This window comes from Hemibagrus wyckioides, linkage group LG10, assembly GCF_019097595.1.
Source record: "Hemibagrus wyckioides isolate EC202008001 linkage group LG10, SWU_Hwy_1.0, whole genome shotgun sequence".
Classification (NCBI taxonomy): Eukaryota; Metazoa; Chordata; class Actinopteri; order Siluriformes; family Bagridae; genus Hemibagrus; species Hemibagrus wyckioides.
Genome location: NC_080719.1, coordinates 12,536,801 through 12,815,000, shown reverse-complemented (window position 1 = coordinate 12,815,000; position 278,200 = coordinate 12,536,801). Strand labels below are relative to the sequence as shown.

At 37.8% G+C, this 278,200-nt stretch overlaps 19 protein-coding genes and 1 non-coding gene across 35 annotated transcripts in view; 10 read left to right on the top strand and 10 right to left on the bottom strand.

Annotated features, from left to right (window-relative positions):
* slc30a7 (solute carrier family 30 member 7) overlaps positions 1–5,415 on the bottom strand; it is a 20,698-nt gene extending 15,283 nt beyond the window's left edge. The window contains exons 1-6 of the mRNA XM_058400952.1: positions 5,256–5,415; positions 4,670–4,771; positions 2,279–2,392; positions 1,466–1,553; positions 1,248–1,377; positions 670–858 (exon numbers count right to left, since the gene is read on the bottom strand). Coding sequence (XP_058256935.1) covers positions 670–858; positions 1,248–1,377; positions 1,466–1,553; positions 2,279–2,392; positions 4,670–4,771; positions 5,256–5,335 — 703 coding nt within the window. The 5' untranslated portion in view covers positions 5,336–5,415. The remainder of the gene's footprint in view (positions 1–669; positions 859–1,247; positions 1,378–1,465; positions 1,554–2,278; positions 2,393–4,669; positions 4,772–5,255) is intronic.
* Positions 5,416–20,243: 14,828 nt separating this feature from the next.
* On the bottom strand, positions 20,244–26,350 carry vcam1b (vascular cell adhesion molecule 1b). The gene is made up of 7 exons (XM_058401574.1): positions 26,192–26,350; positions 25,658–25,939; positions 25,251–25,556; positions 24,275–24,553; positions 22,805–23,107; positions 22,397–22,672; positions 20,244–21,477 (listed from the first exon to the last, which is right to left on the bottom strand). Exons 1-7 carry the CDS (start codon positions 26,241–26,243, stop codon positions 21,038–21,040), a joined length of 1,938 nt encoding a protein of 645 aa, XP_058257557.1. The 5' UTR covers positions 26,244–26,350; the 3' UTR covers positions 20,244–21,037.
* A 9,087-nt stretch (positions 26,351–35,437) lies between these two features.
* On the bottom strand, positions 35,438–42,260 carry gpr88 (G protein-coupled receptor 88). The gene has a single exon (XM_058400586.1). The coding sequence runs from the start codon at positions 38,520–38,522 to the stop codon at positions 37,512–37,514; it is 1,011 nt and encodes a 336-aa protein (XP_058256569.1). The 5' UTR covers positions 38,523–42,260; the 3' UTR covers positions 35,438–37,511.
* Positions 42,261–42,401: 141 nt separating this feature from the next.
* cdc14ab (cell division cycle 14Ab) lies at positions 42,402–78,180 on the bottom strand. 4 transcript variants are annotated; one of them, XM_058400582.1, is made up of 15 exons: positions 77,584–78,180; positions 77,187–77,277; positions 75,954–76,029; positions 70,177–70,269; positions 65,869–65,948; positions 59,907–59,973; positions 57,903–57,965; positions 57,696–57,783; positions 56,909–57,139; positions 55,619–55,757; positions 52,692–52,845; positions 51,831–51,934; positions 48,969–49,109; positions 47,950–48,325; positions 42,402–43,431 (listed from the first exon to the last, which is right to left on the bottom strand). In XM_058400582.1, exons 1-15 carry the CDS (start codon positions 77,678–77,680, stop codon positions 43,402–43,404), a joined length of 1,830 nt encoding a protein of 609 aa, XP_058256565.1. In that variant the 5' UTR covers positions 77,681–78,180; the 3' UTR covers positions 42,402–43,401. The 4 variants fall into 4 exon arrangements, with proteins under 4 accessions (XP_058256565.1, XP_058256564.1, XP_058256566.1 ...); XM_058400581.1 differs by having other exon boundaries at positions 48,969–49,112; positions 77,584–78,179; XM_058400583.1 differs by lacking the exon at positions 47,950–48,325 and having other exon boundaries at positions 48,969–49,112; positions 77,584–78,178.
* A 3,820-nt stretch (positions 78,181–82,000) lies between these two features.
* On the bottom strand, positions 82,001–89,379 carry rtca (RNA 3'-terminal phosphate cyclase). Its single transcript, XM_058401668.1, has 11 exons — positions 88,916–89,379; positions 88,659–88,759; positions 86,774–86,917; positions 86,186–86,309; positions 85,659–85,717; positions 85,237–85,378; positions 84,443–84,564; positions 84,284–84,342; positions 84,005–84,099; positions 83,486–83,590; positions 82,001–83,022 (listed from the first exon to the last, which is right to left on the bottom strand). Exons 1-11 carry the CDS (start codon positions 88,958–88,960, stop codon positions 82,924–82,926), a joined length of 1,095 nt encoding a protein of 364 aa, XP_058257651.1. The 5' UTR covers positions 88,961–89,379; the 3' UTR covers positions 82,001–82,923.
* A 1,086-nt stretch (positions 89,380–90,465) lies between these two features.
* On the top strand, positions 90,466–99,368 carry dbt (dihydrolipoamide branched chain transacylase E2). The gene is made up of 11 exons (XM_058401846.1): positions 90,466–90,562; positions 91,179–91,302; positions 91,517–91,592; positions 91,714–91,895; positions 92,079–92,206; positions 96,504–96,747; positions 97,607–97,773; positions 97,855–97,932; positions 98,023–98,214; positions 98,355–98,426; positions 98,546–99,368. The coding sequence occupies exons 1-11, from the start codon at positions 90,512–90,514 to the stop codon at positions 98,711–98,713; spliced, it is 1,482 nt and encodes a 493-aa protein (XP_058257829.1). The 5' UTR covers positions 90,466–90,511; the 3' UTR covers positions 98,714–99,368.
* Positions 99,369–101,037: 1,669 nt separating this feature from the next.
* Positions 101,038–105,409, top strand: lrrc39 (leucine rich repeat containing 39). Its single transcript, XM_058400160.1, has 9 exons — positions 101,038–101,239; positions 101,463–101,623; positions 102,013–102,118; positions 102,193–102,349; positions 102,504–102,640; positions 103,792–103,937; positions 104,124–104,276; positions 105,077–105,219; positions 105,345–105,409. The coding sequence occupies exons 1-9, from the start codon at positions 101,231–101,233 to the stop codon at positions 105,407–105,409; spliced, it is 1,077 nt and encodes a 358-aa protein (XP_058256143.1). The 5' UTR covers positions 101,038–101,230.
* Positions 104,963–110,894, bottom strand: trmt13 (tRNA methyltransferase 13 homolog). The gene is made up of 11 exons (XM_058400159.1): positions 110,659–110,894; positions 110,466–110,515; positions 110,212–110,278; positions 108,496–108,558; positions 108,146–108,215; positions 107,894–108,000; positions 107,647–107,814; positions 106,973–107,045; positions 106,810–106,884; positions 106,320–106,719; positions 104,963–105,801 (listed from the first exon to the last, which is right to left on the bottom strand). Exons 1-11 carry the CDS (start codon positions 110,791–110,793, stop codon positions 105,633–105,635), a joined length of 1,377 nt encoding a protein of 458 aa, XP_058256142.1. The 5' UTR covers positions 110,794–110,894; the 3' UTR covers positions 104,963–105,632.
* Positions 110,895–111,582: 688 nt separating this feature from the next.
* On the top strand, positions 111,583–135,916 carry osbpl1a (oxysterol binding protein-like 1A). Of its 3 annotated transcripts, none has more exons than XM_058401810.1 (29): positions 111,583–111,965; positions 114,891–115,016; positions 115,300–115,385; positions 115,461–115,535; positions 115,955–116,066; positions 116,431–116,516; positions 116,927–117,071; positions 117,613–117,680; positions 118,117–118,161; positions 118,497–118,570; positions 118,877–118,940; positions 119,041–119,136; positions 119,255–119,377; positions 120,246–120,327; positions 122,500–122,606; positions 125,420–125,585; positions 126,155–126,344; positions 128,272–128,347; positions 129,165–129,299; positions 129,786–129,883; positions 130,011–130,193; positions 130,693–130,800; positions 131,534–131,623; positions 131,730–131,853; positions 132,869–132,982; positions 133,118–133,241; positions 133,690–133,780; positions 134,341–134,361; positions 134,932–135,916. In XM_058401810.1, exons 2-29 carry the CDS (start codon positions 114,893–114,895, stop codon positions 135,032–135,034), a joined length of 2,910 nt encoding a protein of 969 aa, XP_058257793.1. In that variant the 5' UTR covers positions 111,583–111,965; positions 114,891–114,892; the 3' UTR covers positions 135,035–135,916. The 3 variants fall into 3 exon arrangements, with proteins under 3 accessions (XP_058257793.1, XP_058257792.1, XP_058257794.1); XM_058401809.1 differs by having other exon boundaries at positions 111,584–111,965; positions 114,888–115,016; XM_058401811.1 differs by lacking the exon at positions 134,341–134,361 and having other exon boundaries at positions 111,587–111,965; positions 114,888–115,016.
* A 1,312-nt stretch (positions 135,917–137,228) lies between these two features.
* cart1 (cocaine- and amphetamine-regulated transcript 1) lies at positions 137,229–138,948 on the top strand. The gene is made up of 3 exons (XM_058401623.1): positions 137,229–137,614; positions 137,761–137,844; positions 138,841–138,948. Exons 1-3 carry the CDS (start codon positions 137,486–137,488, stop codon positions 138,946–138,948), a joined length of 321 nt encoding a protein of 106 aa, XP_058257606.1. The 5' UTR covers positions 137,229–137,485.
* Positions 138,949–143,036: 4,088 nt separating this feature from the next.
* map1sa (microtubule-associated protein 1Sa) lies at positions 143,037–169,625 on the top strand. Its single transcript, XM_058401695.1, has 7 exons — positions 143,037–143,218; positions 151,647–151,748; positions 162,090–162,172; positions 162,676–162,816; positions 162,907–166,009; positions 166,499–166,713; positions 167,037–169,625. Exons 1-7 carry the CDS (start codon positions 143,059–143,061, stop codon positions 167,190–167,192), a joined length of 3,960 nt encoding a protein of 1,319 aa, XP_058257678.1. The 5' UTR covers positions 143,037–143,058; the 3' UTR covers positions 167,193–169,625.
* A 3,488-nt stretch (positions 169,626–173,113) lies between these two features.
* Positions 173,114–187,255, top strand: ifi44g (interferon induced protein 44g). 5 transcript variants are annotated; one of them, XM_058401702.1, is made up of 12 exons: positions 173,114–173,299; positions 173,438–173,535; positions 173,954–174,013; positions 174,432–174,491; positions 174,910–174,969; positions 176,421–176,480; positions 176,672–176,720; positions 176,809–177,007; positions 177,750–177,911; positions 184,526–184,697; positions 186,288–186,388; positions 186,468–187,255. In XM_058401702.1, the coding sequence occupies exons 2-12, from the start codon at positions 173,451–173,453 to the stop codon at positions 186,651–186,653; spliced, it is 1,194 nt and encodes a 397-aa protein (XP_058257685.1). In that variant the 5' UTR covers positions 173,114–173,299; positions 173,438–173,450; the 3' UTR covers positions 186,654–187,255. The 5 variants fall into 5 exon arrangements, with proteins under 5 accessions (XP_058257685.1, XP_058257684.1, XP_058257687.1 ...); XM_058401701.1 differs by having other exon boundaries at positions 173,119–173,299; positions 173,434–173,535; positions 186,468–187,254; XM_058401704.1 differs by lacking the exon at positions 173,954–174,013 and having other exon boundaries at positions 173,120–173,299; positions 173,434–173,535; positions 186,468–187,253.
* A 104-nt stretch (positions 187,256–187,359) lies between these two features.
* trnag-ucc (transfer RNA glycine (anticodon UCC)) lies at positions 187,360–187,431 on the bottom strand. Its single transcript has one exon. It is a non-coding gene; the product is annotated as a tRNA-Gly (tRNA).
* A 262-nt stretch (positions 187,432–187,693) lies between these two features.
* On the top strand, positions 187,694–200,153 carry mfsd14a1 (major facilitator superfamily domain containing 14A 1). Its single transcript, XM_058401700.1, has 12 exons — positions 187,694–187,963; positions 192,029–192,124; positions 192,654–192,716; positions 192,803–192,930; positions 194,140–194,254; positions 194,568–194,786; positions 196,547–196,660; positions 196,877–196,948; positions 197,051–197,163; positions 197,247–197,344; positions 197,696–197,850; positions 198,065–200,153. The coding sequence occupies exons 1-12, from the start codon at positions 187,883–187,885 to the stop codon at positions 198,266–198,268; spliced, it is 1,458 nt and encodes a 485-aa protein (XP_058257683.1). The 5' UTR covers positions 187,694–187,882; the 3' UTR covers positions 198,269–200,153.
* A 1,146-nt stretch (positions 200,154–201,299) lies between these two features.
* sass6 (SAS-6 centriolar assembly protein) lies at positions 201,300–211,531 on the bottom strand. Of its 2 annotated transcripts, XM_058401697.1 has the most exons (17): positions 211,318–211,530; positions 209,428–209,488; positions 209,052–209,131; positions 208,778–208,882; positions 208,207–208,378; positions 207,627–207,704; positions 207,276–207,395; positions 206,842–207,033; positions 205,962–206,156; positions 205,222–205,311; positions 204,496–204,675; positions 203,836–203,917; positions 203,523–203,647; positions 203,234–203,377; positions 202,792–202,886; positions 202,078–202,172; positions 201,302–201,994 (listed from the first exon to the last, which is right to left on the bottom strand). In XM_058401697.1, exons 1-17 carry the CDS (start codon positions 211,380–211,382, stop codon positions 201,924–201,926), a joined length of 1,950 nt encoding a protein of 649 aa, XP_058257680.1. In that variant the 5' UTR covers positions 211,383–211,530; the 3' UTR covers positions 201,302–201,923. The 2 variants fall into 2 exon arrangements, with proteins under 2 accessions (XP_058257681.1, XP_058257680.1); XM_058401698.1 differs by lacking the exon at positions 203,234–203,377 and having other exon boundaries at positions 201,300–201,994; positions 211,318–211,531.
* A 392-nt stretch (positions 211,532–211,923) lies between these two features.
* Positions 211,924–215,147, top strand: lsm7 (LSM7 homolog, U6 small nuclear RNA and mRNA degradation associated). The gene is made up of 4 exons (XM_058401706.1): positions 211,924–212,069; positions 213,766–213,856; positions 214,078–214,149; positions 214,708–215,147. The coding sequence occupies exons 1-4, from the start codon at positions 212,064–212,066 to the stop codon at positions 214,848–214,850; spliced, it is 312 nt and encodes a 103-aa protein (XP_058257689.1). The 5' UTR covers positions 211,924–212,063; the 3' UTR covers positions 214,851–215,147.
* Positions 215,148–218,390: 3,243 nt separating this feature from the next.
* On the top strand, positions 218,391–230,905 carry tmprss9 (transmembrane serine protease 9). Its single transcript, XM_058401696.1, has 15 exons — positions 218,391–219,114; positions 220,182–220,309; positions 220,671–220,738; positions 220,836–221,023; positions 221,571–221,612; positions 222,296–222,409; positions 223,153–223,318; positions 224,126–224,400; positions 225,599–225,744; positions 226,181–226,430; positions 226,903–227,019; positions 227,531–227,699; positions 228,269–228,537; positions 229,880–230,016; positions 230,125–230,905. Exons 1-15 carry the CDS (start codon positions 218,982–218,984, stop codon positions 230,284–230,286), a joined length of 2,364 nt encoding a protein of 787 aa, XP_058257679.1. The 5' UTR covers positions 218,391–218,981; the 3' UTR covers positions 230,287–230,905.
* Positions 230,906–231,056: 151 nt separating this feature from the next.
* On the bottom strand, positions 231,057–234,472 carry timm13 (translocase of inner mitochondrial membrane 13 homolog (yeast)). The gene is made up of 3 exons (XM_058401708.1): positions 234,221–234,472; positions 233,606–233,674; positions 231,057–231,840 (listed from the first exon to the last, which is right to left on the bottom strand). Exons 1-3 carry the CDS (start codon positions 234,338–234,340, stop codon positions 231,742–231,744), a joined length of 288 nt encoding a protein of 95 aa, XP_058257691.1. The 5' UTR covers positions 234,341–234,472; the 3' UTR covers positions 231,057–231,741.
* Positions 234,473–237,602: 3,130 nt separating this feature from the next.
* Positions 237,603–250,550, top strand: enc3 (ectodermal-neural cortex 3). Its single transcript, XM_058401699.1, has 3 exons — positions 237,603–237,779; positions 239,251–241,043; positions 249,124–250,550. The coding sequence occupies exon 2, from the start codon at positions 239,257–239,259 to the stop codon at positions 241,024–241,026; it is 1,770 nt and encodes a 589-aa protein (XP_058257682.1). The 5' UTR covers positions 237,603–237,779; positions 239,251–239,256; the 3' UTR covers positions 241,027–241,043; positions 249,124–250,550.
* A 9,988-nt stretch (positions 250,551–260,538) lies between these two features.
* The window catches only part of arhgef18b (rho/rac guanine nucleotide exchange factor (GEF) 18b), a 50,727-nt gene continuing 33,065 nt past the window's right edge, over positions 260,539–278,200 (bottom strand). For 5 of the 6 annotated variants that reach the window (XM_058401687.1, XM_058401690.1, XM_058401688.1 and 2 more), the window contains 13 exons: positions 277,798–278,052; positions 277,229–277,305; positions 276,569–276,747; positions 276,174–276,247; positions 275,589–275,774; positions 274,984–275,121; positions 274,277–274,392; positions 273,991–274,047; positions 273,625–273,672; positions 272,620–273,081; positions 265,742–266,051; positions 265,174–265,296; positions 260,539–264,223 (listed from right to left, as the gene is read on the bottom strand). In XM_058401687.1, the coding sequence (XP_058257670.1) occupies positions 264,105–264,223; positions 265,174–265,296; positions 265,742–266,051; positions 272,620–273,081; positions 273,625–273,672; positions 273,991–274,047; positions 274,277–274,392; positions 274,984–275,121; positions 275,589–275,774; positions 276,174–276,247; positions 276,569–276,747; positions 277,229–277,305; positions 277,798–278,052 (2,144 nt within the window). In that variant the 3' untranslated portion in view covers positions 260,539–264,104. The remainder of the gene's footprint in view (positions 264,224–265,173; positions 265,297–265,741; positions 266,052–272,619; positions 273,082–273,624; positions 273,673–273,990; positions 274,048–274,276; positions 274,393–274,983; positions 275,122–275,588; positions 275,775–276,173; positions 276,248–276,568; positions 276,748–277,228; positions 277,306–277,797; positions 278,053–278,200) is intronic. The other variant, XM_058401689.1, reaches the window with a different exon arrangement.

The window sequence follows — 278,200 nt, the reverse complement described above, 5'->3', positions numbered from 1 at the left end:
AACAGTATTATTTTGGAGAAACTATCATATCAGATCCTGAAAAACTGGAACTGGATTTCGAATTTATTTTTGGAAGTGGAAATGTTTACATATAAAAATATTTTTTTCCTGTTTTTGGAATTGATTTTATTATTTTCATATTTTATGAAATATTGTATTTATCTTTCAAGGGTTTAACAGTAAAATGAAGCAAAGAGTTTAACTGTGAAGTGTTTCAGTCCAAACAAAAGGCCCACACATTATGAAGCTTATTAATAATTTAGTATGAATGTTGGTATCTGCAAACACTTGAGGTTTCAGAATCAGTACCACAAAAGAAAAAGTGGTATCTTGTTAACTTTAGTCCCAACCGAACCCTGTTAACCCTTTTTGGCAAGCTTTCTTAAAAGAAAACAAAACAATTTTGAATAGTGAGCCTCTATTTAGTTCACACTGTCTGTTCATTCTACAATCGTCTGCAATATCAATCTAGTACAGGTTACTCATGTGATCATTAATATGTTCTGCAGCTCTACCTCACTAAGCCAGAACAAGCGAACTAAATCAAGATGTATTCATGACTGATCTTTACTGAGAATGCACATTCTTAAAAATGATTAATTTAAACCCCAAATCCATAAATAATATAAATAATAATACAACAAAAAAATAAACAAATATAGATCATACCATGGCAGTGAGACTCGTGTGAATGGCCATGTCCATGATCATGCCCGTGAGCATGACTGTGATCATGATCATGTCCATGTCCTTGTCCATGACTGTGCCCGTGCTTGGAATCGTGGCTGTGCCCATGTCCCCCGTGGCTGTGTCCGTGGCCCACACTGCCGTTAAAAAGAGAGTGGCTGTGCCCGTGACCTACAGAGAGACAAATCCAAGCATTGGATAATACTGCAACCTCAGATAAAAATAAAATGATCAGACTCAAAGTCTTTATTTCTCTTATAACATAACGATTTGACACCAATTATGTTTATCCATTTCAAAACTACACGTCACACTTTGAGTTCATTGCAGAATGTCAAAACCAGTTACAGCCTGTTAAGGCTTATGTTGTATCAGCCATGCACAGTTGCTCTCTCTACAGCTACCTTGTTTCTCTCTCTTGAAGTAAATAAGACAAAAAAAAATACAGCTTGTCATGTAACCATGAAACTACAAAGTGAAAACTCTTCTGTCCTGAATACATCAGAAAACTTAAAGTTACATGTTTATCTTTGATAATAAAGAAAAAGCAAACAAACTACCTTCTTCACCATGAGAGTGTCCGTGTCCTCCGTGCTGGAACACAAAGATGCCGACTAGGTTGACGAGGAGTCCAGCAATGGACACGGGGAGCAGGCGCTCATGATGCACATCTGGAGGTTCTAACGCTCTCTGAGGGTTGAGATGAAGAAATACATTTTAATGAGACATCAGTAACAGATCAACACACTGAATGAGAGTTATTAAAACTAGCACTCACCTCCACTCCTTCTGAGAAGATAAAAAACGCAGTGAAGATGAGGAAGAGGCCGTTGACGAAACCTGCCAGCACTTCTGCTCTCACATAACTGCAACACAGTAGCACGTGATCAGCGGAATATTACAACATTAGGCCTTTGCACAATAATGTCTTGTAGACACAGCCCAGTGCAAAAGTTTGTAAACATGTAAGACAAGACAAAGACAAAGAAATTGTAATGAAGTTCTAGAAGTTAATGTGGTGTTATATAACAAAAACATCATTTCACTATACTTCATACAAGACATTTCTTTGATACATGATAAGATTCTGTAGTTCTCTAAAATCATTTTTTACAATCTCGGTGTGAGCCTGCAGTTATGATGCTCAGCTTAAAACACCAATAACACCACGGCTGAACGTTTGAGCGAGCGATCATTTAAAATGCTGACACTAATTAATACAACACTAAAAACCTACTTGCTGACCACACGTATTAATGATAGAAAGCTACCACATCCTTTTCCTTATTACCTTATTTTAAAGAGCAGGTTTTCTACATTTCTCGCCTTTTCTCCAGCCACAAACAGCAACAAAAATATACTCTTCTAACATTGACACTTTTAAACAGAGGGCTTGATTCTGCCTACATATGCCTGCTTTCAATACAAGCTAATTTCCAGATTGAAGACATGAGCAGAATGTAGTCATTTTCTTCAATCACGTTCTGTCTAGCTTTAGATTATCTTTAAATACTTTTAACAAAACAAGGCCAACCACATGTTTCTTCAGTGTTTAAAACACAAAAACTACAGTATGTGTGTGAGTGCTTACCCATATGAGAAGGAGTCATTGGACCTCCACCGTGAAATCACTGATGCTGCAAGACCTGCCAGAAGGGCTGTGCAGTCAAAAAACATGTGAAAGGAATCTGATATCAGCCCTAAACTGGTATGAAAGAGAGACAGAGAGAAACACAACACTGATGAATATTTACAAAATCTGTATATTAATATAAAAACAAAATAACCCTCATAGACATTTTTAAACCCAAACAAATCCTTTCATAGCAACTCTTAAAAAATTAGTCAGAGGGGTCCGGATTTAATTTCTTCGTAAATGTCGATGGTTAAATTTGCTGTAAAATCAGACTTGCACCACAGTGGACAAAAAGGGACACAATGCTAGATCTGGTGACCTTTTATACCTCTTTAAAGATTTAGGTTTTTGTGTTTTAGCTCACTTCACAGCTGCTGGTTATACAAGTTGAACAGGTTCACTTAAATCACTACCACAGTCCTGAATGACCAATGACTGATCACCAGCATTCTCACAGACTAATCCCTAAATACCATTGTTCTCAGCGACCACTAATCACCATCATTGTTCTCTAATCACCATCATTCCCGATAACGAATCACTGATCATAACTATACAAACTCACACCTCTTTGTTCTTTATTACACAAATATAAGCGCGTTATTCATATATACTATATTGCCAAAAGTTTTGGGACTGATGAATTATAGCGGAGACTGCGAGCCAGGCCAAAACTGGGACATCTGCCTTTACATGCACATGAATGAAATATGGAGTTGCCCCACCCTTTGCAGCTATAACAGCTTCAACTCTTCTGGGAAGGCTTTCCACAAGGTTTAGGAGTGTGTTTATGGGAATTTTTGACCATTCCTCTAGAAGCGCATTTGTGAGGTCAGGTACTGATGCTGGATGAGAAGGTCTGGCTCGCAGTCTCCACTCTAATTTATCCCAAAGGTGTTCTATCAGGTTGAGGTCATGACTCTGTGCACACATAACTTATATCGTTCAATACTTATTGCACTACCTCAACCCTTGTGTTTATTACATCTGCTGCTATATTTATTTCTATTTTGCACTACCTCAACCTCTGCTACTGTATTTTTGCACAATACATGTTGTCAGGCCTCAAAGTTGTAATTAATTAATTCATTTAATTTACATTTCATTGCACATGTTCTTTTTCTTCTTTCGGCGCTAAGTGTCCTGTGTTTATGCGTTGCCTTTTTGTACTTAGTGCAAAAACAATGTCTTGTCGTTGCTTTGTTTGCACCTAGCTGCACACTTTGCACTTTATGTGGCTTGGACAAACTTCTGTCCTAGCTCTGTGTTGTTTTTTTGTGTTTGAACTATATGTTTCTGTAGCACCAGGTCCTGGAGAAACGTTGTTTCATTTCACTATGTACTGCGTCAGCTATATGTGGTTGAAATGACAAAGCTTCTTGAATCTTGTGCAGGCCAGTAAAGTTCCTCCACACCAAACTCCCTCATCCTCATCTTTATGGTCCTTGCTTTGTGCACTGGTGTACAGTCATGCTGGAACAGGAAGAGGTCATCCCCAAACTGTTCCCACAAAGTTGGGAGCATGAAATTGTCCAAAATGTCTTGGTATGCTGAAGCATTAAGAGTTCCTTTCACTGGAACTAAGGGGCCAAGCCTAACTCCTGAAAAACAACACCTGAATTCAATGACTTGGAGGGGCGTCCCAAAACTTTTGGCAATATATTATAACTGTTTCCTATGTGTCTATTTCCAGTATACTACTGCTTCATTTTGGTTGTGATCTTGAAAGAAAGTATTTACTCTTCTAAATATGTAAATAGCTTGTTTCTGATGCCATGGCCATAACAACGTCTTTCAAAAAGAAATAAATTATATTTTATAATAAACCTCGAATCTATTTGGTGTTTCCAGAACATCTCCCTTCATCTAACATACTCTGAAACGCAAAAAAAAATAAAAAATCATGACTTTTGAGTGATTATGCAAATGAGTTCATTCCGTTATATAGCGGCTTCTGGGCACTAAACCATGGAAGGAGCTGGAGACAGGGATGTTTTGAGGGAACACATGTTGTTTTGCTGCTATCTTATCAGAGTTTAGAAACGTGACAGTCCCAGAGAAAACATTACAAAGACTGCCGTCTTATCGTTTTCGGATTTGTTTATAAACATACAGAGACTTAAATAAGCGGACAATACAGCCAGAATGACTTTAAAGCAGACAGGTATGTTTTAAGACCTGTCCATTAACACAGTCAGTAAAGGGATCTGGGAGCAGTGAGCACGGACTGCTGCAGTCTTTAGACCTACGTGGCACATCTGAGTTCACAGTGACGTTTGTTTGGTTCCCATTCAGCTAAGCTTCTAGCTGTTAGCCTGAGCTAAAGTCTCACACCAACACACTTACCTGTTACTCCATATGCCGTACAGTAACTCCACAAAGGCAAAGGACAGATTCAGGCACAGGAAGAAAAATAAATTCCGCGATGTCTTGTCAGCCAGAATTGATCTAAAGCGGTGAAGAAAAAACAAACAAAAAAAAACACAGGCGCGTTAGCTTAGCCGTATTAGTCCATTTAAAAGAAGACAGTTAACTTTACACTAGTGAAGCTGGTCAAACACGGCTGAATAACAGCGCTGTCCGTCTGCATGGACAATAAAAAGATAAAACACGGCTCTGATTTATTCATCTTTTTAATAGGAAAGTGTTTACATGGCTAGTTAGCAAAGCTAGCGTTAACCCTATCAAAGTTAGATAGCTCTCTAACTCAGCTCTTTCAACTAGGAACTTAAAATCCCTCACTTTTATTATATTTCTATTCACTTATATAACAGTGTTGAGTTTAGACAAATGTTACGTTTTTTTTTTTAATTATTCCTCGCCACAGTTCCTCGCAGTTTATCAGCCGGATGAATTAGCGTGCTATCTGTTTAGCCACTTAGCTTCTTTTAAGAAAAGCAGATGTACAGCTAACAACACGAACGAGGATTACCTGAACCATCCGGAGAGTTTGAGAACCAGATTGAACTTCGCAGGTTTGTATTCGTCATCTTTAATAGATAAAGGTAACATCTTATTTTAACCAGCACCCACACCTGCAGCTCCGGGTTCCTTCAACTGTTATTACGGGAGAGAGGAGGGGAAGGGGTGACGTCATCACGCCGGCGTCCGCGTGTGAAGCGGTCGTTACGTCTTTAACGACCTGTACTACATCCTGCTGTACTAAATACTACACTACTGTATCCTGCTGTACTAAATACTACACTACTGTATCCTGCTGTACTAAATACTACACTACTGTATCCTGCTGTACTACATCCTGCTGTACTAAATACTACACTACTGTATCCTGCTGTACTAAATACTACACTACTGTATCCTGCTGTACTAAATACTACTCTACTGTATCCTGCTGTACTAAATACTACACTACTGTATCCTGCTGTACTAAATACTACACTACTGTATCCTGCTGTACTAAATACTACACTACTGTATCCTGCTGTACTACATCCTGCTGTACTAAATACTACACTACTGTATCCTGCTGTACTAAATACTACACTACTGTATCCTGCTGTACTAAATACTACACTACTGTATCCTGCTGTACTAAATACTACACTACTGTATCCTGCTGTACTAAATACTACACTACTGTATCCTGCTGTACTAAATACTACTCTACTGTATCCTGCTGTACTAAATACTACACTACTGTATCCTGCTGTACTAAATACTACACTACTGTATCCTGCTGTACTAAATACTACTCTACTGTATCCTGCTGTACTAAATACTACACTACTGTATCCTGCTGTACTAAATACTACACTACTGTATCCTGCTGTACTAAATACGACACTACTGTATCCTGCTGTACTACATCCTGCTGTACTAAATACTACACTACTGTATCCTGCTGTACTAAATACTACACTACTGTATCCTGCTGTACTACATCCTGCTGTACTAAATACTACACTACTGTATCCTGCTGTACTAAATACTACTCTACTGTATCCTGCTGTACTAAATACTACACTACTGTATCCTGCTGTACTAAATACTACTCTACTGTATCCTGCTGTACTAAATACTACACTACTGTATCCTGCTGTACTAAATACTACTCTACTGTATCCTGCTGTACTAAATACTACACTACTGTATCCCGCTGTACTAAATACTACACTACTGTATCCTGCTGTACTACATCCTGCTGTACTAAATACTACACTACTGTATCCTGCTGTACTAAATACTACACTACTGTATCCTGCTGTACTAAATACGACACTACTGTATCCTGCTGTACTAAATACTACACTACTGTATCCTGCTGTACTACATCCTGCTGTACTAAATACTACACTACTGTATCCTGCTGTACTAAATACTACACTACTGTATCCTGCTGTACTAAATACTACACTACTGTATCCTGCTGTACTAAATACGACACTACTGTATCCTGCTGTACTAAATACTACACTACTGTATCCTGCTGTACTACATCCTGCTGTACTAAATACTACTCTACTGTATCCTGCTGTACTAAATACTACTCTACTGTATCCTGCTGTACTAAATACTACACTACTGTATCCTGCTGTACTAAATACTACTCTACTGTATCCTGCTGTACTAAATACTACACTACTGTATCCCGCTGTACTAAATACTACACTACTGTATCCTGCTGTACTACATCCTGCTATACTAAATACTACACTACTGTATCCTGCTGTACTAAATACTACACTACTGTATCCTGCTGTACTAAATACGACACTACTGTATCCTGCTGTACTAAATACTACACTACTGTATCCTGCTGTACTACATCCTGCTGTACTAAATACTACACTACTGTATCCTGCTGTACTAAATACTACACTACTGTATCCTGCTGTACTACATCCTGCTGTACTAAATACTACACTACTGTATCCTGCTGTACTAAATACTACTCTACTGTATCCTGCTGTACTAAATACTACACTACTGTATCCCGCTGTACTAAATACTACACTACTGTATCCTGCTGTACTACATCCTGCTGTACTAAATACTACACTACTGTATCCTGCTGTACTAAATACTACTCTACTGTATCCTGCTGTACTAAATACTACACTACTGTATCCTGCTGTACTAAATACTACACTACTGTATCCTGCTGTACTACATCCTGCTGTACTAAATACTACACTACTGTATCCTGCTGTACTAAATACTACACTACTGTATCCTGCTGTACTAAATACTACACTACTGTATCCTGCTGTACTACATCCTGCTGTACTAAATACTACACTACTGTATCCTGCTGTACTAAATACTACACTACTGTATCCTGCTGTACTAAATACTACACTACTGTATCCTGCTGTACTAAATACTACACTACTGTATCCTGCTGTACTAAATACTACTCTACTGTATCCTGCTGTACTAAATACTACACTACTGTATCCTGCTGTACTAAATACTACACTACTGTATCCTGCTGTACTAAATACTACACTACTTTATCCTGCTGTACTAAATACTACACTACTGTATCCTGCTGTACTACATCCTGCTGTACTAAATACTACACTACTGTATCCTGCTGTACTAAATACTACACTACTGTATCCTGCTGTACTAAATACTACACTACTGTATCCTGCTGTACTACATCCTGCTGTACTAAATACTACACTACTGTATCCTGCTGTACTAAATACTACACTACTGTATCCTGCTGTACTAAATACTACACTACTGTATCCTGCTGTACTACATCCTGCTGTACTAAATACTACACTACTGTATCCTGCTGTACTAAATACTACACTACTTTATCCTGCTGTACTAAATACTACACTATTGTATCCTGCTGTACTAAATACTACACTACTGTATCCTGCTGTACTAAATACTACACTACTTTATCCTGCTGTACTAAATACTACACTATTGTATCCTGCTGTACTACATCCTGCTGTACTAAATACTACACTACTGTATCCTGCTGTACTAAATACTACACTACTGTATCCTGCTGTACTAAATACTACACTACTGTATCCTGCTGTACTAAATACTACTCTACTGTATCCTGCTGTACTAAATACTACACTACTGTATCCTGCTGTACTACATACTACACTACTGTATCCTGCTGTACTACATCCTGCTGTACTAAATACTACACTACTGTATCCTGCTGTACTAAATACTACACTACTGTATCCTGCTGTACTACATCCTGCTGTACTAAATACTACACTACTGTATCCTGCTGTACTAAATACGACACTACTGTATCCTGCTGTACTAAATACTACTCTACTGTATCCTGCTGTACTACATCCTGCTGTACTAAATACTACACTACTGTATCCTGCTGTACTAAATACTACACTACTGTATCCTGCTGTACTAAATACTACACTACTGTATCCTGCTGTACTACATCCTGCTGTACTAAATACTACACTACTGTATCCTGCTGTACTACATACTACACTACTGTATCCTGCTGTACTAAATACTACACTACTGTATCCTGCTGTACTACATCCTGCTGTACTAAATACTACACTACTGTATCCTGCTGTACTAAATACTACACTACTGTATCCTGCTGTTTTATATACTACACTACTGTATCCTGCTGTACTACATCCTGCTGTACTAAATACTACACTACTTTATCCTGCTGTACTAAATACTACACTACTGTATCCTGCTGTACTAAATACTACACTATTGTATCCTGCTGTTTTAAATACTACAGTACTGTATCCTGCTGTACTACATACTACACTACTGTATCCTGCTGTACTAAATACTACACTACTGTATCCTGCTGTACTAAATACTACACTACTGTATCCTGCTGTACTACATCCTGCTGTACTAAATACTACACTACTGTATCCTGCTGTACTACATCCTGCTGTACTAAATACTTCACTACTGTATCCTGCTGTACTACATACTACACTACTGTATCCTGCTGTACTAAATACTACACTACTGTATCCTGCTGTACTACATCCTGCTGTACTAAATACTACACTACTTTATCCTGCTGTACTAAATACTACACTACTGTATCCTGCTGTTTTATATACTACACTACTGTATCCTGCTGTACTACATCCTGCTGTACTAAATACTACACTACTGTATCCTGCTGTACTAAATACTACACTACTGTATCCTGCTGTACTAAATACTACACTACTGTATCCTGCTGTACTAAATACTACACTACTGTATCCTGCTGTACTAAATACTACACTACTGTATCCTGCTGTACTACATACTACACTACTGTATCCTGCTGTACTAAATACTACACTACTGTATCCTGCTGTACTACATCCTGCTGTACTAAATACTACACTACTGTATCCTGCTGTACTAAATACTACACTACTTTATCCTGCTGTACTAAATACTACACTACTGTATCCTGCTGTACTACATCCTGCTGTACTAAATACTACACTACTGTATCCTGCTGTACTAAATACTACACTACTGTATCCTGCTGTACTACATCCTGCTGTACTAAATACTACACTACTGTATCCTGCTGTACTAAATACTACACTACTGTATCCTGCTGTACTACATCCTGCTGTACTAAATACTACACTACTGTATCCTGCTGTACTAAATACTACACTACTGTATCCTGCTGTACTAAATACTACACTACTGTATCCTGCTGTACTAAATACTACACTACTGTATCCTGCTGTACTAAATACTACACTACTGTATCCTGCTGTACTAAATACTACACTACTGTATCCTGCTGTACTACATCCTGCTGTACTAAATACTACACTACTGTATCCTGCTGTACTAAATACTACACTACTGTATCCTGCTGTACTAAATACTACACTACTGTATCCTGCTGTACTACATCCTGCTGTACTAAATACTACACTACTGTATCCTGCTGTACTAAATACTACACTACTGTATCCTGCTGTACTAAATACTACTCTACTGTATCCTGCTGTACTACATCCTGCTGTACTAAATACTACACTACTGTATCCTGCTGTACTAAATACTACACTATTGTATCCTGCTGTTTTAAATACTACAGTACTGTATCCTGCTGTACTACATACTACACTACTGTATCCTGCTGTTTTAAATACTACAGTACTGTATCCTGCTGTACTACATACTACACTACTGTATCCTGCTGTACTAAATACTACACTACTGTATCCTGCTGTACTAAATACTACACTACTGTATCCTGCTGTACTACATCCTGCTGTACTAAATACTACACTACTGTATCCTGCTGTACTAAATACTACACTACTGTATCCTGCTGTACTAAATACTACACTACTGTATCCTGCTGTACTAAATACTACACTATTGTATCCTGCTGTTTTAAATACTACACTACTGTATCCTGCTGTACTAAATACTACACTATTGTATCCTGCTGTTTTAAATACTACACTACTGTATCCTGCTGTACTAAATACTACACTACTGTATCCTGCTGTACTAAATACTACACTACTGTATCCTGCTGTACTAAATACTACACTATTGTATCCTGCTGTTTTAAATACTACACTACTGTATCCTGCTGTACTAAATACTACACTACTGTATCCTGCTGTACTAAATACTACACTATTGTATCCTGCTGTTTTAAATACTACACTACTGTATCCTGCTGTACTAAATCCTGCTGTACTAAATACTACACTACTGTATCCTGCTGTACTAAATACTACACTACTGTATCCTGCTGTACTAAATACTACACTATTGTATCCTGCTGTTTTAAATACTACACTACTGTATCCTGCTGTACTAAATACTACACTACTGTATCCTGCTGTACTGTATCCTGCTGTACTAAATACTACACTACTGTATCCTGCTGTACTAAATACTACACTACTGTATCCTGCTGTTTTAAATACTACACTACTGTATCCTGCTGTACTAAATACTACACTACTGTATCCCGCTGCACTATTCAACTATTCTACATTCTAATATAATACATTATATCGCAGTAAACATTGCCTCTGGGAAGGCTTTCCACAAGGTTTAGGAATGTGTTTATGGGAATTTTTGACCATTCCACTAGAAGTGCATTTGAGAGGACAAGCACTGATGTTGGACGAGAAAGACTGGCTCATTCATCCTAAAGGTGTTCTATCAGGTTTAGGTCAGGACTCTGTGAAGTTCCTTTAGGAACTGTTCCTGGGAAGACCCTGAAGAGGTCATCCCCAAACTGTTTCCACAAAGTTGGGAGCATGAAATTGTCCAAAATGTCTTGGTATGCTGAAGCATTAAGAGTTCCTTTCACTGGAACTAAGGGGCCAACCCCCTGAGAAACAACACCTGAATTCAATGATTTGTATGGGTGTCCCAAAACTTTTGGCAATAAAGTGTAACTGTTTCCTCAGTGTCTATTTCCTGACTGTTCCATACTACTGCTTCATTTTGGTTGTGATCTTGAAAGAATGTATACACGCTTTAAATATGTACATAGCTTGTTTCTGATGCCATGGCCAAAACAACGTCTCTCAAAGAAAAATAAACCCATGAAAAACAACACCTGATTTCAATGACTTGGAGGGGTGTCCCAAAACTTTTGTCAATATAGTGTATTTTAGACCGTTCTACCAATAGTATATACTACTGTATTACATTTTACCGCAACAATATTACTCAACCTAAAGTGAAATGTTTTAAGACAGTAAATACTACCTTACCACACACTACTCTAATACAGCATTTCATACTACATCCCATTTCATATAACTATATTACAAAAACATTATTTAGCTACCTAACGTTTTTCTTATAACTCTAACATCTTTTGTATTTTTGTTTGTGGCAATGTTTGTGGTAATATTCATTTATTGAAAACATTATTTTTTAAACATGACTTGTATGGGCTGGCATATATGGGATGTAAATAATTGCCCTTCAATATAATAGCTAACAAATTAGAAATAAATTATACTACTTTTAAAAGCAATAATAATAATAATAATAATAATAATAATAAAGGAAACAAGCTATGTATTTATGATTGTAGGCCTTCATTAGGTCTTTCCGTTAATCACATCAGGATCTCTCGGTTAATTAAAGAAAGTATTAAGGAAAAAATAGATAAATAAACTAAATGAATGAATTTATAAATGAATGGTGAATGACTGAGATGTGGCAAGTTTCCTCCGGCAGATGTCAGCCTTGTATCATGTCGCGTTTCTGTGAACACGTTTTCGCCAATGCTGAGTCCGAGTCATGAAATGTGTGTATATATTTACCTTTTTTTATTGTTTTATAATCCAAAGTTGTTGGAGCCAAACCTTACAGCAACTTTACATTCTGAATAAATATTTCTTTTCTTTTCTTTCTTTTTTTTTTTTTTTTTTACATTTGTTTTCCCCTAAACATTACATGTTTCTGCACCATGAGTATAAAAAAGGGGGGGGGGGGGGTTAAGTAAAAGTAAGTAATAAAAAGAAAGAGTTAGAAAGAGGCAGCAGGACAGAAACTAGAAAGAGAAAAATAATGAAGCACCTTCTGCTATAATGAGCTGCCGAAGCTTTAAGCAGTTAAACAAACAGTGCGCGAGCTGCATTTTAAACACTTTAAAGTGGAAAAGAACAAATAATTCACACAGTCTGAACTAACTAGTTACCATGGAAACTGTTTTGGCGACAGGAGAGCAGAGCCAGTTAACCATCTAGAACCGCCAACTCAGTATGGGTCAGCTCAAAGAGCAATGAGTGTGAGAGAGAGACACAGACAGCTCCTGCAATATTTATAAATATTATTTAAAGAATTTATAACATGAAATATTGGAAGATGTTGCATAACACGATAGCCACTACAAATTATATATATATATATATATATACATTCTACTGGACTGCAACATACACACATATTCTTGTACTGCATGAAGCATTTTGTAGGTTTCTGTCAAGATACCTTTCAAGATGTTCAACCTTTGTACAACCTTTCATTGTTAGAAAGGCAGTACCTAACAGCTAATTTACAAACAAACAAACAAACAAACAAACAAATAAACACAACTCTACCTTGCAATTCTGCATCACTATAATATTCACAGTATTTTTATACAGTGATAACAGGCGGCATGCTTAAATGAATGAGACGTTTTAAGGAGTCTCTTCAATCAGTAATCATATGGATGTGCTAATAATATCAGGCTTTTTGCAGGGCTTGAAATATCACTTGAACACATGGCCAGCTCTATAAATAACTTCCCATAAGAGCTGCCATTGCTCTCACCATTCCAGATAACATACTAAGCTATAGGATCATTCTATAGGAACAAGAGAACACTTTTTAAGGTTGGTGATATATCTGTGAAGGTACACCAGAATGTGTCAGCGTTCAATGCGTCCAAAATAGGACATGATAAAGTGAACGCAATTAAAGCATAAATGGGTTGAGCTGTACATTTTCGCAAGATTTTTGAAGACATAGGATACATGCATACATATATATACTATATTGGCAAAGGTTATGGGACATCTGCCTTTACATGCACATGAACTTTAATGACAACCCATTCTTAATCCGTAGGGTTTAATATGGAGTTGGCCCAGCCTTTGTAGCTATAACAGCTTCAACTCTTCTGAGAAGGCTTTACACAAGGTTTAGGAGTGTGTTTATATGAAGTTTTGACCATTCTACTAGAAGCGAATTTGTTACACATTGAGAGTCTCTGCTCTAATTCATCCCAAAGGTATTTTATCGGGTTGAGGTCAGGACTCCTCAAGGCCAATCAAGTTCCTCCACACCAAACTCCCTCATCCATGTCTTTATGGACATTGCTTTGTGCAGCCTTTGTTTTGTTTTTGGAACAGCGAGGGGCCATCCCCAAACTGTTCCCACAAAGTTGGGAGCATGAAATTGTCCAAAATGTCTTGGTATGCTGAAGCATTAAGAGTTCCTTTCATTGGAACTAAGGGGCCAAGGCCAACCCCTGAAAACAACCCCACACCATAACCCCCCCTCCACCAAACTTTACAATTGACACAATGTAGTCATGCAAGTACCATTCTCCTGGCAACCGCCAAACCCAGACTCGTCCATCGGATAGCCAGACAGAGCAGTGTGATTTGTCACTCCAGAGAACACATCTCCACTGCTCTGGAGTACAAAGAAATTAGTATTTGAATTATTTGGATTGGTACCTTTCATAACTTTCCATATGAATATATCTGAGTGAACAGTTGCAACTAAAAATGCCCTCACTTCTCACAGCATTTAAAATCATTAGTACTATTAAGTGTAGAGATATCTCTCTAAACCCTTCATGTTTATTCACTGTAATAAAACCAAGGCAATAGGCAATCTGAATTATAGGACTAATAAACAACATTTATTAACTATATTTGCCATGGAAAAGTTAATACTGATGGATTTGCATGGAAGAGGCACGGCAGAACATCTCATTATCACTCATGTGACTGGACTGCTTATAAGTCCTGCAGTGTGGTGTGATCCCTTATCCCTTACGGATTCTATATCTAGGCTTGCTAACAAAGCCCACAGTTCTGTTTGTTCTGGCAAAAGTACGGCATTCTCTGGGAGTCTGCTGAGTGACTGCTACCTCTGTACTTTCCAGGATGTTTTAATTTGCACACACAAAAGCAAGAGGAACAACATTATCCAGTCCTGGTTTGTCTGTGTGAAAGCATGAGCACACTTGATAACGAATGCATGAAAAACACGCCAGCTGATTTACTAATAGAGTATTGTTTTACCCAGTATCGTGTTTTTTTCATCGGAAAAATAACTGGTTTCCATGCAATGTAGAGCTAAAGGTGAAAAAACACACACAAAAAAACAGGATGGTGTTACTGCAAATACAGTAGATTAACATGTTCCATTCAGTTCATTGAATCCTTAAGGCATAAAGAATATATGAGAGAATAGAGAAAATATATAAATTATTTATGTAAAAAAAAAAAAATCATGAAAATAAGTGTGGAAGAAAGAGAGAAAGCAGAGAGTCTGTGAGAAAATGAACTTGTTTTAAATGGTTAAATAGTTTGATGTGCTGCAATAAATAAAGAATTGTAATGACTGTGGTGTAAGAAGAAGAAAACACCAGGACATTTCTGGAAAACACTCAACTTCATGGTGGTAGCTTTAACTTGGCTTCATCTAGCTTCCACATCTTTTCCAATAAAAACATGGTTTATTTCTTCTGTCATAGAGCATCTACCTATGGAATACTAAGATACTTTGTGTGCTTGAACTAGTTCTGCTGAAGAAATGCACATTAATATGTGAGAATGTGTGGGAGGCAACACTAGGGGGGTCATGACTTACAAAACTATGACTTACAAAAAATTCTAAATCATAATAAAACAGCCTGTACAGTACAAGTTCTAGTTCTGCTGAGGACAGCAACACATGCTGAAAAGTTCCTTGCTTGTGTTTTTAAAGATGCACAATGAGGGCAAAGCACTCAAATAAAAAGGTGAATGTGCACTAGTATCTAATCTGCGAACAAAGCATGTGACCTCACATATCCTGTGCATGTATGGAATCTTAAAATAATGTGGTTTTGGGGCAGGATATGCAGATGTCCAACACACAATACACAAACCGAAGCCAATAGAAGCTTTAAATCATACCTTTCTTGTTTTGTTTTTTTTTTTTTTGTTTTTTATCAGGTTTCAGCCAAATGAGTCCTGGAGCTGCAGTTAGTGCTTTATGCTGTCTATTTTAGTTCCTTGAAACTCATCAAGTTCTGAATAATTTTCCCAAAGTTTCCAAATTAAACACCGTGTTTTGGCTCAGAAATACATGAATTCCCAGAGCTAAGTTATAATTGTGCGGCTAGCCTGTGAAGTTTATAAACATATAAAGAAGATAAGATATAGTTCAGCTAGCTGATTCGTCTTTGATCACAAAAAAAATATTTTCCCACACAGGTTTTCCATCTTTTACATTAGGACTAAAGTGAACAAAATTGCCTTATAAAGCTGTATAACCATTTTTACAATAACAACAACACAAAGGCTACAATTCAAATACGTTTAAGTCAAGTATAAAACTGATATAATGGAAAATCTGTTTTGTGTTGAAGGTGTCCTGCCATTTTGTTGTGGTGTCAGGTATGTTTATTTCAAATAAGTCAGGTTATGTGGATGTTAGCCAAGTTCCCTACAGAAAATATGTGTTGAATCACTGTCCATTTCACTTTCTCATGTCAGAGCTCAGTTTTCTTTTCATGTTCTCAGCCCTGCTCTCATATACACACTTCAACTAATTAGCTAATTAACAGCCAGTACTAAGTTGAAGAGTGTGTTAGAGAGGAAGCAACTCTAAAACATCCAAGACAGGGGGTCCTTCAGGACAAGAGCTGGGTAAATATTTCTACAATTCTTGAAATCTGTCACAATAAGTGTAACGTTAGTGTTATTTTGTTCCTAAAAAGTTACTAAAGCAGTAAGTCACTTGAGGAAGTTTGTTTCAGTTATCACAAGTAAGAATGTTCTTTGGGCATGGAGCAATGTGGCTTGCTTTAAGTCTTCATACAGCAAACACAGATCGGGTTAAGACTGAATAAAAAAATCACTCTGAAACCAGATAGGGCAAAAGACTTCATGAGTCTTTAACATGGACATAAAATAAAAATGCTGAAAAGAAGATGATAAACAGTTTAATGAATCTCTGCACAAAAAAGATCTGGGATTGGGAAAATTTGGGATTTTGTGTTGATAAAAGTTGATAAAAATTTATCATGGCAAAAAGTCTAGAGAGCATCAGAAATCATAGTAATGAATCTGTGATTTTGGATTTCCTAAGAATAGACTGGGGATAAAAGGGTTACATAACAGGGTTAAATTCATGAATGAGAGTAGATGACACAGGTGTCTTATTTGTTTAGGTGTCTAAAGTTCAATGCAATGAGGCCAAGGCTAAGGCTTCGGTTGTTCTATGGGAACATCTGGTGTGATGAACTTCACATAAAAGTGAAAATACACACTTAAATGGTGAAAGAAGTGAAAGTGCTTGGGGTATCAGAGATTCTAGAATTTCAATCAAGATGAGAGAGTCTTATAGCTGAGAACTTTCAGCCAAGCAAAGCTCTGTCAGGGTCAAATAAACTAAGCAAGGAATTTGAAGATAAACAGCAGGAAGGACAAACATCCTGGCTAGGGGTCTATCAGCTTCCTTACTCAGATGTTGAAACATCTTATACAATAGTTCATGCTCATAACATAACATTACCATGAAAAATGAGAATGGAGATTGAAGGAAAAGCTGCTGAGGACTGCAGTTAGCATGTTGAGGCGGTCGCTGCACTAGAGTAGAGGACGCTCAGCATGAGTGCACTGTCCCTGGGTCAAACTCCATCTGCTGAACCTCAGGCTTCTCCTCCTCCATAAATATTCTACCATTGTTCAGCCGGCAATCAAACAGCCACACTCAGAGGAGGCAGACATATGATCCGGACTCCTACGGCGGAGAGGACAGTGTCTCCACTGCCACCAAGAACCAGGAAATGCCAGCAGCTGTTAGCAATTAAAAATGGCAGGTTTGTGCACAAATCATTGCCTCTTAGTAAGAGATGTTCTTTTTCTGCTAAACTTTCTCCTCTCAGCATTTTCATAAGCAGAGAACTTGCTCAGAGGTCAGAGATCAGGAAGGTCTTGCTGTCCAGCACTTCGTAGAAAGGCTTTTAACATGAAAGTATAAATCATTGTTGTGTAGCCACTAAGGAACCTCGTTCTCTCTGATAATTTCGAGTGAAAAACATGTTTTTTCTTTCTGCGTTCTAGTGCTGAAGCACTCTGACCCTCGTGCAATCCATCATAAACTCTTTACTATATTTAAACTAAAGAGTGGGCCATGGTGCGAGAGATCAGTCCCAAAGTGTTACATAACTGCAAACCCACTGCAGAGCAGCTCGGAATTAGAAAGGTGATTAAAAATATAATATGATATGATATGATATGATATGATATGATATGATATAATATAATATAATATGATATGATATGATATGATATGATATGATATGATATAATATAATATAATATAATATAATATAATATAATATAATATAATATAATAATATTTGTGCTGTGGAATTCTAAATTCTGATTGGTGAGAAGGTGTTGATTAATTTTTTTTTAATGTTTTGGCTGCTTCTCCAACCAAATAATGTACCATTGCTGCTGCGGTGATATTTTACATTTTAATGTTGTAAGTAGTGTGTAAGCAGATATCTTGATATAAGACTAGAAATAACTGATATAGGTTTGCACAGTAATCATACAATTAGGCTTCTAGTATAAAACACATTCTATTTAAAGCATGTAAAGAGATTCTTATTATCTAAAGACCTTGCTTTTGTCTATATGGTTGATGACGGGGCTGAATTAAGAGAGAGAGAGAGAGAGAGACCAGCTCTTAGCATCATCAAGAAATATTCTAACAACACTTTTACAATATACATGACTGAATCATAATGAATTAGGACTAGAGATATAGAGAAGATGATTCAGTTGCATAAGATCATTCTTTACAAATAGTAGATTTCCCTTTAGATGAAAAGGCCAGCTTCTTCTATCTTATTCCATCTTCCTCAGTAGAATAGGTTGTGATTTGCACCTCTGTTGATCCGCCTCATCTTTTCCCTCTGGGGGAGCACAAGGGATCGTGCCTGTCTCCATGACAACTGCCTCTTATAGCACCATCAGCAAGAGACGATAATCAATAGACGCTTCAAAAAAGGAGTGAACTCAACCCAGGCCTGTTAGAACACTTTCTCTTGCCATTTCTAAATAAAGATGAAGTGTGATGTTGTGTGTGTTAATGATAAACACACAGAAGGAATAAGGTAGCAATGGCTGCATCTGAACCATGCCACAGCTTCAGGAGGTGACAAGGAGAAAGCACCCAGAGTTCTCATTGTGTTCTGTCTCCAACATGGGACGTAGTCACGGAATACGGAAAAGCCCAGACAGCAGTGATGTATAAAGCTGCTATTTATTTTCATTCTTTTTGAGGAAGGGACATTAGATCATGGTTACATCCTGGATTGTCTTGAATAACTTATCATGGGAAACTGGTACAGGCCTTGGAACATAATCAAGTAATTACCTTGGGACAAAGCAGCATAATGTTCTCTGTTCTCAGGCTCTCTTTCATGCTGATCTTTGCCTATGACAGAGATGTTCATAACTCTCTTCTGTTTGGTTCTCTTTTTGTTTATTAATGTCCTATAACAGCAGCAGGTTTATTAATGTGCTTTGTTCTAATACTTTCCTGTTTTGATATAATAACAGATCATTCACAGAGACTCGTACAGAGGATGATCCACATAATGTAAGTCTATTAAAGAGATTTTTACAAACCTGTTGTAGTTGAATGAATAAAACTGTGTTCCTATTTAGTAATGTTTTCTCTAAGGAGACTTTTATTTAGCATTTATGAACGGAGTCTGCAGTGTCAGCTCTGCATCAGAGTTAATAAATAAATAGATAGATAAATGTGGAGTTATTTAGTAAAAAAACAAAAACAAATTTGGATTAATAATTACAGAAGTAATAATAGCAATATATTTATATAGCAATTCTTTTTGCACAAATAAAAAACTTACATGGAGGTGATCAACACACTGTCTGCCAAAAAAAAAAACCTCTCAAAAAACCAGGTCAGAAAGTTTGGACAGTAATATAACTGTCATTATGTTCATTTGTTGTAATGTGTTTCAGTACAAATTGTGCCAGTCATCTTTATAAACATTTCCTGAATTCTCTCACTCACAATGAATCGGGCAAAACAATACATTGGCTGAAAGGTTCCCTAGAGAACACAACGCTGCTGGAAAAATGAGTGAAAATAAAACTGAAAGTATTCAGGGAAGAAATTCCACCTCACATTATGTTTCTTATCAAAGGGACACTTCTTATAAAATAAATATTTATTAAAGGCATTTTCGAAAGTAGTCATGAACTTTCACAAAGAGAGGAAACAAAAAACAGACATAAATGGCTCCTTTAAATGTTATACATCAATTCAATGTCACATCATAGAGACAGATGGCATCTCTAAAACAGAGTTAAAGACAGCAAAATAAATTGTTTAAAAGAAACCTGATAATATGCTGCAGGCAAACGGTGCTCTCAGCCCAGCTTGTGCAACTATTTTACCAAATAATACATTCACTAGCTGGAGGGACTGTAATTACACATGAAAAAGCTGCTTAAAACAAGAACACCATTTTTGCAAAATATACAAATGCCTCAGGTTCTATGACCATGTTTACACACACATGGTTTACACAGACACATGGTTTACACACACACACATATACACACACACACACACAAATGTTACAGAAATTTGAGACTTATCAAACTTAATAACAGTACTCCAGCAAAGGAAAAATAGGTCCTCACAGGGCAGTTTAGTTGACTCAGTGTTGTTTGTCCAGTGTGAGTGGGATTCAGTTTAGTGGACTGGGATTCAGTTCACTTGTGTAAAATTCAGTTTAGCACAGTGTGATTCATTTACAGTTTGATTCACGCATTCTGAATGTGAATCAGTTCCCCAATCAGTAATTCAGTTTAGCAGAAACTGGTTCAACGGCACGTGATTCAGTTCAGCAGAATAAGTGCCTGATTAGGTTTAGTAGACTCTGCTTCAGCTCAATACAGGATACTAAGCTTGCATTTTTGTCCATGCAGTCTACACAGTTTATGGAATGCCCTCAGTCATCTCATAGAAGCCTTTCCTTTTTGATCTTCTTATACAGTCCAGGGTGCTGATTACGGTAGCCAGAACTCCTACACCAATGACTGGAATTATAAAATTATTTAAATCTATTCTGTTTAACACAGATGATCCTGGATTATCTGTGGAAGAATTCTCTTTACGTATCACATTTATTGTGAAATTCTTATTCTGAAAACCCAGGGCATTGGTAGCGGTGATCTGGTACATGCCTGAGTTGTTGGCAGTGAGGTTAACCAGTAGGAAGGTGCCATCCATAGAGTAGATGTGTTTTCCATTGTCCAGTTTCCTTAAGGCTATTTTAGATGGTGGGAAGCTCACCAACTGGCAGCAGACTGTGATGGTTTCACCCTCATACACCTCATTTGATGGGTATACCGCCACACTAATATTTCTTGGAGGTGCTATTGTTGGAAAACAAGAGGAAATGACAAAAGAAACTAAGAATGGTTCATTCATTTTGCTGTAAATAATAAAACAGATTATGCCACTGTAAGAAATAACAGACTGCCTCAGCCCAGATTCCATTCCAAGATATATGTCAGAAAGAGCTCATTCCCAAAAGGGCTTAAATATCATAGAGGAATATGTTTAGAAAACTAAATAAATAATCTTTAATTAATTTTAGCGTAAAAGTGGCAGCAAGACATCAAGGACCATCTCAGGACAAAGGGCATACATGACCATGATTACTATTTAAACATTCAATTGAATGTTTATGAATTTAATTGAATGAATTCAATTGAGTTTTCCATGCAGTTGTAATAGGTGAATTTCCCTCTGGGTAATCGAATAAAGCTATCAGTTGGTTGGTTGGTCAGTCTATCTGTTTCTCTTTCTGTCTAATTGATCCTTGCTCCAAAATTGGGAACACATTCACACTTGGGAGAATCCAGGAGATCAGAGCTCAGGAGCAAGCTGAAGACCATGAAGCCATGCCACCTGTATTAAAAAACGTCCTAAGGTTTATGGTCTTGGCAAACTAGTGTCCAGTTTAGTTTGGCTATTACTCTTTTCAAAGAGACCTAATACAACTTACCAGATAATTGCTAGGTTTACCGGGTGGGAGAGAGCATGTAAACCATCAAACTATGCTGGAATCTGGCCATTCCTAAGCCAACATTGTGGAACCCTGGTTGGCAATATTTATCAAGACGTTGCTCAGATCTGGTATAGGACTACTCAATCTTAAACATTCTTGGTTAGAGTCTGTAACCAAACCAAAGTGTCCTGGATTGCGGAACTATCAATGTAATCTAAATAGGACTACAACACTCTTATCTATCAGTCATGATGATGGTTGAAGGGAGACTTCATTCTTACCTTGTACAGTTATCTGGACCTCCTCAGTCTGATTGCCATATCTGTTAACAGCCTCACACACGTAGATGCCAGAGTGTGATACATTAGTATAGGATATGCTAAAAGAGGTTTGGGTCCCATTACTGGAAACCAATTTAGTCTTTTCTCCATTCCACACTCTACTCAAAGTCACTTGTCCCTCTGGAGCACTGTCGGTCTGGCAGGAGATGGTCACAGTCTCCCCTTCATTCAGTTGCTTCTGGGGTCTCACATCAATGGTTGTATGCTTGGGTGAATCTGAAAAACCACAACAATACTGTCAAGGTCCACTATTGACAAATGATAACCTTCAACATTTGATTCAGAAATAAGATCTATTTACTGGAGCTAATACCTAAAACTTCACCCAAACAAAGACCTTTCACTCACAGTGTACTTCCAGTGTGGTAGATGCTGTCTTCTGGACCAAGTGATCCCCAATTTTAAGTGATACCTTGCAGGTAAATGTCTTATGTTGGTCACTGTCCTTAGGCTTGATGGGGATTGTCAAGCTAAGGTTTTGCAGCTTGTCTGAGAAATCCCCATGTATTGACTGCAGCTCACGCTCTCCATACATCCACTGTATATGAAAACAGTCGACTGGGAAGATGTCATGAACTGTACAGGTCAGGTTGGTCACGTTACCTTCCAGAAAGGGTCCAGAAATTTCAATGGTAGGATCTGAGGGAAAGGCTGATACGGAAAAAAAAGAAACCTTGTTAAGGTCTTGGGATAGAAACATGTGCAACAAAAGTAATGTTTCATCATTATCATTTAAAATGGAATTCATTATTTCAAAATGAAGCATGGCTTCCTGAAAGGATCTGAGAAAGAACATTTTGAGGAATGACATCAGCGCTGAAAGGGATTCAGTGAAGCAGAGCTCAAAGATACTCCCATTTTAATAAACTTAGAGTTTTATCATGCTTACTCCTCCTTAAATCACTGAATCAGTGGCTGCTTCTTAACAGAGCTGGCATAAACTGCTTTCGGAATCTATCAGGCGCTTTACTGGCTGAGTCAAAGATTACACAGCACTCAAGCATAATGCTTTGTTTGGTATTGAATTATCTATTACCAGAGTGTAATTTAACCTGCTTTGCAAGGGACATCTCTCCAAAAACCAAACCAAACATGCCATTCCTCTGTTCCATTCCTGCTACATCTGGCTGTTATTAGTGGCCAAAAAATCAAATAATACAAACAAATCCACTAACATTCCTTTGAAAAATGTAAGGGATTCTCAGGTTGGTTTTGGAGAGATAACTGTTTTTAGTATTTGCAAAGGCCTGGGAAATATGATATATCAGTGATGTCACAATACACTAAATACACTGTGATAGTTTTTTGATATAGAAATGTTTTAGTTTATCACTAGAATTGACTAAAATCAATAGATTTGACCATTTCCATATGAATTTATTTATTTTTGTAGAGACTTTCTTAGTTTGTTTTGGCATTGGTTAGCTGGTAGTTGGTTAGCAAAGGTATATATATCATGACACATATCATCTGTTGTAAAATGTCTTCATGTATCGTGATATGATTTTTTTTAAACATTGCCCAGCCCAAGTTCTACTTGGTACAGTCTCTGAATAGGAACTAACAGGTTCTTCCTGGAACAGTGCACACAAAGACATTTTAGCAAGTGACAATATCTTGTATATAGACAAATGCATCTAGTATTGCCTGTTATAAGCCTACAATACACCAAACCTAAGATTACTGAATCGATTTCTACTGATTTCAATCTTCCAATTTTCTTATTCTACTAGCAGATCATTTTGCATCTTTTTAGAAATGAATGCTTAAATTTACCCCAAGTATATAATTATTAAGTAAAGATTGAATGATACTCACAGAAAACCTTTAACTCTGTGCGCTTGGACTTCACAACAGAGTCACATTCAACTTCACAAATGAACGTTCCGTTATCCTCCAAATCTACGGTCCATGGGCCTAGCTGGTTTACGGACTCCTCGCTGTCAATACTGCTCTGATTTTGTTGATGCCTCACATTCTTCCAGTTGATATGAGGGTCAGGACAGCCTGAACTTTTGCAGAACAGGTTCATAGAGGAACCTCTCTCTAATGGGATGAAGCTCGAATCTGGCTGCAGGGACACCAGCACGGGAGGGGCTGAGAGAGAAAAGTTGGCTGTGAGGGTCAAATTGGAGCATGTAAAAGAATAAACCTTGTCTTTTGATTAGTGGTTCTTCATGCAAATAACAAGACATTGCTAGAATTATGTGTATTTAATCTGAGCTTACTATGCATCCCAGATGTTTTGCAAATTTGGAGCATATACAAAGCTTTCTGATTTATACAGCAGGGGTAAGATGTCACTATTTTCACTTACAATTTAATTAACTTTTAATGACTTTTAATTAACAAGCCTTAGTTCTTTTTGAACAGCTTCATATATATCTGTAATGTACTAAATTCATTTTGGAAAGCAAACAGTTTAAATTTGCTTGTGTATGTCAGTAATATCTTAAAGGGGCAGTCTGTAATAATTTGGGGGCCCTCTGCAGTCTGAGGGGTAAACTGCAATACATTAATAACTCCCCTGTTTCCCCCAGCTGAATTCAGCCCCTTTATTCACATGACCTATGCCTCTGAGTTTTAAGGAAAAGTAAAACTGCAGACTTTTTCTGTGCAAAAAAAGCAAGAAATAGAAGCCTGAAACAATAAATGTACCCATCTTACTGAGAGGCAAGAAAAGAATAATTCTTGTAATATATACTTATATTGTGTGGCTCAGCTGCAGAAAACAGCATGTTTACATGCTGTTACAGAAACAGAGAAAAACACATAGGAAGGTTATAAAACTTACGAAGGACAGCCATGGACACAGTGGTCTCTCTGGTTCTCTCCTCTTGTGGCAGGTCATCAAGGTTGAGTGTGGCTCGACATATTATTGACTCTCCTGTGTCATTAAGTTGTGGTTTAAAAATGTAGTTGGACTGAATGGATTTAATGCCATGTTCTCCCTCTTGTGTGTGGACCACTTTTCCTCCCCTCAGCCATTCCACTGTCATGTATTCTGCTGGATAAACGTCTGAAACCTTGCAGGTCAGGGTGTTCTCTTTCCTTGACACCAAGCTGTCAAATCCAGAGACAACTGGATCATTTGGAAAAGCTGAAAGTTAAAATAGAAAGCAATTAAATGTAACTCTGCTGTAGTGGAATCTCAGGGGAGATTTTTAATAAAGTGCAGTACTGATTAATAAATCAACTTACAGTACACACGGATTTTCACTTTAGCCTGCATGTTCCTGGATTGCCCCTCGCACTGTGCCTTGCACACAATTGTATTTTCAATTATTTCTTGAACACTCTTGAAGACCAAAGTTGATTTATTCGTGGACGACTGGGGATTAGCATACATGGGCCTGTCCTGTACACTGCCCCAGGAGAATTTCGCTGTCCCAGAGCACTGATTCACTCGACACGTGAGCTCCTGTCTGTCTCCCACTCGAAACAGTGGCTTCTTTGGGATTAGCTCCATTGTTTGAGAGGAAACTTTGGAAAGAAAATGGAAACATTTGGAAGAAATAAAAACAGCACTAAAAAAATGTACCTTTTTTCAAAGTGCATTAACTTATTACAGGTAATAATTTTAGTTTCTCTCAATTAAAACAAAATAAAAAAAAATTATATGTTGCAAAATATTTTAGGTTGAGTAAAGCAATAAAAAATAAAATAAAATAACATCAGCTAATAACAAAGCAAATGTGCATTTGTTTCATGCCAGGAATGAAACAAATTACATACCTGCTGTGTAGCAGAGGATGAGTTGCAGGAGAAAATGTAGAACTGAAGCCATGCTGAAATTCCTTAAATCCACTAACAGGAATATTGGTTGAGTATTAATTCAGTGAATCTCTTCAGAAGTACTACAGAGTCTTCTCACTGTGAGTGGCTTTATAGTCTGGATGAGGGGGGTGGTATCTGGGTCAGAGGAAGAAGAATGGAGTCGTAACACACACACACACGCACACACACACACGCACACACACACACACGCACACACACACACGCACACACACACACACACACACACACACACACACAAAAGTCCTGCTTAAAATTCCCCTAGTGGAGGTGGTCTGTGAAACTCTCCTCATTTATTTTCCTCCAGCTCAACCTCATTTAACACACCCTTCCTTATCAAACTTGTTGTTATTTATTTTTTATCAGTATAACTAATCTCAGTATTTCCCCCGGAATTTTTACTTTCCAACTTTCACTAAGCATTTAGTCATCTAATTGGAAAAAAGTATGCCAATGTTTCAGGTGATTATTTTTTTTATCCTAACTGGTTAAATTATATTAACTCTGCCTGTTTATATTGATATTCTCAGGTTAGGCTAGCAGTGTTTCCCAGTAGCTAAATAAACAGCTAGCCAATTCTAGCTAATGGTAAATATTGTGTATTTACATAATAATTTACTTCTGCTTCATTAATTAGCAGTGAACTAGTGTAGGACTAGCCATGCATATGAGCAAAAAGCAAATGTTATTTCATTTTTTTCTTCATTGGCATAAAAGTATTTAATAACATAGTTATTATTAATATGGAAAGGTTTTTTTTGACATATGTGCCTTGAACGATTCAAATAAGAAATTAGTGTCGCACTGCTTCTACTGCTGTCTGCCATCCATCTTAAAAGCGCAAGTGTGTCACATTTACCAATTTAAGTATACTTCCCTTTTGATTAAGATGAACTTTTCAGACTAAGTAAGCATGTTTTGAAGCTGTTATGTTCTCACTCACAAACTTTATGCTCCACATGCTACCATCTCTGCTGCTGCCACCTAGTGTGTAACAAGAGGTTGAGCTATTAATGATTATTAATCATAAAATAATACGATAAATGATATGAGAAGCAAATCTGTCTTGGCAGTATTTTTCTTTTTCAAAATTTGTCTAAAAACATTGTTATTTTTTTTTTTCCAGTGCTGCACAACATCTTGCAAAATATCTCAGATGTTACAGAAGTCTATATAAACATCTGTGAAGGATTATGCAAAATATATCCAAGACAAGTTTTCATCAAACCTTGCTATTGTTTTATTTGTTATTTATCTTTTATTTTCACTGCTGCTCAAGAGGTTTATAAGGAAAAAGTTCTTGAACTTGAATGATTACATATTAATATAAAATAATAATGCTAATATATGATATGATATTGGATATTCTAATTGGTAACATTTAACTTTAGAACCATTTATAATCAAAAGCAGGTCATTCGATTATTGTGGTGAATAATAATCTCTGGTGTTTAAGTTATTTTCAAAGGAGTTACTTTTTAAAAATGGGCAGAATTTACTATTTTAATACGCTAATCCATAATCCACAGTTTCTGATTAATCCTTCTATGTGTGTTCTGATTATTATCATGTGATGTGTGTAGTCATTTGCAGGTTGGAAACAAGATTAGAAATTTTCCCAGAAATCTAGAGTTGAAGAGAAACATAATGATCAGTAGTAAAAAAAAAAAAAAAACACCACAGTCTAAATGCTTACATAAGAGCTCTGATTGTTATCAAAAGTAATGTGCTTAAAAGGCTACTGGTTGGTTACACACTGTGGAATTTCCCAGAGTGAGGGAGAAACCAAAAGCTCAGTACATGGAAGGATAGCCAAAAGCAATACAGTATTACAATAGACACAGGAAGCTTTTATTGGAAATAAGAATAAGAATAACAAAACATACAGGGACTTTCATGCAAAACCAGTCTAAAATTGTTTGCTTATATTCCTGTGCATATTATAAATATCTTCATAGAGTTTATCTTTATCACTTTATAACCACACAGAGCATGTATAAAACCCAAGAAAGCTGGATTGTGTCAGTTTCTCTGTGGATCCTGTCATTTGGTGAGAGAATATTTCAGGTGACTGGACCACACGAAACCTGTTTTAAAGATTATACTTAAGTGCTTAATTTGACTCTAAATCTTAAATCTGAATTAAAGTGGTCAATCTTGCAGCACGTTCTGAAGTAATGTGTTTTTTACTGTTTAAAACCACATTCCTGTTTTACTCAGAGGTCTTTATTGTTTAATATCACACTACTCCTGTTTCACTGTGTCCTTTATTATCAGTTCATGGTTAGTTTGCATAAAATTTGTCTGACAATTATGGATGTGTTGCAGTTAAGACTTAGATTTGGTGTTTTGTTTTTTGTATATGTATATGTATATGGTGATTTGTATATTCTATGCTTAAATAGGTTTAGGCTCTCTTTGTTTATTCCAGAATTTAACATGTATTTTTTTATTAACAACTCTAATAGAAGTTGGAATAACTACAGAAGCCTATTGGTCTTAAGTTGCCTTAATTTTTTGTTAACCCAATGCTTTATGCTTTCAAATATGGAAGAGGAAACTACTTTGGGGCAACACTTTTTATACACTATATTGTCAAATGTTTTGGGACGTCTGCCTTTACATGCACATGAATGTAATTTGGAGTTGGCCCGCCCATTGTAAATATAACAGCTTCAACTCTTCTGGGAAGGCTTTCCACAAGGTTTAGGAGTGTGTTTATGGAAAATTTTGACCAGTCCTCTAGAAGTACATTTGTGAGGTCAGGCACTGATGTTGGACAAGAAAACCTGGCTTGCAGTCTCCACTCTAATTCATCCCAAAGGTGTTCTATCAGGACTCTAAAGTTCCTCCACACCAAACCTGCTCAACCATGGACTTTGCCTTGTGCACTGGTGTGCAGTCATGTTGGAACAGGAAGGGGTCATCCCCAAACTGTTCCCACAAAGTTGGGAGCATGAATTTCTTCAAAATGTCTTGGTATGCTGAAGCATTAAGAGTTCCTTTCACTGGAACCAAGTGAAACCCCTGAAAAACAACACCTGAATGCAATAAATAGGAGTGGTGTCCCAAAACTTTTGGCAATATAGTATATGTGTCAGATGTGCTGTTTCAGCAAACTCCAATCCCCAAAACATACATGCATTTCCCCATTCATGGTCAGTGTCCTACTCATCACACACCTGTTTTCAGCCTTTGTATTGTCATGTGATTGCCTGGTTTCTAAATTTGCCTAGTTTACTGATTTCTGCATTTTGCCTAGCCCCAATGGGGCTGATCGCCTGGACTGGACTTGTTTTTTGGTTTCTTGTTTTAATCTGTCTACAATTTCTTCATTAAATCTGCCTTACCTGTATTTGTATCCTTTCAATCTTTCATTATCTGACAACCTTCAGTGACCTAATAAAAAGTGATTATATTAACACTAATGATGTTCATGTTATCATTATGGGCAAGACCCGAGCTGACTATATTTAAAACATTGTGCTAGATCAGTGTAGATTCTATCAGACGTTGGCATGACTCTGAAAGCTTAATGCAAAATTCTTTTTTTGTTGTTGCTGCACACAATGCAGAGTGGTGCTGTTTGGATCATCAGCCATTCAACAAATGGTAATCTTCATAAAGACCTCATTTATAACTGCTTAGAAATTGTTAAGACACTAAAGACATTTTATGACTGACTAATGATGGAAAAAATTGCTATTTGACAAATATAACCCAACATTCCACTGATTCAGTCACTGGTCACACACACACACACTCACTCAGAACTGAACTGTATACAACTCTCTGTCTCTCTCACACACATATACACACACACACTCTCTCTCTCAACTGTGTGGACACACACACACGCACACACATAATTTATATTGTTCATTACTTATTGCACTACCTCAACCTGTCATCTGCTGCTATAGTTATATTTATATTTATTTCTATTTGCACTACCTCTACTGCTGCTGTTGTATTTTTGCACAATATTTTTTTTTCTTTACATCATTTCATTTGATCTTATTTTCTTTCACTTACATTCCATTATACATGTTCTTTTCTTTCTTTTCAGCGCTAAGTGTCCTGTGTTTTTTGTGTTGTCTTTCTTGTATTTATTGTCTTTTGCACTGTCTTGTCTATGCTCTGTTTGCACCTAGCTGCACACTGCACTTTACGTGGCTAAGACAAACTTCTGTCCTAGCTCTGTGGTGTTGTTTTTTTTGTGTTGAACTCTTTGTTGTTGTATGTTTCTGTAGCACCAGGGTCCTGGAGAAACGTTGTTTCATTTCACTATGTACTGCGTCAGCTATATGTGGTTGAAATGACAATAAAGCTTCTTGAATCTTGAATCTTGACTCTTGGTACCACATCCTGACTACTTTATGTACAGTGGATATAAAAAGCCTACACACCCCTGTTAATCTGAAAAATTGAAAATCATGTCATCTTTAACCACTTTATCCCAGTCTATTTGGGTAAGAGTCTTTTTAATGTAACACATCTAAACTCCAGTTTCAGTATGCTTTTCCTTGCAAAAATGCTCCAGTGCTCTATAAAATGGTGAGAAGATTTCCAGAGTACACTGGTTTCACAGGTTTTTGATAGGATTCTAAATTCAAACTAAAATTTTTAATAAAGTAAGCAATTAGATCTACCTCAGGGTAGATTTTAATAAACTGCAACACAAAATACAAAAAACTCACAGTACATACTGTGAGTTTTTTAGAAACAGAATAAAAAATAAAATAAGATAATAATAATAATAATAATAATAAGAAGAAGAAGAAGAAGAAGAAGAAGAAGAAGAAGAAGAAGAAGAATCAAAAAGATTCAGAATTAGAATCAGAGGTGAATCAAAATGAATCATGATTCATGAGCCATGATTTATCTTAGTCATGAAGTATGATGAATCTGAGTCATGATTAATCTGAATCATGAATCATGATAAGTCATAGGTTCTTATATTACTGCTATGCTGATAACACCCAACTTATCTTCATCTTCCCTCCCTCAGATACCATGGCTTCTGCTCAGACCTCAGCTTGTCTGGCATCATGGTGTCATGATAGCTCATCAGCTGAAACTCAGTCTCAGCAAAACTGAACTGCTGGTCATCCCTGGTGATTCATCTGCAGCCCAGGATCTCACAATATCCTCCATGATCTTCCCTTTGGCCACTGCTTGCAACCTTGGGGTAATCATGGACCATCAACTGTCCTTTTCCTCCCATGTTACTAAGGTCACGTGCTCATGTCAGTTTCTTCTGTACAACATCAGAAGGATTTGGCCATTCCGATCAACACAGGCTACTCAGGTGCTTGTTCAGTCTCTTGTCATTTCACGACTAGACTACTGCAACCTTTGAATGTAATTCCTCCACTGCAAATGATCCAAAATGCAGTTGCACAACTTATTTTCAGTTCTCCCACACCACCTCTCTGCTACATTACCTCCACTGGCTTCCGGTAGCTGCATGCAACAGATTCCAAGCACTGATGCTTGCCTACAAAGCCAAGAATAGACCAGCACCATCTTACCTCAAACCTTTTATTACTCCTCGCACTGCACCTCACTTCCTCCAATCCACTAGCACTGCCCGACTGGTCCCAATATCTCTCAGGGTAAGAGGTAGTTATACATAGAGACTCTTCTCTGTTCTGGTACTGAGGTGGTGGGATAAACTTCCCCTAGATGTCCAAACAGCCAAGTCACTGACTGTCTTCAAATGACGAAGACTTACCTCTTCCTGAAGCACTTAAACTAGCTCTTATTTTTCCCTGTTTGTTTTATGTATTGTATGTTGTGTGTAGATAAAAAAACATCAACACAGTTTCAGGCAGATGGTATTCTTAGTCTGTGACTTATTGAACCAGTGTTAATGTATTCACTGAAAGAGACGTCAAAGCACTCTTGTACACCGCTCTGGATAAGAGCGTCTCCCAAATGCCAGGAATGTAAATGTAAATGATTAGAATCAGAATCAAAATGAGTTTGTGTCATGATGAGAAACAGAATGAAAATAAATCAGAATCACCTAGAATATTCCCATACAACTTAAAACTCACTTCTAACAGTAATGGTGACTTTGTCTGGCTGTTTGTTGTTTTGCACACCTTGATACCTGAGTGACTGACGTTGGCTTTATGGAAGAAACAGAGACCTAAGGCCTGTCACCAGACTCCAGCTCCGTTTCCTCTCCAGCCAGCACGTTACTCAGCACCAGATGGCTTGTGGAAAAGCTGTCACTCATACAGGAGACGATCATAAACTCCTTTTCTTCTGGATATTTAGGGCACACATAGATCACTGTGTTCATAGGAGGAGCTGCAGAAACAACACTCCAAATGAGTGACCTCAAAGAACTTCATATTATACATCTGTAATGTACTAAATTTCAGTTCAGAAAGCAAACATTTGTTCAAAATTGCTTGTGTATGTTTAATACCTTAAAGGAGCAGTCTGGAATATTTAGAGCCCTCTGCAGTCTGAGGGGTAAATTTTCAGTTCCAATGCAACAAATCCTGCTTTCCCTGCAAATACAGCTTACTGAGTGGCAAAGAAAGCATAACTCTTATAATATATACATATTGTGTGGCTCAGCTGCAGAAAACAGCAGGGAATAAGAATGTGTACATGTTGTTACAGAAACACAGAGAAAAACACATAGGAAGGTTATAAAACTTACAACGACAACTATGGACACAGCGGTCTCTCTGGTTGTCTCCTCTAATCGCAGGTCATCAGGATTATTGACTCTGCTGTGTCATTAGGTTGTGGGTTAAAAGTGTAGTTGGGCTGAATGGATTTAATGCCATATTCTTCTTCCTGTATGTGGACCACATTTTCTCCCCTCAGCCATTCAGCCTTGCAGGTCAAGGTGTTCTCCTTCCCTAACATCAAGCTGTCATGTCCAGAGACTACTTTATCATTTGGATTAAATTGAAAATAGAACACAATTAAATGTAACTCTGCTCTAGTCGAACCTCAGGTTAGATTTTTAGAGAAGAAATAATATAGAAATATAAGCAAAAAGCAAACTTATCCCCTTCCTAAAAAATACCCACATAAAGACTTGATAACTTTGAAAGACATGTGATCTTGTAGTTTTTATACACTGTTAAATCTTGACACATGCCAGGATTTCAAACAATATATGACATCATGTATATTTATATTTTGGCAGGAGGTCATGTTGAGTTCCATTTCTGTCAGACATGAAGATAAAGCAAGGACTGCAGTGGGCACAGACTCACCAATACTGGACAGTTGACTGGAAAAAATGTAGCCTGGTCTGATTAATCTTGGACTGTGCTGAGGCACACAGATGGCAGGGTCAAAATTTGGCACCAAGAACATGAATCCATGGACCCAACCTGAAGTGTGTCGACAGTCTGGTGTCCTCCACCAGGCTGGTGGAGGTGGTGCGATGGTGTGGGGAATGTTTTCTTGCCAAACTTTGAACCTGTTAATACAAATCATTGCTTGAATGCTACAGCATACTTGAGTATTGTTGTGATCATGTGCTACTATTTATGGACACAATTTACCAACTTTTAATGGCTGCTTCTGGCACTAGAAGTCACCAACTAAATGTTTTAGCAAATGTCTTAAACTGGATTCATGAACATGAAAATGAGTTTCTTCTGTGTCCCTCCCAGTGTCCTTCCCAATATGAATCCAGTAGAACAGCTTTGGCATGTGGTATAATGTGAGCTTCACAGCATGAAAGTGCGCCTGATAAATCATCAGAAATTGTGTGAAGCAATAATGTCAACATAGACCAGAAGCTTAGAGGAATCTTTTATGAAATCCATGCCAAGAACTGAAGCTGAAGAGGTCCCACAGGAGTATTAGTGAGGTTGGTCAGCAACAAGAAGAGTTTGTGACCACAGAAAGGTTACTCACTTTTTCATAAAAAGGATGCTCAGTAACACAGTAGAGTGTCTTTACTTATGATCTCATCTTGACTCAGTCTTGGCTAATCTGAAAATAAAGTTGTTGTTTTATTTTTTATTACAGTCCTCCTTCTTTGCCTGAGCATGGCTACACATGATGTCGTAAAATCTTAATGAAACTTCTAATTAATAAATTAACATCATTTTGTACTTCATCACATTTGATAAACTATGAGGAGCAGCAGAGATAAAAGTTAATGACAGGGTTACAAAGCTCACCATTTTAAATCGAACTGTGCCAGTTTCTGAATACTCTGCAGCCACCAAGATATGGTTTTATGGAAAATACTTGGAATTAAATGTGATACATTTTCACAAATAAAGACAAAGTATAAGTGTGCTTACATTGTTCTCCACTGCAAAGACTGAGGAAGAGGCTAGCGTCGTGTCTTTTGAATGTTTTTTTTATACCTAATATCTTTCTTTCTCTGTCTTTCTCTGTCTGGTTATATGTCCCACTCCCGAGCTCCCAGAGTTGTGAGTTTCCACTTCTACCACTTCTTCTTTCCGGACCTGCCTGATCCATCCAGACACTTTTACCCCTGGTTGGAGTCTCTTCTCTGGTTGGTGGTGCTCACTGATGCTGCACTGACCTAATAGTTCCTCATGAGCCCTTGGTTACTGTTGTAGAAAGGACATTATTTACATTTACACTATTCACTGTCCAGTGTCACCCATATCAGGATGGGTTCCCTTCTGAACCTGGTTCCTCTCAAGATTTCTTCCTCATATCACCTCAGGGAATTTTTCCTTGCCACCATTGCCTCAGGCTTACTCATTAGGGACAAATAATAAAATGATGACAAATTTTTCTCTTCTCTGTTTCTATACTTGTCTCTGTGCTGGAAATTTTGAAAACCTGTTCACGACATTATCTCAAACACAGTTGAACAAAGTTATGCCTAAACCTGCTCAAAATGAGCTGCAAGACTGCGTGCTAGTCGACTGCATGTTCCTGATTCTCAATGGTCTATTACACAGCTTCATTTTGTGTTGTTATTAAAGTCATCTTTAAGCTTCGTTTTGTAGACCTATCAGCATACAGTATTAATATGAAGTATATGTTTGCGAGACAGAGTTGGCTGTGAGGCGTATCCGATTCGATCCGATCTCCAAGCTTCTGCTCAAACTTTGTGTTCATTGTGTTCTATAACTAGACTAATATTACATACCAGATGTTTCCATGGCAACTCCTCAGGATATGAATGGTGGAGTGATAAATATACACCCTACAGACAGCAGTGAACAGTTTATTACAGTTTAATTCAACATTTTCATACAAATGCAGTCTCACTGAAAAAAGCAGCAAAGGTCTGTAAACGGTTTAGCAAAAAATCCTCACAAGTCGACACTGCGCTTACAAAAAACGATATGAAAAACACTGCCTCATCCTCGAAACGTCAACAAAAGGCATGCATTTGGCACGAACACTGTGTATTCCCGCAGAATTGAACAATATTCCATCTTATAACACACCGAATGCACCTTCGCAATTAAATTATCCATATCCAAATCGGGTTTGTAAAGAATATAAAGTTATTTCCATACATTTATGCTTGTTTATAATATTTTTGTTTCAGATTTTCTTAATGAAAATCTCCCACACACTGTTAAGAAAGTTACATTTATAAACCTATGAACAGTTTTAGAAAGATTAGAAACCATTAACCATCCAAAGAACCCTTGAGGAGCTATAGTGTTCAGATTCTCAATAAAATTCATGATCCTCTGATTTATGTGCAAATTACTAAACAATTCACATTAATAGCATATAACTAACGTTTTGTTGTTAGCATCCCCCAAGCACATTGATTCGATTGGTGGTTTCATGAAGATTAGTCTTAAACATACCTCTGTATTTAAAGATCAGCATCAGCGGGATATTCAAACATTTCTTCAAAATCAATGTTGCTGTCTTGTTTCATATCTTTGTTTCTGAGCTGGGTAGTACTTCAAAAGCATCACATTTGACCACATGTCATATTAATCACTATAAAGTGCCCAGAATAAAAAAAAAATACACTTTTCTGTTTAGAGTAATGAGGTAGAAAGATAAGCTCTGCAGACCCTTCCTCCATAGCTGTGTTTCAGCAGTGTTTTTAGCACAACCTCACCTCATTGCCTTTCTCTCACGTCTCTCACAAGAAGTGTGTAGGGCTTTGTAATGAGCCAGGGAGCTGGATCGGGTTTGTGAGAATAGGAAAAATACGAGAATTTGTGCAGCTGAAGTGTAGCACACTAATGACCACTTGCAGCACGAGGATGAGAGTGTGAAGCAGTGTGTAATGAAGTGGGTTTTCTTGCTCATTTGAATGCTATGTGCAAACCAAAGGTGACCAATTAAGAAACTAGTCAGAGTCAGGGTTGTATCAGCTTGGTAAGTAGCATGCTAAATTACATTTTTTTTGCCATTTTTACAAAGTCTGTGGATGACATAACACATAAAGAAAGTTTGTCTAAAATGTTTTGCCAGTTGCAGTGCAGATCATGGGTAACTTTGGCTCTTGAAGTCTACAGTTTATTAATGATCCTCTGTGGCTATTTATTTATTAGTGTGAACCGCAGCAATGTACTGAATCTGACATCTTATTTCAAATTTGTGCCACTTTTATTTTACATTAACTAAACTAAATTAAACTGTATGTTTATTTGTCACTGGGGTGGTACCTGTAAGTTCAGCACCTTTTATCTTTACTTTTAAAACTAATTACAGAACATAAATAATTTATATAATAGACCTACATTTCGGCTACAAAAGATGAGGATAGAGATTCAGACAGAAGAAAAGGTAATGTATATGAGACATGGTATGTGTATGTAGTATTAAAATCTGATACAGATCGTCAGGTTTGTAAGCAATATTAGGTGATAGATTTCTCGAGTTGCTTCCATGTTGGTTAATCTAAAACCTGAATGTAAATAGTAAATCAGAGATGGAGCACATGTTTGTAATGTGAAAGTAGTGAATGTGAGTAAGCTTCATGTAAACTGCACTGAGTGTACAGTGTACCTTTTCCTGTCACTGAAATGGCACTAAGAGCTGCACATTTTACAGTGTGAACTCTGTTAGAAGGAAACGTGTTTGTAGTGTAGTTTTAAAAGCTAACTGTGGTCCATTTACGCACCATTTTGTAAATGAGAAAAGATGTACATTTGGTACCACCATAGTGACATGGAACATTTTGACTGCGATTTTTGAGAGTGCATCAGTTAAAAATATCACATTTGGAGCAGGGATCCAGCCCAGGGAGCACTGTAAGAGAAGGTCAGCAAGGGAGCGTTAAAAAGTGCATTATCTAAAACAACTCTTAGCTCATCTCGGCTAAAAACGCCCTGCGACTGTTCTGTCGGGGGAAAACGTGAGCAACGGTGCTGACGGTAACGGGCTCAGCGGCTACGGTGGAGCCTCGCCAGAAGTCACCTCTCAGGACAGACCTGAACGCCTTTCTGAACTCCTCGTTCTTCCACGTGTACAGGAACGGGTCGGACACGAAGACGGAGCAGAACAGGAGCCAGGCGCACGTGCGAAACGCCGCCGGTACGGGTGCGAACAGGCCCGCGGTCAGAGTCCACAACACGGGCTCGGTGGTCAACACAAACACCAGACACACGGCCAGCACGTGCACGCCGAGCCGTTTGTCCTTTCTCGGGAACGAGTACGGCAGGTTGTTGACGAGTTGGAAGTGCAGCACGCTCACGCGCTTAGCACTGATCTGCACGCGCCGGAAGATCTTGAAGTAGCAGTACGTTACAACCGCGGTCTGGCCGAGAATGGTGAGCGCTAGGGTGGCAGCGGCCCAGGGTTCGGAGAGCAGCATCAGCAGCATCAATCCGCAAGCGAACGCCGGGCGACGAGCCACCGCAAGCCACGGCGGCAGCAGGCACGCGAGCGCGACGATCCACGACGCGGCGATCATGGCCTGCGCGCGCCTCCGCTGGTAGAGCGCGTGGTAGGCGGCGGGCGGCTTCGTGATCAGCACGTAGCGGTTCACGGCGATCAGCGAGTGCGACAGGAGCGACACTGTGGCGCCAAGGAACAGCAGCGCGTCGCGGGGAGCAGCGCCGTAGAGCGGGGATGGCACTGATGCCGCCACGGCCGCCTCGTGCGGCATCCAGAAGGCGCACACGAGCAAGTCGGCCGCGCAGCCGTTCACGATGAAGGCGTTGCTCGCTGTGCGCAGCTTCTTGAAGCTTAACACCAGACCGATGACCAACAGGTTGAGGACGGTGCCGAGAGCGCACATGAAGGAGAACAGAGCGGCGATGGAGATGCGCTCCGCGGCTCCGGTGTCGCACCGTACCGCCGTGCTGTTCTGCATGACCGCTCACGAGCCTCACTTTCACATCACATCACAGCTCACTGTACGAGCGAAGGGAAGGGAGTGCACCAGCATCGCTCTATCGCTTTATCCGTCTTCCCTGGTGCTGATGCTGCAGCCGCGGTTTTGTACGTACGTCTGTGTTTGTGTGTTTGGGGGGGCGCGCTTCCGCTCTTCATCCTCCCTCTGTTCTCTCTTCTCTAACGCACGCGACCGAGTGAGAGAACATCATCAATACAGCTTTTAATCTGACTGATGCTGAACGAAATGAACACTTAAATGCACACCAATCAGCGGCGCATTCACATAGGAGTGGGGGAGGGCACAATAATAATAATAATAATAACAATAATAATGTCTACATGAGCCATGATTACACGAGACATAGTCACTTTATTTTAAACACCTGTACACTTGCTCATGTATGCACTAATCAGCCAATCAGGTGGCAGCAGCACAATGCATAAAATCATTCAGATATAAGTCAAGAACTTCAGCTGATGCTCACATCAAACATCAGAATGAAGAAAAAATGTGATTAACTATTGATGTTGGTATCAGGAAGGGCTGGTTTTTTGCTGCTAAACTGCTAATGTCCAGGGAATTTCAATTTTGTGTTTGCACAGAATTGTGGAAAATAAATAAATAAACAAACACTGAGCGAAATTTGGGTGGATGAAACACTGTTGATAAGAGAGGTCATGGGAAAATGGCCAGAGTGGTTTGATCTGCCAGGGAAGATATTGTAACTCGACCACTTTTTATAATCATGGTGAGCAGAAAAGCACAAATGTGGTGAGGTGGATAGGCTACAACAGCAGAAGATCACATGAGGACACACTCCTGTCAGGAAAGTACAGGACTCTGGGGTGATCATGGGCACATGTACAAAACTGTACAACTTAAGACCTACTTACATATTTTTAGTGTATAAGTCATGGTACCAAAAGGTGATCATAAAAGCTAGTTTCTTCCAAAATGTGCTTATATTTGCTGGAATCCATCTCCCAGTGTTTTCATAACCACAAAGCATTCAATTTCCTATTTTATCCTATTTTGGTCCAAACATATCTTGTGGCTAAAGAGTTCCATTTTCAGTCCACACAAATCTCACACGTCTTATCTAGATATTGTTTTCCATACATCAGATGTTCATCAGATACATGAGTTTGAAGATCAATGTTGAGCAGAAGGTCCTGCTGAGTATAATGGTGCACTACCACTCCTGTCAGCTAAAACCTTTTACAGCTCTTTGCTGTGATTTGGGGATTTTGCTTTGCCCAGCGAATGTCCAGTTCTACCTGAGAGTTGTATTGGTCTCCCAGACCTTGCACTGACCTCTATAGCTCATTTTATATCCCATTTCTAATTGACATTTCAGACAATTGGAACTGTGAACCAGAAGCATATTAATATATATCTTTACAGCCTTGTCTCTGCTTTGTATGTAGGAATTAGTTTGATTTTCAGATCCTCAGTCAGCTGCACTGGGAAGCACATGGTTAGGGGGTGTAAGGAAAAGTTCCAGAATTTCAAACCTGAAATTTGTTTATTTTTTATTCCTAATAACAATTCTTGACCTACTTAATTAACGAGTCAACTAAAGCTTAACAAGGTAAGAGACTCTTACATAAGAAATGTTCAGCTGCTCAACTTTTGCATACAATATCTATGCAAGTCCGTTTTCAGTGTTCACCTAAAAGAGCTGAACTGAAGAACCGACATGTGGACACCATTTTCTCATCACTATTAAGACCTCAGCATCATCTACAGTTTGAATACGTGATTCACTTCACATGGAAAGGAAATGAAGGAATGGGGTAAAGCGGAGGGATCAATTATCCCCAAGAAAACTACAACAAAGTACAGCCGGCAACACATTCAATTACGAGTGAACACAATTAGCACCTCAAAAAGCACAAGCCGTGGAAACGCTTGCATCTTCAGCCGCCCACTATGCTGCGCCTGCTGTGAAAAGAGCTCAGATTGACAAAAAGCTCAAACCTCCGCTCCATTAAAGTACAGCCATTTATATGCTCTACTGCATGTCATGGAGAATATCTGCTCATTAGATTTCTAAATTTTAATTGCTCCTGCGCTTGTGCAAATAGATGGAAGTTTTTGTATGGTATTAATACCGTACCTCCATTTCCATTCCTCTAAAAAGAGAGTGTGAATGTCTATACACAGAGAAAACAAAAACACCATTTTTGCATCAAATGCCCAAAACAATCAGCATTTTATTCTGTTTTTTTTTTGTTTTGTTTTTTTTTTTTTTAAGCAGTACAGTGTTTTGCATTTCAATGCCTCTCCTGTATATGCAGGATAATATTGTACAGCCGTAGCCTGTATATTTTTATCTGTATATAAGAGGTAGAATACTGAAAATGCCAAAAAATATTGTATAAACATAGAAAAGCAATACATCATCTGGAATGTAGAGAGTGCTGCTACAGGGCCGATGAGGAAACACAGTAATATTAATCAGGCTTATACACACATATGAGCAAACAATAGGATAAAACATCAACCTTTTTTTTTTTTTTTTTTTTTTTTACATTAAATCAGTGGAAATCCAAAAGCAGTTTTAAACCCCATCTGGGTTTAATCGTCAGTAGATAAGTGACACTCATCAGCAACAGTTAAGATTATTAATATTGTAGTTAAAATATTGTAGGTTCGTTTTGTGTCAAACACACAAAAAGATCCAGATCATCTATAAATTTTCCTATAAATTTAAATATAAAACCTAATTTACCATAAGCATCAACATGTCCAACGTACCATATATAACACATGGTATGATACATTAACAGTCCCTGTCGCTACAGTGGCATACATAAGTAGTCACTCCCTTTTCCACATTTTGTCGTGTTACAACCTGGAACAGAATTGACTGAAATTAGGATTAAAACTAGATTAAAAGTCTACACAAAATATACCATAATATTGAAACAAGGGGGGGAAAACAGATATAGCTCAGTAAAAATGACAGTAAAAATTATTTACAAATAAAAGTGCAAAAGTTGTGATTGTTTACAAGTATTCACATTCCCTTCTAAAATAATAATCTGTTATTTAAAAAAAAAAATGTTAGAAAATCCACAGAGCGACATTAAATACATTATTAAATGATAGAAAGCATATGAAGATGGGAATATTTAACGAAGAGATCAAACTTAGGAGTTTCACAGCAATAGAGGTGAATACTGTAATCACAATTTTTATTTATAAATAATATCACAAACTATATTGATTTTTTTTCCCTTATACTTCATTATCATGTGCAAATTTTGGTTTCAGTTTCATGACATAGGTTCATTCCAGTTCCAGGTTGTAACACTACCAAATGTGGAAAAGTGTGCACAAATACCTACAGAAAGCAGTGTATATTTTCTGTGTGCATTAAAAACAGTATTTAGATTGCTTATGTTTATCTGCATCTGTGTAGGAGCTGGATTAAAGTCCTGAAATGTCCCAGCTCCAGTTTGGAGCCGATACAAAATGACACAATCATGCTATAGAGCTGCAGAGAGTACTGGGACCGTTACAGACTCACAGCACCGATCTCTCACACTCCAAGGTCACACCCTCCCATCTCCCCCCACCTCCAACCCAATGATGAAGAGGAGACGTGCAACATGACCAAGCTAAATTATTCTGATAATCAAGGACATTACTAAAGTCACCTGTAGTAAGTAAAATAAGGCCATAGATTAATCCATAGAAATAAACTAACAGAGCAAACGGTCATGCTGCAGATAGACACTAGAACACTAGACAGCAATGAGGCGATACTGAAACTGCAATTGCATTAAGATCCTGTAGGAAATCTTTAGTACAGCTATAAAACTGATATAGGGAGATTATTTACAGCCAATCAGAGAATGATGTATTAAGCATTAAACTAATTTGTTGTTTTGTCAATGTTTTACTTGTTGACAAAATTCAGTACCCCACTGCTTTACAATACAACCATAAAAGAAAACAGGATCTAACCACACTCATGCCTCATTTTGCAGAGCCAGAACTGATCAGTTTGTCTCATTTTTTTAAATTAAATGAACCCAAAAAAGGAATGTAGGACTGAAAATGTGCTTGTAAAACACTTTTCATAAACGGATCAGAAATACGGCGATGGATGAGGCAGACAACATGGACCAAAACATGTCATTGTGTGAAATGTATGCTGTTGGCAGGGCAAAAACTTTTAATAAAATGAAAAATAAAACAAAACAAAGTAAACACACATTATCTAAACTGTGGCGCTTCCATATATAACACATTTCCATATGCCCCCAACTTGTGCTAGTATTTCTTTCCCTGAACACTATACTGCATACATGAACCTGTTAAAGGTTAGCTGGATTAATACATACAATATGTCTTGATCCATCAGTTTAGCCCTCATACTGTAGGTCTGATATGTCATTATAGATTTATACTTTGAAGATCATAACAAAATAGTTAGCTTTGAACTAATTCCCGAAAACCAGAACTAAAACCTGTACACTTTACACGTGACATGAGACAAGCCCGAGATATATCACAGATCAAAAAGTATAGAGAAATAGAAAAAAATAATATCTTTTCTAAAAATAATCTCTTTTCTGAGTATATCTGTGCATATTTTATATTTATATCTATCCATCTATCTATTTTATATATACATATAAAGTAGGTAGAGAGGGAAAAAGAGAGAGAGACGTCTATTTCAAAACATAAGTTTCCTTCAGAGCATTGTTACACTGGATCTATAGACCCAGTTCCAGCACCTTGGGTGTTATTCAGTTCCTTTTGTGCTCACATCGCAGGCTGGATGTCAGTGAGTGGAGAAAGGCCAGGAGGACAGGTTCAGGATCAGTGCAGAGTTGCCGCTTTAATACCGAACACACTCCGACTGAAGGGACTGGGAGAGAGGGAGGAGAATAATAAGAGACAAAGCCATTACCACGCTGAACACAACAACAGAAAATGACACATCACAGCACGGATAAACGTTAGACTAAACAGCTGAGCTTTGAGGCTTATTATTATGGAACAGACAGATGAAAAGAGGAGGAGGGCGATCTCGATGTGGACAGGGAAATTAAATTTGCATTAAATATGTGAAAATTACACTCGCTCTCCTCGCTAATAGACAGGAAACAACATTTGGGCTAAGTAATAGAAAAAGTTGCTGAATATAGATGTACCACATGCATGATCAAGTGCCAATTTGTGCATATTGCTCAAAAGAAAAGCAGCACACGTACAGCAGGAATAATAAAAAAGATCTTAACACATTAGTGGAGGTAATGGTTTTTTTTTTTGAGGTTTGAGAGACGGACACCAGCAAATGGGGATTCAGGGAAAAACCCAAAATGGGTTAATTGCCAATGGGTTTTATTTCTATTTCATGTTCTGTTAAAGTACCTGGACACTGGGGTTAAGCTTAACCACCATGGAAGAAGAGAATGCGTAGATGTGAGGCTAAGATCGAACATTTACCTATAGCTTGAAGATGAAATTATTACTACTGAGCAGCACAATACATCATGTGGTTTTATCAACAGCATAAGAATTATGTGATCATACTTAGTCTATCTACATCTAATGCCTCCTCCAAAGACATCTTTATAAGACAAAATGATGACAGAATAAATTATTTTGTACATGTCCTTGCACAATCACCGCTGATGATGTATTACTTAGGTGTCAGCAAAGCAAATGGAGATCTGGGAGTTATGTCACTTTGTGTAACCACCTGACACAACTGTCATTAACCCACGAGTTAGGGTTAGAAAGAAATCAACCCAGCCTCACTTCTTGCATATGTTGCTGTTGAACTCGGTTCCACAAAAACATCCAAATTCTTTTCTTCCAAAAGCCATACGTGTAGACTTAGCACCCATATGATCAGAAGGATAGGTTTTGTTGTGGTCAATATGACAAATACCATTTCAGGACACTACAGTGATATACATTTATAACTATGATATGCAATAATCATGATAGATAAGATTTTTAAAAACAAACCTATCTATCTATCTATCTATCTATATATATATATATATTTGATGCATTAATACAATGAAAATTGGTGGCTTCCTATCAGAGTTTGTAATTTTTAGTTAACAAACAAAAATATATGTGTATCAAAATACACACAATAACTCAAAAAGATATTTGACATAATTCTTCATAAAATCCACATTATATTGCCCAGCCCTATTTCATTGCTTTCCAAAGTATTTTGTGTGCAAAAACAAATCAGTGAGAAGAAAGAGAAGAAAAAATATTATTGAATTAAGCATGTCTGTCTCTAATAAATAAAAATGAAGGATGCTAACTGAATGGATGAAAAAGCAACAGAACACAGACAAGCTAAAAAAGATACTGCATGATTTTCTGTTTCTTTTTCCAACTCTGAAGCATGTGGGTGTTTTGATCACCCTCACACAGCAACACTGCTGAAAACCAGCTCGCACTCCTCAGGGCTATTTGATGTCTCGTAATCCGTGATGTTTAGCTGTCTGAATGTTTCCACAAAAGCAAACCAAGATTGCATTAGCTATTTACTTCGTACCTTAGGATAGATGTTTACTTCATACAGGCAAGCGTGGGTGAGAACTGACTTTAAATCAATCAAAACAAAGGAGGAGAAAGTTGGGGGAATAACCCAACAGCTTCTTGCTGCTCCACAGCTAGAGTAACCTGGTCTAAGTCATTATGTGTAACTGATGGCAAGGGACAAAAAAAAGAAAAGAATTGTCCCAGTGGAACCTACACCCCTAACTGTGAAAATACATCTATAATGCCAAATCAAAAGTGTTCAGGAATTTTTTATTGTACCTAAGGATGTATGTTCAAGCTGTGAGCATGTAGACATGAATTGGCTCTAACTCCATCTGTTCAAAGGCAGGAGTAGAGTTATCTTGCATCCTGCTGTTGCAGTCACAAAAGGAGATTTAATTGAGCTGAGGGGTGGGTTACAACAAAGACAACAATCACAGGAAATGCAAACACGCCAATATGAGGAAATTCACTTCTGACTTTTCCACATGATTTTTTATGTAACTTTACAGCAGGCTGCTATACCTTTTGAGCATCGTGGTCGCTCTTAATGACATCAACATGCTTTCAGCACTGTTGAATTCTCATATCTGATTGATCAAAGGTGTTGATTAATTTTCAATACTAGTACTACTACTAGAAGGCAAGCATTATTTTCATGTAACATTAACATTGCTCATTCTAATACGTTACTGTTCATCCAAAGATATTTGTACAGCAATCATGCCACATAATCCAAGACTATTAATAAACAGATTTAAAAACAGGATATTTAATTAGCAATTTTTAGAATTGATGTGTTCATGATTTATTTAACATTTATTGTAAGTGCTCTCAGTCTCTGTTAGGCTATCCTTTTTCTCTGTTTTCCTGGTAAACTGATATACCCTGTGTGATTGTGAGGGAAGGGGGTGGGGGGGTGGGGTGGATGGTGAAGCCAGTAAAGAATAACAGCTATAATGTAGGTGAGGAACAGGACATTCTCATCTCTCAGATGTTCCACAACTTTAAATGAAATATAAACCATTACAATGTGTAATCTGGCAGGAATGAAATAAACATTGCAATCACTAGCAAATCTCTGTGGAACAAGTGGCACAACAGACCATGCTGCTACACCAGAATAAAAGCTTGCACCCTGTGCCGTATAACACATTGTGCATTTTATAGTTACTTTTAATGTGGTGCCACATCTGCAAGACAAGTTCTATTCTCATTTACAATTTAGCAGTTGTAAACAGTCATTCCCTCACCAGCCTCTCTTTTTTTCATAAACTCCTCTGTCCTGAAGATGTTGGAAAATTTACAGCTTACAGCTTTAACTCTAACTATTGCACTGACAATAGCAAGTCTTCCTTTAAATGTTAAATAAACATCTATTCACAGAAAGCATCACCATTTTATTATATAAGTATTTATTTATTTATTAACCAACAAGATGTTTTTTAATCTATTTATTATTAGTATTAGATTATGTGGAGTGTCCGGCATACAAGTCCTTGTGAATGAGCCGTTGCTATAGAAACAATGATGTATTACAATAAGAGCCATGTATTTTGCAGTTGGAACTACAGGCAATGGCTGTAACTAGAGGTTACTCCCTAGGCTCCTTAAGTTGTTAATCTAGGCTCTCCTAGATTAACAACTGTTTTTTGGAGAAATATACCAACAGTCAAGTATTATATGTAAGAAAGAATTTTTTTCTGTTTTCCTGGACACTTAAAATAAGACGTTAAATGGCACAAAAACGGTATGAGCCAGGTCACATGTCTGCCCAAGGACTATGCATTGGCAAACATTGGTAGGACTGTGGTCATGATGCCTCAATGAGAACTTTATGCAGCCTACAACAATCCCAGTGCACCAAACAGCAGCATGGAATGAGGTGCAAGTTGTTGTGTTAGTGCTGGAGGCAGCATTCAAGCCGAACCAGAGTACATAGCAGCCAGAACGATTGTGACAGATGGATATAAAATGTTAGTTGTAATCGATATTTAGAGGTTGTTTTAATGGTTTAATAAGTAAGTGTGGGATACACTCGAAATCATGCAGAGGAGTTAAAAGGTACGATGTATTTGAGTGGTGCTGGAAAATTTGTTTCAGCACCTCAATCAATTAAAGCCCACTAGATGACAGCAACTGGGGTATATTTAAAGGCCTTAATACGAGCTTCATTAGAGGATGTGGAAGACAAACACATTGAGTAAAACACTCTGCAGATAATCAGAAGCATTTGTAAAGAAGCTTAGATTATCTTATGTGCTAAAAGCAATATGTAAGTACATGGTACACTCTCTCTCTCTCTCTCTCTCTCTCTCACACACACAAACACACAAAACATTTACATGACAATATAATTTTTTTGTGCAATCTAATTCTTTTATTAAAAACCTTTATTAAAAAGTTATTGCATCAAGTTCTATGCTAGGCTGAAAAGAATGGTTCAGAGAAAAATTATCATTTGCCACATATAGTTTCTCAGTCAAGACCTTTCGTATAAGACAATATATTTTTGTATCAAATGGTCAATGTCATGAAGGCAGCAACAGTTTGGTATCCTACTAAAGAAGCAAACTTCATAGGCATGTATTTATGAGAAAGATTTTAAACATGACATAAACTAACATTATTCATAAGCTACATTAGCTTCATAGCTGTAATGCAAAACTTAAGAATTAAGGGGAAACTTTTCTCTGAACCATCCCTTTAATATTAGCAGAAATAAAGGCATGAGTAGGATTAGAAGGATTAGAAGGATAACATCTGAACAAAAGGAATGACAAAGAATGAAGGAATGTAAAAAGGAGCTGTGAGAGGAAATGCTGCTGTTGCATGCGCAGGGATGTGCAAGGAGGAGGACAAGCTCACTTACAGGAATGGAGCGGCTGAGGTAGCGGGCTGAGGGCCGACTTAGCCCTGTGGTCAGTGGATTCTGACCTGGCTCCTCCAAGCCAAACCTCCCAGTGGTGGAGGCCCCACCAAGACTGCTGTGGTTGTGGTTGCTGAATGTCGAGATCTTGGAATTGCCATTTGAGGCGCTATACTGATCACTGTTGTTGTTGACTTCATAGTGAAAAGTGTTTGCAGCCAGAGACGAGATGCTGGCAAATGTTGCACGGGGGACAGGGAAAGATGGAGGCGAGGAAGGAGATGAGGATGCAAACAAGGGTCGAGGGTGATTCCCAGAGTCTCCGGTGATCACGTACAGGTTGCTCAATGAGGTGGCTAATCTGGAGTTTAGACTGGAGCTGTGGGGGTTGGGGGTGGGGGTGGTGAGGGAAGGAACATGAACATACATTGGGGATGGGATGGTGGACTCATCACTTCAACAAGCTCTACACACACGTTCTACACATCATAACGACAGTAAAAAGATACAGAATGAGCAAAAATATTAGCTCAGTCTTTCTTATTTGTGATTTTTAAAAAACAAAATAAAGTTCAGTGGCTGATGAAATATTAAACATGTCCACCAACTGTGCCAAGTTGCCACAGAGGTCATAATGATTTGGCAACTACTTCTCTAAAAGCAAAGAAACAAAGACAATAGGATGACCTACTTCCCTAGTAAGAGTTTGTAAAGAGAATGGGCCACTCCTTTAAATGACCCAGCTATTTCTCTACATTAGCGTATAGTCACAGAGAGGGAAAAACACTACAAGGGGGCTGAGTGGGGGAAAATACAAGACAAGGAGGAAAAAGAGAAAGAAAAAGAAAGGTAAAAAAGGGATTTATATATCAGACAAGCACATAGGAAACATAGGAAAACATAACATAGTTAAATAACAGAGGTAGTAAAGATGGGGAAAAGCGAACGTAGTGCGGCCCACACAATGTGAGAATGAAGGACAGTGCAGGAATGGAGGAAAATTAAAGGACTACACAACTCACCTCTTCAAGTTGGTTGAGGAAGAAGAGATTCGGCTAATTCTCTTAGCAGAGGCGGAGGTAGAGGCGGGGGTGGAGGAAGAGGACGGCAATTTGGAGGGTTTGAGAGGGGAACTTGGGCCTTGAGTATTGGAGCCAGTCAGTCTACTGTGAAACGTTCACAAGTTGAGAAAAGGAAAACAATGGTGACATTCTGTAAAGTACAAATCATTTTCTGGTGATATAAGATAAAATCAAAACCATTTTTAAGTGAATTATTAAATTGAATATAGAGAATATTATTTGAGTTCATTATTAGAGAGTATTATTCAAGTTCATTTTACTGAAATACTTCAAAAAAAAACAACTGCTAAATCAAATAAATTCTATATCTAATGTATCTTCAAGAGAGGGAGTATTAGCAATTAAACCTACTAAAAAATATCAACAAGTGCTGTATTATATTTTTTGTCTGTTGTATCATAAAGATATACATATGGTACATGTTAAATGACACCTATAAACATGCTGGATGTACTGCCCTCAAGCTTGACCAAAATTAAATATTTAGTCATTGTGAACAGAACCATAACCTTTTTTGTGACTTTAATTAGCTAGAAGCTCCCTGTAGGCATTCTGACCATCCTCATACAGTCTGTGGGCATTTTGATGAATCATAGCACTAATGTGTAAATAATTTTTGGGTAAAATAATCATAAGACACATTGCAATATAATGATACAAAACACCAGAATCAATATAAAACGTTATATTCTGTCCACCTTGTGAATCTCTAATGTAAACACACTGTCCAGCATGCAGAAGCAGTCGGCTATTTTTCAACAGCTAAGTAATCAGCAATAAATGTGGGTATTTTCTTAAAATTGCATTAATATGGTATATAAATGCAGCCCCACATTCCAGATATCAATCAGGGGAAATTCCAGTCATTCTTTCAAACTAGAATTAGTAACACACAAACATTACAATGGTTCTTATTTCTTTTTAACAAATGCACAAAGCAAACTCAAACATATACAGTGAATTTGGCTTTGCACATTTAATATTAACAATTTAAGGGTTAAACAGATTAGAAAATTGATTCCTCAAGACCTTACATGAGCTCATAAAGAGGTAATCAAAGAGCCAGAAATAGCCTGGGTGGAACAATAATGTGGAAGAAAAGGGTCGAGGTGCAGGAAGGAGAGAAAGCACTGTGTTCTGGTACTACTCATTCTTTAGCAGCTCTTCAGCATGAAGAGTTGCCTCTCTCATGTAGTCAAGAAAAAAACAGATGAATGGAGTTTCAAAAAAGGCAGCGGCAGTGTGCACTCATTCCATCTTCATCCATCGCTTTCATTCAAACTTGGTCATTTTGCACTTTTTGTTGTGTTTTTTTGAGCAAAAGGCCATCTGTATAGCTGTCTTTCATTAATCCATCTGTCTATTTCCTCGTAACTTTGTCTCTCTTGCTCAGTGCAGTAAAATGAGTAGGAGGACCATTCTGGTGTGAGAGGCCTCTTCTCTCACCACTCTTGAGACACTGATGTAAATTCAACAACCTCCTTTTGAACAAGTGTGCGGCCCTTAATTAATTTCACACAAAGTGCTAAAAAGCGGGCCGTGCGCATCATCAGAAGCATCATCATGAGCATCACTGATATCTGCATGTGATTGTTCTGCTCTTCAGATGGCCGCTTTGTGAGTTTTGTGAGCCATGGGTCTTGAGAAGGGCGATAAGTGCCCTGTTCTGCATAATGTGTGCTTAATGGTGGGGGAGAAACAATGCTCATAAGTACTGTTAATAGTTGTGTGGTAAATATTGGTTATGGAAATTTTACTGAGGCAAAAAAGAAAAAAAATGTTGCTAATTCAGTTTAAAACAAGGATGCTTTCATTTCGTGTGCTCTTTTTAGTGTATATTTCAAAAGGAAGAGTTGAGATCGAATGAGCCATTAGCCATAGCCATTAACTTCTCACCATTTTCTAGCTACATCTGTCATATTAATGAAAAACCTGACATAGTGCAAATGCTGGATTCAAGTTCCAGTATGCAATGCAGCTATACAAAGCTAAGCAATGCTAAGTTACAGGTTAGATGATGATTAGAGACTCAGCTTGGCTAGATAGATAGCTAGATAGCTAGCTAGCTAGCTAGCTAGCTAGCTAGCTAGCTAGCTAGATAGATAGATAGATAGATAGATAGATAGATAGATAGATAGATAGATAGATAGATAAAAATTCTACTAGAATTTCATTACAATAAAATGAATGCTATTGAACCACATGATAAGATACAAAGATATACCATTATCTACATCATAAACTCATCCATACCTAAACCAAGACCATTAAATTAACATTTTAAACAGTATAAAATCAGTAGAGTTAAAAAAAAATAGAAAAAAAGAGATCGGCACTTCTCAGTGCTTTTATCAAACAGATAAAACACTAACAGCTCATGAAGACAGAGTATCATTAAAAGGAATGATGTTTCAGGATCTACCTATGTTAAGGAACAAAGACAACATCTATGAGAGAAACTGACACTGCATGTTACTATGGCAACCACACACTCGGCACCCGCTCCTATGTAATTACTTTAGCGCCACATCTTTTGTTGAAGAGGCACAGGAGCACAAACCATTAGTCTAAAGCGATTGAGTTGCGAAAATGACTAAGATGGTGCCATGCAATACAATATTATTGTATCAATATGTATTGTATTGTGTTATCATTATACTTTTTTACATTTTAAAGAATAATTACCTTGTTTTATGTTCATATTTTGTCATCGATCTTTACATTTTGTACAGAGATGGATATTGTGTCATAACCTTCAGAATCTCTCTTATCAGTCTATAAGAGTCTAAAAGTCTATCTTACCTCAGAGTTGTGGAAGTGGATAATCTCGGCTGCCTCCGGCCCTTTAAGGCACGTAATTTATCTCCTTGAGTCATGCTGAGACTGTTTTCACTGTATTCACCATTCTGTAAAATGAGTCAAACATAGTCATGGTCATGTGAAGCACCTTGACCTAAAATACTACTTTTACTACACCAAGCTCTCAGGTGACCCCAATTATTAGCTGAACATTTGGAATTTGCAGGGATTGTGGACAAAAAAGTGAAAGGTCTCTGCCACCTTCACACATGACTCAACCGTACATACTCAATAAGAAAAACACTAATTCATTATTTGGCAGGAGCCACTTTGTATCGAGGTAATATAGATAGATAGAGAAAATGTGATAGTCAATGCACCGTATTAATAAATCCATTAATGTAATGTTACAAACCTTTTAATCTTCTTTTTATCTGTAGTCTATGTGTAATTACTAAAGATAATTAATTGCATTTTTCCCTGTATTTTGGAAAAAAATAAACTTCAAACTCCATTCAACAGTGTTAGTAAATGAAGCTCCACATTTTACATTCCTACCCTACATCAAAATTCTTCAGTTTCTCACTCGGAACTTTAGTTCCTACTTTCTTACATGCATGATCATATGACCATGTGACATTAACATCCAGGTTTATACAAAAAAAAAGAAGAAACTCAACCCTCATTTGGTCTTATTGCTGTCAGGATGCAAGAACTAACATTACATAACAAACAGTATGTAATTAAAAATAGTCCCATTTATACATGGTCTGATCATCACTTGTAAGCTTGTAATAAGTGCAAATCAAAAGCATCTAAGCGAAATCACATAAGTCTGCTGCAGTCTCTACTACTTATTCTCACCTCTTCCATGTAGCCAGATCTGAGGAAGCTGCTGCTGATGGTCAGGTCATCCATGCTAGAGATAAGACGAGGAACATTGCTTTCTTCATACACCTGCGATTTCTGCTGCCTCGAGCGAAGCATGTCTCCCTGAGCCCACAGATATGTCTGCTTCCTACACAATATCAGAAGAAAGAGACAGAGAGAACAAAAGAACACAAAGAAAGATGGAAGAAGAACAGAAAAGACAGAAACTGAGAAAATCATTCATTGTTGATGTGTGCATTAAACAGTGTCCAGGTTTTACAGTAAAATAATTAATAATATAAATAAGCACAGTTACTGAAGTTGATTATTTTCCTCACAGGAATAACAGCACATTTATTCCTTTAATACCACTTCAATTTTTTATTATTAAACATTATTTTTTTTATTAAAATGTATCTAATTTTAATAAGATATGGTCTATCACTTTTTATCAATACATTTATAGTTATAGTTAATGCTGTCAAACAGCACTTGCATTACAGCAGCTATAAACAAGTGTTTACTCACCAGCCTTTCTTTTTATTTCTTGAAGGCACAGCTTATGTTTCTGAGAAACCACAAATGCCTTAAAACTTAAAGTTACAGTCTTGCCTCTGACTATTAAACAGCTTTTATTATGGAGACTCCTTCAATAAATGTAAAACGAACGTCACCGTGCAGAAAACACCACCATATCAATGATTATTAATTTTTAATTCCATTTATTTGAAGTCTCTACCCTACTAGTCTCTCTGAATGAGCTGTAACTATTGGAGTAATAACTGTTATTACATTCAAATAAAAACCTTTTGACCAATCACACACACTACACAGTGGTCTCAGTTTATTAAGCATATAATGTTCACCTCTCCAGTACCAATCGAACATTACATTCTCCCAGTTCAATCATGACTTAAGAGAAGGAGGTCTGCTTTAACTCTGACAGGCACAGACAGAAGCAAACCCTGACATGACTATGCATGCGGCTGTGTGTGAGCATATTAGCAAAGCATACACACACATATCTTTTGAGTTTTAGCGGGATCCAGGTCCCAGCATGTACAGTGCACTGCTGATTCTCACTCAGATTTCACATAATCGCCCCCACAACATGTGTTATATCTGTGTTGCTTCTTAATGTCCTCCATAGGGGAGTTCATTTTCCTACACACTTGCTCAAGAGCCTTTCCGGGAAACAACAGGACCAAAGCCAAGGGGCAGATCTCTGTTCTAATCAGAAAGACAAAACTTCATGAGTGCACATGATGCAAAACAGGAGTGCTGCTTTCTGAGAAGATAAACCTACTCCATGCTTCTGGAGAACACAATGTGCATTTCACTTACACTTGTATTGCACACACTCACTTTTCTCCTGCAGCGTTGACCCTAAAGGTCCCCTTAAAGAAACGTTCACATTCAACATTGCTTTAGGATAATCTGACCATGGATACTTCATTCATGCTCATGATCATAACAAATCAGTGAAAGATTGTATTGTGCGCTTAATTTTCCAGTAATGCAGCTCAGACTCTGTATCGCATCAGCTACCATTAATATGACAATAATACGATTTCAAGCAAATGTTCACATTAGTGAGTCTCTTTATTTTTAATATATATAAGATACAAGCATTCTTCCCTAGAAGTACTGTTGGAAAAATGAATGGATTTCTATGAATAGAACATTTTTTGTGTAAATTCTCCGTCCAGGCAACAAACATAATGAATGAACACCAAGCATTTTATCCTTGCATTAATTCTAACCACATTGTTTAGACTACTAATGCAGTGTGCCCGGTTTTGCTTTCCATTTGTAACATGTCCTGTATCTGACTAAAGGTCAATCCTTATACTAGGAAAAAAGAAATGGAATGCACCATTCATTTGGAATTCCCATTTGGGAATGCCATATGGGCTACAAACCCCTGAGTTCTTCAGGTGATTTCAAAACAACACGGACACTTACGGCATAAACAGTAAACAAGGTAGCATTTATTACCTGTAAATGAGTTATGCTGCATATACAAGTAATTGCTTTACTTAGTCTTGCTGAATCTTTACTGACAATACAGTTCGCTGTTTTGAGGTAAATATACCTCACTCATTCATTACAGTTAGCTGGCTAGTTTGTTACTAACAAAAGACCAAAAGTTTTTTCCCCCCTTTGTAACTTGAGCATACGAAAGATGCAAAAATGAAGTTATTATGCCAGAGTTCCAACTTAGATTTAGAGAGAAGTCTCTCTTTCCCTCTGATTTAAAATTAGGGAATGTACTGCGTTATCAGCTACTGAGAGAAAGATGAAAGGGTTATGGGATGATAACACACAAAATAATAAATGTGGACAAGAGCTGGAATGCAATTAAGGCCAGATTTTCCATCCTGTCGGATGCAGGCTGCAGTCATTTGGAGAAGTCTGAAATCACCAGTACGTGTCTGCTTGGTGCAAAACCAACATAAACAGTGGGGGCATTACAGCTCAGAAACAATGTGTTTACAATTTACTAATCACATAGAGTATACAACACACTATTTTTATTGTTCTGGTCTATTTTTATTGTTATTGACAGTTACTGAGTACTAAAAATACTGGTTATAATAGATGTAATTTGGTTACACCAGTAACTGATTATAATAGATGTAATAGTTGTAATTTATGTTGTCTTCAAGCCTACTGAAAGATCACTACACATTTTAATATTTCACTTGGAAATCAGATGAACACAGATGTTTTGGCCCTAATGTGCAATCCAGTGGATGCCGCTTTTAATCCTCCAGATGTGCATAAAGTATGCAGGCTAGTGTGCAAACAATACCACTGCCATTATTTTTGCATGGCCAGACAAACTGGGTTTAGGAAATAAAAAAAGATTCTCAGATTATTACTGAAAATTCAGTAAGTAATCCTACTATTTTACTTACTCCTCCAGAAAGTGTTGCTGGGGTCCAATGATGGAGCCAGGCCTGCAGATGCGGATCCAAGCAATGGTTTCAGCTGCAGCAAAACGATAGTGTTTCATCAGGTAGCAGCCAATCAGTGTGCCGGTCCTGCCCAAACCGGCTGGGAAACGAACAAAATGTCAAAAGCTGAGCAATGTGATACCCAACTACAGAGTAAAAAGTATTTGAAACAAAGTCAAGAAGGTGACACGGCATAAGAAACCCACGTGTCACAATGATATGCCAGCTGTTTGCAGAGATACACTAAATGTACCAACTGTCAGATGTTCTCTACCTTGTTTCATCAGTGGAAAAGGACCACCAGCTTTTGAGAAGTTATCAAAGCATTAGTGGTTGTAAGGAAGGCTTCAGAGACTACAAATAAGTGAGTGAATCCTGTAACTGCTATAAATTAAAGTCACTACGCAATAGGAACTGCAGCTGTTTGAGACTAAATGCTGTATGCAAAAGTATATTTTGATAGAAGATTTCCTTCAAACATTAAAGCATAAACAATGGTTAGAAAAACCCCCACAGCATACTACAATTATTTATAATCTCTCTATCCGGTGCTGGTGCCTTTGAGTCTGGTTCCTCTCAAAGCTTCTTTCATATCATCTTCTTCCTGACCACTTGTTTCTTATGGTAAACACCCAGAGACAATTTATATTTTCAAAAACACACAACCACTATGGTTAATTAAAATCAGTCATGAAATCAGTCACTGCATTAAAATGTGCGAATCTACATGCAACCAGCACATTAGCATAAGTTGAAGTTTTGCGCATCTATGTTTAGATGCGAGTTGCTTATCCTGTTTAAAATAAATAAATAAATTAGACGTCTTGCCTAGCAACGGATGAATCTACAATAGCACATCTTTTCAATATGTTTGTCCAATTAACTAATATATAAATAATATTTAAATAGCCTCACAATATCACAATGTACTATTGGTTCTGTTTCATCTGTTTCTGTATTTAAACCATAGATGGACACAGATTATTCCTGAAAGATTTTTTCATCTTAAACATCCACAAAATAAAACAAATAGCAATTTCAGAACAGTTTGTATACACCTGACCTTTGTACAATGCCCCGACCTTAAGTTCATAATCAACGTCATCAAATATTTCTTAAACCAGCGTGGTGCACCATCACTTGATCAGCTTTTCATGGTTCTGATCCAACAGTGCCACCATATGGGCATAACATGTTACTGAACAAAGACAAGGAAAAACTAAAGTGAGAGGCCTTTAAGGCTCCGCTCACCCTTGCAGTGGACAGCAACAGCACCATCTGTGCTCTCGCAAATATGCAAGAAGCGGCGGATGATGACGTCAGTGGGTGTGCTACCGTCCACAAAGAACAGGTCATAGTGGTCGAAGCCGGCATCTGTGAACCGCTTAGCGTCATAGATCTTCTTGTTTAGGCGGACGATGGTAGTGACGTTGTGCCTGCGGAAGTATGGGAAGTAGGCTTCGGGGGCATGGAGAGGATAGCCTACATTAAAACAAAAAGATTAAAGATTAAAAATACTTAAATTAAATTATATACTGTATTTTATCCACATGAATCAAAGAGTCCCAAACACAGATGGAAAAACAGCATGAAGGAGGTGGCACTGCTTTATTTAAGCATTTTAGCATAATTCATGCATTCACTTATTGAAAGAGGCAAAAAAAAAGTGTCTAGAAATAATGTTAATAACATTGTTATTACTTGTTGTGAACTTCTTGTGCTGCAAATCTGTTTCAAACCAAAGCTATAAACTATAACTAGCAAACTTTTGCTTTGCTACATTTATAAAATCATTTGTCCTTAAAATATTGTAAATGGGTGCAGTTCTACACAATTGGACTTTTTTTAATGGCATAATGGCACTATGAATCAACATTACTAAATTAAAAATAGTCTACAGATTTTAATAACTGCATTTGGCAACACAGAGTAATAAGAAAATACCACCGGTGTGCACATCACCAACACGACATACAACATTTCTCTTACATACATTTGTGCAAGGAGCACAGGAGCCACTCAAAAAACCACAGCTCACCGTTTTCTACTTTACTCTTTGGGTGCGGCCCGCTGAAGGCCAGGAATTTTCCGGGGACAATCCAGTTGAAGTCTCCGTTCTCTACACGCTAAAGATAAAAGCAACAGAAAGAGAGGAATACAGAGGGTTATGAAAGGTATAATGTACAAAGCACAACATACATGTATAGAACCCTGACACTGTAACTTCGTTACACTTTCTGGTTACCTCATAGTGTTCATACTCAGTCACGTCAAATGTCTCAAAGTTCAAGAAGCCGTGCTGCAGGGCCTTAAAAACGTACACGAAAAGAAAAATACATTTCACACATTATTCATTTCATATTAAAATCAAACAATAAGCTTGTGAGACAATTTGCATATCTTATCATGCGTCCTTTCAGGGAGCAGACCAAGATGGAGTAAATACGCTAAATATGTGAGCCATTCTTCTGACCAATCAGAATTGAGAATTCATTTAAATCCCATAAGAATCTAGTGAAGGTCCTAAGCTGTGGAGCTGCAGACAATTCCTTTCTGCTCTGCTGAGGGGATGAGTCATAGGTTAAAAAGGCTCTTAAGCTAATGGCATTGATTAGTGTGTTCATGGCAGACAAAGATTAACACGAACACACAATGAGCTAATGACAGAGCTTACACTAATCAGTATTAGCATAGAATGATCGCAATCTTACTCAGAAAAACATAATCACGTCATGTCTTTTATCCGGCATCAGTCTGTCTAGCCATCTACCTATCCATCTCTGTCCATCTGTTTATCCATATATTCATACATCTATCTATCTATCTATCTATCTATCTATCTATCTATCTATCTATCTATCTATCTATCTATCTATCTATCTATCTATCTATCTATCCGTTTCTATTCGTCCTTCCATCTAGCTGTCCATCCACACATCCCTCCATCTCTCTATGCATCCATCTGACAGTCTTTCCAGCTATCCACCTACCAATCCATCAATCCATCAATATATCTGTCCATCTCTCTCTCTATCCATCTATCCACCTATGGCTACAAGGGGCCTGGCTGTCAGCAGATGGGAGCTCTCACACTCTGCTTATTCTACTAATTATAAAATAGTAAACACTAAAATTGGTGGAAATGTAAAGCTACCAAATCAGATTGAAATGAAAGTGTGCTGTTACTCTTTCTCCTGTCAGCACTGCGTACTGAAACAAAGCAGAGCCACATTCAATTTGAGGTCTTGAATTCCACTGTGAATTTGTTTCATGCAACACAACGGTGAATTAGTGCCCCTGCTTGATCATGTGAAAAATAGCAGGTAGTTTCAGATGATGCATTAATGTGCCATTACACATAACTCGCTAAAAACAGCAGGCTGATTAACTGCCTGCTAATTAAATCTCAACACAAACACGGCTCAATCATCTAAACCATGTTAGCAGCAAGCACCTCATCGGGCACATCCTCTGATGTTAATAAGTGTGGAATGTTTTAATAAAGCCAAAGCTGGAGGAGGAGGAGAATATTGGAGACAGGAGAAGAAAAAAGAAACAAAGTCCTTGTTTTTCTTTAAGGACAAGAGAATTTTCTCTTGCCCTTATTGTTACAGATCTGGCTACATCTCTCTCCATCAGGTCTTCTCTATCAATTGCTTAATCTCCATTACTCCATCTCTATAGGTCTCCATTTACTCTCTTTCCATCTCTTAATCCAGATCTCTATTGCTTCATCATTCTATTTTGAATGAAATTCAGGTGGCAAAATTTCCATAAGCCTCATCAAGAGAAGTGAAATCCTTGTACAGCTTGATGCTAACACTTGCCATGTAATTCAAAAGGAACAGGGAGCATAAAGGCTACTTTATAGAGCATTTCTCTCACACACACAGACACACTGCATACTTTTACAGAAAACCAGTCTGTATACATTGCTGCTTGTTTGGGTGTGGTTCCTTAAAAATGCACCATGCCCACATTTTTTTTTATCAAACATTCACTCCTTAACTCAATCAACATCATTCATACAGCACAAATGATGTGTACAACAATACACTCATGATACATACCCACCTCTGTGCAAAATCCCTGTCTTTTACCACTGCCTTTAAGCAACTCTGTGTCTACTGTGTGTGTGTGTGTGTGTGTGTGTGTGTCTGTCTGTCTATGTACCTCATGATTACTTTAATATTCAAATTTCTCATTAGTTTAATTGTTTGTTGAACCATTAATGGTTCAGACCTCTTACCTTACTGATTCCATTCAAACAGTCGAGAACGGTCAGGCTGTATGTGCAATTTCCAAATGATGCATCCCTAAAAAAAGAAAGTGCACAACAATGTGAGAATACAAGCAAGTATCTGTCAGGCATCAGAGTGACACAATCCATCATGGTGTGGTGGATTCATCACCGGTTAAAATGAATCTGTTCATTACTGTGCACATTTTAATAACTCCTATAATAATGATCATCCAACACATAAGCTTGATGGTCAACACTAAGCAAATAAAACACTTCGGGACAGGCTTGGGTTAACTATAACAGCAGATCTGACAGGTACTAGCTTTATCAGAAATCATGGGTTTATATTATTTTTTTTTTCCCTGAACACAATATTATTTTTGTAATAACAGCTAATTTACAGCCGATGTCTCATAAAATACAAGTGTATTAAAACAGCTTTAAATATAAAAATGGTGCTCATTATAAATATAAATAAATAAATAAATAAATAAATAAATAAATAAATAAAATCCTATGGTGAAAACTAATCAACTCTGAGGTGGCTGAGATTTTATTTTACTAGATTCTTATGCCATGAACATGTGAAATACAGAAGGCACTGCTGTGTCCAACACCATATGCACTTTTTTTTAAAAATTCTGCACAGCCACAAAGGTGTCTGGTCTCTGCAGAGTCTCATTAGTCCTCTCAGCCCAAAACTAAAAGCACAACAGAAAAGCCTGGCCTCGTGTGAACTAAGTGAAATAAAAATAGTTCAGGATTTAGGGGGAGTTTAAACACCTGACCCAGATGGGGAATGGAACATTTTTCTTAATGAAAGCAAAGCAGCATTGCCAAAGAATGACCACAGGTCCCTGGTAGCAGTCTTTAGAGGTGTTAATACTCATCACAAGACAAATATTACAAATAAGAACTAGAAAAATGGATTTTGAGACAAAAGAGGTGCTGGAATTAAAGATGGAGAAAGGTGATCTGTCCACATGCGTCAATAAAAGGTCCAAAACAGAAATCATTAATAGATGTTTGCATTAGTAAGTCTTGAGGGTGTTTTAACATTGTGTGTGTGTGTGTGTTTTAGCTCCCTTGTAATGGTTAGATTGGCTCAGGGCTCTGCTGGGATCCCTGCTCTCGCCCCCACACCTCCTGCTAAATTTCACGCTTTCAATGCCAAAAGGCATTTGTGTAAATGCTTTAAGAAATTTCATTATGAAAGCAGCTCATGAAAATATTTCATTTAAAATTAAAATTACAGACATTCAAGGCTGATTTATGAGGATTTTATTCCATCATGTAAATCTTATTCTGGCTCCATATTGATAAATGGAGGAGCATCAAGCTTTATAGACTTCAACACTACAGCGCAATAGGGCAAAAATGTAATGCAACACTTGAAAATAAGTCATGATTTTGGCAATGGACCCCTCAGGATCCATGACACAAGCAGGGGCTTGTAAATGTTCTTATAAATGATATCAAAGCAGCTTCTATCAAAGTTGTTAGGTTTTACAAGGATAAGTGGGGATATGTGATTAGTATCACATTATCTCTGGGGTTTCAGTCCCACCTGAATCAGCCATGTCATTTTCACTGTGCTGGCACACATCTGGAAAAATTAAACCATATTTCACCTTCTATAAAAAACGCTAAATAAAAATAACCCTAAAGAATATACAGTAATACCTCACACATCCGTGAGGTTACGTTCCAGGACCCATCGCGAATGACGAGGTTTCGCAGATGTGCGGTGGAGACACTAAAAATGCTAATACTGTACTGTAAATGCTTATTTTTAGAGTTTAAACCCTAAATATGACCCCAATCATGCTCCCAAAATTTTCACAGAATTTCATTTAAAAGTTAGCTTAATACATTAAGAAATAAATGTTTGACGTAAAAATAGAGTACAGTATCGCCTGTATAAAAATCAAGGGAAAAAATCACTGAGATCACTTATTCAAGGTATATAAGGTGAACTGAGCACAAGGGGCGGGGAGATGAACCACGACATCACGCATAGAAAGCATCATAGCTACCAGCCAAACAGCAGCTAGGCAAAACTGTTAATGCTCTGTGATTGGCTACTTCCAACCCTTCCAGCCAATAGCGTGTCGTAATGGCTGTACTGTACGTACATGATATCGTCAACGTTCAGTATCATTAAAATAACATTTATATTTTATTTATATTGATATTTTGTTGCTTTTACTTTTATATTTATATTACTTAATTAATAAACTAAACTTTTCTTAATAATTTCGCATTAAAAAGCATGAAAATGTATAAATTGGCACGAAATTAGGCGTAAAAACTTTTGCAGGATTTAAAAATTCGCGGATGCAAAAATTAGTTAGGTTCCAAAGAAAATTTCGCGGATCAGAGAAAGCCGCGAATCGTGAGACGCGGATTTGCGAGGTATTAGTGTATTAGACGTCTGAATTGACATGTTGGTAAGTGTTCCATTAAGAGGTTTTGTGCTTTTTCTTCTATATAAAGACACTCGGCGAAGCACTCATTTATTTCTATTGTCTCCTGCTGAAACCAAAGCAAACATACACCCCACATGCATGTTAGGTCATGTGACCTACTAATGATCAACCACAATGTGCAACGCAAAGTGTAGAGCAACAAAAGCTTATAATGATGGTAAAAACAGAGAGACATACTCTGCCAACATTACTTAAAAGACACATGACACTAGAGACAAAAAAAGAACAATATTTCCCATAAAGTACAATATAATAGTTAGATATAAAAGATTTTCTTATTGAAATTGTAATTGCATTTACAAAACCCTAGCTGGACTGGTCACTGATCCCTAACAATGTTTTTTATGGGAACATTTCCCATTTTCATTTTGAAACTAACTTTTGTAATTGTTGTTAATATAATACACAATCTTTCTATATTTTGCACACATTGTACTCTTTCAAAACTAGCAATTAAAGAATCCACTCCACCAAAGTCTAATACAAGCCCAGTGAAAATGTTCTTGTATAGCAGTACAGCTCTGACTCAAGTGTCGACAAAATCTGTTTAAATCAAATGCTTGTCTGTCAGAGTGTGTTACAGAATCATGCTATAAACCACAAGGTGTGTAAAACACAGGCTCAGCTGGAAAGCATCAGACACTGATCTGCCAAACCCGGAGCAACAAGGCTCTACAGATAAACAACAAGCTTTAAACAAGCACAATACTGAGGATTAGTGAATGCTCAGACAGATACAAACCTACAATGGGTGTAAATGCTTCAAATACATACACGGCAATCATTTACACACACATTTCAGATATCTGACCACAGATAGTTCCTTATTCTTAAAAGTTCAGAACATTTCTTGGTTCTCTTGAAAATATGGTCTGACAATACGGTCCACATCACAGTCCAGTGTCCACTGGACTGTGATGTGGAAGCTTTCAGCACCACATAACTGGTTCAACTTGTCACATTACTTCTTGTTTCATGTTTCGTAGTGGTAGAGAAAAGATCGTTATGGTCATCAGAGGAAACACAACGCCATGTTATATAAAATCAGACTGTCATACTGTTGTAAATTCCCATGCTTCCATGTTTCTTATATGTTTTGTTTATATAGCCTTGTGCTTTAGACTTAAATTAATCAAACAGTGAACCTGCCCTCGCAGCCTGTCTAACTCATGTATATTAAAATGCATTAAAAAGGACCAGAGGAACAAAAAATATATATACATATAAAAGATGCTTCTTTTAATGACCTTAGCATCAACCATTTTGCAAAACTGCTTTTGCTAAAACTGAGTGACGGTTAAGGAGGAACTCTTCTCTGTGAAAGAAAACTCAAAAGAATGATTCCTGGATTTAGATTTTCCCTGCATAATGTCTGCCAGCATTATTACACAAAAAGAAGTAGGCCATGGTTTTTCAGGAAATGTTGTATAATCTAATGAGCTGTATTTGGCAGCCATGCTGCATCTTTAAGCAGAAATGAAACCGGAAAGGAGCAACATTTGAACTCATACCCACCCTGTTTCTCAGAAATGTGGTGGTGAAAAACTTATAATTATACCAGAGGTCAAAATCGTGAAAATTCAGAAATCAGAAAATCGGGTCTGATTAGCATGTTTAGAAGTGTTTGGGCTTGGAATAAAGAATCACACCTCTTGTACAGGTTAGGTCAAAGTTTACAGCTATAGCATTTTCTCTGTTAAGACATGCCTCTGAGCCATTTTCTCTATTCTCGATTATATCTGCACCCTGCCTAAACCTCCACAGCTGCTGTCTCACTGAACAAACAAGAACAAACCATACAAGTAGATCAGTGTGACTTCAACTCATGGAAAAGTCTGTCGCGAGAAACCAGAACTTGAAGGTTAACATGCTTCAGCTGCTAGTCTAAAAATAAACCCATAAAAGACAACAGGTCTAATGGGTCACTCCCTCCGTGTTCTTCTCGTTCCATTGCTTAAATGGGTATAATTATGTTTTACCAAATGCAAGATTCTGAAGACTATGTCACACACCTACAATAGAGGTTAAACTGAAGTAATCAAACCAAAATGGCCATATAAAATCTTAGCTGATTGCAGTTTTAAAAACACAAACCTGTTAATTTATCTTAGGGGGCGTTTGTGTTTTTAACACTTAAAGGTAGGCTAAATACAATACACGCAAAAAAAAAGAAAGAAAGAAAGAAAGTGATGGCTCCTTTGAGCTCTTACACTGAGCTCATTTTACTTCTTTGTATGGCTTCATTCATCTGAATAACATGAGCATGAAATTCATGACTTATCCACTAAATGTTTGCTTATTGAAAAACTGATATAAATTGTTGGACAGTTTAGCAATTGGAATTGGAAACACCAGCGTATTTACTTCCTGTATTAGCTGACTACAGGACATTACATAACCGGATTTCTCCAGAAGTGCCATGGCTACCAGAGAACGCTCTGACAAAGCTCTTTTCATCACCAGAACAGTCATACAGTCTGTAACAAGCATGTCTTTGTGATTAGACAAGGGGCCAATCACAAGCAAAGAATGGAAGAATGGACGATGAAAAAAAAACTGAACATGAAGTGTCCATCAAACCCAGGGAATCAAACCTAAAATGTAAACACGCAGTGAGGGGCTTTATTTCATTTTCATTCTGAGTGACAGAAACAGTTCTGATCAATAAGGTTAAACAAATCGGGATTGTTAAGGTAGACTATAAAACATATGGCAGTGATGCAACACTTGCCATAATAACCATTAAAAAGCTCAGAGGTTTATAGCAAGAAGCTTGCAAATATTATAAAACGAGTTGGCAGCACTGACCAGTGTGTCTGTGAACAAACCTGGAGGCAAGATAAATATTTGCTCCCCTGCAAGCTCAGACAAGCCTAGAGGATTGAATATGATCAAATTCAATACTGTAACTCAAACACAATTGAAATCTGAAGCTAATCTCCATGCAGGGCAATAAAGATTGCCAAGGGCCGCAGAAGAAAAAACACCCACACAGCGCAAAAGGAAGTGCCAGACATGTTAATTAGAAATCCGCTCATACAGACTGTACAGCTAGAGCTCAAGGTCAAGAGTCCTTCAAATAAAACACACCACTGGTTGGAAGAAGACTTTGGAATATAAACAACTTTTAATTGCAGCTTCCAATGAGATAAAACTTTTATAAAGACAACAAAGTGCAGATCAAACAGCAGTAAATCTGCATCTGTTGATATTACTCAGAGTAATCAGAGCTTAGAATCAGGCTGGCCAGTAGTACTATACAACACTGATATGGTCATGCTACAATATTTTACTGTTTTAGAGCTTTTATGAGGAAGGTTTCTCTCTCTCAGACACAGACAGAACAGACAGACAGACAGACAGAAACACACAGACTGAGACACACATTTGCAGCTATGGAAGTGTAATGAGGAGATTGAGAGCAGCTGACGGTTCCTCACTGGTTATAGCATGTGAGAGAAAGCCCTGAAGTGTCTCACCTGAATGGCAGGTAAGAGGCATTAGAGCCGGAGATTAAAGCTCTGTAAGCTTCCTCTGGAGTTTTCTTTAGGTAAATCACCTGAGGGAGAGAAACAGCCATATATTAGCACACACATTCCTGAAAAGCATAAGAATAAAGCTTGTTTATTCCTGCTTTCATCACAAATACAAGCTGAACTCACAAATTAATAATGTATAACAAATACATAACTTATAAAGAAATTCAACTGTCTGTCACCTCAAAGTAATCTACCATAGACTAGAGGTACACAGCCAGGACACAGAAAGTTTAACAGCAAACTCTGTATAGCAGCATTATAACTAAATACAGCAAGCAAGCAAGAAAGAAAGCAAGCAAGCAAAAGAGGTTCATCATCTGGCTCTGTATGATTTAGTGCATGCAAATACAGGATTATTACACACTTCAGTAAACTCTCTCACTGCTACACTAATTAAAGAGAAGATGCTGTGAGGAGAAATGTGTCAAAGACCTGTGATAGAGCAGAGAGAGGGGCTCTTCTCAAACCTGGACCACTCTCATTATAAAATGAGGTCTCACACACACACACACACACACACAGACAAATAGAGAGAGAGAGAAAGAAAAACAGAAGAGAAAATTAAAGAGATAAGATGGAGACAGAGAGAAAAATGAAAGATGGAGAGACAGAGACACATGGAGAGAAAGAGAAAAAGAGAGAAATAAAAGTACAGAGAACAGAGACAAGAGATGCAGAGGGATATAAAAAGACAGAGACAGGGAGAAAGAGAGATAAGACCATAATGAGATTTTGGTTAAGAAGCTCATCAAGGTACCGCTAAAATCAGACATGACATGTCTTCATAAGATTTGCAAGAATGACTTGTGATTTTTCAATTTTTTTACGTTTGCAGGATTTCGGCTTGACAAGTCTTCTTAATGTCTTGTTGAAATGTCGTTCTTCCTGATGATTCAAATTAACTTAAATCCATTATCATCAATAATGAGCTGTAATGTCTGCAGAATTTCGCCTGCAGGACAAACCTTCATCATCAGGATAAGTGAGATCTCAGTGAGGGATCTGAGGTCAGAGGCCATCAGATCAGGTTATTATTCATCTAACCGCAGTTCGGCAGACAAACGCCATAATAATGCAACAGTGTCATGAAGTTTCCAGATGATTCCCACACTTCTGTGTCAGGTTCATTACAGCACAGCATATGCAACAGATCCTCAGAGATCACTGAGAGTATGAAGTAGTGCACCCACTGACCCGTGCGAGTGAATGAGTGAGTGAATGAGTGAGAGTGCGTGTGTGGGAAGACTGCCTGAGCTCAATAGGTGGCCTCTGCTTTGTTATTCCTGCTTGAGCTCATAAAATATGCAGCAGTCGCACAACAACAGACTACAACTACTTTCTACATAATGCCGTGGAAATGAGTCGTTGGTGAGAGTTCAAAGGAGAATTGCCAGTCTGGTTCAAGCTTACAGCAAGACTACATAAACTCAAATAACCAGGGAGAAGAAAAGCATCTTAGAATAAGACACCTAGAACCTGGGGACAGATGGGCTACAACCACAGAAGACCACATCAGGTTGCAACCCCAACAGGCAAGAAACTGAGGCTACGTTTTTTTATTTCAATACATAACCCTTCCTACTAGGAGAGAAAAATAATAACTGAATAAGGCATGCTATATAACCAGCTGTCCACAAACTCTAGTAATATCACTCACATAAAAAACAGGGCACTGAAATTAAAGGGCAAAGAACATCTGCTGTTGGCAGAACCCAGGACCGCACATGACTGAATCAATAAACTCGGCAACTGCATTTAATGGAGAAAAGGTCACAGGAAACTGGTAACAAAAGACAGAAACAGCAGTTCTGTGTTAAAGAGCTATGCCTCTTTTGAGGTTGAAAATTGTCAAAAGAACTAATTTAAGCTCAGGTTCAGGGTTCAGGCTACATTTAGCCTGACAGTCAGTGTGTGCATGTCCCGAGAGAGCGACTTTAATGTGACACTCTATGACCGATAATTAGTTCACTTACAGAAACGTACAGTCACACCTCACTTCTTTATGTGAACACCTATTCTAGGCTTCTGTCCATTTGCATATGTTTACAACATATCTGCAGTGCATAAAGAATTCATAATAGTGCATGAGCTACTTTAATAAAATGTTAAATTTATTTTTATTATTGTAGCTGATGTCACTCACCATGAGACAACCAAAATAAAATTCCAGGATTGCTGTTACACCATCAAAGCTGATTATTTCCCTATAATAGCATGTTTAGGATTGTGCTGTTTTTTTCTGCAAATTTACAGTTATATTCAAGTTGTATGTAAGATTGTCATTTACGTTATAGCAGCTATAAACAGTTTGTTCATTGCCAGCCTCTTTTTTCTTTTTCTTGAAGTTAATAAACAAAAAAACCACAGGTGATCTTACTGAGAAAACTTCTATTTATAGCTTTACCTCTGACAATTACAAAGTGATGACACTGGAGACTCCTCCCATGAATGATAAAATAAACGTCTCTTAACACAGTAGAAATAACACAGTAGAAAAAGTGCATTAACACTTAAAAGTGCATTAAGTGACTGACAGTAGTCTGAGATCACACTATACCTTTGTTAAGCTACGTTGGCAGACACAAGCCCAAAAGGTCATGGACAGTGTGCGGACAGATAGTCTGTGTCTCTGTTGTCTTTATATTCTATATTTACATTTCAGCGCTTCACACTCCTACACACAGCAGTCATAAAGCAGCAAGAGTACTCTATTCACTGAAACTACAGTAGCCAGCATTGCATACAGACCACAGCTGCAGAAAAACTAAAATATCCCACGCCATGGGCTTCATGCTCAAAGAAGTAAATTTGTATTCACCACCTCAGCAACTCTAAGAGTCATTTATTTTACAAATCACAAATCCACTTACAAGCATAAAGAGATGGACACATCACTGACTGTCATTCAGACATGCGGGTTCAGGATTCTCACTCATGATCCAGGGAGAATGAGCTCTGACGCTGAATCAACTTGACCGCAGTTTCAATGAATTGAAATAAAGTATTCCTTTAATATATATATATATATATATATATATATATATATATATATATATATATATATATATATATATATATATATATATATATACATTTTTTTTAAATCACCTTTTCTCAGAGCTTCAGAAGCATTTCAGCTAGACATGCACCTGGGTTCATACCACATTACCACAGTGCATGGCTGTACTGCCCTTTTGTCTGTTCTTTGATATCTGTTAGACACATCAGTGCTTGTGAGACACTGTCTCAGCTGTGTTCCAACTTCCACCCACATGCCTGTCCCGTTTCTCTCAGACTGATGAAACCCGGTCGCTGACGGGCAGATAGTCCCCTGCATTGTGCAAATACAATAACCGTGGCCTCGAAAGCGTTGGCACGCCAGCGTGTCCCGTTGCACGGCATCCATAAAGGCCCCCCTCCTTGCCAAGTACCAGTCACACACAAGCATCTGTCAATGGCGCCTCTTCAGCGGAAAGCCATTTAAATCCTACAGTGTTTGAGTGTCCCACTGCGAGGGACTGGGATTAGCTGCTACGCTAGTAATGACACACTCATAGCATTACAAAACGATTCGATCAGCATAATGAGGATACACATCCGTCTTTAATCAATGAATAACTCCTCTGACAGCTATTATGTGCTGTGCTGTTAATGTTAGTTGCTCTTGTATTTCACTGTACCAGTAAAAAATCATCAAAGACATATAAAATTAGCTTCTGAAGCCATAAGCCTTATGTACATTTAACTTATCTAAACTGAAGGTGTAGATAAGTTTAAGTGCACTTTTTCTTCTTATTCTAGGAAAAGATGTTCTGTATAGCAATTAATAAAGAAGTGTGCATGTAAACATTCCTAGTTTACTACACTGTAAAGTCATCTTTCAAGCCAGAAAATGGAGTTGATAAAAGGGCATGAGCCAAAACACTACTAATGTGAGATGGCTGAAGGGGTAGGGCAACCATGGGGATGTGGTAGACTACTGATTGGAAGGTTGTGTGTTCGAAACCCAGGTCCAGCAAGGCCTTTAACCCTCAATTGATCATTTGTATAAAATAAGTGTAAAATGGAAGTCTGGATAAGGGAATATGTCAAATGCCTTTAGTCTAAATGTAGGTAATATCAAAAAGTGCTGAAAACACAAAGAGAATGAGGTAAGAGCAAAGTGAAAGCAAAACAAAGAAAGGTAAAGTGGAAGAGGCAGAAGCAGATCGATTTCACGTGCAGGATGGAGAGACAGCGGATACTCACAGAGTAGGCACCGATGAGAACAGCAGCATTCGCCCTCTTGCGCTGATCAAAGCTGGTGTAGTGCACAATCCTCTTTTTGGTCAGTGTGAAAGACTGGAGGGCAGCAAGAGGAAAAAAGAACAGAGTTAATGAAGGAATTAAGTTATATAAAAGTAATCACAGTATGACAGAGCAAAAAATGCATTTAAACAAATTTTGAAAAATTTTTTGTTTCGGTTAAACACAAGGGTTAATATTAAAACAATTATTAATCTCACTGCAAACAGGAATTATTATTTTTATTATTGGGACTTATCATAAAGTTAAGCATAATGAAAGAGTATGCAAGATATTCAATAACAAAGTATAGAAATCTCTAGGGACTTCAATTCATGGTGCAATTATTAAACAACTTCATGATCATCTGAATATGATAGATTTTAATTTCTATACACTGAATTTCTTTAGAATCTAAAAATATAGACATACGTCAATAATGCCTAAGTTTATTTTCCAATAATACCATTTTGTGTTTAGAAAATATATTTTTATCCGTCATGGAAATACACTTATTTAGGGTATCAATATTGCATTACCATAATATGATATGGTATTAATTGTCATGACACCTGTCTGAGAGTATTATCACTTTTTATCTTTTGCTCACATTATTCCAGATTGGACTTAATAATACGTCCAATCATAATAAAATAAACCATAATATGGGCAGTGGTATGCGTCAAAATCCCGGCATTTATAAGCTGCCTCTGTTGGGCCCCTTTGAGCAAGGCCCTTCACCCTTAAGTACTCAGTTGAATAAATGAGATAAATGTAAGATGCACAAGGGCATCTGCCAAATACTGTAAATGTAATAATATAAATGTAAATAAATGTTTCATACTGCTGGAATTTATTTATCTATTTATTTCCGGTCACATACCACTATTGTGAAAATCTCACACAGATACTTTGTGGACTAACTGAGAATCTGTACAACTGAGAATCTGTACAGATGCTTAAGCACCTGCTGCTGCTGTTGTCAACCTCTTGCCTAGGGCTGTAAAACAAGGTGTGGGGGGGAGGCAGGCTGCTTAGGTGAGCTGCAGGTGAACAAGAGCCAGACCCAGCTTGCATTCTGATGCCAACGGGGAGTCAGATCATGCAAGGACCAAACAGGCTGAGGCAAAAGCACTGGAATAATCTGTACAAAGTTTAAACTGAAACGCCCTCAAAGCATCTGTTCCTGCACTGCAGCATATGTGGCAGACAAATATGCAAGATTTTAAAAGAAAAAGAAAAAAAGCTGAGGCAGGCGGAATACGTATTAAACGCAGAAATTGCCATGTCATTTGCCATAAACATCCATATGGCATGAGCTGCATTTCTAAAAATTCTTTTATACACCTTTTAATTTATTTGTAAAGTAAGTAAGGAATAAGTAAGTAAGCAATAAAACATGCAGTGCTGGGCTGTTATGAAAGAATATATTATATATAATAGTGGTGTGATGAAGTGGAGTTACTACTAAAAAGAGGTGTTTTATGTCTTGTATACCAAAGGAATGTACTAAAAATGTCATTTGTAAAAGAACAACCTATTTCATCCATTTACCATTAAATTGCTTAAATAATTTAATTATTTCCTGTTCTCCCTTAAAGACCAAAAACCACCCTTTTCATTTTTACAGAAAAATCTGCTCTGTCCTTAATCTAAGAAAGCTTAAAGCTACAGCTTTACTTCTGCCTGTTAGAAAGTTCAGACACTGGACACTCCTTCTATAACTGTTCAATTATAAAGCATCTCCTTTGAGAAAATGTCACCATATCAGTGGTTATGTATATGTTACCCATTTATGTGGAGCCTTTACAGTCCAAGTCCCTATGAATAAGCTAATGTATAAGAACAGATCTATGATTTACAGCTACACTACTGTTGCAGAAAATTAATCAACACCTTCTAGCCATTCAGAGAGCCCAATTCCACAGTGCTGTAATATAATACTATACAAACATATGGGGTCAACTTGTAACTTGTATTACTGTAAAGCATTATCGTAGCCTTATTTAAGTTTTATTTAAGGTTAAAAATTTTCTGTAGTGCTGCTGAACATTTGTCAAAGTTAAAAAGACACGACTGCAAGCATGTGCAAGGAGGATGTGGCACTACTACAGGACTGAAGGCAAAGAATGGAAATAAATGAATAAATAAAGCTAAACACAAATGTTAAGTATAGCACTGTATATCATCTTACATACTGTCTTATTACTACACAGTAGTAGGGAAAACTGATCAGAAGGTTGTGGGTTCAAAGGGTTCAAATCCCAGCAACACTAGCCTGCCACTGCTAAACCCATGAGCAAGGCTCTTAACCATTACCCTTACATTTATACAAGTGTACAAATGTGTATCACTGTCAAATAAAATATCCTGCAGAGTGCCTTATATAAGCCTCTCTGGAAAAGGGTGTCTGCCAAATATCTTGAATGTAATATAAGAATTAAACCACTACTATTCACATATCACCACAGCCACTTTTTCCAACCTGAATGTGCATGTAATTTTCAATCATCATCACATGTCTACATAGCATAGCAATTTCTTATACCATCAGCTTGACAATAGTGCAACTGCAGGACAAATTCATAATAAATGCACTCACTACAGTTCATATAAACGGTTATATTTATAGTTTTCTGTAAGGAGATGTTCATTTAACGTTCATCTAGCATGAAAGGTAAAGCTGTAAACGGTTATGTTTTCTTCAGGACTGAGGAGTTTATGCTTTGTGGTTTCTTGGTCACATGACAAGCTGCGTTTGTTTGTTTATTTTATTTGCCTTCATTAACTTCAAGAGAGAGGAAAAAGAAAATAGAGGCTAGTGAGGGAACAACTGTTTATAGCCTCTATAAGATAAGGGAGAACAGGAACTAACTTATTCACACAACATTACACATAACTATAAATGGAAAAAAAACCATCATAATGTGTTATTCCTTAATTAATAAAAAGTTGGAAAATTGCTGTGATATATATATATATATATGGGAATGAAATAATTGTGCTGCTGTAGAATAATACTAAAAAAATGAACTTCAGGCTGATAACAGTAACTCCGTGATCACACCACTGCATTGTTGATTATTGTTTTACTCTTTACATATCACACCTTGTGTTTACTGATGTCCAAAAGACTTTTTTTGTTTAATTTCTTCAATTATTTATCATTAATTTCATAGACACGAAAAAGAATCACTGGCTACAGCAAACAGGCATGACCATAGCAACCAGTTAGACTTGTAAACAATTTTCTTATATCAGAAAAAATGTTGGGTGTTGTCACTTTCTTACACACCCAGGCTATTTAAGCAGGTTCACATACCATATACATTCATTTTTGGATGAAGAATTATAACGCATCAATGCTGTATGGAGGGGAAAATAAAATAAAATAAAATCGTCTGCTCAGTGCATAGCAATAGCAATTGTACACCTACAAAGTGACCTATATGGTATGTGGACCTAATAAAAATTCCACTGTGGTCCTCACAGTACAATACAGTACGGGTTTTCCTCTCTTCCACTTCCATTCCTTGGCTTTTTGTTTTTGTTTCACATGCAGGCCAAAAACCAGCAAGGGTTTACCAAGAATGCTGTCCCCATAGTGACACGCAGTAAATGCTACAAACACAAGGCAGGGGCTAACACACGTGTCAGGTGGGTGGGGTGCAGTGTGAGAGAATTATTCCAAAAAAATAATAAATAATAAAAGAATCTTCATGCGTCTACCAGAGCACTTTACCTTCAACATTCCAAAACATGAACACATGAGGTAACTACACCTGGCCAGCTTCAGAAACAGAACAAAACAGAAACACAACATGGATTATTATTTTAACCCCCACATTTTAAGACATGGAGGATGATGCAGAGACCAGGCAGATTTGGAGCTCACATCAGGGGTGGAGAAAGCACTGTACTTAAGAAAAATGATGGCAGTCAAAATCATAATCAGTAGAAATATGGAGCCAAATATCTACGTACAAGTCTATGTACAAGTCAAACATATCAACAAGAGTAAAAGGATAATGAAAAATGTATGAAAATTACCAATCCAGATTGTCATCACATAATCAGTAAATAATAATGTGGAAATCAGTTTTATTTGATTTGGAGAAAGAACAAGAAAAAAACACACACACAGTTTTATGTGTTTAATATGTAATACTACAAATCCAAAATAGTGCCTTGGTATGAAATAGGTTTAGCAAACTACAATTACTCAAGTATTTTCCACCCCTGGCTCACATCTGCTTCCCCTTGTTGACTTCTGCAGCTGTGAGAGCTGACAAATTAAAAAAAAAAAAAAAATCTCTGAGCATTTTAGCAGAGCCCTGAAGTTAAAATAACACCGATTATAGACTGGGCTGAGAAGAATTTTGTTTGTGGTGGCAAAAAAATGATAGGCATTGCCAAATGATTTAAAGCCTGTCACCTGGTTAACACAGGTCCAAATTATGAATATTACAAGCTATCGAAGAACAACTTATGAATCATGCATGTTAGGACATGATTTAAAATCATTTATGTTGTATAATTTATTTTTTGCACTTTTATCAAACATCAGGAAGTGCTCCTAAATCAAATTTTTAAAAAATCGATGTAATTTTTACACTACATATTTCCTCATTTGTTAAATAATCTCCAGGAAACTGTTCTCTGTGGGTCCTGGGAAAATTGGCCATGAAGTGGGAATACAATCTGGATGAGACATAAGACCATTACAGGGCACCACACACACACACACACACACGTTCACATACTCATTCACACCTAGTGGCAATTTAACATTGCCAATCCACATACCAGCATGTTTTGGGAGAAAAACAAAGCACATAGAGAAAGCCTACACAGAAACAGTAACAAGATGTCTGGATCAAACCAAGGCCCCTGGAGCTGTGAGTTGGCAATCTGACCCACTGCACTGTGCCAGCTATACTTGGTAGGCCATGGGATATGACATACAGGCTTTGAATCCTTTCTAATTTTGCCATAGTTAATGGTGTTACAAATTTCACTTCTACTCAAGTTTTACCTAAATAAGATTTTATTGGCTGCTTGAAATATCCACCTGGAATCAGGTGCCAAAATTGGAAATGAACTGAATGTTTTATAATACTCGAACAACGAAAGGAAATATTGAATATATTGAATATTCTAGACATTTTTTCTAGTGTCCTCAGACTTTTTGACCTCACTGTAGAGCCAAAGACTTCATGGTGTTCATACATTAAATCATAATTCTAAGTTGAGGTGTTGAGACTGCAGACTCTCTGCTTTTGTGCAAATTGTGATTACTGTGCTCAGCATGAGGCTACAAAATAAGCTGAGCAACTCAGAGACCTTCAGGCAAGCATGTCCACAGTCCCTGAGGACAGGGGTTCTGTCCAAAAAAAAAAACAAAAAGCCAGCGCAGCTTTAAAACAGGTGAGTCAGAGGCTAAAAACAGAAACTGTGTTGGCTGAGTCTTTTCCTGACAATTAATTTATTCTAAAGTAGGTTTGTACAATTGTTTGTTTAACCTGATTTAGCTTCTGAAAAACGATCTCAGGATAAAGAACATATTACACCTTGTACTGACCTATTCATCCATCCTCACAAAACCAGCACGTAACACAAGCATGCCAACAGTGTCACAATGGGTGTGAGTGGGAAACCCACAGTGGTTTTATTGTCACTAGTGCATACTAGACATTCTTCTAGAAGGAGGTTTTTAAACATTAAATATGCAAATCTCTCACCTTTAACTTCTTGTTAAGTTTACAGCAGTACCTATACAGCATGGCAAGGTTGAGAGGTCCAAAATCTGCATAAAAGCTGAAACAAAACACAAGTAATACAGACACAAAATGAGATTACTTTTTTCCCAGTTATGTGGAAACTACACTGCAATTAGAAGACTTTAACACTCTACCTAAAGTTAAAAACATTGAGTATAATTGTGTCGCTGTTGCCTAACAGTTATAAATGCACTATAACATCATGTTCAAATACTGTATATAAATAAAAGTGCATTTACATTTAAAAATAATTATTAACATCAATATTTTTACTATTGTAAATTTTTAATTTTGTGTATAAAATATTTAAAATAAATATGTTTGGAGGTTAAATAAACAAATAAATAAATAAATAAATAAATTTCCCAGAGGTAACCAGGTTCTGGGAAATAATAAACTCTCCTACAGAAAGTTCAGCCAATTCCCACTACTCATACAGATAGTTTGACCAATCCCACCAATTAATACAGAAAGTTTAAATCAATAAATCTATCCTGTCAACAACAACAGAAAGTTTTACCAATCCCAAGAGAGACCAACACCACTTATTTGCGAAAAAAAAAAATTCACACCCATCAACTACAACAGCAAGTTTGAGCAATCCTGTCAACTACACAAGCATGGTGACCAATCCCAAAGCCGCAGAAAGTCTGACTAATACCGCCTGCTCTCACAATAAGTTTCACACCAATCCTGTCAGCATGAAGTTTAATCCCATCCGGTCATATAACGTCTGATCAATAACATAGCTGCAGAAAGTCTGACATATTCTCCCAACTAAAGAAGAGACTTTGAACAAACCCAAATCTGCAGAAAGTTTGACCAAAACCATTCGCTTTCACAGAAAGTTCGCAATCCTGCCAACTACAGCGAATTTGACCAATCTCACACTCTTACAGAAAGCTTGGACTGGTCAAGCTCGTCCACTCTGCCCACCACTTTCGCTATTTCACTTAATATAAAACAAACTAGTCATTTGTCTGACTCTGACCAGGATAACGTTGTAACTGATGAACGAAGCAGTGAATGCATCACATCTCTGGTGTTAATGAACTTGGCCTTTCGTTGTTTGCCGAGCTTCATGTTCATATGACAAATATATGTGCACAGGCTCATATGCAATCAAAAGCAGCAATGAAAGACTCATTGAGGAAAGTCAAGTAGTGGGACGTTTGCATGATGGGTGGCACTTACTTTTCATACACAAACTCATCATCTGTGCAGAAATAGTGTGTGTTTGCTGTGCTCTTGGGTTTGCTTCTCAGTGTGGCGAAATATAAACGATCTGAAAAAAGAAAGACAGACGGGCATCATGTAAAAATCATTACATTTGCAATGTACTTGGATTCATTCAGATATATATTTGGGCAAATAGGACTGTTGGATGTAATTATCTCTCTATAAAAATCACACTAAGTACTTCTGAAACAGTTGTTATTACTGTGTAGATACAGTACATTACATCACATGTACTGAAACAGGGAGTGGAAACCGAGAAACCGGCCATTTCCGCTGCTGAGATGTTTATACTGGTTTCCTCCTCCTAGCACCCACAAGAATAAACTAACCGCATTAAACACTCCAAACTTACCTTTTATAAACTCCGAAGCTCCTATTAAATCGTTATCGTCATCCATTTTAAACAAAGGTGAAAGGATGGCGGAATGTTTGCGGTATTCTAAAGTCATGAGTGTGAAACTGGTTAAAAAGTTGTGCGTAGAAAGGAACTGTCTCGAGCTCCTGCAGCGTCGCGAGCCGTTTGCCCCGTGCACGCAAACTTATCGCTTTTTTTAAATGATTATTATTAAACTTTACTTCACGATGCACGTCATTTTCAGGTCAGGAAACAATAGCTAAATTTAAAATAAATCTAATCGCAAATACTTTTTTTCCTGTTACATACTATGTGTATACTCATACATTTAACTACGAGCTGCGATGCTAACATGCTAAATCTGCCCAAGAGTAAACGTTAATGAATGGAGCGCGCGCGACGTCCACTTTAGATTCCATAATCCTGCATAAAGTGTAAAAAAAAATAAGAGAACCAGCTCCGAATAACTTCGATAAATTCCGTCCCTGGTATAAATCCTGTCTTTCTTCAGTAGCTCAAACTAAGCCGAGCTCATTTCTTAAATCTCTCCTTCTCTCTCTCTCTCTCTCTCCCTCCCCTTGCTCTCTCTCTCTCTCTCTCTCTCCCTCCCCTTGCTCTTTCTCTCTCTCTCTCTCCCTCCCTCCCCTTGCTCTCTCTCTCTCTCTCTCTCTCTCTCTCTCTCTCCCTCCCCTTGCTCTCTCTCTCTCTCTCTCTCTCTCTCTCTCTCTCTCCCCCCCCTCATAGGGGAGGAACAAATTCTTCACGGTGCGTTTAAAAGGGCGTCACGTGCCCACTTCCTGTCCAATCACAACGCAAGGCTTACTCAGCTGACCAATGTAAACACAAAACACTGCAGCAACGTGAATCGCCGCTGGCTGCGTTATAAACTCAGTTTCGCTGAAATGATGGCGAACTCAATCAAACAGCATTTCTGTGCATGTTTTGCAAGAACAAATATTACTAACAGAATGCTGAATCAATTTAAGAATTACATTACATTACATTTATATGCTATTGGCACACCAGATTAGATAGATAGATGTACTTTATCGATCCCATTGAATTCAGGTGTTGTTTTTCAGAGGTTGGACTTGGCCCCTTATTTTCAGTGCAACGAACTCTTGATGCTTCAGCATACAAAGACATTTTGGACAATTTCATGCTCCCAAATTTGTGGGAACAGTTTAGGGATGACCCCTTCCTGTTCCAACAGGACTGTGCACCAGTGTACAAAGCAAGGTCCATAAAGACATGGATGAGGGAGTTTGGTGTGGAGGAACTTGACTGTCCTGCACAGAGCCCTGACCTCAACCTGATAGAACACCTTTGGCATGAATTATAGCAGAGACTGCGAGAATGTTCAAAAAAATAATAATAAAATAAACCCTCTTACAAAATCTAAAAAATAAACCAATACAGCACTAAATGATACAAAGATATAAACTTACTAATGCACTTATTTTAATTCTATTTATAATTCTAAGTTTCTGTTTGTTTGTTGTATATTTGTTTTTGCTCTTTGTTTGGGTTTTATTTATTTGTTAGTTTGTTTTTTATAAAACCAGTTATGATCAAGCAGGAGCTCCCAGAAGCTGACCCTAACGCTAACCCTAACCCTCTAAAATAAATAAAGGAATATTTGGTGATGCCTGTGCTTTAGATTTAAATGAGGTGTATTTGTAAAGTGAACATGATCATCCCAAGGCATTGGTGCACATTCACTATGATAAACAGTATAACTTAAGTGAAAGACACACTCAGTCTTACCTGAGATTAAAGAAATCCAGAGCTTGTGCACAGCAGACGCTGCCTGATTCCACTCACTGTTCTCCTGGGCTCTCCAGGATGCAGCGTCTGACATGCCTTCATTGAAGGTCAGCAAAAACAAAAAGGATTGTGGGACGTAGGACTTCCAGCTCCTGGAACTCTTGACAGGCGGAGACACAACAGATGGTTCTACACTCGGTCTGTGGGGACATGGTGTGCCCAAGTGGAACAGAACAGTGGGGATTTGTGTCACGTGAGCCACTCAGGTTTCCTCACATGAGGTTCAGGTTACGCATGTTGAGGTGGCGAGGTGTGACTTTCAGACTTTGTCTGGTGTCTGGACCAACTGATCTGTTTTCAGGTGCGGATTCAAACTAAGACTAATATTTTATGCTGTCGTGTTCAGATACACGGCATGTAGATTTGCTCGGGTCCTGAGCTTCACAAAGCGTTTATTGCCACGTGTAGCTCTTTTTGTCAATGCATGCTTGTGTGGTTCAGAGATGATTTGATACTGTAGAGCTCTGACATCATGGAAAACTCACAGACAAGCCAAAGTGTGTGCTGCGCAGTGGGAGACATTCACTTTGAGTCTAGTGGACAAGTATATTATCAGTAAACTCAAATCACTCTTAAAACTAAACTCTCAGGAAGAAAAAACTGAAATATCTCTTGTGATACTCTCACCTTTCATATACACATTGGGGCTTTTCACACATATTCACTTTAACCAGGGTTAAAAGTGAGGTTTAGAACAACAATAACCCGGGATTACCCACAGTATATAGTGAACAATATGCATAACTTTAATGGAAGTAAAATTTGAAAAAAATTCAGCTCTCATGTAAAATGTAAACACACTTTATTCTGTACTGTTTCATAACGTTTGATTATAAAGCAAAGGATAAACCATGTGTTCATTCTTTCTCTTATGTATAAAGCATAGGCTAATTCTTACAATTCATAATTAATCATAAGAATTTTCAGCATCCTTTAATTCCTGATTTGTTTATTTATTGATCATCATCAAACAAATTGCTGTAACTCTCATCTACATGGGGTTCAAGAATTCTGTGCATGTATAATGGTTCTCACTTGCTAAAAACTTGGAAGATTTATGAAATGATCAGAAACCTATGTTTTCAACAATTATTGTTAAAAATTTTAGGACCTCAAGTGTACTTAAGTTGTCCCCCAGTTTTTTTTTTTTGTAGAGGTTTAGCCAGTTTTGTGCTAGACCTTATTGAGAAAATCACGCACGTTTCTCCGGTGATCATGCGAGTAAGATTAGATCACATGCAAAACATATGAAGGTACATTTCACCATGTTATGCCTTTGCCTATACATAAATTGCACGTGAACTCAAGTAAACCCACATGACATCACATAACTGTGATCAACTTTTAAAAAGAATTGTGTAAAAATAAAAGAAACATTAAACAAATCATCTTTAAAATGACAAATCTTAGAAATTTAAAGTAAACGTAAATGAATCATGCTGAAAAAAAAACAAAATGTAAAATCAATGAAGATAAAAAATATTCATGTGTACAAATCACATGAAAAAAAGGCTGAAACAACATGAACCAAAAAAAAAACAAACAAAACAAAAACAACAAAAAAACGTAAATTTTACACACAAAATTCATGTGACATTTATGCTCGAAAATTGTTTTTTTTTCTACTCTTAAGAATAAATTTCCTTTTTTTTTTTTTTTTAAATGTACTTTAATCAGATATTATTTTTAACCCCCACACTGCTGTTGAGCTCCGTTTGGCCTCTTTTCAAGGACAGACTGCAGATTTGATGCGAAAGGAGGGTGAATATGGTGTAGAGGCGGTTACCCCCTCTCTCTCCTGCCCCCACTGAACATCCTCTCACCCAGACAATCACGGATGCGCCCTTCCCAGACCCGAGGGCTCCATGCAAATTCATTCCTTTTTCTGTTCACACCATTGTCCTCCCATCTGCTGGGGGGTAACTGCACCATCTACCCCTCCAAAACACAAAGAAGCCTGGGGTGTGAGCAACGGCTTTCACTACTGTCGCATAACACTAGTTATAACAGCACTATCGATCTCTGGATTTTGATTCATCAGTTTTTTTGTTTTTTTAAGAACAGCAGCTCTGACAGTAGTGAAATCACAAGTTTATATTCCTGCTCCCGCCCTAATACATTACCTTTTCTAAATAACAGCATATTCATAGGGCAGTTCACATGAATAAATTAACAAATGTTTACTCAGCATTTATATAGGGGTTTTTACCGTCAGCATTTTGTAACAGTCAGAAGTAAAGCTGTAAGGGAAAAGCCTTCAGGACAGAGCAGATTACGCTTCTCAGTTCCTTGGCAACATCAAAACTTTTTTTTGTCTGATTAACATCAAACTATGAGGGGGAAAAGTAGAGAGAGAATTAGCGTTTGGAGCTACTATAAGAAGTGAGAAAAAGGAACAATTGGCTTCAGCTACTTCCCATAACAAACATACTACAAATGGATAAAAAGTAAAATATACATAAAATTATGTAATAAAACAGTAAATCCATCTATTCACACCAATCCTTTGTTGCTTATTTTCCTATTACAGCATGTCCTGAAGAAGTGCTGTAACAACTAATAATACACACGGAACACAACACAACTATATTCTTAACGATTTTATTGTGATTTTCACTCTTTCAAAAAATATCTTAAAGTAAATAAACAGAGGTCATTGTCACCTATAGTGAAGCAAAAACTGGGGGGGGGGGGCAATCTTCACCACATATCCCTTCTCATAAATAAGGTAAGAACTACGAATGAAAAACTGACCATCATTTTTAAGGGATTCCACAAGCCCACCACCTCACAGACCTAATAAAGCTAAATAGTGAGCTTCAAATGAAAATGTAAAGGGAAAAAGAGAGGGAAAAAAAAAACCCAAACAGAAATACATGGCATCATCCAGTCAATAAATCAACTTAAATAATTTACAAAAAAAAGAAAAAAAAGAAAAGAAAGAAAAGCAGCTACATAAACTCAGTTTTTTGCTCAGGGACAGCAGACCATTTCATTTAGCTCCATGTACACACAGTGCACTATTATTACTGGTGACATACATATTCCTAGTTCCATGCACATGATCCAGATTTGAACTGTGTTCCGATTGCGATTGTGAAACTGCGTTTTCTTTAAGGCTCGTGTTTAGCACACAAAAGTGGAAAGCGGATCAAAGAAAGAAAAACCATCTGGTTTACTACTGAAAATTCTAACCAACTAATCATTAATGCAAAGTAAAAAACAAAACAAAACAAAAACAAAAAACAGCTCCTAGGACAGACGATGCTCGGTTACAGTGTAAGGCAATACCCTGAGTAACAAAAGTCATTTGAGAAATGGGATTATTGTAAAAAGCATGGACAAAGCAGGCCAACTCAAGGTCAGCTCAAAGACTAATGAAGCGACCGTTCCGTGTGGAAGCGTGAATAGGAACGCAGAGACGACGTCTTCACACTGTCCTGTTGGTTACAGTAGTGTGTTTTTGCTACATGACCTCCAGCTGCTCCTGTCGGTACTCCGAAAGCGAGCTCACAGGTGGGAGTTGGTGGCACCCACGCCCTGGCACTCAATAATGTAGGTGTCATTGTTGGCATGTTCGTCATCTGCTTTATGAATCGCGAACTTCGCCTGGAATGAAAACAGGAGCTGAAATCTGCATTCTGAAAAGTTATCAGTCTTGTTAATCATGCTAATCACAAAGAGGAAAAATGTGCAGGTCCACTGTTGACCTTTCCCAATTCTATAGCTAAAACCTAAGTCTCTGTGTGCGTGTGTACATACAACAAGGTGTTTGGGGTCTTTTTCCTATTATATGAAGAAGGGATGCATGTAAACTTTCCTAGTGTGTACATCTTAACTAGAACAGATGAGCAGAAACTCATCCTGATTCGTATATCAATCAACACATCTGCAGTTTTTATTGGTATATTTTTGAGGCATAACAGAGTATGAAGAATATGAATCAGCATACTCTGATATTAAAAATGCGGAGCTCCTATATACCATCTATACATGTCCCTATATACCATTATTTAGTGGACTCTTAGCGCATGTCCCAACACACCATTAAAATCAATAGGCACACTGTTACCTTAGTGAGCTGCTCTGCCACATGAATGGCTGTCTGTGTGTGTAGAGTGATTGGTCCAGTGCGCATCCGGGACGTGCCCTTAGCCAAGGCCATGAAGATAATCAGCTACAAAATATTGGTAAGGAAATGGAGATGAATATATGAAACACTTGGAGTGTATGAGTATGAAAGTACGAGAGTATGAAAAACTACGGGTGAGCAATTATGCACTATTGTTTTAATACCATATTTCAGTAAGAGTACTGAAACTTCAGTAAGATTGGAATCATTAATCATAAAGCACACAGGCAGTTATCTGTGCCAATAGGCTTATATCACATACAGTAATCAGCATAAGTATATGGGAACATAAGGGTACAAAAGGACAGTATCTGTATTAATGCATCTCTAATCACATTATTTAAAAGTGACACAGAAAAGGAAGAGTTTTTTACCTAATGAAAGTATGGAGAGGTAAGGATGATATTTATATCAACATTTTTCTGCTTTGTATTGATCGTGTGTGTGTGCACTTCTGACCTGGTCTTGCAAAAACTCGTCCACACAGCCGTTGTGTCTGATGTTCCTCAGGAGCATCTCAGCTGCCTCGATGCCAACTTTATCTGCATAAACACCTGGGATGACAGACAACAAATCAAACTAAATCAGACTTGACTATTATTGACATTTTAATTCCAAATGTATAGTTTACGGTGATTATTCATTTTAATTTGAAAATATTTTACCAAAAAAAAAAAATTAAGCACCAGATGTAATAAATGACAACAACTCCAGCTAAATTGCAAAAAAAGTGCTCACCTTTTTTCCCAAGAGATGACCCAGCAAAGATACAGCCTGTAGAAGACTCTGCAATGATTCTGCATGGGGCAGGAGACACAAACATAATCCATAACCTTAATTCTGAAACTGTGTGGAAATTGTCAGTGCTAATTATTATTTATTCTTTTAAAAACGTACATTATGCCATTCCCGTTTCCACAGGCCTTCTCCTTCTCTTGCAGAGACTGTATATTGATGTAAAGATCTTTTATCTCTTTTCGGATAGTCCGCACGGCTGCCGCAGACATGTCCTTCGCCAGCTAACAAGAAGCATTCAAATCAGCATGTAAGCATCAAAACCATTCCAAGACATGAACTGAGATATGTCACACAATAAAGGCAGGACACTACATGTAGAAAAGATGTATCATTTATTAGATTATTTGGATAAAAATGTATGTATAAGAAAAACGTATAAAAATATACACTTTTAAATATTTATTTCACTGCCTTTAAAGTAATTTATTAAAATTTAAAAACATACTATAATTCACATCATACAAATCAGCTTTCTAATAATAATGCATCTAATGCAATTGCCCTGTTTAAACACCAGAGGTCCCAATTTGTACAACCCAGAGTTAAAATATTAGCCCAACTGCACTGGATCACAGCATCCAACACACACACTACATGGTCACACAGCTTAATCGTCAAAGCTTTTCTAAGGAAATAAACATCGTAATTCCAACAATATTGAAAGAGTAAACTTTTTTTCCACAAATGTATGCATATTTAATTACACAATGCCTTATTCGCATAATCAAATGCATTTTTTTTTAACTGCCAATATAAATAATTCTTGTAAGAACATCAGTAATAACTAGCCAAGATTATTTCTGGAACTATTGTTTACAAAAAAATTGCATTCTTCTGTAGAGTCTCCCGTAACATGGTAAAAGAGATGATAAATACAAATATGCGTAGAGTACCTTGAAAGGCAGCACTCCAGCCACAAAGGCCCGGCCATAGATCTTTGTGATGTTTCCTCTCTCAGTCAGGTTGATGGGACTCAGCTCTTTCACAGGGTTCACCTTTACCACCACTTCTCCACCACCCTTGGGGTAATAACCTCTGCAAATATATATTAAAGCAAAGATAAAGTCCACAATGGAGTGAATCAATAAATAAATACCAAAATATTAATATAAACTGATGAAAATGGGATACAAGGTAGAGAAATATAAATAGTAAACTGTTACAATGCCATAATCAATAAAACTAGGGAAAAATTGCATTTATCTGCTGATTATATCCATGGTAGTTTAATTATATTCAGTGAGCCACAGTGTGACATAATACATGCAAAGGTGACCATAATAATGTGGCGTTGAACTGAAAAACAGAAACTCACCTCATTCTTAAATCACAGTCAAATTGCACACCAAATCTCTCGGCAATGGGTTTGAACACCTGGGCAGAAAAAGGCAATTATAAAAACATTGTATTTGTAGTATGTCATGTAAAGGTGCTTTTCTACCACACAAAAACAAAGGTGGGTGAAAGGATAAAAAAATATATCAGGAAATGCAGCCAAAAAAAAAAAAAAGCCAAAAAATATTTTAGAAGAAAGCTAAAAAAATAATTCTTTAAATAAATAAATAAAGACAAAGGAAAAAAGAAGATGACACAAAGACAAACAGATGAAGATAGAAGACAAAAGACAAAAAGAAGAATCTTGTGCTAGACAAAGAAGAAGATGAAGCTAATGAAGATTAAGTACTGGACAAAAAAAATAAGTAGACAAAAATAAAGAAAAAAATAGAAAAATACATGTGTTAGCAGAAAAAAAGAGGAATAAAATATAATAGACAAAGACATAAATGAAGATGTAGTAGACCTTGTTGTAGATGATGTAAAAAAAAAAAAAAAATCTAATACCTTGAGTGTGTAATCGATCTGGGGAGCCATCTCTGCATTGGTTCCTCCTTTCAAACAGAGCTCTGAAGGTCCTTCAGTGAACAGTGCACAGGGGAGTGAGACCTGCAGCAGAAGCCCCACACTCCTACAACACACAGCACCAGACTTTACTCCAAAAGTTTACGTCGGGTAGCGCTATAATCAGCACAAGCTCTTCTAAAACCACTGACAAAAGTGTGTGTGTGTGAGAGAGAGAAAGAGAGCGAGAGCGAGAGCGAGAAAGGACAAGAAAGGAATGTAAAATAAAGAAATTGACCTAGTAGAGTGTTGTTGATTAAAATTTCTAAATTAAGATTCTTTAAAAACATTTTTATTCATTAAAAAGAAAGAAAAAAAATGAGAAAAAAAAAGAATGAAAACTATTTTAAATTTTTGTTATTTATGTAAAATACAATCACAAGCAAAAATCTTTAATTCAGGCATGTAATCAAAATCACAGAAATCCCACAAGTTTTGTCATCGTAACTTCACAACTAGGATCAATTAAACCAGTAATCATGGATTTTGACCACAATTTATTTTTATTTCTGTAAAAAAGGCTGTTCTTACCCAGCAGTCTGTGTATCAGCAATGTGATTCCCACACTTGATCTTCCCGGGAGTCAGTGAGATCTCTGAGGATCCCACAGTGGCTCCCTCCAGATTCCCATCACACATGTCCCTCAGTAGCTCCAAGCCTGACAGATGTTGAGGCCTAGAGAGGGGCGCGGGGGAGAGACACAGTGAACAATAGCAACGCCTTCTCATATTCCCTGCTGCTGTCTGTCTTTAACTGTAATCATTTACATATACACAAAATCTACAAGACATTTGTGTGCTAAGGATGTAGATCTCTGCTAGTGATCAGAGCTGAGCCTTGTGTAATGATATAACATTGAAATTGTGATTAATTATGTCACAATACATTTTCAGAGACACTGACAATTTCCTGAGCTTTTATTACAATAACAGACTAACAACATCGTTGTAGGAACAAAGTTTTTAAACATAAAAGTTGACTTAAAAACTATGACATTGACTTAAAAACTATGACAAAATAGTGCCAATTGGTCATTAGGGATTTAAAATGACCAACACTGGTGACTGATGAAGATGCTTCCTCTGTGAAGGAGAAATCACAGGCAGTGGTTGCCTTTAAGCATTTTGATGTTTACTTATACTCATAGAGAGCATGTAGAAGACTGATTCAGAACAATTGCAGCCAAAGAAAAGGTGTTTTAAACACTGTCCCTAAAACCCTGTAGTAAATTTGTAAAATGAATTGTAAAATGTAAAGCAAACCTTTTCATTACTTTTTTCACAGTTGTTTACATAACGTAATAAACATTATATATCTTTAAACACTGCAAGCAGCATTTCGGTCATATTGCCCACCTACATGTAGAACCACTACAGATGAGACAGATAATGCAGTACAACTCATTAAGTCAAGCCATATGCACGGAGACATATATGGATATATGTAGCTATACCCGGTTGTATTCCTCCTCTGTGTTTCTTAGAGGAAAGTCTGAATGTCTATGTTACGTTATTTACATTTATTTTCAATTTATTTCATATCAACAATGTAATATGAAACCAAGAAAAGCAGACATCCATTTCATTTTAGAAAATCAAGGAGATGCCCATCTTGTTAAAATAGAGTTTTATCATTCTAAATATACAGAAATATGCAGAACAAATAGCATTCTCTGAGGCGCTGGAGAAATAATAATAATAATAATAATAATAATAATAGCTAGAAAGTGACAATCAGTGGACAAGTGAAAATTAGGATGATAAATAAATACAAGTGAGATAAATGATAGTTATTTTAAAGATTTTGTTTAATATATATATATAAAAAAAAAAAAATTAAAAAAAAAAACCACCACCATACTATTGTAACTGAAAAACTACACATTTGCTCCTTTAAGATCTAAACTTTACAAAGCTTTTTGGAAGAAGATCTGTTTTGATCATTTACCAATTACAGATACGCCCAAAACACAAAACTGATCATCTAAAATGATTGTGGGACATTCTGATGTAGCATGTCAGTTTTCCACTGTAACTAAACACATTTCATTCTGATGATGGAAGAAAAGTCCAGAGACATTGAGCTCATGTGGCCATGTGCTAGTGTGGGGAACTAACAAAGGCCTCTATTGAGCACCACAGCCCAGAGCTTATTACAGACATATTACCGCTTCAAAAAGTGCTCAGAGAAGCTATACACTGATAAATGTACATGCAGGTCACCTAAATGTACCATTGAGGAGAAACTTAGGCTCCTGGATGGAGGTCAGACTCCAACAAGCAAACTTGGCTTTGTTTCAGGATTCAGGAGCTGGGGGAATGAGGGCTTTACAACCTGATCTCGAATTAAGCAGACTAGACAAAAAAAACCCAGTATATATATATAATCTTTGAAAATATTTTGAAAGATCTCTCACCTTAACCCCGGAGTGCTCCTTCCTGCACGGATTTTGTTGATTTTTAGAGAAGAGCCTTGGATACAACTGAGTGCAGCTGAAATCCTCAGGATCTGTCCTCCCTGGAACAAGACAAAAACTGCATTAATGATTTTTTCCAGACGCCACAACACTTAACAATCTTACTTACTTAAAACAATATTTAATTGTTAATGCTTTACTACCATGCTTGATGTGTCTGAATATAAATGAAAAACAGTAACGTTAAGGCTGCTCACCCCTTCCATTACACTTCCGTCCATTTCAAACGCCGTTGCGGCCATTTTTGAAGAAATCCACCTAAAAATACGAATATTTTCCTCCGTCGACTTTAGTGTACAACAATAAACAACTCGTGGTAACAGGAGATGCGCTAACCACAGCGAGCCGCTAGAAAACCGAGCTTCACTCAACTCAGTCCACGGCTAAAGTTAGCTTAGCTACAGGCTAATATATGCCGGTTCCCAAACAATGCGGAGGATAAAACCGCCAAACTTCCCGACACTCACTGCGCCAAGGAAAACAGCACCTACAACACAGCAGCGGTGCTTTAACCTGTGCCAACAACTACTTTAAAGTGAACAAAAATAATCTTAACTGGAATTAAATATACATAAAATTTTACTTATACGCACTTGGAGTAGCTGACTAGCTAACTACCCGCAACTAGTACCTCCACTCAGAAACTGCTAGAAAGGCACTTCGCATGCGCATAACTGGCAGGCTCGAACAAACCGCGAGAGAGCTAGTACGCATGCGTATAACTGCCAGGTTCACGCAAACAGTTGGAAAGCTATTGCGCAGGCGCATAACTGCCGGGCAATGCGAATCAGTGGTGAGTGACTGCGCATGCGCTTATTTAGCTGCGTGGCGTCCATGTTCAGACTGGGAGAGTGTTAGGGTACACAAATTGTAGTCTGTGTGTGTTACAATATAAATCATCTGTAAATAATCTGAAATATGTAATGCATATTGTAGTTAAACGTTAGACAAGTGTTGTGTTATCTTTGGGCTGTGAATCTGTCCACATTATTATATGTTGTGTTCAATGTATTTTCTGTGCACGTAACAATAACAAGCTTTGGATGTTTTAAAATATTTTATGTGAAATTCAATTCAATTTTATTTGTATAGCACTTTTAACAATGGACATTGTCTCAAAGCAGCTTTACAGAACATAAGAAACATAGTACAAAGATTAATGTTCCTTGCGGAAAAACAGACCCAAACGGGAACTCATCCTCATTTGGGTGACACTGGAGAGTGTGACTATAAATTATTATAAAGACTGCGGAGTGTGATTGTGAATGATGTCCTTTCTACAGTCATAAACAGGCAGATACAGCATATGTAGAATGTTGTTGTGTGTATTAATTAGGAGATAGCTGTCATCCACATAGGACCACTATGACCACATAGTCCACTATGTGTTATAATAATAATAATAAAAATAATAATAATAATAAAAGAAGAAGGGCTGCAAGACATGCAGTTTATTAGATGATATAAAGGTTTTTTTAGTCTTGCCACATCTTTTAGAGCCGGTATAAATAATTTTCCATTTAATTCCATTGGATGAAAATATGATGTTAATTATTAGCATTAATATTGATGCTATTACACTTAGGAAATGTACCTTTTAATCTTACACTGTAGTATTTTGAACCACAATATACCACACTAGAAGGAATAAATAAGCACAAAGCAACACTTTGGCATAGGAAAATGTAACATTCATAGGTATCAATAGCCGCGAGACGAGCTTTCTGATTGGTCAGTAATTGGGCGTTTGCTCACGTCACATCCGGAGATGCACTTTTCTATGTTTGAGAGAAATGGCGGCGCTCATTACAGTGAGGGGTTCATTCTCGTTTATGAGACGCTTGGTGGGTGATTTTACGGATAATTTTAAAATGCATGCATATGTGTAAACAAACTAAAGCAAAACACGAATATGAATTCTGAAGGTGAATTGTAACAGGACAGAAAGTTAAACACAAACTCAAAAAAAAGTCAAGGACCAAATGCTAAGCTAATGGGCTAGTCTCCTAGTGCTTAGCCGGTTATAGTGGCAGTGGAGAGGTTCGCTTAGCTTAGCATAGCTGGTTGTGCGGATATAAACAATAACAGGTTGTGACAGTTAATGCTCACTACTGATCTGCATTTAATTATTGCGTCGAATGTGAACTGAGGTGAGAAAGTTAGTTAGATAACGTTTGTTAAGGTTAGTTTTACATGTAAAGCATGTCAGTCAGGGTCATATCCCTTACTTCTACTTGTAAGTACGTTCTCCAGGTAATTTGATACTATATACTCAGTTGTCATTCCTCTGCAGCTTGTCTTCATTGGAACCATACATGGTTTCTTCAGGACCATGCTGCAACACACAGTACAGGATACAGGATTTCACACATTGCAAATACACAATAGTGTCAGACGTGTGTGAAATACAGAGGTGCAAAAGTAGAAGAATTGTTCATTTTTCTGGTTCTTCTGTTTCAGGTCACTGTCCAGCATCTGCACAAGTGTTGTTACTCTAAACTTCAGACCCTTTCTGTACCACACACACACCATGTATACTCCAGCAACACTTTGCATCAGCACAGATTTTTCCGTACTGGCTATGGTAAGTTTGACCATCTGATTACCAATCAAATTAGTCACTCAATCGTAACCTTGTATCTAGAACTTCCTGTAGGTATGGATGCACCACCTAGAGCAAGGAAAACATGTTACATGAGCAGGACATAATAGACAAATTTTAATATTGCTTCACCATTTCAGATCAATTCTTTCCATCTCTTTACGAATTCTGTTTTGCATTCTGTTTCCTAATTTAGCTGCAGCAGGGCAAATTTTGCAGTTCAAGCTGTCAGATATCGGGGAGGGAATTAGGGAGGTGACTGTAAAAGAATGGTAAGTTTTGCTGAAGTTGATCAAACTCGCAACTACCGGCAGTGGGTGTATTTTCCTCAGTGAGAAAATATAATTTTTTTAGTTAAAATTGTGCCTTTTTTTTTTCTTTGTCCTTTGCAAGGTATGTGAAGGAAGGTGACCGAGTGTCTCAGTTTGATAGCATCTGTGAAGTCCAGAGTGACAAAGCATCGGTTACAATCACCAGCCGCTACGATGGAGTCATCCGCAAACTCCATTACGATGTCGATTCTATTGCATTAGTGGGCAAGCCTTTAGTTGATATTGAAACTGATGGAGGACCCGGTAAGATTGCAACACAAACAAATATATATAATCTTATGGTTGGCATATAATAAGTATTAACAGAATTGATTGTGAAACTGATTCTAAACTCACAGCAAGATCAAACCTGATAATAATAATCTAACAGTGTTGAGATGCAGCCTCTTCTCATGTCAGTCATTTTCATATCTTTCTCTCTTGTAGCTGGTGCTCCAGAGGAGGATGTGATGGAAACACCAGCAGTGTCACAGGAAGAACACACTCACCAGGAAATTAAAGGCCACAGGACACAGGCCACACCTGCAGTGCGACGCATAGCCATGGAGAACAATGTGAGTTGTAAATATAAATATTTATGTGTGTTGTAGTAATATTCAGGTTACAAAATATTTGACGTGGAATAATTTTTATTTATTGCAATAAAAGTATTTTAACCCTGCTGCAGAACCAGCAGTTCATTTTTATACATAGGACATGGCAAATATGCATAACTGTTTTTAGGTATTTGTTTTTGCAAAAGTCAGTGGAAAAAAACTTTTCTATTTTTGTTTTTAAAAAAAATCAGAAGTTGTTTTAGACATGGCAATAATAGCTAATGAGAACCTATGGAATGGATAAGAGAGTTATATAAAGAAAATACAGGCAAATAATCAATTAGTCAATCCTAATCTGTCTACTAAAAAGTAAAATTTACAACATTCCACTACTTTCTAGATTGTTTGTTAATAAGATGGGGTTACTGGCCATGCTGAGTGCTTGACTGAGTCAAATATAGGCTCTGTTTTGTAGTGTGTGTGAAAATTCAAGATCTTTATTGTTGTCTGTACTTAAGTACAATGAAAAATCTTATTTTATTCAGTTCTCTCAGGTAAAATGAGGTAATAGGGCATAGTAAACAATATAACACAACAGTGAGGGGTAGAACATAAGAAACAGTATAATAGAGTGCAATACAACAATAATAAATGTAGAAGTTACGCAGTAAGGATAATAAGAAACAATACACAGTAACAATAAGAAAAGACTAGTAGTATGGATAAATTGATTTGTGTAAAGTGCGGTTTTAAAGTGTCAATGCTTATCAGTCTAGTACAGTCTGTGGTGAGTTCTATATGATGAAGGTCCAGTTTGTAAAGTGCAGAATGCAGTTGAGCTGCTCATCATCCTGTTGGAAGTGGTAGTGGATGACACCTGTTGATTAAGTCTGATGGCCTGAGGATTATAAAATATCCTGCTGGTCAGCCTTCATGAGAATAGACTTGTGGGTGGGATGAGTAGGGTCGCTGAAGATGTTGTTTGCCCATTTGTAGACTCTTTTATTGTAGGTGTCCTGCAGTGAGTCCTGCACTGTGCTTTTCTGAGCCCACCTTATCACCCTTTGTAGATCTTTCCTGTCATGTGCAGAGCTATTGCCACATCACACAGCTATACAGCTGGTTAATACACACTCTACAATACCTCTGTAAAAATTGTGTAGTATTCATGGTGACATGCTAAACAAACATTCTCTGATTTGCCTTTTTTTTTTACCAGCTGCAAAGTTCTTTGTCCAAGGAACTTACAGCTGTTCACTCTCTCTACTTCATCTTACAGCTGTTCACTCTCTCTACTTCATCTTATAGCTGTTCACTCTCTCTACTTCATCTTACAGCTGTTCACTCTCTCTACTTCATCTTATAGCTGTTCACTCTCTCTACTTCATCTTATAGCTGTTCACTCTCTCTACTTCATCTTATAGCTGTTCACTCTTTCTACTTCATCTTATAGCTGTTCACTCTTTCTACTTCATCTTATAGCTGTTCACTCTTTCTACTTCATCTTATAGCTGTTCACTCTTTCTGCTTCATCTTATAGCTGTTCACTCTCTCTACTTCATCTTATAGCTGTTCACTCTCTCTGCTTCATCTTATAGCTGTTCACTCTCTCTACTTCATCTTATAGCTGTTCACTCTCTCTGCTTCATCTTATAGCTGTTCACTCTCTCTGCTTCATCTTATAGCTGTTCACTCTTTCTGCTTCATCTTATAGCTGTTCACTCTTTCTGCTTCATCTTATAGCTGTTCACTCTTTCTACTTCATCTTATAGCTGTTCACTCTTTCTGCTTCATCTTATAGCTGTTCACTCTTTCTACTTCATCTTATAGCTGTTCACTCTTTCTGCTTCATCTTATAGCTGTTCACTCTTTCTGCTTCATCTTATAGCTGTTCACTCTTTCTGCTTCATCTTATAGCTGTTCACTCTCTCTGCTTCATCTTATAGCTGTTCACTCTCTCTGCTTCATCTTATAGCTGTTCACTCTCTCTGCTTCATCTTATAGCTGTTCACTCTCTCTGCTTCATCTTATAGCTGTTCACTCTCTCTACTTCATCTTATAGCTGTTCACTCTCTCTACTTCATCTTATAGCTGTTCACTCTCTCTACTTCATCTTATAGCTGTTCACTCTTTCTGCTTCATCTTATAGCTGTTCACTCTCTCTACTTCATCTTATAGCTGTTCACTCTCTCTACTTCATCTTATAGCTGTTCACTCTCTCTACTTCATCTTATAGCTGTTCACTCTCTCTGCTTCATCTTATAGCTGTTCACTCTCTCTACTTCATCTTATAGCTGTTCACTCTCTCTACTTCATCTTATAGCTGCTCACTCTCTCTACTTCATCTTATAGCTGTTCACTCTCTCTACTTCATCTTATAGCTGTTCACTCTCTCTGCTTCATCTTATAGCTGTTCACTCTTTCTGCTTCATCTTATAGCTGTTCACTCTCTCTACTTCATCTTATAGCTGTTCACTCTCTCTACTTCATCTTATAGCTGTTCACTCTTTCTGCTTCATCTTATAGCTGTTCACTCTCTCTACTTCATCTTATAGCTGTTCACTCTCTCTACTTCATCTTATAGCTGCTCACTCTCTCTACTTCATCTTATAGCTGTTCACTCTCTCTGCTTCATCTTATAGCTGTTCACTCTCTCTGCTTCATCTTATAGCTGTTCACTCTCTCTGCTTCATCTTATAGCTGTTCACTCTCTCTGCTTCATCTTATAGCTGTTCACTCTTTCTGCTTCATCTTATAGCTGTTCACTCTTTCTACTTCATCTTATAGCTGTTCACTCTCTCTGCTTCATCTTATAGCTGTTCACTCTCTCTACTTCATCTTATAGCTGTCCACTCTCTCTGCTTCATCTTATAGCTGTTCACTCTCTCTACTTCATCTTATAGCTGTTCACTCTCTCTGCTTCATCTTATAGCTGTTCACTCTCTCTACTTCATCTTATAGCTGTTCACTCTCTCTACTTCATCTTATAGCTGTTCACTCTTTCTGCTTCATCTTATAGCTGTTCACTCTCTCTGCTTCATCTTATAGCTGTTCACTCTCTCTACTTCATCTTATAGCTGTTCACTCTTTCTGCTTCATCTTATAGCTGTTCACTCTCTCTGCTTCATCTTATAGCTGTTCACTCTTTCTGCTTCATCTTATAGCTGTTCACTCTCTCTGCTTCATCTTATAGCTGTTCACTCTCTCTGCTTCATCTTATAGCTGTTCACTCTCTCTGCTTCATCTTATAGCTGTTCACTCTCTCTGCTTCATCTTATAGCTGTTCACTCTCTCTGCTTCATCTTATAGCTGTTCACTCTCTCTGCTTCATCTTATAGCTGTTCACTCTCTCTGCTTCATCTTATAGCTGTTCACTCTCTCTGCTTCATCTTATAGCTGTTCACTCTCTCTGCTTCATCTTATAGCTGTTCACTCTCTCTGCTTCATCTTATAGCTGTTCACTCTCTCTGCTTCATCTTATAGCTGTTCACTCTCTCTGCTTCATCTTATAGCTGTTCACTCTCTCTGCTTCATCTTATAGCTGTTCACTCTCTCTGCTTCATCTTATAGCTGTTCACTCTTTCTGCTTCATCTTATAGCTGTTCACTCTCTCTGCTTCATCTTATAGCTGTTCACTCTCTCTGCTTCATCTTATAGCTGTTCACTCTCTCTGCGTCATCTTATAGCTGTTCACTCTTTCTGCGTCATCTTATAGCTGTTCACTCTCTCTACTTCAGGTCGATTTAATCTGAATACTAATTTTCATTACTGGTGTATAACTATAATTTTAATACACAGTATAATTTTAATACACAGCATGTTCTTTTGAGATTGGATTGGGTGTTGTAAAAACCTCACAGTACCAAGATCTCACTCTAGCTCATTGTTCATGTGCTTCAATTTTCCTTTATTTGTTTATTTTTTTAAAAAGGTTTTAAAATTAACCCTTTTCCCCAGCAAAAGTAGTGTCAGCTTTAGCAAAGATCTGTAGTGCAGTGTACAGAGAATCATGTAATTATACATGCTGTTTGTGCTCCCAGTCCAGGAGCTGGTGGACTGAACAGCTGCAATAAACGACAATAAAACAAGGACATGATTGATGACTGTTAGCCACAGTGCTTGCTTTGTGGGGGGTTTCTGTCCCTTAAAACCTGACAGACTTGCATAGTTCACTGGAGTGGGGTTGTTTCCGTGGTTACCAGTAGTTGTAGTTGTGGCGTGGGGGGACTGCACCATCTGAGTTATTAATCATATAACAATCAGACTAAATTATATTTAATTATATTTGTTTTTATCCAATCTTGTGTCCTCTTAGATCAAGCTCAGTGAAGTTGTCGGGACTGGAAAGGACGGACGCATTCTCAAAGAAGACATCCTGAACTTCATAGCCAAGCAGACTGGAGCCATCCTACCCCCTACCCCCTTCCAGGAGATCCAGCCTCCTCCTCCCACACCTCCTCCAGCTGCCAGGCCCAAAGAGACGAAGCCTGTGAGCATCCCTATACCCGTCATCCCGAGGCCAGTGTTTACAGGCAAAGACCGCACCGAGCCACTTAAAGGCAAGCTGATATGTACCGACTTTTTGAGTTATAGAAAATAATCACCATTATTAAAAATTATTATCGCCAAGTGCAAACAATCTTTGACACGAACTGAAATGAATGAAGTTATAATTTATTAATCAATATATTCCTTCTTCTAATTATTATTATTATTATTATTATTATTATTATTATTATTATTATTATTATTGTTATTGTTATTATTGTTGTTTTTAAGTCCAAACACTGAAAGGGCTGAAACTAATTAATTATAATTATAAGGATTTTTATGCCTTAAAATTGTGTAGTCATAGAAACATGACTCTTACTCAACAGGTAGTACTCTATTCATGTACTCAGGCAAGTGAGATGGACCTGATCAACCCAATCTGACGTTAGTGTGCAAATATTTGTGATTTGGTTCATACCTCATAAGCTGTGAGCCCTACAGACAAAATTCTTCTTTCCACTGATCCCTTGGGTAGAATAAAATATAAAACCTATTTTTGTGAATTAGATGGTTTAGGGTGGAACCTGCTAGTATCTTATTCAGTCTCACCCAACTTGGCCATTGTGCTATTCATTTTCGTAGGGGTTGGAGTTTAAATAGCTGTTTCTCAGGAACCAAAAGTCCAATTGAGTTGAAATTTAGTCTGCTGCATCTGCTATATAATCTCTGAATTACACAAAAAAGCTGCAATTTTCAACTAATCAGCTTTCAACATCTGTGTTCATGTATAGTGTTTTCTAATATTTCTATCTGGCCCAAAAGGGCTGTTATTTGTGAGGGGTGCTGGGACCCCACAGATCACCACTTTAGGCAATATTTGTTATTGTTGTTGAAAAACATTATTGCTGTCCTGTCATTTTAAATCAGGTTTTCACAAGGCCATGGTGAAGACGATGACAGCAGCTCTGAAGATCCCACACTTTGGGTATAAGGATGAAGTGGACCTCAGCCAACTGGTGCGTCTTCGCTCTGAGCTGAAGGATGTGGTTGAGCCTCGGGGAGTGAAGCTTAGCTACATGCCGTTCTTCATCAAGGTAACCACACAATTTCCCTGAGCAGCACTAATATGAGCATGTGAAATGTTTAACAGCTGAATTGAAATTTTTTTTTAATAGGCAGCATCACTTGCTCTCCACCATTTCCCCATCTTGAATGCCTCCATTGATGAAGCATGCCAGAATATCACCTACAAGGTCAGATTCTTTTTTAAAGAAAATCTGCTGATAATCGATAATTGATGTGACAGGAAAAATTTGTTCATGTTGCCTTGAATTCTTGTTCAGGCTGCACACAACATTGGTCTGGCCATGGATACACCCCAGGGTCTGCTGGTGCCCAATATAAAGAACGTACAGATGCTCAGTCTGTTTGAAATTGCCACAGAGCTCAATAGACTACAGGCTTTGGGCGTATCCGGGCAGCTTGGCACAACGGACCTTACTGGGGGAACATTTACACTCTCCAACATCGGCTCAGTAAGTGTAATACGTGTGCTTACAAAATTCACCATAATACACCACAGTGCTGAAAGAAGGTGAAGGAGTTTTCTGAAACCGCAGCTCTTTTTTTTCAGTCTGTATGTGCTCACTATAACCACCACCTGTTCATATTGCAGATTGGGGGTACTTATGCAAAGCCAGTGATTCTACCACCAGAGGTTGCAATCGGTGCTATTGGGAAAATCCAGGTTTGTTCCATTTTCTTACTTGAGATCAGTGCTGTTTTTTTTGTGTAATTTTTAAGCCCAATAAGTAGATGAAAAACTACAGTTATCTTTAATTTATCTCTCTTCTCTGCTTCCTGCAGGTTTTACCCCGCTTCAACTCCAAGGATGAGGTTGTGAAAGCACACATCATGTATGTGAGCTGGTCTGCAGATCACAGAATCATTGACGGGGCTACAATGTGTCGTTTCTCCAACCTGTGGAGGTCTTATCTGGAGAACCCAGCCTCCATGATGCTGGATCTGAAGTAGATCATCCTGCCTTTAGAAAACATCTGGACACTGACTAATGTTTGAACATCATTGTTATGATTAAGTTACTGCTACTCCAGAATTTTTTCTTTGTGTTCGTTTTCCCTTCCCCTTTCCATGATCTTTCTCTTCTCTCATGCCATGGAAAGTGTGCACAAGTTAAGGACATTAACACATTGCTTAAATGTGACCCGAATGTACAGTTGTTAGTCTTGTGTAGGTAAATTGCTTTTTTCTATAAATACACACAGCCAAGGCAGGACCTACAGACTGTTATATTATGTGTTCAGTTCGTGTGTGTCCTACTCTTGCTGCCTGGGTGAAAATGGTTGTCATAACACTATGAATACTTCATTGGCCTTGTAAATGCAGATGATTTTTACCTCCCTATAAATGCATAATTGCACAAATAACCCGACAGTATACACACATCCTGGCTGTGATTATGGGACGTTTGGTGGTGAAGAAATCATGTAATCTCTACTGTGTTGGATTTTACTGTATTTAAAGAAAAAACAGTTTATGAATGGTATATGTAGTTTTAGAACAGGTTACAAGGGGTAGATGTTACATGCATAGTTTATCTGTTATTTTGTTTGTTGTTTTGTGTGGATTTTGAGCAGGGAACAGTTTTAATAAATTATGTCATTATGAATTGACAATTCAGCAGATTATTTAATTGTACCTGTAGTGATATTTCTTATTATTGTTATAAATCTGTAGATTAACTAATACAGTAACTTTATATAATTATAATTTAATATAGATAATTTACATAATTTAATATATAATTAAGATAATTAATTTATAATAATAAATAATAAAAAATATTAATGATATTATAGATAATATATAAATTTAAATAATTACATATAGATTTTTTTAATTGTTTTATTTTATTATTTCTTTAAAATATAAAAATGTTTTTGCTGAACTGCAATAATACACCAAAAAAAAACCTCAGATGTATCCTATTTGCTGTTATTTCTTTTTTGATTTTTCTAGAACCTGCCTGCAACCTACCTGAAAATTGTATAATACAAATGATATGAAGAAAAGTCAAATTGCAATAAGTGTTTACAGCACTTGCATACTCATTTGCTAAACACTCAGAAGTATGGACCTTTTCCTTGCAAAAGGAATGCATGCTTTTAGTGCATGGTATAGACAAACTGGGATGCAGCATTCCTCTTGAGGTTTGGGGCTAAATATTGTTGTGCTCATAATGTAGTTTTTGAGAGAAACCCATCTCTGAGTTTTTTTTTTGTTTTTTTTTAAAATTACTATTATAAAAAGCAATTTTCATTTGTAAATTATGTCTCTCATCCTGAAAGGTACCAATAATTCAGAAATTCACGTTGCCTACACTTGGTACACAGCAAAGAGAACACACAGTGCAAATAGTTGGTGAAGGTGTCCTTGTCTGGATTGTCATGTCCAAAGGACCTCATGGTTCTAGTAGATTGGCCTGAGCACAACATAGTGAGAACGGAAGAAGGATCATTAATAAGACATTCTGTTTTGGGGAAGACTGCGAGGCACTGATGTTGGACGAAAGGGTCTGGATCGCAGTCTCTGCTCTAATTCATCCCAAAGGTGTTCTATCAGGTTGAGGTCAGGACTCTGTGCAGGCCAGTCAAGTTCCTCCACACCAAACTCGCTCATCTGTCTTTATGGACCTTGCTTTGTGCACTGGCGCACAGTCATGTTGGAACAGGAAGGGGTCATCCCCAAACTATTCCCACAAAGTGCATGAAATTGTCCAAAATGTCTTGGTATGCTGAAGCATTAAGAGTTTCTTTCACTGGAACTAAGGGGCCGAGCCCAACCCCTGAAAAACATAACCTGAATTCAATGATTTGGAGGGGTGTCCCAAAACTTTTGCCAATATAGTATGTTCAGGCTGTTTTATTTACTAGATGTAAAGTTATTAAGTATTCTTTTTTTTGTGCCAACCAGTATCCAACTACAGATGGGACTGCAACACTGGAGCAGAAACCTCAAAAATGTAGTTTCTGTACAGTTAGTTTCATGACCTTGGCTTTACACAGATCTAAACACACATGTATCATTAGATAGACATAATTAAGTCAGCCATTCAAAGGTGTATTAAACTGTAAAATATATCCATCACATTACTTTACATCATATTTTTTAATAAGGCTCATTGTTGATCTGGATATTTTTCTTATTCTTTGCAGATAACAGTGTCTGTGTGTCAGGTATGAGTGTCAGAAGGCAGCTGCTCTTGTACTAGCTCTGCCATGTGACGTTTTGGTTCACAGCTCCATGTCTAATTTTAGGTCTTTCCCAGGCTTACCCTTCATGACTGAACACTAGTGACAAACGCAATAAGGATAATGAGTCTTTAAGCAAATGGGAATTCTTTGTAAAAAAAACATTGTGCACATATTGGGATTGTCAAGCAAGCAAGACTAGCGAGCATCTGAAAACACAAGTGAGGAGAAAATTTAAAAACATGTTAAGGGCCACTGTAGAAGGTGACCATTTGAATAGATGAGAGCGGTAAGTGCAGTCTATTTTCATAGGCTTCTAAATATATTGTGATATCCCACTTATGTAGTGTTACGTAGCGGTCAGTCTTTCTGTCCTCATCGTAGCACTTTTTTTTAGTTAAAAGAACATATTTGTTTAGAATTGGTTATATTGTCCTGCACCATATCTTCTGGTGTCTTTTGTCGATTTGTCGACCCACAGCACAGTGTTTTCCCCCACCCAATTCACTCAGACATATAGGTTAAAAGAGAGGCAGAGGATCATCATGACCGGCGTGACTGTGTGTTTTGGGACGGTGAACTCCATCAAAGCTTTATGGGAAATTAGGATAAAGAAGAACAAGGAGGAGCTGAACAAAGAGAAAGAGCAGAGGGAGAAAACGGCTGTGGGAAAGTGAGTGAAAATCCTCTCTGGGAAATAAATTTTAGTATTGGATTTCTGCTATGATTATTACATAATCTGTTTATACTTTATTTTTAGGAAAATACTGATTTGTTGTAATACAATTGTTATTGTAGGGATTGCTGTAATATTTATAAGTTGCTCAGAAAATGTAGTTAATTTTACTCTCATGTATTTATACATTTTTACAATAGGATGATGAAGAATTTGGACTATTGATCAAGTATGAAATCACTGCATGGTTTCATGGTTTCATAGTGTCTATTAAATGGCAAGATAACAATGGATTTGAGAACAGTCTGTACTACATAAAAAATAACTATGGCAAAAATTGAAGAACTCTAAATATTTATATATTTTTTTTACTTTCTATTACTCAGGTTGAAAGGGGCTTGGGAGGATCGGATCACCTTGGCCAAGTTAAAGGAAAAAATTGTGACAGAGGATGGAAGGGTCATCCTACGCATTGAAAACGAAGAGTGGAAGGTACATCCAGAAACTCTGAATTTGATTTGTTTTCCTTTACTGCACCACAGAGGTTCACAGATGTGGATTTGCAGACTCTTCCTGCAGCACTGGTCCAGCTGTCTCAGATTCAGGAATGGCAGATTCACCGAACAGGGCTTCAGAAGATCCCACGCTTCATCTCCAGCTTTCAGAGCCTTATCGTTCTCGACCTGTCCCGCAACACAATCACAGAAATTCCTAAAGAAATTGGTCAGTACGAGCTACTATTGTAGAATAACCTGCTCTCTCTTATAAAAAATCTAAAACATTCAAGGCACAGTTTCTCCATTAAACATTGAGGTATTTTATCATAGCATTGTGTCTTTATATGCTTCTATAACGGGTATAATGGCCTTCTCACCAGGGAAGTTAACCCGATTACGAGAGCTGCTTGTGAGTTACAACAGACTGAACTGTATACCTGAGGAGTTATGCAGCTGTGAGTGTTTGGAGCGACTGGAACTGGCAATGAACCGAGATCTGGATGAGCTTCCACAACAGGTAATAGGTTTTCTATTGGTGACTTTTATATCACTCATTGATGCAGCTCACAATTTTAACTAAAAGAGTCTCACACTAACTGAAATTATGTGTCGTTGGTCACAATGGGTCTAACATAATCAGAGGTCACATCCTGTAGTCTGACAATGAGACTGCAGAACTTAAGTCATGTCTAGAGAATTCTTTACAATGGGCAACTTTTGTCTGCAACAAAAATCGTACAGCGTGAAGCTGGCCTTAGTTACATCATCGATAATCTAGGTGCTATACAGTGAGGTGCCATTATAGCAGGAGCACATTCTCCCATATTTACGGTCCCCTGCTAAATAAATAAATGAATAAAATAAACCTACACAGACATGATATAAACTGTGTATTCTGACACCTTTCTATCAGAACCAGCATTAACTACTTCAGCAATTTGAGCAACAGTAGCTCACATGGGCCAGCCTTCGCTCCCCACGTGCATCAGTGAGCCTTGGCTGCCCATGACCCTGTTGCCAGTCACCACTGTTCCTTCCTTGGACCACTGCAGGCCGAGAACACCCTACAAGAGCTACATTTTTGGAGATGATCTGATCCAGTCATCTAGCCATCACAATTTGGCCCTTGTCAAATTCACTCAAATCCTTACTCTTGTCCATTTTTCCAGCTTCTAACACATCAACTTTGAGGATAAAATGTTCACTTGCTGCCTAATATATCCCACCCACTAACAGGTGCCGTGATGAGGAGATAATCAGTGTTATTCACTTCACCTGTCACTGCTCATAATGTTATGCTTGATCAGTGTAAGTATCCAGTTTAGGACATTTTGTGTTATGTCCATCATTTATTTTCTCTTTTTGATCAACTAAATCTTCAGAACATATGCAATTTCTGCACTGCTACAACTCTGACCTTTGCTTAGTTCAGACGCTCACACCTACAAAAAACAAAGCTGCAAAGCAAAACACATGGCCTGCTGATTCACTGTTTTCACTCAAGCAGATTTAGAATCGGGTCTCTCTCTTTCTCATTGAAGTTTACTTAGATGTCATCTGAGATCCACTCACTCTGTAGCTCTTGGACCAATTGTTTTGGTCCACAATCTAGTTTTAACACTTTTTTTTAACAGGGACATCTTCACAGTTCTGTTATTGGTTCCTCAGCTCAGCAATCTGAAGAAACTACATCACCTGGACCTCTCAATGAATCAGTTCAGCACAATCCCAGAGTGTGTAGTGAACCTTCCTGCTCTCGAGTGGTTGGACATGGGTGGGAACAAGATGGAGAGCCTGCCAGATGACATCCACAGGTAAACAAACTGTAATCACACAATTGTGTTTGTACCCCTGACCTAGGCATCGTTTATCAATCATTTAGCCCATGATCATAGAACTGATATCTTGTAAACAACACTGTCTTGCCTTGATCTGGCCAGTATTGTTGCCACTGCTGAATTAAATTACAAAATATTATTTTTATTTCCTGTTTGATTCAGGATGGAGAAGCTGCACACATTGTGGCTCCAGAGAAATTACCTGGAGTATCTGCCAGACAACATCAGCCGCATGCACAACCTGGACACACTGGTGCTCAGCAAGAACAAGCTGAGAGACATTCCTTCACTGATGGAGGGTATGACGAACCTCAGGTACACATTGATCTTAAATGATCATAGAAAACAAAAGGCTCTTGTAAATATGCACCGACCAGGCATAACATTATGCCAAAACAGCCCTGACCCATCATGCACTGTGTATTCTGACACCGTCCTATCAGAACCAGCATTAACTTCTTTAGCGATTTAGGCAACAGTAGCTCGTCTGTCAGATCGGATCACAGCCTTCTCTCCCCGCGTGCATCTGTGAGCCTTGGCCACCCATGACCCTGTCACCGGTTCACCACTGTTCCTTCTTTGGACCACTTTTGATAGATACTGACCACTGCAGACCGGGAACACCCCACAAGAGCTGCAGTGTTGGAGATACTCTGATCCAGTCGTCTAGCCATCACAATTTGGCCCTTGTCAATCTCACTCAAATCCTTACGCTTGCCCATTGTTCCTGCCTCTAACACATCAACTTTGAGGACAAAATGTACACTTGCTGCCTAATATATCCCACCCACTAACAGGTGCCATGATGAGGAGATCATCAGTGTTATTCACTTCACTTGTCAGTGCAGAGGTGCCAGCAGGTCAGGTTTACTCATAGTATTGATTGTTGATGAAAACGTGAAAACTAAGCTATATATTTTAGCTAAACCTTTTACATTTGTCAGACAAAACAGCAGTCAAATCAAACAGAAATTAAATTCAAAAGACACAGAACATGAAAGCTGAAACTTTATTTCTGTATTATTGTGGTTACTTTTACCTTCCTTTTCTTGGTAAAGTGTTGTTTTCTTGACTTAATTGATAGCATCTTGAAAATAATAGATTGTTTTTGGCAGGTTTGTAAACTTCAGAGACAACCCTCTGACGTATGATGTGACTCTCCCTGACCTGAAAGAGGACGTGGCAGAGGAGGAGAATGACAGAGAGATGTTCGGCAAAGAATTCATGCACCATTACATCCATGAAGCCCGCAAAAGAGGTTACGCAATACTCAATATGCACTGTGCTCACAAATGCTAGGATAGTTTTTTAAATAAAAATAATTAAAAAAAGAAATCTGCACGGCCCGTGAATGACCAACTGTCCATCAAAAATGTGTTTCAGGATCCCAGACTTATACATCAGTGATAAATGTGACACTGGAGGGTTTGATAGAGGAAGTGGCGTGACTCAGTCCTGCATGCCGGCTGCTCCTGCTGCTGTTGCCTCCTGTCCTGTCCTGTCTCATCTGTCCTGCACGTCCTGTAAAGATATGTTCTGTCTCTCTAGTCAAGGACTAGTGAGGACTGTTTGCTCTCTGCTGCTGCTACTGTGTCCAAAAGCTCAAGGACCCAAAATGAGAAAACTAAAAATAATCTCTGAACTATTTTTTGTTGTTTAGAGTTTGTGCGTTTAGTTGGGAAGCGCAGTCAGAAGCACGTTCTCTAAAGACACGTCTCGGCTGGTGTAGAATCGGAGGCTGGATTTGAAGCCTCGCTGCTGGAGGTAATGCAGCCTGCCATGGTCGATCAGCATCTTGCACAGGCGTCCGACGTTCTCACGCTCTTCTGCTGAAATGGCACTACAGGGAACGGAGAGAACACACACACACGGCTAAGAACACTAACAACACAAGGAACCCAGGACTTTCATCAACTAATACATGCTGTGTAGATTTTGTTAAAATTGGGGAAACAACTTAATATACAAAGATGTTGGACCAGCCTATATGACACTTCTACAAGTTTAATTATGAGAAAGGAGATAAATCATATAGAGCTTTTGGCCAAAAAATACCAGTGTTGCTTGAAGAGTAATAAGCAGACACACCGCTTTCTTTGTGTTTTTAGTCTCTCTCTCACCTCTTTCCCACGATCTTTCTCCTTTGCTCATTTCTTTCCGTTTTTCTCCTACTTTGCAGTTTCTACTATCCCTGACCATCTTACTCTGTCTCTCTCTATCCTGCCATCTCTGTCTGTTTTCCTGTCTCCATTAGACTCTCTCTATCTTCCTGTCTCCCTCAATCTATCTTTCTCTCCATCTTCAAATCTCTGTCTTTTCTTACAGCTTCATTGATTCTACTAATCTCTAAACGCTTACTTGTTGAGATGATCAGGAAAGTTTTCCGAAATCTCTTCATGTTCAGCCTCTTCTCCTTCTTCTTCATCTTTGACGGTCTCTTGTGAGGATTTCTCAGGATTTAAGGTGGATTTGACTCTGCTCATGCCACATGTAGCCCAGCTGGACATGCGCTGGAAAGCCGAAAACTCTGAGGCTCCAAGACCACGCTCTTTGAAAAAGTCCTTTCCTACATAATGCCTCCATTCACAGCGATGATGGCAGCAGAGTGCAATAGTGAGCCCTGATACCACGACCTCCTCACTGCTTTCAGAACCACACCTCACCTCCTCACCTCCTTCTTGCACTTTTATACGTTTATTGGGAGGCTCATGGTCTTTGTCTTTTGCACTGTGCTCAAATAAGCACCGCAGAGCCAAATCTGTAAAGCCAAAAAAGGCTGGTTATAATCTACAAGATATAACAGACAGAAGTTAGACAAAACAGACAGAAGTTACCAGAAGTAACTCACCTGTTGCTGCACCACACAGGTGTTTGCCCACTGCAATTACAGGAAGCCACTTTTCTTGTAAAAATGGAACTCTGCCTATAGAACATTAAAGTAAGTGAAAAGATCACAACATACATTTTCTGTACATCTCAATTTCTTATTTTGGGAAAAAATCATCACTCACTTAAGTCAAGGTGCTGAATGTCAACCTGCAGCCTGTCGAAGGTCGAGTCTGTGTTTTTGTGTTTGCCATCTACCTTAACAAATGAGAAAAATGCATTTTAGAAAAGAATAAACAAAAAATGGCAAACTAAAAATCCCCATGTTGTGCTATTTTAGGAAAATACTGAATTGCAGGGTGATGTGATCTAGCATAGTTACTGTTACCACTCCAAAGTTGATTATTTTTCTATAACAGAACCCCACAAAGTGCTTTACTACTTTTATACTATAGTGATGATAGTGGGGGACTGGATTTTAGTAAATGTGTGGTTTCTCAACAGGTTTACTGGGGAAGGCATGGCTAATGTGATTGTACTGAAGGAGGTGTGGCCTCTGTGACAATGTTTTTTTAAAGGGGGTGTGGCCTTGATAGCTGAGTATGAGAGTTGTTGTTGTTGATCTTTCGGCTGCTCCCTACGTGTGAGGGGTCGCCACAGCGGACCAGCTGGACCACACAACAACTTGGCACAGGTTTTACGCCAGATGCCCTTCCTGACACAACCCACCCATTTTATCCGGGATGCATCCAGTGGCTGGGAATCGAACCCAGGATTTCCACATGCTAGGCAAGAAACCTACCACTGAGCCACCAGCGCCCTTTAGCTGAGTATTAGAATAGTGCATGAAAATGCATACCTTAAAGCGAGTACTGGATCTCTCCACTAACAGGAAGTGGACGTTCTTGGCTTCCTGAAGGGCAACATGAATCCAGTGGGAAAGTTTACCTTTTCCAGCACCAAACTCTACATAACACCTCTCAGGCCCAAGCAGCTCCAAAGCCTCCATATTCCCCAAAATCGAGGCCTAGTAAACATGCAGCACACGTTTAAGTACAGTTCACATTTATAATTTTTTTAGCCAAGTTATTTTTATTGAATATTACCTGCTGCTTAAGGTGTTTAAAAGCAAAGTTTCCATTCTTGGGATCATTAAGAGCTTCATTTAGAGCCGGATGAGAGAGAAGGCTAGCGTCAGGTTCCGTGTTTAATCCTGAGAATAGTGCAGAAACAGGATGAGGAAGCAGTGATAGTGAGGGAAAGCTTCACAATGCCCTGCCTTTAACATCACGAATTACTCAACCTGATTCCTGCACTGAAATATCAAATGTAAACAGGGCTTCTTATCTTACACATACCTTTCACTGCAGTCTTCAGTTTCTGAATAAGACTATAAAGCTCCTCTTTAGATCGCTCAGCAATAGACACCTTCAACAAATAAACATTTAAGAAAGGATAAAATGCATGTTAAATCTTACACCACTGAATGCAAAAGTTTGTATACCCCTGCATGGTTTATGGGTGATTAAAGAATTGTGTAATAATTCTATACTTTTTTTAATTCCAAGAAGTTATTCTAAATGAATCATTTATCAAGAAAATAATTAAAAACATGAGACACAACATAAGCATGTCTCATACTACCAACTGACATAAAATGTTGGTATAAGAGCATTTTTACTGGTTAATGAGCGCAAATTGTTTTTACCTCATCAGCGGCAATTTCCTCTTCGGTTTCAGACCCAGCATTGATGTCTTTCACATAGTAGACCTTAAAAGCAAATCAGACAAGATGACCATACAGGAAAGTAAATCTCAACCCTGAAACACATTAAGTATATTGGTATTAAAACATTTCTTATGTGATTAATGAGTCTGGTGATGGTTGGTTCTGTATTTTCATTATTCCATGAAGTTAGTGATTGTGTGCTGCTCTGATGTCACAGAGGGACATTATCATAGCTAGCGTGGTTATATTCCACTGATCACACACATAGACCACATGTTTTACTGTTAGCTCTTGAAAACAAAAAAAAGAAGAACTTCCTTTCCTTTCAGATGAGGAGGCAAGAAAGCTGGACAGACTAAAAGACTAAAGCACTGCTGCATTGCTCTCTTTAGAAGGAGTTTAAGTCCCACTGGCCCCACTATCAGCAGCAGGGTGAATGGCATTGTGGGTAATGAGGGATTTTTTAAATCACAGTGAAAACAGAGAACCATGTCAATTAATGTAGTTTAAAAAAAAAGTTAACACTGGACATCCCTAAAGATCATATGATAATTATAAAGTCTAAAAAGCACTACATTCAGTGTGGATTATATTGTAAAATACACTATATTGCCAAAAGTTTTGGGACACCCTTCCAAATCATTGAATTCAGGGGTTGGGCTTGGCCTCTTAGTTGCAGTGAAAGGAACTCTTAATGCTTCAGCATACCAAGACATTTTAGACAAGTTCAGGCTCCCAACTTTGTGGGAACAGTTTGGGGATGACCCCTTCCTGTTCCAACATGACTACGCACCAGTGCACAAAGCAAGGTCCATAAAGACATGGATGAGCGAGTTTGATGTGGAGGAACTTGACTGGCCTGCACAGAGTCCTGAGCCAGGAGCCTCGGAGCCATTCCGAAACTGGGACGTCTGCCTTTACAAGCACATGAATGAAATATGGAGTTGGCCCACCCTTTACAGCTATTACAGCTTCAACTCTTCAGGGAAGGCTTTCCACAAGGTTTAGGAGTGTGTTTATGGGAATTTTTGACCATTCCTCTAGAAGGGCATTTGTGAGGTCAGGCAACGATGTTAGACGAGAAGGTCTCCGCTCTAATTCATCCCAAAGGTGTTCTATGGACCTTGCTTTGTGCACGGGTGAGAAGGCTTTACACAAGGTTTAGGAGTGTGTTTATATGAAGTTTTGACCATTCTACTAGAAGTGAATTTGTTACACATTGAGAGTCTCTGCTCTAATTCATCCCAAAGGTATTTTATCGGGTTGAGGTCAGGACTCCTCAAGGCCAATCAAGTTCCTCCACACCAAACTCCCTCATCCATGTCTTTATGGACATTGCTTTGTGCAGCCTTTGTTTTGTTTTTGGAACAGCGAGGGGCCATCCCCAAACTGTTCCCACAAAGTTGGGAGCATGAAATTGTCCAAAATGTCTTGGTATGCTGAAGCATTAAGAGTTCCTTTCACTGGAACTAAGGGGCCGAGACCCAACCCCTGAATTCAGTGAAGTAGTTGATCAAAATGTGCCACATTTCAAGGGGGATGATGTTAATATTCAACAAAAATATTATAACTGTCCTGTTATAAATTATTTATATATATATATATATATATATATATATATATATATATATATATATATATATATATATATATATATATATAAAGAAAAAGTCTTGTTGAAGATGAAACACTCACAGGTTTGGGCTTTTCCTTCGAGTTACACTTTTTCAGGTGTTTTGCCAAACTGTCTTCAAACACAGTGCTGTCAGAAAAAATAAATATCTGCTATAAAAATACATTATTTTTCTTTTATTTAATTTAATCTTTTTTCTGCATATGAGCGAGTTTTCCAAAATCTCAGCACTGAGTGAAACCTTTATTGAACTGTAGATTAGTGAGGAATGTGTGCAGATTGACCACATCAGGCCCCCTCCTTTAACTTTACTTACTGCTTCGGGTCCAGAGGGCAGAGGATCCGTCTTCTCTCACTGTCTGAATCCTGCAGAGAAAAATAATAAAGAAACAAACAAGACGCACGTGAAAGAATTCAGCAAGTGTCAGCGCATGTAGCTAACAGGCTAACCAGAACCATGGAAAGTTGGATAGAACACACACTGCAAGGTAAGCGTTAAATAAACCTACCGCATTTCCGTGTTCACCGCAAAACCTTTTCCCTTTTCCAACTACCATTTTGCAGTAACGTTTCTTTTTCGCCACGAAAAAAGCGCATCTTCCAGGTAAAGGCGCTGCAACTCCGTCTGACATGACTGCCGCCATTTTGGCTCAATTCTATATGCTGCTCAACTGAATAATCAGGCGCCCTAGAAAGTGGATAAATGAACAAGCGTCTACACGCTACATAGTGCATTACGTGTTGTTTATTAGGTGAATTGAGATACAGCCAAGGACTGAACCGCTTCATTCAAAATAAACATTGCCAAAATAAAGCAAAGGCAGTGGCTGTTATCAAACTAAACAATGATAAACAAATACATGATTATAAAATATTACAAATTAAAAGTACGCTTAGAGTGTAATGAGTTTTACATTGATCTGCTAGGCAAACACTGAGATTTCAGTAAATGAATGTTTGTATTTCTACAAATATTTAAAGGCTTAATTCAAAGCTTGGTTACTGCGAGCTGTATGTCAATATCACTGCTAATGTGAATTAAATTTTTAATATAAAAATTTGAAAAATATAAAAATAAGATTTGACATAACATTTAATAATTAATAATTAATATAACATTTGTAAAAAACAAACAAACAAACAAATAAATAAATAATTTTGGGCTCCGATATATTTGAGTCGGTTGATTAGATCTTTAAACCAAGGTGACTTAACACGTTAAATAACATTAATTTGACAATACTTGCATTTTTTTTAATACACTGAAATCATGATGTTATGAAAGGGAAATAACCTGAAGTTGTGCCATAGTATGACTAATTCATTACGTCTTACTTTTATTTTGACTAGAGGATTTTTTTAATACCCGGAAGTGCTGATTAACCGTCTCTGATAAGCCGAATACTAAATGACACATTACCTTCTACTTACGTGCACTACCTAGGGTACAACATAAAAGCTTTTACACCCTACATAGAATACTTTGTGTAGAGTTGAGGGCGAGTTGGTATTTACTCCGTGGTCAGCTGTTCAAGTGCTTGCAAACTCTGTGTTTTGATGCCGTTTGCTGTCTGGTGGGCAAAATTGTTCAGCAAAAAATGCAGTGACTTCCAAAAACGATGGGAAAAAAAACTTTAAATAAATATAAATTCATCTAAAACTGGAAGAGTTCTGTACTGCGAGGAATCACAGAGCTTATCTATGTGTGGAAATATAGAAACTTGAGGATCATCTTATTTTATTTTAGTTATTTTACTCACTATGGTACTTCACTTTGGGTCGGAAAGGACAGGCATGTGTTAAACCCCAGCCTCTGGTGAGTAAAGTTCACATATAAATAAGAAATATTCAGCTTTACTTAAATTTTATTCTGTTTCCTAATAAAAGTTGATCACATTTTATAGATTTTTACCCAGTGACTATATTATTGCACTCATTATATGTACAGAATTGTAATGCACATATAATTTCCTCTAAATAAGCCTATTGATCAGTATCTGTAGTTTATTTCCCTTGTTTTAGTGCTTTTAGAGTCGAAATTGATCACCAAGGAAAATTAACTGGAATAGATTCCTCTAATGATTTTATATACACTATATTGCCAAATGTTTTGGGACATCTGCCTTTACATGCACTTGAATGTAATATGGAGATGGCTCGCTCTTTACAGCTATAACAGCTTCAGCTCTTCTGGGGAGGCTTTCCACACGGTTTAGGAGTGTGTTTATGGGAATTTTTGACCATTCCTCTAGCAGCACATTTGTGAGGTCAGGCACTGATGTTGGACGAGAAGGCCTGGCTCACAGTCTCCGCTCTGATTCATCCCAAAGGTGTTCTATGGACCTTGCTTTGTGCACTGGTGTGCAGTCATGTTGGAACAGGAAGGGGTCATCCCCAAAATTTTCCCACAAAGTTGGGAGCATGAAATTGTCCGAAATGTCTTGGTATGCTGAAAAACTGGAACTTAAGGGCCAAGCCCAACCCCTGAAAAAAACAACACCTGAATTGAATGATTTGGAGTGGTGTCCCAGAACTTTTGGCAATATAGTGTATTTGGATCTAATCAAAACAGGAAGCATAAATCATCCAGAGCTACTGTTAATGTTCACTTCAAAAATCGGCATGGGGAGAAAGTGTGATCTCTGTGACGTTGATCATGGCATAGTTGTTGGTGCCAGATGGGTTGGCTTGAGTATTTTAGAAACTGCTGATCTCTGGGTATTTTCACACACAACAGCATATCAGGAGCTGAACCATGTCCACATCAGAGCTGGATTTGGAGAGATTTAAAAGAGCTGTGCTGTGTGAGCAATGGCTCAGTTCTTTATTTATTTATTTATTTATTTATTTTGTATTTGAATTTTACCCTTTGCGGTTTCTCAGTAACATGACAAGCTGCAAAACTTTAAGTACATTCACATCTAGAGAGTGAATCAGAGTCTGTGGATAGCTGCTATACCAGAAATGTAGACAGGAGCTAACTTGTTTCTTTATATATTCTTTATTTAATTTTTTATTTAAAAATTTTTTTATTTTATTTTTATTTATTAATTCTTTATTTTAATTTTCTTTTTTTGTTTTATATGGTCATTATGGAAAGATGAGATACAGGTACATACAGATATGATCTAGAAGGGAAAAAAAAGCCTGCTGAGAAACTTCTTGAAATCTATAAAAATGTATTTTTAAAAAAAAATAAAAAAAATAAAATAAAATAATAATAATAATAATTCAGTCAGGGTGCATCACATCAACATGCTTTTTAATAATTTTTTAAAACCCTTCCCCAAATGTGAAGGCTGATTCCACTGCTGTTTGTAATGAAGGCCCATTGCCATTACTATGTGGTTTAAATTCAGTAATAATTGCAAAGTCAAACATGACTCAGTATTACAAAGCTCATTGTTACTAAAATGAGTCATTGTCCTTGGTTAAGCTTCTTTCAACATTTTTGTGAAAAGGCATGTAAAAGAAACCTGCATCATGTGCTGACCACCTCACAGCAGCTTTCTTATTTCCTGCTCAGAGTAAGGAAGTAACAAGACTGTGGTTTCTCCATTTCTTTTGTGAGTGTACCGTCACTGTGAATGAAGGAAAAGGATGAGGAAATAAACAGATAAATACTTCAGTATACTGCATATTTATTTCTCTGTCTTTAGGTAGGTAGGTAGATAGATCACATGATAGATAGATCAACTGTGACCCCCTTTTTTACGTAAAGATTTTAGATATGTCAACATTATTTCCTATACATATTCTGTATAGGAAAGTATAGGAGCTATAGGGTACCATGTTCTAGTTCCTGTTAATGTTCTAATTTTAGTTGGAGGATTGGAAAGTAGTATTAGGCTGATTCCAACAACAACAAAAAAAACCTCAATAGTCTTTTTGGATCTGCAAATAAACATAAACGTTTTTACATATAAACAGTGTTAGGATAGATTTTTATTATATTTACATGCCATAATTTGTAACACTGCATTGTAAATGATTGTTATGTGAAAGGACTTAACTGTGAAGTTCTTCTTCTTCAAAAAAAAAAAAGCTTCAAGAAAACCATATCATGTGGAGATCAGGAGCAGATGATACTCACGGCATCCCAAAAGGAAGTGTGTCATCAGGCCATCTCTTACAGAAACATTACAAAAACATTACAGGATTTATTTCAGTAGTAAATCAAATAACAGAGACATGCCTTAGTAAGATACAATAGACTAAACAATATTTGTGAGATCAGGCTGATATCAGATATGAAGATCTGGTGTGCCGTTCATCCCAAAGTTGTTGAGTGGGTTGAGGTCAGGGCTTGAATCATTCAAGTACTTCCACCTTATCACTGGCATTCCATGTCTTCATAGACACATGGAACAGGTTTGGTCCTATTAGTTCCAGTGAAGGGAAATCTTAAGACCATGGCATGCAAAGACATTCTCTAGATTTGTGTGGCAAAAAATTTATGGGTGTAATTTTTTAGTATTTGCTATGTCTACAACATATAGCTTTATATTGTCCATAATCTAGGTTAGTTGAGGTTGTTTTTAAATCATTTAAATCTTAATCTCAACAGTGTTTATAATCCTGTATTTTATTGTATGTCTTGTAAAGAATAGTTTCTATTCAGTTTGTATAGTGTGCTTTATGGTTTGTTTGCTTGTCTGTCTCAGAAGTATTTGTGGTGTTCTTCAGGGTTAAGTACTCGGGCTGCTAATGTTTTATTTTTTTTATTTTTTTCATGGAGGAGTCATGGAGGGGCTCGATCCTGAGGAGCAGTTTCTCCGGGATGCCAGAAATGGGAACCTGGCAGGAATTCAAAGACTTTTGATGTCTAAAATAAAGGAAGAAGCAAAATTGAACATCAACTGTAAAGGTATTGTGTGTGTTTCATTACATTTTTATAGTCTTGTGCCCATATTGTTTGGTTTATTGCATTAGACTTTAGGTTTAGGTTTATCTAAGAAATAGATGGATGGCATTATGTTTAAGGGACACCCTAGAGAGCACTTTATCCTGATTTACATACCATATAGGCACCGAGTGGGCAATTTCACAGCATTATTTTTTGACCATGGAGGCAATAAGGATGGAATTTTCTTTAGTGTTTTATTTCTTATGGATTTAATGCTGACTGTAACACTGTTTCTTGCTCTCAGGCAAGAGTAGGTCAAATTTGGGATGGGCTCCTCTTCATCTGTCCTGCTACTTCGGACACAAGGACGTGGTGGAGGAATTGCTTAAGGTAAATGTTCTTTAAGTAAACTTTCTTTATGAATTAATAATGAAACAATAAAATGTCACTGAATCTCTTGTTCAGGCTGGAGCAGATGCCAATCTGACAAACAACGTAGGCGACACACCACTTCATAAAGCAGCTTTCACAGGACGACAGGTACATTATTATATTAACATAATAATCATTACATTTGTACTGGAACTGAAACTTTTCATGGGTTGAACCTTGAGGGTGCACATGGTCCAGGATGGTTCAGTAGTCTTCAGCACTGACACACCCATCCATCACAAAAATGATGTGAGAGGCTCATATCAACGATTTGTCCTCTTTTGATCTCTGATATGTCTTATGTGTTATAATGCAATATTTTATGTGCAATATTCTCACACTCTGCTCTTATGGAATGTGAACTCAGTGAAGACTGGCCACCAGGTCGTTCATATAATGCCATGAAATCTCCAACACTATATTGGCCAATGTTTCAGTTTCAGAGTCCAACCCCTGTCTCTTCAGTTGAGGTTTGATTATTATTTGGGTGTGGATTTTTACTTTTTGTGTTCTGTGTCTCTGTGTAGGAGGTGGTGAAACTGCTGCTTCAGTACGATGCCTGTCCTTCAGTCATCAATGGCTCAGCTCAGATTCCCAAAGACATCACACATGATGAGGAGATCAGGAGCATGCTGGAGGGTACTCATATAATCCTCCTTTTTCTGAGCTTTTTGAGACAAAGTTTGGCTAGAAATTTTGTTGAGACTTGGTAACTCTTATATATGCTGGTAAATCATACACTGGTGATTGGGGGAAATGCCTTGTGTGAAAGCAGCCGTATATTATTAGGGTAAGCTGTATTTTTTTTTAAACAACTACCACAACTTCTTTCATCTTTTTTACACTTAAAATTACATGAGAGCTGTGGTGTTGCACATAACAAAGCAGTGATTACCTCACATGGATTTAATGCATGACAGGAAATGTATGCCTAGTATTTATTACTATAAGCAACATGGTTTGGCTTTTTCAATGCTGATTAGAGGGTTTTTTTCTCTGGCAGCGGCTGAGCGTACCGAGGAGAGGAAGTTGGAGGAGCAGGTGTTAGAAGCAGCTCGAGAAGGAGCCACAACTACCCTGTTAAAACTGGTACTAGCACCACAGCTTATCACCCACATGATCATGTGCAACAGCCAGCATTCTAAACATGTTGAGCAACCCAATGTTTAGCATGTGATCGGAGAGGGTTAGAAATTCAGAGAAAGGGCCTTATGCTTATATCCAGCTTCACTAGAAACTGTTTGTGGCTTCTTTGTGCTTAACCCAAGGGGTTAATCTCCTTTTCCTTTTTCATCTGCTATTCTTGCCTCATAAGTGTACAATGCTTTCTTATATTTTCTGTGGCCTTGTTTCCTGTTAGCAAAACATCTACCTGTGACTTATAGTTTTTAACCCCAAAAGTCAATATGCTTACAGGTTTAAACTCCAAACTGATTTATTTTCCTATAACAGCATGTCAGAAGTGTTTTACATGTTGTTTCTCTAACAAACTGACATAGCTGGCCAGGGAGAAACCTCCAAACATCAACTGCACAGATCTGCTGGGTAACACTCCCTTACACTGCGCTGCATACAGAGGCCAGAAACAGTGTGCAGTCAAACTGCTGCAGAACGGAGCCAGCCCCAACATCAAGAACAAGAACGGTAACAGAACAGATCATCATCATCATCATCATCATCATCTCATACAAATAAATAGAATGCCATTTGTATTAATTTTTCAACTCGACATGAAGTTGCGAACAATACAGCATTTTGTTTTATTTTAGTTTTGCTTTATTTTTGCCTAACACTTAAATAGAAAATGAATCAATGAGCTATCAAATGATGAATCTTGACATAAGATTTTATTTAAATAAATAAATATTGACTCAGTACATTTCAGCATAAACAGAGTCGAGTTCATCTGGAAGTACAAGTGAGCTATTCTACAGACTATTCTCAAGGGTGTGACTCTGTAACTGGGAAAATGTTGATGAAATTAATATTCAGAGCAGAGTTACATGTTTAAGCTATTTGGAAATGAAATTCTGCTTTTTATGACCCTGTTTAATAGTATTGTTGGATGGGACAATATCTTGTTTTTCTTTTAAAAATGAAGTGAGTGTGTGATGAAATGATGAGTGTGTGCTGATTTAGACACGCTTTGATATACTGTTAAGTTTTCTCCATGGTGTGTTTTCAGGTCAGACTGTATTTGATCTTGCGAAAGATGCAGAGATGAGGCAGATCCTGGAGGGCGGTTTGATGAAAGTGAGTGAAGCGCACAGACACACTACACTACATTGTTAGTATCTATCTCCCAGTGTTGTAGGCTTCTGGATTCTGATTGGTCATTGGCTTGTTCTGATATGCTGTAGTTTCTATAGTAATAGGTCATTTACAGTGGACATTTCATATAAACAGATTAAAGAAAATTGTTGATATGAGTTGAGTTTTGACTTGTAACAGTCGGAGCTTTTGCTGACGATATATTCTGGACAGAGAAGTTTACGTTCTTTAATATATAAAAATTGTAAATGTTGGAAAGTTGAAAACTTTCTATGCTATAAGAAGCATGAAACGTATCTGGACAAGATGTTTTGGAAATTAATCAACTTCAGGGTGGTAATAGTAACTTCCTTTTCAACACAACACTCCATCCTGGATTATTTTCAGCAGTGATTGTGACAGTGCTTTTTCTTTACAGGGTCTGAGGCGTTATGTTCAGATGTTTGAAGGTCCTCTTTGGAAGGTATTTTTATGGTATTATTTATGGTATATTTATGTGTGTGTGTGCATACAGTGTACATACATACATAGTGGTAATATACCATACTGTATAAACCACTGTTTAATCTTGCTTCTATTTATAAGCATCATATATAATTATATATATAAATATGATGTATTAACCATTTAATATGTCTGAATATTAACTGATCTAATACAACTCTACTACAATCTTTATTTATTGTGCTTTATCAATTACTGATTTGAGCAGTTGCTATTACATTATATGCTGAACTCAGGGCTGAGGACAGTAGAGTAGTAATTCCCAGATGTTGTGAATGTTATTTATTGCTCTAGAGCACCAGGTTCTTTGGCTGGCGTTCCTGCTGGGTCGTTCTTCAAGATGGAGTTTTGTCATGGTACTCAAAACAGTGAGTGCTTTTAAAAGTTTGCTTCTTCACATTCACAAATGCTGAATTAAAAAAGTCACATATCTGGCTATGAAGCAGAAAGAGTTATTTTAATAATTCCCTTGAGTGAATGTTTCAGTGACCGTAAACGGGAAAGTGGGTGTGTCTTCAAGTAGGAGAGACTAAGCAGTGAGATGATTAACAACTTGAGAATATATTTCATGAAAGCTCATATGTACCAGTCAAAGACACATCAACCAGACTGCAGTGTTTAATATACTATTATTAATAATATTGAATCCTAATAAATGTTTGTTCTTATTTGAGGTCTGATGCTACATCCAACATTCAGAGTAAAGGCTGCAAAACCCTGACCCAAGCCCAATGTAGTGTAAGATCAATCTTTAGTAATAAAAAATGTCTAATACTAGATGCATATGTTCTTATTTGTAATATTTTCACTGCCCTAATATGTTGCTTTACTCTAACAGACTAAAGACAGCTGCTACTTTACAGTCAAGTACTTTGATGAAAGCGTCCATTATTTTAAAGTCTCACCAAAAGGCAACCCAGAAGCCACCAGAAGAGTAAGAACAGATTTTATTAATTAGAGACGATTCATGAAAGAAAGAAAAAACAGGATTGTTTTCATACTCACACTCTAAAGTCTAAATTCTGAGAGGTGTGTGTTTGTGTGTGTTAAAGAAATGGTTGGAAGCTATCGAGGCACACTCGGCTTTCAGCACTCATTACTGCTCACAGGATCAGGGAAGTGAGGAAGATGAGGATGAGGTGATATTGCTGGGTGAATTGACAGAGTCTCTGCAGGTGAGTAAGGAGCTGTTTATTGTTTATTCTGATATTGACAAGTTCAATACAGTATTTATAGCCCGAATTGTACCACAAAACAACTTTAACCACATAAAACTAACACGCAAAATAAAAAACACAATCCATGCAGCATTAATTGATGTAAGCATTATGAACATATTATAGAACTAAACGTCATATTAGCACAGAATTATTTTTCCGTCAACCAAATTTTATTCATCTCATTTACAAACAATTTGGAACTGAAATCCGTTAATCCCAATTCCTGGAATGATTATGTCAAGTGCATCTGTCTGACAGACGTTTACGTTCTGGCTAGAAATACTTTTAAAAACCACTAAAGAATCCATTCCAATTATAGATACACACATACTGTATAACTATCACTTATTAATCATATCATCCGATTAAAACAAAAGGATTTTTGTAACTGGAGGAGATGTACATCTTCATCAGAAACATTAATGATGAATACTTTTTTGGGGGGTAAAATAATAAATTAAAATGATGTGTAGAAAAAGTGCTAGGTCAGCTTATTCTACAAAGCATCATCACATTCTCTTGGTTTTCAGTCACGTAATGCATGAGAAGAAATTGTTCATTTGATTGTTTTTTTAAACAAATGAACAGCTTCCCTAGTATATTTCTTTCATCCACATTCTTGAATGACTGGTGTTCTCATACGCTTATCATATATCATGAATAAAGAACATCATCAGTAGATGGTAGTTCAGAATAGTCCAAAACTTTAGACCTGCCTTATTGTGATGGTGTAACATGGTTGTTGTATCTTACACTATCCCCAAATTCTTTACCAAATTTTCTGGATTTCTTTTTCATAACTTTCTGTCACTGCTGTTTACAGCGGGCTGAGGCGTGTCATGGGAAGTTGGAGTCTGAGCTGTTGTCCCTCCTCTCTATGGTGAAAGAGGATGCACTCAGTGAAGGCAAGAACAGCTGTATTTATATTTTTTCATTATTAATTAAAAGCCAGTAGAGACAGCTCTTATGTCCAGATGGGAAGTTTCATCATGGGACAATAATTTTTCTTCATTACTTAATTATTTATTAATCTTCTACCACAAAGGTCTCTATCCAGAGCATTTCATGCCAAAATTATACACATTTCTTCTCATCTCAGACCTTAGCTGAGACTACAGATTTAAGCTTGCTTTTTCTAGCAATAAATGCTTAGTTGATAAAATTATCTATAGAAAAAGACTTGAAATTAATAAAAGTTTCTAGAAATACAGTGCATATAGAAAGTCTATACACCACTGTTAAATGGCATTTTTTTGTTGTGTAAAAAAAAAAAAAAATGAAAACAAGATAAATTGCATCAGAGCCTTTTCCAACTTTTAAGTAAAACTGCAACCGGTATATTAAAGTTGAAACAATAAGAATCATTTAGAGCAAAAAATTAAAAAGATGTACAATAACCTGCTTGCAAAGTCTGCTCAACCTTTTATAATAGGGAATGTGGCAGTGTTCAGAATCAACCAATCACATTAAAACATTCATGTTAAGTACTAATTAGTATATACCTAATGTGACTAATTCAACACAAATAAAGTACAGCTGTTCCTATAGGATTCATCTGATATCTTCTTGTAGGCTTGTCACACTGCGCTTAACCCCGGGTTATCGTTGTTGGTAAAGAAACGGTTCACATCTGTAATTTGAAAGCGTCGTTAGCACTGCTTTTTACCCAGCGTTATGAAACTCTGCTCCGGGGTATGGTTGGCACCCCGCATTGTGGTGCTACGTTTGCTCAGTGTGAAGTGGAGCGGTGTTTGCTTGTTGCTGCTGGACGCTTGGCAACAGACAGCCAATCAGAAATTGAGCAGCGAGGCTTATGTCAAGTCAGTACAGTGTAAACAGGTTGCCTGCTGTTCCTTCAATCAGTGACCCCGCAAATATGCAAATAAGAACCCGGGGTTTAGGAATGTACAGTGTGAAACGTCTGTTAATGAATACCCAGGATTAATACCCCAAGTATGGTTTAGCTGTGTGAAACGTGATAACAGATAACCCAGGATTCCTGCCAAGAGGCCAACAGCAACATTCAAAGAATTGCAGCAATTTCTGGCAAGTACTTGTTGCTCTCTACATGTGACAACAAACTCCTGAATTCTTCATATATCTGGGCTACAGGGGAGGGTGGCAATATGCCCCCCCCCACACACACACACAAAAAAAAACATCCAATTTCTTTTTGCCCATAAAAACACAGCCTATCTTTAAAAGCACACCATTCCCATATTGAAACATGGAGGTGGCAGCATCATGCTTTCAGGCTACTTTTCTTCAACTGGAACTGGGGCTTTAATCAGGGTGGAGGGAATATTGAATAGCTCCAGATACCATCAATTTTGACCCAAAACTTTAAGGCTTCTGCTGCAACATTTAAGATGAAGAGGAATGAAATTTACTGTTTAGCATTAAAAAAATGACCCAAATTACACCCACAAATCAACAAAGCAATGGCTTCACCAAAACTAAATCAAGCTTTTAGAATCCAGGTCTAAAGCCAGTTGAAAATCTGTGGGGTAAGCTGAAGAGGGCTGTGCACAGGAAATGCCCAACCAATTTGACAGAGTTAACATACTTTTGGAGGGAAGAATGGAAAAATATTAATAAGGTCAAGCTTATTAAAAACTGATTAAATCTAAAGGTGCTTCAATGAAGTATTAGTTTAGGGGTGTGCACCCAGTTTATTCGTTTCAAGCTTTATTGTATTTTTAATTTTTTCTTTCTATCTTTTATTCCCTAAATGACTTTTATTGTTTTTTTAAATAATATATTTATTATATTATATAGCTTAATATATAGCTTGCAATTTCACAATAAACGTGGAAAAGGTTCTGACAGGATTTATCTTTTTTACATCCCAGAATCATGCCATTTTAACAGGGGTGTGTTGACTTTGTATATCCACTGTAGGTTTAATAATTTTATATTTGCTTAATCGTGATCTTGATATTCATATTTGATAGTCAAGATTGTTTCTTGCATGATGTCTGTTATGAGCGATTCTGACTTTGGTCTAAATAAGGTCTTTCTTTGACAGTGTAAAGTGTGTGTGTGTGTGTGTGTGTGTGTGTGTTGTATTCGAGCAGGCCTCCCGGTGGCTGTGCTGCAGAAGCTCAGAGAGGTGTGTGAGGCCTCCAGCGAGACCTGTTCAAGTCTCCGTCAGTGTCTCGACTTGTTCTCCAGACAGGATGGGGTATGGAACAACCTTCCTTTTTTAAATGATAGATAAAGAGAGATAAACAAATAGTATTCAGGGCTCCTAATGAATTCAGTATTAATAAGCTTCAGAAATGGCAAAGCAATCAATGTGTTAACTCCTTCAAGAGAAAATGATAAACATTAATCTATAAAAGAGGTTTAGAGTTAAGGAGATTTTCAATTTATAATATTGTGGTAATTTTAATATTTGTTATGCTATAAGTGCTGTGGTCTGATCTGAACCGTATGTAGGACTTTTAGAATGAGGACACACCTAAGGCAGACATTTGCAGGGCTGTTCCAAACAGAAGTGATAAAAAATTCAAAGCAGTTAAGTTTGAAGGCAACAACTGATGGACACTTTGCTCCCAAGGTTCTTTGCTGTTGAATGAAATAATGCTTTGTATATGTATTCATCTGCCTTGAACTTTTATACAACCTGGAATTTAAATGGATTTCACTAGAAAGCCATGAATCTACACCCTGAAGTTGGGGGAAATCAATATACTTGCAAAATTATTTATAAATAAAAAAGTTGTGATTGCGTAAATATTCACACCCATTTCTGTGAAACCCATAAAATCAGATGATCTGTATGCAGTTAAAGTGTCACATGCGTGTCAGTATATATATATACACTCAATAAAACATTCCAGCTAGTTACCGTTAGCATTAAAAAATCAGCTGAGCAGGTTGAATGATTATACCCAGGAATGTTATCGGATCAGAAAGGAATCTACAGCGCTGTCATCACACATGTGATGTTGTTACTTCATATGTCTCAGGTAGTACAGGAGGAGGTGATGGTTTATCGGTGTGATGACCTGAGATCAGGTGTGCTACTCAGTGGGTGACAGTGTGACACTCGGGCAGTGCAAACCCAGGAGCATGGGGTCGAAGGCTGGGTAAAGGCCAGGAGATTAATCACTGATAATGCAGGCTAATATGCTAATTAGCAAGTTTGAGAGGGGAATGTTCTTGATTGGGAAGATCTCAGAGATCTCACCTAGAGACCAGGAGTATCCGTGTCAGTTTCCTTTGACTGCTAAAATCACTCAAAATGCTTGAAAGAAAAAATCCTCTGGTTGGGAAAGAAGACATTATGCAAGCTGTGAAAATTTCCTGTAGTGTAGAAAAAAAATCATTGTTACCACATTGTGTACTTTCAGAACAGATATATTTTATTAAGCTATTATTAATCAAAATATATTATTAATTAATATTATTAATCAAACTGTTTTAAATATTCTAAATATTATTACACATTTTAGTACATAATTATTTAATTTAGAATATATTATATAATTTTGAACATTTAAATATTAAATATCTAGCTCATAAACATACATATATTTTAAATATAATATAATACAGTGATAATATAAGGTATTTTTGTAATTTAATTATTTAATTTAAATATTAAATAGTGAGCTATTGTTTTCTTTGGATACATGAGTCTAGTTCCATCAGTGTGGTGCCTTTATTATTATTATTATTATTATTATTATTATTATTATTATTATTATCATTATTAATAAAAAAATGACCCAAATTACACCCACAAATCAACAAAGCAATGGCTTCACCAAAACTAAATCAAGCTTTTAGAATCCAGGTCTAAAGCCAGTTGAAAATCTGTGGGGTAAGTTGAAGAGGGCTGTGCACAGGAAATGTCCAACCAATTTGACAGAGTTAACATACTTTTTAAGGGAAGAATGGAAAAATATTAAATATAATACAGTTATAATATAATGTATTTTTGTAACAAATACAATAATTTTTTACAAATTATTTAATTTAAATATTAAATAGTGAGCTATTATTTTCTTTGGATACATGAGTCTAGTTCCATCAGTGTGGTGCCTTTATTATTATTATTATCATTATTATTATTATTATTATTGAATCTAAGAAAGCCGGCAAAAAAGTGCTAACCCAACTAAGGCAACAATATCTCACCAAATGTAAGGTTGTTCAGTGAGATATTGTTTTATTGTTATAATCCAATAATTATCATGGTTGCGTGCTGGAGGTGACTGATGTTTGCGACCTTGTCCTTGTATTACCCTGTGTGTAAGAGACACCAGAATTCCATCAAGTCTGTCAGTGCATGTTTTGCAAAGGGCCACCAGTTACATGATACCCGAAGGATTGTGTTTCCAAATGAGTGTACTTGAACGTGGCAATCCGCTTCTGTTCTATCAGATCATTCAGGAACTTAATCATAGCTTGTCTTATTTATAGACTGTATTAAAAAAAAAGGGTTCTTAATATTTAACCAAAAGCTTATTGAGTGCTAGGTTATTCTTAAAATTTATATTCTAGTGTCAGGCAGCCTGAAAAAACATGATCGATGTTGCTAAGGCTAAATCCTGGAAAACCAAAAAGACTTAAACATAAATATACAGATTTTTATTTTAGTTTCTTTTCTAAACTGCCTTGGTGTTTATGTGGAAAGATCATGTCTAACAGTAGAAATAGCCAGTCTGCATAAAGTTGAGACAACTCTGAGAAAAAACATGTTGAAATTTGTAATTTGTAATCAGTTTAGTCAATCAATATATTAGTGATGCTGCTACTCCATCAAACCATCATGAAAGAACAGAGAAGCATGTTTCCATACAGACAACAAAAGTTTTAAAATGCAGAAGTGAGTGAATGAATCAGTGATTATATTAACGCAGATGTTAGACTGAACACAGACCAATGGAGTGAAGAGACAACAATGAGGATCATGTTTAAATCAATAAGTGATTTCTTTAAACCTCAGGAGCCAAAGTGTATCTATATGTGTGTGTGTGTGTGTAGGCACGCAGCCTGAAGCTGGAACAGGAAGTGGAGAAGAACAAGATCCTGTCAGAGGCTCTGCAGACTTTGGCTACAGAGCATCATGAGCTGGAGCAGTCTGTGGTTCGAGGCTCGTCTCCCCGCAGTGCCATTCTCAGCGAGGACGACTTCTATGATGCGCTTTCCCGTTAGTGCTCCTATATTTTTCTAGTGCTGTCATTTACTGATAAGTACTATATTACTGTTTTCACTAAAAGTATTTGCATCCCTCAACTTGCTAGTGTGAACCTAAGGTGAGATTTGACTCTATGTTTAAGGTCATAATCTCAGAAACACACGTGTTATACATGTATTTTTTGGTCATTTTTATGAGGGGTCCCAATAATTACAGAGTTGACTGCGTACTCTGAATGCTGCACCAGAACTTTGAGGAACAGCAGCCATTGTTTCTGGTTTCATTAATGATGCAGTGCAGTAGGACACACTACTGCTTTTGCAGTTTTTCAGAAGTACATATGTGGCTTCAGTAGACTGATCAGCACTTAAAGCAATATATTTGATCTGATTTTATTTCAGTAAATAAATACATTTCCTGTATACTTTTTATTTGTTTCATGTGCAGCTTCATTCTTCTTGGCGTTTCTGCTCCTTTAAAAGCCACCCGATCCCCTACTCTGGTTTCATCAGGTAGCTTGATGGCAGTTTCTCTTCTTAGCGTGTCCCCTGTGTGTGTGTGCGTGTGCGTGTTTGCTGTAGAGTCTGACTCGGAGCGTTCGCAGAGCTGCCTAGAGTTGAGTCACTCGTTTGAGGAAGGGGACGAGGGCAGGTCAGAGCTCTATTATAGCGTGGCCAGTTTCACTGGAGGGAGGATGTCCCAGGAGGATTGGCATGGTGATGAAGAGGAGGAGGATGAAAAAGCCAAATCCAATGGAGCCAGAAAACACAGGTGAGTAATGATGTAAAACGGCAGAAAAAGAAAGCTCCAGGTATGAGCCCCAAATTCCTCACAAATTACTATGCTACTATTACCATGCCTATGCTAACGAATATTTAAAATATAATCATGTTTAACGGAAGCTTTTTATCATCATGTCCCCTGTGATGTGTTTGTTTTGATGTTCATGTATTGAAATCAATAATTTAATTGGCGTGCGCCGGAGGAGGAGCTCACATCGAAACTGTTAAAGATTGATGAAGCGGCCAAACGTAACGGCTAGTAATTTGAACTTTTCAGTTAATCTGTGAAAACTGATAAAGACATGAACAGAGTGCTTGATACAAGGTCAAGGTGTCTTTGTCTGTGTTTACTACTTTGCATGTGAGTCCAAAATTATTGGCACCTTTCAAGAGAATGGGCAAAAAATAAAGTGGAGTGATCACTTCTAAAAAACATAAAGAAAATATTTCTTCTAAATAAAGTCATTTATTAATATATTATACATATATTTTATAGTTTTAATTTTTAAATATATGATAATATATTTAATATAATATTAATAATTTAATAAAATATTATTTCTATGTATGCATTTTTAAATAATAGTATAATAGGAATTTTGTTATTAGTTTTATATATGTCTGTTATTTTCCATAACCACGTCTATTTTAGGACATGGCTTTCTTAAAGGTATTTTATTAGTGCAAAACCTGTCAGCATGAACATGTCAAAGCACAGATCTTCTATTGCATGCACACATAGGCTACAAAAAAACCTTTCCAACTTCAGCATTTTAGACTACACTGTCAAAGAAGACTGTAAATGAAATAATACGATAAATATGTAGAATAATAAATATGCGGATCACATTACACTAATTAGGAGGCAATTCTTAAAATGCACTTGTGTGAAGGAACTGGCATCCCAGCTCAAGTTGTTGATTCTGAATGTGAGAGCATGCAACAGGGTGTAAAACTCCTCATAGCTTGCTGATGGACGGTGGATGCCGTGTCTACATCAGAGTCTTTAAGCCAGCAAACACCTCTAATTACACAGCACTATTCACAACAGCACAGGACCACAGTACAAGGAGTTCATGTATTAATGGAGTAGTCTGTGCAAACTCCTAATCCAACCTCTTCTTATGAAACAATAAACATCCACTAAACATATATATTTTTTATCTACTCAATTTTAAATCATTGGCCTCGTGAAGCCATATTTCCTTTCTCTTAGACAATTGGAATAATCTGATGAAGCTAAACTTCCTGTTTTTATCCACACAGCTGAAACTCAAGACATGATTTGATTAAGATATAAATCGTTCACTACGTGAGTGACAGTTCCTGTCTAGACAAGCTTTGTCTCTGCATTTTGGTTGGTTAAGCCGTCCCAGTTTTCATATAGTTTACTTTCTTGTTTTACGAGGAATAAATTGGCCGCACTCTTCATACATGTTTTGCAATTGGCCAGCTGTGCTCCTACACACATTTACACACATCTGTAGCATGTAAGTACCTGCACTGGATTTGGCTGCCATTTTCTTGCAGAGAAAGTTAGAGGTGAAGCTAGAAATAGTTCAGAATGTTGACTGTAGACTGAAGGACTGAATCAATATCCACTCAAACACTATAATATAATTGCTTATGATATATTAAAACAATCTCTCATAGCATGCACTAATTAAACAGGAGATTTACAATCTTTTTCAACACATTTACAGGAAACTGATCTGATATCTTTAATATTTCAGCACTGGATGCAAAATTGTGGTTCACTGAAATGTTTTGCAGATTGTGATGATTTGTGTGTTAGTGATTTAGAAAGCAGTTGTGCAGCACTATGCTAGAATCAGTGCACTTTCTTTGGCTCAATTATTTAATATAATACAAACTTAATAATAAATAACCACATGTTTTTTGTTTCCGTTTCTCAGGATAAGTTTGCCAGCTCCCATGTTTTCCAGAAACAACTGCAGCATCTGGAGCATACTGAGAAAATGCATTGGAATGGTAAAAACACTGAAATTAGTTATTTCACTTTAACATACATGTTTTTAAATACAACAAACCCTGGCCAGGACAGTTACAGGAGGAGTTCAAGTGTTTTTTATAAACTCTGAATAATGAATAAGTAAAAATGTAAAGTGTATGAAATAATTGGCAAATTGGTGCAGTATAAAAGGAATGTGCGAGTATAGGAAAATTTTGACTTTTAACAAATTTGTGCCTTAATTTTTGTCCCTTTTTAGTTCCACCAAATTAATTTATTCTGGTCCAGACAACTGAACAAATAAATAGGAATACTTTAGATTTCAGACCTCATGGCAAGGTGTTGTTTTATTATTATTATTATTATTATTATTATTATCATTATTATCATTATTATTATTATTATTATTATTGTCATTTTTTTTAAATATTGTTATTTATCATATTTTCATTAAAAATTGGGGATTTGTTGGTTGTATTTTTTTTTTAACCTCTGTTACCATTTATTTAAAAATGTAAATAAAAAAAATTTATTTACTTTATTTTTTATTTCATTTAACAAAGCACATTCCAGGCCCATACTATCCACCATGTTCAGGTTAAAAAGTTGTTTTATTTTTTTATTATTATTTCCAAGGTCTTTTTTTTTTTTTTTTTTTTTAAGTTTTTTTCTTTTTTGAAAGCCTGTCCTGCTAAAAAAACAATAAAACAACTCATCAAGAAAACTTGTAATGGTTTCTAGCAAAGTAACTGCTAAAGGACTTGCTAAAAGATGCTAAAGGGTTGTCAGGCCTGTAGTGCTGAAAATTCTTGTAATCATTCCATTTTCCCTGTTTAGGAGCTGTCTAAAATAACAATGCCGGTCATCTTCAACGAGCCTCTCAGCTTCTTACAGAGACTCACAGAGTACATGGAGCACACTTATCTCATCCAGCAGGCTAACGACTCCACTGACTCCATAGAGAGAATGAAGGTAAATGAACAAGAATAAACTGTAAAATCCAGTTATCATAGTGCAAAGAACCAATTCAGAGTAAGTGATGCTGATATTGAAGGTGGTTTTTTTTTCTGAAAACTGCTTAGCTTTTTTTTTTTACACACCACTAATTTGCTGTTACTGAATGCTTTTGCTAGTACGGGATAGCGAAATGACTAAAATAGCATGTATACTTGTCATTCACTATAACTGAACACAGAAGCAGTTGTCATAGTTAGAGATATACAAAATTTTACAAAATAATTTGTAAAATTAATCAATAAATAAATGAGTTTTTTCATGACCTAATTTATAAATCACATGCTCCACCCATATCAAATGCTGTAAGTTTTCATGATACTTTTATTATATATTTTCATCCATCATGCAGTGGGACTAAATCCTGGATACTGTACTAACCATACAGTAAAACAGCATGCATAGTGTTTTATATATTTAGCTCTGTGTGTGTGTGTGTCTCAGTGTGTAGCAGCGTTTGCAGTGTCTGCAGTGGCGTCTCAGTGGGAGAGGACAGGAAAACCCTTTAACCCCCTGCTGGGGGAAACATATGAGCTCGTCAGGTAAATGTAAAACACAACAGCACTGACCATGGCAACATTAAACACATTATTGTTCCATTATTTATGGACAATTTATTTAATTTTAAATGCAGTTTAAAATAAAATCTATAATTTCTTTTTACCTCAGAGAGGATTTGGGTTTCCGTGTGATCTCGGAGCAGGTGAGTCACCATCCTCCAGTTAGTGCTTTCCACGCTGAGGGCCTGCAGACGGACTTTGTTTTCCACGGGTCCATCTACCCCAAGCTGAAGTTCTGGGGTAAAAGTGTGGAGGCTGAGCCGAAGGGCATCATGACTTTGGAGCTGCCCAAGTAAGAACACACACGTCATCAGCAAAGCACGTTGTACATGTTACATACACAGTTACTGCTGTAACAACATAAAAAAAAGCTGTGCTTTTATAAGAGAATAATACACTACAAAATAGTGAGACATTCCCCCTTGACTCCATCTGATTACAGTCCTACTGCAATTTGCCAGTGATTACAATTTTTTTAAAATTTATAAAGCAGTAATACCCTATACTTTTTGTCTATTTATAGTTATATTTATAGTTCATTTTTTCTCTCTCAAAGACAAACACAAATGCAGCTTCTCATGTTATCGCAAAACCGTAAAGTGTAACTCCTCTGTCTTGAAGTTATAGCTTTAACTCTGGCTATTACTAAATATTAAATATTAAATAAATGTATTCATAGTGTGATTAACTCGAAATGTGAAGCCTGACAGAAAAAAACAAGAAACGCATTTAAGGTTCAGTATAAATGTGTTGGATGTAATTAAGCCTGATGATGAATTTACTCCTTCCAGGTATAATGAGGCGTACACGTGGACAAATCCGACATGCTGCGTTCACAACATCATCGTGGGGCAGCTATGGATTGAACAGTACGGCAATGTGGAGGTGATCAACCACAGGTGAGTGATTGGGGAATCATCTGGCTGATCAGGAGCTACTGTTTTCATCTACTTCAGGGTTATTCATTTATTTATACGAAAGATACTTTAAGGGTTTATTAGGCAAGAGTATCTCACATTAGTCATGATTAGGTCTCTATCAGTTAAGTAGTTGTAGTTTAATCATTCTCTAAGTACACATAGCTCTTCCTCAGGTATGTACAGAGCCTTGTAGAGTTTGTATTAGCAAGAACTGTCATGACATCACTTTCAAGTGGACTTGGGCATTCATATGCTTGAAAGTTATGAAACTATAAACATGTAATCTTAGCTCATACTGATAATTTCATTGTGAGTTCTGCGTCTCCCAGTGTTAGCTTTTCAACTGCAAATGCAAAGCATAGCCATGCCTGGCTCTCTAAGTGCTAAGTGCATATTTACTGGATTTGTTATGAAGCCAGACATAAAACAGAACTAAACACTTTATACAGACTGTGTTTACATATGTGTATTGGAGCAACATTGCTAATTCAGCTTAATCAGCAATGTTGCTAATGAAGATAAAATAAAAATTGAAAATAAGCATCTGTACCAAATAGCTCATAAATTATGACTTAAATTATGGCGTGATCTTTCATGTCACGTTAAGTGTTTAAGATACACGTGGTGTCATTCACATGATACACTTTATACAGTAATACTGACAGAATGCTAAACTGCATGCTCCAAATCCTCTGCTCTGTTTTTCTACCAGAACTGGAGAGAAGTGCTGTCTCAGCTTCAAACCCTGCGGTCTTTTTGGAAAAGAACTGCATAAAGTCGAGGGCTACATTCTTGACAAAAGGTTTTTTGAAATTGAATTTCCCTAAAACACTTTTCTAATTTTAGAATACACCATATGTTCTAAACATTTTATGGACCACATGTTATGGAATCTTATTCCTTTGCAGCAAAAAGAAGGTGTGTGTTTTGTACGGGAAATGGACGGAGTGCATGTACGCAGTGGATCCGGCAATGTTCGAGGCTCACAAGAAGAACGATAAGGTCACAGAGGGGAAGAAAAGCAGTAAAGAGGTGCTCTCTCCTTCTCTTCTTCTTCCTCGGCTGTTTTTCTCAAGTAGCCAAGGCAAATTTCTGTGTTTAGCCTGAGCGTTATTTAATATAGTAACAGCTTTCACAAGGAATGACTGTTTATAGCTGCTTTAACGTAAGAGAGACAGACCTTGTTTCATGGACATTTCACAACTTTAATTATAAATATATATTGCAAAAAAAGTATGATGTGTTGCGCATTAATAAAATTAAACTTGTAATTGTTGTATAAGTAAATTGTTACATAAGATGAATAAAAGACTTCAGGAGGTACTCTTATAGCAAAATAATCAACTTATTATTATTCCTCACTTAACACTTTTTTTTTTTATTTCTCGCTATGCGTTTAAGCATAGGTCTTTCAAACTAAGAAAATAAAAGTAACAAAATTATAAACAACTAAGACACGCTCTGCACATCTTCTTCTTTCGGCTTTTCCCTTCAGGGGTGGCCACAGCGAATCATCTCTCTCCACCTATCCCTATCTTCTGCATCCTCAACACTTGTACCCACTAGCTTCATATCCTCATTTATTACATTTACATACAGTATACCTCCTATTTGGCCTTCCTCTTTGCCTCCTGCCTGGCAGCTGCCTGGTCCAAACCATCTCAATCTGGCCTCCCTAACTTTGTCCCCCAAACGTCCAACATGAGCTGTCCCTCTGATGTACACGTTACGCTCTGCACATCTCTCATCATCTTTTTTAGCATCTCACTGAAACACACCCAGCATACAAAGAGCATTAATCACATACAGATGCACACTCATTCATAAAATTAGTCATTCCTTCTCCAAGACTACTCCCTCCATTAAAAGTCTGTAAGACCATACACCTGAAGCCACAGAAATCTGCCATCACCATTGAAATGGAGTAAGCTGAATGGATGGAGTTAGCTGAATAGATTAGAGATGTTGTAGTTGATATACAGGAAAAAAAGACCTAATGACTGTGATTTGTATTATTAATTAGTCAGTGTCTCTCTGTGCTCCTCAGGGGTCCAGTGCTGAATCTGAAGAAAGCCCACAACCAGGCAGCAACTCTCTGGAGGAGATTCCAGGCAGCCAGTTACTCTGGAAAATTACACCACGACCAGCCAACTCTGCCCAGGTGTCTCTCTTACACACACACACCCACATACACACACACACACACACTTTTCCATTCTTCATCAGGTTATTACAGTCTGGATGGTCATTCAATCTGATAAAGAGATCAGTGTTTCTTTCTTCTTCTCTGTTGTAGATGTACAATTTCACTTCGTTCGCCATGCAGCTAAATGAACTAGATGAAGAGATCGAAGCTGTAATTCCCAAAACTGACTGCAGACTCAGACCCGACATCCGCGCCATGGAAAATGGAGACATTGGTAATGTTTGGATATGCATGTGTGTTTGCTTGAAATTCATGAGTTAATGTCATCATTAACACTGGAGATTTGTCTTAGTATTTCTTTTTCTTTGTCTTTATTTGTGCCACCAGAGTAATTACACTCTAAATACTACTACTACTACTACTAATAATAATAATAATAATAATAATAATAATCAGTATCATTTGGTATTTTTGTTTTTATAATATAGTATAATTCCGTAATATAATATAATGCTAATAAAATACAATACCATTTTTTTAAATCATAATACTAATATTTTTATGCAGTACATTGTATAATATTTTGTATTATAATGTATTATAAAGTAATTAGCAGTTCATGTCATGTGATTTATATATTTATTTTTTCCATTTAAAAATACATCCTAGACTTTTGTTCATAGTTTAATTTTGTCCTTTGACCTTCTGCCTCGTGCCCTCAGACTTGGCAAGTGAGGAGAAAAAGAGGCTGGAGGAAAAACAGAGAGCAGCACGCAAGAGCCGGGCCAAGTCAGACGAGGACTGGAAGACAAGGTGTGTGAGAGTTTCCTTCACTTGCTTACTATCAGTAACAGCTCTAATTAGGTCTAAGCTCATTGCTTAAAGCTTGTGAATACACACTTAAGACAAATTGTGTCACACTGATAACTGCACTAAATATTAGCCCAGTGTAGTGCTACACACATTAGACACTACTGTCCAGTAACTGATACAAGACAACTGAGAAATCTAAATGTGATGTTTAAATTTTTTTTTTTTCAATAAATAAACATTATTAATTTATTTATTTAATTCTGAGAGAAAATAATCTTTTTTTAAAAAAAAAAACAAAAAAACATCTGCTTCTTATCAGCCTTAGTTTATGTACAGTGGATGAATGAGCTGTTACTTTAGAAATGAGAACATATTATTGTTAATATAAATATTAATATAAACCTGCGATTTTTGTATATTATGCAGCTTCTGTTCATTAACTAAATGCTTCTTTATTTCAACACTAATTGCACTAACACTGCAACGCTTATCTGTTTTTGGTGTTTTTTTTGTTTTTTAATCTGCTTCCATCTGTCCTGTGACCTGGCTGTGGTGATTAGAGGCTCCATCTCTAGCCCCAGGTTTGCTCTCCGTGCTATATACTGATTTTTCTTTAGTTTTGCTTGTTAATGTTTTCCATTTCTGAATAACACACTTCATGGCATGCATTTATATAAAAAAAATCTTCATGGCAGTGTATTATTCCAGCTACATCACAGTGATTTGCCAACAGTTTTGATGTTTTATTTATTAATCTGTGACCCATCAGGTTTTTTAACTGTTTATAGTTAGGTATAGTTAGTTTTTTTTTTTTGCTGTTGTTGAATTTCTGCAGAACGAAATTTTTCCTGTTCTTATTCACATTAAAACATCCATAAACAGTTATTCCCTCACCAGTCTGTTTTCCCCTTTATTCTGATGTACTCTTTCACCATTTAGTCTTCAGTTTATTGTTTATTCTATCTGCTGTACCATGAACAGTCTTTATGAGTGATTTACTGACATGCATGTTTGTGAAATCTTGCTAATCTAGTGGGATCAGTTTAACAAAACCATTTACACCCCATTTACTTTATTAAAAGAGTTATATTTATAAAGAGGCAGTGTGTGTACAAATTCTGACTCTTGTCTTGTGTTTGTTTTTCGAGCAGGTGGTTTCATCAGGGTCCGAACCCTCATACCAACTCTCAAGACTGGCTCTTCTCCACCGCTTACTGGAACCGAGATTACTCCCAAGTGCCTGATATTTACTGAGACGAGCTACAGTGTCTTCAAGCTAACCGGTCCATGTGGGATATTTGTGTGATAAACTTGCTTCTTAGACTGAACAGGTTTATAATACCTGCGAGTTCCCTTTATGTTATTTATTTATTTTTTTAAGAGGAAACTGTTCTTAATTAATTCTTCATGCATATCAAATGATAAAGGTGGAGTAATTCAGGAATGTAAAGTCAATCATGTGATGGTTTACTCAAGCTGCCCTAGTAAGAGAAAAATAATCATATTTATCGAGGATAGAAATGAAAGTTTTTTTTGTGTGTGATCAGATTCACAGCGGTGACGTTTTTAAATTATGACAAAGAAATGCATTTATATCACAATCATCCACTTTTCTAAACAATAAGAACACAAGAACACTACTAGTTTTTAATTATGTACTAAACTTTGTATTATTTATTTCAAAGCACTTTTCATGCTTTACTTTTTCACTAGGGTACTGAATATTTTAAAATAATATTTAATGCCGATGTGTAGCTTCACATGCTTCTTCACCTTGGACTTTATTTTTGTTCTCAATAATGAAAAGACGATAAAGGTTTTCATCGTCTTGTAGTGATTTGTAGTGACGTGTGTGTGTGTGAGAGAGAGAGATAGAGAGAGATCCTAATCCTATTCATAAAAAGCTAATAATGTGAAACATTACTCCACCATAAGCAGATCATGATTAACTAAGTTGGTTTAAGGTTGGTGAGGTTGTGATGGATGATTTAAAGCGTTCAATGCATTTCATTTTAACACACAGACAGTTTATAGTTTAATAATCTGTAAATTATTATTTGCTGTTGTTTTGTCTACATCATAAGGTTGTATAGCTGGATTTTCTCATTTGCTGAATAAAACCCTAAGCAGGCCCAAGCAGATTTCTGTCATTAAGGTCACAGAAGTGAGAAATAAAAATTCAAACCACAGCCATCATCTGAAAAAAACTTCATTCATTCATCCTCAGGATGAATGAGGATCCTTCTCAGGGTGGCAGTGGATCTGGAGTCTGTTCTGGGAGCACTGGGTACGAAACTAAAATACCTGGCATCCCGCACACTCATTCTCACCTTTCTAGTACCCTTATGCATGTTTTTGGGAGGTGGGAGGAAAGCAGAAAAAACAAAAAAACTAGAGCAAACCCACATTTAGAGCATGCAAAACCTCTTACAGGTTAGGGGTGGAATGCAAAGACACTATCTGTATTTGAATAAACTGAAAGAGTTCCTTTGTTATTACCGCCTTGTCCATGGACACACTAAAAAATTCCTCTAGAAATATATGTAATGTCAGCATGCAGACCATTTATGTGAACAGCACAGTTTATGTGAAAATCAACTTGGAAACCATTGATATAGAAGAAGAAACTCGAGAGCTGTGGTTCTATGGACTTCTTACGGCAAATAGAACTACATTGTGTTTTTATGAGAGCAGAGATTTAGGCATAATGGACAAAACAGGTATTTATGACATTGTTTTGAGCTCTGACTGGAGAACATGCATCAATGGGACAGTGATAAGTTCTTATAAACCAAAAATAAATCACTAAAAAACACTAGGGACGGGCCCTCATAACCAACTGTCAATCACTGAATGTTTTTTAGTGTGTATTGTGTATCTCTGAGCATTTTGACATGATTATAAAATGCACAGAGATACACAATACACATTTAAACAAGTAGTTAAAGACACAAAGCACTGCACAGAGGTGAACGTTAATCCCTCTTGCATGTTTTTAATATTACTTAGTAGTATCGCTGTGTATCTCTGAGCATTTTGACATGATTATAAAATGCACAGAGATACACAATACATATTTAAACAAGTAGTTAAAGACACAAAGCACTGCACAGAGGTGAACGTTAATCCCTCTTGCATGTTTTTAATATTACTTAGTAGTAATGTATACAAATAACACATTATAACAAACAAAAAAACCCCACTAGTGCCTTATATTATTAAATTAAGTTATTTTTAATTGAGGAGCTGTTACTATTTAAAAAAAACTTAATTATTGTCTAAATTCAGCATTTCTGATGTTATATTCGTCCTTAATTTGTCACGTGCATGCTTCATTCATAAATTGGCAGGGTCATGGAGCAGAGATGTGCAAAAGTGGGTCTTGTAATTGAATTGTCGTATTTGACACTCACAGGTCAGAGAGGAGTGTGTGACGTCCAGAGTCGTCCTCATATCCTACACTAAATGACATGAAGTACTTAAAATAGCCCTGGTTTAATGTTTGCTCCATTAGGATGTGTCAGGGGTGTGTAGATAAGTTCATGACCTCACCTTTTTGTGTCTGAACCCTTTCTGTTCCCTATCATTAATTTTTAATTGAACTGATGTGATGACGAAGATATAAAAGTAAGAAATGAGCATTTGAGTCGTCACACAGCTTCAGTTATTCTCAGACTAAATCCAGACACGGCGATCATCGACATCATGATCAACGAGCGTCTCCTGATTCTCACACTCACCTGCTATGTCTTTGTCTGGATCGGAAACTGCGAAGATTTAGTTGAGATCCGTTCACCTGAAGATGACATTAAGGCACAGGAGGAAAAAGAGCTGGTAAGAGGGTTTTTTTATGGTTTAATGAATGACTATGATTATATCTGATCCTTTACACAACAAGGCTTAGGTGTTTCTGAAAGTGCAGGATTTATAGAGACATATTAGACTAAAATAATAATGGTAATAATTCTGTGTTCTTATAGATTGAAGCTCTTCAGGAAGTCCTTGAAAAACTGAGGAATAAACAAAGTCCATCCACTGAGAAGAGGTTAGGCTGGGTTCCTGCGGTGAGTAAACTGATTACTTAAAGTTTCACCTGAGATCATATTTAGACAAAGTGTGTGTGTGTGTATGTGTATAAGTGAGAGAATTGTATTTCATAGCTTGTAAGTTTGCTGGATGGCTGATGTTGTTTGCTACGTATTAAACTATTCACAAGTAAAATATCACGCACATATACAATATTTACCATAAGCTAGAAATGAACTTGCTTCCTCGTTTTTAGGCATTTACCTCATTCCCTCACCTTCTGCAGATTCGATGGAGTTTATGGCATTTAGGGAGACAAAAATGACACTAATATTTTATACAAACAGATATCTACAGCACTAATTACATTGTGAAGTATGAGAAGGCCAAATTTGACGAACTGGCAGAGATCTTTTTATCTACACTTAATAACCTGATAATAAAATCAATGAAGGCTACATTGAAATGATTGGATGCTAAACTGAGCTTGTTCTACTGATGAATAGTGTTCACTTGTTGCCTGACTCAGAGAAGAAGAGATGCATTATAAGTACTTTAAAAATCTAGGTTATGTAACAAAAAATATATTGGCTTGAACGTATTTCATTTTCAATAATACTCAATTAAAATACAAATACCCCAAAATAGTATACATTGTATATTACAGTCTTGATATACACAGATAATGTTCTTGTGGGCATAGCTTTACCTCCCGCTTTGACACATGTTGCTGCTATAATGTATACATCTGTACACACTCTCACAGTTAATTGCTAGGTGCTAGGTTCATACTATGAAAATATTTTGCTTATTTTGTCGTTTTTGTGCATTATTTTTAATGCTTTTAAGATGATACAATGTGAACCTTGATAAGTTATCTATGATGTATTAAACATTTCAACCAGCCAACTATTTCAATATAACACAATATAATTTAGAGCCGTATCTATATTACACAAACACACCGAACAGCATTTTAAACATGTGATTTATGAAGACTAACTGTTTATCCCTCACTGTGATTGATGTTTCAGTGTGATGCAGGTGAGCAGTGTGCCATTCGGAAAGGTGCTCGTTTTGGGAAGGTGTGTACCTGTCCCGGTGGAACCATGTGCAGCTTCTCCATCCTGAAATGTTTGTGAGATGATGTGGTGTTTTTCCTTCACTACACATCCCAGCTGTAAATAGTGGCATCCATAAATAAAATAAATGCATTTTATAAATATCACCCTTTAATATGATTTATTCATTCAGTCTTACAACGTCTTATTTGTGAAGCAGAAATCAATCAAATTTCATACATCTTAGGGTAAAGGGTACATGTTTTAGTACCTTGTTTTAGCTCTCTGCTACTCCTAGGATTTAAGCTGACCACCAGTCACACTGTACTAATGACCAGAGCAACTTACATAACCTACCAACAGGTGAAGGCATCTTGTCAAATAAAGAGGCTGTTATAGGAAAATAATCAGACACTTTGTAGACACCTATGATAATGAAGCACTGTTATTGTTACCCTCTTATTTTTCTGTACCAGCATGTACAGGAAAAATGTTTTGGTCCACAGCAATTTGCCAATTTAATTAACTAAAACCTCAAATAAGCATATGCCAGTAGCACTGAAGTCCTGACTTGTCATGTATTGTTTTAGACTCTATATTCAGACACCACTAGATGGTGCAAAGTGAATAAATTTTGAAGCTGTGCATCCCATAAAGCTCCAGAAAAGATATAATAATAATGACCATGATCAATCAATATTGTGTTTTTATGAACTCAAAACAGCTTTTAGTTTTTAGATGCAATTGTTGCCTTTAGCAGGGGTGTCCAGTCTTCTCTGGAAGGGGTTGGTGAATGTGTGGAGGTTTCATTCCAACCAAGCAGAAGCCCTATCTTTGTCCATGTGCCTATTGAAAGCCAAGATCATCTGGTTTAACAGGTGGAATCAGGTATTAGCTCCTGCTTCATTGGCTTTCAGGCACTTGGTACTATGAACAACTGACCATCACACCCATGTGCTTGTTGAATCTTTTTTTATTGTAGATTTAGTCCCATCTTCCCTGTTATAACAGCTTCCTCTCTTTTGGGAAAGCAATCAGTTAGATTCTGGAGTGCCCATTGAGTAACAAGACTATTAGTGAAATTAGGCATTGATGTTAGGTGTTAGGTATAGAGGTCTTGGGCACAATCTGTATTCCTGTTCATCCAAAAGGCGTACAGTGGGGTTGAGGTCAGGACACTCAAGTTCTTTAACTCTAATGTTGGCAAACCAAGAGTTCATGGACCTTTGGACAGCGGCATTGTCATAATGAAACAGTTTTGGGTCTCTTAGTTCTAGTGGAAGGAATCTTAATGCTACAGCATGCATTCTAGACTATTGTTTGGATCCACCTTTGTTGCAACAGTTCATGGAAGGTACATGCATGAGTGTGATGGTCAGGTGTCTATATACTGTACATTTGACCATATAGTGCATCTATATCTGTGTTTACTGTGGCTACGATTACACTCTAAGACGTTTCTCCTTCCTCATGGCCTGTACAAAAGTTGGTGAATATGGGTTTTCTAAGTGTAAGTAAGTAAGTCTTGTAAAAGTAAGAGCAATGGGGTCTGTTACCTAAAATGAGTTTGACATCCCTACAATAGGGGGCAGCATCAGTGCAGATGAAAATTATGTAAACTGTGATGAGTGATGCTATGGCCTTCACATTCACCTTAAAGATCTTATCTGAACAGGGCTATAAATCACTTTCATCAAAACACTAACTGATTATCTTTTAAAAGATTGGTGTTCATACTTTTACTGCAGTTTTAGAGATTTGTTGATATGATATGAAATTGCATTGAAGCTATTAATAAGCTGAATACGGTAGTGCACTGATTGTAGTATATATACCATTATTACAAATCCTGTGTAGTATTCTCATTTATGTAATAGAGAGTGCAGTTGAATCCCTATTTACTTCTTATTAGACATATACTGTACTACGTAGACTATATTATTATTATTATTATTATTATTATTATTATTATTATTATTATTATTAAGCAGTATATATTGCATCCACTGACTGGTGTAAAAGTAACCTCTAATTCTGTGAGGAATAAAACACTCTGTTTCATGCTGTTATAGGAAAATAATCAACGAGAAGCTAAAGTGTGTTGAAGCAGTATTACTGTTCTGACTTTATTCCACAGCAATTTGCCAATAATTACAATTTCTTCACCATTTAAAGAATGCCATGTCATATTTTTAAACCTTTAAAATTACATTAAATGCTCTGTGAGACAAATGAGTTCCTGTAGCCACTCATTGCAGCTATAAAGTTATTTTTCTGACCAGTCAGATTGCATAAATCAGTAGCGCTGTGGTATAATAAATAAGTAATGAAGCACTCAGATGGTTGATGGAGAAATCTATCAGCTCATCAGCTGTGCCTTCCATACAATACAAAGGAATGATATATGCATACATATAGATAGATAGATAGATAGATAGATAGATAGATAGATAGATAGATAGATAGATAGATAGATAGATAGATAGATAGATAGATAGATAGATAGATAGATAGATAATATTGCCAAAAGTGCCTTGACTCGCATATGAACTTAGGTTACATCCCATTCCTAATCCATAGGGTTCAATATGACGTCGGTCCACCCTTTGCAGCTATAACAGCTTCAACTCTTCTGGGAAGGCTGTCCACAAGGTTTAGGAGTGTGTTTATGGGAATTTTTGACCATTCTTCCAGAAGCGCATTTGTGAGGTCACACACTGATGTTGGACGAGAAGGCCTGGCTCTCAGTCTCCGCTCTAATTCATCCCAAAGTTGTTCTATCGGGTTGAGGTCAGGACTCTGTGCAGGCCAGTCAAGTTCATCCACACCAGACTCTGTCATCCATGTCTTTATGGACCTTGCTTTGTGCACGGGTGCACAGTCATGTTGGAAGAGGAAGGGGCCAGCTCCAAACTGTTCCCACAAAGTTGGGAGCATGGAATTGTCCAAAATGTCTTGGTATGCTGAAGCATTCAGAGTTCCTTTCACTGGAACTAAGGGGCCAAGCCCAGCTCCTGAAAAACAACCCCACACCATAATCCCCCCTCCACCAAACTTTACACTTGGCACAATGCACTCAGACAAGTACTGTTCTCCTGGCAACCGCCAAACCCAGACTCGTCCATCAGATTGCCAGATGGAGAAGCGCGATTCATCACTCCAGAGAACGCGTCTCCACTGCTCTAGAGTCCAGTGGCGGCGTGCTTTACACCACTGCATCCGACGCTTTGCATTGCACTTGGTGATGTATGGCTTGGATGCAGCTGCTCGGCCATGGAAACCCATTCCATGAAGCTCTCTGCGCACTGTTCTTGAGCTAATCTGAAGGCCACATGAAGTTTGGAGGTCTGTAGCGATTGACTCTGCAGAAAGTTGGCGACCTCTTCGCACTATGCGCCTCAGCATCCGCTGACCCCGCTCCGTCAGTTTACGTGGCCTACCACTTCGTGGCTGAGTTGCTGTCGTTCCCAAACACTTCCACGTTCTTATAATACAGCTGACAGTTGACTGTGGAATATTTAGGAGCGAGGAAATTTCACGACTGGATTTGTTGCACAGGTGGCATCCTATCACAGTTCCACGCTGGAATTCACTGAGCTCCTGAGAGCGACCCATTCTTTCACAAATGTTTGTAAAAACAGTCTGCATGCCTAGGTGCTTGATTTTATACACCTGTGGCCATGGAAGTGATTGGAACACCTGATTCTGATTATTTGGATGGGTGAGCGAATACTTTTGGCAATATAGTGTAGATAGATAGATAGATAGATAGATAGATAGATAGATAGATAGATAGATAGATAGATAGATAGATAGACGAATAGACGGATAGATAGATAGATAGATAGATAGATAGATAGATAGATAGATAGACGAATAGACGGATAGATAGATAGATAGATAGATAGATAGATAGATAGATAGATAGATAGATAGATAGATAGATAGATAGATAGATATTTAATTAGCCTTATAATTGCTGTAATTTCTTAATAAACTTAACTGTTATTCAGAAAATATGTCTCTTCACTAATACCACATTTGATCGTGTAAATGTCTTAACGATAACTTCTCTGTAGAATCCTTCTGTGACATTCAATTGGCTCAACTGACTTGTCCATCATTTTTACACGCCCCTTGTTTAAATAAGGGGCGTGGCTGCGGTGCCTCATTCGGCTGAAACTTCTCAACATGGCGTCGCAGCGCATCGACGGAGTAAAAACGATGGAAAACGCGAGTCCAACTTCATCCCGTCCCTGTTTTAGCAGCGATAAATATTCTTTACTGGTCGTGGTCGGGGAACACACCGCTGCCGGTTCTGTGGAGTACCTAGTTTCGGAGATTGAGCGAGGTAAAGTTTGTATTTTTTTTCTCCTGATAAATCGTTGCAGTGAATCAGGAGGTTCCTTCGTCTTTTGGGTCTGATCCGATTTACAGGTGATGAGTAGTGAGGATTTTAAGCTCACTTTAAAACAAAATCGGTTCCCTTTTTCACTTTTTAGTTTCACACAGACATCCTTTATCTAGAACAAGAGTTCTGAGATTGCTGGCTGAATCTTTAATGCCTCTTCATTTTAGTCTAGGGCACTAAAGAAGAAGTACTCTCTTATGGCACACTATGCAGTGCACTTACTGTATATACTCTAGGCCCTATCAAGAGGGGAGCCTTAGACATGATGCATTAGTTTTCATAGACTATAGAAAACACTATTTTGCTTTTACTTGATAATGTACTTGGACATTGAGATTTGGGATTCAGCCCAAGATCAGAAGTAAAATGCAGTGGCTGGACTTCACCATTTCAGAAATGAATGAATGAAGTGACTTCAATTGAATTAAGTGATTTTTGTCAGTGTGAAATAGATTTGATATTAGGAAAGGCTGGTGTAAGCTGTCCTGGTAATCAAACCTGGTTCCTTCGTGCTATAGGCACCAATCAGATTATTTAGTAATGACAGGTTTGTGGCTAATCATTCATTCAGTACTAGTTTTGTGTTGATACGATTAAATTCTCTCTAGAAATTAAATTGGATGCCGTGTCTTGCTCTACAGTAGCTGGCAATAAACATGGTTTTGTGATGTGTTTCTAGCTGTGTGTCTTCCTGCACACTTTTCCCTTTTTGGAGAATAATCAGTTGGAGTGTATTTGTTTGAAAGAGGGTGGAGTTTGTTATGTGACTTTTCTTTAGAGGTGTGGCAGCTGAGTGCTGTAATGGTGTCATTATTACCAGCAGGTAATATCTTTTTATCTACCAATCAGACATGTCAACACGTCAATTGATGATGACCCTATTGGTCTTGGTCACCACTGGCACTGCTGACGCTTGAATTTGGCTCGGACACATTTAGCATCCTGGTTAAAGTTGACAGGCGTGGTTGAAGGCGACAGTGAGAAATCCTCCACAGCTGAAAAACAGACAATCTTTTTTGGTTCTTCATGTTCTCTAAACTACTGCCAGGTTTGTATGAATTTAGTGGGATGTTGAGTGTCTTGGATGCTACTGGTTGTTGCGATGAGCATCCACCACCCCATCACTTTGACTTCCTGTGTCAACAAGAAATGCATCAAATCACGTCTCTTAAACCACTTTTTATTTATAAGTATCGGGAATTATATAAGTTTCAGGATTCTTTTGCCTTCCAGTCCTGTTCTATCACACAAGGTGTAAACGTCATGATTGAGAAATTATCTTCATTCCCTTAGGCTAATTTTCTATTCTGTAGACCCTTAAATGATGCTGGAAAATGTATATAATGGCCTGATGGCACAACATGTACATCTGCAAACATCCTCTATAAATGCAGTGAATCAATTTACACTCTCTGTCCTGACAGGAAACTGCTGAGTCGACGTGTCTCTCCATGACTGAACGGTTCTTATAATGAACAGCAGAAACGCTGAAGCTGGGCCACTTGAAAATAATTATAACCATGTGGTAGAACACAGCCTACATATAGAACAATTCTGAAATTCAGTCATACTGTGTCTGTTGTTTTTGTTTTTTAATAAAGTTGGTTGTAAAGCAATCATTTAAACCACAGCAACTTTCACCAGGATAAACAAGATAGTGAACAGGCACAAGTGAATGCAGTGAACGATCACATTCTAGCAGGTGATTGCAGGTTGTTGTTCCACTTGTAGTTAACTTGTGGGCGTGGCCTGTCCACTTTTCACGTCTTAGGCCCCCTTACTTATAATATATATTATGTCTTAAATGTTTATTTTATGACTTCTATGTTATGGAATGCAAATTTTGAACCCGAACATTACTTTTCCAACAAAGACATGAAATGTTAAAGGAGCATGTTTGTACGGCAGTAGACAAAAGCAGCACGTTACATAATACATCACATAAATCATAACGGAGTCTTTCTGGTATCTCTGCAATAACAGAAACAGGTATGACAGTCAGAGTCTCCGGAAGAACTGTGTCAGTTTCTCCAAACTGCTTTGAAAATCTTTGCACTTAATTGCTTTCTAAAACTGTGCCTCATACGACTGATGCATTTTTAAACAGCAACGGGTGAAATATTATCATATCAGTTCAAAAGTAAGATTTTCAGCACATAAGCAGGAGTGATTATTCTACTATCATGTTATATTTATAAAGAGAGAAGGGGATGGAGGAAAAGAGGGAGGCAGACAGGGGCAGAGGAAAAAATGATGAAGAGAAACCTGGCGATGAAAGGGAAAAAGAGATGTGTAATATGGAGGAAAGATGGATAGAAAACGAGAGAAGAGGGTGAGATGAAAAGATGGATGGGGAAAGAGAAGATGAAGAGAGATGGTGTACAACAAATAAGAGGAAGAGAGAAATATGGGGGAAGTGAGAGAGAGAGAAAGAGAAAGGGATTAGCTAGAAATAGAGGAAAAGATGGGGTGTAAGAAAAGGAACAAGAAGAGAGATGGAAGACGGTGGTTTGGTTGGAAAGACCGAGAGTGGAGAGAGAAGAAGAGACAGGTAAGGAGAAGAAGAAAGATATTCGGAAGAGATGGGAGATTAAAGCCGTTGCTATAAATAGTGTGGCTGCTTTACGTCATCCTGGCTGATCTGAGCGAGAGAACACGACTTTGTCCTCCATTTTTAGTGAAGCTCCGCCTGCTGGAGCACACCCTGCACCAAGGGCAAGTACCACAGTCATGCGTGTTGAATTACAAATCGAAACTATTCCTTCAGCTAGTAATGAGGAGTTGGTTTGCTACTGATTTTGACATTATGACCTTACAAGCTCAGTGCTCCAATACTGTAGGGGGCGTTGTTGAAATGTCCTGTGAATTGTTGACCAAGCCTCTTTTGTAACGACCAATCACAAGCTTGGGTGTGTAGCGTGTTCATTCACACATGTCAGCTGGATGACGTCTATATGACACATCATATACACAAAACACACAATTGCATAACATTTTTTTACACAGTTATGTAGTATTGCTTACAGGCACATCATATTGCTTATTTCAGTAACATTGTACGGTGGATGCAGTCACATCTTATCGTTTGTCCATTAATGACATTTATGCAATTACGGCATTTTTTTCATTTGATAATTCATTTATTTTCCCAGTTGCATCATAATGTTTATGCAGTTATCACATTTTTATGCATTTGTCATATTGCTGTCACTGTTAAGTCTTTGTATTCACATAGTAATATCACATTTATTCTGTAATTACATTGTCTTGTTGGAGGAAGCCAAGGAAACGTCATCTCTGTTTGAAGCACACAGAGGCCACAAGGATTTAGCATGCAGACGATTTAACTTCCTCATCTTTTATCAGCTCAAAGTCCAGCAGTATGTAAAGAGGAAGAGACGAGTGTGTGTTAACATGGGTGTGTATCAAAGCTCAGCCATGTCTGCAGATTTCTTTACGTCGTCTCTGTGGTTTCCATTCCTCCCTCCATCCTCGTATTCTCAGTATTTATCTCTGAAGACATCCGTCAGTAAAGAGAGACATCCTCTTTATTTCTTTATTTTTTCTAACACATTGACCACTATTTCCTCCTTTTCTTGGCCACACGACTCTCTTGCACAGATCACATCGCTCGCATGTGACAGCAAGTGCACAGCAAGACTGCAAGGTTTTTTTTAAAAATAATACTTTCCTGAAAGAAAGAAAATTATAGGAAGACTGCTTTCAGCATGGCTGCCTTTTTAAAAGCATGTCTGAGGTTTTTCAGCAGCGTGCTTGAGAAAGAGGATGAACGTGAACAGCACAGAGGGCTGGGCTGCTAGCTCGGTTCGCTCAGCTGTGCGTTTGCATTGTGAAAACGGATGCTAATGTACAGTGGCATCTCATTTGTGCATGAATGTCTGCACCCAGGTTCAAATTCTTTCTCTGGTTTCTGGTTGCTGTTTGTGTTTAATTTAATCCTTTCACTTCTCTGCCTTCATCCTCTATGGAATGTTCTGTTTTTTCCCCTCTTACTGATTGTATTTATTTTTCTTATTTCCTGTTTGGGTCTGCTGTGTTTTTTGGACTGATTCAGGTTCTCTTACAGCATCAGGGCTCTGAATATCAGCCTGTATTCTTTATATATTTACACCTAGAACATGAGAGGAGTTTTCTTTTCCTTTATGTTTCTTTGAGCATAACAATCCTATTAAAGGAGACTTGACCTTTGTGCTTCAGCTCCTGTGATGTGGGTGTGACCTGTGTGCTTCAGCTCCTGTTATGTGGGTGTGACCTGTGTGCTTCAGCTCCTGTTATGTGGGTGTGACCTCTGTGCTTCAGCTCCTGTGCTATGGGTGTGGTCTCTGTGCTTCAGCTCCTGTGTTGTGGGTGTGGCCTCTGTGCTTCAGCTCCTGTGTTGTGGGTGTGGCCTCTGTGCTTCAGCTCCTCTGTTGTGGGTGTGGCCTCTGTGCTTCAGCTCCTGTGTTGTGGGTGTGACCTCTGTGCTTCAGCTCTTGTGATGTGGGTGTGGTTTCTCTTCTTCAGTTCTAGTGTTGTGGGTGTGGCCACTGCTCCTCAGTTTTAGTGATGTGGGTGTGGGCTCTGTGCTTCAGCTCCTGTGATGTGGGTGTGGCCACTGCTACTCAGTGCTAGTGATGTGGGTGTGACCTCTGTTCCTCAGTTCTAGTGATGTGGGTGTGACCTCTGTTCCTCAGTTCTAGTGATGTGGTTTATCCGCTGTACTTCAGCTTCTGTGATGTGGGTGTGACCTCTGTGCTTTAGTTCCAAGAGGCGGGGCCCGCTGTCTCTCTCAGTCCTAGAGATGGGGGCATGGTCACTGTGTAATTCCTAATGAAGGAGACACATGGTAATGTAAGAAGGTATGGCAGCTGTGCTTGCCAGAGTGAAAGAGGTGTGGCTTCTGTTCCTGTCAGTCTTAATGAGCCTAGTTGTCCTCTAACTGAAAAAGGCGTGGCTTACCTTTCATTCAATGCATCAGTCCCAAAGAAGAATGTATAAACCTTCTGCTTGTCCATTTAGATGGCATCTTTAAGGATTAATAGAAGTAATTTGGCACACCTCCTATTAATGAAAGGAGGTGTGCTTATCAGTCCTGATGAAGGATGAATGTCCTCTGTAGCTGTCAGATCCAGTGAAGGAGTCTTCTTACTGACTGTACAAGAATAAAAAAAGTCATACATTTAGATGCCTAATGAAAAGCTCTAAACAGCTAAAAATCAGATAAATTGCCCGTTTGTAAAGTTCATGTAATTCTTAATGCAGTATCCCATCATGCGATCATCCCATCATCATCATGACCACAGGCAAATTACTTATTAATCCATAAAGATGATATCTAAATAAATGCTTTATGGTCTGCTTAGTATTTTGCATTTGGTTTTATTCAGCTTTGAAAATCTTTTGGTTTGTTTGCTCCAGAGTCGCTCTGAATTGCTGGTTGTCCAGCCATAGCTTGGCAGTTGAGTGTGTGTCCAGATGAGAGAGTCAGGTTCAGGCTGACTTTTTTTTTTTTAAGGCTAACTTAACTGTGTGCATTACTGTAGTGGAAATCAACATAAGAACTTCGGTTGTTCCGTCTCACCTCTGAGACAGCATGTGACCTCATCAGGAAGTGAATAAATAGAAAATAATGTCACTATCTCAGAGCGTGTTTGCCAAACACATCCTTGCTGAATACTTTCAGTTGACCTTGGGTGACCTTTACGTCATCTTTCCTGTCCTTTTTTCTCATGGCTGGCAAAGTTAATGGATTAAAAGTAACTGATGAGGACACGTCTGTGTCTATCTCATTTACAGTACACTTAAACCTTCATGTTCACATATTTGGGAAATTGCTTTGCAAAGATTTTTACACAAACAGCACTGGAAAAGGATTTAACTGTGAGCCAGCGTGTGTGTGTGCTTTATATATCTGAGGGTTTAACTCACTTCCAGTTACTCAGTGTAGTAAATTTTTAGAGCAAATCAATTTTGGAGGTCTTGATTTAATTTATTATAACAGCGGCTCTGACAGTAATGCAGCTGCTGATGGGATTTTTGTAATACGTTTATGTTTCTATAGTAACAGCTCATTTGCAGAGACTTGTGGGGAGAACATGTCACATAAATGCATTAAAAATGTGCATTCTCATTTATTAGGTGAAGTTGTCTGTAGGGAGGTGCTTATGGAAGGAGTCTTCAGTGTCAATGCTTTGTAACAGTCTGCATTATGAGCAGTTTATGGTTTGCAGTTTGTCTTTTACATGATTAACATGAATTTGTACAATTTACTTTTTTGTAATTAATGTGATTAAATTCTTTAGCCCTTAAACTTCCGGGACTTTTTATTAGGTCCAGACAAACTAGGGCTGGTCAATATGACAGTATAATATTGATATCATGATACATTCTTCCTGAGATATCACATGTATTTTTTATATGTTTTTATCTGTTAAATGAATTTAATATTATATTGTTTATTTGGGCTGTCATCTTGTTGAAAATGTATTTGTCTTCTCAAGGCAGTTCCACTGCTTGCTGTTAGCTTCCATTTGTGTATCATTAACTTATATTACTGATTGGTCAAGAGAGAGTACAAAACTTTTAGATCATCAGTTAAAAGGTGAGACAGCCATATTTATTTATTTTTATTATTATTATTATTATTTAATAATATGTCTGAGTTAATAAGTGAATCGTAAACTGAGATTATATTGCTCTTGTAGGGTGAAAACAGGACTCATTGCCTATAACAGGCTATAATGCTGATAATGTTTACATTCAGGATATTGTTGGTTCGCTGAGCTTTGCTGTGCTTTACTAGCATAATTGAATGTTTCATTTGTTTTTCCTACGGTAAACATGTTTAAAAATAAATGTTTTGAGTTAAATATTAGTCGTTTTCCCTCACAGTGAATACAGTTTCCCAGTCATGCACAGTGTTTAAAGAGCAAATAGGTGCTTATAATGGCAGTCTTTGTGCTCTGAGAGGCCTGGTTAACTCATTTATGCAGCTTCTGCTTTGTTCAGAGAAGAGATGTTTACTGTGGAGGATAAAAGCTCAGTGATATGACCGTATGCTCCACCCGCTGCACTGTCAGTGTAATTACCCTGCGCTCTGAGGTCACTTTGACAATTACATTTCATTATTGCATGCTGAGTGCCAAAGGCCACGGTCTGGCAGGATATAGAAACCTCCAACACACAAGTCCACAACGTCCTGGAGCTAAATTTACACAGATGAAACATGAGCAAATTGTACCTTTTCCTCTTCTGAAAGGGACCAACAATGAGTACAGGATTTTTAATGTTGATGGATTATTTTTCATTTTTTCTTAAATGTGATCAAAATGTGATTTTCTCTTGGTTTTCTTCCTTGAATCGTGTGTTTTAGGAGATGCACTGAACCAAAAAAATATTATATAATATAACATATTCATGTTCTTGAAATAACCTTAGTATATCCTGTATCTGAGTGCCAATGTACTAAGTAAAGAGTAAAACACTCAGTGTCTCGTGTTCTACAAAACCCATCAGCGACTGGGAATGTTGTTGTTACCACTCCAAAGATCTTTTCCTATAATAGCATGAAGGGATTTATTCCTTTTATAAAACAAGAACTTGCCAAGAATTAATTTTTTTATGCATTAGCAAATGACACGTCATACATTTTATCTGTACATAATTGCATTTAACGTCTATGCAACAGATCCGTGTTCTCACTTATGTTACAGCGGCTATAAGCAGTTGTTCCCTCGTATCTGTTTTTTTTTTTTTTTTTTTTTTACTGTTTCGAACCGCAACACTTAAATTCCATGTTAAGTTTATTTTCCTTGTGCATTCCGTAGCTCCAAAATATTTGAGAAGCTTTTCCAAATCATAAATCATTTTGTAGTTACTATTGCAGTAAATGACAAATGCCTCTGGATGTGCAGGTAAAGATAAGCAAAATCAGTGCTGGTAGACTGCCTTCGCCAACGCAAGAGCCAAAAATTTACTGAAAATTAGAGCTGTCTGTCTGGACAGGACTGAAATAATCATCCCACCCTTGAGTTTGTCCAAATAAAAAAAATAATGAACACCTGAGGTATTTTGGGAATTTGTTCACAAAAACACTGCAGATCTGGATGAAAATAACACCACATATTAGTAGCTGGAATGATTTGTACCCCATGGCAACTTCAACCTGAATATAATGCAGATGAAATCTGTAACAGACGTTCTTCTGCTCCGTTTGGGAAATATCGGCTCTATATTTGCTGCTTCTTCATGTGAAGGCTGCTGTGTCTGTGGGAAAGTGAACTCTGAGCATGAATAATTGACCCCAGCATGCTTAATGCGCTCTAACAGACCTGTCTCTGTTTCTCTCGTTTCTCTGTTTTTGATGTAGGTATTCGCTCCTGGGATGTGGACCTGTCCTCCTGTAATTTGGACGAGCAGCTCAAACTCTTCGTCTCCAGACACTCCGCGTTCTTCTCTGAGGAGCTCAAAGGTACGAGCTATACCGCGTGACATCCTTTTACTTATTTTCATGTAGGAATACACTGCTATGACTGCCCACTTAAAAATACACAAAAGAAGTCATCATGAGTCATATGATCCAATCTTTCCCCATGTGATCCAATCATAATATGAATCTGGAATAAGTGACAGTTATGTATGTGTTGCGAATGCTCCAATATTATTATCTGACACCCTGGAACCCCTGCCACCTTCCCTCTGTTTTACATTAGTAACAATTTGCCTAGTGATCTTGGTGTTCCTGTCTCGGCTCGATTTTATTGACTTGAAGGATGCATTGATGCAGCTTCCTTGATTTCGGTTTCAGTTCATGGAAAATAGCTTAAGTTTCACATCAGTGTGAAGTAAAATCTGTCATTGTATGTTAGACCAGTGTGTGGTTAACATCAGTTAGCTAGATTTAGCTAGATAGGCTAAAATGGATCAAATCTAACACTTAAATAATAATAATAATTATAACCTGATTTTAACATTAATGATAATTAGAAAGTGCAGACGTCTGTAAACAGCACAATTCAGGGACCTGAGTGTCTATACATGTAGGGGGTTTACAGTAACCACAAGGCATTTAGGGGGAAATCTGCTCGTCTGTTTTCTTCATGGTGTAAATACACACATTCACACTTTATTAATAATTTCCGTATGCAGCATCTTTATCGTAGAGTAGGAGAGATGAAAATTTGCATGTAAGCTTTTCTAGTGTCTATATCACAACTACAACTGCTAGCTTTGGTAGCTTTTGCCCAAAACGGCTGGTAGTTAACAAACACCCAGTGCGTATACACACTCCAGTTTCTACCGTAACAAGGTGACTCTTGTTTGGAGAGACTATACAGAATTCATTTTCATCTTTGGCTGTGTAATAGTAATGTCTTTCTTCGGAACACAGTTTTAAATCATTAGATCAGGATGTCCAGTCTAATCCCCAAAGTGCCAGTGAGGGTACAGGTTTTTACTCTTAATATAACAGCAGCAGCCGTACCTGATTATACCTGTTTCTGAATCTTTCAGTATGTGAAAATTAACCTTAAAAATGAACGTGAAATTTTGAGTATTATTATTTCTTGTGAAAATCTTGTTGTCGCAGCTGGTTTTATGTTTTAAAGAATTTGACATTAGATGTTGAAATTGTTCTCAAAGCCAGAAGGAAAATTTTGCCCAGCCGTCCGTGGGGTGTTATTTTTACTCTGTACTTCAGTCACACTCTGCTGCTGATGTAATGGTTAGATTTTTAGACAGCAGGATATGTGGGCTGCTTCTTAAAAAGGTTTTGCTGGTTCCTTGATGCAACACTGATGGTATAAGTGGAAAAGTATGAAGATGATGACCAGAACGTTTTCAGAATCTAAGGGTTCATTATGGTTTATTACTGTTCTGCTAGCGTGACAAGGGAATGGGCGAGACATTAAAAATATATCACAGTAAAGAAATTTCATAGACTGTGTATCACAATTTATAGTATAGTTTTCTAACAGCAAAATAATGTTGGCTTAATAATAATGAGATTAAAAAACTTGTTATATTTTAGACAATTAAAAAAAATCCTGCAGAAATATAAGTACAGAAAGGAGGCAAAATATGTACGAACTGTTAATGTTTTATAATTTTTAGGATTTATTTATTTATTTATTTATTTATTTATTTATTTATTATTTGTATTTATATTCCTATTGTCCAGCCCTAGAGGGAAAAGAGGTGAAGTGTGAAGGGAAAGGTTGAGAAGTCAGAGAAATGGTTTAGAAGCCTGGGATGGAATTGGAGAAGAGAACGGAAGTGAAGATATGAGCAGCTGATGGAGCAGCTGTCCTTCCCCACCTTTAAATCACCATCTAACGTTAGATTGGGAACACATGGCACACGACTCAAATTCTCCACCATGATGGAGATTATGGGCTACTGCAGCTGCTAAAGGACAGAGGATGCTAAGGAGAATAAATAAAAATGAAATTTTGCATAGTACATAAAATGCAAGAAAGACCGAAACATTCACTCTAAGGCCTGGCCATTAACTGATCTGATCACAAGTGGACAGGCGAAATGCATAGCCATTTACTCCTGGCACTGTGAATGTGTTTCCATTGACCATGTGTGATTGGATTTCATACATTGTTCCCTCTGGAGGACAGCGAGATTTATTCAGTCAGTCTTCTGCTTTATTTGTATTCTGGCAAAAATGTCCTGCGATTCTGGCAAAAATGTCCATCTTATGTACCTGTACTGGCCATTTCTTCTTCTGCTTTATTTGTATTCTGGCAAAAATGTCTTGCGAATTCTATCTCATGTACCTGTACTGGCCATTTCTTCTTCTGCTTTTCTAGTGAAGCTTATAAATAAACAGATGAGGGTAAAGAAACTATATAAGGCATCTGCTTTCATATTTGCTGCTATAGTATCACCTTTATCCATCATCATAGTGGCTAACTGTTCCGTTCAGTGGGATTTTCAAACAGTTACGCAATGATGTACATGACAGCAATGATTCACTTGATTAGTCCGTTCTTCCTTGTTTTCCAGGGCACGTTCATGCGATTACACTGTAAATGATGTGTGGTCATGCATGTCCCAGACACCTCTGAAAGTGGTTTGAGTGATCGGAACACTGAGACATAGTGCGCCTTGTTTACATCTGTACTTTTCACTTAAGACGAGATCACCCAGAAAAAACATTAATGACTAGTGTGAATGTGGCCTCAGTGTATGGCAGTATTCACATGAACAAAAAAACCCCAGCATAATAACAAACAAAAACAGTCACTTCACATCACTTACGGAGGAGGAACTGCTCACATCCATCATGTCATCTTCTATCAGGTGTGAATTGGATGTCAATCCTATAGACTTGTTCCCAGACTTCAGGAAAGTACTGAAATTCCAACATTTTGCAAGAATATTTGCTCATCAAAGTGATACTCAGGCTATACACATCACATTTCCTGTTTAGCAATACTCTTGGGGTGTGCTGTTCTAGGAAAAGAATCAATAATTCATATAAGTGAAGTTGTTTGTTCATTAATCAACAATTAAGGTGTTTACTTAGTGAAGAACAACCTTCCTTCCCCTTTGAATGTCCAATAGGAATTAGTACTCCTGCATACCATTAACTACCATTACCATTAACTTATATATATACACACTGTATGTGTGTGTGTATATATATATATATATATATATATATATAATGTGTGTGTATACAGTATCTCACAAAAGTGAGTACACCCCTCACATTTTTGTAAATATTTTATTATATCTTTTCATGTGACAACACTGAAGAAATGACACTGTGCTACAATGTAAAGTAGTGAGTGTACAGTCTGTATAACAGTGTAAATTTGCTGTCCCCTCAAAATAACTCAACACACAGCCATTAATGTCTAAACTGTTGGCAACAAAAGTGAGTGGAAATGTCCAAATTGGGCCCAAAGTGTCAATATTTTGTGTGGCCACCATTATTTTCCAGCACTGCCTTAACTCTCTTGGGCATGGAGTTCACCAGAGCTTCACAGGTTGCCACTGGAGCCCCCTTCCACTCCTCCATGATGACATCACAGAGCTGGTGGATGTTAGAGACCTTGTGCTCCCCCACCTTCTGTTTGAGGATGCCCCACAGATGCTCAATAGGGTTTAGGTCTGGAGACATGCTTGGCCAGACCATCACCAAGGCAGTGGTCGTCTTGGAGGTGTGTTTGGGGTCGTTATCATGTTGGAATACTGCCCTGTGGCCCAGTCTCCGAAGGGAGGGGATCATGCTCTGCTTCAGTATGTCACAGTACATGTTGGCATTCATGGTTCCCTCAATGAACTGTAGCTCCCCAGTGCCGGCAGCACTCATGCAGGCCCAGACCATGACACTCCCACCACCATGCTTGACTGTAGGCAAGACACACTTGTCTTTGTACTCTTCACCTGGTTGCCGCCACACACGCTTGACACCATCTGAACCAAATAAGTTTATCTTGGTCTCATCGGACCACAGGACATGGTTCCAGTAATCCATGTCCTTAGTCTGCTTGTCTTCAGCAAACTGTATGCAGGCTTTCTTGTGCATCATCTTTAGCTGAGACTTCCTTATGAGACAACAGCCATGCAGACCAATTTGATGCAGTGTGCGGCATATGGTCTGAGCACTGACAGGCTAACCCCCCACCCCTTCAGCCTCTGCAGCAATGCTGGCAGCACTCATACGTCTATTTCCCAAAGACAACCTCTGGATATGACGCCTAGCACGTGCACTCAACTTCTTTGGTGGACCATGGCGAGGCCTGTTCTGAGTGGAACCTGTCCTGTAAAACCGCTGTATGGTCTTGCCCACTGTGCTGCAGCTCAGTTTCAGGGTCTTGGCAATCTTCTTATAGCCTAGGCCATCTTTATGTAGAGCAACAATTCTTTTTTTCAGATCCTCAGAGAGTTCTTTGCCATGAGGTGCCATGTTGAACTTCCAGTGACCAGTATGAGAGAGTGTGAGAGCGATAACAACAAATTTAACACACTTGCTCCCCATTCACACCTGAGACCTTATAACACTAACAAGTCACATTACACTGGGGAGGGTAAATGGCTAATTGGGCCCAATTTGGACATTTCCACAGGGGTGTACTCACTTTTGTTGCCAACAGTTTAGACATTAATGGCTGTGTGTTGAGTTATTTTGAGGGGACAGCAAATTTACACTGTTATACAGACTGTACACTCACTACTTTACATTGTAGCACAGTGTCATTTCTTCAGTGTTGTCAAATGAAAAGATATAATAAAATATTTACAAAAATGTGAGGGGCGTACTCACTTTTGTAAAATACTGTGTGTGTGTGTATATATATATATATATATATATATATATATATATATATATATATATATATAATATACACATACATACATAGTGTCTCTTTTCCTCCTCTCTCGTGAAGTGGAGATATGAGATAGGATAAACACAGCTACCTCTGGCTGTTACAAAGAGTTCAGACACCTTCCTTAAATATCACCATATTAACATTTACACATATTGTTTTAATCTATTTATGTGCATGCCCCAAGCTTTTAGTATAGAAACATATTAGAATAAGTGCTTTAAAATGAATCCACCATCTGACTGCACTGTGGGTTAAAAATAGAAAGGAAAAAAATGTGTTGTTGCTTTTAAGGGAGAGCAAACTTGAAGAAATAGCTTATATACAAGCAAAGATGAAAAAGATGGCATACAGTAAATCATGTCCTGTGCAGTGAGCTAACAGGTTTATCACCGTTACTGGAGAAATGAAGAAATTTGCATAATTTACCAAGCTGCAGGCAAATGCTCTCCTCTCACTTGATTGTGAAATGCTTTATCACACAAACAGCAGCACAGATAGAGTGTGTGTGTGTGTGCATGTGCGTGTGTGTGCGTGTGTGTGTGTGTGTGTGGCTTTCAGGGACAAGAGTCATATGACTTTACATTTCAAGCACAGAACAGTGCTCTTTTAGCTAACTTCTCTTGACCTTGACCTGTAATAGGATCAGCTGTTTGGATTCCCAACTGTGTCTCTAATCTTGCATCATCAGAAGTGGACAAATGATAAATTCATTAGCCAGCCCATAGGGTCAACCAGCTGAAACCGAATTGGTCAGGCTGCAAAGTCATAGCTGACTTTATGCAACCTAGATGTTTGTACCATTTAGTGATCTGTCATTTCCGCTTCCATTAAGGATGTTTGTGTTCTATATTCAGTCTTTTTATAACTGAGAGTGTCCCCTTTAAATTAAATTTTGCAATTAGAGGATATGATTATTTTTCTTATGCTAGATTTCTAGGCAGGAACCAAGCTAGTTATCCAGTTTCTAGCTAACACTAAGTAGTTCGCTCGCTACCTCACAAGCTAGATCAAGTGTTAGATGTCAGAAGAGTGTATAGTTTATATACCTTATGGAACTAGTTCTCAAGTTTACCATAGTTAGCCGTTTAGCCTAACTCGCCAATTAAGGTATGGACATTGTCACATATTTTATTACGCTTCATGACGACATGCGTCTTTTCACATGACACCGGCTTGTATAACAAAGCAGCAGGGTAACAAAAAGTAGGCTGAGCTTTGTCAAAATTATTTAATTAAAAGAAAACCATGATATAGCTTGAAGAAACATTATTTAGCCATTAAAGCTACACCAAGGGAAACACCGAGGGAGGCTGTGGATTTTTAGCTTCAATTATGTACATATAATTAAAAATTGCAGAATATATCCCAAATTATTAAATGACTGTTACTAAAAATGGCTTACCAAACTAGTGCACCAGTCTCACTAGAGCTTCTTTAGTCTGTCATGTTTCCTCTTACACACAGCAGATCCGTGTGTGTGTGTGTGTGTGTGTGTGTGTGTTCTGTCCTTGTTACTTCCAGGCAGGAGGCTGAGTAACAGACGAGCAGCTGCTAAGGAATGCATAACGTCAGACATCTCTCTCTCTCTCTCTCTCTCTCTCTCTCTCTCTCACTTACACACACACACCATCTGTCAAACACCGTCTTTCATGGACGTGCATTGTGTTGTACTTTGACACACACACACACTCATTTTTCAAAGTATTTTATATGTAATTATCTAGTTATTAAACCAGTTGCATCAAGTAGCTCAAAGCATTTATCAGTCTTTTAAAAAAAGTTTGTAAATACTGTTTATCAGGCAAACTGAACTAAAAATTCTTACATGATTTACAACATTTTCTTAGTATGTAAGTATATTGATATAAATCAGCCAGAAATGACCAGGCATTTTCACAGCACAGCTAATTTGCCACACCCACAAAGCTCCATAAATGGTAAAACATCTAAATGATGACTAAGTGTATTATCCTGTCCAGTCTCGCGGCGTGAGCAACATAAACACGGCTGTTTTCACATGTCTCAGAGGAAGCACATGTTAACCTTCACATGGTCTGATTGCGAGCTGTTGTATGATTTGGCCAATCACAAGCAATGGAGAATATGGGGGATTATTTTTTTAAAGCAAATAATCAGAATTGAAGCTATTCAGTTTCTCCAAACACAGGCTATATCAAGCAAAGAGTAAGTGCATACACATCCCTGACATACAGAACCATTTTTGTTTTAAGATGATAGCAAAGAATACATAACGTCACGTTTTTTGTGATTAGGGAGGTACGTTTACCGACTGCTGTGAAGGAGACTCTGGTTTATGCAAACAGAGGAACAAGCCTCTCCCCCTCTCTTCCCCCAAATCTGAAGTGAGGTTGTCCTAGAGGCTTTCGTTTTTCTAATCCACCCTTTTAGCAGTTTACCGTCAAACCCTGTTGGCAAATTCGGAAACTGTATATTGACTGAAATATTAAGCAGATGCCATTAGTTGCTCACTTACAGCCTAGTCTTGGGTGAGTGAGCAGGCTGTGCTGGTTGAGCTAGTGTTAACGGTGTGCACACTAATGCACTACACACAGCTAATCACAGTGCCCTAATATGGACTTTTAATTGTTTATTCATTCATTCACTTGTTTGTTCAGTTTAATCTTTAGCACATAACTCGCTCCTGATGTTGAAGACTGTTTTTGGCAGCACTTACTTATGTTTGTGTGTGTGTTTAAATGTGAGAGAGAAAGAGAGAGAGAGAGGCCTGTTAAGCTTTGGAGGTCGATTGCTTCTTTAAAAGTGTCCTGTGCTGCGTAATGAAAACAGCTATGACTGCATTTTCCCATAATCACACCCAGTGTTAATGAGGTGAAGGTTTAATATTCCTGCTGTGTCTGACTGTAATAGGTAATTGATCACTGACCACCAGATGTGATAAAGCAGTGTTACTGCTAATTTCTAGAAGTTTATTTTTTTTCCTATAACATCATGTCCTAATCACCGCAGTTACATTATAGTTTAATAGTAACTAAAGAACAGCACTTCATTCTTTTTATTCGTTAATGGTTGCATTTAATGATGTGGAACATCTGCGAAACTGTTTCTTACTTAAGCATTATAACTGCTAAAAAACAAACAATCCTTCACCAAGATCTCTGGTTATTCATGTTAGGCAAGAAACTGCAATTTTACCAATTTATAAAATGAATGAAGACCTTCTGACCAATCAGAATCCAGAATTATACAACTCTGTGGTCTCGACTATGATTATAAAATATGCACATAAACCATACTGCACATAATTTCTGTTCAGTATGAAATGCCTCATAGTCCTCATCCTAATGTTATACTCAACACTTAAATAAAGATTTTATCTCTGATGTTTTGGCTAGAGTTAAAATCCGTAAAGTAGACATTGTAACACTGAAAATCTGCTGTCTTTGTTTTCAGCAGCGCAGACAGATGGTAAACTCTGTATGATGTTTGCTGGAGCATCAGCAGGCAGAAATTACATCGTTCAGCAAAAACAGTGTGAGAATATGCTAGGAGTGCATATAAAGTCCTACAAATATGGGTTCATTTGATACGACACTGGAATAAAGCTGACTCAGATTGTACCGTGTTGCAAAGGAAAAAATTGTGTGGCAGAATATTGCCATAATGGAGCACACACACACAGAGAGGCATGGACACTTATTCTCAGTGGCAGATTGTTTAACCTTCACTGTCATCACAGAGAGAGAAAATAAAATCTCTGCATCATGTGTACCCATCTCATTTACAAACCACGTTTCTACCATATACAAATTTCAAGTTTGATGATACTTTTATCCACTGTACACAAAATATTGTTTTCAACATGTTAAATGGTTTAAAGTGCTGTTCAGAATTTTTACTTATTTTACTTTTTAAAGATTCAGTATAGTATCTCAACATTTTACAACTACCATAAAACATTTTTTTAAGATTCAGTGACAAATTGTGATATTTTACTAGTTTAAAGACTTTTAATATTTTAAAGAATTGTGTTCTTAATCCATTTTTAAAAAATGTAAAGATTCAGTACAAAATTATAACTATTCCTTTAGTTAATGTTAAAAAAATAAAACTGCTTATGGCTAAAGGTGGAACCTTGTAATGTCTAAGTTTAGATTCCCTCTCAACTGAGCAAGGGTATAGTAACATGGCTGCTCACAGCATTAGCAGCAGTTACATTTAGACATTTAGACAGTTTAAAGGTTCAGTACAAAAAAGTTTTTGTCTTGTAAATAAAAAAAATAAAAACGACACATTTATGTAGTTAAACTCTCATATGGTCACAATTTTCATCCAAACATGTAAAAAGTAAACTACGAAATCTCATTCCAGCCTTAAATACATGACATTTCTGATTCACACAGATGTTGGAACAACCATGTGTCATTGTACAGGAAGGAAGAAGTTCCATCCTATCGTGTGCTGTCATGTTCAAGGTCGCATTCAACAGTTCAGCAGTTCATGGTCACTTTTTGTTCACACTGGCAAACAACAAAGTGATGGCTGACGATTTGCTTTCGAGGACATGTCTCTGGCTACAGGCGGATTGAAAATGACTGTTCGAAAGATTTTATGCAGTAATTATTTGGGAGGATAAATCATAAAAGGAATTAGCGAGCATGTTTTTGAATGTTTTGGTTCCCTAGAAACCTGGGCTAAAATGAGAAAACTGTGCAAATTACACTCGCGCACACACACACACACACACACACACAGAGTATATAAATTCCATGTGAATGAGCCATTACTATTACTACTAAATATTATAAAATACTAAAACCAATGCATTATATGTATACCTGTCATTTGTAGTCACATTACTGCCCGAGCCGCTGTTCTAGAAAATTCGACAGAGCTGTGGTATAAAATGAGGTGTAATGGAAGAAGGAAGGATAGTATTTAAGTATTGTCTGATGTGTTAAGACAGAACATGGTTGCTGTTATTACTTTCGCTTTCAGCATTTTCCCTTTTGGTTATAAAGACATCATTAAGGGAAATGTTTCTCATCTATAACTGTTTATTTGCATTCTTTAGAGCCTTAGGAGGCTGGTTAAATGAGGAAACTGGTTCTATCTTGTAAAGCTCTAGTGTTTTTCCTCCAAGTGCTGATGTGCATTCCTAAAGTGGTTTGTTTCACAATAGAGGGGACGAAATTACAATCTAAACACAATCAAGGTTAAAACCATTCTCCATAAGGAGGTTATTCAGGACACAGCTTGGTTTAATTTTAAGTTTCCAGCAATATAAACATAGCCTGTTGTCCCCCTTGACATAAACATATATAAGTGATGTTGCATCTCTGTACTTGATTAGATTTTCATTCATTAATGAAATCAATATATTATTTGTGTACAATACTGGAAGCATGTCTGCTCTCACTTAAGGTTGATAATCGATTAGTCAGTGAATTTCCCCCACGCTTACCCTTGCTCTCTCCTTGCAGGCCAGAGGACACTGCAGCACAATGGAGATGTTCTGGAGACGCAAGTGGTTGTAAACCCATCCCACAGTTTGGTGTGTTTAGAGGTCAGACATCAGCTATTCTTTGTGTGTGTTGTGTTTCATCATTATAAGGATTTTTTAATTAACAAGCATTACAAAGTTGCTTTGTATGAAATGGTTAGATTGAGCACTTTCTTAATCCCTGTTGGAAATTCATGAAATAATGGTACATGGTACAATGATTCTCTAATTCTCAGAGAATTCTGTTTACTTGTATAGAGTTCAGCTAATTGAAGTGTAAACATCATTTTTCCACATCCTGTTGACATTCTCATTTTACACATTTTCTGGAAGTCTGGGAAAATGATCAGATGTTTCTGTGATCCAAGCTGGTCGAGATCCAAGCATTACATAAACATGTTTTGTTTCAGGACCGTATACATTAGAAAACATGAAAAGGGTTTTCCCAGACCACTACACAATTATGTAAAAAATAATAATAATTTAGTTGTTGTTAGTGTGGCATTATATTGTATGGTGAGTTCCTCAGTAAACCTCAGTTTATGTTTCCTGTTTTTATTTCAAAGGTCCGTCGGCTTATTACCGACGTGTCTCGTCACAAGCTGCTGATTCTGGCTGGACAGTGTGTGGAAGACACTGGTGACCTTGTATTACAAACTGGTTGCTTTTCACTTAATGACTTCATTCAGATATTTGCTCATGACGAGGTGAGGAACTGGAAATAATGTCCATATCTTAATACCCCAGTGTGAAAATTGCCACGCCGTCTAACTTATTTATTTGTTTATATAATGCAGATCGGTGAGATGTTGAGCTCAGCAGACCCTTCACACAAAGCAAGCCTCACGCTGAGTTGCCCCATGTCTGGAGCGTGGAAGAGCTCTATGTTGGAGAAGCACAATTTGCAAGACTTTATTGAAATCAAGATCAACCCCCCATCAGTGTTGCCGGAGATGGAAGGTCTGCAGGAGTTTACGGAGTATCTTTCTGAGTCTCTTGAACCTCGGTTGGCTTTTGAGCTCCTTGAGCCTCCTAGTACAGTTGGCTTTCTAAAACTGTCCCGTCCTTGCTGCTACGTGTTTCCTGGTGGTAGAGGAGACTCTGCCTTCTTTGCTGTGAATGGATTTAACGTGTTGGTCAACGGTGGGTCTAATCCACGGTCTTGTTTTTGGAAACTGGTGAGACATTTGGACAGAGTGGACTCCATATTGATGACACACATTGGTGCGGATAACTTGCCAGGTATGAACAGCTTCCTCCGGAGAAAATCGGCAGAGCAGGAAGAAGAGGATTCATCTGGATCCCAGAGCAATGAAGACTGGCAAAGGAACTTGATATCTCCAGAAATCGGGGTTGTGTTCCTTAATGCTCCTGAAAGACTTAAGACACTCCAAGGTGATCCTAAGGTCTTGCGTGGCTGTGATCAGGTTTCACTTACACTACAACATCTAGAAAAGTTATCTATCTCTCCAGAATCGCTCAGTCGTCCTAACGGTCCAAACATCGAACCATTAATCCTCTTTCAGAAGATGGGCGTCGGCCGATTGGAACTTTATGTTCTTAATCCAGTCAAAGGTAGTAAAGAACTCGAAACTTTTATGCAGAAGTGGCCCAGTAGTGCCTCCGGTGTGAAGGCTTCAGAGATTCCTTTAACCTGCCTGGTTTCAATATGTGCACTGTTGGTATGGCATCCTGCTAGCCCTCAGGAAAAAATTGTTCGTGCTCTCTTTCCTGGTTGCACGCCACAGGCAAAGATATTTGATGGTTTGGAGAGGTTGAAACATCTAGACTTCCTTAAGCATCCAGTGGTGAGTTTACAGGATCGTGAAGCATCTAAACCTGATAAGCAACCAAAGCGTGCAGAGAGCAAAGAGAGCCTTAAGTCTCTCACCAGAGACTCAAGACCTGGGAGTGCCTCGCTTGTCAAAGACAAGGTAAGCAAAGTTGACATAAAGAAACAAGACACTAAAGTGAAAGCCAAATCTGTAAGTGAAACCAGCCAAAAAGAGTGTAAAGAAGGGGAAGAAAAACCGAAGCCGAAAGATGACGTGAAACAGAGACTCTCTAAGCCTGAAAAGCAACTGGTTAAAAAGGATCCTGTAAAAGAGGAGAAAAAAGAAGTAAAGAAGAAAGAGGAACGACCCTCAACAAGTCTTTCTAAGAAAGATGAAAATGTTGAGAAAAAGAAGGAACCCATGAAAAAAGACTTAGGATCGAAACCTAAAAAAGATTTGAAACCTGAAATTAAGAAGGAGATTAAGAAGGAGGTTAAACTGGAGGAGAAAAAAACGATAACTAAGCCAGTTGTTAAGGACCCAAAGAAAGCATCTGGAAGTGCTTCTTCTGAAGCAAGGAAATCAACAGCCAAGAATGGGTCATTAAGGAAAGACTCAACCATCACTAAAAAGGACACTTTAAATAAAGGAATGAAGTCTAAACTAGAGAATCATGAAGAGCACAGTCTGAAACCAAACTCTGATCAGAAGTCATCTGAGGATACTGCTGCAAATGTTGAGAAGGTAAAATTGGAAAATAGAGTATTGGATGAAGAAGGGAATTGTTTAGGTTCTGCAGCTAAATGTACTGAGCAAGCTGAAAAAGATCAACATCAGTTAAATGGAGCGCAAAGTGGAACAGACTTGCCTGAAACCCCAGAGAAATTTCGATGTACAGAGACTCTATCTGCCTCAAATACTACTTTGGGATCTCCTTCACCATTAGCAAAGACTCCAAAAAATGAGAAGAGTGTCAATTTTGATCTCACACCAGTGGACTGTGGAGTCCTTGAAATGGTCTCTCCTGCAAACACTGCAGGACAGGCATCTTTCTGTCAAACTCCTGAAAATGATCATCCAGGTACTGGTCCTGAAGATACTCATGAGGGAGTTAGCTTAAAAAGTCATGTGACCGCCAATTCCACATCTTTAAAGGACATACTCCCAGATGCATCATCCACAGTCACGTCCCTGCCTGCTGAGGAAGGTTCTCCACATTCAACTGAAGTTGACAATTCTTTATCAGTTTCTTTCGAGCAAGTCATTCCCCCTGTTGGTCATACAGAAGACAGCGAGTACACCAGTGAACAAGATTCAAAAGCACATATGTCATTACCTTTAAGGACATTCTGTAATGGTGACCAGAACTATAACGGGCCTGAGAAGCATCTCTCTGGCCCACAGGCTCTTTGCTCTGATATTCCACCTCATGATGTTGACCTTTGTTTGGTGTCTCCTTGTGAATTTGAGCATCACAAATCTCCAGAAAACCAAACAGGGTTACCTAGCCCAGGTGCTCACAACTACTCACCCGAGAGTGACCAGTCTCAAGAACCTGCTAAATCACCTTCACAGTGCAACAACAGTGTTTGTTACTCTTCACAAGGCCAAGAGACAACGCCAACCTCTGTCAGTGACTCCCTTCCTACAGTCTCAGACTCTGATGTCCCGCCAGCGACAGGAGAGTGTCCTTCAATTAGCGAAGACCTGGAGTCTGATGAGGAGTCCGCTGACCTTTTTCCACCCCATCACCCACACGATCATCCCAGCAGTCACTCGTTTCACATGGACACTGCACATTCCTCTCCAGATCCCCCTCCAGCACCAATGAAAGACTTGCCCCCCCTCCCACCTCAGCCTGGCGCCTGCATGGTAGACCCTGAAGCTGATTCCCAAGTCAAGTCTTCAAAGAATGTAGCTCTGAAGGCTAAAAAACCAGCAACTTCTGGCACACAAAAAATGGCAGCTGCAAATCCTTCAGCACAAAGTAGCAAGACAAAGGCCGGTTCTCAGGCAACAACGAGCGGTTCAGTTAGGTCTTCGTCAAGCTTGGATACAAAGCCTGCGTCACGTAGTACCATAAGTAACGTGAGACCAATGTCAGGAAGTGCAAAACTACAATCAGGTGTGTACCACTACTATTTTAGTTCACAGTATGGGTCAGGTTTCGGGATGCTGATCAAATAGAACAGTCCTTGACATCCTCCAGCTTCCCTGCAGTGTTTTCAGCATTTCCTACTTCTGATTATTTAAGCATTTCCCATTGACTCTAAACACTAGAGGAAATGGTGGCTCAGGGGTGTTAAGGCTTTGGGTTAATGATCAGAGGATTGTGAATTGAAATCGAAGCACTACTAATTTGCCAGTGTTGGGTCCTTGAGCAAGACCCTTAACCTTGAGATGTTTATTTTGATTAAAATATTACGTTTATTTCGATGAAAAAATTAACCAGTATAAATATTGAAACAAGGGGTGAAACTAAAATGCTTGAAACTCTGTGAGGAGTTGGATGTCCAGGAAAGTAAGAATGTCCAGGAACTAATCAAGGAACTTGGTTATAAAGTTCTGTAAATGGTCAAACTCAAAACATCATCAGCATCTTCTCTCTTTACAGGTCCAGTGGGTAACAAGTCAAGTGCTCCATCAGTTTATCTGGACTTTGCATACCTACCCTCTGGCTTTGCAGCGTCTTCAGTTGACGTGGAATTTTTCCGTCGTGTGCGCTCCTCCTGCTATATAATAAGTGGGGAAGAATCGTATAAGGACTCAGTCATGAGACCCATCCTTGAATCTCTTTTAGAAGGAAAGGCGGCCTGGCCAGAAATACAGGTCTGTTATAAAGCTTATATAGTGTGCATTTATGTGCCACCATGTTTATGTGGGCATGGTTAAAGGCTAAGTCAAACAATAACTAGATTAACCATGTCTTTTGATTAAGTTCACAAAGCTTGATCAGTCTCACTGGCAAACTGCCTAGCTAGCATTAGCATGTTGTCTATAGAGCTATTTAGCTTTAGTAATGTTGAATTATTGTGTCTAATAAAGAAATAATGTTTAAAACTAAATTATTGAAACTTTTCCTGCTTCATGTCTGACAGGCTAAACATTTGGCCAATTTACTGAATCTTATTCAAACTACTCCTCTTTTTCAGGTCACTCTGATCCCCACGTTTGATTCGCTCACGATGCACGACTGGTACCAAGAGACGCATGAAAGACAAAAAGAGCTAGCGATAACCGTGTTGGGAAGCAACAGTACCGTAGCCATGCAGGATGAAACATTCCCTGCCTGCAAAGTGGAATTTTGAATGGGAAGTGGGGGGAAAAAATCCTGCGAAGAAATCACTCCTATTTAAATCATTTAGGCTAATTAGGCCAATTCAGATGTAACGTTGATAGATTTTTTTTTCTTTAAAGATATGCATTAATTAGCATAAGCTCTGAGAATTAGCTAAAAAAAACTGTGAATCTCCATTAATGAAGATTTACAGAAGCTGATGGTAGTATGCTATAGATCTTGTGTGAACAAAAGGAGTAAACAAAAGTTTGGGGGGGGGGGGTTGATTTTTTTTTTTCTGGTGAAATATTGATTGTTTTAACAGTCTCAAGCTGTATAGACTTTATAGATCATGGTAAGATCATGTTTCTTATTTCCTTAATTACTACAGTCTGTTGTTTTGCATGGTTGCACAGTTTGGATTTTCAGCACAAACAGGGAAACACAAAACACCAGTGGACTTTGTGATGGACGGGAGAAGGCTAGATGGTCATCATGCCGATCCCACGGAGTTATTTTTAATTATCTCTTAATGACAAACGTTTTGTTTTGGACATTTGTTATAACCCAGCAAATATTTTGTCATGTTTCGCCTGTTTTCCTCAACTGTAATGATTGATTCCTCTGTAGAGTTGAAATCACATTTGCATGGTTAGACAGTTTGATGTCAGTTTTTGTTGAATTTTCACATTTGTTGTTGATAGTAATCATGCACCACACACAAGCACCAGTGTTTAGTAATTTCTTGTTTACTGCAGTCGTTTATTTATACTGCATTCAACTACAGCCTGTAACTTAGAATTTGCAGCCTCATACCCAGAAAGAAAAACCAAAGAAAACGCCTCCTTATTTGGAATTCCTATTTAGAATGTCAGGAAGGTCTTCTCAACTAGCCATGAGACGTCATTTCAACAGTAAATAAGCATACCACTTATTTAGAAGATTTTATACTACTTTAAATTCATCAAAATAGACAATCAAATATGCAAGGCGGACCGTATAGTCTGATGTCTTGAGGAGCTAAATGCACAATATTAAACACATGATCAATTTCTGTTGTAGAGTTAGCTGGGTGTTGCTAACAAAACACACATTTTTCCCCACGTTGTATTTTGAACACACCAAGCTAATTCCGCAATATTACACAATTCCAAGTTTAGACTTCCTATTTCTGAGTTGAATGCAGTATAAGTGTAGTAGGACTAATTTTATGTAGTGACGGTACACTGTGAGCCAATTCTTTTACAAAACCATCCTGTATATTTTTATTATTATTATTATTTGTTGTTGTTGTTTATTTTTTGTTTTGTTTTTTACAATTCAGAAACATGTTGTGTTTTGATGCATGCTAAGGAGACACTAACTCAAAGAATCTGTGAATTACTGTTTCCTGGATTCAAAATTTCAGATTTTTGGATCCGGATGTAGTATGATGAAGTTACTTGGAGCTTTTTCAACATTTTAAAAGATTTCTTTATTCCAAAAATAAAATGTACAAAATGAACACTTTACCCAATTTGTAATCAGCCAGCTGAGACATGGTTTATTTTTGCATTGGACGTTCAAAGCTCATGGAAAGAACAAAGTGGCAAAGCAGACACAGTGTTGCTGAGTTACGGTAAAAGACCTGACTCAGCTTGGTTAGTTAGTGGTCTATGACATAATGAGTGTAATGGCATCGATGGTGGTATGAGCATGAAATTTGAAGCTTTCTATGCAGATATGTTTGAGCAGAGTGTACAGGTGAAGAGTTAAGAGAACTGAACAGACTGAAGGATTAAAATGTGGTTGCTATTGCATGGCTTTTTTTTTTTTTTTTTTAGGTAGAGATGAAGTGAGGACTAATGTACCACCATCAGCAGGTGAAGTACCGTGAAAACACCAACATTGCAATGAAGGAAGTTTAAACCAAAATTTATTAAAAACGAATCTTTGACACCATGATTTATCAGGTGTCAATTATAAAGATTTATTTGAATGACATTCAGGGTTGATTGCTCTTTCATTCAGAAAAATAAAACACCAAGAACCCCGTAATATTTACAGAACTGAGATTTTGCAGTGTTAAAAACTAAAGCTGGGATTCATTTCTTTTAACAGTGTTTTTTTTGTGCTTGTGTACCATTTGGTGCATCATTAAGGGAAAATGGTGTGTGTTGTAAAAGATACCTGGTTTATTAATGGAGTGATGGTTAATGGAGAACTACGAGGCGTGAATGCGGACACATTGAGCATCCTAAGTAGAAACTTGCAAATCCGACAGCTTGACATTTTTTTTTCCCCCAGTGTGTGTGATGTTGAATTACAAGCCACTAAATCAAGTCCACAAGCCTTAAACACTATCACATCCAAGTTGGCTGGACAAATCAAATGCTTCAGATTCATGATTTGCATATTTGCAAACTGGGTCATGTGTGAGTGAAAATCCATTTGCATTAAAGCAGTCTGCACTATTTAAACTTTTCTTGTTTCTCCTTTATTTATCATTTCTTCATTGTAATGTAGGTATCGCATCTGATTTAATCATTTGTATCTGAGTATTAAAGCCTAGTGTTTTAAATCAAGGGAACTGAACTTTACAGGTGTTACAATATGGAGGTGTTGCTTTATTGTTAATATTATGCTGTAACAAGCTTACTGTCAACTCATAGACCAGGACTAAATGAGAATGAGACAGTGAGTCAAAATTGAGGCCAAAAACCTTTTGAGGACAAGTCTTTGCGTCAGCTAGTTGGCTTCATCCAGTTGGCATGTGGTCACACATTTCAGTCCACACTAACATACAATCGCTCAAGTGAGACCAATACCCAAGAGCAAGACAGTTCCAAGTACAAATGCCAAATGTCCATGACCAAGACAGAGTCTTATAGGAGGTTGAGACCAAAGACCATATTTATCGAGAACAGTGGCCAAGATCAAGACACATCCAAGTATAAATGAGTCCAAGTCATTTCAGATGTCTTAAAGACCAGGCATGTGTCCTACAGCTGTAACAGCACAGTAACATTCCCAAAATGTTTCCAGATGCATAGAGAGATAAATACATAAATAAATAAAGGTGTTGCATATACATATTTTTTTAAGTAGATCAGGTATTAATGGTGTCATTGCTGGATTTATAAACATGTTTGCAAACCAAGTTCAGCCAATCAGAAACTAACCCTGATGAAGGTTAGAAGATGTTAAACACATGGTATATGCGAGGTGACCAATAAGGTAGGAGGTGTGTAATGAAAGGCAGGGTGAAAATGTTTTTTAAAAACATTCTTTTTAAAAATATTTTTGCGTTAAAAATACATTCTATGAATCGATGAAATCTTGCTTGACAGGGTTGAGACTTTTTAGCATAGAATTAGCATGAGGACATTAAGGACATTCTAATTTACTTCAGAAAATCTATATTCTGGACAATTGGGTTGCACTTTTAAAATGATGTCCTTGGTCAATAACACAATAATTAAAAGTATGATCCAGGAATTAGAAGGATTCCACTTTCTGTTCAACATGTGATGTGGAATATTCCAAATACCTTACAGGGGTGAATGTGTTTAGTTAGCAGGGTTGAGTGAAAAAGCTAAAATATACATTTCTGCCACATTAGTGAGCTGTAAAAGTAGTTTCCTCACTAACCTCTGTTACTTTTTCTCTGACAGCTTGTCATGTTACAGAGACAAGTTGGTAGACTGTTGGTAGACTCAGAGACGGTTTGGGGTTGACCCCTTCCTGTTCCAACATGACTGTGCATCAGTGCACATAGGATGAGCGAGTTTGGTGTGGAGGAACTTGACTGACTTCAACCTGATATAACACCTTCGGGATGAATTAGAGCAGAGGCTGCGAGCCACTCCAAAACTGGGACGTCTGCCTTTACATGCACATTAATTTAATATGGAGTTGGCCCGCCCTTTGTAACTATAACAGTTTCAACCCTTCTGGGAAGGTTTAGAGGTGTGTTTATGGAAATTTTGATCATTCCTCTAGAAGGTCAGGCAGTGATGTTGGACAAGAAAGTCTGGCTCACAGTCTCCACTCTAATTCATCCCAAAGGTGTTCTGTCAGGTTGAGGTCAGGACTCACTCAAGTTCCTCCACACCAAACTCACTCATCCATGTCTTTATGGTCCTTGCTTTTTACACTGGTGTGCAGTCATGTTGGAACAGGAAGGGGTCATCCCTAAACTGTTTCCACAAAGTTGGGAGAATGAAATTGTCCAAAATGTCTTGGTCTGCTGATTCATTAAGAGTTCCTTTCACTGGAACTAAGAGGCCAAGCCCAACCCCTGAAAAACAACACCTGAATTCAATGATTTAGAGGGGTGTCTCAAAACCTTTGGCAACATAGAAAAATCTCCATATCATCAGTTACCTATTTTGCTCTGATTTCTTTTTATTAATTTTTTTACCTTTATTTCTTCATTCTTTCTATTTTTGTGCTTAGATTATATGCAATATCTGCTGTACCAGTTCCTGTGAAATAGCTGTTACTAGAGAAATCATAATAGAATGAGTGTGTTAATAAACTGAGCTGAATAATAGAAAAACAATCTACGTCTTCTCATATGAATAATTTGACAATGCTGTGATATAAAATGGTTTCAATTTGGTGAATAAGTCATTTTTCTTGACGCTTTATCTAACTTTAGTCCATTTAGCGCCCTCTGCTGGATGGAACAGGTCTAGGGGAGGATTTCGGTTTTGCTTTTCTACACATTTGCTTTTCTCACAGACACTCCCTTCACTGACAACTGAGAGAGAGAGAGAGAGAGAGAGAGAGAGAGTGTGTGTGTGTGAGAGAGAGAGAGAGAGAGAGAGAGAGAGTGTGTGTGTGTGTGTGTGTGTGTGAGAGAGAGAGAGAGAGAGAGAGAGTGTGTGTGTGTGTGAGAGAGAGAGTGTGTGTGTGTGTGTGAGAGAGATAGAGAGAGAGAGAGAGAGAGAGAGAGAGAGAATGTGTGTGTGTGTGTGTGAGAGAGAGAGATAGAGAGAGAGAGAGTGTGTGTGTGTGTGTGAGAGAGAGAGAATGTGTGGTGTGTGTGAGAGAGAGAGATAGAGAGAGAGAGAGTGTGTGTGTGTGTGAGAGAGAGAGAGAGAGAGAGTGTGTGTGTGTGTGTGTGTGAGAGAGAGATAGAGAGAGAGAGTGTGTGTGTGTGTGAGAGAGAGAGAGAGAGAGATAGACAGATAGATAGATAGATAGATAGATAGATAGATAGATAGATAGATAGATAGAGAGAGAGAATGTGTGTGTGTATGTGTGTGTGAGAGAGAGAGAGAGAGAGAGTGTGTGTGTGTGAGCGAGAGAGAGAGAGAGAGAGAGAGAGAGAGAGAGAGAATTTTGCATGGAGAAGTTTCACCATTTTATGCTTTCAGGAAACTGCATTTCAGTTAAAAGGCAGAGGATCGGTGTCCAATCACAAGCGCCTAACTAAAAGTGGGCGTGGTTAAGTCGCTTAACGTTGACACACTGTGCAGGATATCAAGCACAGAGATTCAGTTTCGTTTCTTCACTCCACCTGTGAGACTTCACTTTTGGTTCTAGCTTGGACTTGAATTTTTGTGCTTAGATTATATGCCGCATCTGCTGTACCAGTTCCTGTGAAATAGCTGTTACTAGAGAAATCATAATAGAATGAGTGTGTTAATAAACTGAGCTGAATAATAGAAAAACAATCTACGTCTTCTCATATGAATAATTTGACAATGCTGTGATATAAAATGGTTTCAATTGGGTGAATAAGTCATTTTTCTTGACGCTTTATCTAACTTTAGTCCATTTAGCGCCCTCTGCTGGATGGAACAGGTCTAGGGGAGGATTTCGGTTTTGCTTTTCTACATACATTTGCTTTTCTCACAGACACTCCCTTCACTGACAACTGAGAGAGAGAGAGAGAGAGAGAGAGAATTTTGCATGGAGAAGTTTCACCATTTTATGCTTTCAGGAAACTGCATTTCAGTTAAAAGGCAGAGGATCGGTGTCCAATCACAAGCGCCTAACTTAAAAGTGGGCGTGGTTAAGTCGCTTAATGTTGACACACTGTGCAGGATATCAAGCACAGAGATTCAGTTTCGTTTCTTCACTCCACCTGTGAGACTTCACTTTTGGTTCTAGCTTGGACTTTAACATTTTTCTGAGACGTTTCGCAGGGTATTGTACATTTCTAATCTTTACTTTTACTCACCATTGCAGCAGTGTTGGAGTAGCAATTCCCCAAGATTTGCCTTTATTTACTTCACTGTATGGTTTAAACATTAAGTGTTTTTTTCTTGTACATTTTCTAGAAAGGTTGGTGTAAATCATGGAAAAGGCTACAATCAAATTTGGAGGACTGAATCAAGCAGCAGAAGCAAACGAGGTGCCATCATCTAGATTCAGTTTTGGATGTAAGGTTTTTATTTGTTGTACATTATATTTTGTAGGTTTTTAGCTTGTTTTTATCTGTTGTGCATTCTATTTTGTAAGTTTTTCACTTGTACATGTCTCACTGAAACGGTTAGCACGGTACCACAGGTAATACCATCGAGACTGTGTCATCACAAAAATAAAAAAGTATGTAAAAATAAAGAAAAAAGGATGATCCAGAAATTAGAAGAATTTCTCTTTCTGTTTAACAGGTGATGTGGATTATTCAAATACAAATACAGGAGTGAATGTGTTTAGCTACCAAGCTAAACAATATACATTAGTATAGTTGGTAGACTCACAAATGGCTTACAATGCAGTCTTCTTCAATGTTACGCGTACATCTAAAAAGATTTCACCATGTGGTCAGTTATCACATTTGCTCTTATTTCTTTGCAGCTGTTTTTAATCAAGCAAAAGAAGCAACCGAGACGCCATCGACTCTCCCCAGTGTTCGACGTAAGGTTTTTATTTGTTGTACATTATATTTTGTAGGTTTTTAGCTTGTTTTTATCTGTTGTGCATTATATTTTGTAAGTTTTTCACTTGTACATGTCTCACTGAAACGGTTAGCACGGTACCACAGGTAATACCATCGAGACTGTGTCATCACAAAAATAAAAAAGTATGTAAAAATAAAGAAAAAAGGATGATCCAGAAATTAGAAGAATTTCTCTTTCTGTTTAACAGGTGATGTGGATTATTCAAATACAAATACAGGAGTGAATGTGTTTAGCTACCAAGCTAAACAATATACATTTGTATAGTTGGTAGACTCACAAATGGCTTACAATGCAGTCTTCTTCAATGTTACGCGTACATCTAAAAAGATTTCACCATGTGGTCAGTTATCACATTTGCTCTTATTTCTTTGCAGCTGTTTTTAATCAAGCAAAAGAAGCAACCGAGACGCCATCGACTCTCCCCAGTGTTCGACGTAAGGTTTTTATTTGTTGTACATTATATTTTGTAGGTTTTTAGCTTGTTTTTATCTGTTGTGCATTATATTTTGTAAGTTTTTCACTTGTACATGTCTCACTGAAACGGTTAGCACGGTACCACAGGTAATACCATCGAGACTGTGTCATCACAAAAATAAAAAAGTATGTAAAAATAAAGAAAAAAGGATGATCCAGAAATTAGAAGAATTTCTCTTTCTGTTTAACAGGTGATGTGGATTATTCAAATACAAATACAGGAGTGAATGTGTTTAGCTACCAAGCTAAACAATATACATTTGTATAGTTGGTAGACTCACAAATGGCTTACAATGCAGTCTTCTTCAATGTTACGCGTACATCTAAAAAGATTTCACCATGTGGTCAGTTATCACATTTGCTCTTATTTCTTTGCAGCTGTTTTTAATCAAGCAAAAGAAGCAACCGAGACGCCATCGACTCTCCCCAGTGTTCGACGTAAGGTTTTTATTTGTTGTACATTATATTTTATAAATTTGCCTACTGTTTTTTCACTTGCATTTGTCATTTAAAGAGAATATAATACAGATCCAGTCTTAAACAGCACCTGCAATTGTATATTGAACATTTTCTTGTATTATATACCGTGTTTTATTAAAATTCTACGGTGGCCGAGATGTGTGGAGTTCTGCATTCACTTGAAATCATTTTTTTGAATGATTTCTAATGACTTTAAAATAAACATATATATTTATGTTTGTAAGAAAATGGAATTCATTCAAGGCTACTTTGAGGAAGGATATTCATATGAAATGATTTTGGATATACTGATAGAGTATCATGAGCTAAAGTTTAGTTTGCAATTTCTAAAAACACCTAAAGAACACGTTTCGAAGACCAAACTATTCCAGATTAAACGATGTAAAGAGCGTTATAAGCACAGAACTGCGTTCATACAAATGTGAATCAACTTTCCACTGCCCCAGCCTGCTGTACTGCCTGTATATCTTGAGTGACAGATGCCTCCTCCAATCAGAATCAGAATTCCTCCAAAAATAATTCTATTCACAAACTATACCTCTCTTTTCCGAATTGTCTGAATTGTTATTGTGTTTTCTGATTTGTTATTTTGTTTTTGGATTTGTTATATTGTTTTGCACTTCTCGCTTGTCATAACCAAATTTATGCATACACACATCTTATAAAAATAATTTAATTACAGATGTTTAACATGCATTATTATTATTATTATTATTATTATTATTATTATTTTAAAGCTAAATTGACGAAACAGATTTATTGTTACAACCCCAGAGGTAATTATCTTCCTAAAACAGCACTTTCCTCAGTGTTTTATTCCTCTTTAACCACAGCAATTTGACAAAGATTACAATGATACATTTTGTTCATTTGCAATTAAATTAATTCCTGTTAGTTCTGTTCTCGCTTATGCTTTTGCAATATCAATCCCTCAGTGGTCTCTCTTTTTCCTCTCGCTTGAATTTGATAACCTGGTACAATGTGCTGACCCTGACCCCGTCCATACATTTTAAATAAACTCTTCTGACAGAAGACATCACCATATGAATGGTTACACATTTGTCTTTGTTCAAAACATTAACATGGAGTGTGCACTTTACCTGTGAATGAGCGGTTACATGTATAGATGAGTGCGTTAATATAAACCTGTACACCTGTACAATCCACACATTCTGACCAATCACTAGCTAGAACTCTACAGCTCTGTGGTATTAATATTTCATTTAATGCTATTACTCGGTATAGCTAAAAGCATTACACTTTCCATTTTGTGACTAAATATTTCCATTTAATTATATAATTATGATTTATATTAAAGTTCTTTTATCCACCCCAGTGTGAAATCTTTGATGGCATGTTAATCTTTTCACCTGTTTTGTATATGCTGTTACTTATCAAAAATGAGGCAGCTTTAGCAAGTAAGAAGGACAACAAGCAGAACAAAGGGCTCTTCACAAACACATGCATAGGTAAGAAATAAAATACAGTCATGTTTGCCACCCTGAAATTGACTATTTTTCTATGGACAGTCCCTATAAATTACTATTACTATAAAATCATATAGTTCACATTGCACTGTTGTTGATTATTTTCCTATAGCAGTATGTCCTGTAGTTGTTCCATGTTGCATTACTAACTCACTGTGCAAATTTGTGTCCAGCTTTACAGCTACTTGACACTCCATGGAGATCAGTGAACTGGACCTCAGAGTCAGTATTCCAGCAGGTTTTCTACATACTTATGTGTAATACTCATGGACACAGAGTATACAAGTCGTGTTATATATTGTGCTAAAAGATCCAGGGAGGAACTGATGGAGAAGGTCGAGTCATACACACCGGCCAGGGGGGCCGCTTCCGAGGCCAGAGTCCTGCTTCTGGGTCCTGTTGCTGCAGGAAAATCCAGTTTCATTAGCTCTGTGCAGTCAGTTTTTTCTGGACGTGTCCTTAACCGGGCTATGGTGGGCTCATCTGCTTCTGCAAGCTTCACAAAAAGGGTAAAGATGACAAAAAAGAAATTGTATCATGGAAATTCATTTATTAGAGATGATTAAAGAATTGTTAATATACCTGGTGGGGGTCATGACACAGCTTGACAAAAACAAAGCAGACTTTTGTTTTGTAAGTGGTTATTAAAAACGTGGATAGTGGATATAAAAAAACATCCATGATGAAATGGGGCTGAAAATGAGGATGGATATTAGACAGACAAGACTAAAAATTAGAGAGACATGGCTAAGGATTGTGGTAAATATTCATACAATATTTCTCAAAACACTGACAGATTAATGAGATCATTAATGAGGTAACAAGTAGCAAAACTAATGAAATAAAATAAAATATACTTTAGCACAACTTATTTTTATTACAAAGTTTTACAAAGTATTACAAATTTATTACAAAGCAAATATGTCATAGTTTTACAAATGTCATAGTCTGTACAAATGTATTTAATGTTATGGCATACGTGCTAAAAAGTTATTTCCTGTTCTTACTTAAAGAGTCATTCTCTCAGCAGCCTCTCTATTTTCTCTTGAAGAGCATAAATGAGCGACACGAACAATAATGCATTAGAATGAGTGAATTGATGAGTGAATTAAAGCTGTGATTTGCATCTGCACTACTGTCAGAGCTGCAGTTGTAGATAATTAATCAATATTGGACCAATCAGAATTCAGAATTCAACATATTTATTGATTGAGAAAATAAAATGTTACAATAAAATGTCCTGTCTCACAGCTCCAGTCATTCCCCATCAGACGGAGTGGAGAGAAATCAGACTCTGGTCCCACTGCTCTGGTCCTGTGTGATATTATGGGGCTTGGAGATGGAGACTTGACGGGACTGAGCCTGTATGATGCGCTGTGTGTGATTAAAGGACATGTGATAGAGGGACATCAGGTATGATTTTAAACCTGTGTATGGTATACAGTACAGTGGTAAAGGAAAGTTAAATATTATTAATACTATGAAACATGTACAGATGTAGAATTTAGAAAGATGCCACACACAACAGCATCTGGGGGAGGAGTGGCCTCTGTGTGTTTCATTTAAGGAGCCCTGGCCTTTGTGTGTATCAGCCCAACTGAAGGAAGCATTGCCTTGGTGTGTGTCAGTTCTACTACAGAAGGTGTGGCTTTTGTGTGTATCAGTCCTAGTAAAGGAAGTCTGGCCTTTGAATGTCAGTTCCACTGAAGAAGGTGTGGCCTCCGTGTGTTTCATTTCAGGTGAAACAGGCTGGGTGTCTGTTTTAGTTTTATTAAACTGTTTTTTTTTTAGTTCCTGTTAAGGAGTTGTGGCTTTTATAGGTTGTAGGTAGGTGTGGCTTGTAGGTTCAGTGAAGGCTGCGGATCATTTTGTACTGTGCTGCAGCTGCAGCAGTGAGAGTATGGTGCATTCTGATGGAGCAATGACTCCTGTTTAATAAATAAATAAATAAATAAAATTAATTTTTATTAACAAATGAAGGCATAACATTGTGAGCAGTGACAGGTGAAGTGAATACCACTGATTATCTCCTCATCATGTCACCTGTTAGTGGGTGGGATATATTAGGCAGTAAGTGAACATAAGTTGATGTGTTGGAAGCAGGAAAAATGGACAAGCGTAAGGATTTGAGCGAGTCTGACAAGGGCCAAATTGTGATGGTTGGACGACTGGATCAGAGCATCTCCAAAACTGCAGCTCTTGTGGGGAGTTCCCAGTCTGCAGTGGTCAGTATCTATTAAAAGTGGTCCAAGGAAGGAACAGTGGTGAACCGGAGACAGGGTCATGGGTGGCCAAGGCTCATTGATGCTCGTGAGGAGCGAAGGCTGGCCCATGTGATAAGATCCAACAGACGAGCTACTGTTGCTCAAATTGCTTAAGAAGTTAATGCTGGTTCTGACAGAAAGGTGTCAGAGTACACAGTGCATCACAGTTTGTTGTGTATGAGGCTGAATAGCCACAGACCAGTCAGGGTGCCCATGCTGATCCTGTGCACCACAAAAAGTGCCAACAATGGGCAATGAAAGAAGGTGGCCTGGTCTGATGAATCACGTTTTCTTTTACATTTACCTGTGGATGGCCGGGTATGTGTGCGTCGCTTACCTGGGGAACACATGGCACCAGGACACCCATTGAGAAGATGGCAAGCTGGAGGAGGCAGTGTCATGCTTTGGGCAATGTTCTGCTGGGAAACCTTGGGTCCTGCCATCCATGTGGATGTTACTTTGACACGTACCACTTACCTAAGCATTGTTGCACACCATGTACACCCTTTCATGGAAACGGTATTCCCCGATGGCTGTGGCCTCTTTCAGCAGGATTATGCACAGTGCCAAAAAGCGAAAATGGTGCAGGAATGGTTTGATGAGCACAACAACAAGTCTGAGGTGACTTGGCCTCCAAATTCCCCAGATCTCAATTTAATCAAGCATCTGTGGGATGTGCTGAACAAACAAGTCCGATCCATGGAGGCTCCACCTCACAACTTTCAGGACTTAAAGGACACCTGTTCCTTACGTTTCAAAGATTACCTTTCCTATTTATCCCTGCTGCCTTGTGTTTGTGTTTGTTGAGTCCTTGTCTTTACCTACTAATTTTTGCCTCCTGCTTTCTGTTTGTGTTTGTTAGTTTGTTCTTATCTGCCTAGTTTTCCCTAGTGTTTTCATTGTCTCTGTAGTTTTTGTTATTTATTAATAAAATAACCACTTTTCATGTTATCCCTGCATTTGGGTCTGGATTCTGCACCAGTGAAGGCATCAACTCCTGACAGTTTTGGCAGCAAAAGGGGGATATTAGGCAGATGGTCATATATATATATAGTCCGAAAACTAGTCAGTATCTGGTGTGACCACCATTTGCCTCATGCAGTGCAACACATCTCCTTCGCATAGAGTTGTTCAGGGAACACAAAATGGGTTAACAGTTTAAAGCTGTTCTGCAGCAATGGAGGTTGATCAAGACTTGAAAGCTGGTGCTACTAATTCCTACAGGTGTTCCAACTTTTCTAGATTACTTACAACCCCCTCTGTCTGCATAAAAGCAGTGTTGGAACACACTGTGGTACCATACCCTCATGAGCATCAGTTGAACAGTATTGTGAGAAAAAGGCAACTAACAATGGAAGAGAGACAGACCATCATAACACTTAAAAATGTAGGTCTTTCCCACAGAGAAATTGCAAAGAAAGTCAAGTGTCAGTGAGCACAGTTTCCTTCACCATCAAAAGGCACTCAGAAACTGGGGCAAACTCTGACAGGAAGAAGTCTGGCAAACCCAAAGCCACAACTGAATCAGAGGACAAGTTTCTGAGAGTTAACAGCCTGCGTGATAGGCAGTTCACAGGACAACAGCTTCAAGCACAGCTTAATAGTGGTCGTAGTAAGCAAGTCTCAGTTTCAACTGTGAAGAGAAGACTTCGAGCTGCAGGTTTGACAGGATGAGTTGCAGCAAGAAAGCCATTGCTAAGATGTCAGAATAAGACAAAGAGGCTTGCCTGGGCCATGAAACACCGCCATTGGACTACTGAAGACTGGAAGAAGGTATTATGGACTGATGAATCAAAATTTGAAATCTTCGGTTCATCACGCAGGATCTTTGTACGCCTTCAAGTAGGCGAAAGGATGGTTCCACAGTGTGTGGCATCAACTGTCAATCATGGACGAGGAAGTGTGGTGGTTTGGGGCTGTTTTGCTGGATCCAGGGTCGGTAACTTGTACAAAGTGAGAGGCACCCTGAACCAAAACGGCTACCACAGCATTCTGCAGCGCCATGCAATACCTTCTGCAACAGATTTAGGAAGAACTTTCTAAAGAATATTTGATTTCTGTTGTAGAAAGAATGGCACGAGTGTGTTCAGCTGTTATATCTGCCAAAAGTGGCTACTTTGATGAGTCAAAAGTTTAGAATGCATTTTGGTCTATAAATTGATTCCATGATTTCTTTTTTAACTCCAATTGCTTATTTGTACTATGCTTTCATTTCAGAGTGCAATGAGACATTAAACTGAATAATTTTCAATAAAAAAATGGAAAAATTGGGGTGTTCTAAAACTTTTGACCGGTAGTGTATGTATGTGTGTATATATCTCACAAAAGTGAGTACACCCCTCACATTTTTGTAAATATTTTATTATATCTTTTCATTTGACAACACTGAGGAAATGACACTGTGCTACAATGTAAAGTAGTGAGTGTACAGTCTGTATAACAGTGTAAATTTGCTGTCCCCTCAAAATAACTCAACACAGCCATTAATGTCTAAACCGTTGGCAACAAAAGTGAGTACACCCCTAAGTGGAAATGTCCAAATTGGGCCCAATTAGCCATTTACCCTCCCCAGTGTAATGTGACTTGTTAGTGTTATAAGGTCTCAGGTGTGAATGGGGAGCAAGTGTGTTAAATTTGTTGTTATCGCTCTCACACTCTCTCATAGTGGTCACTGGAAGTTCGACATGGCACCTCATGGCAAAGAACTCTCTGAGGATCTGAAAAAAAGAATTGTTGCTCTACATAAAGATGGCCTAGGCTATAAGAAGATTGCCAAGACCCTGAAACTGAGCTGCAGCACAGTGGGCAAGACCATACAGCGGTTTTACAGGACAGGTTCCACTCAGAACAGGCCTCGCCATGGTCCACCAAAGAAGTTGAGTGCACGTGCTAGGCGTCATATCCAGAGGTTGTCTTTGGGAAATAGACGTATGAGTGCTGCCAGCATTGCTGCAGAGGTTGAAGGGGTGGGGGGTTAGCCTGTCGGTGCTCAGACCATATGCCGCACACTGCATCAAATTGGTCTGCATGGCTGTCATCCCAAAAGGAAGTCTCAACTAAAGATGATGCACAAGAAAGCCTGCATACAGTTTGCTGAAGACAAGCAGACTAAGGACATGGATTACTGGAACCATGTCCTGTGGTCCGATGAGACCAAGATAAACTTATTTGGTTCAGATGGTGTCAAGCGTGTGTGGCGGCAACCAGGTGAAGAGTACAAAGACAAGTGTGTCTTGCCTACAGTCAAGCATGGTGGTGGGAGTGTCATGGTCTGGGCCTGCATGAGTGCTGCCGGCACTGGGGAGCTACAGTTCATTGAGGGAACCATGAATGCCAACATGTACTGTGACATACTGAAGCAGAGCATGATCCCCTCCCTTCGGAGACTGGGCCGCAGGGCAGTATTCCAACATGATAACGACCCCAAACACACCTCCAAGATGACCACTGCCTTGGTGATGGTCTGGCCAAGCATGTCTCCAGACCTAAACCCTATTGAGCATCTGTGGGGCATCCTCAAACAGAAGGTGGGGGAGTGCAAGGTCTTTAACATCCACCAGCTCTGTGATGTCATCATGAAGGAGTGGAAGGGGGCTCCAGTGGCAACCTGTGAAGCTCTGGTGAACTCCATGCCCAAGAGAGTTAAGGCAGTGCTGGAAAATAATGGTGGCCACACAAAATATTGACACTTTGGGCCCAATTTGGACATTTCCACTCACTTTTGTTGCCAGCAGTTTAGACATTAATGGCTGTGTGTTGAGTTATTTTGAGGGGACAGCAAATTTACACTGTTATACAGACTGTACACTCACTACTTTACATTGTAGCACAGTGTCATTTCTTCAGTGTTGTCACATGAAAAGATATAATAAAATATATATATATATATATATATATATATATATATATATATATATATATATATATATATATATATATATATATATATATATATACACTACAATAAGTAAGGCACTACAATAAGACAATAAGAACAGAAAGGGTTTAACAGAACTATGACATAACTATGGTTTATCTGCAATGAAAAACTCATTAACAACAAATTTATATTCGAGTATTTCATGCATAACAAAGAAATGCATCTATTCAACCTTTTTAGTGCATGAGGATGAGGACGGTATATACACCTTAAGTCACATGCTCCGTGTTTTAGGCCTAGCGCTAGTAGCTGCTGCTGCCGCGGCTGCTTCATATTCTTTTAATACAGCTTCACCGCGATGACCCTTCAAGTGAGATATAAGATTTGTTGTGTTAAAAATTGACGCCTTTTACCTCATCTCGGAATCTTTGCTGAACATGCGTTGCAAATAGCAATGGCATTGTCATCGCTGCCACCGAGAAAATCTTCCAGACCGCCGAAGACATGTTCACAGATGATGACCTAATGACCGCGACACAGTGTAAAGCTGCAGTCACGTGCACTCGGAAAGTGGATGAATCTCGGATAAATCAGACTGATGGATTGATTGATTTACCAGCAAGCGTACTTTATCGGATCTAGTTATCCGATTTAATTTATTTATCGGAGCAATAAAAAAGACGTCATTTTCACCCATACCGGCCGATAATTTATCTGACCTATAAATATCGTGCATCCCTACTAAAAATCATCGAGGCAAATTAGTTGCCTCGAAGCTTCGTTTAGTCCATTTACTGTAACTACACACAGAGAAGATTCAGGCCAAAGAAAACGGGAGAAAGTTTGGGATCATTTCAAACTAAAACAGACAGAAAACTCTGTACAGTGTGATTACTGTAAGACTGAACTGGTGTACCACAACACTACAAGATCCATACTTCAACATCTCAACCGCGGTGAAGTTAGTTTGATATTCGGACAGAACATTAGGAAACTGTATTTTAGGGACCGTCGACAAATAAAAATCAGTGAAGACATATTTTGGGATAATGTCTGTCTAATGTCCGAATATCAAACTAACTTCACCGTGTTGGTATCTCATTCACACACAGTCCCTGCTTTAAGTCCACGGAGTTGACACAAGCTTCGCACTTAGCTTAAATCAATATGATTGCTAGTTGAAATTAAGAATTAAGGCCGTTATGAATGTCTGTGGATTGTGGCTACATGTAGTGACAATTTAAGACCGTAAATCAGGATGGTGGCTAGTTATGATGTCCCGAATTTAGCTCTGTTTTGTAAAAGCCGAAGCGTCATTCATTTTGATAGCCTCACTCTCTCTCACACACACACACACACACACCAGTATGTAGAGAGACATTTCAGAGGGTTTATTCTCCAAATAACTCTAATTTCCTGTTACAGAAAAATGTGATAAGAAATTTTATGTATATGGTTTTTGTTCCAAGTTCCTTTCCTGTCCACTAATTTTTGCCTCGTAGAAAAGCCACAAAGTCTTCCAGGAAGACAGTAAAGGCTTATGTCCTGCTTGAGCTTGTAGTTAGACTGAAACATCAAAATTAAGTTGCACAACATAAATCCAATGTTTAGGTATTATTATTATTATTATTATTATTATTATTATTATTATTATTATTATTATTTTAAGTTGTACTATTTTTACCTTCTTTTGAAGTAATTAAGTTTTTTATTTTGTATTATATTTGTATTTGTATTTTTTTTTTTAATTTTCTAAATAGGAAACAACTTAGTTGTTTGTTTTAAGAGACCTGTCTTATTTTCTCTTGCATATTTAGTATTCCTCTTTAATAAACAAAAAGTACTTCTAGTGCTAGTGTTTCTAGTCTTTTCTTTCCTCACAGTTCAGTGCAGAAGATCCGGTCAGATCTGATTCCATGGGTTTCATAAAGAAACCGAACCTCAAAGACAAGATTCACTGTGTGGTGTTTGTGGTGGATGCAACAAAAATCAACACCTACACCAAAGGACTGAGCACCACATTCCAGCAGCTCAGACAAAACATCAGCAGCCTGGGTAAGGCTTTTATCATCTACATCTGCAAACATATGACAGCACTGAAATGTTTTTCATGAATCTCAGATAGGCACACATGTAGTAATAATCCAAATATTAGTGTGTAAATAAATGCATTCACTTTATACCACAGCACTGATGAATAGTTACATTCTTATATGGTATGTATATCATCCACAGTGGCTTGTATGGCAGACACTCCACATAGGTGGATTAAAAAAAATGTGTGTAGCAGTTGATATTGTGATGTTTTCTGAATGGAGATGGATGGATGTTTAGGAGATGTTGTAATTATGCAAGGAGTCTCCAGTTTTAGCACTTTGTAAGAATTGGGGAAAAATGTAAGTAAACAGGTTAAGAGTAAGGTAAAGCTTTTCTGACATCTTCAGGACACAGGGGCTTATGTTCCTTGTTCTAAGCAACATGACAAGATGTGTTTTTTGTCTTAGTAACTTGAAAATGAAATAAGAGAGCTGACAGAACAACTGTTTATAGCTGCTGTAACTTAAATGGGAACAGAAACAAGTGTTGCACACATTCAATGACAGGAACAGGAAATAATAGTTGATAATGTAATCTTCTTTTAAAAAAACAAAAAAAACCAACAAAACATATCAATAGCTAGCACAGGCAAAATTGTTTTGGTATAAGAAAAATATAACATTTTGGGACAAGCAGTTTTAGAAAATTAATCAACCTTAGGGTGGTTATTGTAACTCCACTTCATGACACCACACTGCTGCTGAACATTTACCTCTAACACAATGCCCCCAAGTGTTATAACATACACTAATAAATTTTAAATGTTCATGTGACAACACTGAAGAAATGACACTGTGCTACAATGTAAAGTAGTGAGTGTACAGTCTGTATAACAGTGTAAATTTGCTGTCCCCTCAAAATAACTCAACACACAGCCATTAATGTCTAAACCGTTGGCAACAAAAGTGAGTACACCCCTAAGTGGAAATGTCCAAATTGGGCCCAAAGTGTCAGTATTTTGTGTGGCCACCATTATTTTTCCAGCACTGCCTTAACCCTCTTGGGCATGGAGTTCACCAGAGCTTCACAGGTTGCCACTGGAGTCCTCTTTCACTCCTCCATGATGACATCACAGAGCTGGTGGATGTTAGAGACCTTGCGCTCCCCCACCTTCCGTTTGAGGATGCCCCACAGATCCCCCACCTTAGGGTTTAGGTCTGGAGACATGGTTGGCAAGTCCATCACCTTTACCCACCTTTACCTTCTTTAGCAAGGCAGTGGTCGTCTTGGAGGTGTGTTTGGGGTCGTTATCATGTTGGAATACTGCCCTGCAGTATGGCTAATTGGGCCCAATTTGGACATTTCCACTTAGGGGTGTACTCACTTTTGTTGCCAATGGTTTAGACATTAATGGCTGTGTGTGGAGTTATTTTGAGGGGACAGCAAATTTACACTGTTATATAGACTGTACACTCACTACTTTACATTGTAGCAGAGTGTCATTTCTTCAGTGTTGTCACATGAAAAGATATAATAAAATATTTACAAAAATGTGAATTTTTGTGAATTGAGTACAAACTGTAAAAATAAACTCTATCTGTATTGTAGGTGTGCACCAGGTGGCACTGCTGACTCACATAGATGAAGTGTGCACAATCACATCTCAAGACGTCAGCCAGGTGTACAGGAGCCGCCAGGTTCAGCAGCTGGTATGTGCACAATAGTCTGTGTGTGTGTGTGTATTTCATTGTATGTTACAGTGTCCCTGCTCTGTGGTGTAATGTGCAGATAGGGAAGGCTGGAGCACTTCTTGGAATGGCAACTTCCTACATCGTACCTGTGAGAAACTACTCCTCCCAGCTGGAGCTCAATGACAACATGGATATCTTACTGCTCAATGCTGTTGACCACATCCTTCAGTACACTGATCTGTACTTCCAGGACAATGTTGTGGATTATAAAGCTACCAACTAGAAATGCAATAATACACTGCACTTTTCTAATTCTCAGTTATCTTTTCTTTTTTTCAGAGCAGCTAATGCTATCTAGTTAATTAATAGCTAATGTTAGATTTGAGGAATGTTAGGAATGAGTGTGTGTGTGTGTGTTTGTGAGACAGTGTGTGTGAGACAGTAGTAAAAGTGCCAACCAAGGTGTATCCGTGCCTCATACAGTGCTTACAGGATGAACCCCAGCTGGAAACCTGGAAATTGAGAAACATAGACTGACAGAAACACAAACCAACAAATAATTGAATGTAATTTTTCAAAATTATGTTGAACTGCTTTTATTTATATAACTGTTTAACCTTGTCATAGTGATCTGGACTGATTCTAGGATTTACATTGTAATTCATTTTTCAATTGTTATTTTTAGCTGAAACTGGAAAAGTTGTAACAATATGCTTTAAAACTGGGATATCTAATTACAGCACCAACTAAGAATCTAGTAGAATTGCTATGCACAATATTTTATTTTTTTCTAAAATGTTACATGTCTTTTTAGAGTGGAGAAGTCTGAATTAAAGTTTTCTGTCTTTCTTTAAAACTCTAGAACTTTATATAATACAAAATAAAAATAGAAATGTGCCCATGTGTGGTGTTTTCCATTGCTGATACGCAGATTTCCTTAATGAAAATCGGTCGTTTTAAACAGATACTCAGAAGAAAAGAAGGCGCCATGCGTTGGCCGGGAATCGAACCCGGGTCAACTGCTTGGAAGGCAGCTATGCTAACCACTATACCACCAACGCTTGCGTAAGTTCCTGGCAATGTGGCTTTTACCTGCGTGATATAAACTCGCAATTCTGAGAAAAAAAAGTCAGAATCGTGAGATAAAAAGTCGCAATAACCTTTTTTTTTATTTTTTATTCAGTGGCGGAAACGGGTTTTCATATCAAACAAAGTAACGCCCAGCAAAGTAACAAATTCGGACACACCCCCTCTAAATCGAATGATGTCTACGTCATCACGTACGTCCGCCCAAAATAGTGTGGGGTGACGTCATGGCGTACCGCTCGTGTGTTTGAGTTTTTTTTTCGCCAAGATGGCGCCGGTGTGTATAACTGAATGGGCGACGCAAAGTGTACAACTGTAAAAGAAAAAAAAAAATGTTTCCCGTACTTTTACAGGATCTTCCTTTTATAATCTTTTCCCAGTTCGAGACTCGCTAACAACATTGAAATCAACTAGGATGGTTATATCATGACACAGAGCAAAAAGAAGAAACGGGTGAATCGCAGTCTCCTGCTGGCCAAGAAAATCATCATCAAGGATGGCGGAACGGTGAGTTCACTAAATAATACACAAACAAGCTCAGAGGAAGATCTCACAACACGGCATTGTCACTTTTATTCATTTACTTCACTGCTAAAGGATAAATATCGGTCACTGTGTATATTATCACCTAGTGAAGTTAATCATGGCAACTTCCTCTGTTTTGGCAGAGCAGCATCTTTCACCTGTACTGTACATTCATTCACCTTCACGATCATATCTAAAACCTACTCGTTATTATTGTATACACTGTAAATACTCTCATCATCCTCGCTCAATAACTATACTAGTAGTGTTATTACAGGCACTGCTTAACAAAAGTAACACTGAATTTCCCATTGGGATGAATAAAGTACCTTTCGATCGCTGTATGCACTGTTATCATCATCACACATCAGTGTATTAGTCATGTAACAGATTGTAGTCATCAGTTAAAAGCCATTGTATGTTCAGTAAAAGACATTTTTCCTAATGTATCTAGGTATGATTTCACTCACAAGCTTCACCACTTTAATACGAGCATCTGTGTGAAAATCAAGGAAGAGCTGCAGTTTCTCAAATACTCAAACCGTCCTGTCTGCCACCAACAACCATCTCCCTCAATCTGCTGTCCCCTAGCTTGGTTGTCTTGTAGGTTTAATCTGAAATATATTCATCAGATTGTGTTTATAAAGATTTATCTTTATATCGTTATTGTACAGTCCTACTTCCCGTTTTAATAAGCACAAATAAATAATAAGAGTATTTGAGCTACTATGATATTACACCTCATCTTCCAAAGGTTCCTGCTTTCTCACACTGGTGCGATCACTGAACCTCAACGTGAACTTGGATGGAAATACTTTTCAGAAAGGAATACTTTTTGCTTGAGAAGGAAATGAAAGTGGTAAAGAAGATGTGGTTACAAAACCACATTTTCTATGATGAAATCATGCAGGAAAAATTTTATATATATACATATATATATATATATATATATATATAAGCAAGTTGAGTGGATACACTGTTAAGCTGATGAATCTCCTGGAACTACACATTTTATACACAAACATACAACAAAATTGCCAGTGCTGACCAGTTAGTACCTGTTATCACTTATATTATAGCAGCTATAAAGCACCTCTCTCTCCCTCAACCTCTCTTCTCGCCCTCGACCTCTCTCTCTCTCTGTCTCTCTCTCTCTGTCTCTCTCTCTCTCTCTCTCTCTCTCTCTCTGTCTCTCTCTCTCTCTCTCTCTCTCTGTCTCTCTCTCTCTCTCTGTCTCTCTCTCTCTCTCTCTCTCTCTCTCTCCAGCAGCTTGGGTTGCAATGAATAATAGTAGGGGATAATGTTGTTGCAATGGACAACATAACTGAAGTAATAATAACTTCAGTATTGCTTAATTGGTTTTAATGGTTTCCAAAGGTGGATTTGGAAGCAGTAAATAAAAAAAGATAACACTTTAATTCAGGTTTTTATTCATAACTGTTTGGGAATGCTTGAAAAAGGTCATTCTTAGTGACTGGAACCTTGTTAAACCTTATTAATCATAAAGACATTTTGCAAATCACCCAAAGGACATCAGTTACTGAATGGTGGGAACATAGCTGTTATTTACTGCTGTTTAATCCATGCAGTGTCAGTCGGTCTGGGGAATGTTTCACAATGGCATGTCAGCAGTAGATTCAGGCATACTTATTTACACAGTTAGCTTAAGCTTATGTCTTAAGACATCTCAGAGAATCCAGTGAAACATTTTTCACACTTTATTCACACAAAAACATGTCCCTATTTTTTTTTTTAGAGTAGTACTTTACTAAATTCTTTCACAAAATCCTCTTTTTGTGGAATTTCTAATCAAGTGTGTTAAATTTTTATACTTTGTAGGAGAATTATTTTGTCTGTTTTTTTTTTGTGTTTAAAATATTTGTTGTGAAGACATGGTTATAATTTCTCCCCAGTTCCAGCCACCTCTTTCACACCTTTTCCTTTTGGGTCTGTGTGTCACGACTGGAGGATTTTGACCTCCCGTTCTTATGAAATGGTTTTGTTTCAGACACACACTCGTGAGTATATTCCTTAGCGTGTACATGATGTAACTCAGCTTCTCTTGTCTTGTGGATTTGTACAGGTTTCTGTCTGAATGTGTTACTGGTCCTGAATTTCCTCCTGAGGTTTTAGATTTGATATCCTTCCTTATTTTGGTTAGAGCATGAGGAACATGCTGGTGGACTGGTATTTTAGTGGAGTAAACCAAACAATTGAAAAACATTATCTGAAAAGAGCTGATAAAACATACATGGTGTTGTTTTTCAGGGGTTGGGCTTGACCCCTTAGTTCTAGTGAAATTAACTCTTAGTGCTTCAGCAGACCAAGACATTTTGGACAATTTCATTCTCCCAACTTTGTGGAAACAGTTTAGGGATGACCCATTCCTGTTCCAACATGACTGCACACCAGTGCACAAAGCAAGGTCCATAAAGACTGTGAGTTTGGTGTGGAAGAACTGCACAGAGTCCTGACTTCAACCTGATAGAACAACTTTGGGATGAATCAGAGTGGAGACTGTGAGCCAGGCCTTCTCGTCCAATATCATTGCCTGATCTCACAAATGTGCTTCTAGAGGAATGGTCAAAAATTCCCATAAACACACTCCTAAACCTTGTGGAAAGCCTTCCCAGAAGAGTTGAAGCTGTTATAGCTGTAAAGAGTGGGCCAACTCCATATTACATTCATGTGCATGTAAAGGCAGATGTCCCAAAACTTTTGGCAATGTAGTGTATATATTTACATTCATTCACTCTGGTTAGAACTGATGATTAGATGTGTTAAAGGAAAAATTTATTATGAAGTCTCCAGTTCTAAGTAGTGTGGCAGTGTGCAGAGCTGAGCTGATTAGCCAGAACTATGCAGGTGTTTATTTTAGTTATGGTCAGTAATGCTGTGTTCTTCAGTGTGTTTAATATCCATCATATAAGATACGGACATGTATGGATTGAAGTTAGGTAGGAGTGAAAGCAATGTAAATAGTGTAACGTGTGTACAGCAGAAACAGGTTAAACACAGCCACACAGGTTTGGGTGCAGTCTCATTCCTGTGTCCAGAAACTGACTATGACTGTAGTCGGAGCAGCCATTACAACCATAAGACCGTTATTTTACAGCTTGTCAGAAACAAAGACACAGACACACAGTAGACTTGTTACAAACTTGAGTTTGTTTCATTTTACATACAGTTGCTGTGGTGATTATCTTCACTTCTGTTAAAGCTGTCATGGTTTTACAACCTGAACAATACAGCCGCATGTGCGTGATGAAACTCAGACACACACACACACAAACGTACACACACACACACACACTCATTGCACACATCATTCCCTGACCCACTCCTGTACTCATTCTCACAAACACACACACACACACACACACACACACATATTCATTGCATTCATTGGATAATTTTCAACCTAGGAAAATATTGTGTAAATGTTTGTGCACCCTCAGAAGCAGTGCTGAATTCTCGATTCTGATTGGTTGGAAGGTGCTGATTAATTTTCAAATTATAGTTTTATATTAAAGCTCTGTGTGTTAAAGATTCATAGACAAGGACGTGTATAAAGGACACTTCACAAAAATGGTTTAAACAATGCGTGTAATCGTTGATCTAGTGACTTCCTTTTGAAGGAGGTTCATGTAACATTTATAGAATGTGTCTCAGTGATAAAGTGGTAACGTTATGCCTGTTATCTCAAAGAAAGAGGAGTTTGTGTTTTGTGTCTTTATTGTATGAAATAGAAAAAAAGAGAAACTGGTGAGGTAATGACTGTTTATAGCTGTAACTGAGAACTGGAGCTAACTTGTAGCTTGGACAGTTCACAACAATGACATGGAACTATAAATAGATAAATATTATGACTTTCTCTAGTCAATAAAAAATGTAATCATTAACAAATAGCTGTCATATACGAGGAATAAAACATTTCACTTCACCACAACAAACACCCAGTTGTTGATTATTTTCCTCCATAACACCCCGAAATGTTTTCTTTCTTACTATCAGGTATTTAACAGTTGTACATGTGTCTCCTGACAGCCGCAGGGTTTCGGGTCCCCCAGTGTTTATCATGCTGTCATCGTCATATTTTTGGAGTTCTTCGCTTGGGGATTGTTGACTGCACCCACACTGGTGGTAAGTCAAGGATATGTTACTTATGCTTTTTGATCATAGAGTCTCAGCAATATCTGAAATTCCATGAAAATAAATATTATGCAGAATAGTCAAACTATTTACATTTTTTAAGGCAAAAATCTGTTTAGATCTTAGGGTTTTGTAAAATGTCAATAATGTCCCTGGAAAGGCCTTAATCACCCGCTAAATAATAATAATAATAATGATGATTTTTATGTATTTATATATATTTTTTTCTATTAAATCTATAATTTGTGTGTATTCCACTTTTTAAATCAGCTGCTTTTAGAGAGTAAATATTTATTAATATTATTAAAAAATAGGTACAGAAAGGTACATTATTGGTCATATCATATTTGATTCCAGAAAATGAAGGCGATGGCACATCATTAATTCAACGTAAAATAATTAAACTTAATAGCAAACCAATGAAAAGAAGTTGTTTCAGTTCTGAATGGATGTTGAAGTTCTCTAAAACCCGATACTGAGCTCAATTATAATTCACTAATGATATTTATCATTGTTTTAGGTTCTTCACGAAACATTTCCGAAGCACACGTTTTTGATGAATGGCCTCATACAGGGAGTGAAGGTACAGTAATTAATCTGTTGTCTGATTGGTTGATTCCCAATTAAACATGGCTGGAGTAATAAACACTTGGTTCTTGATGGTCACAGGGTTTGCTGTCGTTTCTGAGCGCACCTCTGATCGGCGCTTTGTCTGATGTCTGGGGAAGGAAGTCGTTTCTCCTCCTCACTGTTTTCTTCACATGTGCTCCCATCCCTCTGATGAAGATTAGCCCGTGGTACGTCACCAGCTTTCACTACTATCTCCACAGTTTATACCTTCCACTACTGCTTCAGTGGCCCTTTTCATTTATTATCAGCATCAGTGTAAACTTCAAGACTTCATGTAGTAAAAATAAGTGGATTATAAGGGCACACATGTTCAACAAATTATTTAGGTTGTATTTAAAGGTTCAGTTACCGTAATTACAAGATGACGGCTTGGACATTCACCTCAGAGCTGTTTGGCTCTTCAAGCTGGGAAATCAGTCCTTTCTACGGCAGCATTATCACTAGGTTAAGTAGCTAAGTTTCTGTGACAGCATTGTTAAGCTAAGATAAATAGCAGTTAGCTCTTTTAGTGGTCCAGTAAGTTAAACCATGTTGTTACTCTCCTAACAACATTCTTTTTTAGGAGTATTTGTTTACACCATGACCTCACACATATGAGGTTGGCGCTCCCAAAACATTTGGGTGTCTCCAACTGGTAATTATTATATTTGTTTTAGTTCGTACACGTTTATAATTATTACTATTTAGACATAAAATTTGAGAATTATTAGCTACCAAGCTAGATATTTTAATAATCTCTATGACAAAGTGAATACCATGATCGTGCATCAGTCAGGTATATTTATATCAGACATGTTTACAAGTAATAAAATAAAGTCCAAATCAAGTTTTGAGTTTTTACCCAAGAGTCCAAGTTAAGTCTTGTGTCTTTAAGTTAAGTCAACAGACTCTGTATGATGAGGATATTGGCACTTTAACTGTATAGCACCAATAAAGAATAGTCTTGTTCACAGTAAAAAGAAAAAGCACAATAGGTCAAGTTTTGTGTGCAAGTTGCAGCTATAATTTTAGCTGCAGGATTTTTTTTTTATTGTACTTGATTATTTTCCATCTGCTTCACTTCTATACGTACTCTAATGTGATTCTTCTGACTGTAAATGATGAGATGTTAAAAAGAAATTGTACTAGTTATTACATTTTCCTGCTTTTTCTTAAGAAGTCAGTGTTTCTAACGTCTCATAAAGTATTTTGTATTATAAAGAAGCTGATCTTTGATATCAGTGAGCAGCACACCCGTGTGATGTTGAGAAGCCTGGCACTGAGAACAGTACCGAAACCAGTTTTTTGTGAATGAGTCATTTTATTTGAGGATGTGGATTTAATTAGACATAGATACATGTTTGGCTGTACTGTAATTCTGACCTGTTCTGTTTCAGGTGGTATTTTGCGGTCATTTCTGTGTCTGGAGTGTTCGCTGTGACATTCTCAGTGGTTTTTGCCTATGTGGCCGACATCACGCAGGAGCATGAACGCAGCATGGCATATGGACTGGTGTGTACAGTTATTACAATATATTCTTGATGGACATTAAATGCCAAAGAAGAGAAGTTTGTTCTATATGTCATCATTTTGTTTGCTGTGTGAGACTGCAAACTGATTCTATGTTAATTTATAAAATAGAATTGTATTTAATGATCCATTTATACATTTTCTTTTCCATTAGTATTCCACTGCTAGTGTATGCCATATATCTGGCTATAATCTGGCTATTAATTGAACATACTAATCAGTTTGATTGTGTTCTTTTGTCCTAATTCCTGTTCGTTGTATTTTGACCTGTTGCTCTTTCAATGGTTCCTGTTAGGTTTCAGCCACGTTTGCGGCGAGCCTGGTGACCAGCCCCGCCATCGGTGCCTACCTCAGCCGAGCGTATGGAGACAGTCTGGTAGTGGTTTTAGCGTCAGCGATTGCCATGCTGGACATCTGCTTCATCCTGGTGGCTGTTCCTGAATCACTACCAGAGAAAATGAGACCGGCGTCGTGGGGAGCGCCGATCTCCTGGGAACAGGCTGACCCCTTTGCCGTGAGTGTGCTTTAATGTGTGATTTGTGGTGCTCTAACGATTATGAGGATTTCTCAGCAGTGTAGAATGGACATTTTGCTGGTGTAGTTGTCTTGGTGTGTTCACAGCAAAATTAGATGTACAGATAAACTGATGCTAGATAGAACCTAGGTTGAATAGGCAGATGTAAGAATGATATTACAATGTATAATGAAAAGATAGAATTACGAAGAGATTGTGTCTGTCTTTGGTCAGAGAGATAGACTGGTGAATGAGTCTCTGCACATGATGAAGCACAGATGAATTGAGTGTTGAATTGAGTCTGTAGAGTTGACAGCAGTGTTGTACTACACATGTTTCTGAAATGTTTCTAATGCTGGATAACAGGAACAGTGAAGTATTCAGTATTCAAGATCCTAAAATATCACATGCACACAGAACATCCATCTGTTCTCCGTGAGTCACAATCAGCAGGTTTCAGCTCTCTGTGAGAACAGAGCGTGTTCAGCACAGTGGCTGTTACACTGTTATTGTTCACTGAATAAAGAGAGATCAGTACAGAACACAGTGTGAACAGGGGTCGGTCAGGGCTCGTCCCCCACACCGTGACAGGATTTTATTATAGCTGCCACTGCTGTGTGGACAGAATCGAGATTTACAAAACATAGTAAAATGTAATACAGTAATTCCCCGCTATTTCGCGGTCCCAGTATATCACAGATTTTTATTTGGAACATTATTTGGTATATTGCGGTATCTGCAAACCTTATAGTGAATTGTTTTTATGTTGAAATAAGGTAATTTATTAATAAAAATATAATTATTAATTACGAAATATAAACATTAATTGTAAATGAAGTGAAATGTTAATAAGAACACATAGCGTTGTTTAGGAAAGCGTGGTGCGAGGATGCTGAAAATCTAAATACAGTACGGCTGGAGGAACGAGTCTGGCCAATCGGAATGCCCCATTCAATTAATCACGGTTGTGATTGGCTGCTGGCTATGTGTGCAGTTGGGGAAAGGGAAGCAGAATTCTCCAGCATCCCAATTTTTCATGTGTCTCTTTCATTTTGTTCTGCGTATGCTGTATTTTTACGGTCTTTCTGCAAGCCCTATTTTGTCACCCAAATGCTCTGCACCTTCTAAGGCTTCTGGCAAGGAACATACATACATACATACATACAGTACTCACTATAAATGTGATATTTGTACGTATTTACCCAAAATTCGTCTCGCTATATGCTTGCAAATGTTTTCTGTGTGTGTTTAAAGAGTGTGGGAGGGTCATTTATGGCTTAAAGCATTTGGGGGTGGCGTCAGTGTATCGCGGATTTTCGTTTATCGCGGTTGGTTTTGGAACGTAACCCCCACGATAAATGGGGGATTACTGTATGTAAGTATGAATGCGCTGTTAGTGATTTGATGAGGCGGAGCAATTTCGAGCACCCTAACGTTTCCGTTAATATAAAAAACATATTAGGAGTGCATTATATAGATCTGTGATTTGAAGCTGCAATACTGTCAGAGCTGCTGTTCTAGAAATGTCATTAACGCCCTCTATCCAGCTTAAGAACTTTTATAATCTCAAAAACCTTGTTCCTGTTTTTGAGCGGGTATAGCTTGAGAAGTAGTTCAGTAAGCATGGGCTCAGTAACAGTGTCGTTTTGATGATGCACAGACAAGAGGTACTGCACAATGATCTGTGCTTTAGGTTTAGTCCAAAAGAGATTTCCAAGTACCAGCCTGTTGAATATATACCGCTCTCACTCTCTCTCTAGTCCCTGAAGAAGGTTGGCCAGGACTCAACGGTGCTGCTCATCTGTATAACAGTATTCCTGTCGTACCTCCCAGAGGCTGGCCAGTACTCCAGCTTCTTCCTCTACCTGCGACAGGTCTGATTATCAAATCATTATTATTGTAGACATGCCTTATAATTAAGGAATAAAACACGTCATACCCTGCTGTTACAGGAAATTAATTGACAGACTGTTGTGATGAACATGAGTTGATTATTATTATTATGTTTTTTTTTAAACCTCATATACAATACACATATTCTCTTCTAAACTTTCGTGTTTGAATAAAGAATTGTTTGTGTTTTTGTACAGATAATGGGCTTTTCATCAGAAAGTGTTGCTGCTTTCATAGCTGTACTAGGATTACTTTCAATTGTTGCACAGGTTTGTGCTTTAATTATTCCAATTTTTATACTCAACATACTTTTGTAATATTCATATTTAATAAAGGCTTTGCATGTGTGTTTTGTACTTTCTTCCCTTCAGACTGTAGTGTTAAGTTTACTCATGCGTTCCATTGGGAACAAGAACACAATCTTGCTGGGTTTGGGCTTCCAGATCCTTCAGCTGGCGTGGTACGGGTTCGGTTCGGAGCCGTGGTGAGTGTGAGGACGGGGGTCATGGTCATGTGACTTTACAGAAGTGATTTGGAGGTTTTTGATGATCTTCTTTGTCTCGTTAGGATGATGTGGGCTGCGGGTGCTGTAGCGGCCATGTCCAGCATCACATTCCCCGCTGTTAGTGCACTAGTGTCCCGCACTGCAGACCCAGACCAGCAAGGTGAGACACTTGCTCTTAGATTTATTAGTATGGCAAAATGGCAGTACAGTTGTAAAAGGAAGATTTTATTGTGCAGCTTTTTATCTTTCGCAAAGTAAAAAAGTCCAAAAAAAGTTTTAAAAATTACAATAAAGAACAATTCATATCACATCAAAGATTACAAATTATTTTTAATTGACATATACAGCATGGTTGCCCATAAGTCCCCCTGATTGCACTGTTATAGAAACTATAGTGTATTAGAATGAACCTCTGATTTACAGCTGCATTACTGTCAGAAGTACTGTCATGGAAAATTAATATGACCAATCAGAATCTAGTATTTGAGTTTGTGTGTGTGTGTGTACACAGGAGTGGGTCAGGGAATGGTTACAGGAATCCGTGGTCTGTGTAACGGACTGGGTCCGGCTCTCTACGGCTTCATCTTTTACATCTTTCACGTGGAGCTGGATGAAGTTCCTGATGGAGGTGAAGATGTAGAGCGTCACACTCAGCTCCATCAGCAGGTCAGCCGCAGCACACGTTACACACCCTCTCAGAGCAATGTGGGCAGAGCCAGGCAGCTTTTTTTCAGTCTGGCGTCAGGGCTTATTTTAAAGCTCGAAAAATACAAACTGAAGCCAAGAAATTAGCAAATAAATTCCATGTCTGGAACACTTTTAAAACTACACCATTACTTCTTTTCAGCATACTGATTTTCTCACTCCCGTCTCTTTCCAGAGTGCTATAATTCCTGGTCCTCCATTTCTTTTTGGCGCTTGCTCAGTGCTGCTAGCGCTCCTTGTGGCTCTGTTCATCCCTGAACACACACCTCTGGGTAGCCGAACAGGAAGCTGGAAGAAACACGCCTCGGGTCACGGGCATCAGCACAGCGCTCAGCCTCCAGAGGCCAAAGAGCCCCTGCTGCAGGACACCAACGTGTGAAAGAAAACCCTGAACAAGAGACGTGACAAATGCGAATCTATATCAAACCCAGAGCTTTAAAAAAAAAAAAAAAAAAAAAAAAAAAAAAGGCCTGTGTACATAGAGGAACATATATTTAATGACGGTTCTGTCCAGTGGCACCGTTGCAGTGGCTTGTATTTATTCATTTTATAGTTCTTTATCTCTTTTGCTGGTCTTTTTGTTTCTTCTTAAAAGTTGCATTCCCATTTTGGACAGGGCTCACTCAGGGACATGAAGCTCGGTCAGGAGCGTTTCTGAACGCAAGCATGCTAACCCGTACTCATCTCACATTAATTGAATAGTTCACTGAAAAAAGTCACATGTACCCAGTGTTTCTCTCAGTGTGCCTTCACATCTATTAGTCTGTTTACTGAGTTGGAATCAGAGTACAATTCAGTCCTTTTGTTCATTTGCTATTTGGTTTGCTTTGCACATAATTAAAATGAACCAAATACCAAAGTGGAAAAAGTAGGGCTGAAACATCCTCATAAAAATTCAAGAATCCTTTATAAAAACCACAGAGAACATGGAGCCAGTGCAAAATCAATTCTTAGATAACTATACAATATAAATAACCAGTTTAATACTGTATATTTCTCTTTTTAATTGCTTTATCAGTCTTACAGTTCTGTCCTTTGGTTCAGCTTAGCAGTTCAAATCTATATTAAAAAAGACGAAGAAAAATCTGCCACCCAAAAACACACAGTATGTTTTGTTCACCTCCTGCAGTTAAGTGCATTCAGAATTAATACTCTCACTCTTTCACCACAGTTCAGCTGGAAGCAGACGGAGACACTCGGCTCAGACACTCGGGGTAATTAGTGGGGAGAACACACCAGGGTTCCACTCAAACACTCTAAACGCTGCATATGTGAAAGCATGTTAAAGCTGTAATGTTGCCGATCAGTGTGAGACGTGTGAAGGCTAACGTCATGTAAAGCTCATGGAAGTCTATCTCACCCAAAATATACTCTGTAAATTCACACTGGTCTTCAGTAAGCTTCATAGTGAATTATAAAAAAAAAAAAAAATCTGTTTACAAATTTAAAGTGGAATTTTGTCATTTTAATCCGTTTCAAATCATACAAATCCATCATTATCCTTTTAAATCAGGCAACAAACATGTCTTATCTGACATTAGGTATAAGAGGGACATTGTGTACATTGAAAAATCTTTCCTTTAATGTGATTTGTAAAAAGATCAGCTGTTTTGATGCCTAAACAATTCCTTATACAGCTTTTCCATCCCAGTTTCAGGGCTTAAACAGAAGCTTCCATGTGTACATGGTTTCATTTTTACAGCTCCTTTATCCACAAAGATATGTGTATTATTTGTACCACTTCAGTTATTGGTGCCTTCACTCACTATTCTTTTTCTTTTTTTCTTTTTTGTTCAGTCCCAGGCACTACATGTTTTGTGTTTCACCTCCAATAACACACTTGATCGATCTCGTTCGATGTAGATAACAGTTCAGAGTATTGGAGAAGGACACACTAACATGTAGAGCTTTAGGAATGTTGTGGACAGGACCGGAGTCTGTATGTAGGAAGCGTTCATGTTTAGGAGTTGCAGGAACTTAATGAGGAGAAGAATTTCAGTGGCCTTGTATACTTTTCAGTTTTTTTTTAGACAAAAACATTTTGACCAAATAAAATAGAAGTTTTTATTGAATGATGGCAGGTGTGAATTAGCTGTGTTCTGGTTATTTATAATTTCTGCTTGCTTTTCTATGTTCTTGTTATGTTTTGCTGCCTTTTATTTTATTATTGATTTTAACATGCAGTAAAACTGTAATCAGCTAAGCGTGTAAATATGACATGATGTACCCTAAAACATTTCAATAAAAGTATTTTTGACATTCAAAGCAGGATTTGCTAATGGTTTTTTCTATTCTCATTTTCTGTCCCATAGAAGGAAAAGGTGGCTTATGTGTAAGTTCCAAGTAAAAGAGACAGCTTCTGTCTGTCAGTCTTGATGAAATAGGTGTTGCTTGTGTGTCAGTGATCTAATCATGGCTTCTGGCTTTCACTCCTAATAAAGTAGGTATGGCCTCTGTCAGTCCCAGTGAAGGAGGTGTGGCCTCGTGTCAGTCCCAATGAAGGAGGTGTGGTCTCTGTCAGTCCCAGTGAAGGAGGTGTGGCCTTGTGTCAATTCTAGTGAAGGAGGTGTGGCCTCTGTCAGTCCCAGTGAAGAAGGTGTGGCCTTGTGTCAATTCTAGTGAAGGAGGTGTGGCCTTGTGTCAATTCTAGTGAAGGAGGTGTGGCCTCTGTCAGTCCCAGTGAAGGAGGTGTGGCCTCGTGTCAATTCTAGTGAAGGAGGTGTGGCCTCTGTCAGTCCCAGTGAAGGAGGTGTGGCCTCTGTCAGTTTCTAGTGAAGGAGGTATTGCCTCTGTTAATCCCAGTGAAGGTGTGGCCTCATGTCAGTCCCAGTGAAGGTGTGGCCTCGTGTCAGTCCCAATGAAGGAGGTGTGGCCTCTATCAGTCAAGTGATGGAATCCTGGCTTCTAGCTTTCACTTGTAGTTAGTGTGGCCTCTATGTTAGTCCCAGTAGAGGAAGTGTGTCTGTTGGTTTGAGTGATGCAGCATTACCAGTGAAGATGTGGCCTGTGTATCAGATGAAGCTGATAAAGGTGGTGTGACTGCTGGCTAATGTTCCTAATGAAGGTAGGCTATGCGTCTGGCCTGTGTTTTAGTCAGTGAATGTGTGGCCCAGTGTGTCACTGCATGTGAAGGAACTAAGGCCTGTGTCAATTCCAGTAAAAGAGAAATGGCTTCTGACGGATATGCCTACTGATGGAAGTGTGGTCTTCACCCGTTTGAGTAAGAGAGTTGAGTTAAAAGACTGCATTTTTAAGGAAGAGTGACCTCTGCTTTAACCTCAGTAAAGAAGTCATGATGTCAGTAAAAGGTGTGTGGCAGTACAGTTCTTCAGGAGACTGTTAAATTACTGCTTCTTCTTAATATCAGATTCCTCAGACAGTTAAGGCAGTTTTAAAATGATTTATTAAATCAATAATCTAAGTACAGAACAACAGTCATGTTGTGTATATACACAGAAACTGATGAGGTTTTATATACAACTTATATACAACCAGCACACTCACACTGATGTTAAACTCATGACCTTTCAGTGGAAATTAGACATAAACCTTTTATATTCCTGTTTTATCGACCATGTTTCCTCAAATCAGTTGCACTATGACATGAGTTAAAAAAAATATATAGAAAAACAAGTTCCTTTAAAAGATTCTAGCCAGACTGCGTAGATTAGTGAAAATCTGTAGTGTTTACAATAACACTAAATAGGATTAACTGCACATGCATTACACCACCCACATTCCCGTTACGATCTGGACAGTGTTTCATCCCTTGCAGCATCTCCGTTATGTTACTGTACTCTCACACAGTTTTAGCACCATAGATAATTCAACACCTATAAAATTTTTTTATTCAAACTAAAAACAAAGATGGTGTATACAACCACTCAGCTGCAAACCAATCAATTAGTGGTTAAAACCAGTGTTTAATAAATAATTTGACAAGCATAATACACTTAACACAGAGGTGTGTAGAAGCCCCTGAATAATCGACGCTTCCTACACTGGTGGAAAAAAAGAAAAACTAAAGATGTTTATCATACGGGGAAATACGCTGACAGAGCTGCGGGTTTTGCATTGACCATGTTCGAGGAGGGTTTAGCGATTTCTGCAAACAGATACAGAACAGGTTAGCGGTTTACTCATTCACTTAAAAAGCTGTGTTAAGTATTTATCTGATATTTTCTTCACCTTTGTTCAGATGCATGCTGGGTACCAGGCCACGCAGGGGGATGCTCTCATCTCGTCTCTCAAAGTATTTTGAGTCCAACCCGAGCGGCTCCCCGCTATCAGACAGGGGAAAACAGCGTTAATGCATGTGAGGTCTGCTTACACTGTAACGTCTGCCCAGATACTGTCAATAATTGTAGCTTGTGAATAAGAACAGCGCAATGTCACACACCACCAGCAAAGTACACCAGGACTGAGATCACCCTTTTCTTAAATTCTGGTCCTAATTCCTTGTCCATGTGAGTTTGCAAAATAAAGAATGGAGTTGAATGTTTATAGAATTTATATAGAGTTATCATTTGTACCCAGCAGATTACTGGCTGCAGACTGGTTAAATACTGGAATTGATCCAAACAGGATCAAGGTCATGTGGTATTTGATCAGGATTATTCAGTACAAAGATCGACTTGTTCGGAAACAAAACTTTCCATACCTCACCTCACAGAAAACAACCCAGTATCCTGGATCAAGCAAAACTCTAAAGTAAATCACACAAGGTTTTAAAGGTTTATAGGCATACATATGCTCAACCAATCACATCACCTCTGTGCACTGTGCAGTTTATATTCATAATGGCAGGGAGTTTTTACCTGCAAAATTTAAAAATGTGAAATTTCTAGTTTATCAGGCTTAACGACATCACTGATAAGGAATGAACAAAAAGCAGGGACTCACTTCTCCTTATTGGAGGACGACTGTAGTGCTGTTGGGTTTCCATTCCCTTCCACTGGAGACATGCTGGCTTTGGCACTCATGGGGTTAAACTGGACCTGTCAGTGAGTACCGAACTCAAATTAAATTACAGCTACAAATGACAGGTTTACATTAATGCACTTTTTTTTGCCACATTTTCGTTTTTTCTCATTATCCTTTCACTTATAAAAAACTGTGATCTAAGTAGGATAAACAGTTCAGGATGTGACTTTTTCAATATCGTCATGACACGGAGTGTTTTATCCCTTACATTATTTACCACTTACTGCATTATTAATTACTACATTATTTACTACTGACTCAGGTGCATGCAAACTACAAAGTAAGTGCATGCCAATCAATGGCCATTGAAAGAAAAGACTGTGAAAAGTATAGGAAGAATAGAAAAGAAGAAGCAGCCTGCCTTTGGTCCTGGGTTGGGATTGTGTAAAGTGAGGACAGAATGCGGGCCAGCACTCACACACGACAGAGGGAACGAGTGCTTGGAGTTTAATGTGGAGGTTACAGGATATGGCTGGCCAAGGGAGGAGAAAGTCTTACTATCAAGCTAAAGAAAGAAGAAAAGGTTATAATCAGGTAGCACACACACACTTACAAATCCCATCGGCTAAACAGTCATGGGATTTCATTCATAATACACAGATTAATGGGATGAACAGAAATCAGAGAGAGATTGTGTGAATGTGTGTTACCATGTTGTGAGAAGCAGGTGCAAGTCTCAGTCCAGCACCAGGCTGTGGTGTCTCAAATACACCAACAGTGTCCTGCTTCCTGGACAGCTGGTTTTCATTCAGCTGCTTATTGAGCCACGTTATCACTGAAGGTCAACAGAAAAAAATACCATGACCGTTTGTTAGTATGGGTGCATGGTGACTTAAATGTTTGATGTGGTAATGTTACTGTGACCAGGTTGTAATTAAGCTTAAAGAATAATTAAGCTAGTTAAGAGTTTTGTGTTTTGTTTTCTATTTAAGTTAGTTAAGAGTCAAACACACACACACGTACCGTTTTCATTAGTTTTAAGCACCTCTTTGCTCTCATCCAGTTTTTTAACGGTGGAGTCCAACTGCTCCTGTAACTTCGATACCTATGAGGACCAGAAAGAGAACTTGACTTTTCAGTCATCTGTGAAATCAAATACACTAATGAAATCTCCTCCAGGGTACAAAGTATTTTCATTATTATAAATATAAAAACGTTTAATTATAGTGCAAAACTCTATGATTCTTACTCAGAAGGAATAATCTATAATTATTAAAACCTGACACCACTAACAAAGCCTTTGTAGCTCACAGTTTCTAGCTGGTAAATGACTGATTTACTGCACAATTGTATTGCAGATGCTTCAATTCTGTGCAAAGATAAAAGGCAATTTAGTATAAAACATTAAACGAACATTGACAATTTCACTAGAATGAATTTAAAAACATTCTTGATTCACTATGACCAAAAGTGTAAATTAATGGTGAAAGCATTAAACATTACTAATGAGAGATGGGAAAGGAGAGGAGCTTCCATAGGGTCAGTTAACACTGGTATGTTTAAAACATCTACACAAGCTTTGCTTCATCTGCTGTTATGATTTTCAGTGTACTCTAAAATGTCTGCACAAAATGCAAAGTCTTCCCTAATGAACAAATTCAGATTAATAGAAAATGTGTTCACCTCGTCCTCTTTGAGCCTCAGTCTGTGCTGAGTGTCCTGCAGCTCCCTCTGCTCCCTTTGCAGTCTTTCCGTTGTCTCCTGTAGCACTTTTTCCTGAGACACAGTCACTGTGTTCTTCACCTTAATCTTCCCCACCAGAGCCTTCAGATCGCCCTGCAGCTTTTTAATGATGCCGTTCGCCTGATGGACACACCGCAGATCAGGTCAGTACTTCAAGCATTTCCGTTAATATTAATAACAGGCTGAAGAATCTGCTTGGAGCAATCCACCTCGAGGGGCCTGTTCTTCATACATTGCTTAAGAGTTCTCAGATAAAATAAACTAGATTTGCTAATCATACCGAACACTTTGAATAAGCTTATTCAGAAACATGGAGAGGACACTAAAAGCTTTCTTTTATAATCAGCTACTAGCTGCAAATTTTTTAAAAAATGTTTAAAGAGGGTTTTGAAAGAAACTAATACTGGAGCATGTATTTACAGTATCAGTCGGTCCAAACCCAATACACAAACTGTACATATCTTTGCTCAGACCCATAAAATGTATGCATTAGTATGTATATGAATAAACATTTTATATATATATATATATATATATAAATATAAATATCCCCAGCTAACCAAGCTAAAGAAGTTATATGTAACTACCTTGAGTAACTACTGTTCATCCTGCAATAAATCCTACTTAAAATAAGACTGATATCACTGTATAAAATCTCTGACAAACCTTGATGAGCTCCTCAGATAAGGATTTCACTGTTGACTCCAACTTTCCAATCTGTAGCTGTTTACTTTCAGCAGTTTCTTCAACAGAGGTCTGAGGTAGGACAAAAAAATAAATAAATGTATATTATACTGTAACACTAAACTGAACTAATTTCTGTTTACTAATTAAACTAATTTCTACTGTCAGCAGCTCTGACAGTAATGCAGGTTTATATTAATGTGATTATGATGTACAACAGACTCTTCAAATAAACTCATTTCCATTTTTTGTTATGGTGAAGTTTTATGTATAGGGAAATGTATTTATATATACAGTCAGGAAAGCAGTTTATAGCTGCTATAATGTAGGTTTGTTTGAGATTCCACAGCTTCAGATTCAAAAATATTTTATACTTATATAGCACTTTTTATGGAATAAAATCCAACATTATGTGAAGAAAGTACCAAGCCAAATGAAATAATAATAATACTCCATTATGTACAATCATTATTGGTCATTTGTATAAAAGGTACCAAAAGGTTAAGGGGTTGATATCTATATCTATATATATCTATATATATATATCTATATATATATATATCTATATATATATATATATATATATATATATATATATATATATATATATATATATATATATATATATATATATATATATTTATTAACATTAATAAATGTAAAAAATTAAATTAACATTATTAAATGTAAAAAAAAAAAAAATCGAAATAAAATCATGTTACCTTTTGCTGCTGCGTGGCCTCAAGCACCTCTTTGGTTCGGAGTATGAGCTGATCTTTGTCTTTAATCTCCTGCTCAAGCACGGCTACTCGAGTCTGCAGCTGATTGACTAGTCGCTCTTTTTCATGACATTCTGTATCGAGGGTGCTGTTTTCCCTCCGGAGAGAAGTCACCTGCTGCTTCATCCTCTGAGACTCCTGCAGAGAAAACGATACAAAAACTCATTAGACAATGCAGAGCAGAGCAACTACAGCACTCGAAGCAATAGACAAAACACTCGACTCGGTGTTCCCGCTGTTCCAAAAAAAATAATCACTTGAGGAAGGTGTGATGAAGTGGAATTAGCTGATTGTTTTCCTAAAACAGTACATTCTGAAGTATTACAATATATTTTTTCATTTATATAATTTAATTATTTAAAATGACAAGCATTTATCTTTTTATAGTTGCATTAATGTTGTTGAATATCCATGAAACAAATTAATTCCTGTTGTTATTTACAGTATAGCAGCTATAGACAACCTATCGCTCACAAGTTAATACAAAATAATGTCATTTTACTGAAAAACCACAAAGTGTAAACTCCTCCCCATGTCAGAAAAGATTTACTACTGTTAGAAAGAGGTGACAATGAAGACGTCTTCAATAAGTGTCACATTGCTCTTTACAGAAATTGTCACTAAATCAACTATTACACACAGTTTTTAATCAGTTTATGTGGTGAGTCGGTCATACCAGTCTGTGTAAATGAGCTGTTATTATAGAAACTATATTATATAAAGTCAGAAAACAAGAGCATTAATATAAATCATTTGCAGCTACACAACAATCATAGCTCCTGTTCTAGAAAACAGCACTGTGGAATGAATCAGTGAATCTCACCTCCTCGAGGCCGAGCAGCTTGGCCTTCAGGTCTCGGATGGTGGAGTCGCTTTTGTACTTCTTCTCCGTGAGCTCCCTGTTGGAAGTCTCCAGTTCGGAGAGTCGGGTTTGAAGCTGTTGCGTGCTGCGCTGATGAGTCGCCTCCAGCTCACGCCTCAGCTGGTCATTCTGCTGCTGCAGCCTCGTCTGGATCTGTACATGTACATATACACTGAGGTTACAGGCGTTTCCCCCCCAATTACATTAGCTACATTACCAATGACCTGAAATCAGATTATCTCTATATTTCTATGCAGTGACATGACTGCACTTAAAACCCTTTGTCTGAGTTTAATCCATTTAATCCAATTAATATCTTAATACTGTAAAAACTTCCTGAGATAATAGTGGCTCAATCACGGTGTAACATTAAAGCTTCGGTTTATGATTTGTACCTCTAGAGCTTTTTCACGTTCTGCTGTGAGGTCTTGTGTGTGTCTGCTGGACAAAGTTGTTGTTTGTGAAGTCCATTCAGAGCGCAGTTTATCTAGCTCCCGGCTCTTCTCAGACAACGTCTAAAACAAAAACAAACTTCTGTTTAGAAAGTTGAAGCTTCTTCTTCTTTTTTTTTTAAATCTCTAGCCATATATAGCTAGCTGGATGCAATAAATGAAGATATGAAGCTAGTGGGTGTAAGTGTTGAGGATGGAGAAGATAGGGATAGGTGGAGAGAGATGATTTGCTGTGGCGACCCCTGAAGGTAAAAGCCAAAAGAAGAAGAAGAAGCTATATATAGCTAGCTGTACCTGCTGTGTATAGTTTAGCTGCCTGGTCAGATCCTCTTCTGTCTTCTTTAGTTTTTGTTGGAGTTGCTCCTTTTCCTCCTGAAAACAAAATTTACTCGTTAATCTTTCTTTTCCTCAGAGTGTACTGTGGTACAGCTCAACACTGAATGGAACATGATTATAGAATTCACAATAAGGAAAGATGAAAATAGAATATATCCACCACCATTTTCAAATGACACCATAGTACAGTGTGGGTGGGTTTTTTACAAACTTTTTCATATCAACACTAATTAATTAACATAATATTGATACTGTGATAAGAGGTCATGATACACTTGACAGCACAACAACAACGTTTTAACTTATGCTACAACTCTCACTTCATACTGTCACAACACACACGTCACTCGTTTTTAGAAGAAAATCTCCAGATAGAAATCCAGGGTGAAGTTTTAGTTCGATTTGGGCTACAAAACTTTTATACACGCTGTTTTCATTAGAGGGATTCTGAATGATTATTTGCCTACATGTGGGATAACAGTTCAGGACACAGTAAAAAGATATTAACTTTACATCATCATCTCATTATCTCCTGTACCTTCATGCCGGCCAAACATGTAGCCAGATATTTCTTTATTTCCACATCTGAACCAGGGAGCAGTTTGAGAGACAGATGTGTGAGGTGCTTAAAGGCGTTGGTCTCCACAATGTTTAGATTAGCAGAGCCTTGGTTTAATGCAGATGATGGAGATGAAAGCTGCAGCAAGAACCTACAAAAAAAAAAAAAAAAAAAAAATACAGTTACATTCACAGCATTTGGCAGAGCGACATACACTTTATACAACTTAGCAACTGAGGGTTAAGAGCCTTCCTTAAGGGCCCAGCAGTGGCCACTTGGTGGACCTGGAATTCGAACTCACAACCTTTCGACACCTTATCCAGTAAGCTACTACATCCCATTTATTGCAAATCTGTTGTCTAAAGTATATAGAGGGATTTATGGTAAGAATAAGGCATTTGGAGGATAAAAAGCTACCACTTGTCCTTATGTCACAGCATACGAAAAGGTAGAGCTCCTATACAAAATACATACAGGTCAACAGGCCCGTGTTCTGCATTCCCCTGTGCAGGTGACATTACACACCACATAGAACTGATAGATTAGTTACCTTGGATTTTCTTTGCTCTGCTCAGAGATGCACTGTTCTAAGAGGTCTATGAACTTCTGAGGGAAAGCGGTGAAATCTATCAGGAGACCCTGTTGCACTTTTAAGCTGTTTAAATTAAAAAACAAAAAAAAGCTTTATTTGACATTCACATCACACCTAGTCAATGAAAAGTTTTCTAACAATGAATTAAAAATTAATTAACTATTAATTCAACTAATTCACACAGAGTTAAAGCCAAAACAGTACAAAAACATTTCATGGACACATGCTGTACCTTTGAAAATCTTCCTCCGATATGAGAAGGTTATACAGGAAGTAGAGATCAGCATCGTCAGTCAGCCGCACAATCAAATCCTTTATACGGAAAATAAATAAATTAGAGGCTGGTGAGGGAACATCATCATTACTATAATGTAATTGAGAACAGGAACTAACTTCTTTTCATAGGTGTTCTACATTATTAAATGCAAAGAACAGATTAAATGCATTAACTGGAAAAGTGCTGTGGTATAAGAAGATTAAAATGCTCATCAGCTTCAGTGTGGCAGCATTAACTCCACTTCATCACACCACTGTGTCACAACAGGATAGTGAGTGGTTTCTTACATAGATATGAGCCAAAAAGTGTCATTTCCTTTCTAAACACTCACCCGTCTGGGGATGGGGTTTGAAATGAGCTGCAGTTCAATACTGATTCTGATAACTGCTCGCCTATGAGAAACAATTAAAAGGATTACCACCACAACCACCTGAGTATCATAAAGAAAGAGACGAGATATATATATATATATATAATCTCTATCTATCTATATATATATATATATATATATATATATATATCTATATCTATATATCTATATATATATATATATACCGATCAGGCATAACATTATGAGCACAGAGATGAGGAGATAAGTGTTATTTACTTCATCATGGCACCTGTTAGTGGGTGGGATATATTAGGCAGCAAGTGAACATTTTGTCCTCAAAGTTGATGTGTTAGAAGCAGGAAAAATGGGCAAGCGTAAGGATTTGAGTGAGTTTGATGAAGGGCCAAATTGTAATGGCTAGATGACTGGATCAGATCATCTCCAAAACTACAGCTTTTGTGGGGTGTTCCCGGTCTGCAGTGGTCAGTATCTATCAAAAGTGGTCCATGGAAGGAACAGTGGTGAACCGGCAACATGGCCATGGACAGCCAAGGCTCACTGATGCACGTGGAGAGTGAAGGCTGGCCCGTGTGATCCGATCAAACAGATGAGCTACTGTTGCTCAAACTGCTGAAGAAGTTAATGCTGGTTCTGATAGAAAGGTGTCGGAATACACAGTGCATCTTTGTTGTTGTATGTTTATGTAGCAGCAGGTCCTTAAGAAACGTTGTTTCATTTCACTATGTACTGCGTCAGCTATATGTGGTTGAAATGACAATAAAGCTTCTTGGATCTTGAAGCATGATGGGTCAGGGCTGTTTCGGCAGCAAAAGGGGGAACATCAAAATATTAGGCAGGTGGTCGAAATGTTATGCCTGATCGATGTGTAAGTGTGTGTGTGTAATTAATTTACTTTAATGTGATATATTTATTCATATACACCATTTTATCAATCGATCCATAGATAAATAGACATATTTTCCTTCAAAAACTCTCTATACTGAATAATGTAGAAACTTCAAATCTTATTTCTTAAACCACAATGTTATACATATCTATGTCCACGGATGACATAATGATTTGTGATACAATGATCATTATAAATGTTCACTTCTTTAATGTTGAACAAAATGTTATGCAGTGAATAGAATGTGTGTGAAATTAAACGTTATAGTGAATATATATATACACACTACCGCTCAAAAGTTTGGGATCACTCAAAGACTGTATTGTTTTCCAAGGAAACACACACAAAATTAGTCTGAATAGAAAATATAGTAAAAGAACAGGACATGCTGACATGTCAGAGTTAGAAATAATGATTTTGATGGAAATGATGAATGTTTTCTTCAAACTTTGCCTTCATCCAAAAAAAAAAACACCTTTTGCAGCAGTTACAGCCTGGGCAGTCCAGCTGTCAATTTATCAAGATAATCTGATGAGATTTCACCCCATGCTTCCTGGAGCATCTCCCACAAGATGGATTGGCTGATGGAGTCTTCCTCCATAGCTGAAATCAAGCTGAAATATGCAAGTGATCCCAAACTTTTGAGCGGCTGTGTGTGTGTGTGTGTGTGTGTGTGTGTGTGTGTATGTGTATGTGTATGTATATATGTATATATATATATATATATATATATATAAAATACTTTAGTTGCATAAATTTTTTAAACAAGCATGGTACAAAAAAATGAAATGATAGTTTTAAGACGGTGCTTTAAATGGAAAAAAAAAGTTTAATACTCTTTATTTGATCCCCTTGTTATCTTTGGCTAATGTAAACCCGCTGAACTCCTCGAGCAGCTGCGCTGATTGTTCAGCTCGTTGTTAGCGACAGTTAGCATTAGCATTAGCATCAACACAGCAGCAAGGAAAAAAACATTTGTTTACCTGTCATCGCAGTCTTTACACTTCACGTGCACTTGCAACGTCTTGTTAAAAAGTAATTCTGTCATTTCTGTTTTACATTAAAAAAACAAAACGATTAATAATATATTAAAGTACTCCTGGTTCAACTTTTTTCAGCAACAGATTTTACGTGTCAACGGCAGATTTCGAGTTTGGCGCTTCGCCTCCCGCTAATGGCCGCTGAAGCCGGAAGTGATGATGCCGTCAACCTGAACATGGAGACGTTCCAATCTGCGTTCTAGTGTCCTATCTAGGGCACTTCGCTTTGCTAATCTGTATAATTTGCGATTTGAGCCACATTATTCAGAATGAGAAATACTTATTATTACTTATTATTATAGTGTTGTTTTTGTGGGGGAAACTGTTAAATGAATATTGTTACTTTTTGGTCCTTTTTAAATGAGCTTTATTAACCAGGCTATCCTGACTAGTAGCTAACAAAAGCTAAACGTGAATAAAACTCCAGTATAATTGGAACACACCTCCAGCTTTGTGTACGAATCTATAAGAGCTCGAGTATTATATTTTAATAAAACAGAAACTTACGTTTATCTATACATACATGTGCCAGTTGTTTCGTAGTTTATTCATTATTTATTAAAATAATAATGAAAAAAGAAATAAAGAAACCCCCAGAAATAGAGAGTTAAGCAAACCAGATCAGGATTGGTGGAACGTCAGGGGTCAAAGGTGAAGCACATAGAAGCGGTCCAGGAAGAAGTTTGAACATGGCGGTGAGTAGCATGCTCGCTTTCCATTTCTGTTTAAGTTGAGTTTAAAAGTGTAAACTCTTTGTATTTGTAAACAGAGTTTGTAGTTATAAATATATACGATCGCATCTTTTAAAGCTAACGTTGTGCTCACCGTTTCGTTATTTTAACGACGTTAAGGGAATGTACGTTAGCCAGCGTGCTAACGATGTATTGTGTGTAACGGCAATTATTATCTTTTTAGGATGCTTTTTCTGCTCTTCATGTTCCTGAATTATGAATGTGTTTTGTTGTTAAATAGAAATGCTGTATTTAAAAAAAAAAAAAAAAAAAAAAAAAAAAAAAGCACATAAGATTCTCCAGCCAGCATCACGATTTTTTATTGAAAAGTATCAGGGATTTTATTTTATTTAGCTGGGATTTTTTTGTGCAAATTTCTCCAGGCCTAGAGTATGGGGACGCTGGGATAACTGTATAAAGGACTTTTAAAAGAAAGTAGAAATTTGTGCTTAGTATATGTGCTCCACGTCAAAGTGTTCGAGTCTTAAAGTGGATTGTTTTGGACTCTTGTGGAACAGAATTCAACATCTACCAACAAATATCAAAAACAAACAAACAAAAGAGTGATGTGGAGAAGTGAGGTTGATCCAGGTTGTAGATTCCAGCAGCCCATCACTGACAGTTGTGTTCTTGATACAGCAACATTTTCATTTTCTGTGTCCATGTGTAATATTAAGCCTTTTGAATTGAATGAGGGTCTGTTTATGTTCACAGAGCAGTTTGCATGTTGCTTTGACTGCAGTCGCTAATCGTGAAATACACAGGTTTTGGGACATCCCTCCAAATCATTGAATTCAGGGGTTGGGCTTGGCCCCTTAGTTCCAGTGAAAGGAACTCTTAATCAGCATACCAAGACATTTTGCACAATTGCATGCTCCCAACTTTGTAAGAACAGCCCCTTCCTGTTACAACATGACTTGACTGGCCTCAACCCAATAGAACACATTTGGGATGAATTAGTGTGGAGACTGCAAGCCAGGCTAAAACTGGGACATCTGCCTTTACATGCGCATGAATGTAATATGGAGCTGGCCCGCCCTTTGCAGCTATAACAGCTTCAACTTTTCTGAGAAGGCTTTCCACAAGGTTTAGGAGTGTGTTTATGGGAATTTTTGACCATTCCACTCGAAGCTCATTTGAGAGCTTAGGCACTGATGTTGGACGAGAAGGTCTTGCTCTTTGCTCTAATTCATCTCAAAGTTGTTCTATCAGGTTGTGGTCAGGACTCTGTGCAGTCCAGTTAGGTTCCTCCACACCAAACTCCCTCATCCATGTCTTTATGCTTTGTGCACTGGTGTGCAGGCATGTTGGAACAGGAAGGGGTCATCCCCAAACTGTTTCCATAAAGTTGGGAGCATGAAATTGTCCAAAATATCTTGGTATGCTGAAGCATTGAGTTTCTTTCACTGGAACCAAGGAGCCAAGTCCAACCCCTGAAAAACAACACCTGAATTGAATGATTTGGAGGGGTGTCCCAAAACTTTTGGCAATATAAGTGTACATTCGGAGCACATTAATTTTGTTTCAGTTCAGTAGTGTGACATGTACTAATATGTAGTATTGTATGTCAGTGTTTGTGCATCCTTTAAGAGTTTGAGAAAGTGAGGATACACTATTGTATCACTGTGACACTGAGAATTCTGCTGTGGTGCTGTTACAGGATAAAGAGAAGAAGAAGAAGGAGAGTATATTTGACTTGTCAAAGTACATCGACAAAACCATTAGAGTAAAATTCCAGGGTGGACGTGAAGGTATGTGATGAACGTTAGCTATAACAAGTTTTTTTCTTTTCTTTATTTTGGGGGTTTGACATTTCTTAAGTGAACGTCCAGTCCTTTTTTTTTCTTCTTTTTTTTTTTTATTTATCATCAGCATTTCTTTCATTTCACATATGCACAAGAGTGTGTATAGGGTGATGTGTAAAACTATTTGAAGCCAGTTTTCTTAAGACCTAATGCCTTTCGCCCCACAGCGAGTGGCGTCCTGAAAGGGTTTGATCCTCTGCTGAACCTGGTGTTAGACGGCACAATTGAGTACATGCGTGGTGAGTACTTACAAGCATCCAGGCTCTCAGATAACATTCCTCTACTAATTTATAACAGATTGGTTAAAAACATATTCCACATTTCCTTGCATTAAACAAAACCAAAAAGAGTTTGTGTTTTTTTTATTTTTTAAATTGAAAACTACAGTGTCCTGTAAGTGTGCCTTTACTCAAAACATGGAGTGCTCCTTATTGAACAGCTCATACTCATTTCTGACACAGGAAAAAATTGAGGGTCATGAAAGATTTGTTTCTGATTTGTTAATATTTTGTCTTTGATAAGGTGTTTACAGGCCATTGTATAAAACTCATCAGCTACAAATGACTTCTACTTAAACTTATAATAGTGGTTGTAGGGCAGGTTTTTGGGACTCTATAATCAGATATCATCAATATAGATAAGATCACTCATTATGGAAACAGACATCGTGCTGCATTCATAGAATAATTAAAAAATGAATTTTACATCAGTGTTTTTTTAATAAAACAACAAAATAAATCTGTTTGCATCATTGGGGTTCAGTGGGGATGTGTGTGTGTTTTTTCCCCCCTGTACAGACCCGGATGATCAGTATAAACTGACGGAGGACACCAGGCAGCTCGGCCTCGTTGTGTGTCGAGGGACGGCTGTTGTCCTCATTTGTCCTCAAGACGGCATGGAGGCCATTCCCAACCCCTTCATACAGCAGCAGGACGGCTAACATGTATACACACACACACACACAAGGATTGTATCTGTTTTCTACAACAAGTTTCAGTTGAGCAAGAGTCTGTATTGCGTCCAAATTTGTGGATGTTGGTTATCATAATGTGTAACATAGTGTTTTTGTTTTGTTTTTCCTGGCTGTAACTTTACTCAGGAGATCTTTTAGTTTGGTTATGGTTTTGAATTAAACAGTATCAAAGTCAAGTGATCTCATTACATATGACTGCACATAGTGCTAACTTTATTTTTACTTGTTATTTTAATATTATAATTAAATTGGACATTCATAAGATTTCTGGAGTTAGTGCTTTCTCATTTTGTTCACATTTTGTTGCAGATGATATAAAACCACTACAAAGTGATTTGGCAGGACATAATATGGTGGAATTATGGCACCTTCACGTTCACACAATACACCAATCTCTCACATGAAATGGATGTTAGTTTCCCACAAGCGGTAGACAGGATGTCATGAATCAAGAGGAATTGTGTGCCAGATATTTGGAGAATAAAATCTAGCTGCTTTTATGGTAGGAATGCAGCACTTGAGTGGAAAAATAATCGGGATGCAGCCTGTTATTTAGATGTGTTAAGATGAGTCTGAGTGTTAAGCTCTTAAAAGCTTTAAAACAAATAGAGGCTTTTAAAAGAACTGAGGTATTTATAAAGTAATCTTTTTAAACAATTGTTTAAAGCTGCTCCACCCCTGTGTGTTTATGTACTTATTTACCGTAGCCTTATAAATGTACTCACCATCACTTAGTCCTCATCAGGGATGGAACTATATACAAGTACATTATTTTGGAATAATAGAACAGATAAGTGTCAGTGTTTGTATTTAATGACCTCCATTTTCCCCTGACTCTGATCTGAATGTATTCCAAGATTCCTTGTTTTCTGAATTTGCTAAATTTATTTCTGCATGGTTAGTGCATGATCAGAAGCAACATTTAAGACAGTTCAGCGAATGTTGTTCATCTTTGGATTTATTACATTCCACTAAATGTGATTTCAATCAACTTAAGTTGTTAAAACCTGTTTGTACCAATCAACCACTGTAGGAAATGATTCAGATATTTGCTGTGAAGTGTGAACTGCCATGTTGCTGTAACATGAGTATGTTTGTCAGAAAATTCATACACACTGAATGTTTCCAAAGTTCCCAACATGCAATTCCAAGCTGAATCGATTGTTCTGCTTATTCTTCCATGCCAGCGCTCAGGTTTTTCCATCTTTCGTGGACAGTGGATTACAGTGTAAAAGTGAATACAGATATGTGGAGCAAGAAGCAGATGCTGATAGTTAGTTTATCTGCTTCACAGCTGCAGATCCCAGGCTGGAATCAGAGCTCAGCTTACTGTCTGTATGCACTGCAAGACATTACAAAATGGTGGAAAATGAAATAAAAACAAATTAGAAATGAAAGTTCACCTGCTGCCTTAAAAGCATAAGTAAACACTTGAAGATAACCTTTGTCTAAACTCATAATTAGTTAAGACAATGGATTACTTTTCCATTTTAGAAAGATAAATCATTGTCTTTGGATTAGTTTCATTTTATAAGACTTGAGTTCAATTTTTAAAACATGTCATTATGATAGGACTTAAAAAGGAGAAATAAGTTGAAATAGTTTAATGGGGCGACGGTGTCATATTTTACAGTGTGGAGTTTTACACAATCTTTCCGTGACTGTATAGGATTTCTCTGTGTTCTCTGGGATTCCCCCTCACCTCCCAAAAACATGGTGCTGTTACAGGACAAAGCGAGTGAGTTCCATTCTTGGTCTTACAAAATGAATGGAAAATGTTAAGCTTTTATTTGAAAAATAAAAAGCTGCGATAATTCTTTTTGGTTACAGAAATTAAGTTAAGATTCAGGGGTTGGGGTAACATTAATGAGCTACAGTAATCATTATGTTAATGGAAGGTCCTTACAAAGGTAATGGGTGTGACCAGTTGGTTTAGCTGCACTGAACAGGTGGCTGAAAAGCTCTGGCTGCAGGGAGGAGGATGCCAGATATCTGATAGTTTTGACTGTCCCACACAGTTACACACCCAAAAGAGGGACTAAACTTAAAGAAGCGGTTTTAGTGTTTCACCACTTCTTTAACAAGAGGTGTCGACTTCACTGTTGAGCTGGAACCAATGGTGAGTAATGATGATTTCTCTGATGCTCTTAGATCTAAAATAAAAAAGAAAAGCAAATTTCACCTTTGATTTTGAGTCTGAAGTATTTACACATCTTCACTTCTGATGTAACCCATACTTTCTTTTAGATCTTTGTAGATTTTTCATGTTTGATCTATTAGAGTGAATTTATGGCTGTTTTTCTGTGATATAACAACAAATGAAAACATTTTGAATATTGTCAAATTCATCTGGTATTTATGTAGTCAATACTATAAAGTGACAATCAAATGTATTTTCACATGCTTTGATGCCGTTCTTGATGGGTACCCATTTCTTCAAAATGTCCAGCTCATATGATGACAGAGATATCTCGTATCGCCCTTAGGACAAGGGACAACGTTTAACATGTCCCCAATTATACACCAAGTGCATTTAACTCTGTAAACACATTCCTCACTCTTCCAACACATTTACCTAGTAGTATCGCTGTAGCATGCTTTACGAGGAATACCTGAATAATAAGCTAAGATTTTAAACATATGGGTATTTTTTGTTTATAATGCTTAGGGTCAGTAAATTGCTATATATCAAAACATTATGATTTGTTTAGAGACTGAATATCAAAAGCTCTTGGTACAGTTAACCCTGAGCATCTAACAGCGAATAAACAAAAATGCTGGTAAAATAAAACATTTGGTCACACTTTCTATGATGCTCATGGTTATAATGAGTAACAAGTACATTCATATCAAGTTATAATGTCATATGGAATTATTTATCTTTACTCTGCATTATGGGATGTAAACACGATATTGAAGTTATATTCATAACACATCATAACTCCAGTAACAAAGAAAGCAAGCAAATTTGTACAGAACATCACAGGATCTGTGTAGTTTTTGCTTTTCACAAATAAATAATACCAGACAGGTATTAAAATAAAATCTAAGCCTTATAATGCATTTTAAACAATGATATCAATTATAATGTCTTTGTATAAATATTACTACTACTACTAATAGATAGATAGATAGATAGATAGATTTACTTTATTTTAATTTAAGTTATTGTATTCTATAATTAAAGTTTTCTTCTAAGTCTTATATTTTAGTGTGTGTTGTATCTTGTCACTGACTAAGCTGCTGCAACACAAGAATTTCCCTCATGGAACAATAAAGTATGTCCATCTATCTAAAATAAAATAATATACAAAGCATTAAAGAATGGAATGAATGTTTTCATAGGTTATTATATATATGGCTTTTGTAGAAAAACTCGGTCAAAAAAAATTTATTACCAAAATTTGAATCTACGAACTTATTTCCAGTCATGTGATTTGTTTTTTGTTTTTTGTTTTTTTTCCCCCATTAAACCACAGATCATGAACATGATGCAGGTCTTTCTCTCCACCAAATTCCTAAAGTATTAAGAATTATATAAGACATGATCGCACATGGAGTGGGTGCCCTTACAGACTCGTATTTTTTTCCCATTTCCTCCAAATTTCAGTGAAATGAGATGTGTTAGCTGTCTGATTTTTGTGTAAATATCCACCTGAGAGTCACATCCAGGTCTAACAGGACACATTAGAACTTGCTATAATCTATAAACACAAGCTAAACTTCACAGTGAATATTTTACTGCAAATATTTTGGTCTTATCATCTTCATGAGGGATTAAAAAAAGAGGCTGGTGAGAGAATGACTCTCACCTGCTCACATGACTCTCATTCTGCTTCATCACATCATGCTGGTTTTGTGTTTCATTCTTCACTAAGCAAATTTGTCTTCCCTAATCGACTAAATTTTAAGTAAAGGGAAGGATGAATATTTTGAGGTTATCACAGTGACATGGAGCTGAAACAGTATTAGTGATTTCTAGGGTGTGTGAGCAGACAGCATAACAATGCAGTAAAGATCAGGATGAAACTGTAGCACACTGAACTTTGTTTGTGTTGCAGATCTCAGAGGTTCAGATTTCTGCAGACTAAAAAAGAAATGAAGCAGCAGCAGAGTAAATGGCCTGAGGCTGATCCTCCTCCCGCTCCATCGTCCTCTGTGTGCAGATACGTTACACTCTGTACCATCTTGGCGATTATCATCACCTGTGCTTTTGCAGGTGTTGTTATAGGTGAGTGATGCAGTGCATAAAAGTGACCAGAATGTAGAAGATCTGGAAATGTTAATTGCTTTTAAGGTCTCCAATGAACAGTTTAGCCTAAAATGAAATATACAGAAAGTACGTTAACTCAAGCTATCAGCTACATCTTGTATAATGACGGTTGTTGCTTTAGTTTTGCACTAGAGCTAGGAAAAAGTACATATTGAAATAGGAACCTCAATATTATCTGAATTACTTTTAAAGTTCAATCTCACCTTTAAACTTTAGGCCACACCTACCTAGCTTTGTCTGACCTGTGCTGCTAACATAATGCACTAGATGTACCAACGTTTTACGTTGACCTCTCTATTTTTTTTTTTTTAAGAAAAGAAGGATCCTAGTGACATATCTAGCAACTATCTGAGCAGATGTTATCAATTGTTATCAACTGCACTTGATATGGCTCTCCAGCTCACATTACAGCTGCTGTCTGTATACACTGAGAAAACAACTGAGATGCTGATTTGAAGTTGATATTTTTTCAACCAATCACAGATCTCCATTATTCCCAACAACCAATCACTGATCACGACTGATTGTCCACCTGCACACATTTTTTAAAAATTATTTTTAAACTTTTTTATGTGTCTGTTTCCCCACTAACACTGATTTCTAAACTGTATTATAAATAATTCAGAAAATAATGGTATTCTGTCAAAACTCTTCTATTCTTGGTCTCATCATAAAATCAGCTTTCTTAATGGTTTGATGATCATGATGATTCAACAAATATGTAAATTAGTCTGTGGTGTCAGCTGCAAAATTTTAGCGATTTTCCAAAAAATTATTTTATGAGGAAGACAACATCCTTATGCTATTGTTTTTATCTCTTTTCTTCTTGTTTTTAAAATAACACTGTGTCAGAAACAATATCAACAACTCCACAAAGCTGATTGTGGGATGATTTACAAATAGACTATTATTGCACAATATTTATTATAAGCAATATTAACTTTCTAGCCCCAGTGCAGAACATTTGGTTTGACATGGAGAAATGTACATTTCATTTGATTCATTTTCCTGTTTATCCCATTTAGCTTACACGGTGCAGAAAGAGCATTACTTCATGGGCACGGTGGAGTTAAAAGGCCTGCAGTACAAACCTGACCTCAAAGATAAAACATCTGCATTTAGTTTAGTCCTGACAGCCACTTTGGAAACGAAGGTAGGAGCAGGACAAAGGCTGAGAATGTAAAGGAATTAATCTGGTTATGTGTAATGTCTTACAGCCGAAAGTCTGATCAATGGGACTTTAGTTATAATCAGATGTTCTGCAAAGTTTTTTTTTTTTTTTATTGCAGTGTTTTATTCATTCTATACACCAGAAAAAATGCTAACATTAAACATTTTTTTATTTATTAAAGAATGACAGATAATAATTTTGATCGGTTTAAGGTGGAACATCTGTCAAACAAGTTATGGCTTGTGTTATAGTAGCTATAAACACACCATCACCAGACTCTCTTGAAGATAACGAGACTCCTTAATGATAAAACATTTTTAAAATACATTTTCTTTTCCTACAGATGTGTAATATTTTCCTCACATCATCAATTGCACCCCATTTTGTCTCGTGCCATGTCATTGCATACGGGTAGGTGTGATACACAATATATATTTCCAGATATTTCTATAACTGACATTTGGGAAGCATCTTTTTATTTCATCCTGCATGCTTCTGTGTGTTTCAGGAACATCAGTAATAATGTGATGGCAACATTTCGTTTGGTCTTCAGAGTGACCAAATTTCAAATACAATTTACAGAGTACACAGACCGCGTCCTCCAGGAGCGGATTCAGTACGGCTTTCAGGCTTTAGTCAATCCAAATCCGCTGACCGTTCCTGAATTTGGAGAAATTCAGAGCATCGTTTTTCTGGGTAAAAGCAACTTCTGGGACAATTCATTTTAGACTTTTGCTCCTGAAGTGTTTAGGTTCTCTTTTTTTTTTTAGCAATTAGCAAATGATTAGAATTTTAGAACATTACATTTTATGCGTTTATAGTTACATTTATTGTAAACAAGATAGCTCCTGTTCTTATTTACATTATAGCAGCTATAAACAATTGTTTCCTCACCTCTCTTTTATTTTCTCTTAAAAGAAACCACAAAGTGTAAACTCCTCTGTCCTGAAGATGTCAGAAAATGTTACAGCTTTACCTCTGACCCTTACAAAACACAGACGCAGACTTTTATGTGGAGCATTTACCAAACAAACCATTAAGACAAGCACATTAATATTAACCCGAATCTTGTCATAGTGTGAAGACTGTCAGAGCAACTATCACAAAAAATCAACACCTTCTGAGCAGATTTGATTTATGAATCAAATTATGATTTAATTCAGGATGTAGGATCTCATTGAGATGAGACCATATATATTTATTTCTTATATGTTTTATTATATTCTGCTTTTTTTATTTTCAGGTGCTAGTGAAAAGTCATTCAATATAATCAGCTCTGATGCAGGTAAGAATGGATTTCATTATACTCTTCCTCATCATTATATTATGTTTGTAATTTCTTAACGTGTTTCTAGAGCTGGAAGCTTTCCCACTAAAATTCAATTAGATTTATAGCGTTAAAATGAGCCAAAGACGAATATACGTTTTGGTGTTGTCTAAAAAGTGTTGTTTTAAGGTCAACAACAACACTAATCTCGTAGCACCAAAGTAACACCTCTGAAATGTGGCTGGTTCAATAACTACAAGTAAAAACTATCTGGAACTTTATATATAGTTTCACATCAGGAACACAAAACGCAATGTTCCCATATTTCTTACATCTATTGGCCAAACTATGTTCCTTCTAATTTGTATAAGCTTAAACTCAAAGTATTCATATCAGTTGCTCCACCCACTTCACATTTCTAAAGGTCTTCTAAACCTCATTGCTGTAAAATGATTTACTCTTCTGGATGATTTATTCATAACAGCCTTTTCTACCTGCATTTTTCTGACCCGTGAATTAGCTCCATCCGCAGCTAAAACAGAACTGCCCTAAAAGCCATCTCTCAAATCATACATAATTTAAACAGAAAAGGTGGAGCTTATTTTTAAAGGCTAGTCAGCTAGGTGTAACTTTATAGTGGTAATGTTGTACCTTATGCCTTATAAGACCAATGTACAGCATGCTGATTTTCTTAATACCAGGTGAATGTCCTGATGGCATGTTCACCTGTGCCAGCGGGGAGTGTGTGACTAAACCTAATCCTGAGTGTGACTCCATGTCAGATTGTGCTGATGAATCAGACGAAACGTACTGCTGTGAGCATTTTCTCCCTCTATAACACTGACATATCACTTTATCATAGCACTTTATCAGTTCAGGTCACATCATCATTTACTGCTTCATGAGAAGTGCATTTCCACATCAGTACAGAGAAAAATGAACAGGCTTCTGTTATTTTCTGTTAGTCACAGACAATCCCTATTAAATTAATTATAATTAAATAATTAGGATTTCTCTATTCTCTATATACAGTCATGGAAAAAATGTCTTTATGCTAAAAGTACAAAATGAAGGAGACAGGACATTTAATTTATAGCAACCAGACATTTACTGTGTCCTATTTCAGAGACGTTTACATTTTATTGACGTTTAAGTCAGATTGTGTATGTTATTTATTTTACAATGAAAAAACTCTATACTGTATCTGGTCAAAAGTTTGTAGCTTCCTCTATGTATGTGATAATTGTTTCTTATAAATTATAGACCCATACTTTGCCTTTTTAATTGCCTTCATATCATCTGAACAGCTTCAGGATCCCCTCAGGTGAAAAAAATTTACAAATCAGGTCTACAGACAGAGAGGATGATGGCAAAACTACTGCATATTTATAGTCACTCAGTGAATTTACTCACATTTCATTTTTACAAATATAAAAAATGTATTCAAAAACGTTATTGGAGAAAAAGTTTTCATTCACTCGACTGTATCTGTTTCATGTATAAAATAATCAGTCCTAAATGTTATTTTATCTGAATCCATGTCATCTGTTATGAATAGCATGTGGCAAGAAGCTGGTGGTGGACAGTCGTATTGTTGGGGGTGAAAACGCCCATCACGGTGATTTGCCCTGGCAGGTGAGTCTAAGACTCCATGGCCGTCACACCTGTGGCGGCTCCATCATCAACCATCGCTGGCTGGTCAGCGCTGCACACTGCTTTGAGAGGTGAGTATTCAACTCATCAAAAGCTAAACCTCTTAACAGGTAAATTATTTAATCCTTCAACTAATAAAACCCTTTAGCCATTAACCGCTTAACCACTGAACTATTCAACCACTAAACTACTAAAGGACTAACCACTAACCACTGAAGAACTAAACCAAAAACCACTCAACTACTAAACCCCCTCAACCAACCAACTTTATTTAACCACCAAACTACCAACCATCCTTAAGCAACAAACCATAAAACTATCAAAACACTTGTCCAGACAATGTGCCATTAAATCACTTACCCTTCAAACTCTCAGTCAGTGACCTACTAAACCCCTCAACCTCTCAATCAGCAAACTACCAAACCATTCTTTCTTTTAACTGTTAAACCCCTCAACCACTTAATTGTTAAACTACTGAAACATTAACTACTATAACCACTAAATCTTAAGAACAGTTTAACTTTATCTCTATGTTTAGCTCTATGTTTGTCTGCATCACTGTACTTTGTCTGTGTTATGTGTAGCACCTCTGGTCTGGGAGGAACGTTGTTTCATTTCACTGTGTACTGCATCAGCTATATATGGTTGAAGTGACAATAAAGCTTCTTTGACTTTGAAACTCTAACTCCTTAAGCACTAAAGCACTCTCAAACACTCAATTAAAAAAGCCTGGAATATGACTGTAAATGAAAATACATACATAATTTATCAGAATAAACAAAAAACCTCTAAACCATTGAATCACTTAACCACTAAACCACAAGCTCCTTTATTATTTCGTAAATTTTTATTAAATGAGTCTCTCCTGTTTCATACAGCAGTAAAAACCCGAAGGACTGGACGGCGCTGGTCGGAGCGAGTTTACTGAGTGGTGTGGAGAAAGGAGCAGTGACAGTAAACATCAAGTCTCTGATCGTCTCTCCACATTATAACCCCATGAACACAGACAGCGATGTGACTGTGCTGGAGCTGGAAAAGCCGCTGACTTTCACTCCATACATCCAGCCCATCTGCATCCCGTCCTCATCCCACATCTTCAGTCCAGGACAAGACTGCATTATCTCTGGCTGGGGAGCCATCAAACAGGACAGCAGTGAGTGGAGATAAGGGGTAATATATAATCCAGGATGAAACCATGTGCAAAATGTATCATATATATCCATATTGTCCATATCATCCCAAGTAAAGAGGATGTGATTAAGCACAATATTACAGTGTAGTGATGGGCTGAGGGTTCAATAACTTGGATAGGAATAGTGCAAAACGATATTTATTTTTACTTAATATTATTTCTGCATATTTTACAGGCTGCAGATGCATTTTTTTTAATCCTAGCATTTGTCCCATGTAATGGCAGGGTCCGCTGTTTTTCTTAGCGGTCCGCACGATTTGGCACAGGTTTTACGCTGGATGCCCTTCCTGTCGCAACCCTCCCATTTTTATCCGGGCTTGGGGCCTGCACTGAGAGTTAACTCTTCAGTGGCTGGGTTGGCACCCTGCCTGGGACTCGAACCCAGGCCATGGCAATGAGAGCATAGGTTCCTGCTGTTGGACCACTATTGTTGCTACATGTATATATGTATATATAATGTTTAATGTTAAACAGCTAGCAAAATAGCAAACACTGGGCTACCTATTTGAGACACTAATAAATTGCCAAATTTGGTGATCAATATGTAGCCTTTCTTTATATTTTTTGTCTCAGTGTACTGCTTAGGAACATACATAAGCTAGCATACTCATTAGCTCAGCTAACATCAATTATGCATGCTAATCAAATTAGAAAACTAATTAATATTAGGCTATCCTAACTATTAGGATACACAGCTAAAGGTTCTCTAGAAAGATCTGTAATCTTTGGCTAACAATTTATTAATTATGTCATTTGTGTCATTAATTTTACAAGCTAGCTCTTGGTAGCTAAACAATTGTGGTGAAGCCAGAGATTCAGGTTTGCCACTGGTTGGTCAAATTTAACCAAAGCTCCAGCTTTACCCAGTTAGCAAATCAAGATGCACTAATCTGTTAGAATATGACTGAAGTAAACTCTTCAACAGCTTGGACATTCCTTGTGACACATTAATCTTCATATTAAATTTAAACCCAGCTTAAAATTAACTCAAACTCTTCCTGGAGCATAATAATTATCTAAACTAACTAGCTAGCTCTTTCGTGTTACTTGTGACATAAAACTGATCTTAACTAATAGATAACATTGCATTGAAGTTTATTTTTAAGTTCTGTTGTCATCTGTATTTTTACCCTTCATTATGGCTCTGTGTGTTTGTGAGCTGGCAAGGTGCCTCCTACACTCCAAAAAGCCTCGGTGAAGATCATTGATTCAAAAGTGTGTAACAGTTCATCTGTATACAAAGGAGCCATCACCAACAACATGATATGCGCCGGCTTCCTGCAGGGAAAAGTCGACTCCTGCCAGGTTTCTTTTCATTATTGTCCATACTAACTCTAGTTCATATTCTAGAGTTAACTCTAGTTAACTCAAGTCTCTTTGCTTACTGAAGTGTCTCCAGCCTTACAGCCATTCAGCTAAATAATTAACATAAATGCATGTGACTGGATTTAATAGAGAATGTGATACAAAAGCCATGCTGGTTCATGTTTAGAAATGTAGTTGCTAAACTACAGGTACATTTTTGCCCTTTATGTTTAGCAGCTACTTTACAACATTATTATTATTATTATTATTATTATTATTATTATTATTATTATTATTATTTTTATTTATTTATTTATTTATTTATTTATTTATTTATTTATTATTTTTTGTTTGTTTGTTTTTCTATATTTATTGGTCCTTCTGAAGTTTCATTAGCATTGTTTTTGTTTGAAGCAGCATCAATTTGTCCCCACAGGGAGACTCAGGAGGTCCTCTGGTGTGTGAAAGCAGCCCTGACCACTTCTTCCTGGTGGGTATAGTGAGCTGGGGAGTGGGCTGTGCACAAATCAATAAGCCTGGAGTGTATTCCCAGGTCACTGTGCTCCGTAACTGGATCCTGAGCCATGCTGAGCCCAGTAGCACTCAGGACAGACCCACGGCCCGCAGTGCAACAAATACTGCAATCGTTCGTGTTAAGTCTGTCACATCAACTCCAGTGGTGACTGGTAGGAATGCAAGTACTGGTAGAGATGTGATAATAAACTAGTTACATTATTATGCTATACTACATGTAGCATTAAAAAACACAACAGCACTGTTAAAGTCTGGATTCTGATTGCTCAGAAAGTGTTGATTAATTTACATTTTTATATAAAATATTATAGTTTCTATAGTCACAACGTATAGTAACAAGGGACTTGTACTTGTGTCATGTATTATCATAGTTTTTTGCAGACATTTATTTAGGTATTAAGAGACAATTGTTTAACATTTATGGATGAGGTCTCAGTGTCAGTGCTTTCTAACAGTCAGAAGTAAAACTGTAGTTGTTAATGTTCAGTTATAGAAAAAAATTAAATTATGGTGTATTCTGACCTCACCTTTAGAATAGGCTATGGATCCCCTGCAACCTTGACCAAGATAAAACACATATACTGAACATGAAATAGTGAAATTAAACAAATAATCTTTTTTTAGGAGCTGTAAACTGCAGCGGAAACTTTAACTGTGGTGCAGGAGTGTGTATCAGCAAGATCAACCCAGAGTGTGACCGAGTTGCTGACTGTTCTAATGAAGCTGATGAGAAAAACTGTGGTCAGTTTTAAAATTTGGGCTGGAAAAACAAACTTCTTATATTTACACTAACGCTCAAAAGTTTGGGATCACTTGCATATTTCAGCTTGATTTCAGCTATGGAGGAAGACTCCATCAGCCAATCCATCTTGTGGGAGATGCTCCAGGAAGCATGGGGTGAAATCTCATCAGATTATCTTGATAAATTGACAGCTAGAATGCCCAGGCTGTAATTGCTACAAAAGGTGTTTTTTTTGATGAAGGCAAAGTTTGAAGAAAACATTCATTTCCATCAAAATCATTATTTCTAACTCTGACATGTCAGCATGTCCTGTTCTTTTGGTATATTTTCTATTCAGACTAATTTCGTGTGTGTTTCCTTGAAAAACAGTACAATTTATGAGTGATCCCAAACTTCTGAGCGGTAGTGTATATAAGTAATCAGTCATAAGTGAAATCATAAGTGATCATAAGCCATAAGTGAAATTGAAATCAGTTGTTCAAAACATGACCAAGCGATTCCTCTCTCCAGACTGTGGCCAGCGACCTGAATTCAGCCACCAGAGGATTGTGGGAGGTGTGAGTGCCCGTCGAGGGGAATGGCCATGGGTGGCAAGTCTGCAGTTCCAGCGTTTACATCGCTGTGGTGCTACACTTATACACTGTAAATGGCTCCTTACAGCTGCTCACTGCTTTAGTAGGTATGCACAGAGCATTAAAGAAAGAAATTCTTCATACAACTCTCATTTCATACGACTTACATATAACTGTAGTAATGATATCACACTAAAAAGCACCAATCTATAAGGCATAGCTCAAGTTACTGTCTGTATTTTTTTTTAAATTTATAAAATTTAATGTGTTTATTACATTTAATGGGTTTATTAAACCCAGGTTGGAAATCCTGGGGTCAGATTATTTATAAATAGTATATACTTTTTAAATTGTGAGTTAGGAACTGTGGTGTCCTCAGGAATCAGTTCTTGGTCCAGTGTTTATTTTGTTTAGATTGGTATTTACTTCATTAGATTTTAAATTTATATACATTGTCATAGTTGTTCATTCCAATTCATTCCATTGTTATTGCAGTGCTTCAGGTACTGCTATACATTCTGGTAGACATGAATTCTGGTTGCCATGTGGAGTCTAAATACAAAATCATTTTGTCGGGTAAAGCTAAGCCATGTGCTTAACTCAGTGTTACTCAGGGTTATATTCTTGGTTGATTTTTATTCTAGCTGTTATTTAAACACACTATGTTGTTTACCAGAAAGGAGTCAAACCCACATGGCTGGACGGTGAGTTTAGGCTCAGTGCTCAGGTCCGGTGTAGAAGCTTTGGTCATCCCAGTGCAGAGGATCATCCAGCATCCTGCATTCAACAGCAGCAATATGGACTTTGATGTAGCTCTGGTGCAGCTCTCGATCCCTGCACCAAGCTCCTACACCATCCAGACGCTGTGTTTGCCCTCCCCAACACACAGCTTCTTCAAGGGCACAGAGTGTTACATCACCGGGTGGGGCTCAATGAGGGAGGATGGTGAGAAAGCATATTTTCTAATGTTTTACTGAATGTGAAGGTATAATCTTGAAGATTCTTTAACATTATTTATAGTCATTATTTAAGAACATAGACAAAAGGTTGTTAGTGGAGCAAAACACTCTGTTAAAGGGACAGCACTACCTGTAGTGTTTTATTCGTCTTATAACTGCAAAGTCCTGAAGCCTTATCTGCGGCAGAAAACTGTTGAAAAGAGCCGACATCCAAGACTTCCTTCCAGAAATGTTAAATATCTTGTCTTCTTGAGATGAACAGTTCAAAATTTGTATATTGTTGGCTTTAGATTCTATGCAGTGTCCACCTTAGAAGTCCATATGAATAAGCTGTTACTACAGGAATGATGTATTAAAATGAGTACCTTAATATGAGCCTGCTATAAGCTTTGTAGCTTTACTAAAGTCAGCGCTGCAGTTATAATAACATTCATGATTCAGTAAATATAACTCCGCACAAAAAATATCTTCTGAGTAGAAACAGTGTAAATAGCCTTGTATTATAATCATGAAGACTGACCCCTTTCATCTGAGGTTCTTCATCTGTTCAACTCACAACTACTCACCTTAAAAAGTTTATTCGACTGCTCTTTCAAACACTTAGCTGAGAAAACTCAAGTCTACGGTTGCATCAATCGCATTTTATTCAAACAGAGAGCATATTTTTGGTACTGGTTGATCCCAGAAATGAGTTATATACTGATTACATACGTTCACTTGCATACTTGGACACATGCTATTAGTCTCATTTTTTATAATATTGGCTAGTTGAATGAACTTAAGTACTAGCTTATTAATAACCTTAGATCGATTAGTTTTGTAGTAAAGGGAAAGCTTGTTGTTGGCTTTATTTTAGCTCTTTTATTGCCTTAATTGTGTTGTCCCTAATTGTCAGTTACGTATAATGGCTGATTATCAAGAACAATATACTGTGTAAGAACTGTATTAATGTTAAATTTTTATCCACCTAGCATTGCTATTGACATTTTACTTTCCAAGCTAGTGTTTGCTGCTAGCAGTGAACCACTTCATGTGAGTTTTATGGTCAAGGTGTTTTACTTGATGTATTAACAGAGCAGTCCACTTTTCCACGATTGTCATCATTAATCGTGAAATACGTTCAAATCGCTATCGTTCTGTGTCATCTGTTCAGTAATGTAACAATTTACACTAGGTTTATGTCAAATACCACATAGTCACCGTTTCAGATGTTGGCGCACCTATCAACAAACCTATTAATTCAATTCAATTCACTTTTATTGTCATTGTTATAAATAACAACCTGGCTTTTTTGCAGTTTAATCATCTGATTTTTTTTTGTTATACAGGGAAGCTAACTAATCAATTACAGAAAGCTCAGGTTGGTATCATAGACCAGTCAGAGTGTCAGCAGTCTTACGGCAGAAAACTGACTGCCAACATGATGTGTGCTGGATCCATGGAAGGTGGCATTGATACATGTCTGGTGAGACTCGTTTCTCATCTTCATCTTTCACATGTCAAACCTTTGCAGTTTGAGTTCATTTCATGCCTAAACACATGCATGACTGCAGGTCTGCTCTGTTCTCTGCAGGGAGATTCTGGGGGCCCATTAGCATGCCGTGAGCCCCGGGGCCGGTGGTTTATAGCTGGCGTGACTAGTTGGGGTCGAGGCTGCGCTCGAAACAGATTCCCCGGTGTTTACACACGCGTCACTTCCATCAGGGAATGGATATCAACATACCTCCCATTTTAAAGATGCTTGTCTTCATATGAACATTTACTTGTGCATACTTACTTGAAAAGTTGCATATTTATTTTGTGTATTTATTATTTCTTATTCCAAAATTAAAACTTTCTACTGGAGCTTGAGAACATTAAAGATTGACCTCATGTGGTGAGTTGTATTTTAACATGGTACTTTCTGTAGCTTTTACCCTGTAACTTCACCAGCAATCAGTGGGATCACAACTATTACAACTGGAACTCTGTTCAGCCCAAATCTTGCTCACCACTACCAGGAGATTACAACCCTAAAATACAATGTAATTAGGACACAAAATCAGTTTCCCTATTGATAACTTGTGATCTAAAATATTGTGTTAAAATAAAACTATACATCAACTCCAAATGTTTAAGTTTCACTCATTGGGGGTGCCAATCATTTTGGAGGCAGCTGTAGAATTAATGTGGATACCACTAAATTTGGTCTAGTTTAAAAATAAATATACTGAGCAAATCATGTACAGGGAAATGATTAATGTTTGTACTGCAGATATACTGCAATGTTTGGAACAGAAGAGCTATGATACAACTGTAATAAATAGGCAAAGCAGGAAATGTTGCCAAGTGACAATGTTGCATATGAAACATAAAAGAGGGGTAATAATGTTGAATAAACAAATCTAACCTAAATAAGGTTGCAAACTTGAATGACCAATAATTACCCAAATCTCAACGCTGTGTCATTTCATAGGGTTAAATGAGGCAAAACACACTGTTCCCAGAAATCTGACATGCTTCGTACACAATGTAAGCTGCTTTTATTGCAGGATCCATGGTGAAGTGATCAGCGGTTAAACAAACCCACTTTTGTAGTCAGGAGATTGTGTGACAAACCAGAATCTACCTGCGACAATTGCATTTTGTTTCGGTGAAGGTAAGAAAGTAGGACTGCGTGGCGCGTCCTCGCGAAGAGGCTACAATTATGAAAAGAGAGACGGTCCTGAATTGTCCATGGTGAAAGGAAGTAGGTTTGTGGAGCGGAGGACGGGAAGACGAGACGACTCGGCGATCCCGGCGGGAGGGTGTAGCGTCCACACAAGGACAAGTCCAACTAAAGAAGCGCCACTGTGCACACAGGCTGGATCTGACTAACAATCCGCTCAGTCACAACCGATCAAAACCCGGCCTTATCTAAACGTGCTCGCACACTTACGACAGGATTTTAAACACTGATCAAACTTAATTCACTCAATTTCTAGACCTACAACATGGTTTTGAAGCTTATAACAATGATGACATAAAATCAAGCAAAATATCCACCAATTATTAACAGAATGAAGAAAAATGTCTTAAAGGTTGTTCTGAGTCTAAAACTCAGGACCTCCCAGTTCGTCTGATGGCTCTCAGCTTAATGTGTTTTCAGGCCAAAGCCTCTTTATCCAGGGAGCCGAGTCACAGTTAGGCAGAACAAGCTGGAACTCATGCATCACATACGCGCTCTTTCCCTCTGAAGTCTCGAGTTGTAGGCACGAGATACCGTGTTCCAGGCATCCATATACCGGTCCATGCACATGGCAATGCACTTCTGCAATAAATAAACAAATAAATGATTGAAGTCATTACTAACATGTATACATAGACACTAAAGTTAATAGAAACACACAATACGAACATACAAACAAGTTTGTCTTAGCAAAGGTAAATCAGTATGATTGTATTTTAGCATGTACAGACTACATACATGGCGTGTATCTAGGTACATTAGTATGAATGAATACAAATACTCTAACATGCATGCTATATTAATTCCATATTAACACACACGCATACAGTATATACATACACACACACACACATACACAGACATTCTGTACAAGTATGCAACAACTGTTTAAGAGAAAAATCACATGATGTGTTGGGCAAAACAGACATGGGTCATATGGTGTACATTCAAACATACTAAAATATGTATTTATGTAGATTCCCCTCAGAAACTACTGGAAAGGCAGCTGCATATCTCTTGCTTGCAAAATCAACTTTTGCATTCATAATTTTGTGGTCATTTTCCTTTGTACTGCTACCCTCAAGTTAGATCAATAAAAATCAGTGTGGCTGCTCCAGAAGATAGTTATCCATTGCAAGTGACAGATCCTTTCTTCCTCTACAATGCATGTGTAATGGCTCTGACTGTCATTTCTCAAATTCAGAATCTTCATGTTGATCTTCATGTTGGTTTACGGACGCAGCCTTCCCACTAAAATCCCAGGTCAAGGGGATTAAATCTATTAATATCTTCAACTATATTGTGTTGTGTGTATTGTGGGGAACGGAGACTAAATGTTTGGAAATAAATAGAAGTATATCATCAGCATCTAATGATAAATGTTGTATCCTCCCTTTGTCCTGATGACCATTATTTTTGTGTTGTTGTTATATACTATTAACTGGCACTATCAATTTGCAAACAAAACGAAACAACCATTTATAAGTAAACTGAATCTAGCACATGAAGCATGTATGACCATTCAGTTTTTTGTCAAATGCATGTAGGGCATCGACAGAACCGTCAAAATTTTTCTACATGTTCGGTGAATAATCTGTAAAGATTATGCATCTAACTGGATAAGAAACCTGACTGGTTAAGGTTTGAATGATTATGCCTAGGTAATTTTTTTATCTGTTTGTGACCATTTTACAGAGCAGTTTAGAAATTTAGATTTATATAAATGAATGAAATAGTTCTAAGATGAAGATGTTTAAATATGTTGGATCAGTCGCCATGTAATAAGTTGTTAAACACGGGTATCCACATACTTTCAAACAGTGTACACCGATCAGGCGTAACATTCTGAGAACTGACATGTGAATAACTGATTATCTCTTCATCATGGCACCTGTTAGTGGGTGGGATATATTAGGCAGCAAGTGAATATTTTGTCCTCAAAGTTGATGTGATAAATGGGCAAGTGTAAGGATTTGAGCGAGTTTGACAAGGGCCAAATTGTGATGGCGAGACGACTAGATCAGAGCATCTCCAACACTGCAGCTCTTGTGGGGTGTTCCCGGTCTGCAGCGGTCAGTATCTATCAAAAGTGGTCCAAGGAAGAAACAGTGTTGAACCGGTGACAGGGTCGCACATTGGGAGCGAAGGCTGGCCCGTGTGATCCGATCCAACAGACGAGCTACTGTTGCTCAAACTGCTGAAGAAGTTAATGCTGGTTCTGGTAGAAAGTTGTCAGAATACACAGTGCATCCCACTGTGTTGCATATGGGGCTGTATAACCGCAGACCATTCAGGGTGCCCATGCTGACCCCTGTGTACCACCGAAAGTTAAAACTAGAGAGTGTACCTGTTCTGAATTGTCCAGTGTGCTGCCTGGTTTGCCGATGCACTTCTTAAAGCATTTATCTGTCATTCTCTGAAATATATTTAAACACACACACACACAATTATTTCACACTGAAAAGTTCTAAAATAAATAAATAAATAAATAAATAATCTTAAATTAAATCTGTCGTATTAAAAAGTGAAATACTACTAATTTAATAGTTTAGATCATTAAAATATATTAGTTATTAGGAAAACATAAGAAGATTCTATATTCTATATAGTATTTTTTTTCTGTTAAATGTCTTTTTCAAAGAAGAAAAAGGGAGCCTAATAAACATTAACAACTTGAAACTGTGATGATTGACTCAAATATAACTTTCAGATATTTATTAAAAATTATTCACAGTATTTTATGAAACTATTATTGGTGTACTGATGGTATGATCCTGACAGATGATTTGAGAATGCAGCTGTTAACATGCTTATACATATATACATACAGGTTTATTCATTACTCATGTGCTAAAACCAGTATAATATGCGAAGCAGGATTAAAATGTGATTTATGTAAATGTTGCCCTATAGGACGTCGAGCCAGATTATTAGTAGCAGCTAAGCTAAGCGGTACACCGACCTGCAGCAGCTCCTGAGCATTAGCCACCGCTATCTGCACCTTCACTTGTTCCATAATGGCGCCTGTGTCCATCTTCCCCGTTCCTGATCCGGAGGAAAAATCTGATCCAAAGCTAACCATCTTTTTCCTTAATTAAATGTCTGTCTTGTTTTAATAAATAAGGTATAATAAACTAACCTACACCTACACTTCGCCCGGAGCTTTACGGACTTCACACACGTGAACGTTTCCTCAATGACCTTGAGATGCACCGGAATTACTTCTGACACTGTCGTTGCCCAGTTTTTAGGATGATGGGAAATGTAGTCATTAGGTGCTATGAGGCTAACATGAAGAACTGTGCTAATTAGTTTTCTAGAAAGAACAGCAAGCACGATTTTTTTTTTTCATTAAAAGAAAATGAACACAGTCCAAAAATTCGATTATTAAGCTGTTTAAGTACATATATACTTTATTTATTGGTATTCTATTTACAGAATTCAAATAAGTTCCTCTGTGTTAGCTATATATAAAGTCACTTCCCCCTAGTTCTATTACATTAAAATCAACGTGACATTTATTATAAAGTAGATTGGTTAAATAAAAAGAGAAAGAACTTAATTGAAGCGGCGTATCTTGTCATACAGTGAATCAAGCTGAATTAAACAATTTCTTGAATAGTTTTTGAAGACAACTGAATAAATTTGAAGACTATAAATTTGTCTTAGCAAAATATAACAAAACAAAAACAAAATCAAAACAAAACAACAACAAAACATTAAAATAAAAAAAGTTGTCCATTAGCAAATAATTAAAAAAGAAAAGTTAATGCTACACTAAGGTCAGGCAGTGGCTTCGGTTTAATAAATAAATAAATAAATAAATAAATAAATAATTCTTTCTTTCTTTCTTTCTTTCTTTCTTTCTGTCTTTCTTTCTTTCTTTCTTTCTTTCTGTCCCAAGGATAAACATTTTCTGCAGGGCGAGTATAGTTACATTTACTTTATGTTTTAGATTGTAAACAGCAGGGGGCGGTAGAGTACCACACATTTTAGCCCTGTATGGCCCATGGAGGAAAGGAGGAAAACAATTAAATAATGTCAAACGGCTAGTAAACGGCTTTAGAGAATTAAATAATCGGATATACTATGTTAAAATATGAATTTATATATTTGTCTCTCAAATTTAAAACTAAAAGAAATTTGAGAAATTCAGATTTTTTAATATTCTGATAACGTGGAGGGTGTGAAAGTATGCTGTGGGTATTTGTACTTCTGTTGCATTGTATGTTTCATTTATATATTATTATCCAACAGAGCTGTTAAATTCTGTATCCTCACACTTTGGTCTTATTATCTTCAAGAGAGAGATATAAATGAGGCTGATGGGGGATCAACTGTTTATAGCCACTCTAACTACACTGAGAACAAAAACTATTTTAGCAGGCATTACACAAAATGAAATGTAACTATATGTAAATAGATCACATTCTTAAATATGCAGAATCATTGACAACTTGAGGTGGTGTAAGAGCAATAAACACTTCAGGACATGTGCGCAAAAACAATGAAGCCTGAAGATACAGATACGTGGACAGACAGACAGATAGACAGATAGACAGACAGACATACAGATAGATAGATAGATAGATAGATAGATAGATAGATAGATAGATAGATAGATAGATAGATTTTATTGATCCCATGAGGGAAATTCTTGCTATAAGCAGTCCAGTTTGGGATTATATATACATGTTAAATCCATATATTATAAAAAGCAGAAAAAAACTGAAAAACCAACAACTTCACCATCACTGTTTTTATACAAATGAAGGACAGGCGTAACAGTATTGTTCAATCATGTGGATAATCTCATTACTGAGACATGCAGACGCACGTTACAGCTGCGGTGGGGTCTTAAACATGTCCTGAGGCTGTAATTCCCTGTCTGTTACTCAGTCTGTCATATAATATTAACTTCCATTATGGTCTTAATTACATAAACACATAAAAATACAGTACAAAGAACCTGAAGAGATTAGAGAAGGAAAAAAATGATTAAAGTGTAAGGTTCAGGAATTTGGATTGTATTAAAGGTAAAATAATTTGCACAATAACACTCATGACTGTTTAGTCAGGCTAATTTTTCTTTGTGAATTATAATCCTTCAGGACTTCTGTGGTCTGTGTAATGAATATCAAATAAGCAAAATGTCAAATTATGATAAAAGACTTGGAGACTTGCTTCAGTGAGCCAAACGGTGAGTCATGTCTACCCCTCTCTCTCTTTCTCTCTCTCTCTCTCTCTCTCTCTCTCCCAACAGCTGACTGCTCAGAGAGATCTAACAGTGTTCAGAAGTGGCTACGGAGTGATGGTGGTCTTTGGGGAAATATGGGCTCGCTTTATCATAGTGTGAATCTCATCTTTGAAATCATTTGCTTTCACATGGGTAGAACACACACACACACACACACACACACACACACAATCCTCAGACAAACTTTGACAGACCTGTCCTCACAGCACAGGTGAATAGGATTTAAATCTTTGACCCTTCAAAGTATTTAGAGCTAATCATTTTAACGTCACAAGTAAAGTAATATATAACACAATGTGCATATGTGTTTGCAAAGTTTTTACATGGTACATTTCTTATCTATCTATCTATCTATCTATCTATCTATCTATCTATCTATCTATCTATCTATCTATCTATCTATCTACACTGTATTGCCAAAAGTTTTGGGACACCCCTCCAAATCATTGAATTCAGGTTTTGTTTTTCGGGGGTTGGTCTTGGCCCCTTAGTTTCAGAGAAAGGAACTCTTAATGCTTCAGCATACCAAGACATTTTGGACAATTTCATGCTCCCAACTTTGTGGGAACAGTTTGGGGATGACCCCTTCCTGTTCCAACACGACTGCACACCAGTGCACAAAGCAAGGTCCATAAAGACATGGATGAGTGAGTTTGATGTGGAGGAACTTGACTGACCTGCACAGAGTCCTGACCTCAACCTGATAGAACACCTTTGGGATGAATTAGAGCAGAGACTGTGAGCCAGGCCTTCTCGTCCTACATCAGTACCTGACCTCACAAATGCGCTTCTAGTGGAATGGTCAAAAATTTCCATAAACACACTCCTAAACCTTGTGGAAAGCCTTCCCCTCTATCTATCTATCTATCTATCTATCTATCTATCTATCTATCTATCTATCTATCTATCTATCTATCTTACCACAGGAATCTGTATAATACGTATCTTTTTAATAAATAAAAGGATCTATAATAAAACGATAATACTTTTAATAGTCCTGTGGGCAGTGTGCTCGGCTTTTTTGTGATTGGGTGTAGTTTTGCATATTCATAAAGGGGAGGAGCTAAAGGAGGCGCTCTCAGAGGAACACAGCTGTGCGCACCGAGAGACTCACACTGACTCTTCTTCACTCGAGACAGGAAATGTGTCCTTCTCCTTCCACACGGGGTAAAGTCATGATCGAGGAAACCAGGAGGCTGAACTTGTGAACACTAATTTACTGAGACGCTAAAAGTTTCACTGCGACAAGAAGACAAGAAACAAGGTAAGACCTGGCTGTGTGACATAGAAAAGCTCAGCGTGTGTGTTCATTAAGGACAGTTTCAGCCCCTTGTGTTAGTCATATTAACTCATTTATTTAAATGTATTAAGCTTAATGTTATTTCTTAGTGTTACATGACTGTCAGTTATATACACTGTATATGTACAGTTATGTACATTGTAGTTTCACCGCAGTCATGCGATAAGAAATGTTCAAAGAGGAACAACGAATGATCCTTGAGTCATAAACCTGAACTGCTTGGATAAGGGAGCTGTGTGTGTGTGTGTGTGTGATGGTAGAGAACAAATATCCGCACAAGGATAGGAATATCTGATCGTTTTGACCGTTTGAGGATATTTGGCATGAAGAAAGGGTTTTGTTTGTTTGTTTGTTTGTTTGTTTGTTTGATTGATTTTCTAATAAAGCCAAAACGTTTCCTTCAGTCCTGACGTTAAGGTTAGATTTGGGTAACTGCATAGCATTAATTAGTTGCATTAATAATTTACGAGGATGGAATGTCCACAAAAGAATAGAAAGACAAACGTGTGTGTGTGTGTGTGTGTGTAATTGCAGGTGCACACACCCAATGATTTTGCTATTTGATGTTTATGCAAAAGCATGCAAAATGTTAACCATAGAACAGATCACACTCCATGTTGGTTTCATTTTGGTACATTTGCACTAGGAGTTTCCGTCTTTAAATTTTTCCACATGAGATAAGCAGTAAAGTCAAGTATATTAAATTTCACAATAGTAGGGTAATGTTTTAGCACCGAATTATAAGCATGCCCTCATGCCAAGAGACAGAAACATGATCCTGACTTCAGATTTTTCCAAACTAAAGAACTCTAGAAGCTAGTTGTCTTTATGCCGCTTTCCAAACATACAATCTAGCAACCATAAATGCTGCCTAAAAATGATGTCTCTTTTTAAATGGAACAAATATTTTGAATTGTCTACAAAAATAATACTGTGCCTGTTGAACATAATAGTATATTGTATAAATTTTTTTTGCAGTAAGTGAATCATATATTTCATGGACCCACGTAGGACCGATTTCTTTTATAATCCAACTGTTCAAATATTATACTTATTATTTCAACTAGTACAATAATGTAGAGCATTTTATTCCCTGAACTTTCCACCCACAGAACACATTATGGTGAAGCTGGAGTTGTTTCAGAGTTATTGCGGTTTGCATTGAACCCATTAAATTCAAGTCAAATGGACTAATAACTATAATAACCCAATTATAAATATAGCAGCTTTAACAAAACGTTATGAATAATATTCCCTTGATTATGCCTCGTAGGCTACAGTGACAAACACTGGCATAACCTATTAACAGCATTAGCATGCTCATCAATACTGTACAGTTTCTAATTAGAAAAATATTTAGTATAAAATAGTATATTGAAAGAACTGCTATTCTGTTTACTTATTTGTTTGTTTGTTTGTTTGTTTTAAATTTTAGTCAAAGATGTCTGTGAGTAGCCATGAAAACCGCAAGTCCAGGTCGAGCTCCGGCTCCATGAACATCCACCTGTTCCACAAGACCTCGCACGCTGAAAGCTTGCTTACTCAACTGAACCTACTGCGCAAACGCTGCGTCTTCACCGATGTCATCCTCCGGGCTGGAAATCGAGCATTCCCGTGTCATCGAGCTGTCCTGGCCTCCTGTAGTCGCTATTTTGAAGCCATGTTTAATGGTGGACTCAAGGAGTCCCGAGACGCAGAAGTCAACTTCCATGACTCGTTGCACCCAGAGGTCCTGGAGCTCCTGTTGGACTATGCATACTCTGCTCGCATCATCATCAACGAGGAGAACGCTGAGTCACTGCTTGAGGCCGGGGACATGCTGCAGTTCCATGATATCCGAGATGCTTCTGCAGAGTTCCTTGAGAAGAACCTGCACCCTTCAAACTGCCTCGGGATGATGCTCCTCTCTGATGCACATCAGTGCCAAAGGCTTTATGAGCTCTCCTGGCGCATGTGCTTGGCGAATTTCGCCACCCTTTACCGGACCGAGGACTTCCTGAACCTCCCGAAAGATCAAGTTCAGGAGCTGATCTTCAGTGAGGAGCTTGAGGTGGAGGATGAGAGCGTAGTGTATGAAGCAGTCATAGACTGGGTGAAAGCTGATATTGGAAGGAGAATCTCTGACTTGCCTGAGCTCTTGCGCTGTGTGCGTTTGGCGCTCCTTCCAGAGACCTACCTGCTCAAAAATGTTGTTACTGAAGAGCTGATCATGGGAGATAAAGTGTGTCGAGAGATTGTCGAAGATGCAGTACGATGCAAGATGAAGATCCTCCAGAATGACGGTGTAGTTACTGGTTTCTGTGCTCGACCCAGGAAAGTCAGCCAAGCTCTGCTGCTCCTGGGAGGCCAGACTTTTATGTGTGACAAAGTGTACATGATTGACCACAAAACAAAGGAGATCATGCCCAAAACAGACCTCCCCAGTCCCCGAAAAGAGTGCAGTGCCTGTGCTATTGGCTGTAAAGTTTATGTCACAGGAGGCAGAGGCTCGGAAAATGGTGCTTCCAAAGATGTCTGGGTCTATGACACCTTACATGACGAATGGTCCAAGGCTGCGCAGATGCTTGTGGCCAGATTTGGACATGGCTCAGCTGAATTAGACCATGTCCTGTATGTTGTAGGAGGCCACACTTCTCTGTCAGGCTCGTTTCCTGCCTCTCCGTCAGTCTCACTCAAACAGGTGGAACAGTACAACCCACAGTCTAACAAATGGACTCTAGTTGCACCTCTTCGAGAAGGTGTGAGCAATGCTGCTGTCGTGGGAACCAAAAACAAGCTCTTTGCATTTGGTGGAACCAGTGTGAACAGGGACAAGTACCCCAAGGTGCAATGTTTTGACCCCTGTGAGAACAGGTGGACGGTGCCAGCAGCTTGTCCTCAGCTTTGGCGTTACACGGCAGCGGCAGCCGTCGGCAATCACATAGTGGTCATCGGCGGAGACACAGAGTTCTCAGCAGGCTCAGCATATCGGTTCAACAGCGAAACATACCAGTGGACTAAATTTGTTGACGTCACAGCCAAAAGGATCAGCTGCCATGCTGTAGCCTCAGGGAACCGACTCTACGTGGTTGGAGGGTATTGCGGCGCTCAGAGGTGTAAAACACTAGACTGTTACGACCCCTCATCTGACTCCTGGGACAGTGTGACAAGCGTTCCGTATTCCCTAATTCCCACTGCGTTTGTAAGCACCTGGAGATACCTGCCCTCCTGAATGTGACAACCAGTTTGGTAAGTAGGAGCTCACAGAAAAATATAATAATAAAAAACAGTAATAATATAAAGCTAAAAAAACCTGCATAGATACAAGTTCCTCATCTGATCTATGAATTGATGTTTTTTTTATCAGATGTGGTTTGATTAAAAAATCTTGTGTGAAAGAAGTGCTGGATAATTAACGATTTCTACCCCTAATGAATGCTGTTGGGTGTCAAATAAAAAAGAAGAACTCAGTTAATAGCATCTGAAAGAATAAACAGGGGCTAATTACAGAGCAGAGACTTCAGTCAGTTAAAGCAGAGTAAAGCTCAGGTTCTCGCTCACTGAGTCCTCTAACCACTCTGCATTTACTCCTGAAGGAGATAACTTTATCTTATAAAATTTTAAAATCAAGAAGTACATTTTAAAATACTGTGAACAACAGAAGCCATATTTGTCAGAACAAGTTTTTCAGTCAGGTATGTCGCCATAAAATAACTATATTTACACTTATCATATTTACACTTACAAACATCCTGAATAAACTTGCTCGAGATATTTGGAAGGGTCAACAAACCTGAAAACAAGCTGGGCTTCTGTGAAAGAAGTTCCAAATAAGGTTGTGTTAGAACAGGAAGACATTGAAACTGAACAACTGAAAACAGCTGCTGGTTTGGCTTTGACATGCAAACTTGTCGACTGAAGCGGCTAGAATTAGCAAGCTGACTTGGAAGAGGATTCAAGAGAGTGTCTGAAATCATCAACCATGTTGCCAGAACTGGACTTTCAGGGTAAATGCATGCTTCTGTGTGTTAATGTGAATTATTTTCACTCACATGTTAGAAAAGGAGGCTAGTTTTCTTTTCCTGGTATGAGTAAGATTTAAGGTGGGATAGTTTCAGGGAAGAGAATGTCAGAATTCATCAGCTCCTTTGCCAAAGATCTCAGTATTTACTCTGTCTAGGTATAGATAAAAATCTTGTGTGCATGTGTAAACAAACCTTCTGTGTAAAGGGTAGTTCACACTGGATGCACTTCTAAGGGGTTTTTTGATGCAAGTGAGATGTGCGTCACATTTGGCAATTACACTTCCATTTAACAAAAGTTTCATTCCACACCGGTTGCACCAGAGGCAAACTTTCATGTCCTATGTACCTGCTCGACAAAGCCGCCATTTCAGCAACAGGTGACATTTGAACTGAAATTTGGTCTGATGTTCTAAATCGAATAACTCAAATGATTAAAATGAATTCATTTTATCCTGTCATATATAACCTCTTATTAAATGTGTATAGAGATGTTATAAAGAAAATAAACCTTGGTAGTAGTAGCAGAGGTGGAAGTAGCAGAGATCATTAGTGTCTCTGTTTAGTGTGTGTAGCTTGTACAGTTTTATACAGATAAAACATGCTAACACACTATTTAATTTGTTACTGAATACTGAAAAACTTTTGAGTATATAGTTTTTACCATTTATATTACCAAAAAAAAAATTCTGGAAAGGCCACACCCAAAAGAAACATCAATAGTGGTGACTAAATGCCCAAGAGCGAAAAACTACACAACACAAGTGACTTATCACTTTATAGCGCTTTATTGAAAATATTAAATATACATTTTGTAGTCTGTCTCAGGTCACGTTTTTATTGTGTGGTAACTACACCTGGCCTGGTGTTGGCTATCTCTGTCCATTATATTTCATCAGCACAGCTGTACCTCAGTCATTGGCATTGCTAACTGATGTCAACAGGAAATTTATAGTTATTCCAAATTATAGGACACATAAAAAAACTACTGAATTGTACACAGAAACGTATCACTTCCTAGTATTCCTAGTTGTCTCAGTAGGATTGTTCTCCGAAAGAAGATTCAAGAGTCAGAATACTTCAGCTATTGTGCCAAAAGTGTCTCATTTTTACATGTAAACAAAGCTGACCAAAAGTACTGCTTACTGCTTCTGTTTAAACACTCTAAATCAGGGCCAGTTAACAAGAAGGCGTCAAAACTGTAATACGACCAAAAACAGCTGTCTGTTCACTGGCAAAACCTCACAAACATGCTAGAGAAGACAGCTGATTGGTGCCCTAGAGTAAACAAAAATAGCTTTTTAAGGTTTTTTGATGGTGCACACTTTGTCTTTAACATTTAGATGGCATGTAGTAAGAAAGAGGATTCGCAAGAATTTCCGAAGACCAGAAATGGTCTTTTCTTTGAATTTTACTTGTATTCAGCACCAAATCTGAATATACTTTGTTTACTAACTTATTGCAAGACGTCAGACTGAAGTAATATGATAAAAACAGGTGCTTATTCATCATTCAGAGTCACAAACCTGCCAGTCAGAGGAATGATGGTTCTTTCTTGGTGTTTTTTGTGAGCTAATACTGGAAAAGGATTCAAGCATTTGGTACTGCTACATTTCCACACAAGTCTTCTCATTATAGAAAATCCTCAATAATGAAGTTCTAACACGAAATCTACAAAATAGTCCACTTTCAAATCTGCCTTCCTGAAGTATACGCTCACGCACTTCATAGCAAGTGCTCACACTGTCTTTTGTCCCTCAGCTGTAAACAGATGGACAGGGTGGAGACCTGCCGAAGGGTCATGAATCCACAAGCCTGCAGCTCGCATTTTTATTGTGCTGTTGCTTTAAAGCCTGCTAATTTGGTGTTGATTTTTTGCACATCATACTTATTCTGTAACGGCAGAGGAGAAAGGCACGCAGGCTGAGGGAGGAAGAAACTATATTTTACTCCAGCCAGAAGCTCCAAACTAAAAATACCTGCGCTCAAAGCTGTCAGCTTGAGGGGAAAATACTGAAATACTCTCCTGCGAGAGTAAACAGGTCTGTTCATCTTACCTGTTTCATAAAAATGTACGCACATAAAATTCTCAAACATGTATCTTCACACCCGCATTAGCCAGCCAGTGTAAAAACAACCCAATGTCCAGTGAATTGAATGAAGTGTGAAGCATTACTAGCTTTTAATTGGAGTTTTTCCATAAATATTTTTTAAAAAATATTTCGTTTCACACATATGCCAGTCATTTATACACTCAATTCTGTACTGCTAAGATAACTTGCAGCAAGTAATTTTTACTGATTTAAAACATAAAAACTATTCATTGCTAACTTTTACGCTAACATCATCATCTAAATATCATCATTAATCTTATACCAGTGATTTATATTTTCACCTCTGTCTGTATTGAATAATACAGTACAATATCAGATAACGTGCTAGTTGTGTTTTAATGTAAATGCACACATTTGCTAATATTTCTCAAATGTTGTTAGCTAACTAACATTGCTAAAATGATACTTTCTTGTTACACAGAAAGAAATGTAACTGTAGCATCTGTTGTACAATAGGGTGATATAAATGAACACATTTTTAATGTTCATTTTTTCACCCAGAAGCAACTTTTTCTATATGGAGTCAATATTGAACAGTATTTTTTATGATATATAACGCCTCGGCATGGTTCCTTTAAACCAGTTCACTGGAAAATAAATCAGTACCAGGAAAAGCAGCGTTAAAAGAAGCCGTCTGTTTGTTGTGTGACACACCTGAACCGGGTCAAGGGTCACGTGGCTCATTTCAGCTGCTGCCCTGCTCGCAGCACTTACTCAGTACTTATGTTTTATTAATGTGTGCGCTATTTTAAAGCCACTTGAGAAAGACAACTGAAAGAGGGCTTTTATTCTCACATCTGTGCACATACTGGGCACACACACATACACACACACACACACATGGTGTCCTGAGCCTGAGGCTAAAGCACAAGCAGATTTGCATAAAGATTTTACTCCTGTCGTGCTTCAACCAGAAAAATGACACAGTCGCCCATGTGGCTACCAGTCATAAAAACTCACCTGCCACAATTAATCATAATTACACATTAGCCATACAATTACATTCAGGATATAACCAATTATGCATACATTCGTCTTTTTATTCAGTTTGCCAGAAAGGTTCATCTGTTTGAAACTAGAGAACCCCATTTTCATATGGGCAGAGAACAAGCAGTCAGATAAGAAGTTTGCTGGACAAAGCTGGACAAACAAAAACAAACATGTTAAACATGTTTAACTGGTGCTTTAAATTAGGCTACTATTTTGTGTATATTTTGGAACTAAATCTACCTACATATATATATATATATATATATATATATATATATATATATATATAACTCTAGTGAATTGAATGACTCTGATTCGTACATTAAAATAGCTGTCAACGCAGTCCAAACAGGATCGTCTTTTGTCTGTGACTGGCTTTTCACAGCCGTTATTTTAGCTCAGCAAGGACAACCCAGGCCTCCTGACACTTTAAACAGGTTTGTCCAAGCTAATGCAAATTCATGAAGCAGCTCTTTGACAGAGATGGATGGATGCGAGTGCTCGCATGCTGTAATTACACCTGCTCATTATGAAGCAGCATGGCTTGTGTGTGTGTGTTGGGGAGCAGATGTGTTCAGCATGGCTCAAATGAGCAGCCTGACAGCCGTTACTTGATGTTTATTGAGTTTATTGATGCAGGAGTCTGCACTCCACACCCCCGTGTCCCTCGAGACCTGAGAAGTGTGACATGGCAAAAATCTGCTGCCAACAACCCAAATCTCTCGCATCTCTTTTACATCGTATTATTTTAGTGTATAAACATGTGCTGATAATTGATTATCCAATATATCACAATAAATCATCTTAATAAAAAAGATCTGTAAGTCAAGTGTCTGTGAAGGTCTATTGTTAGGCAGCATTTGAGCTTCCAACATTAAGGGAGTCCCATCTGAAAGGCAGCAGAATAAACCATGAATAAAGTTTCAAATATATGGAGGTTACAGTCTCTCTGTTAGCAGTGATAAAATATTAGGCAGCTATCATGATAATGTTACTGAAATATTTACTAATATGTCTGTTTTATTTAATAGAAAAAACAGCACCTACTGTTAGCATGAATTTGACTGGCTATTCAGTATCATATGATCATATAAAACCACAGAGACAGAGTAAGCATCTTGGTCTGTATTTAATATTATAACCACAGTATTCTAGTGTTATATGTTGCATTAGCAATCTTACATAGCAAATATAACCAAGCAAGCTAGCTAATGCCTAAAGCTATTTTATTGTTAATTAATACAATAGCCAACAAAACATTTTACCTGAGGTTAGCTGACCTTAGATATCTATTCATGTAACTTTGATTTAGCTAATGCTAAAATAAATTGAAACCACTAGTCCTCTTTACTATGAAGATGTTTTCTCTGACAGAAGTTTGATAGCAATCTAGTTATTATTAGGCAAACTATTATTTTGTAAAATTAAAATACATGTTTTATGATAATCAGTACATCAAGGTAAAGAAATAAAAAAAAGGCTTGGGATCAAGTTAACAATTGACTGTCCAAGGAGAATTTGTCACTCAACTAAATTATTGTTGTGTAAATAGCTTTAACTTCTAGTGAAACTGGATAAGGAAATACAGCCTGCTAATTTCAGTGAACCTGAAGCTTTACATTGTCATGTGAGTTATGAGTAAATGCTAAAAGCTGAGCTAGCAAAACTCATCATGCTAGCATGCCACAGTTTCTCAGGAAGCCTCACTCCCAGCTATGACCTGAGCAACCGGAATCTCTGGTTTTCTGGTTTTTTGTAAATCAGGCCAAAGGTTGTACATTGAGTTGCAAGTGGAAAGATGAGCACACACACACACACACACACAACTGACCTTCTATGACACACACACAAACACACACACACACACTGGTTTATTCTCACACTGGCTGTGTTTCATTCCACACTGCATCTTAAATTAAGACACTTGGTGCATGTGTCAAGTCCAACTGCTTAAAATAATCTGAACGTGGAGTAAAGAAGCTCATGGATACTTAAATAGTACTCAAAGCTCAAGTGTGTGTTGTGAACTTTAGTCCTGTAGTAAAAAACTTAAAATATGAATAATTCTATCCAAATATACATCTACCCTAAAGGACTTGAGGCTATGGCTTTTGCATTTATCTGTATAAGTGGAAGAGGCGTGGCCTGTGTGTCAGTCCAAATGAAGTAGCCTCTATGTGTGTCAATTCCAGTAAAGGAGGTGTGGCCTCAGTGTCTTAGTCTCAGTGAAGGAGGCATGGCCTCAGTCTGTCAGTCTCAGTGCAGGAGGTGTGGTCTCTTTGTGTCAGTCTAAATGAAGCTAAGCTAAATGGCCTCATTGTGTCAGTCTCATTAAGGGACATTGTGTCAGTCTCATTAAGGGAGGTGTGGTCTCTGTGTGTCAGTCTCAGTGAAGGAGACGTGGCCTCAGTGTGTCAGTCCCAGTGAAGGAGGCGTGGCCTCAGTGTGTCTGTCCCAGTGAAGGAGGCGTGGCCTCAGTGTGTCTGTCTCAGTGAAGGTGGCGTGGCCTCAGTGTCTCAGTCCATGTGTCACATACAGTAAAGAATTTAATAGATTAGCTTTCAGCAATTTTTGGAAAATTGTTGTGTTGCGAGAACTACAAAAGAACAAAAAAGAAGTATTAGAGGTTGTGAGACTTTCAGGCTGTAAGTCAGCATGGTATTGTAACAATGCTCACTTGCACTGAATAGCATTATGTTGCACATCATTCATCAAAAACATCTGAAATCATACTGTGCTGAAATGTTATAACTCTTATGTACATCACATCAGTGCAATATTTTTCTCCCAGAAAGAGACAGACGCTTCAAAGCATTGGGCATTGTTGTATCTTTAATGCATTATTAACCATGTCTCTATGATGGAATGTTTTCATAGCAGAGTGGATTATTTTAATGGACTAACGCAGTTTTATTTTTCCACATGCACCGATATCCATCTGAAACTTCTGTGATGTGAAATTCTATCACATACACAACAAAGATTTCTGTGGCTTTTGCACAAACGCTGTGTCTGAACCCTTGTTTACAAGCAGACAGATAATGACACAGCGCGGCATTAGCAGTAGGATCAGGCTTCTAGAAGCTTCTAGGTTTATTATAGCCTCTGGTCCTGACAGCTCAGCTAATGAAGCCTCATTTGAGCAGTTAAGTGTTTCTCGCTGGTGCCACGTGAAGCCGCTGGGGTTATGGCTGTCTGGGCTGTGTGATTACTGAATATGCCGTCAGACACGACTGATTTGATTAACGCTGTTCTTTAATAGCACTTCGAGTATTAGAATATCAAATGCCAGAAAGATTAGAAATCAATTTGGCATACATGCAGTGTTATTAGTGAGCATCATATTAAACAGAAAATGCAATATAATCTTGTTGGAAACATGAGCTGTTAATACCAAGCTGAAAATACGGTAATAACAATACATTCTTATTTAAATATAGCTGAAAGGGAATTATCTGGAATATTAGCTTAAACAGCTGAAAGGAGTAAAACACTCTGTTATAGGAAAAATAATCAACAATGGGGTGGTGTGATGAGTTACTGTTAACCCCAAAGTTAATTCTTTTCAGCATGTATAACAGCATTTCCCTTAGTGTTTTATTTCTTTTATACCACAGCGGTTTACAGACAAATATAACGTATCTGTTACTTTTTATCCCTTTTTGGTTACAATTAATGTTGTGTAACGCCTATAAACCAAGTTAGTTCACTTAAATTGTAGCAGCTGTAAGCAGTTGTTCCTTCATCAGCATCTGTTTTTTTCTCTCGCTTGAAGTTAATAATACAAATAAAACACAGCTTGTGTGTAAACTCATCTGTCCTGAAGACAGCTGTACCTCTGACACTGCACTGAGACTCCTGTCAGAGATGTTAAATGTTAATAAACCTTTCCTTACATTAAAAAAATGTATAAGAATTTACACACATTTTTACACAAGTCTGTTTATATGGAGCATGAAGCGTACAGGTGCTTGTGAATGAAATAACAATATCATATCATTAAAAATCAACAGAGTTCAGCAGCGCTGTAATGTACATTATACAGAAAGGGGTGTAAGGAGCTTAGAGGAATTGTGACCTGATTTGGCTTCTTCACATTTGCTGGATTTTTATAGGAATGCGACAGCTTTTCAGAGTTCATGACTTACCTAACCAACCTCTTTCTCTCTCTCTCTCTCTCTCTCTCTCTTTTTGTCTCTCTAGATGTCCAGTGTCATGAGGAATGCAGGGGAATGTGTCCTCTTGTTGGCTGAGGAATGCAGGGGGTGGGGGAAAGAAAACAGCAAAAGAGAAAGAAAGAATGAAAAGAAGAAAGACAGACAGATGCCTGCTGAGGAATAAAAGAAAGGTACAAGAAAGGAGCACTTGCCAATTCAGAAGGGAAAAAGTAGAGAGTTCGGCACGGAGGAGATAAATCAAGAGTGGACTTTTACTTCAACTCTAAACTAAATCTGAAAGACTGAAAGCTCTGCACACATCAAACACACTGTCGAGTCTAAAGCCTGCCCATTTATTCCCTCTTTTTCCACCTTCTTTATCTGAAAGGAGGGTTTTGGTTTCAGTCTGAGAATTTAACATTAAAACAGAAAGGGGAAACACTGTGTAAGATGGTTTTAGAAGGTTCTGGATTTAGCCTGCAACAACAATGTGGGTTATCAGGACGAGGAAGCTGTGGCTCAGCTCTGGGTTTAAAGCACAAGTCGCCGTCAGCTGGATGAGGAAATGAGTGATGTATTAAACCTGTCTCGCCCCGTGCGGCTCTTTGTTGTTGTTATGAAGGGAGATATAAATGCCTGGATACACAACAAATACAGGGTTAATGATCCTAGCTGTTGTATATTTAACATATTGCTTAATATTATGCGTTGAAGGAGTTTGATGAATCATATGACAGCTCTCTTCACACCATCTCGAGGTGGATTTGGTTATTTCATATTCAAACGACTACTTTATATATAAATATTAAACGTTTGTGTTTGATAACTTGATGACAGGAAAATATACTACTTTAATGTTATTTTTTATCAGCTGTTCATTGTTGTAGCATTGTATTTGTTCATTATTATACTATATCAGATGTCGCCTACATTTTATGTAGACTTTATATATTAATGTAGCTTTTTATGTTATTTTATGCTACTATATGCTACTGGATTAACACTGTCTGATAGAATGAATGATTTTCACACGTCTGTCACTTAAGATCAGATCTCCACTAGAGCTGGGCGATATGACTATGTAACATCAGTATTGCTTATAGCCACCAGTTTAGCAAGCTGCATGATGCTAAAGCATCCCAAGTACACGTAAACTACTGAAAAAATAACATGTAATAAATGAAGGCTACTCTATTTGTATTGCAATAAAACTAAAAAGACAAATTTCTATAATGTGAACATTTTGTTATTTATGTGGTTCTACTGTTTTGTAAGAACACTGTAACCAAATCAAATCATTATGATCCTTAATAAGTATTGTGATGGGATATTATTGCCATATCGCTCAGCCCTACTCTGCACTGTGCTATTAATCATCCATTTGTGAATTTCTGCCCGTTTTTTTTAGCCAAATGTTCATAAATGTTACTGGTTTCAGTTTGTTTCTCAGTAAAGATACATCTAAAAAGTAAACCGTTTTGTCTTTCTTTCCTGTGTGTGTGTGTGTGTGTGTGTGTGTGAGACATGATAAACTGTCAGATTCCTTCAGGTGTCCATCACATCCTTTCATGGATGTGACTCACTGACTCTGGGTTTTAGCACTCCCTAATTTAACACATATGACTCAACAAGCCCTTCAGGAGTGCAATTTGGTGTTATAAAAGAATATCTCCAAGCTAAAAGCCTACTTAGAACTGCTAGAGCTAGAGCGCTATGAAAGGGACTGGAAAACTCAGATTTAAACGCTTATACACAAAGGTGAATAATAAAGGAGGTGTTGATATAGGAAATGTGCAGAGGTGCCAATATTTACAGATTAGCCACAGCATTTAAACAGTGGAGTGAAAAGTAATCAGTGTGATGAAGTAGGGTTATTATTACTACACGGAAGCTGATTATTTTTTTCAGTAACAAGACAGATTTATTCCTGAAGTTGGCCAACAATTTTAGTTTTTGGTTAGAAAAGGATGAGGGGTTGTACTGTTTATCTGTGTATGGTTACATTTAAACTTATGGAAACATTGAAGAAACAAGTTACTTCCTGTTCTCACTTGTGTTACAGTAGCTATTGACCTTCGTTTCCTTGCTATGCTCTCTCTTTTCATTAAAACACCTCTATCTCTATCTTAAGATGTCGAAAAAAAAATCACATTTAAGCTTTAACTCTGTTACAAAGTTCTGACACCGGACACTCCTTCCAAAAATGTTATATAAAAACTTTCTGACCAATGAGAACGAAGAATTCAATAGCTCTTATAAAGGCTTTAAAGGCATAAAGGCTTTCGCACATCACTGCTGGTCATGTGCCTACTGGGGAAGTGAAGACTCCTGCCAGGTGCTGTGAGCTTGACACATTCATCGCTTTAGGGCTGAAGGTGTGCTGCGTGCCTTTTAAATCACTCAGCGAGATGATGAACAGGTCCGTAAAAAAAAAAAAACAGGAGGTGTCTGGGATTAAAAAAATAAATGCCAGTTAGATTTATGACAACTGAAATTAAATCCAGAAGAGTGTACAGAGTGAATAAAAGCAGTTTTATAAACATCACATACTCTTCAGAGTCACAGCAACAGAGTGCTGGCCTCATGCCCAGCACAAGTCCCATGAGAAGCAAGCGTGTGTGTGTGTGTGTGTGTGTGTGTGTAGACCTCTTAGAAGAGGAGGATGGAAAGGTTAGGAGAGACACCAGATGGAAAACCCGCCCAAAAACAGCTGGGTGCTCTCACATGGGACAAACAACACTGACCGTTGGAGCGAGAACTGAAAGAAGCAGCATTTGAAAATATTTCATTACTTTTGGACAGATTATTATTTTATTTTTTGTTTCTTTACTGTGAGTCAAAATATTCTGTAATTTATATGCAGTAAGGAAATTGAAGAACAGCTGCACAGTAAAATATTCATGGGAATTTGAATTTATTATAAATCTATTTTGTTATTTCAAAGAAAAAAACTTGGAGGTTTGGATGTTCACAACTTAAAAATTAAGTAAATTGGAATAAAATCAATTCAATTAACATCATATTCACTTTGGGCCAAAACTTTACAAATGGAGTGTCTCTAGCACACACACACACACACACACAAATGCACACACACATAAACGCACACACACACAGACACACACACACACACACTAACAGGCATTAGATGAAACATCTTCGTTCCTAATGTCTGTGTGTGTGTCTGTGTGTGTGTGCATTTGTGTGTGTGCATTTGTGTGTGTGTGCGTGTGTGTTGCTATAAAAGAGGCAGCTGCTGAAAAGCTCCATTGTCATGCAAAATGAAAAACGGAAAAGAAATCAAGCAGATTCTGCCAGTGACACAATTACAGCGGCACGCATAAATAGCTGTTTGAAGCCTGGCAAAAAGCAGAAAAGAGACAAAAAGACAGGAGGAGGAGGACGAGGAGGAGGAGGAGAAGGAGGAGGTAGTTCGTGTCTGGTTGCAGAAAAGGGGCAATGAGTTGGAAATTAGTCCACTGCCTCTGCAACACGACGCAAAGTCCTAAATTATAGTGGATTAACCTCCTCTCCTTTCTCCCCTGACAAGGACGTATTAAAAAAATGAAAAAGAAAATGATAGCTTAGCACAGTGAATTAAGATCTACGGCTTTATTATCAATTCAGAACTTTTTAAGTAAGAACACTGTATTATACTGATGGAAAATAATCAACCACGGCTTGCTGTGATGAAACTGAATTACTGAATTAGTGTTTTAATCGTCTTATACCACAAAATGGTTAGCAAATACTAACAATATTGAAGGACGACATGTCACACTTTTTATCCGCTTGTAGTTACATCTATATAGCAGCTATAAACAGTCGTGCTCTCGCATTGTTCTAGCAGCTCTAGAGTCCTTTCTTTACAAATCTCTCTTTAACATGACTGGAAATCGCAGCTAGTCGTGTTACTAAGAAACTGTAAAGAATAACCTTCTCTGTCCTGAAGATGTCAGAAACTTAAAAGTACCGCTTTACCTGACTTATAAAGCACTGACACCTTAGACTCCTTGCATAACTCCTGAATAGACTATATAAAACTTCTAACCAATCAGAATCAAGAATTTAAAGGCACTGTGGGATAAATGGCTCTTGCGGTCATCCTGCGGTCATCCTGACAGCCTGAAGTGGATACCATGGTGTCTGAAATCTCATCTGTTTATAAAAATAATAGTAATAAAGTAATAGCTTTACCTCTGACTGTTCCAAAGTGCTGACACTGGAGACTTCTTTCAGAAATGTTAAACTTATTAAACAGAGCTTTCTTTTAATCTGTTAATGTGAAGCATCTGTTGTATGAATCCCTACTATGAGTATGAGCTGTTGCTATAGAAACAATAACGTATTAAAAAGAGCACATTAATATAAACCTCTGAATTTCAGCACTTCTGTAAGAGCCTAAAGAAAATTCATCAACAACTTCTGACCAATCAGAATCCAGAATTTAACAAAAAAATGTGGGGTAATGTGTTTTAAAAATGATTATTTTAATCAGAAAGCTTTTTATACAAAAGTTAGAGAAAACCTGAGAATAATGGGTCTTAATTTGCCTAAAAAAGTAAATAGGCAAGTGTCCTCATGTTGGCTATAATAAGACTAATAAGACATCATCATACATAGGGGAAATTAAATCTTTTTTGCAAAATGTAAATGTATTTACAAAACGTCATTTACATGATTGTCATTTCTTTGTAAACACACACAGAGATGTCTCTTGAAATATTTTTGAAAATGTTTTGCTAAAAAGTGTTAATTACCCCATATAGAGACTTTTGGGACACACTGTATAACAATGATGTGCATGATAAAAATCACAGCACATGCCTATTGGGTAGCTTTACTTTTATTTGTACTGAGCTTCTTTAAATTTATGAACTCAAGTAAAGCTTAATCTCCATTAAATTCTGTAGCCTAAAATGTTATTAGCTACTCAATACTCTGGCTAAGCATGATGGGTAAAATGTACTGAGAGTACTGAAAATTAATGATAAGAAAACCAAATAAAGAAGCTGCTGAGTAAAGCCAACTACATAAACTTGTTTTTTTTAAAGAATATAACCCTCTGTATTGTGCTGATACAGGAAAATAATCAGTGACGGGATGGTGTGGAGCTACTGTTACCACAGCGAAGTTTTCCTATTTCTCTTTAACAGCACATTCTGAAGCGTTTTATTCCTCTTCCCTAGTGATTCCTCTTTGTGTTTGTTTCTTTGCACACTGTCCTGAAGCAGAATATATTCACTCACACATGACAGTTCTCTGGATCTGACACACTCCAAACCGGGCCCAATATCTCTACATCTGTATCACAGCAGGAAAGTAAATCTATTCTGTCCTAAACGCTCACCACATCAGCCGCCAGCATCTTGTCTATTTGTAGAGAAGTGTGTGGTTCCACCTGAGGAATGTGTACACAGGAGATGATTTACTCACAGTGGTTTCCCAAACAAGACAATCAGTATGTCTGGAGGAGTCTGAGGGGAAAGAGCCACTGTTGTGTCACACAGGCCATGTCTCCTAGATCACAGATGGCCTAGAAGACTCTCAGATATCTAAGGTGAACCTGTGGTGTTTTGGGACATGAGCATAATTAGATATGAGGACACTGACATCTGAAACTCAGTAGTTACTCAAAATGTGTTTTATTCTAAATTGAAAAAGCAACATGTACTGATAATGTGGTGCAGAATGTAGTCTAAACTTGCCATTCCACAACCAGTAGTCTCTGATTTACTCTCTGATTACCTCAGAGGAGCTGAGGAGCTTTTTATAAATATAAATCTGTTATTGAACTTAAGTTGTCTTTATTTGTCACATATACATTACTGCACAGTGAAATTCCTTCTTCGCATATCCCTTCCTTGTGGTTGGGGTCAGAGCACACGGTCAGCCATGATGCAGCACCCCTGAAGCAGGGAGGGTTAAGGGCCCAACAGGCTTGAAGCCCAATCTTCCGGTCAACAACCCAGAGCCTTAACCACTTGAGCTACCACTGCCCCAGAACTTTAACTATAGAACTTATGTTATACTGTATATTCATGTAAAAACAATTCTCTTTGAAAAAGTTTACCTACAATGAACAATTTGTCCTAGAAGAAAGATGTTACATAGAATAATTAGTAACAAAGTGATTTAAAGTGTCTTTAAACAGGTGAGACATGACAAACAATTGGTAGTATATAAAATACAACCTCAAGTACCTCGTTCCATTTAGTGAAAATATAGATTGTTGATAACCAGATCAGCTCGCTAGATGTAGTATCTTTAGCTGATCAGGTCAGGATAGAAGAAACAAGCTTCTTACTCAGCTATAAATAGATATTTAGAATTCAGGAATTCTAAATATTAAGATATTATAATCATCAGATATCAGCCAATAACCCAGGCTGTATTATTAAGTATTTAAGTCAGTAAAATGTAATTCTACCTAGAGAAATTTACAAAAGCAGTGATTCTATAATGGAGATAAAATAGTATTCAGCATTGTGGTTTATTATCTACGAGATATTTCTTAGTAAAGTTTTGTTTAATGGCTCTGTCCCAGGGTAGGGGTGCAGCAGCTGTCTGACACCCAGAGATTTAATTCGGACCCCTGCAGGAGGATTTTATAAAATATTTACATCTAATACAGCTTTATTTGGTAGACAGAGGGATGATTTTACAACTGAGGTGTTGTTTGTGTTCCAGGGATATTACATTTCAAAAATATGGATGTAAAAATAAAATTTTAAAGACATGTAACTTCCTTCACAACAAAACCGTTTATAAAACTGACTATATAATTTGCTGCATTGAGGTAAAACTAAACTGCTCATCACAGTCTGCTGGCTAGCTCGTTGCTAACAAGAATTTATAGATCGAACAAAGTTCTTAAATAGAATTGAAAAAAAAAAAGGACAGAATTCTGAGTTACGTTGCTATCACTACTTTGCCATAGACACAAATCCATTATGAACAAATATGCCTTGTTTAACTAAACTTGGATGTCTTTGTGGCTTTGATGTTTGTCTGCACAAAGAACACTAATCTACATTCAGATTTCATCATTTAACCACCATGTATGTGTATATGTGTGTGTGTGTGTGTGTGTGTGTGTGGCTCACCCTGACATTATTCTAAACCTCATTATTCAAGGATAAATGATTGAGATGCTGTTGTGGGCAGTGGATTGTTTTCCACTGAGAGAAATGAAAAAAATGTTGATTCCACGTGGTCACATGCCAGTGATCTTACTCACACACATTCCACACGAGATTTGCATCTCTGAAAACACAATGCACACACACACACACACAAAATTCCCTTCCTATTCCACATAACGACTGCAGTTCTCTCAGGGTGAGTAGGAGTAATGGGCATGAGGAAGGAGTGCTGAGAGGAAGTGAGGTGAAGGCAGAATACACGTTAATGAGGCAGTCTGGGTGTGTCAGCTTTGACTCTAATTACAGCAACTCTGCTGAAAAGATGTGAAAAGAGAAGCAACGTCTGAATTAATAACGATGTAGACAGGGTGAGGCACGACTCGACTACCGGCCTTCGAAGATTCCCAGAGGATCGCTGGAACGATTCAAATTCAGTGCTTCAGAGTGTTTTTCACTGTGGAACAAAAAGCAAAGAAATCATGACAAACAATTTAAAAAGCAAGGAGCTTTGAGTTTCTCTGCCTTTTTTTTTAGTTCCATTAAAAAATAAGCAAACAGACAAATTCATTAATTCATTTTGAAATCATGACAAATTCGGTATACAGTTATGTTTGTGTTTTTATGGTTTTCCCTTTAAATAAATAAACCAACAAACAGACAATAAACGAATAATATATGTGCATGATCTCATTTCATTTTAAAACAAATTTAAAATAACATGTAATTTTAATAAAAACAATGTAATTTTGCCTCTGTGTTTGCCCTTCAATAATTAAACTAATGCAATAATTATTATTTATTTATTTATTTATTTTTACATTTATTGTATTATCCAGATCGACTAAAGAGCGAGTAAAAGTCTGTTACATTTATACAGTGAGGTGAAGTGAGGGTTAAAGTTGCTTAAGAGCCCAGAAGGAGCAGCGTAAAGTATATTCATTTAGACATAAGGTTAGAAAAAGATTCTTCAACTAATATGAAGTTTCTTAGATGCATCAACCTTATATCTTAGTGTTAAAAAAAAAAGAAAATAGAATAATGGATGTTAAACATTTAATTCGGCTGTAAAAAGTTCGTAAACTCAAAATATTCTCACAATCAGACCCCATGATGTTTTTAAACTGCTAGCTCCGAAACAGAAATAAGAAACTAACAATAATCACATTAAGGATTAAATCCAATCTTTTTTATTTTGAATGTAAAAATTAGCCTTTTTTTTTAGATTGCAGCTTCCTGAAATGGATTTTATCAGAAACTTTGCAAAAAAAACAGCATCAACTCGTAGTTTAATGGAAAAAAGCGAGTTTATCAGCGTCAGTGCTGCAGGATCAATGTAGATATGCTCTCTTGTTAAATATATAGAAACAGTGAAACGAGTAAACCACAGGAAAAACAATTAAAACATCTGACCGATGGGAAGGGGAAAAATAATGAAATAATGAAAGACTTTCTCTGGTTTTATGGACGACTTTGTTTCCATACAATCTGATGTGTTATACACTCTCCCCCACTCCACACCAGGAAATTCTGCTCCTCATTATAGAAACACACGCACATAAAGAGCAGTGGCCTGTGACAAGGGAAGAAAGAATTACTTAAGAGAGAGTGAGAGAGAGAGAGAGAGAGAGAGAGAGAGAGAATGCTGTAATTCAATGGTCATTTTTTAGGCAGACAGATAAAGTGAGGCAGATAGACAGATAAGCATACAGAGAGACAAAGAATATAGCTATCTAGATTGACAGACAGACAGACAGACAGACAGACAGACAGATACAGACTGACAGACAGATAGATAGAAAAGTCTTTCAGGTTGGTCAAACTCAGGTAAAGACTGAAGGAATTACATTTTTTAAAGTTTTTTCTACACAGTTGCAAATTCCAGAAGCTGGGTTTCTCCCCTGGTGATGTTCTGTCAGTCTTTTACTGCAGCTGTCTTCACTTGCTGCTTGTTTTTTGCATTTTGCCTTGAGTTTCAGCTTCAGCGAGTGAATTGCGTGATCGATTACGTTAATGCAGAACATTCCACTTGGTTATGCCTTAAAAATAGTCTTGGTTTGCTTTCAAGGTATGCTTCAGGTCATTGGCCATCTGCACTGTGACGCACCGTCCAATCAGTTGACGCATTTGGCCGAATCTGAGCTGTTAAAGGGGAGATTATTTCTGTACTCTTCACAATTCATCCTGCTGCTTTAGTCAGCGAGCACATCATTAATAAATTCAGAGGAAGCGGTTTTATTAGCAGCTACACAAACCCACACCATTGTGAAGTGGCATGCTTCACATCTCAAGCAGTCTCTTTCTCCATGCCTTTATCTTTCTGTCATACTGGACGTTGCTCAGGATGTGCATATATATATTGTAACAATATTTCTAACATTGTTACACCTAATCTGGATGTAAACACCCTCAAATTAAAAGCTGAAAATCCAATACACAACAATATACTTCTAAAATTATTCAATTTTGCCCAAATATTATGTTATGTTAGTTCTTGTCTTCACTTGTGAATAGTCATTCCCTCACCAGCTTCATTTTTTTTCCTTTCCCAAAGATAATAAAAGAAGGAAAAAAAAACAAAACATTTTTCAAACGCGCCATTGGTGAGAACATTTCTTTAGTCTCCTGCAGGAGAAAACATGTGAGCTGCATGTTATCATCATGAGCACATTACTGATAAGAACAATTCAGCAGTGTTTGTGCGCACCTCCTTATCACATCATCGTATTTACATATTCCACCTGTCTATAAACTGCACTTCAACAGCTGACCTAGCATCGCTCCTGACGCTGTTACCATGGAAATACAGACCCACAAACACACAAACAATTCAATTTCACTGAATTTTCAATTCAGTTTTATTTGTATAGCTCTTTTAACAGCTTTACTAGAAATATAACAATTCTGAATAAAATTAATCTAAAGTTTAAAATTAAAATTGATATTAATCTCTATTGAGCAAGCCCGAGGTGATGATGACAAAAACTCCCTGAGGCAATATTAGGAAGAAACCTTTAGAGGAAACCAGACTCAAACTGGGTGACACCAGAGACAGCGATTATAAATTGTTTTCTTTCTATATTTGTATCTGGTCAAGTGCAGTTGTGTAATGAGGATCTTTCGAGCAACTTGAGAACTAGAATCAGAGATCTTTCAAAATTCATTCTAGTTTTAACTTGCCGATGCCGTTGAACTTTCACTAATGGAACCCTGTGTGCAAAACCTACCCACAGCAGTCCCATGTGTCTCCAGCCTTCCACACGGCCGTGAGCAGCAGCAGTGAGCCGAATCCAAATGATGAAATTCCAACCAGAAGCAGTGCATCAGAACGGCTCAGTCAGGTCTGAGCGGTCTGATAGGTGGATAAATCCAGACAGACAGATGGATAATTGCATGCAGACAGACAGAACACAGACAGACAGACAGAACACAGAGTGCTTTCATGTGTCTGTGGGAGGTTCAGAAAGGTTTCCATGTTTCCCACAATATGATCCCCTGAGGGAACTGAAAAAGGGTTCCAAAGGTCAGGGGTCAGCAAAGTTTAATCCTCCAACCGTTTTGAGATGAAAACGAACACTGTTTTTGAGTCTAATTTTGTACTTTAACCAGATTTCCTCTACATTTTTAGTCTGATATTAGTTTTCTTCTAGTCCATTTAACCTCCTACTGAGCTGCAAAGCCTTTCATACCATCAGGCGATGGTGTTTTTTAGAGACATGCTAAAAGGAAATGGGCTACAAAGATTTAGGAAACACATTTTAGAATTTCTGTCTTGTACTGAGCATATAAATAAATGTCTTCTATAATTTTGTGGATGTGTGCTAAGTGGATATGTGCTATTATTGATTCTGTACTCGGCCTTCAATAACCTTGCTGCTGACATGGCATTAAAAAACAATAAACAAACACACAAACTATTTGCATTATTTTAATCCATTTGTTTAGATTTTACCCCATTTTCTCTGCATTTTAGCCAGAATATCTTTCTTTTTTTTTCTTTTTTTTTTTTACATGTGCTCCATTTTACCCTGATTTTTTTGTACTTTTATCCTATTTCAATGGTTTTGTACTTTTTACTGCATTTCCCCCTATTTTAGCCAAGTATTACTTTTTTTCCCTATAGAGACCTTTTTATAGAAACTCTTTAAGAGTCTTTTCTTATTACAGACTCAAACTTTAAACTGTATGCAATTCTTTCGACTGTTCTTGATGTCATACAAAGTCAGACATACTTTAATAACACTGTAAACCATAATAACATTAAGTAATTATTCCAATGTAATAAATAAATAAATAGGTGCATGAAACAGACATGTGTATCAGATGTTTTATTACTAAAATGGAAACCTCTCTTTTACAAGATGTTGTGTCTTACAGCTAGATTTTTTTGTGAGTAAAATTTCAAAAGTATAAAATAGATCACAGTGCTCCTGCGTGCTACAAACCTCATTAAAACATCTGCAAAAAAATACGAGCACACAAAACACCACATTCACACTCCTCAAGCTCCCTACTAAAAGTGACTAGTGTAATTGGCAATGAAGAATTTTCTTTTTACTAATTACAGGAAAATGTGCTTCACCAGAGCACAGTGCCACGCGAGACGGGAAGAGACATGGCTGAATAAACCACTTCATCTATGAATAGAATGAAACGCCACAACTCGTCATAAGACTTTAGCACAGTGATGAGGAGAGAGAGAGAGAGAGAGATATAGATACAGTGTTACGGGAAATTATACAGACAAGGTGCTGTTACAGTCTTGGAGTGAATCTTTGGTTCCTCACTAAAGGATGAGCTCAGAATAAGGCTTCATTTCTGATTACATAGGAGATCATAAAGAAGAAAGAAAAATGATTGACAGCCTAAGAAGAATTACAGCATTGAACTTTTTGTTTTCTTTTTGACTAAGAATCACATTCCCTTGCTCCAAAAAAATGTGCACTATAGTTCGTCACCATATAAGACATTGTAGCATGAAATCTACATCATATGTACAATATATACACAATAAAACCTTGAGCTCGGAGACGCTGTACTCTGCAGTAGTTCAAACAGCAAATATACAAAAATCCTTCCATCCTGTGCTCTGATCACGGGGGAGTTTGTTAGCGTGAGTTCAATATTTACACGATGGTGAGTGCAAAAAAAAGAAGAAAACAAACAAACAAACAAACAAACAAACAAAAACAAACAAAAAAAAAAAACAGGCAAAGAAGTGATCATGACAGTAACACACCATCTTGCACCATGGCCACAAATCACTCGCTTCTGATTGGCTAACAGATGCTACTGTTGTGTTTGTTCTTACACAGTGATGAGTTTTAAACCAGTGCTTCATATCCTCTGTAACTGTGTTGGAGTGTAACCAAAGTAACAACAGAACAGTCGAAGTCACCTCATTTTCATTAGCCCTAAAATACTCGTTTCTGATTGGCTGACAGCTCCTGTTCTTTAAAGCAGATCAAGTCCAAATCAGTTACAGAATCACAGTTACAGTACATATGAAGCACTATAAGACATTGTAGCATGAAATCTACATCATATGTACAATATATTCACAATAAAACCTTGGGCTTGGAGATGCTGCACTCTGCAGTAGTTCAAACAGCAAATATACAAAAATCCTTCCATCCTGTGCTCTGATCACGGGGGAGTTTGTTAGCGTGAGCAGAGACGTTTTGATTTCATATCCTGTAAGATTCATCCGAGTTCAAGATTCACACGATGGTGGGTGCAGAAAAAAAGGGAAAAAAAAAACAAACAAACAGGCTAAGAAGTGATCATGACACTAACACGGCATCTTGCACCATGGCCACAAATCACTCGCTTCTGATTGGCTAACAGATTCTACTGTTGTGTTTGTTCTTACACAGTGATGAGTTTTAAACCAGTGCTTCATATCCTCTGTAACTGTGTTGGAGTGTAACCAAAGAAACAACAGAACAGTCAAAGCAGTTCAATTCCAAATCAGAGTTGCCAATCAGTTTAACCGTGTTGGAATGTAACCATAGCAACCACTTCTGTTTCACTAGTGTGCAGCTAAAGAACCAAATGTTTTAAGTAGCAATTCAACTACACTGAATTGGAGCATGGAAATACAAATTATGGGGAGACATAACCATGGCAACAACAGTAATGGGGTAACCAATTGCTTTTGCACTGATTGGGCGCAAAAAAGTATTTGTTGGTTCAGGTTTTGGACATTTTTGCTGATCTAAAGGCCAGGTTTTCCACGTATATATTTTGAGAGGTCACTTCAATCGATAAGAACTCGGTGCTTAGTGGATGACCTGTGCTCGTCTTCATGGCCATGATATAAGAAATAAAAAAAAAAAAAAAAAAAATCAAGAAATAACACACTATCCTTCATGTCAGTGTCTGTTATCTTCACTTGTTCACTGGGTTTCTGCTTTGTGTCCCTCTCTAGCTAAGCTGATCTGACTCGAGTCATGATGCTGTGTGTTGCAAATTAAAATAAATAAATACATCTTTAAAAAAAAAAATCAGCTTAGTGAACTTGAGTTTCCTGTTTTGATCAAACGGTAGCTGGAAAAGAAAATATTAATAAAAGAAGTTCCAAAAAGCTTCGATGTACCTAGTATATAAGAACAGTGTGCATGCACATGCATGCACGCGCACACAGATTTTGGAGTCTTTTTCCGCACTCGTCAGCATGCGTGTGTTTAATGAGCTCACTCTCAGTGCAGACATCATTAAAATCACAGAGAGGCAGAAGTTTCATCTTTGCCAGTTTGATCTGTTTGGCACAGAGAGAAACCGACGCTGATGCTGACAAACGTAACATGCCCTGAAGGTAAGAATCATGTTCCTGCCACAGTGTTAAAATCCATTCAGTAGTACTTAGCCATAAAATGGAGCATCTTTATAATGTTAGTTCAGCTGAAGCAGGCACACATTCTCATTACACAGAGCTCTGAATCTGTGTTTTATGTTTCTATTGGCACATTCTACCTTCAACATTAATCATTCTGTTTGTTTATTTTCAATATCAGAGTCTTGATCCTGCCCTTGATCCTTGAAGCTTTTCCTGCCATTACATAATTGAGATTGATTGCTAACTGGCTTTAGCTCTTTCTTTTTTTTTTCATAGCACAACAGCAGCAGCAGATCGGATCTAGGCACCAAGGCAAAATCTCAATCTAGGATATAAGCCTGATTTGTTAGATGCATCCTTAATAATTACTATTGAAGAATGAATCCATTTTATTTCATAGTACCCTTAAGATTTTTTCTAAAATCCTTCTATCAACATGGCAGGATTTCATTGGATTTCGTTGCTTTCTAACCGAATCTAATAGGCTGAGCGCTTCATGTTTTGCAGGCTGACAGGCTTCATTCTCTGACCAACAGTGACATGAGTTCGTAGCGTGATAAAAAGCTTTCTTCACAAATGAAACTGCACTCATACACCTGAACATTTGTGCTTTTTTCCTTTTGTTTCTGTGACAAATCCTTCTGTGATGCTTTTCCTAGAAATAAGGTTTGAAGGTAACTGTGCACACGTGCACACACGCACACACACACACAGCTCATCCCTGTTCATGCATCCTTCATTTTCCATCACCTCCTTCCTTTCATTTCAATCACATCATGCTCCTCCTTCCTCATGGATTGTCCCACATGTTCCTCTGAGACTTCATTTCTCCCATTAAAAACTTCTTCATCCACTTCTTTTAGCTGGTTCTTCTATTAAAAAGTAAGAAAACGCTACTGGCATTATTAAAAAGGAATGATAAAGTGTAAGACTTTTTCCTCCAGGGAACTAAAAAAGTAAAAAAAGAAACTGTTCTTGTGAAGCCCTGTGCAGCACATCACAGCATGAACTGAGGTGTGTCACGTATCCCAGCATGCAACGAGACACTCAGATAAAGATGACGTCCTCCTTTTCTTTGTCATCTGGGAGAGGGTAGGACTGCAGGAGGCTCTGGTTCTGTGCTTTCAGAGGCTCTGACGTGTATTTCTCTCCAGTGACAGGGGGATCTGCAGTGAGAGAGAGAGAGAGAGAGAGATTAAGGAACTTCTATAGATTTCTGTATTAATGAAGCTAAGTAATGCTGGTATACTATTTGCCGCAACTGGGGATGATCTACATACTGTACTTTACTTTAGATAAGGAAACTAATCATTACATTACCAGCATTTGGCAGATGCCCTAATCCAGAGCAACCTCTACAACTGAGCAATTGAGGATTAAGGGCCTTGCTCAGGGGCCCAGTAATGGCAGCTTGGTTGAGCTGGGATTTGAACACGCAACCTTCTGATCAGTAATCCAACACTGAGCTATCACTTCAATCAGTAATCAGTCAGTAATGGGCTCCTGTGAGGAGTTACTGTTACTACTATTATTTTCCTCAGCAGAATGTCATATAGTGCTTTATTCCTCTACCACACCATGCTATTTAACCATTGAGGTCAGTTGTAAAAAATGTAAAACAATGTTATGGAATGAAATTAGTTCCTGTTCTCAGTTACGTTATACGTTACATTATATAAACCTGTCATTCCTTCACCAGCCTCTATTTTGCACTCTCTCTAAGGTAATAAAACAAACAAAAAAAAAAAACACCACAGCTTAAAATGCTATAGAGAAACATCAAAGTGTAAAATTCTCTGTGCTGAAGATCTTGGAAAACTTAAAGTTAAAGTTTTTACCTGACCGTTACAAAGCACTGACACTGGAGACTGCTTGAATTAATAAACTTCTCCTTACAGAAAATTGCATGTAACTCATTATAATTTTAATATTTGTTTATTGTGGAGTCTAGAAAGGATAACAAGCGCATTAATGCAAATCTATGATTTTTTCAGCCACACTACTGTTTCTGAAGATAAACTCTTTTGAACAATCCGAAATCAACAGTACTGTGGTATAAATGATGTTTGATGTGGTCAGCTGCCCATGTGTACCATGCTGATTGTTAATATCTCACCTGGATTCTGAGTCGGAGCATGTTGAAAATGCAGATGAGGACTGATGGGGCGACGAGCTTTTACAGAACTCTCCGTTTCTCGGGACAGTTTCATAGAGAGCATCTGCTTCATGTCTATTGAAGCTGTGAAGACAAATTTAGCTAAGATCAGGTTTATTACTATATTTACATACACGACACTTCTCACGTCGATCTGTAAATGTAACTGTGTAAAGGGATAAGGGGCATGGCCAGAACAGCAATGGAGTATACGCACGTCCTGAATAAGAAGAAGCAGGTGTGTTAGATCAGGAACTGAACTCTGAAGAACATTAGAGACGTGCTTTTGGTGTGAATGCTAGAGCTTTTCAGCTAGAATCTACACCCCAACTCGGCAAATTACTCACAATCATCCACACTGGAGCTAAATCAGGTTCGTAAGGCTTGTAAGCTGAGCAACGATGTGTGGGCGGAGCTAAAACTGTGCAGACGTCCTGATTAATGGCTCCTCTAACTAGAGTCGCTTCACTACCAGCACACAGGTGCACCATAACCATGCTGCATGTATTTATGTGATCAGTAACTCTACCTGAGCTGTCTACGCGTAGTGAGCCTTTGATTTTGCTGCTCTTGTCCTTGCTCTTCAGTGTGGCCAGCTTGGTGGGGATCTGCTGCTGGACTCCGCCCTGTTTGTGCAGCTGGTTGGTGGTGCTGACCAGATGGATGGGCACCTCTGTTTTGGCGGGCAGGGTGGTGGCACTCTCCCGGCGTGATAGCATGTCAACCCTCTCAGAGAAATCAGCAGGAGTTAATGAGACGGTGGGGCGGAGGGTCTGGCGGATGGAATCCGTTCCGGAGTTTCCCAGGATGTCACCGTTAAAACTGGAGGACGTGGGAAGCTGTAGAATTTCACATAGAGGATTAAACATTTTAATGTAAATGGTACTTGAGAGATCAGAGAATACAATCAGAATTATGACAAAATGAGCTTTTCGTGTTGTCTTGTAGAGAAATAATCAACGACAGCAGGATGTGAAAGTACTTTCTTATTTACTTTCTTATAACAGCACAATTTACAGTAAACACTTTTACTCCACTTATATCACAATTCTGTCAAGATTTACATGTTATTGTCATTTTCTAAAATTGTATTTTTCTTTATTAAAGAATGATATGGCACACATTTCGTCTAATAGTTACAGTTAATGTAACTGCAGTAAATGTCTTGAAGGTATAGATAACTTACAGTTACCTCGAGCTTTACCTCTGATTGTTACAAAGCATTAACATAGGAGTCTCCTGCCATAAACAGTAAACATCTCCTTACACAAACTTTCACCATATCAATGATTTCCTGATTATCTGTTTAGGTGGATCATTTCTTCTGAGTCAGATTTACAAAAAAAACCCAGAACAGTTGTGTGTGACGTGTGCGTGGGCGCATCAGCATGCCTGATGGTGATTTTCTGAGAGAAAGAAAGACAGGACCCGATTAAACCATGCCAAAAGAAGTGTCACATGAGAAGCCAAGATCGAGCCCGAGGATCAGGAAAGGCATTTCCTGTCACAACTTTGTTCAGTCACAGGACTAATGGGTTTTGAAGGCGACAGCTGACAGAGCATGACATGGGTGAAGAAATACAGCATTTGTGTTTGTGTATGTGTGTGTGTGTGTGTGTCTAATCCATGCAAACACGAGAGACTTTAGGAGCATAAGCAAATGAAGCACATATGTACCACATCCTGCTGAGTGGGAAAACAACCAACACCCACACACACGGATGAGATCAGATAGAGCTGTGGATAAACCGATCAAACACAGCTGGAGAAACGGAGCGTCTCATCGCATGGGTGAGAGATGAGGAAAGATCTTTCATTTCCTGACACTAACAGGAAAAATGTGTGTTTAAATCATTCTCTCCCTACAAATACACTGAACACACCCCTGATTATTTATGTTGTCGTATTAAAGCTATTAATCTGTAGCCTAGAGTACTGTGTCTGGATGCAGCTCATGATTAATGATGTCAGTATAAGCGAGGGTGGACATTAGAAAGGTGTTGTGAATTGCACACATAAATATATGCGAGCATGCAGAGAAACTGTTGCATATGAGACAGAAGTTGCCCGATTTTAATGATCATGCTCACTGATACTGCGCACCATAAAACCCTAATATGAAACTCAAGCACAAGGATGAGGATTTCTTTGCTTGCAGCATGCAGCTGCAACAAACATGAACAGGGTTAAATAAAATCGGTCTTTTCCCAAATCCATCATTATCAGCACTTCACCCCAACTTGACAGACATCCTGCTGCGGATGCATGACTCAGACCTCTGCATGCTGATGAACAGGACATGCATATAATAAACCTTCTATTTCTCTGTAGAGGCAGATGTTCCCAGCTGTGATGGTTCCTCTGGCTGCTTCAATGTGACTAAATCTCCTTTATTAACTAACGAAAACAGAAAAATGCTTCAAAAGCTTGAACGCCCTGCGATCTGCCTCAAGGGCGAGTCTACTATTGCAGAGCACAGCAAGCTTTTTCAACACGTCTGTCTCTCTCCAAACAGATGCTCCATTGTTTCCTCTCTCTCTCTCTCTCTCTCTCTCTCTCTCTCAAAGTGCAGTTGTGTATATATGCACTTTCCACGAGGGGGGAAAAAAGACAGGATGAAGAAAAGGGGAAGAAAAAAACATTTGACTGACATTACCCAAACAATTAAAGCTGGCTGTGAACCAGTAACGAGAGGTTTCTGGCAAGTAAATTACACACTGCAGCTCCTCCAGCGCTCACACTTTACCAAATTCCTTCTACAAACATATTTCAGGCCCTCTGGCCACAAACAGCGGAGTTCCCTTTGAACAGCTACCTCTTAAACCCTGGTGATAAATACCTACCTTAGAGGTTTTTTCCCTCTTGCACAGAAACCAGGACTCAACACGAGCATAACAGATTCCTTCCTTGGAAACAAAATAACTGAGGCTGAGTGCTGTGTGAAAACAAATTCAGGAAAATTAAACTACACTGGAGAGTTAATAATAATATAGAATTGTAAAGAATCATAATTCCAGCATGGGAAAAGAAACCTGAAGGTTAATGTTAGGAGAATAAACACTGATGTTTTATATGTGAGGTGGAAGGCAGTAATTAGATCATGCTATCAAGAAGGAAGAAATGATTCATTCTGTTCAGTGGGATATAATATGTCAAGAGTGACAGACCTCACCACCTTCACTGGAACTGATGCACATTTACTGGGATGTAAATATGCAGAAGAACATTTATTGGGAAGCTGATGCCACACCCACTTCTTGTGTACTGATAGCAAAGAATCCACATGCACCTTCAATGCAGCTTAAACTGAGGCAAAAGTCATGCCTCCATGATAAGGAGAGAGTTCACATGTCCCTCAATGTCCCTCAAAGCAGAGGCCATACCTCCTTCAATGTGACTGACAAGCACACAGGCCACACCTTTAGTGACTGACAGGTAAAGAGGCCACCCCACTGGAAAACAATAGAACTTCATTGGATCTCAGAAGATCCATCAACACAGATAGCACACCTCCTTCTGTAGGACTGATTGATGCACAGAGACCACACCCATGTTTAATCTGACTGATATGCAAGTGCACATGCAGAGGCCACACCCACATTTTTGGGACTGATGCTCAGATACCACACCTACTTTTTTGGGACTGATGCTCAGAGGCCAGACCCTCTCTAGTACTGAGGCACTGAGGACACACCAACCAGCAACAGAACTGATGCTCAGAGTGATGTCTCCAATAGGATGGACACAGTGACCACGCCCACCTTTAATGAAACTGAAATTCCACTAGTACTGACAGCATAGATCATGCCTCCTGCACTGAGACCACACCTCCTTCACACATCAACTTTACTAATGTTCACTTTTCACTAATAAGGCAAAGGCCAAAAAAACGCATAAGGAACACAAACAAAAGTGAAGATGAATAAAAACACATCATAAATAATTCTCTGTGAAAATTCTTGTGGAGTAAAACATTTGTGAGCCTCACAAGAAATCTCATGACTACTGTGCAGCATGAACATATGTGAAACTCTCATCAACAGCTTCCTCAATTAAACAATGATAACTTTGATCATAAATCCTCATTTCCTAAACACACAATGCCTTTCACAATCTGTTCAGGTGGACTGTAAATCCCTTAAGCATGATAACAACACAATATACACACTCACACAGACAGGAGATTTAAACTGACGCTTGATAAGGTGTGAACATGCCCTGACAAGCCCATACTGGCTCGTTCACTTGGATCTCTCTCCCTCTCTCCCTCTCTCACACACACACACACACACACACAGCAGGAGAACAAAACTGTAGCATAGAACAAGCTGATCTGTAACTCCATACCTTCAGTGTTGGTCTGGTGAGAGAACTACTGTTTACAGTGGCTATAAAGTAAGTGATAACAGGAAATGCCTTCTTTTGTAGACCTCCCAAAACATGAACTCTAAAAGATAAACAAGTATCCCATTTCATTCTCTAATAAATACAAAAAATGTCACTGTTTTACTGAGAAATAAAACACTTTGGGATGTGCTACTAGTGGAAACTAATACATTTCGGGTGGTAACAGTAACTCTGCTTCATCATACCCTTTCTTTCAGCATGACATGGAGCGTTTTATTCCTTTCTTAGTCGGTCATCACAAAATCTCTTCAATATACATGTTGCATCATTATTTACATTCAGACCAAAGTAAATCCAGGAGTTCATTTTCAGCCCTAATCACATGCAGAGTCATTAAACACCTCCCAGCGTTCAAACATCACCAACGCACTCCAATTCATTTCCGATGACCGACGTCGATTAGATAATCATCTGCCCGACACCTCCAGTCTGGCACTAATTCACTTAACCACACACAGATAATCATCTGAACAAATTCTGCATCAGACATGGCAGATTAGGAGCATAATATCAGTGTCATAATATATACAATAAACTGAGAGGTAGAAACACACTTTGCTTTTATTCATCACTAACTATATAGACACTCTGAGTGGTCAGAAGGTGTTGATAGATTTTACACACAGGTTTATATTAAGGCACTCATTCTAATACATTACCGGATGTATTTTAACAGCTCCCTTCACAGGGACTTATACAGATGACACTTAAATGGACAGAACTAGAATAAAAACCTACAATAAGGAGGTATTTATATGAAGGTGTTTAACATTCATGGAAGGAGTCTCCAGTGTTAGAGCTTTCTACCGGTCAGAAGGAAGACTGTAACTTTAAATCATTATCTGATAAGCTAGGTTTTATTTTATTTTTTTTAAAGTGTATAAATTTTGAGTGAGGCTGACGAGGGAAATATAATTTATAGCTGCTAGAATGTAAGTGACTAAAGGAACTAACTTGTTTCAACATTAAATGTAACCATCATTTCTTAATTCCTTTAGTTTTATATGAATAAAAAACTTCAGGATTTGCTGTTACGGGAAAATATTTCATTACATGGTGCTAACAGCAAGTCTGCTTCATGACACCATTGCTGTCACCACACCGATTATTTCCCTATAACAGTAAAAGACAGATTTCCGTCTGCACACATTGGCAGCACACGAGCGATGGATAAATGATCTGTCAAAACTTTTAAAATCAAGCGAAACCTCCGCCAACAGACAGACAACTGTCATTTCCTGCTTTCATGCACAAACACATTTACACATATTTATTGAAAAGAAAGAAAAAACACAACCGGAGATGTGTGACAAAAGGCTTAGATCAGATTAAATATTCATCCACACTCACACACAGCATACACAGTCATAAAACACTGCAACCCATAAATCTCCGTGTACCATCACACACAGACTGCGTGTGTGTTATCTCAGCTTGGCAGCGCCAAGACGCGCTACACAATAAGCGGCTTTGTGTTGTACTGTGTGATCTGTTTACACAGAGACAGGTCGGGCGGCTCGGCTGATAGTCGTTAGAAGGTGAATTCAGTTCAGAAGCGATTCGTTCTCGCTCTGAGGGGGTGGCAGGAAACGGAGGAGTGTTTCTGTGCCACAGTGGTCTATTGTTCAGGTCGAGGTCTATGCTTACAGTACAGCAGACGCAACGGTGAGAAAATACACCTGAGGAGGAAGGAGAGTAGCGCTGTATTCATGTACGCTGTATTTAGTTTGTATGAACGGAACCCTGGTGTGGTTTTTTCGGCAGGTGAGAACTCAGCAATCATACCCAGGTCCATGGTTCTCTGACTAGATGTGAGCTGCTAAACTGAAGTGTAGGACTGAGCTGTAGCGCTGCAGAAATGCCATATGTATCTAGAGGCTTAAATGAACAAAAAATATAGATGCTGGATGGCAAGAACAAAAATTTTAAAACAGTTTTATATGTAAAAGTTACGTAGCACTAACTGTTCCCTTCGTTCTTCTTCACATACACACAATATGATTTGCTTCAATTTTTTCCCATTTTTTATGAGAACACAAGTTACAACCCAAAGTAATTTGCCCATGATCAAAAAGATCATATTTATCTATTTCTAATTCTCATATGCAGCCATAAACATCTGTTCCCTCATTACCTCTGTTTTATCTTTCTCTTGAGATGAATAAAAAAAGCACACTGTCCCTGAGAAACTGCTGAGTGTAAACTCATCTGTCCTGAAGATATCAGATACACCGGAGACTCCTCCAACTAATAAACACTTCCTTACAGAAAACTTCACCATAATAAAGGTTACACAAAATCCATTTCTGTAAGGCAGCCACTGTACAATCCCCTGTGTATGAGTGGTTACTATAGAAACAATAACATTAGAACAAGCCCTCCTGAACCTCTCAGCAGCGATCACAGCGACTCGGTCAGCTTCATCTGCTCAGCCGTTCAGCACTTGGTCTAAAGTCTTGGAACTGTATATACCAACAGAAATGTCATTACTGCAAACAGCAAAGAGTAATTAAGGCTACACTGCATACACCGTTTCCATGACTACAGTTTGACAAGCACATGGACAAGTTTTATTACCTTACCGCTGTACATAGTAAATGTTTCAACACACAGCAATGAACTATAACACGCTGGAGCTGTGCAAGGCGGAGAAGCAAGGGCCGAGTACGAATGTCTTCTTTAAACAGCCTACAGATCTGAACGCTCTAAACACTTTACAGGCAGAAATGTGTCCTCTGCACTATATACACTATATTTGCATGGCAGAGTCCTTGACTAATAAACATGAGTGGGGTTCATGTTGCTTGACATAGGAAAGTAGTTCAGAATGAAAGCACTGCTTTTTTTCTTACAACATGTTTCTTTTGTGTCCAGCTCCAACGGTTCATAAATAAAACTACTAAACCTGATCAACATCTAGAATTTTTTTTAAAAGAGTGACTGATTAAAACTGGGCCACTGGGTATTGCTGGGCCAGTAACCAAGGCCTTCTACACTCACCTGTGCTGTGTCCGCACCATATGCTGTTGATGTGATGGATGTTGTACTGCGTTTCTTCATTTTCCTTTGCTGCTCGAGCTTCTCTCGCTCCTTCTCCACAGCTCGCGTGGATTCTCGTAATCTCTCCAGGTCCTGCTGGTATTTCTGCCTCTGGTTCTCCAGCTCCTGTCTCTCCAGAGCAAGTCTGTCCTCCAGCTTCCTGCACATGTCCTCTCGCTCCTGCAGCCGGAGCTGCTCTGCCTCATTCTGTTTCAGCTGCTTCGCTCGCTCGCGCTCCCAACGCTCTTGCTCGTGCTGCTGCTGTGCCTGGACACGCTGGAAGTGAGCCATCTCCTCACGGTGCTTCTCCAGGTTCCTCTGTTTCTCCTGCTCGAGGAGCACGTCTGTCCCCCGCTGGCGCTCTGCTGAGAAGAGAGATGCCCGCTGCAGCTCAATCACGCTGTCCTGCTGAGAGACGATTGCCTGCAAATGAGGAGAGGAGAAAAACAGATCAGTTAAACAGAAGGACCTCTTGGATGACCTTCTATAGTGTTACTTTTACTTCCTACTGTCTTCTCCAGTTAAGTATAACAGTACTATTGGTCAGAATATACACTGCTTTCAGTCCTGTTAGCCAAATTTCCAAAGAAGAAGTCCAAATCAGAGAGAAACTGAACCTTTTGGTTCATTTAGAATTCAGCAGCTCAGGTCTGCAAACCCAAAACACACAGTATGTTTGATTCACTTCCTGCAGCTGAGTCAAGTCAAAGTTGAATCGCTTTTTCACTACAATTAAGTTCACTTCGAAGTGGACCAAGTGATTAAGACGATCTCAGACATGATTGCGGTGTTCTCACCTGCCCAAAGAACGGCACCACACGGGAGAACACACTAAACACTGCTAAACTCAAATCATGCCAAGGTGACAGTTTACTGCCTGATGCTTTTCTAAACCTTATCTGACATCAGTATCATTCTTTTGTTTTACTGTCATGATAAATTGGCACTCAAATCATACTGCATTACCTGTAGACTGTAGAGATGCTGGGAAAGCCGCAGAACCCGGCCGGAGATCTACAAAAACAGGAACAGAGAGACAATAAGAATTACCATGACTAACTTTGAATAAAACACTCTGTCTCATAATGTCACTGGAAAACAATAAGTGATTGATTGGTGTGATTACAGCAGAGATACAGTATATTTCATTGTCCTAAAACAGCACCTCCTGAAGTGTTTCCTTCCTCTTACAACACTGCAATTTGACAACCACTTCAATTTTTATTATTTAATGAAGTGGCCTCATACTTAACACAGCCTCTGGATCTCAGTCACAGTAAAAGAGACGTGGCCTCTGTCTGTCAGTCTCAGTGAAGTAAGTAATTTTCTCACCTCTGTGTTTGGAAATCTGGAGCAGATCATATTCCAGCTGGGTAAAGTCATGTTATCCTGAGAGAGAGAGAGAGAAAGAGAGAGAGACAGAGAGAGAGAGAGAGAATGAGAAAGAGGGGATCTCATTACATAACTAAGTGAGTTTATCAAAACAGTGACGTGTCAGTGAAGTGAAGCATGATGTCTAAGGGTACGAGAAGAAACAGAGAGGTGACTCATGTTCTCTGTCTTTTTGGGGAATTCAAAAGAACACTAAGAGCGAGCGAGTGTGTGTGTGTTCTCTCACAGTCTCTTCCACTCCTTGACTGCCAGACATTTCTTTAAGCTGAGGGTCTGAACTGGCTCTCTGACTCCTATCTCTGGACTTTCCTGCTCCACCTGAGTGTTTCTTCATGCTGCCTTCTGTTCAACACACACATACATGCGCACACACACACAGAAGAAAGGAGACTCATTTACGTGCTATAACAGATGAATAATATGAAGCAGCATGATGATATTAACATAATACACAAAAGACATAAGTAGGGCACTGTTATAACATAAGTATGACATGCGTGTTGCAATAAAAGGGCATTAAAGACCCAATATAACATTCAAGATGATGAAGAGTGACTTCTAACATATGTTATTAAGCTGTTATTATAGACAGAAGATGTCATTAGTGCACTTTTATAACATGGCAGATAAAACATAAAGGAGCTCTTGTTACAGAAGCACAATGTAAATGAGCCCTTTTAAAGGTGTGTGATACAATTGTAACACGATTTGTCATAATAAACAGAAAAGTCATTAATTAGGATGTTAGACTGATAAATGAGTTTTTATAATAGCTAGACAATCTAAGTAAGTTTTGCATGTTATAACAGCACACTAAGCCAAAACAATTGAGCACTCTGTAGTGTACACTTCTGCGGGGATTAAGATGTGTATAACTTGTTGCTCAGGTATCGTAAGTGCAGGAACTTGAGAATGAGGTGTAAGAGTTCGTACGTTTCTGCAGCACACTGACGGTGTTGTCGTAGCCCCCGAATGTTCCCGCTCTCTTGGGCAGTAAGTTGGAACTCTGATTCTCCTCTGTGTTAGAAAAACCTTTCACACTAGACACCAGAATGTTCTGCAGGTTCTCCGCTAGAGTTAAGAGACAAAATAAGAATACTCTGGTTTAGAGTGTGGCTCATCACGCTTCCACATACATGCTCAGGTGTACTGTTCCACACTCACCATGCTCTCTCCCTCACACATACACTCTTCCACGCTCACACACAAACAATACTTTTATACGTGCATGCTCACACACATACTTTTATACACACACACACACACACACACACACACTTCCACACAGTCCACCATCTCACCAAAGCTATTTGTACTTCATGAATTGGATCAGTCAGGTCCTAAATAAATACAGATCACGGTGCATGTAAGCAGTAATTACACTTAATTAACACTTATAATTAAGAAATTAGATACAGATAAGGGCCCAATCCTTTACTGCCTAATCAACAAAACATGCAGCCATGAGAGAAATTCAGTGCAGTCTGTGTGCCCAGCACTGATACGTGATAACAGCTGAGGTGTGGTACAGTAGTTACCCTCTGTTATGGCTCCTTTGAGCAGGTGCTCCCCCTGCTGGAGTTCTGATGCGTCGCCTCGCAGCAGAAGATGACGGCGAGTTCCAGTGTCCTCCAGAACACCCACATACTCGGCCAGTTCGGTATACAGCCCCAGCTTTTCTGTGAGAGCCTGCCTGATCTGAGCGTCCTTCACCGTCAGATGCTCTGCGAGGAGGAATGTTATTAGACGGTTCCTTTCCTTGTATAAAAGCTGCTAAAACGCAGACCTTTTCCGGCAAGTATGTTTTAGCTTTTTGATTTAGTGACTGCTTTACAGGATGGATTTTAACTGAGGAGCAGAGGCTTTTCCTCAATGGAATTTGGGGATGGTATGAACTTCCAACATGCCGATCCTGATTGTCTAATTAACTCCTGAGCTCCTTTTTATTTTTAATATTCAGGGTTCCAAGCACAAGCTGCTGGAATCACTGGGCTCCAAGTCATTAAGCTCCAATCATTTTAGAATTTTTCAGTTCTCCTCCTACAAATCATAAAATGCTCACAAAGTAGTTAATTACCAAATAATTGCTAGGACCCCAAATGATCGCTACTTGTATACGTTACCTTGAATTTCTCTGAAGCGCTGCAGTTTTGCTCCCTCCTCTTCAGTAACGAGTCTCTCCGCTGTGTGAGGACAGCTGCGGCACACACAAACACACACAAAGTCAACAAGCAAGAAAATCCAAGCACACATGCCACCAAATTCCAAATACTGAGTTGAGAAATTCATTGGGAGCCATTTAATATCAAAAAGGTGCTATTAAGCTATTAAAAAAGCATAAATACATTGAAAATCTGAGATCATAACTTCAAAAATATTATGGAAAATGATCGAGAGGTTTTTTGCTTCCTATTTGTAATAATACCACTGCTTTTTCTGTTATTGCCAGTAAATAAAAAGAAATAATTAATTCTAACCATACTGATTTTTTTATATTAAACGATAACTTTGACTGTACCTGTCGACGGCCTGGCGGATGTGTGTGATCCAGATGTTGCGGTCCTCTTTAGAGGACGTGTGGATCTCGTACATCTCAGGCTCGTTGGAGGAGGCACAGATGAGGAACATGGCCTTTTCCTCGTGTGCCACCTCTCTGACGATCAGCTTCTGCAGGGAGATCACCGACGGTTTCCCGTCCTGCAAACACGGCAAAAATGTTACTCTCCTTGGTTCAGTTCACTAAAGTGAAATAGTATAATAATGTCCGGGAGTGATTGTGGTACAACCTGAATGTGTAATATTGTACAAAACACACTTCCCGATATTACAATACACATTATGATTCATGATACAAATATAATAATACTTGTAATAGTATACAATTAAGCAAGTAATGATTCAATACACTTAAATTTACTATTGATTTAAATCAGGTCCCAGTGAATGAGCTGTTACTATAGAAACAATATCTATTATAAATTTGTATTAAATTGAAATGCATTTGAATTTACTCTAAGTGAGAAATTTATAAACCAGACCTTACTTCTCTGTGCTTATTATTTTGCTAAAGCACTAATACTGTCCAGAAAGTGCATATTCTCTTCTATTCTATTAAATCTAATGATATCTGAAAACTCCCATAGAGGCTGTAGAGTGATTATGAAAGCTTAAACCGTACCACAGCGGAGAAGACATATCTCTGGTCCTTGTCTTGTAGCAGGAGCAGGACATCTGTGAGCAGCACAGCTAGGATATCTGAAGGAAAGTCAAGAGTTCAGGTGTTGTACATGTGAGGAAAAGAATTTGAAATACTTTTCAGAGAAGTCTAAATAAAAAATGACTTAGGCTTAAGAACTGAAAATATCAGATGGTCCACAGTATATATATTTTAAGATTTCATTTGTTCTACAGTGGCATCACTCAGGCATGAAAATAAGTCAGACTACAGAAGATCGAAAACTACTAACATAGTAAAACCTGTATACATTTCTGCATGTGTAAAAATCAAAAGCATTGGAGTTGCTTGTGTTGGTTAATGTCAAAAGATAGGCTTGATGTTATTTCTTTTAGTTATAACCCTACACTGGAACATCGACAATTACATATTTTTAATTTAGCATTTTGTAAATCTCTTTATATTGGCTCTCCAACAAGACAACTTTAACCAGCACCTTGACAACCATGTATGCTTCACTAGTTATGTGTCACCTGCTCACATGAGCACAGTGTCAGGACTCATGTACGTACCCTTGAGTCTGCCGGAGGCAGCCTTCCAGTTGACTGTGCCTTCATAAAGCAGTCTCCGGTTGCCCTGCGTCACATCCTCCCTCCTGAAGATGCGTCCATCCTTAATCTTTCCGAATGCTTTAGGCTCCATCTTGGCAGCGATCTCTCTGAGGCGTGTCTCCTTCTCGTACAGACTGACCTGAGAGTCCACCTGAACGATGGCACTTTTGATCAGACCCAGAGCTCGTGCCAGCTGCTCGTGTTCCTCAGAGTCGGCTGTGGAGAACACATGGAGAACATCATAAGTTATACAAGTAGAATAGACAACAAATCAGTCTTTCATTTCCTGATATTAACAAATACTGTTGAAATTCTGTGTAATTTTTTTTCTCCAAATATTCAATAGTCCAGTAACAGTGTAGCT

Excerpts from the sequence above, each read along its gene's own strand:
- tmprss9 (XM_058401696.1), top strand. The coding sequence starts at position 218,982 with ATGAAGCAGCAGCAGAGTAAATGGCCTGAGGCTGATCCTCCTCCCGCT. Across the intron at positions 220,310-220,670 it reads CAGCCACTTTGGAAACGAAG|ATGTGTAATATTTTCCTCAC; the intron begins GTAGGAGCAGGA and ends CTTTTCCTACAG. Across the intron at positions 227,700-228,268 it reads GCTGCTCACTGCTTTAGTAG|AAAGGAGTCAAACCCACATG; the intron begins GTATGCACAGAG and ends GTTGTTTACCAG.
- lrrc39 (XM_058400160.1), top strand. Across the intron at positions 101,624-102,012 it reads GAGAAAACGGCTGTGGGAAA|GTTGAAAGGGGCTTGGGAGG; the intron begins GTGAGTGAAAAT and ends TCTATTACTCAG. Across the intron at positions 104,277-105,076 it reads GAGGGTATGACGAACCTCAG|GTTTGTAAACTTCAGAGACA; the intron begins GTACACATTGAT and ends TGTTTTTGGCAG.
- sass6 (XM_058401697.1), bottom strand. The coding sequence starts at position 211,382 with ATGACAGAATTACTTTTTAACAAGACGTTGCAAGTGCACGTGAAGTGT. Across the intron at positions 208,379-208,777 it reads CAGAGCAAAGAAAATCCAAG|GTTCTTGCTGCAGCTTTCAT; the intron begins GTAACTAATCTA and ends TTTTTTTTGTAG. Across the intron at positions 205,312-205,961 it reads AGGCCACGCAGCAGCAAAAG|ACCTCTGTTGAAGAAACTGC; the intron begins GTAACATGATTT and ends GTCCTACCTCAG.
- timm13 (XM_058401708.1), bottom strand. The coding sequence starts at position 234,340 with ATGGTTAGCTTTGGATCAGATTTTTCCTCCGGATCAGGAACGGGGAAG. Across the intron at positions 233,675-234,220 it reads ATGCTCAGGAGCTGCTGCAG|AGAATGACAGATAAATGCTT; the intron begins GTCGGTGTACCG and ends AATATATTTCAG. Across the intron at positions 231,841-233,605 it reads CACTGGACAATTCAGAACAG|AAGTGCATTGCCATGTGCAT; the intron begins GTACACTCTCTA and ends TATTTATTGCAG.
- cdc14ab (XM_058400581.1), bottom strand. The coding sequence starts at position 77,680 with ATGACTTTAGAATACCGCAAACATTCCGCCATCCTTTCACCTTTGTTT. Across the intron at positions 65,949-70,176 it reads TTCTCATCGGTGCCTACTCT|GTGATTTACCTAAAGAAAAC; the intron begins GTGAGTATCCGC and ends TCTCTCCCTCAG. Across the intron at positions 55,758-56,908 it reads TGTTGCTGTCCACTGCAAGG|CCGGTTTGGGCAGGACCGGC; the intron begins GTGAGCGGAGCC and ends TTCGTTTCCCAG.
- map1sa (XM_058401695.1), top strand. The coding sequence starts at position 143,059 with ATGGCGTCGCAGCGCATCGACGGAGTAAAAACGATGGAAAACGCGAGT. Across the intron at positions 162,173-162,675 it reads ACAGTTTGGTGTGTTTAGAG|GTCCGTCGGCTTATTACCGA; the intron begins GTCAGACATCAG and ends TTTATTTCAAAG. Across the intron at positions 162,817-162,906 it reads AGATATTTGCTCATGACGAG|ATCGGTGAGATGTTGAGCTC; the intron begins GTGAGGAACTGG and ends TATATAATGCAG.
- mfsd14a1 (XM_058401700.1), top strand. The coding sequence starts at position 187,883 with ATGACACAGAGCAAAAAGAAGAAACGGGTGAATCGCAGTCTCCTGCTG. Across the intron at positions 187,964-192,028 it reads TCATCAAGGATGGCGGAACG|CCGCAGGGTTTCGGGTCCCC; the intron begins GTGAGTTCACTA and ends GTCTCCTGACAG. Across the intron at positions 196,949-197,050 it reads TACTTTCAATTGTTGCACAG|ACTGTAGTGTTAAGTTTACT; the intron begins GTTTGTGCTTTA and ends TCTTCCCTTCAG.
- ifi44g (XM_058401702.1), top strand. The coding sequence starts at position 173,451 with ATGGAAAAGGCTACAATCAAATTTGGAGGACTGAATCAAGCAGCAGAA. Across the intron at positions 173,536-173,953 it reads ATCTAGATTCAGTTTTGGAT|CTGTTTTTAATCAAGCAAAA; the intron begins GTAAGGTTTTTA and ends ATTTCTTTGCAG. Across the intron at positions 176,481-176,671 it reads CTTCACAAACACATGCATAG|CTTTACAGCTACTTGACACT; the intron begins GTAAGAAATAAA and ends ATTTGTGTCCAG.
- dbt (XM_058401846.1), top strand. The coding sequence starts at position 90,512 with ATGGCGGCGCTCATTACAGTGAGGGGTTCATTCTCGTTTATGAGACGC. Across the intron at positions 96,748-97,606 it reads CCGCACCGAGCCACTTAAAG|GTTTTCACAAGGCCATGGTG; the intron begins GCAAGCTGATAT and ends ATTTTAAATCAG. Across the intron at positions 98,427-98,545 it reads GTGCTATTGGGAAAATCCAG|GTTTTACCCCGCTTCAACTC; the intron begins GTTTGTTCCATT and ends TGCTTCCTGCAG.
- rtca (XM_058401668.1), bottom strand. The coding sequence starts at position 88,960 with ATGGCCGCAACGGCGTTTGAAATGGACGGAAGTGTAATGGAAGGG. Across the intron at positions 86,918-88,658 it reads AGGAGCACTCCGGGGTTAAG|GCCTCAACATCTGTCAGGCT; the intron begins GTGAGAGATCTT and ends GCCCCTCTCTAG. Across the intron at positions 83,023-83,485 it reads TGGCAGAGCAGCTCACTAAG|GCGAAGTTCGCGATTCATAA; the intron begins GTAACAGTGTGC and ends TTTTCATTCCAG.
- gpr88 (XM_058400586.1), bottom strand. The coding sequence starts at position 38,522 with ATGCAGAACAGCACGGCGGTACGGTGCGACACCGGAGCCGCGGAGCGC.
- vcam1b (XM_058401574.1), bottom strand. The coding sequence starts at position 26,243 with ATGGCTTCAGTTCTACATTTTCTCCTGCAACTCATCCTCTGCTACACA. Across the intron at positions 25,940-26,191 it reads CATCCTCTGCTACACAGCAG|TTTCCTCTCAAACAATGGAG; the intron begins GTATGTAATTTG and ends TTCTTTCCAAAG. Across the intron at positions 21,478-22,396 it reads GGTCCAGATAACTGTACAAG|CACCTCCAAGAAATATTAGT; the intron begins GTAAGAATGAAG and ends TTCCAACAATAG.
- enc3 (XM_058401699.1), top strand. The coding sequence starts at position 239,257 with ATGTCTGTGAGTAGCCATGAAAACCGCAAGTCCAGGTCGAGCTCCGGC.
- lsm7 (XM_058401706.1), top strand. Across the intron at positions 213,857-214,077 it reads ATTCCAGGGTGGACGTGAAG|CGAGTGGCGTCCTGAAAGGG; the intron begins GTATGTGATGAA and ends TTCGCCCCACAG. Across the intron at positions 214,150-214,707 it reads CACAATTGAGTACATGCGTG|ACCCGGATGATCAGTATAAA; the intron begins GTGAGTACTTAC and ends CCCCCTGTACAG.
- trmt13 (XM_058400159.1), bottom strand. The coding sequence starts at position 110,793 with ATGGCGGCAGTCATGTCAGACGGAGTTGCAGCGCCTTTACCTGGAAGA. Across the intron at positions 110,516-110,658 it reads GCGGTGAACACGGAAATGCG|GATTCAGACAGTGAGAGAAG; the intron begins GTAGGTTTATTT and ends TTTTCTCTGCAG. Across the intron at positions 108,216-108,495 it reads AGGAAATTGCCGCTGATGAG|GTGTCTATTGCTGAGCGATC; the intron begins GTAAAAACAATT and ends TATTTGTTGAAG.
- cart1 (XM_058401623.1), top strand. The coding sequence starts at position 137,486 with ATGATCAACGAGCGTCTCCTGATTCTCACACTCACCTGCTATGTCTTT. Across the intron at positions 137,615-137,760 it reads CACAGGAGGAAAAAGAGCTG|ATTGAAGCTCTTCAGGAAGT; the intron begins GTAAGAGGGTTT and ends GTGTTCTTATAG. Across the intron at positions 137,845-138,840 it reads GGTTAGGCTGGGTTCCTGCG|TGTGATGCAGGTGAGCAGTG; the intron begins GTGAGTAAACTG and ends TTGATGTTTCAG.
- osbpl1a (XM_058401810.1), top strand. The coding sequence starts at position 114,893 with ATGGAGGGGCTCGATCCTGAGGAGCAGTTTCTCCGGGATGCCAGAAAT. Across the intron at positions 115,536-115,954 it reads CAGCTTTCACAGGACGACAG|GAGGTGGTGAAACTGCTGCT; the intron begins GTACATTATTAT and ends GTCTCTGTGTAG. Across the intron at positions 122,607-125,419 it reads TGTTCTCCAGACAGGATGGG|GCACGCAGCCTGAAGCTGGA; the intron begins GTATGGAACAAC and ends GTGTGTGTGTAG.